The 288,358-nt window shown below is 36.1% G+C and overlaps 3 protein-coding genes and 1 long non-coding RNA gene across 11 annotated transcripts in view; 2 read left to right on the forward strand and 2 right to left on the reverse strand.

The window, feature by feature from the left end:
* Nucleotides 1-2,438: 2,438 nt before the first annotated feature.
* Nucleotides 2,439-130,043, reverse strand: SNX13 (sorting nexin 13). 7 transcript variants are annotated; one of them, XM_034668784.1, is made up of 27 exons: nt 129,238-130,041; nt 104,279-104,329; nt 84,482-84,594; nt 80,436-80,538; nt 79,022-79,111; nt 77,863-77,984; nt 64,020-64,141; nt 63,831-63,932; nt 62,063-62,151; nt 57,488-57,571; nt 53,602-53,740; nt 53,123-53,211; nt 48,711-48,810; nt 47,338-47,531; nt 40,285-40,389; nt 39,571-39,703; nt 35,306-35,343; nt 31,016-31,085; nt 26,538-26,710; nt 21,838-21,945; nt 19,256-19,366; nt 15,149-15,310; nt 13,625-13,696; nt 10,531-10,676; nt 10,248-10,316; nt 8,477-8,589; nt 2,439-5,991 (listed from the first exon to the last, which is right to left on the reverse strand). In XM_034668784.1, the coding sequence occupies exons 1-27, from the start codon at nt 129,865-129,867 to the stop codon at nt 5,744-5,746; spliced, it is 3,576 nt and encodes a 1,191-aa protein (XP_034524675.1). In that variant the 5' UTR covers nt 129,868-130,041; the 3' UTR covers nt 2,439-5,743. The 7 variants fall into 7 exon arrangements, 6 of the variants coding, with proteins under 6 accessions (XP_034524675.1, XP_034524682.1, XP_034524712.1 ...); XM_034668791.1 differs by having other exon boundaries at nt 26,538-26,677; nt 129,238-130,040; XM_034668821.1 differs by lacking the exon at nt 104,279-104,329 and adding an exon at nt 107,494-107,624 and having other exon boundaries at nt 129,238-129,367.
* LOC117803840 lies at nt 129,577-142,126 on the forward strand. The gene is made up of 4 exons (XR_004627973.1): nt 129,577-129,713; nt 134,635-134,695; nt 139,546-139,730; nt 141,868-142,126. It is a non-coding gene; the product is annotated as an uncharacterized LOC117803840 (long non-coding RNA).
* A 44,913-nt stretch (nt 142,127-187,039) lies between these two features.
* Nucleotides 187,040-214,580, reverse strand: PRPS1L1 (phosphoribosyl pyrophosphate synthetase 1 like 1). Its single transcript, XM_002915371.4, has 2 exons — nt 214,429-214,580; nt 187,040-188,306 (listed from the first exon to the last, which is right to left on the reverse strand). The coding sequence occupies exon 2, from the start codon at nt 188,035-188,037 to the stop codon at nt 187,081-187,083; it is 957 nt and encodes a 318-aa protein (XP_002915417.1). The 5' UTR covers nt 188,038-188,306; nt 214,429-214,580; the 3' UTR covers nt 187,040-187,080.
* Nucleotides 214,581-232,203: 17,623 nt separating this feature from the next.
* HDAC9 (histone deacetylase 9) overlaps nt 232,204-288,358 on the forward strand; it is a 974,909-nt gene continuing 918,754 nt past the window's right edge. The window contains exon 1 of one of the 2 annotated variants that reach the window (XM_034668867.1): nt 232,204-232,351. The gene's annotated coding sequence lies outside the window, so the exon portion shown is untranslated. Of the gene's footprint in view, nt 232,530-288,358 lie in introns of both variants that reach the window. The other variant, XM_034668869.1, reaches the window with a different exon arrangement.

The following is a 288,358-nucleotide window of genomic DNA, read 5'->3' on the forward strand; positions in this document are numbered from 1 at the left end:
TCTAAATTCTCTCTGCTGTTTCCACCTCTAGGTATGGAGGCTTCTACATGAAGATAAATCTTACTTTCAGTGCAAATCTTTATTACTATTGGCCTTTTCTTGGGATCAAGGTCTATAGTTGAGCAAAAAAGAGTAACATAGCAGATAGGCCTTCTGTCCTTTGAAAGGCCTCCTTACTGGGACGCCTGGGTGCCTCAGTCGGCCAAGGGTCTGCCTTTGGCTCAGGTCATGATCCCACGGTACTGGGATCAAGTCCCCAATCCGGCTCCTTGCTGCGAGTCTCCCTCTGCCTGCCACTCCCCCTGCTGGTGCTCACGAGCGCGCTCTATGACAAATAAAATCTTTAAAAAAAGAAAGAAAAGAAAGAAAAGAAGGAAGAGAAAAGAAAAAAAGAAAAGAAAAAAGGAAAGAAAAGAAAAAACGCCTTCCTTACAAGGTTAATCCTTGTTCTCAGGTATCTGAGAACATAATTTCGGAAGCATTCCTACCATTCCCCAAACTAATAAAGTGGCTCACTATGCCACAACTGTTTGTGCAAAATATATGGCTTATGCAGAACACGTGCTTTCCTTTGGAGAGTCCAGAAGTTTGGTACCTACCAGGCTAAGGGAGCCTACAGGATCCCCCCCCCCAATAAAAATCAGTCTTGAATCAGCTCCCCTGGTTGCCAGCAGTTCACGTGGGGCAGAATTAAGTGTCTCCTGCAAGACTCCACTGGAAGGATAACTTAGAAGCTCAAGGGGTTTCCCTCAGACTTTGCCCTGCAAATCCTTTTCCTTTGATCTTGTTCTTTATCTTTTTGCTGTAATAAATCTTAGCTGTGAGTAGGACTAAAGGCTGTGTGTCCTGTGAGCTCTCCTAGTGAATCACCAGTGGGTGGCCCTGGGACTTCCAGTACAAAAGTCCTATGTTTTTATTCCACCTGATGCTATGTAAAAGGTCATGTTTAACCACTTAAAATATCACATTTCATACATTTCTCATACACTGTATATAAACATGAGTTGATTAATTTTCATTCTATTAAATTTTTTTCTTGTTAAATACTAGGTTGTCAGCTGCTGCAATTTTTCCCAGGCCAAACGATATCTGCCAGTAAATATGGGTCAATGTTTGGCACACATTTTAAAAACTGAACTGTATCACATTTCTCTCTCCCCTCTGCACTTCCTAGTTAATATCCTCTTGACCACACTAGCAAGATCCTTGGCAAGTATCTTTCCCATTCCTCTTGGGACATACTGTATTATCCCTTACTGAGTTCATTATTCTGGTACCCAGGGCCAAGTTCAACTCTAATATCTGCTATATAACCATCTGTTAATTTTTCACGTTCTTTTTCTTTCGAAGACTCAACTTTCCATTGGAATGACAGGCTGAAAAATAAAACTTCATATCCTGAAACCATTAGTTTATAGTCTATCTAGAGTTTATTCCCTAATTAAAGATGCTTCACCTTTTTTTTCCACCCCATCTCAGATTTTTCAAATCATGTTCCTCGGGAACATTATCATCAAGCTATTAGACAAAAAATTCTGTGGTTTGGGAAGTTAGGTAAACTAAATTAAGATTTTTTTTTTTTTTTNGACAGAGATAGAGACAGCCAGCGAGAGAGGGAACACAAGCAGGGGGAGTGGGAGAGGAAGAAGCAGGCTCATAGCAGAAGAGCCTGATGTGGGGCTCGATCCCATAACGCCGGGATCACGCCCTGAGCTGAAGGCAGACGCTTAACCGCTGTGCCACCCAGGCGCCCCAGGTAAACTAAATTAAATAGACTTATTTATTCCAGAACTTTTTGGAAACTTTGATAGTATCATTTGGATTGTAAAGGAGCATCTCAGGGTTTGGAATAGTACATAGATTTGCATAAGTTACATAGAAGTATAAAATTCCTGCCCAGAAACGTCTTAAAGGGACCAATATTTTACAGGATGCACTCTGAACAAATACTATGCCTGTCAATAGTAGGGTAAGAGTACTCACAGCTGATGTCTGAGAAGCTGATACAGATGCAAGACTGAAAATACTATGACCAACCAGACAAAGCCACATTGTGAGTACTGAATCTATTGCCTTTAGAACTGAAACATCTAAAATATTAGGCAGACTATGAATTAAAAATGAGATCAAATAAAAACTGTTAATGGACTACTTACTACAGCTCTTTCTATGGAAAGATGACTTCATAATTTTGTATGATAGGTAAGTATGAAGTTTCTATAACATTGTGGTCATAAATTATTGCCCCATAAATGGAAAAATTAAATTCAGTAAGTTGTCAGTAATCATTCAACAGCTCTTCTATCAATACAGAACTTGAATTGCTTGATTTCTAAAATGAAAAGAAAGGAAAATACACAGAGATACTAAAATAAGACCATTGAGCAAGCACTTTTTAAAGCAATAAGAATACATCACAACTAAACAAATTCAACAAAAAGGTTTGTTAATACTTTATTAGTATTTTCTAATGGACAGAACATAACGCAAACCAAATAAAAATTTTAATCTTCTTTTTCGTTCAATAAAAATAACTGACATTCTGATCGTTGTTTCTTCTTTGTTAAAGAAGGAAAGTATTGATAGAATAGTTAGGCACACAGTTGACATTTACTGTACAATGATATGCACAAGTTATCTTTTAACAACTATAATCCTAAGATGTGCTCTTTATATTTTTCCCTTGTAATACAGGAGCCACGCTCCTATAAGCAAAATTTACTAATAACAAAAGAATTTTACAAGGAGTGACAAAAAAGACTTTTAAAACAAGTCCTTAAATAAAAGGATGCAGCAACAACGGAATGTAAGTTGTTGGGTTAAGAAGACAGTTTAAACTAGATCTCAAAACATTAAAAATTCATTTATTTTACAATTACTCAAATACACATGCATTAAATGAAAATATTGCACAAAATTAAAATTTTAGATTGTGAAATTTATATTGTTCTTAATTTTTTAAAAATTGATACACTTTCTGGTAGCACTTAACTGTTTGATTTTTTCCAAACACCAGCAGCACAAACTTAAAATGAGCAAACAGAAATATTCAAGAAAGTTTTTAATTTTTTTTTTTTAAAAAAAAATTAAGGCTAACCAAGTGCATCCATTGGTCAATGGCACAATTTTTTCAGCAACTATTCAGAACACCCTAATCAGAGGAAATGCCCAGCTAAGCGCTATATTTAAATCATACAATCAATTTTTAGGTGAATGAACTCTAAGTTAGTAGTGATGGTTTCTAAATAGTTTATATGTTACCTGAAAAAAATCAGAAAACCCAAAGAATGATTAATTTTGAAGGTTCTTGCCTAAAGGCACCAACTTTAAAAACACATTCAAAAAATCAAATCTCAGAAGACTTAAAGCCTCTTCAGGTATATATTTATATATGCAATAAATGCATTAAATGTAATAACTTTATTAAACATAGTACACTGTACTTGACTTATGAATTAAATATTTTACACACAGCTTGACCAAGTCATTCAAAAAGTATCTCTCATTTTAGCATGACCACAGCTCTCTCTGATGTAAAACACAGATGTGCATAGAGAAGACGCACAACCGTTTACATAAACTACCTACCATCTGACATTTCTGCTTTTGAAATATAAACTCTTTAAACAAAAATTTTTTAAAAAACCCATTTACTCATGTAGTTTTTGGTATGATTGCAGTTACCTTGCAGGGCTCTGTTATGAAAAGTTGCAGTTTTGCAGGACCTTTCTTTCTTTCCCTGGTTGATGGCCAGCATTCCTCACATTATCTGGAAATGCTTTTCATATGTACACACTAGGCTCTTACATGAATTCTTGTTTACTCTTAGACTTATTTTGTCAAAAAATATACTTGAAATGGGCAAGGGTATATCTGAAAATCATTGCACTTATGGCCATGCTGATGCTTCCCACAGACATGTTTCACAAATCCTCACCTTTAAAGCCTGGGGCATGGGGATGGACCACGGTAGGGAGACACACTGGGAAGAAAAAATATTATTTCTTCCGCCAGAGTCAATAAGGATCTTTTCTCATTTGCAAGTTGCAATGAAAGGGATTTCATTTATGCAATTCTTTAGACATGCAACACAGGCTGAATATATGCATACTCTAAGTATACACAACAGCATTATTAATAAATATGATTATTATTATAAAGCTTTAAGGGAAGGCTTTATTCTGTTATTAGGCTTCACTTTGTAAGTAGGATCTCTGTGAAAACAAGACAATGACATCTTGTTCCAATCTTAAAGCTCCCAAATAACTGGGATACCGATACTCTGTCCCTTTATCTTAAGCACCCAGACGTTCTTTTAATACCAGGATCTTGGCTCAGTGGTCTGATAAGTAGCTTCACTATTTTAAGGTTGTAGTGTTAAAAATTTTTAAAACAAAAAAACGCTGACATACCCAAACCCTTAGTCAGTTTAACTATTTAAAACTATGCAGAAATCCTGCATACAAGGGATATGAAGACTTCCAAGATGGACAAACAGAGAATGAGAAAACTAGAAGAAATGCAGAGGTTCCAGAACTGGAAAAGGTAATTTGTTGTTGTTGGTATAAAATTATTTCAGGGACTTAAATGTATACACCCAGGGGTTTTGCCAACTTGCTTTATTTAGTAGAATTTTACATTATGCAAAATATAAATAAAAGCATATTTTAAAAAATATTATAGTTCTGTTTTCATTATTTATTTTCATATATACATAGTAATAGAATTAGGAATTTGTCTGTTTACATATGACTAATAAGCTCATTTAATCCTTTGATTTGCTACTTTTGCAATCGCCTAAGGTATGTCTAGATCACGCATTTTAAAATTATATTGTAACTTTCAATAGTGCTGTTTTTTTTTTAAATTTCCATGTTTTTAAAATAACAGAATGCATTTGGCAGTTCTTTCGAGATTATACTCCCTATTGTATAATCAGTAATCTCTTAAAGATAAAGAAAACTGTAATAATTTTGAAACTTAAGTGAGACACTATATGCTTCTTTTTGCAAACAGAATACCAAAAGAAAACTTATGATTGAGTACCCTAAGAGCAAAATAGAGCCCCAAAGCACGTAAGAATCAATTAAAATTTGTTTTTTACCAATGAATAACAAATCCAATCAAATTCTGTTTTTGATTGGTTTTATTTTATGTCACAAAACTGTAATTAGGGAATAAGGTTACTTCATACTTTAAGGGCATCCTGACACTTTCCTCAGACCTGAAGCAGATGTTCCAAAGATCATTCACCTGGCTAATCCACATTATATCAAAATTCTGATAAAGATCTATAAAATTATTATGCCAAAAAAAAAAATCCCTCCAAATCATACATTGCTCAGTCTCCCATGGTTAAACAAATTAGCCAGTTTATCTGTGAACCATTGTTTTGTGCTTTCCTCAGCTCTCATGTACACATTCTGGCACTTTGTCATTGCTGGAGAATGCTGATTAGTTTGAAATGGAAGAGACCAACGTCATTCTTGCTTGAGAAGGGGGCAATATCCTCTCAATGTTGCAAAAATATGCACCAAATCATTTAAGACACAGAAATCTCTCTTGGTAGTGGCTGGATTACGGACGAGGATGAGAAGAACCACAGTCTTAAGGATGTATTAATAATCTATTTTGAGACACTAAAAGACTGGTGCGACATGACAGTATATGAGTTAAGCCCCAGAAGATCTGTCCATATTATTAGTCCTGGACAAAATGAACACCAGCTTCAGAGATTGGAGTGTCACCTTTTCTGTAAAGAAGGCGCTTGCGTAGTTTGAAGTTTCTGTTTATATTTCTGTATCTGCTTTGACCGTGAATGCAGTTTGTTGAAAAGTTCACGAAATTTATACTGTGGAAATAAGGTTTCCAAAAAGCCTTCCAAGAAGACATAAACCATTCTCCTATTTAACTGGTTGTGCTGAAACATTTCAAACACACGAAGAATACCTTTCCGTGTTGTCTCAGCCCCGATAATGTGCTTCAGTTCATCTAAATGAAGAGGGGACAAATAAGCATCATTCATTACTCGTATAAAGGAAACACAAGGCCTAAACTATGCTCTAAGTTTGAAGTATGTAAAGTACACAGCAGGGTAATAAATAGGAGCTACTCAGTTCATGTATTTCAGCTACGCATTCTAACTGAGATTAAAATCTACACGTCTGCATGCGTCTGTCCACTTATGTAATAACAGACACTGGGGAGGATATACCACAGGAAAAAGAAGCAGGATCTAGACTCCTGAAACCCCAAATTAGAGTTACAATCCTGTCCCTTAATACCCTTACAATATTTACCCATCCTGAGTTTGTTTCCTTACCTGTAAAATGGGGATTTATAATAACCAAATCCTTATAACTAAGAATTGAGAGAACTTTAATGAAATAATGTGAAAAGTGATCTGCAAAGGCTAAAACACTATACAAATAGTCCTACTGTGTCTAATGCACAGTAAGAAATACTGTAAGGAAATGATATATGAAAGGTGATTAACAATCTCAAAAAGCCTGCAATAGTAACAGTGCCCCAAGTACCCCAAGTATAAAGATGTTTACAGAGGGGAGAATTCCACATGGTATATAATCAAGAAAGGTTCCCTTCAAGGAAGTGATGAATGAAGGAGACTTTGCTACCTGGGCAGGAGTTTGACAGGCACAAAGAGGTGATGAATTAGCTGTGGGGGACAGAATAACAACGAGCAAATGGGCACTAAGTGGGAAAAACAAGGCAGGTTCAAAAAATGGGGGCACTACAGTTCAGCTAAATTTTGAAATTCTTTTAAAAGAATGTGGAGAGAAGAATGGAAACAAGTGCTATGGCTGTCAGAGTGAGCCAAGTGTGGAGCTTACTCCCAAGCGACATGAAGTTATTACAGATATCTGAGCAGGGGAACATGTAGGATTATCCTTAATTATTTATAATCAGGGCCCCAATATGCAGTAAATACTATTTAACTGCTTTCAAAAGAAACATGCAGCTTCCACAAGGTATGCTTCTACGTAGAAGTACTATGTAATTTAAAGCAAATGGCTTATGAATGTACTAAAAACAGGAAAGGGATTATGCGTGTATAAACATATATACCTTTACATTTAGCCTCACTTCTTTCAAGTCTTCACCCAAGTGTCCTCTTCTCACACAACTGCACCTCACCCGGCACTTCCCTCTTCCTGCACTATTGGTCTCGTCAGCACTTAACCACTAGCTAACATACGGGCCTTTACTTGTCTACCTTCCGTCTGTGTTTCCCAAATAGAATGTAAGCTCCAAGAAGGCAAAGATTAGTGCAAAGAAAGTGTCTGGCACATGAAACACTCTGAATAAGTATTTACTGAACAAATGCATTAGTTTCTTTCAGCTATATAAATCAGTCTACAGCACAATCTGGTTTGTGCTAACAGTACATTAAATAATATTTAATCCTAAATTGTCATTTATTTTTATTTTTCTAAAATGTTATTTCTACGATTTTTTTTCTTAAATGTTATTTCTAGGATTTGCTTTTTTTCTCCAAACGCAACAGTATATAGTCTGTAGGACAGAATTGATAGTCATGTGGCAAATTTCCAACTTGACTGACAGAAGAGTTTAAAATCTATAATGAAAATACAGTTCTAAGTTAAAGAAAAATGAAGTTATAGAAAAAGAAATAGATATTAAATGATGTTAATGAACTTCATAAATATTCTTTTTTCACTCTGTATTCATAATTAAAATGTAGAGAAGAGATATCTAAGTATTTTCAAAGATATTCATAACTAAAGAAGAGACCAAACAACCACCAGCCACACAAAATGGCTTTTCACATTCTAGAGGCCCTCTGATGGAGCGAAGGCAAAAGGGGGACAAAGTGAGTCTAAGTTAGTAAGACAGCAGTGTTCTAAAGAAGTAATTCAAATTAGACCAAAAGAACGCCACTAAGTATGTTTTCTTTGGAATCAGGTTTTAAATGAGATTAATAACAGACCAACCAGTTGTTTCTACATAAAGGGATTCTTTGAAAGAATACGTTCTCTGAGGTAGAACAAATACACTTCCTGAAAACCTCACACTTCATATTCTTTTATTCATCTGTCACATATTTTATCATCAAGTTTATTCTCAAAATGGTTCAAGGTAGCAAATGAAGTGGTTAAAAGCACCACTTTCTTTTTTTCCATGATTGAAAGCAATGGCTTTCAAGTCGCTCAGCGCAGAGCAGAAGCCCAACAGTCACTTCCTAGCTTGAAACCTGGGGTGGCTTACATAACCTCTTTGAGGTTCTATTTGCTCACATATAAAGCTGTGATGTCAACAGTGCCTAGCTTCTTAATAATGTTATGAGAGTTAGTGAAGAATATGTGAGAAGTGCACAGCAATAGTGCCTAACACACAGTAGTTACTAAAATCAATAGGCAGCTAAACCAGCATGCTCAATGCCAAAAATTCAGAAGAACTACAAATTAACAGATTTTTACCAAACCTGTTCACTCACCTGGCATAATTGAAAGTAATTTAGTTTTTCCTGCAACTCTTGTTCTCATTCGAATAGCTTTATCTCTGCACGGAACAGTCTCTGCTAAAATGCCATTTGGCCAAAAGGCATCTCTATTTAAGAAAATTAAATAAATGTTTAAAAAATTTTCATTTTCTAATGATATAAGTCAGTAAAATTATTCCAATTTTCTACAGAAAACACAAATGTAAATAGAAAGTGGAAACATTTCTGAAATTTCATAAAGGTATGACACTCAACAAATAGTAACTAAGAGCAGGGTTCAAAAGGATATACATAAGAAAAGTAACAGATGAATTGTGCTCTGGAATAATTTTTAAACACTAACAAATGAAAAAGAGAGCAAAATGAAATACATAGATGACTACATCACAGCCATCTAAACTCAGAGTAGGCCTCTGATCTCAATGAGATTGAACATCTGATCCAAATACAACCCCACAATATCTTGAATTTGGATACCTTATAGTTAATCTCCCTTAGTTGCCTTATAATTAAGCCAATACAAAACAAATCCTGCACCCACACCTTACAGTTAGACTGATTACAACATTCCTTTCACATATATACCCTATTCTCCTTCACTTGCACAGCGTGCTTTATTCCAGTTCTCCAATTCACAGGCCAAAGGCAAGAACGGAACACACTAAGGTTCCATCAGGGAATTTGGTCTGAGGGAGAGAGACTCCCAGAGCAGTTCTTAACTAACTATTAGAAACACCTGGGAGCTTTAAAAAATCTTTACGTTCAGGCCTTCTACTGATTAAGTCAGACTTTCGAGATGGGACCCAAGTAATCAGTACTTTTTAAAACTCTCCAAGTGATTCCAACATGCAGTCAAGGCTGAGAATCATGCTCCACAGTGAACCAAACATCATTCACCGGCCCTGAAACAGAATGCACATTCCAGGACAGGTGGTCTGACTTATGGCAATGGTCCGGTATGGTGGGGAGAAACTCAGTTTCAGATTAGAGAAAACTGTTGTTCCCCGCTTTCCAGCATGTGAGCTTTCAGACAAGCCACTAAACTTCTCTAATCCTCAGGTTCCATATAACAGAATGGAGACCAAAATCCCTCTCTCATAAAATAGAGTAAAATCAGAAAGTATGCATAAAGTAGTTGGCATAGTGCCAAGCAAATAATGTTCGATATTGGTAACTCCTTTCTTGCTTCTGTTACTTCAAAGTACATGATGTCATGAATATTTATGCCTTGCTTATCTTTCATTTTTAGAAAAGAGGTTTATTTCTTGCCGTGCTTTCCTTGAAGGGGCTGCATTTTATCTCAGTCCCTGGTGACTGGCAAAATACCAGGCACAGAGGAGGGGTTTAGAATATTTCTGGAGGATGAACACATGAATTGAAGTATCACTCCTCTTAATTTGTATTCTTTTCAGAGGTTTGAATAATTAATAATTAGTCCATAGCCAGAGACTTACATATTTTTTTAAATTTTCATTTAAAATCAAGGATTTCAATCACTTCAAAGCCACATTACTGTAATAAAATGTAACCAACATCTTAAAGATTATTCTCTTATACTTTTTTCTATTCTGGTTTTAAAGGAACAAAGATCAAAAGGTCCATGGAACAAATGTTTTATTATAATTCTTACAAGTCTTTTTGCTCATCAGTGATGATTAAAACCAAATTTAGGTCAGGAAAAAAAGAAAAGCAGTGAAAGTTAATTAGTGATAACAATGCTAAACTCTGTACTACCTGAAAGAAGTGACTGTGTCTTAAGATATACCTGAAACGTTTCACTAAGTCGGCTACTTGCTCAGGTGAGGTCATCCAATCAACATGGTCAACTATTTTTCTGAAAGTAAAGAAATTTAAAATTATTAGGGTCAAAATTTTAGAAGGTGTATAAAATAAACACTCCTTTCATGAAGTAACTTAATTTGTACTTCAATTATTTGTGAAAGCAAAAGACTGTTTTAAAGATCTTAAAAGGCCCAGAGAAGAAAATTGTCCTAGAAAGGTTGAACAATCTACTACCATTAGGATGGGATGAAAAAAAAAATTGGTACCTATTAATAGTATCACCATATGTGGCTCTAATAAGCTGCTGAAGTAGGTTTTTGATATTCCTTCGCAACCACTGATTTCTCTCTTTTAAGTCGAATACTTCATCCATAAGAAGCAGCATTACCCTAAGTGGAATATTGTCATCCACCTGAAAAAATATGGGAAGAAATGATAATACGTTTATTTGAATTACTTATTTACTATGAATGGCTACTTCTGCTGCTTTTACAAAATGACTGGTACCAATTTCAGAGATCAAGAGCAAGTTATACTACAGTTTTCATAACCTATCATTCTAATTTTAAAAGCATATGTTTTTAACAGTCATTTTGCAAGAATACAGAATTTCACAAACCTACAATTCCAAAGTGGTAGTGAAAAAAACTCAAAGTGGATCTATGACGTCTTAGGAAAAAAAATTGGCTCTTTTACTTTTAGTAGCGTCTGTACTACTTTGATAAGGCAAATGCTAGCCCCCTTTGCCGATTTTCTGGAGCATCTTTTTGAAAAGAACAAAATATTCTCAACATTTCTCCTTATTTAATAGAACAAAACACAATCTACAAAGAATAACATGTTATGCTTGGTTAGTATGTTACATGTACTCAGGTATTTTCAGGAAAAAGAAGCTAAAAGAAGATCCAGTATATAGCTAAGTTATTACAAAGGGCATATTTCACTATAGTCCTAAAATTTTCTTTTAATTTTTAACAAGTAAAAATTTGTACACTTTTATTATGGGAATATTCAATTAATGATGTAAAAAGTAAAGATAAAAGTAAAGATGACTAGAAGAAGAGCAAAAAACTAAAAGTTAAAAAAAGTAAAGACAACTAGAAAGCTATGATGTGAAGAAATATATATAAAACAGAATAGATTTAGAACTACAATAAAACTACATATATTGCCAGTAATTGTATAATGCTTTCATCACTAAGATACTCTTTCCAATCATTTCCTCATCCATATTATAATTTAAATCTTGAGAAAATAGCATGAGTTATATATTTCTCACTGTCATACTGTAAACATTTTCTTAGTGCACCTTCCCTTTCCATATGGAAAACTCACAGCTAACCGAACAAGGAATGACTGAGGTTGGTGAGGGGTGTGCCGGAGGGCAGAGACCAATTTCACTCCAGAGGCAAAATAAATACTGCTCTATTTTCTGATTGAGTATATTCATTAGTTTGGTGCGACAGGATAATTCTAATAAATACCTAAATTGTAAAAACTTTTTAAAATATTTTTTTATTTTCATTTTTTTTTAAAGATTTTATTTATTTATTCGACAGAGGTAGAGACAGCCAGTGAGAGAGGGAACACAGGCAGGGGGAGTGAGAGAGGAAGAAGCAGGCTCATAGCGGAGGAGCCTGATGTGGGGCTCCATCCCATAACGCCGGGATCACGCCGAGCCGAAGGCAGATGCTTAACCGCTGTGCCACCCAGGCGCCCCTCTTTTTTTTTTAATTAAAGATTTTATTTATTTATTTGACAGAGACAGCCAGCGAGAGAGGGAACACAAGCAGGGGGAGTGGGAGAGGAAGAAGCAGGCTCATAGCAGAGGAGCCCGATGTGGGGCTTGATCCCAGAACGCTGGGATCACACCCTGAGCCAAAGGCAGACGCTTAATGACTGAGCCACCCAGGCGCCCCCCCCCCCTTTTTTTTAAAGATTTTTAAATTGTAAAAACTCTTAACAGAAGGTAAAGTTATGCTGGATGTTACACCAGCATAACTCATAATAAAACATTCTAAAATATTCCTTAAAAAGCAAATAAAATATTACCTTTAAAATATAGTTTATTATAAGAAATTCAATGAAAACTGAAGGGAGATAATTATAACTTTAAAATAAATCTGCCTAATAGAACAGAATACAAAGCCCAGACCCAAATATATACTATGATCTAATCTGTGACAAGGGAGAAACTGTACACTTGGGAAAAGAGGCATTCTCAGTAAATGGTGCTTGGGTCAACTGCTCTTGCTCCATTCACAAAAATTAATCCTAGATGAATGGGAAATCTAAATCTGGCATGATAAAACAAAAAAGATTTTTAAAGAAAATCACAGGTGATCTTTGTGACCTTGTAGTAGGCACAGATTATATATATACTTTGCACAAAAGCACACCAACTAGAAGATATTCACAATACACAAATACTTCTTTCTGACAAAGAACCACTACTCAGATTATAGAAAGCACTCTTGTCAATCAAAAAAGACAAAGACAGCCAAGCCAACAGAAAAATAGAGGAAAGAGCTAGAGACACAAGACAAGACACCCAAATGGCCAACAAACATATGCAAAAAGGCTCAACATTTCCACGGTCATCAGAGAAATGGAAATCCACATGAGATACAACCAGAATGGCTAAAATTTAAAAGACATAACATATTGACTGTTGGCAGGCTATGGAGCATTGAAATTCTCATGCATTGCTGGCAGCAGTGTAAGCAGCACAAACACTTTGGAAAACTATTTGACAGTATCTCTTAAAACTGAACTTATGAATACCTTCCAACCAAGGAAATCCATTCCTGGGTACAGACCCAATGGAAAAGTATACTTAATTTTTTAATCAAAAGACATGTACCAGAATGTTCACAGGAGTACTATTCATATTCTAACAAATAAATTATACTTTATTTACAAAACGGAGTGCTGTTAAGTCCACAAGAATGAAGAAACTACAATCACACAAAACAACATGGAAGAATATCACAATGTTGAGCAAAAAAAAAAAAAAAAAAGAAAAAGCCAGACTTAAAGAGTACATACCTTACAGTTTCATTTATATAAAGTATAAAAGCAGGGCAGAAGTCAGGATAGTGATTATCCTTGGTGGGGGGAGAGGATAGTGACAGGAAGACAGCATTAGGGGCTTTCTGGGGTATTGGTAACATTCTGTTTCTTGCTTAGAGTGCTGATTACATGGACATGTTCAGTCTGTAAGAATTCATCAAACCTAACACATATAACATATACACATAGGTATAGAGTAATAGGTATACATATTATACTTCATTAAAAAGATCTATCAAATATGATTTCAATTACAGTTGAATACTGCAAAAAATAAAATTAACTCACAGTATCATCAAGTTGAGCTGAGACCCGACAATGTTCAGGATCTGAGTCAGTCTTCGGAATTAAAGGAGGCACCTAATATTTAAAAAACAAAAAAACAAAATAAACACACTAAAGCAGACAGTGAAAGAACACCATACAATAAACCAAAATGAGTATAAAGTGTAATAATAGCATTTAATTTGATTTTTGGAACAATATATAAACAAAGTTTATATGGTATTGAAAAGTATTAATAATCTACAATTAGAAATCCAATGTTAAAGTGTGATTACTTCATTACCAAAAAAAGTTTTTTTCCTTTAAAAAAAATGGACTTTTGAGTTGGAAGGGGAGATTACTTAGACAAACCCCTATACTTTCTAGAAGAACTTAAAGCTAAGAAAGATTAAATGATTTAAAAACCAAAAGTTAGTAGCACAGCCAGAGAACAGAATTCCAATCTTCTTTATTTTACCATAAGGGGCTTGACAGTAAGTTAATAAACTTAAGAAACGAATTAGTTTTAGACAATATAAGTTATGAGGAAAATGGAGAGATTGGTGTTAGCTAATAATCATCTGTCAGCACAGCAGGGACCATTAAGATCACCTATTATAACCCCTTCATGTTGCTGGTAAGGAAAAAAGAACCGGAAAAAGCTCAGTGACTTCTGTACAAAGTCATATGAGTAGTTACTGGCAGAAGTGGTACTGCAAAATCCTCATCTTCAGTGTTAGTATTATATCCCCAAGATTAGAAACAAAGATAAAGCATCAGAGAAAGTATGAGAATAAATAGGAAAGTATGGATTTACACATTATTTTAGGAGTTGTCTCGTAAAGAAATTCTATCTCTGTGTGTGTGTATATATATATATTTCCTCTTCACTCAAACATGATCTAACAAATAGAAAACTCTAACAGTAACTGGTTTTCTTTTATAGCCTTGATTATAACATGAAACAAGTAGGTCAAAATAATGAAAAGTATAAATAAGAAAGTAACAAACTACTTGGTCTGCTACCTGTATTTGCTAGTGTAATGAAAAATTTCCTATGAAACTCTTCTATACCACTCACTTGTATATCCAAGTAAAGGATGGCCCCAGAGGCTGACGATTGTGAGACTTTGCCTCCCTTTGATCTCCTAGCCACTTGGTCAGGTGACGCAGGAGAAATTAGGCTTTACGTTTCCTGGTGAATACTAGTATAGTTAATTTGTGCAACAGCACTTGCTTTTGTTTTAAAATTTAATAGCATTATAAAATAAAAACGGCATAACAGAATATAACAGTACAAAGGATGTTTCTTAACTTTACTGGCTTTTAAAATTCTACCCCAGCAAAGCCTGAGGAGTGACTGGATTTTACACTATCCATTTCTGATAAGAATTCATTCTCTTTAGTTTTTTTATTCTTTGTAAGACTATGTGTCTAGAGAGCTTTGGACTTCTGAAAAGAAGTAAGGTAAATCTAAGCAGAAGCTCAATAAATCTTAGTTGACTTAAAAATAGTTTGCTGTAGATATTACTGAAAACATCTTCTTACCTTGAAAAATGATTGCTTTATGTCTTGACCTAATCTTTCTGACATTTTGCCCATGTTGTCTGACATTTTAGTCATTCCCTCTGCCAAGCTATCAGGAAGGGATTTAACTGCATTTGAAACATTCCTCATAGAATTTCGAAGTGGATTTACAAAAGTGTCCATCTAAGGGGAAAAGATATTATACCATGACTTCATTGTATCAGACTTGTTATTTAACTGAGAAGTCTGGGAAAATACAGAGCGCGACACACATGAAAAATGCAATCATTTTCTAGTCTATAATATCTCATTGCATTTTAAAAGTATACAACAACCATCTTCAAAATATATTATCTTAAGAATGTATTTTCATACACAAATATATGATTAAAAAACTGGGGTGATAAGGCTATTGCTAGAAAATATAAGCCTTAGCTTATATAAAAAATAAAATATATTGCTAGTGATTATAAGTTTTGGCTGCCTTATTAAAGAAATTCTGAAAAATATAAAACATTTTCCAAAACAGAAATGGATGCAAACGGAATTAGCCACAACATTCTTTTGCTACAATTCAAGGCAATAATAACACAGATACTTTGAGGAGACACTGAAAAAATAAACAAGCAGATAAAATAAGCAGAAAGCTCAAGTAACTGACAAGTAACTAATGTTTATTTTTTAAAATAATTTTTTTATTACATTACATGCTCAGAATCTATAGAGGGACTAAAGAATCCTTTAGTAATACAGAAAAGCTTTTAAGAAAATATGATCAGAAATATAAAAAGGAATAATCTCCAGGGGGGTAGGAAGCATTCAGATTGACATTCTGACTGCACAAATGTCAGATAATTTCAATTAAGGGAGAAACATCTAGAAACCAAAATAGTCTGCATATGGAACTATGAGAATTTTAACAGACAGAAACAAAGAAAAAGAAAAAAGGGACACAAAATCAAAGTCATAAAAAAACTACAAGAATATTTTCCAGAAAGTGTGAGTCTCATAAGAACTAATACAGAAACAAATTATGTTCCCTGCCAAAAAGAAAGAAAAAAAAAAAAGTAAAAGAAACTGAACTCCACTACTTTAGGAACATAGCACAGTGTTAAGAGATGGTATCAAGAAGATAAAACTTCTTCACTCTAAAACGCTTTCATGGTTTCCATTAAGAAAAACTAGAAAAGGTTAAATAAGTACTATAATAAACAACAAGTGAATTTCAAGATAGCTGTAAAATAATTAGGAGTTTTAGTTAGTCTTTGGATTAAGCTGAGTCAATAGTGCTCTAGATATGCTTGATGGAATATGTAACATTTAGGAAGGACATTGTCACAATAGAACAATTCAGAGGAGAACTAAAGGACAAAAACAAGGATGAAGAACGGTCTGAAAAACACTACAATTGGTACACAAATATAGAGATAAAAAGGTTAAAAAGATGAAGCTAACTCCCTGTGTGCATGTGCACTTGTGTGTAAAGTTACATATGTGTGTATATACATGTAGCTGCACACTAAACATGGGGCTAAACTACCAGTGATACTCTTCTAAAATAATAGAATCTAAATCTGTTTCATGAGTTAGTTAATAATTATAAATAGTTGCCTGTGCACTATCCTAGACCTACAGAATTCATTTCTTTTTCCTTTCCTTTTTGTTTTTTATTTGTTTTTCAATTTCTGAGGGTAAAGCCCAAGCATCTGTATTGGGGACAGGGAATGAGTGAACTAGAGGGATGGAAAAACCTCCACAGGTGATTCTGATGCCTAATCCTGAAAAAAGCAGAATTTTAGAAGCATAAAAACAGATTCCATCACTATATGACAAGATTTCCACAAACAGGATTTGTCTTAAAACACTTGCTTAAAACAAAAAAACAAACTTGTAAATTACCAAGCAGAGGAACCAATTATGGATCACCAGAACAGTGTACACTTGGCCTGACTTACAAAGATGTCTTCCTTTCATTATCACTTTAATCATGTGTATCAGTAACAACGCAAAGTAATTTTAACTTAAACTTAGGTCCCTAACTATAGCTTAAAAAATGCCTTCACACCATGATATAAAACTGGATATTCATAACTATGAATAAAGGAAGACTGTTTGTTAGCTACTCTTCCTAGGAATTCCCCACATATTTTGAAAGGCTAGACATATTGTGTGACCAGGTTAATATGTTATAAAGTATTATTTCTCAAACTCTGATAGCCACTAATAAAATGTTTGCAGATGATTTCTCTAATACCTATTAAATTTCCAGTGAAATATAATTAAGAAAAAAATATTAAATTATAATTTAGCCAAAAAGGAAATGTAGCTGAAAAACCCTAATTTTTGATGTGCATAAAAATTATTTTGCCAATCTAAAAGAGGTCAAGATGACCTTGGTAATAACCAATAAGATTTCTAAAAAAATGTATGTTACTATGGACTTCCAGAAAGACTCAGAAGGATCTTTAGATTCCAGCGGTAATATTTTTAAAAAGCAATATACAACTCTTTGGATCTATAAAGCATATATATGCTTTACACACACACACACAACACACTACTATGGTCAACAAAAAAATCGTGTACATTTGAGGCAACGTTATCGATTTGTTAGTTTATCTTAAACCTGATATGATCTTGAGAGAAGATAAGGTAAATATCAAAAAGATGGAATACTAGAAGGCATCTCTATTGACAATAAAACCATTTAGAGTTGAAATTTAAACTCAATCACTTCAATCATGAAACACAAAGACAATACCAGCACATTGTCCCCCCACCATTATGAGGCACATTAAATATAGAACTTGTTATTAAAAGATTCCACTTAAAAATATTAACGTCCACTTGGATGTTAAAACCCAACAACCCAGAGTAATCATACAAAGTTCTTATGTTTAATTCTTACTCGTTCTGTACCAGTAAGTAATTCTTATTTTATACCATTCCTTAATCTTACTTATTTTCTACCAATTCCTTAATCTTTTTTTTTTTAAGAAATTAGTTTTTTCGGGGGGGGGGAGGGGATGGCGGGGGGGAGGAGAGGAGCGCCAGGGAAGTCACTTTTTGTTTTTAATTCTCATTTTGAAATAATTTTAGACTTTTGAAAAGTTAGAAAAATATACAGAGTGCCTACGCACTATCCACCCAGCACTCCCAACTGCTATTACTGCTGCTACTACTGCTAAGAAGCAACATTTTTCTGAAGTTAATGAAGTGCCAGGTATTGTCATACATGGGCCATCACATCTGATTTGTACAATGCTGTAAAATGAGGATTAGTGTCTTCATTTCTTGGAAAAACTAAAGGAACAAAAGGTGAAGTAACATGTCGCAGGTCACAGCCAGTAAATGCAGAGCAGGGATTTAAACCAAAGACTAATTCCAAAGTCTGTGTTCTCACTCACTAAACTATCTTGCCCAATTTGAGCACTTAGTCATTTATTGTCTTAACCTACCACCTAATTCCAAGGGTAGGACCCGTATCCCCAAAGAAATTTTAAACAATAAAGATTTCACCCAAGGGGCATAAATACTTTCAGGAACATACCTGTTTGACATTTTTCTTACCCTCACTCCAAGCAAAAGACCTTTCCTCCCAGTAAGAAATAGCTCCTTCTCAAGTTATTGAAAAGCTTGCGACCTACCTCAGGCAAATCTTCCTTACTGCATTATTTCAAAACTCCTTTTTTCTTTCTTTTAAGCTCCTGCTAGATTTTAATCTACACGTAAAAATAGGAGTTTATACTTATTAGATTAGATATGCCTATCAATAGTAGGCTTCATAAACCATAGAACATAAACATGCCAAGAAGCATTTAATAAAATTTTCTGGTTTTAAAATACATAAATATAAATTTATTTTCTTTTATTTAAAAAAATGTATTAAGGGGCACCTGGGTGGCTCAGTCAGTTAAGCACCTGCCTTAGGCTTAAATCATGATCTCAGGGTCCTGGGATGGAGTACTGTGTCGGGCTCCTTGCTCAATGGGGAGTCTGTTTCTCCCTCTCCCTCCGTGCTCTCCCTCTGTGCACGTGCTCTCTTTCTCTCCCTCAAGTAAATAAAATCTTTTTAAAAAATGTATGAAAACAGACCTATAAAGAAAACCAATGCAATGGTCTGCTTACCTTGCGAGCAAAATCCCCTTTCCCTTTACTGTAGGCTTTGTTCTCAAGGAAATCATACACATAGTGAGCCAAAGCTGGGGATGCTTTCATCATTTCAGGAGTTAACAGTAGCTAATGGGAAAAAAAAAAAAAAAAGATATCTTACATAGATATGGTATTGGAAATTAACTCCTATCTATAATTTTATCTGCTAGAAAATTAACAATGTACAAAATTTTAATTTTGTATTAAAAAAACAATTACACAGTTTATAAATAAAGTCATCAATAATTCTATGACCATTAACAGTTTGGTGTATATTCTTCCCAACCGCTTTTCAGTGGATCTAATGTGCATCTAATGTGACAGTTGTCCAAATGTATTTACTACAGTAGTCCCCTTTCTCCATGGGGGATATATTCCAATCCCCCTCCCCTCCAGTGGATTCCTGAAACCAAAGATAGTACTGAACCTTACATATACTGGTTTTTCCTATATATACATACCTATGATAAAGTTTAATTTATAAATTAGGCACAGTAAGGGATTAACAGCAATAATAATAAAATAGAACAATTATAATATGCTGTAATAAAAGTATATGCAATATATTCTGAATGAGGCCTCTCTCTCTCTCAATATATCTTACTGTTCTGTACTCACCCTTCTTCTTGTGATAAGAGATGATAAAATGCCTAAGTAATTAGATGAGGTGAGGTGAACGACATATGCATTGTGATGCAGCATTAGGCTACTCTGACCTTCTGACAATTCATCAGAAGGACAATCAACTGCTTCTGGACCATGGCCATGGCTGACTGTGGGTAAGTAAAACCACAGAAAGCAAAACTACATTTAAGGGGGAGACTACTGTAGTCCATTTTCAGGTTTTATAGCTTATACTATGAAGATTCACATTAATAAACTGTTTTGTTATTCACATCCTAATTCTAGAATTAACATTAATAGAAAGTACATAAAATAATCTGAACATACTGCTTTCACAACTGTTAATGATATGACCTAACATTCTAACCTTAATTCCTTCAATGGAACATATTTTGACATATACAGAGTTCATCAGCTACAATGTATATGATATGGTACAGCCAAATTTAAAAGATACATTTATGGCACCAGATTTGGGAAAAGGTCTTATAAATAACTGATACAGATTTTTATACAACTAAAGATAGTATATTTAAAAAATCCAAGTGTTTGGGGCACCTGGGTGACACAGTCGGTTAAGCATCTGTCTGACTAAATTTCAGCTCAGCTGATGACCTCAGGGTTGTGAGACCAAGCCCAGCGTTGGGCTCTGTACTCAGCATGGTCTCTGCTTGTAATACTCTCTCCCTCTGCCCCTCCCCCAAATTGTGCTTGCTTGCTCTCTCTCAAAATAAAATCTTTAAAAAATTTTTAAAAATTAAAAAATCAAAGTGTTTGACAAGAGTCATACAAATCAAATCAGTCATTCAGCTTTAAGTCAGAAGGCAAAGGTAAATAATAAGAGATTTCTATGATTTGCTATCTTTTCAGGAAATAATAATGCCATGGAATTACAATTATGGTTATAAACAAACCAAATCAAACTTACAAATGTTTTTACAAATGCTTAAGAGAGAGAGAAACCTTCCAAACAAAATACCCAGTACAGCATTAGCTAAGTTTCACTATATACTAACGAAGGGTCAGCAAACTTTTCTGTAAAGGTCCAGACAGTAATTACTTTTAGGTTTGTAGTTCACTGTGTCTTTGCTGAAACTACTCAACTCTGCTGTAGCAAAATGTAAAAGCTGTACTAGGCAATAATAAACTAAATGAATGGCTGTGCGCCAATAAAACTCAATAACACATATGGTGAACTAGATTTGGTCTGCAGTCTGGACTTTGCTGACCCCATTCTAGAGGGTGGAGTTGAGGGGGGTCTAAAAAATGGAACATTATATACTCTGGCTAAAGCCAGTTCTACTAGATGAAAAACCTTTACAAATCATTCATTAGCATAAAGAACTATAAAGTGATGTTATTATTGTATCTAGCATCTGCGTACCCAGTCTAAAAAAAGTTTTTTCTGGGATAATTAACTTGTGAGCCAAGTTTTGTTATTCCACCACAGAAATCTACATACTGAGGATACTACATGTTAAGAAATAGTACCTAGGATCTATTCCTCTTTTGAATTATTCTGTAATTTTAGAAGCCTTAGGCTCCCTGTGGACCATAGGAGGCATTTATCAGGAATGAAAATCTGCTAGCTTTGGATACACCGTGAAGAGCTACTACCTACTGAATTGGAAATATTTATCTGTTTAGTTTACATAAAACACCTAGACTTTACAGTGATGTGGAAGAGATATGTGTGCCTGTGTGTGTATATTCATCTAAACCTGAAGCGACAAAATCCCTAGCACTGTGTCCAGAAAACTTTTAAGTTAGTCAATAAGAAAATATTGGTAAATTACTGAACAGATGTGACATGCTACTGGTAAGTGGTTACTATCCCGCTATTATATTAAAACATTCTTTAATAAAGAAATCTACTATATCTGTATGGCTATATTAAAATGAAAATCTATGGGTAATAATAAACATGGACTTACCTGCAGATATGCATTTAAATCCTTTTTTCTTTTTTCTAAGAAATCTCTATCCATATTATTAAAAGTCTTTTTACCAGGAAGCTTCAATATGCTTGACAAATTTTCAAACTAGAAGATAAAATACATTCAATAATTTTAGATTTTTTACAAAAAAAGCATTTTCCAGGGAATAATTCCTCTATATATCAAAAGCATAAGATTATTTTGTGATATATTTTATTATATTAAGCAAAAATCAGAAAGTACGTCCAAACACAGTTCTAATGCTATTTATTTATAAAGGAGCATTTTCAATCAAGAATGACAAACATGGGTAACTGATAAAGAGGGATGATATCCACATGGGGTTTCATTTTATTACTCAAATTTTGTTCAAAATTATAATAAAAGGTTTTAAAATATTTTCCTTAACACTTGACCTGTGAATAAAGTACTGGCAAATACATTTTTAATGATCAAAGACCCACGAGTTCCTGGCTTAAGAAATCTAATAAAGAAATCTTTTTTAATATTGATGACTGCCAATCAGTTAATCATTGTAACAGCTAATTATTAAAAATAGAAAAGGCAAATTTCAAAATATAGACTACAGTTTTATTACAATTCTGCATATAAACGACAGTACAACACTGACTTCTTCCCCACCAAACACATGAAAAATAAACTCAGAGATTATTACGAAAAAAACATAAAAGCCATTAGTATGTAGCTTATCTTTGTAAGGCCACAAACACCAAGTAAGTGTACATGCTCTAAGCCTAGCATTTACAGGGTGCACCTTCAGTGGGCCACACATATAGTCACATGCTGTGCCTACTAAAGCACAGACTTTTAACTACACCAGCTACTAACACAGCAGGGGAGTAGTCATTTAGCTAGAGACTGTGGCTGGCCAAAGCCTAGTAACTGAAGCAGCAAGCAGCATTCCTGTTTTTCCCAGGTGATACATGTCTCAAACTGAAACAAACTTTCTATACAGCAACAATAATGGCTTTGTAAAGAAAACTCACTCCTGGTGCAGAGATTAAAGAGGAAATGAAAAGGTGTAGGATAATTTTCATCTCCAAACTGGAAGATTCTGAAAAACTATTAAATGGAATGGCAAATTCAATGGCTGCCTGGAACTATAATGTGAATAAATTCATGGCATGTTATACATGAAAGGTAAGGGCAGTGCTTTTACCTCAGCAAAGGCAAGAAAAAAACAAAAGAGGAAAGTTACAATTTAAAGGGAAAATGTTATGCTGTAGCAATATTTACAAATTTGGTTGCTCACAAAAGTATTAAAATGGGTCCTCATTGAATATCAAATGTCCAGTGGAGAGTTCCTGGTTTTACAAATTAATTAAAAAAAAATCATACCTTATGGAAATAAATTAATTTTTTTCAAGGTGTCCTAAACGATATTTAATTTGCTGGAATATTACTTTTCTACATTATTTTAAACTACTGACTTAACTTTACAGAATACATAGTTTATTCTGGTAATACAAAGGTGTTATGGGCTGAAAGGTATTGCCCCAATGTCTTATGTTGAATCCTTAACTTCAGAATGTGGCTGTCATTTGCAGATAGAGCCTTTAGAGAGGGGATTAATTAAAACAAAGCCCCCAGGGTGGGCCCTAATCTAATCTGACTGGTATCCTTGTAAATGGAGGAAATCTGAACACACAGACAATCAGGGATGTGGGCACAAAAGGAAAAGGCCAGGTGAAGCCATAGAGAGAAGGGTGACCAACTGAAAGCTAAGGGCAGATGCTTCAGGAAAAACCAACACCTTGATCTTGGACTTCTATAAATTCCCGAGCTGAAAGAAAATTATTTTTATTGTTTAAGCCACTCAGTCTGTGGTATTTTGTTATGGTAGCCCTAGCAAACTAATACATCAAAGGAATATAGCAGTTTGCAATAAAACCAACAATTTATTTCAGAAACTTTAAAATATTGAACCTTGTTAATTAAAAATAAAACAAATTAAATGCCACAAAAAGTTATTTTCTTAAAGCCTAGATTATCAAACTCTTTTTAAAATTATCTGGAACAGAAGCATTAATGACAGTTTTCTCAAATATTGTTATTATGAAAGAAAAAAGATGAAATTTATACTCTATATTAAACTCATTACAAGCTTGGTATTTTAAAGATTTTATAAGTACAAGTAAAAGGTGGCCCACTCCCTGTAAAGTAATATAATTCCCTCTGCCAAAAACTCAAGAAATTTTTTTAAAGCATGTAAAAAAAAATTAGAAATTTGCTTGAACTTAAGAACTCACATAAATTAAAACAAAGAGTATTCATGTTCACAAAGAACTCAAATATTATATATAAATCACAGACATTCCAAAATCAAAGATTTTATCTTTCTACACTAAATATGTCAGGTTTAGATTCCTAATGCACTACCGGAAAATTCAAAAAGCATCCCTGAAATTTTATGTTATAAGGATTCAAAATTGGTTTATATCCAGGCACGTAAATACTTTTACTCAGTTACCTTAATGCATACTTAATATTTTTTAAATCACTAGTATTTTATCAGTGCTAATATACAGTTCACCCAATATGGGTGACACATAGGCAGTGTCTACTAGAATGTAAGCTCCCAGAGGCAAGGACTTCGTCTGTCCTGTTCAGTTATATTCCCAGCACTGAGAACAGTACCAAGCACACAGAAAAAACTTAATACATATTTGTTGAATAAATAAATGCATATTTCAGGCAATTGCTAAAATAATGTCACATTTAATTTTTTAATTATTTTCAATCAACTTTACAAATCTTTATCTATAAAATAGCAAAAAAGGCCAAAAAATCTTTAAAGAAAATAAATGATTTCATATATTTAGACTGGAAAAAGTTTACATCACAAAGTTAAATAAACAAAACCTGTTCTAAAAAAAATGTTAACACTTCAAGAGCTCTACGGAGCTAAAATTCATTTGCGTCAACAGGCTCTACTGTTACCAACTAATGCATTACTACTGGGTCACTGCATTTTTCTTCTGCTATTTTATGAGATTTAAATTTAAAAATACAGGTAAAGCAGAGCTAACAGGCAAACAGCCTGAATTTTATTTACAAATGCTTAGCATTTTGCTTAAAGTTACATTTTCACTCACAAGCTTTGTTTTTAAATTCTTAAGCTCTGTGAGCAATCTAGATAAGTAATCACACACTAATAGAACTTGATAGGAAACAAAGTCAAAACCACTCTGCCTATACTGAGCCCTTTCAAAAATGAATTCACTTTATTAATTTCATTTAATTTTTGATGTTGTATTGAAAATGAAAATTTCTGTATAAACTGTCCCATTAATAAAAAATTTTAAAGTATGTTCTTCACTTGTATTTGTCAATATGTAAACATGATATTTACATTACTAGACTAGAAAATTTCACATTATACCAAATTCCCATTGATTTACAAGTAAATAAAGTACTTCTTCGCAATTCAAATTATCTTAACGTGAGAAAAGATACATAAACTGTGGGATTTTAGCATATAAAACAGGCAATATTTTAAAAATGCAGGCAATTATTTCTTCAACGTGGGACAGAAAATTCTTTTACCTCTGCAAAAAATTCAAGCTAAACATGAAGAAACAAATCAAGAAACATGCTGATCTATTCAACAACAAAAACAGAACAGGCATGTCTGAAGTTATTAATTTCCCTATGAATATAATTCAAAGTAGTCTTTTTCATATGGACTTCTGTAGTCAACACTAATCTGTTCTTAACCACTTTTAAGCCATTAATAGTTTATCTCACTCTACTCACAGAATATTTTAATGAGATTATCATGGTATCAACCATATTTTTTCCACTATCTTAACTGAAAAAGGTATTTTCTGATTACTCAAATAATACAATGTCATTTCAAAGCTGTCAATTCAACGTCACCATTAATTATTATTATTTTTATTGGTTTAATACAGTTGCATATTTAAAAACCGTGAATGAAATAAAAGATTCTCAAAAGTTAAAATAAATTCCATACATCACATATTCCAATTCATCTGGTGATAATCTACATTTTTAAAGTTAAAGAAAAAAGTATTTAATAAAAAAGTAAAACAGAGAAATAATTTGTTAACATGTGTTATCTTTAAGGGTCCATGTACTATTAAAACAAAAGGGTTGTATGTAGTAAGAATTAAAAACATTACTTGGTTAATGTTAAACTTAATTTAGGTTGTGGTTTATAAACAAACTTGATGAACCAAGGACTTAACTGTTACACTGTGGGGATAAGGATGCCATTTAAAATAATTAGAGCTCTGAATTATATTGCTGAAAACAAAACACAAAATGCCCTGTAGTGATCCACTCTATTTTAAACCAAACTCAAACACCTCTGCAAAGCAACATAACACACACACACACACACACACACACGCAATCAGAAATATACATTCATTTTAATTTTCCAAGGAAGACCACTGATTTTTTTCCCACTGGTCTACAATGCTTGGGACTGGTTAAAGATTGATTTATTGGTTAAATGCTCATAAATAAAAATCTTTAAAAAATAAATAAATAAATGCTCATAATCATTCCAGTATTATGCTGATTATACAAAAATTCTTACCTTATTTTCTTTTGCTTTGGTCAGTACCTTAGCATCTTCAGAACTATTTAGAATCAAACATCAAATCAGGAAACAGTGTAAAGCACACAAACTTTAAAAACCTCATTACCTGTTCAGTGATCCTCATATGGAAGTCATGGAAGTCACTATAACGACGATAAGTTTTCCACATCTCCTCACTGTTAAGACTGCGTCGGTGTACAGTGATAGCATATAATGCGTACGTCTTGCCATGATCATTACAAACGCCTGCCACAGCATATGGGTCATAGTCAGCATATACTAGTCATTTAAAACAAAATGAAGAGGAACAAAACACACAAAAAGGACGAAGATGAAGAACAAAAACAAACAAAAAGAACATGAAATGAAGAAGAATTTGAAATGACAGACTGAGACAAAAGGATGTCACCAAAGGATAAAATAGATTCCCGCCTTCTGTACTCACACTAAGATTTCATACATGATAACTCATAAGTTTATGATGACACTACCAACCACACAGTGATGTCTGCTTTAGACTCTCTTCCTCAGCAGCTTGTACCTATTCTTAGTTATGATACCACACTACCACCTATTATAGGATTACTCTTTAAATTAATAGAGGGAAAAAAATAGAAACAAAATAATCTCTCATAGTAGCCTTCACTATTCAGCTATACTTCAATTAAAATCTCCTCAACTAAACAGAAAGCAAAAGCCAAGGAATAAGATTTTATGCACTCTTTTGGCAAGTACCTTCATTGTTCATAATATTCAAAAATTTACAAGTGTAGTTCTATTTTTTTTTGAAAAGGCATTTTCCTAGTGACTTATCACAAACCATTTAAGTGAGGTAGACTCTACAATCTAACCCTGTTCCCACTGTGTACTAACTTGGAGTAAAGATATACACTATGAATCATTTTAATTTTCTTTCCTATTTTTCCATTTTTTTTTTACCTACTTCTAGCATTGTATTCTATTCTAGATCATTTCTTCAGGTCTCTAAAAATTACTGAGTCTCCACTCATCTACATCTGATCTATTTCTTAATCCAACCACTGACCTCAATTTCAATCATAACATTTTTTTATATGATTATATTTGGTTCTTTTTTCTTAGTGTTGCATTCTTGCCTTAGGTTTTATCTCTATGACTATTTTTAACATCCTCTCAGGCTAGGAGACCCTCTGGTACAAACCACGTAAAGATGGCTGACTCTAGACACATCCACGTTGGGAATCAAGATAGGCTTTCAACTACTTCTTTTTTTTTTTTAAGATTTTATTTATTTATTTATTTATTTGACAGAGAGTCAGCCAGCGAGAGAGTGAACACAAGCAGGGGGAGTGGGAGAGGAAGAAGCAGGCTCCCAGCGGAGGAGCCTGATGCGGGGCTCGATCCCAGAACACCGGGATCACACCCTGAGCCGAAGGCAGACGCTTAAAGACTGCGCTACCCAGGCGCCCCAGGCTTTCAACTTCTTGTGGATGACAGATACCTCTTCCAGACATGATCTTGACATTCTTTGTTTTTTCTCCAGACACTAGGCTGTTTTTCTCGTTCTTCTTTCATACCACCCTACATCTTTGTTAATCTGGGTTTCATGTGAAAGGTTGAGTTCCAGCTTCCTATTATCTTAGTCCATACTGCCTGTTCGAAACTTGAGGGACATGAAAACGCCATCAAAATCAAGATAGTAGTGTTTATGCTCCTGTGAGCTCCTTGGTCTCAACTCCATTTCACTTCCCTAAACTTATTTTTCCTCATGGTCTATGGCACCTGTAGCTTTCTCCCTTCAGCTATTTTTATTTTACTGTTTTCAGCCTTTCTGTGTGTGGAAGGCAAGATTTCCCAAAGCACTTTAGACTACCACTCTGACCACAAGTATAAATTGCTCTTTTAATAATAGATTACACTGATCCATAATTGTGGGGGGATAAAAAAGTGGCCAGTTTTGCAGCTAACTATTTTGTGTTTAGTATATATTAGGCAAAGGAGGGTTTGCATATAGCATCTTAGTAAATTATTTTAATAACATAAAAGCTAAAAATCTATACTGGCAAATGCAGTGCAGACAGAAGCCTCTTTTAAGCTTTCATCAAAATTATTTTAAGATTTGTACTTTCTACTAAAAATTGTCCTTAGTTCCCTTTCTAATATTAGTGTGCGTGATTTGACAAAATATAAGAAATGGGACAGACTTTGGTCACCTCGCTCTCTGAGACTGTAACTATAGGTAACACTATTTATTATTCACTGTTCACTTCTTCCAGGCATTCTTCTCTCAGAGACCTATGCAGAACAAACTGCACAAACCTTTTTCATCATGTTAGAGAACCACCACCACTCAACACAGTTAGCATGAAACAAGGGAACAGTTTTATCTGTTGTGTTCAAGACAGGTTTGGGGAAGGAAAACAGGAAACAGAAGCCAATTAGGCAGCAAATCATAACCAATTAGAAGTTAACAAGAGCAGGGACAATAGGAAGAATAGAAAAGAAATGAGGGGAAGAATGTAAGAAAGCATTCTAAAAAAGAATTACCAGATTTATCACAAATTGACAGGCAGAAGAGCTCATGACTAGGGTGCATGCACAATAGGAAGAATAAAGAGGTTGTGCAGAAGATAAAAAGGTAATTTGGTTTTAAAAAAAGATAATGAGGTTGCATATATTGAATATGAGATGATGGTGAGATATTATTACATAAATATTGTTTTCATTAGGACATGCTACTCACAGCAAGTGATATAAACTATTTGTCAGTAATCCATAATCAGATAAGGAACTAGGACCAGAATATAAATCAAACTCATCACTAAGTACATTGCTTAATTTAGCTACTATTTTTTAAAGCAAGATTTCACAGGAAGAGAAGCAGCATGCAGTAGTCCACGGACCACTCCTTGAGAAGCCCTTCACTAGACTCTAAGTTCTGCTTCCTGTAATAAAGATGTTAGGAACATAAAATCTAGACTCTCTGGAGTCCAAATGGTAAAATATTTATTGAACAAACACTAATATATAATGCCCACTCATATATAATAATGTAATTAATGAGTCTCATAACAACCCTATGAGGTAAATATTATTGTTATTATTGCATTTTATGGATAAGGAAATTGAAGTATAGAGAAGTTAAGGAACTTGCCAAATTCACCCAACTATTAAGTGGCAGAGCTGGGGTTTGAACCCACAGAAATGGACAGAAAGTAATGCTCTTAAAACTATATTATGCTGCCTCTTTAGTATTTATCCATAAGTTTGTCTGACAAAAATAACAGTTTATTAAAAATGCTTAGTGTAATACTTTCATACAGCTTAAGAAGCTAATAAATACTTGTTGAATAAATGGATAAAGCAGCTAGAAAAATCACAACTTTCAGAGAAAAGAAAGAGCTACGTAAGAAATATGGACATGAGTGCCCTCCTTGAGACAAAGTTTAAGGTCTTTAAGAAAGAAATAAAAGGACAAATACTAAACATTTGCAGTTTAACAAAGACTTTCATATTTGGAAGACAAACCAACAAAGAAAAGAGAGGTTTTTAAAAAGAATTTTAAAATTTCAGGAAGGAAAAATGAAACATCTACAACAAAAGCTAGAAAGAAAAGCAACAAAACCTCTGGTTTTATTGACAAAGCTGTTATCTAATGACCTTTATAAGCAGAGTAAGGTATGCACCAACTAACTGTAAAGGATAAAAGAACAACTTAGACAGCAATTACAAATAACTTATTTCAGAAATATGGCAGGGAACACAATGCAAAAAGAGACCCCAGCTCCAGTGGGAAGCAAAAGAAAACAGAGATCTTTAAAAAAAACTGCATATTATCTTTTAAACTGTACTTGCACTATAAAATCTCTTTTTAGTTACCTGAAATGTAAGCACGAAACTGAACTGAGATACCTCAGTATGGTAATATTTCAAATGTAATCTGACAGACACACTCCTATAATCTAGGAATAGTGAGAGGCCGGATAAGTAAACCATCACTATCTACTACTCATTGACATTATCTAATAACCCAATGGCAATGATGGAAATAGATTTTTTTCACAGTTCACTAACCATTTTGCATGTATGCTGACTGAGTCACAAAATTTTAGGTTTCTCACCTCATCCAAGCATTTCTTAAGCTTCTGTAAACTCCTATACCATTTCATTAACCCACTTATCTAGTCTGACTTTGCATGTATAAAAAAGATGGAACTAAAATCTGCCCCAAGCAATTTAATAAGAATTATGCAGACAATTATCAGCAAGACGCAAACAAGAAGAAAAGGTTGGGTTTCCAGAGTTTATTAGCAATGACAATATGCTTAGAATTTAAGCTTTTCCAAATGTTAACAGTAACAACCTTAGAAAAAGAAGGTACACAAGTACGTCATAACATACACACAAAGTATTGCTGAACATGATAAAGAGTATATATCAAACCATATATACAAATAAACATAACTGAATTTAATGAAAAACATGCTGCAGAAAAAAATGCCTACAGAACAGAAAAACGGTTTGTAAAAATAAAAGTGGAAAATAATCCAAGGGTAATAATAATTAATAATATCTGAGTAATAATTATACTACAAAGTCTCTTACCAGTGTCTGAAATGTAAGCATGAAGTTGTACTGAATCATCAGAAGATACATTTGAAAGGTCATCTAAAGACTTGGAAAAGAAAAATAATCAAAAAAAATTTTAATTTTATAGGGAAAAAAATGTTAAAGCATTCTATATCATATATGCCTTACTCGTCTTTGCCCCACGTAAACTGTATATTATTTGTATTCCTCTCCCAACAATAATCCTATTTATACTAACAGGAGAGAAAAAATCCACGATTAAAAAACTATAAAACAAAGTATTTCAAAAATCAACTTAGTACATCGATTATTTCTTCCTTCATTGCTTATCCAGATACCAACATTTGTTACTTCTCAATTATATTCAATACATGGCAAGGAAAAAAATAAGGATAAAAATAAGTAGACATGTTCTTAAGTTACCATTTCAATTTTTTTTAATGTTGAACTATACTAGAGCCAATTCTGTATTATTTAACATTTTTGTTAATTTAGAAATAATTTTAGATTCCGTATCTATAAAATGAGAATAACAGTATCTACACATCATAGGGTTATGTAAAGACTAAATAAACATTCAGTAAGACTGCCTAACACCAAAAATGTTACCTATTATGATTACTTATTACATGAAGTGAATCCAGATTCAAGACAGATTTTAAATAATTTTCAAAAATAATTCCACAAACAAAAATTATTGCTGAGTGACGCAAAATGAATCTTTTTTCAACTATGGCCTTTGGGTTTAAATTTAAAACATTTTTCCCTCATATACAAACACCCACACATACCTAGAAGGGCACATATCACACATAATGACAGACTGTACAGAAAGAGTTAACTTGAGTCAACTGTATTTCAAATAATAATAATAATAATACAATATTATATACATGGAAGTACCAAGAGGCTAAATCTTAAATGTTCTCAATACAAAAAGATATGGTAATTATGTGATGTGATGGAGGCATTAGCTAACCCCAAGGTGGTAACCATTTTGTAATATTCAACCAATATGTTGTACATCTTCAACCTATATAATGTTTTATGTCAATTATATCTCAATAAAGCTGGAAAAAATAAAATAAACAACAACAAAAAAGTTAATTTGAAATTGCTCTCCTTAGAAAGGAATGCTTGCAAGCCTGGCCCTTGGATGACATCTGGAAAATTAGAATTAGGGAAGGCTCCCACCATTCCTTAACCACTGAGAGTGGTTCACTGTACCTAATAACTGTTTATGCTGAATACCTGCTTTCCTTCTGGGAGTCTGAAATTCTCATATGTACTAACCAGAGGTTTGCCTATGTGACCTGCCTCCAATGAAAACCCTGGTCACTTAGTCTCAGATGAGCTTTCCTGGTAACATTTCACATGTGTTGTCACATTCATTGCTGGAGGAATTAAGTTTGTCTAACGTGACTTTCATGGGAGAGGATTCTTGGAAACTTGTACCTGGTTTCTTCTGGACTTCGTTGCATGTGCCTTTTCCCTTCACTGATTTTGCTTTATATCCTTTCTAATAAATCCTTTCCAGAAGAGTCAGACTATGTAAGGCCTACGAGTCCTCTTAGTAATCACTGAACTTCGAAATGGTCTTGGGGACCTCTAACACACAAACATTATATGATTCAGACATATATTACACTCTAAAAACCACAGGATCTGAATGAACTTTTGGTCCTAACATGATATTACCAATATTACTAGAAGAGTCATTTAAATGACTTAAATGTAGCCATATAGGACATAAAGCCATTTAAATTAAGGGAACTGCATTCTAAGAAGAAAGCCAAAAAGTTTACTACTTAGGACTGCTCATTAAGAGAAGCAAAATATGATAATAACATATAGATAATCCACAGTATTTTCCTGGTCAAGTCAAGTGGACGAATCATTAAATTAAAATGAGTCTAGTCCAGGCTTCACCAGTGACACCCTAAGAGACTTTAGCCAAATCAACCAGTCTTTCTTGTACCTCAGTTTTCCCAATGGTACAATGGTGTAATACTTGCTCTACAACTTTGCCAGTTTACAAAGCAAATTATAATGCTCTGAAAAGAAAGAGTGCACTTATTTTTAAGTGGTCACAGGTAATAAAACATCCTGATAGAAACACAACCTTTGTTTAATATTACTTCTATGTGAAAGATAGAAGCCTCAGAGAAAAAAGAATATTCTACAAAATTTAGATTGTTATCTACTATGATCATCTTCCAATTAACAAGCTATCACAGAGAATATAAAACAACAATTTTTCAAGAAGTATTTTTGTTATTACTATTATAATTGTTAACCCTCCCTTGTAGTAACATTTCAACAGCTAAACAGTACTTATTACTTTAAACATGTTAGCATCTTATACTATGCAACCCACAAATTGCTAGAAAACTTTGTACCTAAATGTCTTTTTGGCACGCTTAAAATAAACAATTAATATTATTTTCATTAAATATGATGGAAAAAACCAATGAAATATCTCTTAAACATTAGTCACAGGTATAATGCAAATGTAAATATCAATAGATGATAAAATTACAATTGGTGAAATAATATTAACTACATTCTGATTTAGAACTGTAAGTATTATTTAGTAAAAGAAAACTGTGATTTCAAAGCAAGTACACTAATTCTGTCCTGAAATAAAATACAGTTTGTAAAGTAATCCTTGGGTTAAGATTCTTGAACTACTTGGAAAAAAAGTATTTGTTTTTAAACATGATGCTAAGACAAAAAATGAAAGTTCCCATTTACTGTGACAATCCACACAACTATGATGGCACTGCTAGAAATACTTACAATTTACCTGCCAATCTCAGTTGAAAAATGAGTAAATCACCATATTAAATATTTTCTTTCTTTACTATATTGGAAAAAAAACTATTATGACCTATTTTACCATCTTAAAACTATTTTTAAAATGTAGCTATCCACTAAAATTTGTCTATATATTAAAAAAGAAAAAATCCAAAAGACTCCAGCTACTTAAAACCTTCAAGTTAATAGATTTATGTGAATAACAAAGTACTGCAAGTCACTGACCTCAAGTGTGACCTTTGTCGATTGAGAGACTGTCTGGTTTCTATCTCTATGTGACAAAGGAATCGCTCTTATTTGAAAAAGCATTTATTCCAGATATGGAATAAAGAAAAAATAGTATTTGTTACTAGTGTTCAAACACTTGTGCAAGCACTACAAATATGAATATTTGAAATTCCAAATGTGATGAAGTTTCATCACATTTGGAATCTTTTTCATTATAAATGAACATTATTGCTAATACTTTCTTCATGCTCTATGAGTTATTCCTTCTCGTTATAAGGCTATGAGGCTACAGAATATAACAAAAAATGGTAATGATGCCAAATGATTTAGGAAAATATTTCAAATGTTACATCATATCTGACATAACACTATGGCTGACTGCTTCAGTGTTTTGTTAAAGGTTGTACTTTGTAGAGTAATAAAACACTCAGTAAGGTTATTTTTTGAAATATAGTTATGTAGAAGACAACATAAGATAATGGACCTGTAGACCATTTATTTAGCTATTCCAAAAAGTCTGAAAGAAAAGTAATGTAAGTAGAATAAAAACAAACAATCTCCTTAACCCCCGACAAACTCTGGACTGAAACTTTCATAGAACATAATATTTCTTCCTAGCAGCATTTTACGAAATAAGTTATTCACAAGGATGGATATATAAAAGAACTGAAATGTTCCTTATTTCACACTTCACTTTGAACGTAAAAAATGCCAATGACAGCTTACGTGCTAAAAATATATCATTCTTAAATTTGTAATCATAAGATAAAGTTGCTTAATTTACTATAAGGCCTTAAGCTTAAAAAAATTTTTTTACAACAACCAGAACTGGTTATAGCGTGCACGTTAAGAAATACCTGGAAGTTTTCAGATATCCTAATTTGATATTTCTTTTCTACATACAAAAAGAAAAACCTAATTTCAATGTAAACATTTGTATGTCGCAAGTTTACTATCCAACATAGCACTAACCAAAGAGTCATTTCAAAATACTAAATATTGGGATTGAAAATAATGAAGTCACTTTTTTTTATCAAATGTAACTGAATTATGCAGATGTGACTAAGCCCATTTTTAAAAATGAAAATAAATTTCAGAGGCTCTTATACGTGAATTTAACATTTCTTTTAAAGCAAATAATTTCTTCTAATATTAAAGGATGACCTGAAAGCTTCTAATATATCATTTATTTATGGTAAGGCCCACCTTTTATAATATTTTCAAGTTACTTTAATAATAAGTATCCATAACAATACTTACCAAATTTATGCTTCCAGTAGGAGACCCGTTAAAAGACTCTGCGCGGAAGGGGAAATTCAACTTAGTATACAGTAAAAAACTTTTGAAGGAGTTGTTTTATCTAAGGTTCAAACACCAAGAATGGAAGTCACCCAAGCAAAGACATAAGGAAACAGCAAAGGAAATTGTGGTACACTACTCCCAAACACCTGCCCCCTTAAGCCTCATGGTTTTGCAAGCCACATATTTCAGAAAAAATATGTATGTACCTGAGTTATCCCCCACAAAACACACACCAAAAATAGGTGTTCCTCTACAGGAGAGCAATTATTAAATATTTTATCCTTATTGTATCATATGAAGTTGTCTGATAAAATGTAAACATGAGGAAAACACTGCAGAATGAAGTTCATTAGGAAATGTCACAAGTTTTTTGTTAGTTCTGTCTCAATGGATTAGGAAATAGTACAAATAAAATTTTTCTTTCATGTGAAGAATAAATAGATTGGTTTGTATACATAATACCTATTATGTCTACTTACTCTCAGTAGATTTGGCTCAAAAACATCACAACCCTAGATACTTAAATCAATATATAACTAATAGAACAAGATATGTAAAACTCCATATGCACTGCCATTTAATTAAAAAACAACTATAAATTATTTTTAAAAAATAATGTTAGAGAGCGAAGTCAATTATACATTATTAAAATTAATCTCTTTTCCTTAAGTGTTTTCTTCTATATCTGAGCACACAAAGTTACCAATTAAGATATCCCTCTGTTAAAAACACAAATGAATATATGACGAAGCAGTATTCATATATAGTTTAAAGTTAACGTATGGCTTCCAGCAGGTTAAGGGATTATTTATGAATCTGGATATCTAAATGGGTCTTCAAAACCAATTCCTATCACCTGTAGAAAGAAACAATTGATGTTGCTTTCCAGCTTCAACAACTCTAAATATCCAAGAACATTTCTTGGTTCCTCAGACCCATGGTTACAAAAAGTAAACAGGAAATTCCAACTAGGATTACCCCTTGGTTAATAGCATGGTGATAATTAAAATGAGCAAACAGTTCTCTATCCTCCTTACTCAATTATATACCTCCTACTTCCTTCTGTGGTCTGCCTACCTCTTAAACCTTTCTGCCAAAGACAAATTAAGTTAAAAGAGCAATCAGAAGAAAAACAAGATATAATTTACTTTAGTGATCAACAAGAAGAAGATCCAGAAATAGAGTCTAAAATCAATCTAGGCCCACATTTAGTCAAGAATTTGATAACTGCCTATAAACATTAGAAAACAAAAGAATGATTTGATATGGTGAGAAAAAAAATGTGATTAAAATTAGAACAAAGCATTATTTAAATATTTTTTAAAAGATTGTGTGACCATGTTTTAATGAAGGAGAAACACCAACTTTAAAAATATTTTAAGGCTTAACTAACTAAAAAAAGCAATCACAAATAAAGAGAAAGAGAAGAAAGGGGGAGGAGAGAGAACACAAGTAATTACAAAAGCCACTAGGAGCTACCTACCTACCTACTGAAGTTTGATTAAATAGCAATGAAATTTCTTTCCCAGAAGAAAAACTAACAAACAAAAAACCACTAAAGGATACTATCACACATGATAAGACTTGGGCCATTCATTTTAGGCTCAACTGTAGCCTGCATTTCTTTTTTTTTAATCACCTATACAATTAAAAACTGGATGAGACAATTATTTCAAAATGTCAAAAAAAAGTGTCAAGAACCTTAATTTTAAAAATCAAAAATGAATTTACAACAAAAAATATGGGGAAGGCCTATTTTTGATTAAACAATCTTATAAAATCATAAGCATTACTATTTGAAAAAGTCCTAGCAATTGCCTAAAACCTAAACAATGGCAAAAACAATAAACCTCATAGCTATTTTAAATAATGCTTCATATTAATACCCATCATTCTACTTTTTTCAAATGGTTTCAAGAAAATGGGTTAGACAATTTCTTAGTTGTAAGATGTATAAAAAGCTCACCAATGAGGACAAAGAATATAAAAAAGCAATGTCTTAGAAAGACAAAAGATATACTTATGTATATAATTCCGAACTTCAATTAATGATTCCAATGTGAAGGATGACTCAGTGGCTGATATATGAGAGAAGTACATTTACTTTAGATCAAAACAAGTTGCAGAAAAAAAGAATTTTAATGTACTTTATGCTTTAAGTAAGTATGAGGTTTTGGGAAGTTTCAGAGGGCCTATAAAAAAAAAATTTGGTTCAGGGGCAACTGGGTGGCACAGCGGTTAAGCGTCTGCTTTCGGCTCAGGGCGTGATCCTGGCGTTATGGGATCGAGCCCCTATGGGATCGAGCCCCACATCAGGCTCCTCCGCTATGAGCCTGCTTCTTCCCCTCCCACTCCCCCTGCTTATGTTCCCTCTCTCGCTGGCTGTCTGTCTCTCTGTCAAATAAATAAATAAAATCTTAAAAAAAAAAATTGGTTCATCAGTTGCATACAAGACAACTAACTAGACTGCCTAGAAAGATATGAATAAAAGTTAAAGTCAATTTACAAGACTTTAGAAGAGTTCTTACACTATAGGAACAAAAACTACTGCCACAGAATATAATGCTACTATCATCATTTTAAACTATAGATTACTTAGAAGCTCATAAGATTAGCCAATTATGATTCAACTTATCTTCTTTCATTCTGGGTCATATAGCAAATCCACAATACTAAGAAATCTCTAAAGTAGGGGAAATTAAAATAAATAAAAATATTTATATATTCCTTTCTGGAAATAGCACTGCTACTTGCAAATTTCATAGCAGCTCTGTAAAGATTTTTCAACAGAGACAGTAAATACAGATATGCTGTATAATAAACTTGAGGTACACTGAATTTTACTACTCAGCTCCCACAGAAGTACTCATAAAAAAGCAAACTTCCTTAATTATGCAATCAAATCCAGTTAAAGGAATATTATTACAGGTCTACAATAAAACAAACCGGAAAGAGTATTAATTTAAAAACTCAAGATATTAGATCAACAACCAATACAAAAGTTATTAAAACTCAAATGCAAATACCTGTAACTGGATCTCTTAGATTATTTAAAAAGTAAAATCTTACTAATATAGACCAGGGAAGAGGGAGGGGAGAGAGAGAAGAGGGAAGGGTAGAAATCTGCTATAACAGAGACATTTTTTAAAGCAGTGCTTACTACTTAATACATGTATCTCCAACCCCAAGTAGTCCTGCCCATAAAACCTATTCATAAAGTAAATGATTAAAATTACTCTCTTAAAATAGTCAAATCTTTCCCATTTCCTTTTTATTTACATTGCTTATTTGAACATCCTGGGAAGCTTATCACACCTTACATATTTAATTAGTTTTATAAGTACTTCTGAATTGGATCACCAGTAAAATGGTCATTGGGCTTCGCAATATGGAGACTTATGCTCTAAGGGCTGCCTCTCTCACTATTTTTAAATAACTGCTTATATACTACTAATAAAAACTGGTATTTGTTTTAGTTTATAAATCATTCTTATATACATAATTTCCTTTAAATCTGACAATGATGTGATAATGACAAGGTAAGATATTACTATGACAAAATTATTATTCCAGATTTACAACTGAGAAAAATGAGACTTAAATTATTTGGCCAACATCCCTATAGGTACTAAGTTGTAAAACAGGAGTAAAATCTAAATATTCTGATTCTCAAAGTCTGCTTTCTTCATTATATCATACTGATAATATCCTCATTTGAAAAAAACTGAAAGATTGGAATAAACGACTCACGTAGTTTCTTCCACCTTACACTGCAAGATTTGGAAAATTGTGTTATTAAAGAGAAAAAAAATTGTTCTTTTTAAAGCAATGCTTTATATAGTTTATGGTACACTCTCAGGATCATGACTTGTTATCTCATTTAATCTTCTCAATAATCCCACTGTTAGTCATGAATATCATTAGTTACTAGCAAAATGGAAACTACCATAAAAAATATTTGGGTGACAAAACTCAAGAAAACATTTTTCTTTAAGAATTCGAGGCTTTTAGAGTTATGTTCTAATCTGTTCCTAAATTTTCAACATTTTAATTTAGTGCAGTACCTAAACTTGTCATTTATAGAGTTATAAATATTTTACAATTTATATTGGGCTTCAAAGCATTTTTATCTTGCTTGAAACATCATCTTTTAGTGAACAGTGTATATATGGGAATACACTTATGTATACACACACACACAAAGTGCACACGTGCCACCTTACCTCCATCACCATCATCTGATCCTCTGAAACTAGGATCTTTTAACATATCCAGCTCAGCTAACATGCGCACATAAAGTGCATTCTGTCTGAAGGAAGGATAAAATCTTTCATCTCGTAGCATCAATTCATAAACCTTATTGAAATAAATCAGATATTCCACCATTAATACAGATAATGACTATTTTCACTAATAAGATTTCACTAATCTTATCAGTGAAAATAAGCAGTAAACCTACATCACAACTAATGATTTCTCAACTAATTTCACAACTAATGGTCCCTCCAGTACCTAAGTGCGTTGAAAATGGTCCCAGTACAACACAAGTCACATGACAGGTTATGTAAAATGTTTTAGGAAGTAGTGTTCTCTAAGTAACAAGTCCACATAAAGACTCCGGGAACACAGTAAAATAAATTTATATCAGGTCATTTATACAACATCATCAACTCATCAAATTCTAAGACTATACAACTAGTCATTTGGTCAGATTTAAATTACAACCCAGCATTTAAATAACAACCCAACATCCTCCCTTGTCATTTAACAAAAACTAGCCTACCTTTTTTGTAAATGAGAAGTGTTGGCTAACTCATCTTTTTAGTTACCACTATACTTTTATGTTTCAATAACCTTTTAAAAAATGAATTACATGCATACAGAAACATACATTTTTTTCATAAGAAACACATAATGATAAATGTTACATCTAATACCTTCCTTTGAATGTCATCGAAGATTTCAGGGGTTGGATCTTCATGATTCAAAGTATCTGCTAATTTTGCCACCAAATAATCATCAACAGTAACTCTTGGAGATGCCTAACAGAGAAAAATAATAGTAGTAATGACCCTTTTGAGTTTCTAACAAGTTAATTCTTCATAGTAGAAGATCCACGTAATGGAACCATATTATTGAAAGTAACTGGTAAAAAATCCTTGATTTGTAAACAACACCTTGACGTTTAAGAAGGCTGAAATAAGAACCAAACCTTCTAGTCATCATGTCCTATAAAGTACACTGGGAGACAAACCTGGACTTAAATCTTGACATATGCTGAGTTAGTTACCTCTCAATAGGCTTCATTTCCTCAGTCTGCAAAATGGAGACAATACCACCTATGGTTCTTATGTAACCATATTAATATTTCATCACATTAAGACAGATTTATCTGGGGCACCTGGGTGTCTCAGTAGGTTAAATGTCTGCCTTCAGCTCAGGTCATGATCCCATAATCCTGGGATTGAGACCTGCATCCAGCTCCTCACTCAGCAGGGAGTAGCTTGTCCCTCTCTCTCTGCCCCTCCCCCTGCTCACACTCGCTCTCCCTCTTTCTCCCTCAAATAAATAAGCAAAATCTTTTTTTTTTCTAAATATTTTATTTATTTATTTATTTGACGGAGAGGGAGACAGCCAGCGAGAAAGCGAACACAAGCAGGGGGAGTGGAAGAGGAAGAAGCAGGCTCTCAGCAGAGAAGCCTGATGTGGGGCTCGATCCCAGATCGCCGGGATCACGCCCTGAGCCAAAGGCAGAAGCTTAACGACTGAGCCACCCAGGCACCCCTAAATAAGTAAAATCTTAAAAAAATAAAAATAAAAAAAATAAAAAGAGATTTACCTAAGGCACACAAGCATAGTGTCTGGCACATAGGAAACATTGTCATGAGGAGGTAGTGCTGAACATCCAGTAGTTCTGGATGTGTATTTAATATGACTGCCAAAAGAAGAAGCCAATTGTTACCTATTTAACACTAGAAACAATTTTTTAAAATAGTCTTTAAGACACGACGCTTCTCCTAAATCTGGCTTTATAATGCTGCAGCAAAGTTCCAGTGCGATATGGGAGGGCAAAAAATATAAAAAGTTGATTTTTCCAACAACTTTCATTTGAAAGTGTATAATATCACAGATATGCCACAGAAATATAAAATCTGATGTTCAATGTGAAAAATGTCTTTATTTAAAGAAAAAATGCTGAAAAGCTAGAAATACGGGCATCTTTGGCATGCCAACTTTTCAATTTTTAGCTCTGAAGGCTCTGAAGAATGAGTGATAAGGATGGTAACTTCTAAAGAAACTTGCACAAGAATACATTGTCTAAATAATTTCTCTATTCTACCCAACAGAATATCCAAGGAAAAGATCGGATAAATACAGAAAAGGAGAAAAGGTTTAAAGAGTAAGTGAACAGCAGGATATAAATGTGTAGGAAAAGGTCTATACAATGTCTGATGCTCCCTGGTTCACTCTATATTCTACTTAGAAAACCCAAGTAGATTGTGTGGTGGTTGGGGTTTTTTGCAGGAGGAAGGGGAAAGTGCTTATTTGTTGTTTGTGTAGAGGACGATGTGGTGTGGTAGTGGTGGTGGTGGTGGTGGTGGTGTGTTTTCTCCTGAAACAAAAAAAGAACTAAACAACTTCAAGTACGTGACAAAAATTAGAGGGGGACTGATTTTAGCTAGTTTTGTCCTGTCAGTTGCCCTCTAAGCTCATGGAACTCAGTTTCTAGGAATAAGATGCAAATTTGAAAATCATAACATTTTACACATTTACTTAGTTTACTTTTTCCTATAATCTCAAATACACAGAACTGGATTAGGACTCATCCTTGGTATAACGTGATCAACACTTTTAAAGAGTTATCATGGGACACAACCAACCAGATCTCCCCATTTAAAGAAGTAATACGAAAAAAAAATTTATGTACATTTTTTACTACTTTAACAATAAAAACACAAAAATATGTTTATCCAAAATTATCTATTAGTCTGTATTCTGTAATTTTTCCACACAAATGTGGTTATTTAAACAAAATAAGAGGAGCAATTAGTAATTAATAAGACTAAACAAATGTTTGAGAAAAACATAACTATTTAGGTTTTGTCCTCCGATACACAATTTAACTTTTTAAGCTCTTTGTTAGATATTTAAATATTGTAGGCTATATTATTGTGTATTGTTAAAATTCATAAATATAAGACTTTTTAAAAAGCTATATACTTACAATAAGACTAAACAGGTATTATCTATATTTAATTAGAAAAACTACTTTCTTTTTATTCCATGATCCCACAGGATATTTATACTTTTTTGTGTTTCCTTTTTTAACAATACTTCTCTGATCTGCCGGCAGGCTTTAGGACATCACTTTTTTGTTGTTGTTTTAAACCAAGTGGTATAAATGAATACAATCAGATATAAAATTCACTTTGACTTTCAGCTCTGTTCTTAAGCCTACATTAGTAAAATCGTTAAGGCACAGAGTGATGACATTTTACTTAACTAAAAACTGCATCTATGAATTTACCATATAGACTATTTGTGTCTAAAATGCCCATTTTAAACACTTCAAAACATAACGTATGTCACTAAAAGTTATACCCCTCTTTCTCAAGGAAAATGGTTTTAAAAGACAGGTCATTTAAACTTATAGTTTTAGTAAAGAAACTAAGAAAATCCTGTTAAGCTAGCTGTCCCCTTCTTGTGAAATCTGAGTTCTCAACAGTCTCATTAAAAAAAAAAATCGGTCATTTTTTTTGACTAATTGAGGTTTTTTTATAGCCTACACATATACAACTCAGGTCAATCTATCCTTTTCAAGGTTCCCTTTAGCCTCTTCAAAGATCATTTAATAGTTCTGGAGAAAAGCAAATAAATTTCTGTTTACTGTAATTCTTTTCCATATTTATTTTTAATGTATTTTCAAATTAGGGGACACTATTCTCAACACATTCTTTGAAAATATGACTTAACTGCATGTCAATATTTTAGCATCTTTTCTATGGCTGGCAACAGTGATAGCCACGTTGAAGCAAATGTCTAAATAAGTTATTTTCTGACATTTTTATAATGTCAAAAATCTTAACTGTTTCTGAATGCTTTCAAGAAACTAAAAATTGACCAAAAAACTTCATTAAGAAAACCTCAATATCACAGGTAAGCAATTGATAATCCTGTTTTAGCAGTGTTGTATAGAAGGAATATATGATATTTAGCAGGTAAGATCTTTTTGTTTTCTTTGGTATGAAGTTTGTGGACTGAAAGGAATTTGTTAAAATTTACATTTGCACTGTCTGCTAAATATGCAAATATATGAGCAAAGTTTGTTTTATGTTTTCTGCAATTTATTAAAATCTTAGAAATCAAGGAGGTATCTAAAACTCCCATTTTTTTCAAATCAAAGTACCTAACAGCAATGGAAAATACACTCTTGTCACAGTCTGATGTAACATGATACATTACAGAAAGCATGATTGCCGGTAAGATCTGCCAGAGTAAGTTCTAAATTTCAAAGGGCCACAAATTTATTTCAGTCCATAAACTTCTTACCAAAGGTGCCCAAAAGTAATTCTACTTTTAAAAAGCAAGCAAGCGAGATGCCTGGGTGGCTCAGTCGGTTAAATGTCTGCCTCCAGCTCAGGTTATGATCCCAGGGTCCTGGGATGGAGTCCAGTGTTGGGCTCTTTGCTCAGCAGGGAACCTGCTTCTCCCTCTGCCTGCTGCTCCCCCTGCTTGTGCTCACGCACCCTCGCTCGCTCTGACAAATAAAAAAATAAAATCTTTAAAAAAAAAAAGGCACAGGCGAATGTGTGTTCATTTGTGTGGTATGCCCAGGCTAATTCACTTAATAGCCACTACTTTTAACTGACCATTGAGGTCTTTTTGGGAAATGAAAAAACTTTTTATTGCCTTAAAATTATTTGCCAAATTCAGTTTCCATATTTTCTTTTATACTCCCTTCTCCACCAAGACCAATCCCAAAATATTTTTTGCACATCATGCAGTCAGTGTGCTTTATTTTGGTTATTTACTCTCCCTAATCCAGGTGGTAAGGCTCCTTCTATTTGTCATTAAAATGACCTAGTCCTTTAGTCTCCTTTTCTGGGTCATTCTGATGTTGGTACTGTAATCATTCTCATTTTCATTATCTGAACTTTTAGAAAACATGGTAACAATATTCATAATGTTAACAATTAAAAAAATCCCATCACAATACAAAGCATAGGACAGGAAAAGTAAAAGATGGACTATTAACATTCATGGTGACAATGCACTTAAGCCATACATGGAGCGCTACATGATGGAGAATTCATTACTGTAAAGAGTAAATAATGTCTGCCAACATTAGAAGCTAAGGGAAAAAGACAGCAATGACTACCAAAAGTGGGAAATCCATGCCATAGTCATTTGACACTAAAATGTTGCTTTCAGCTCTGAATTCTGTAATCACATATGGGTTTTGCATTTTTTCTCAGTCTTCTCCATCCACTGCTAAAATGTGGGACTTAGACCATGTCCTGGAGAAGAATTTCCCAAGACTCGGGATGTCTTTCAAAGTTTTTAAAAAAGATTAACTTCAAAAGAATAACAATTAAACTCATAGTTGATTTCTCACTGAAAATAATGAGAGCCAGAAAACAATGAAATACTATCTTTAAAATGTTGAAACTGATTTAAAGAACTATAATTTCTTTTTTATTTTTCCAGTATTAGCTGTATTCCATACTACTGGACTACATACAATAAAGCTGACTCTAAGACCTTCTTTAAAAATTAACATAGAAAGACTTAGATACATACACTAAAGCTGTGCTTTTAAATAGCAGAAACTCTTGAATGTATGCAGGGAGAAATATGAACAGCAATATTCAGAGCAAAAGTGTAACCAAAAAGAATGGGAAATAAACCAAACTGCTTATAAATATTATCGAAGGTAAATAAACTCTTGGACTTCAGTGAAAATGAACTACACTTACATAAATCAACATGTATAAAATCCAATATAATAATAGGGGAATAAAAGGAAGGCATATATTATCATTCCATTTATATAAAGTTTAAAAACAAAGCTAAGCAAAATATTGCTTTAGAACATACATGTATAGTAAAATGGTATGGGAAAGCAAGTGAATAATTACAGGAAACTGGCTTCATCAGGAAGCAAGGCAACAGGCAAACAAGAGGTGAAGACAGGTGAAGAATATACTAAGGATCTTCAGAAGCACAGTACATGTTCTATTTCTTCAGCTAGATGGGCTATACAAAGTATATGTTATACTACTATTCTTTAAATTATGCACTCTTTCCAAAGTATGCTATTATTTCATTTGGCAAAAATATAAGCAAATGGACTAATGAGCAGTTTTCAAATAAAATTCATACTTAAAATTCAAATACAATTTTTGTGCTAGTACGTATAAATTAAAAGGTATTACAGCATAGCCATTACAAATACTGGAGTGTGAGGAATCTTGAAGATTTTTGTGTCCATATTCATGACAGATACTGGTCTGTAGTCTCCTGAATGATATATCTGTCTAGCTTTGGTATCAGAATGACAGTTTGGCAATCTGTGTCTTTCAAGGCATTTGCCCATATCATCTAAGTTGTCTAATTTGTTGCGATAAAGTTGTTCATAATATTTGCTTACAGTCTTTTTGATTTCCATAGGGTTGGTGATGATGCCTCCTCTTTCATTCATGATTTTGGTATCTATGACTTTTTTTTCTTGGCCAAGCTGACTAAAGGTTTGTCAGTTTTATTTTTCTTTTAAAGAATCAACTTTTGGTTTTATTGATTTTTATTACTGTTTTTCTGTTTTCCATTTCACGGATTCCTGTTCTGATCCTTACTGCTTCCTTCCTTCAGTTTACCTCAAATTTATTTTGCTATTCTTTTTTCTAGTTTAAGGTAAGGCTATAAATTGTCGTTTTGAAATCTTTCTTCTTTCTGAGTAGGCATTTAAAGTGACATATTTATCTCTAAGCACTGCCGTAACTTCATCCCATAAATTTTGATACACTGTATTCTCATTTTCATTCAATTCAAAATACCTTCTAATTTCCTTCTGATTTCTTTTTGACCCAGAGACTATTTAGAAATGTGTTATTTAATTTTTAAATATTTATAATTTCTCAAAATTCCTTGTTAATTACTAATTAATTATTAATTAATTCTACTATGATAAAAGGACATACTTTTGTATGATCTCAATACTTTTAAATTCAGAGTTGTTTTATGGCCTAACAAAGGGTCTATTTATCCTAGACAATGTTCCATGTAAGCTTAAAAATAATGTATATTCTGCTGTTGTTAGGGGAAGTATTCTATAGATGTGCAAGGTCTAATTGGTTTATAGTGTTCTTCAATTCTTGTGTATCTTTGGTCATTTTTTATCTAATTGTCCTATCAGTCATTGAGTGGGTACTGAAGTCTTCAATACCCACTTATTGTTGAATTGTCTATTTCTCTCTTCAAATCCGTCAGGTTTTGTCCTATGTATGTGGAGGTTTTGCTGTTGTGTTTGTAACTGTTTGAACAGTTATAAATCAAGTACCAACTGACCCTTTTATCATTATAAAATGCTCTTTTCTCTAGTAACAATTTTTGCTTTAAAATCTATTGTCTAATATTAGTATAGCTACTCCAGCTCTGTTTTGGTTACTGTATGCATGGTTTATCTTTTTTCATTCTTTTACTTTCAATCTTTTGTGTCCTTGAATCTAGAGTGTGTGTGACCTTGAATCTTGACTTTGTCACTAGTATTTGCATGACCTTGGCAAAGTTAATTCAATTTTCTAAACATGACTTTCCTTACCTATAAAATAAGGATAATAATATACAAAAAGACTGTTATCAAGATTAAATGAGACAATGTTTGCAAGTAGCTGTGCCTAGTATGAGTAATGAATATTCATGAGTATTAAAAAATTATTACTAATGATACTACCGAAGAAGATAAGAAAACAGTAATCAAAATAAAGTCTCACCTTTTCTGATAAATACTGTTCATATATCCCAACAGCAGCTGCTCTTAAAAGACCTTTGGTTTGGTTGGTTTGATGTTTTCCATCTTTCTGACGACTTAGTAAGACTTCCAGTTGCTGCTGGGCTGTAACTCGATAGCCTTCCACCGTCATCCAAAAGAAGAGATGTGCTTGACCTCCAGTTTGCTGCATGTAATCTACCAAACAAAATCCGTTAACAACATAGATATTAATGTCACACATTTTTGGGTGCACGAAGCCATCCGATAAATCAAAAGGATAAAACTCTGCATTTTCAAACAGTTAAGCAAACACTTGAGATAAAGAATACTTACATCACAAATTGGTTAGGTTAAAAAGACCATAGTTATGTAAAACACACAAATGGATGCGCGTCCATTTATCTTGATAAAATTTCTAGGAGATAAAATTGCTACAGAAGGCTTCATCAGAAATAAACTACTTCAGTAACATTCAGCTTCTGTTCTTATTAAGATCATTAATTGTAACATTAATATTCCTACAAATATTAAAAGAAAGGGTTGAAATCTTCAACAAGCTACGTATTTTATCTTTTTGGTCATGAAAATGAAGAATCAGGGAGGTTTACTGAAAATGTCCTATAGTTAACAAGCAATTTTGATGTTTAGTTGACTCCTGAATAATGCAGAGGTAAGGTTAGGACACTGACACACCTTGCAGGCAAAAATCCACGTATTAACTCCTGACTCCCCAAAACCATAACAACTAATAGTCTACTGTTGACTGGAAGCCTTAGCAATTATATAAACAGTTAATTAACACATATATCATCTTGTATGTACTATATTCTTAAAGTAAGCCAGAGAAGAAAATGTTATTAAGAGAATCATAAGGAAAATGTTTGTATTACTATACTGTATTTATTGAATTGAATCCATGTATAAATAAGTGAATCTCACAGCTCAAATTCATGTTGTTCAAGGGTCAACTATATTAACAAAATTAGTAAATATTTATATATATTAAAATGATATAAAAACAAAGTCATCCTATTCATGCACAAAATGATACAAATAATTTATAAACAGTGTGTGTTGCTGATAAAGTACTCTTTCTTGAATAATTTAAGTTCATAAATCTGCTAGAATTTAAATAAGCAATTTAACAAATGCAAATTTAAGTTATAATAAGCATTTCTTTCTTTCTAAACAAACTATATCTCTACCTCTATGATTTGAAAAAAAAAAGGGAATACTTCAGAGAATGGGGAGTGGAGGAAAGACATATTTGGCATGCTTAATATCAGATATTTAAAATTTAATAATATTTACAATTATTAAAAATTATTAAAAATTTCAAGGGCTACATTAATTTCATAAAATGGATTTACCCACCCATAAAAAATTGTAGTGCAACGTTATCTACAAGAATGCTGTCCAGGGGGACTGTGCAAAGTTTCCCAAAGTTTGCTGCCAGTTTCACAGTATTTATTTCCTACAGAGAAAAGTAAATGTAGGTTAATATTTCATCTATTCACTCATTAGGTTAAAGATTTTTCCATAGATATAAAAATATTAAACTAAAATGGAATAAAAATAATTTTTTTCCTTCTCATTTATGTGGGTTCCCAAAACAGCCCCAGCCTAGAGAATTTCCTAGTTATTTTAATAGCTGCTTAGTAAATATGCATTTAAAGTATGATAAGCATTCACTTCTTTCAATACAAAATAATTCTCAATTACTAGAATTTCAAGTATGCTCTATCTCTACATATTCCAAATGAAATGAACACTTTAGGAGCTAAAGGGGATGTTTGGAATGCTTACAATGTCCAGGAATAAATAAATCCCAACATTTTCAAGTACAGGCTGAAGTCTATCCACTGAGAAATCAGAAAATATCCTGAAAGAGTAATTTTTCTTCTAACAAAGTAAAAACTCTACCATCTTTTATAGAAAATGTGTTTCTTCTCTGACTACCTAAAGAGTTAATTATATTTAGTTTTCAAAATAATATAGCAAGGTAACTACCTACACATAAAAAAAATTAAAAATAAAAAAACAAAACATGGGTTCAAAATTTAGAGAGTCTAGGGATGCCTGGGTGGCTCAGTTGGTTAAGTGTCTGCCTTCAGCTCAAGCCATAATCGCAGGGTCCTGGGATGGAGTCCCTCATGGGGCTTCTTGATCAGCAGGGAGCCTGCTTCTCCCTCTGCCTGCTGCTCCCCGTTTGTGCTAATAAATAAATAAAATCTTCAAAAAAAAAATTTAGAGAATCTACATGTCAAACACTGTGCTATGTACATTATACACATTATTTATTCTCCACAAAAAATCCTACTGGATAAATATCACCCACCTCACTTAACAGATAAGAAAGCTGAAATCAGAAAGGCTGCTTATGATCACAGAGCTGCCAAGAATGACTCGGTGTTTTCAAAGCCTGCAGCCTCTTTCATAAAACCTGTATGTTTCTTGTCACCAGTTTCTCTGTATTCCTCAATGCGTATCTCACAACCCTCTATTTAAAAAAGAAAGATCAGCGGCACCTGGGTGGCTCAGTAGGTTAAGCGTCTGCCTTCAGCTCAGGTAATGATCCCAGGGTCCTGGGACTGAGTCCAGTGTTGGGCTCCTTGCTCAGCGGAGAGCCTGCTTCTCCCTCTCCCTCTGCTCCTCCCACCCTCGCTTGTGTTCTCTCTCCCTCTGCTCTCTCTCAAATAAATTAATAAAATCTTAAAAAAAAAAAAAGCAAAGAAAGATCAGAATGTTCTTCTGAAAGTTAGATAGGATGCCTTAATTAGGGGCAGATTCTAAATTAGATGTAGGTACAAAAAGGAGAAGGAAAATAACTTGAGAAAAGGGGAAAACTTCCTCTCTAATTAGTATAATAGATAACTGACTTAAAACGTCTGGCATAAAGTGCCAGCACATGTTTTCTCTAAGTCCTCTTTCTTCAAACTTACCTTTCTCTTTCCCAGAAGCAGCTCCACAGATATGAGATGCAGAAGAGTATTCACTATAACTTTATTTGTAATAAAAAAGAAAAAGGGCCTTCTAAGATTTCAAGATGTGTGGTACGGTTAAAAAAACTTCACCTCTGTGGAGATTTTAACTTTTCTTTCCAAGAAAAAACACTGTATGACTTGAGCTACTAAAAAGGTAAAGTTTGATACTCAAAAAAGAATTGACGGGCTTCAAAACAAGATATCTAAATTTTAAAGGCATATGCTATCAAAAGGTGTCTGAACATTGGGGTGCCTGGATGGCTCAGTCGGTTGAGCGTCCAACTCTTAATTTTGGCTCTAGTCATTTTCTCAGGGTCCTGGGAGCAAGCCTTGTATTGGGCTTGATGCTCAGTGAGGAGTCTGCTCAAGGATTCTTTCTCGCTCTCTACATCCCCCCCGTGCCCCGCTCCCACACATGCTCTCTCACTCTCTCTCAAAATAAATAATCTTTTTTTTTTAAAGGTGTCTGGACAAATACATTTTAAATAATGATGCTGAAGGATCACTAACTCTGAGGTCTAGACAAGGTAAACTAATGAAAGAAACACTAAGCATAAATAAAACCGTATCATTCTTCTATACTGAATGTGCATGGGTATATAATTATAAAATACAGTTAACTGAAACAAAGACATACATATATGTACGCTCAGATACATGACCAATGTGGGTCTCAAGTAACATGAGTTATAATTAATTCAGCAACTAAACTCAAAATTTATAAAAACAAGTCTTCTATTCCTTAAGAAATTTAAATACATTGTAAAATTACAAGCCCAAAGAGTCACAATAAATTTCCAAAATAGAAAACCAGGGAAAAAAAAAAAAAAGACTACACTAAAAACTAAGGTAGTAAAAAAAGCCTTTTTCTGTTTTCAAGGCCCAAATCTCTGCTCTTCTTTGGGGTAAAACACCTCCAAACAGCTACCTATAATGACTGTTTCTAATTCATCTCTTCCCATTTTCTCCTGGACCCGTTCCAATCAGGGTTTCTCTCCGCTACTCCAAAATGCTATTATCAGATCACCAATATTCCCCTGGTGGCAAATCTAATGGTGAATTCTAAGACTTCACCTTACTCAACTTATTAGCAGCCTCTGACATACCTGCTCCTCACTTTAAAAACTTTCTATAGTTGGCTTCTGTAATACCACACTCCCAGGTTTTCCTTCAATTTCACCAGCCAATTACTCTGTTTCTTTACGTAGATCTTCCACCTTGTCTTAAACTCTAGTAACTATACTGCCTCTGGACTAAGTCCTTGGTTATCTTCTTACTTACATTCACTCTCTTAGGTAACTTCATCCAGTCTCTTTACTTCAAATAAACATCTAATAATCTTGAGGACCTTCAAAGTTTAGATTCATCACCAACCTTCCCTTTGAACTACAGAGTTTACCAACTAGCGGGTCTGTCTGACTGTCAAACAGGGATCTCAAACTAAAACATCCAAAATTTGATTCTCTCTTCCAAACCTCCACCTTTCTGTATTATCCATTTTAGTAAATAGCAACACGATTCATGCAGGTGCTCAGGCCAAAAATTCTAGGAATCCTCCTTGAGTCCTTTTGTTTCTTTCTCACTCCATATTTAATCATTTAGCAAATCTGTTAGTACTATATCCAGTCTCTAATTACTTCTCACAACCTCTGCAGACATCTCTTACTGGACTAAAGCAACACTCTCCTAAATGATCTTTCAGGGGCGCCTGGGAGGCGCAGTCGTTAAGCATCTGCCTTCAGCTCAGGGCGTGATCCCAGCGTTCTGGGATCGAGCCCCACATCAGGCTTCTCCACTGGGAGCCTGCTTCTTCCTCTCCCACTCCCCCTGCTTGTGTTCCCTCTCTCACTGGCTGTCTCTCTCTCTGTCAAATAAATAAATAAAATCTTTAAAAAAAAAAAAAAAAGATCTTTCAGTCTCCATTCTTGTCCCCCGCAACTCCACCACAATCTAAACATCACAAAGAGCCCAAGTAATTATTTTAACTCATAAGTCAGATTATGTCCCTTCCCAGCACAAATCTCCAATGGATCCCCCGTCACATTAGAATTTTTTAAAAATCTTATCATGGTAGATAAAACCTTATTTGATCTAACCCTCAAGGTTCCTCTCCAATTTCATTCCTACTATCATCCCTTCTCATTCATTCCATACCAGCCATGCTGACATACTCTGCCTCACCAAACATCTTCCTATCTCAGGGCCTTTGCATATGCTTTCACCTCCCCTAAAAGATTCTTTAAAAAAAAAAAAAATTCTCAGGACTCTCTCAATATTTTATTAGATTTCTCTAAGCTCAAATGTCACCAAATCACTCACCATCTATCTAAAACATTCCTAGACATTCTCTATCCCTCTACTTTGCTTTACTTGTTATTTTTTATATTTACTTTTTTTTAACACTTTTTTAAACATTATATACTAATTTATTTATTGGTTTATTTTTTGACTCTGCAACTAAAATAGAAGTTCTATGAAGAGAGAGCTTTTGTCTATTAGGTCCATCTAAAATGGTGCCTACTGTATAAAACTATATAAATGTTGAATTTTGAATAAAAAATGAAATGATAAATAAATCAATAAATAAAATCTTTAATTACTGTAGGATTTTTCAGGAAGTGTTTTAATCTTTTTAGCTTTAACAAATACTTTTAATACTATAACAGATAAGAGAAGTTTTTTCTACAAGTCCTTTTGTGGAGGGTTGCACTGGTTAATATCCCACTTCTTGTCATTTGCCAGATATTTAAGTGAATATAAAGTATTTATAACTAAACATTAATTCGAAAGTACTTTACTTACTTTGCCTGACTGCAATCGCTGTATTCTTGAGTCACATACTTTCTTTACAAATAATAAGCTGTTTATTTGATTCTTGATAGTGTTGATATCTAAATACAAGCAAATTGATTATAAGTTACCAGTAATGTTATTTATGAAATACTTAAAACATGTATGTACTATAATTTAACATAATAACCAACAAACAGAGCAAACACTTAATAAAGGAAGTAATCTGAACTTTTATAGTGAAATTATTTAATTAAAATTAAACCATCTCTATTATTTTTACTTTAGAGATAACTACAATATTAATAGCCTCACATTCAGAAAATTACAATGCTTTTATTTCTAGCACATGTTAATACAATAAAAAAGATTTAGATAAGGGGAAAATAATTAATAGCATAAAATGACATTTAGGTAAATTAAAGTTTTGTTTAAAGATATAGTAATGATTAAAGAAATACAACATTTCCACACTTAAATAAATTACTTACCATCACCAACTGTATCTAGAGATCGAAGATACTGTAATTCTTCTGCCGCCTTATCTCTGACTGCTTCTAGCTCTCCAATATTGTCACTCAATTTAATAATGTTCATAAAGGCCTCATAGTTGCAATTAGAATCACGGATCTGCAAACAAAGTTTAAAAAACAGGTGGGAGAGGGACTCATTTGGTAAGGAAAAAAAGAATCTTCAGTGCCTACCACGTGCTAGGTAGGCACAATCTTATAGCAAGTGTTTATGCCAGTGTTTTTAAGAAAACAAAATGAAAATCTCTGTACTCATGGTCCCAAGGAAAGGGAGAGGAGTAGAAAACAAGATTAGTGGCAGTGGAAGGCCAATCTGGTAGGATACAGTACATGTGGTAGCTTTCACTCTGAGTGTAATGAAAAGTTACTGGAGGGTTTTAAACAGAAGAGTGGCATTCTCTGACCTAAATTGAACAGAATCAATGTGATGACATACATAACTCTGTTATTTTGATTTTTTTTCCCTAGCCATGTGCTGTTTAAGAACAGGAATGGGAGTTGAGCTGAATTCAACCAGAGTGTGGTTTCACTAAACAAATAACAAAGGGAGAGACAAAAAGTACTCGAGGATATTTTAAAGTGACTAACCACTGCGACTGCCAATAAAACAGCAAGGGAAGGTATGAAAAGGCAGCAGCCTTGGGATATTGTCCATTCTCTATAAGGAGTCGAAGAACTGGGGAATGTAGAAGTCCAAAACTAGGGAAAAACTAGCCAATAAGCACATGAAAAGTTGCTCAATATCATCAGTCACCAAGCATATTCAAGTTAACCACAACAAAACAGCAATGCCAAATGTTCATCAGAATGTGGAGAGATGAGAACTTGGGAAATGGTCCTAGGGAAGTGCAAAATCAGAACACAACTTTAGAAGACCACTCGACAATTTCTCTCGCTTTATGTAAATTTTACTTCGATGATTAAAAAAAAAAAGTTAGGTTATTAAAGACATGATTTTTCTAAGAATATATTAAGAAACAAATTAACAGGGGCGCCTGGGTGGCACAGCGGTTGAGCGTCTGCCTTCGGCTCAGGGCGTGATCCCGGCGTTGCGGGATCGAGCCCCACATCAGGCTCCTCTGCTATGAGCCTGCTTCTTCCTCTCCCACTCCCCCTGCTTGTGTTCCCTCTCTCGCTTGGCTGTCTCTATCTCTGTCAAATAAATAAAATAAAATCTTTAAAAAAAAAAAAAAAAAAGAAACAAATTAGCAGCTGTCCATTTATCTGCTCTAGTTGAAGACAACAATATGCGGTAATCTATTTCACAGTAAGAGATAAGACTTATCCTTAGTTTGTATTTAAAAAAAAAATACACACTTAGAGATGAGTAATGCAAATCCATCCATACCATTTTCAGAAATGACTTAAAATTTAAAACTACTGTTGGGTAACACTAACATTTTATAGAGAGAAGATACGTTACTACTAGACTACGCTCAACTTTTTCATTCAAATAGAAATGAACTATATGGTTAGATATCATTAATAAAACTGAACTAAGAATAAGAACTGAGCTCATTTTAATATATATAATACCTATGCATACAAAGTTTTCCACATGAATAATGTCAAAAGACTAAACCAGACAACAAAGTAGGCTAAAGATCCTTCATTGATAAACTTCGCTCTTTTAAATATATTTCCTGATATTGTACTGCAAAATGAAATAGGGATCAATTCCTGGTCATTAAATAGCAAAAAGACCCAAGCATCATACATAATAGTAGTATTAATCCAACCCTGGGGAGAACAAGTAAAGATCTGGTGGTTTGAATTCCTTTTAGTGCATGTGTTAAATTCCATCCCCCAAATGATTGCACCATATGATTAATTATATAGTTAATACAAGTTCAGCAAAAGAAAAACTGAAAGCTAAAGAAAAATATATAGGAAAAAAAGAATTCCTAATCCCAGGAGTGAGAGATAACCGTAACATTCTGGTGAACAGGCATCGTTTTCAATATCCCAAGTAAGATTATACAGTATTGTATCCTGATTAAGGTTAGTATAAAACATCCATTTTATTGTGTTATAAAAAAATTTCTTAATACCATTTACCCTTATTCCATTCCTGAAATGTTTTTAAATTTTACCTGTTTTCCCATTTCTTAAAAAGTTACTTTTTTATTATATAACCAATACTCCCTACAAAGTGAAATACATAAACAAAAGAGAAAAATTAAAACATTCATAATCCTACCTTTCTATTTAGATTTCAAACAGTACATATACTATTAGAATTATACAGTTATTAATAAAAGTTACTTATGTATTTATTTTTAAAAAGCATTATCTACACACACATCACCTTTAGTTATCCTTTTCACATAAAAAATGTAAACATCTTTTCATATTCAAGACACACTACCATCATTCTTTTTAATGGCTTCACGTATTTTGTGTATCAATATGCCATAATTTATTAAACTAATCCTCCATGTAGAACACTTAAATTGCTTTCAATTTTTCAGTTTTAAAAGCAATGTTGCCATTAATGTCCTTAAACATAGATCGTTCCAAACGTACTTATTAATGTCCTTAAACATAGATCGTTCCAAACGTACTTATTATCACTTCAGAATAAATTTCATGAGTAGAACTCCTAACCAAAGGATATACATTTTTAAAAATTTAAATTAGCCAGATATGTATGGTTTTAAAGCTTTGATAGAAACCAACAGGGCACTAAAAAAATTGACAGAGGAAAAGAAGAATCAAGTTGTGCGACCTCCTTTAAGGCTCTAGGAATACAAAGCTAACAAAACAATTTCTGCCTGCAGGTAACCTACGATCTAGTGAGAGAGACAAAAACTGCTGCAGCAACAACAATAAAACAATGTTAAGATTGATAATGGCTACTAGAAACAAAGAACAATAAAGTAATTCTTTCCTAAGAAAGCTAGACTGAGTTAACAGAAGACAACTGTGGAGAAGAAATTCCATTTCCAGAAAATGAATCAAAGATCTAGAATCTATGTATCAAAGAATTCCCCCCAATAGCCCATTTACAACTCTTCCTTGACTATGAGCTTACTGAGGAAAAGCATATAAAACCACACACAAAAATAATTAGACCTAGTAAACTTAGTAATCACTGACCCTTTGATATGTCAGACGGATGAGAAAACTATCACTTAGAGAAAACCAGCTACTTACACACACACACACTAAACAACTTACAGAAACAAATCTAGAACACACATCCTCCTCCCATTCTCAGTCCAGTGTTCCTTTCATCGTACTTTCCTCCACTACATGGTATAAAAATGTAAGGTACAGGCTATTTAAGTAGTTCAGATCACAAGCTGTGTTTAAAACCAAATAGCAACTTTTTAAAAATACATCTATACACTCAGGCAGTAGAATATTCTTTTTTCTTTTTAATTTAAATAAGTAGTAACAACACCAAAATTGTTAACAGCATTATCTTATCAACAAACGTCTTAAAAAAATTTGGCTAGCACATTCAACATACTGGCAAACAGAAATACTAGCAATATAATCTTTAAACATATTTTCACCTAATTTCTTTAATAAATATTGCTTGGCCATCCTGATCTCCAACGACCGTTTCTAAATTTTAAAAAACTTTTTAATTTTTTTTTTTTTTAAGATTTTATTTATTTTACAGAGACAGAGACAGCCAGCGAGAGAGGGAACACAAGCAGGGGGAGTGGGAGAGGAAGAAGCAGGCTCATAGCGGAAGAGCCTGATGTGGGGCTCGATCCCACAACGCCGGGATCACGCCCTGAGCCGAAGGCAGATGCTTAACCGCTGTGCCACCCAGGCGCCCCATAAATTTTAAAAAACTTTTAAAAACAGAGCTGTAATTTTAGAAAGTACGTACCATCCATATGATATATTGATTAATATAATCAGGATCACTGAGTTGATTTATTAATGGAAGAAGAATTCCTCGTGCAAGGATTTCCTGGACAAAAATTGTAAAAAACAAAAACAAATTTAACCTAATATACTTCTCAAATCACTAGCGTAATGTAAATAACACAATGCTGTTACTTAAGAAAGATATGATACATGTAAAACTTGATAACCAACACAATCTTACAAAAAGATGAATACATCTCAGTTAAAATACATGAGATGAAGCCACCTATTATCAACCTGGATATATCTCCACAATGGCATCTAGAGTTGAGTGGAAAAAAACAAAAGGGTATCTCTAGTATGTTAGCATTTATGTCAATTTTTAAAGGGCAAAACACAGCACCACATGTGTATATGAATTCCTACGTCTATATTAAAAGTATAAAAACAAAGAACAAAAGGAAAAGATACACACCAATCTTAGAATAGTAGTTACCGTCAAGGGAGGAACAGAGCAGCTATAGTAAAACATTAACATTGGTTAAATTTAGGTAGTTGGTACATAAATGTCTACTGTATTATTCTCTATACGTGTCTGTGTTTGAAATTTTTCCTAATAGAAAATAATAACGTTACTATAATTATTCATCTTTCTTTAGAATAGATCCTCCCATTCTTTATAGCTGTTTATGCTCCAACCTACTAAAATCCTGCTCTTCCTCCAAGGACTGACTACAGAATGAAATCTCCAATCAAATAAACCTTGAACATTTCAGCTGAATACTTTTTCACTTACATGTTTAAAATACACTCACGCCCTGAATTTATGGCATTTGTCACTTATCATTATCTATGTAATTGTGTATCTTTTACTTCTCTAGAACACTACCGTTATCTAGGAACATTCTGCATATGAGTGACATTTGCCAAGTGACCTACTGATTTATTGATCTTCAAAAATATTTACTCAAGGTCATATTCTTAAACATGGCAGGCATTTCATAAATATTAAAGGAATGGAAATAAGGAATTTAGTGCTGATTCTATTAATACCGTATTTTCACCCATTATTAATCTTCATTCTTTTATGCATGCTGATATCTAAATTTACGAAACACCATTTCTTAAGAAAACTGGAAAGACTAAATAACTATAAGTTTAACAGAATGCTTCACTTTTCTAATTAAAGGACCAGTTTATTTATTCCTTTTATCAAGATCTCTAATTTATCTGCTCCATTTTCTGGTGTAATAAGCTCATAAAAGGTAGCCTTCACTTTATTTTCCTTTAAAGAGATATTTTATATAAACTCTACTTTTGTAAGCTAAGTCTGAAAACTATTACCCAGTGAAGAGCTAACATTTCCAAAAGACACTCATGAAGGTTCCAGGAACTTTTTTTTGTATTGTAATTATTTTCTTTTCTTTACATCTTTTAAGTCATCTCTACACCCAGTGTAGGGCTCAACCTCATGACCTCAAGATCAAGAGCAGCCTGTTCTACCAACAGAGTCAGCCAGGCACCTCTTATTATTTTTTATTTTTACTAATTAATTTAAGTAATCTCTACGTCCAATGTGGGGCAGTTCCGATAACTTTTAGAAGTATCTCTTGAGACATCTTATAGTCTTCAAATTAGAAGGAATTATTTATTCTTTCAAGATTAGTTCTAGTATCTAAAAAATTTTAATATTTACATAATTCTTTCCTTCAAACTGTGTCTGGCCACATATGCTCACATTTTAAGATGTCCTTTGTAAGGAGAAAATTCATAAACAAAACTATGTTCCTTGAAAGTTTCTTTGCAAAGTAAGAAAAACAAAACGTGGGGAAGAACTGTGAATAAATTTAGTGCTTCTTATTAGTCAATGCAATTAGTCTGTCTTAGAAAACTACTTTCATCTTCTAATTTGCCTCATGAAAGGGTCTGGTTAGTCAAGATGTAATCATATGACTCAACAATTCCTGTACAGGTTCTAGTGAGAGCTCTAAATATTCCAATATAAGTAGCCATTTCCACATAATTTCTACTTTAAGACAAGCACCAGCTGTCAAATATGAAGGCTTAAAAGCTACAAAGTCATTGAGGCCATGAATCTTCAAATAAATAAAACATGGTAATGGACAGAAAGCAGAGATGATTAAATAGCAATTACTGCAGTTAAATACTACGATATGTACAATCCAGATAAAATATCCATATGAAGGAAAGAAGAACTCTTTAATCTGTTATTTAATCCGAACAAAAACATCTTTTGGGAAAACCTGAATTACCAACAAAAGAAAACTGATAAAGAATTATCAAGTTAAGAGAGAAAAACCTGATTTGATGAATGCAGGACTCTCTAATTATACACAATTGATTCAACCATAAAGATATGAAATATTGGTCTACAAGACCAATCTACAGCAAAACATAGTTGCTCTTTAAATAACCCTACTTGCTTTAAACTACAACCTCATGGAACAGGGCAGATCTCCATTCATGTCTCCTAAGAGTCAGCTTCATCTTCAGGAGCTGCAGTACCACGTGCACCTTCAGCAAGAAGGGCAATGAGGTTTCTTCTCATTAAAATTAACTCTATGACTGGGTATGTGCTATGTGCCAGGCACCGTGAGAACCGTTAAGTAGATAATGATGATACAGGCATGGTCTGTGTCCTAATGGGCCTTACAGTACTACGGGGGGGGAAGGCATCAAATAACTAAACACAACAACCAAATTATAATACTGAAATATGGTAAATGCTCTGAAGGAAAAGAACTGTGTACTTCCCCACAGCAATAGGGAATTATGAGGGGACTTTGGATTGGGTGGTCAGGGGGGGCATTTCTGAGGAAGTGGGATATGAGGGGTGAATACAATTTAGCCAAGAGAACAAGGGGAATCATTCTGACCAGAAAAAAAAGAGTATGAGATGGCCCTATGCTGGAGAGAAAATGACACTTCTAGAGAAGACAGCATAGCTGGAATACAGTGACAGCATGGCACAAAGGCCAGAGAGGTAAACAACGCCACAACATGCATGGCCTTGTAAACCTCTGGAAGAACTCGAGATGGGAAATACTTGCTGGATGGTTACAGCATTTACCAGGATGGAGAGGAGACTAAAAGGCAAGACAGGACATGGAAACAAGAGTAAGATTTCCATTTTGAACACTTAAAAGTTTATATAGGGCTGTGAGTCAATCGAATGGCAATTTCAGTGGGCAGCTGGTCAGAGGCACCTGGGGCTCAGAAGGAAAGTCTGTACTAAAGATACAAATTCGAAAGTCACTAGCACTTGGATGGTATTTAAAGCCACAGGAATGTGTGAGCAAGAAGAGGGCCCAGGACTAAAGAACTTGTATATTTAAAAGTTAAATGCAAAAGGACTTAAAACATGTAAAAATGACTAAAAAGGAGACCAAAGGAGAAGAAAAATCAGGAGAGCAATGACATGGAACCCAAGTAAAGACAAAACTTCAAGAAGGAAAAGCTTGCCAGCCATGTGAAAGTTGCTGAGACATTGCCCAGCAGTGGCTGTCCAGACAAAGATTCTGCTGCCAAACACTCAACACAAATGAGTACTGTAACTGATCAGCAGTGTCTTCCTTCAGTGGCAGATGTGAATTTAGTGATAGACATGTCAGGTATTTACCGCCCTTGATAACAACTAGCCCAAATAACTGGTCTTAACAATACATAATCTATCAGACATTTCCGATTAAAACCAAGCACTTACTATTCAATTCACAGTAGCACTACCCTACTTGAGAAGTGCACTGACCTCGAGTTAGGTAGATACTAAGAAATTGTGTGGTATTGCTAAATAATAACATACAAGCATAAAAGCACATCTCAGGAATTGGTATCTACTTTGGTGGATGGTAGACAAAAGATCCTAAGCTTTCATTTTCATATAAATTAGAAACTTTGATTTTACCCATTCAACCAGCATTAAGGGTTGTAGCTAGCTAGCTAGCATTTCTCCATCATAACCAGCAACCAAAACAAAAATGTTATTCCGTTACATGTGTACATAGAATTTTATTCCAACGTTTACATAGGGGGATTAAAAAGTCCAAGACTACTGTTCTCATCCCACTTACTCATTTTCTAATTATAAAAAGCAGAATCTTAGCTGCCTTGTTTTTTTTTTTAAAGTTTCTACCCAGAAGTGTTATTTTAATTAGCCTAATTCCAGTAAGTTTATATAGGTAAAGCTATATTAAAAAAATTTAGAACATAACTTTGTTATAACCCAAAATCCCCACACCTAACTCTTAAGTCAGGCAGTTCTCAAAGTATTGTCCAGGGATCTCTAGGGGATGGAAGGAGACAAGCGCACATGGCTATTTTCAAAAAGGAATATGATGGTGTAATGACAGAAATCAACTAATGGAATGTGTGCTTGTGTATTCTTGTGTTTCAAAATTTCTTAATTTTAACTTATAATACAGTAAATGTTGATAAATAAAGCCCATGTAAACAAAAGCTCTTTGAAGTCCTCAATAATTTTTAAGAATTTCACAGGGTCCTGAAACCAAATATTTTGAGAAGTACTACTCTAAGTTTCTTTATAGCCATTTATTTGATATGAGTTTAAGCTTACCCTGACAAAGTATCGCATGATCTTGTTCTGGAAATCTCCAGGAGGTAGCAATAAATATAATAAGACCTCACACAAATCCCTTAGGAATCCTAGAAATGAAAAAAGGTAGCTATAACAACATTAGAAAATATCAGATCTCCACCAATTTGTGATTAAAAACACATAAAGGCAGAAATAAGTAGTTTCCTAATTATAGCAGCTTATTATTTTAATAATTAATTAGTACAAATCAGTATTGGTTAAATTTTTTCATTATTCTCCAAACAGTAACGATTCATTAATCAAACTAATATTTTTTTATTTTCATCAGTTTTACCTTGTTTTTTAATCACTAAGAAACTTCAATTATCAAGCGTTTTCCCCCAAAATAGTTGTGGTTGTACCACGTATTCTACACTTCTACTATACATTATCTTTGCATACTCAAAAGCTATTTGCATATTTTAAAATATAACTGTAATCCTTCTTTCAAGAAAGAACCTCTACTATCTTGGTAGGTAATAACAAAAGAAAAAGCGGATGCTCTTCTATTTCACTACTTCATGAGGGCTCGATTTACATGAAAGTACTGCACATCACTATAACTATTTCTTATACTTAGCTATTATTTCATGCCACTGCTAATGAAATGGCAATTAAAAATTGAATTGCAGCATAAATATAAAAAGGAAAGAAGAAAAAAGGGGGAAAAGAAGAGCACAATTTAAAAACTGAAGAAAACAGGGGTGCCTGGGTGGCTCAGTCATTTAGTGTCTGCCTTCGGCTCAGGTCATGATCCCAGCGTCCTGGGATCCAGCCCTGCATTGGGCTCCTGGCTCAGCGGGAGGCCTGCTTCTCCCTCTCCCACTCCCCCTGCTTGTGTTCCCTCTCTCGCTGTGTCTCTCTCTGTCCAATAAATAAATAAAATCTTAAAAAAAAAAAACTGAAGAAAATTTCCACAACTAGAACTACTTCTCTGTAGTTCATATGCTGACACTTCCTGGGAATATAATTATATAGCTGATCCTGTTAACCAAAAATGTGCCAAGTAGCAAAGACTATTTCTGAGAGGCTGCAAAACTAGCACAAGACCACCTCCTCAGCTAAAGCTTATCCGGTCTAACCTCTCACAAAGGAAAGACCAGTCCATTCGACTCCATAAACAGTGTTTGAAATCATATTCTCATTCTCTTAGAAAATATTTTAGGGTAACAGGTATACTATTGAAGTAGAACTGATAAATTCAAGGAGAAGATAAAGTCCTATATATCATAAAAAGTAAATTTACAGTTATAAATTGTTTTTTGTTTTTTTAAAGATTTTATTTATTTATTCGACAGAGATAGAGGCAGCCAGCGAGAGAGGGAACACAAGCAGGGGGAGTGGGAGAGGAAGAAGCAGGCTCACAGCGGAGGAGCCTGATGTGGGGCTCGATCCCATAACGCCGGGATCACGCCCTGAGCCGAAGGCAGACGCGTAACCGCTGTGCCACCCAGGAGCCCCTACAGTTATAAATTGTTTATACCTGCTATATTTTAGAAGAAGAGAAGTAATCTTTAATCACCATCTTTAAATTTTAAAGATGACCTTTAAAAAAAGAGAAAAGAATCTGGAAACTACTTTTAAGAGTTAAAAAATAAGATGAATAGTGACACTGTCTATACTATGTTACCTATCCTGTAGGAATAATTTCACCCTTTACCCTTATTTTGTTCCCTAGCCCTGCTAACTTGTTTCTAACCAATCTGAACCGTTACTGTTCTCCAAAGAGTTAAACTGAGAAGAAAACCTTCTTCATCTTTGGGAGAAGTGCACACTAGATCGCGGCAAACGTCCTTCTCCATTTCAACTTCAACTTCAAAGAAGGTATCCACAAGATCTTCTGCTGTACCTGCACAAAGACAAGAACAAGACATACAAAATGATAAAGAAAGACAGACTTTAAAGTCCTAATTTTCAAAGGGAATAAAGATATTACCTTTTGCTTGATCATCTTTCTCTGTTATCTTCTGTTGAGCCTTTCTGAATACTCGTAGGTGTGTGCCAAAATCATCTACAATGCGTGTAGTAAAATAAGGTTGCCAGTCTATTTCTTTTGACCTTATAAAAAACACATTAGATAAAAGCATTACATAAATGCTTTTTAATCAAAAAGTATAAATTCACTTTAATGACTAATAAACAACATAATGATTATCACAGAGACTGAATTTATTTACACTGAGATTTTGTTTACTTAATTTCTCTTACATCTTAGTCCTCCCTTTCACAAGACCCAAGGTATATCAAATCTAGTTGACGAAGTCTTTGAACAATATTATTTGAAGTATTTTATGTGCCAAAGCTTAAATACTATCTAAGTGTTTAAAATACATAGAAAAAAAATTTTTTCCAGTTAAATCTAAAATGAGTCTGACACCAGGTATATCATGTACTTCTTATCCAAACAGAAGAATACACTAGGGATTCAGAATGTTTTTGCTTGCTTTTAGAAGAGCATTTGAGACGTTTCTTGGTTCCTTCTGAACCCTTTCTGAATTCTCTACATTCTTCTCCTTAGTTATACAGCCCAAGTTCTGAACCAAATACCTTTGGTATGGAGTTTAAGCAGTTTCTATTTGCAGATACTAGCACTTAAAAACTTGACCATTTGAAATAATTATAGTCACACAGAAATGGCTTAAAGAATGATACAAAATACCACACTACCCATGGAAAAGGTGATTACTAATTTTATTAAGTTACCTATTACTCTATCTTAAAAGTAACAAACCTCAAGAAACACTGCTAATTTAGCACATCAGTGGAACAGTAACAAATAAAACAGATAAGCCAAAAACAGTTTATACCTCTCCTTGGATTGATATTTTTAAATAAGAATTTTTTTCAATGTGGTTTTCCTTAAATTAGCACTCACATTAATTTGCCTTTTTAGGAACATACCAAATAGATAAAAGAATCTATTCATGAAGATGCTGGGCAACAGAGGTACAAAGAAAAAGTATACTGTAATTCACTATGTTATTTACCCAAACATATATAATAAAGAAGCCAGTGAAGAAATTAACTTGATTATCGTCACATTTTGAGAGAAAACTTATAGGTGTTGATGGCATTGAGGAATATAACAGATGCCTGTTTTCAAATAAAAACACAAGTTATATCACTCATAATATTTTTTTAAATGCACAACTATAATTTTGTTACATACGTGGGAAGAAAGAGTAAATTATTAAGTACATGAACACAAAAACAAATTAACATTAAAAAGGTAACCTGCACTCAGGGATCTGAGAAGGGGTTAATATTACTTAAAATACTACAAGAGCCATAGTATATAAGCATATACTAACTTTGGTGACAATACTCAGCCTCAACATAAAACCAAAATAAAAACAAACCTAGCAGTCTCTAGAGTCTCCTTTTTTCTTATTTAAAAAAAAAATCACAATCTGTAAAAACATCTTTCAAAAGTCTTTAAATGAATTGTTTGTAAAAAAATCATCCACATCTAAAAATTTTATAACAGAATTCAGTTGGTATAGGCCATGACTCATTTTATCCATGAAAGGTCATTCTAACAAATTCAGAAGAAAGCTGAATACATAATCTTTCAAATTACTTCTATTTTGTTTCATGGTATAATGCTATTTATAATTTATTGAAATTTTCAAGCAAAATCAAATTTACTAATTTTAGAAGGGGTTTTAAACCCATCTCAACTCATTACAGAGGACACAGTAACACTGACAGTAAGTGAAAATAAACAATGCAAATACATAAAATTTATCTTAAATTTAAAATAGGGATTTCTATTTTCAATGTACAAATATGTTGAGGGTGTGTTCTATATCCCAATGTACAAATATGTTGAGGACAGTGTTCTATATCCCTACCTAAGATCATTATTTTCCCTTTGCTTGACTCACTTCCACTGAATATGTGCAAATTAATAGAAGTCTCAACTCAAATGAACTTTTCTAGGTTAGGAAGATAAGAACAACAATAGTACATTGCTTCCCTTTGTGAAATAGGAAAACACCTACTAACAATTTCTAGTAGTATTTGTCTTCACAAAATTTGAAAATATTCTGATGACAGTGAAGTACTTCCTAAATTGAAGTGTACTGATAGATATGTAATAAATGGAACATGAATATAAAAATCAATTAAAAAGTCATTCAATTTATATAAGCCATACTTTCTTCTATTAATCCACATCTTCTATTAGAGCTCTTAGTATCAATTATTCTTAAATTATGCCTATAGTCAAGGCTTTTTTTTTTTTAAGATCTACTGATCCATTTGAGAGAGAGAAAGAGTGAGCACATGCTAGCATCAGAGTAGGGGGAGGGGCAGAGGAAGAGGGAGAGGGAGAATCTCAATCAGCCTCCACATCCAGCATGGAGCTAAATAAAGGCGAGGCTTGATCTCATGACCCTGAGATCATGACCTGAGCTGAAATCAAGAGCTGGATGCTCAACCAACTGAGCCGTATAAGATACCCTTATAGTCAAGGCTCTTTTTTCACTTTGTTTAAAAGTATTCCCCTACATGATTCCTATTCTAATAAAAACATCTGGATTATTATAATAAATCCTATTACCTACACTTTCATTTTATTACTATTATAAGCTTTCCTTTCCTGAACTTAAATATAGGAAAGCATTATTTTCTGTATGACCAAGAGAATAAGTAATAATATTCTAACCCTACCTTGAAAATCTGAAATTCATAGCAGGCCCCTGAAGCTTACGTATCTTGAGAGAATGGTTGCAAGAATTACGAAAGTTAACTAGGAATGCAAACAAGTAATGAAGTTTTATTAAAGTATAAGAGCAGAAACCAAACAAGTGTACTGCTCTGAACATATATCTGCATGATTTTATCTCCATCCCTAATGCCAGCATTCCATTCCTGGCCTTGTATTTTACATGGTCTCCCACATTTCACCTTTGTCTCCCCTCCATTCTGTTTTCCACAGAGCAGCCAGGGTGATCTTTTTAAAAATACAAATACGATAGTACAAAACAAGAGATTCAAAAACCATTTAGTAACTCCCCATCGATCTTCAGGCTAAGCATGAATACTTTCTCTAAGAGCTTGCATACCCAAGAGGACCATGTTTACTTCCTCATCACCATCTGTTCCACCCTCTTCCTTCCCTTCTATTCTGCTGACTCACAGGCTTTCTTTCCATTTCTCAAATATGCCCCTTCTTATCTCAGAGTCTCCGGACAGGCTAATCCTTCTGCCAAGTTTGCTCACCCCTGCCCACTCTCCACACATTTCCCTTCTCTCCCCCACATTGACTTGACAATTCCCACTTTCTTTAGAGTTTACCTAAAACGTCTATTCCACATGGCAGCCTTCAATGCCCCTTGCCCCTTTCTCTCTCTGCCATATTCCTTCAGACTAGGTATGGATTCTTCAGTTAAACATTCTCATAGCACCAAATTTTTCACATTTTATAGCACTTGAAACCTACAGTTAGATAATTCAACTGGTAGAGATAAATTCAACTGCTGAGATAAAAATCTCAGGAAGCCAGAGACTTTGTCTGTTTCATTCTGTGCTCATTTTATTTACAGTGGTATCTCCTGTGGCTAAATAATGTATTGAACATTGGAGACACTCGATACATTGTGATTTACTGATTCCTCTTTCAGGGTCAAAACACTGTTAATAGGTGCCCGGAGAAAGGCAACATGAGGTGCACATGACAGTCTCTTACTCCTTAAAGTTCTGAAACAGAACATAAAGTGAGGAGCTCCATTTGCCTTTCTAAATCCCTAAACTACTGAATGCTAATACAAAAAAAAAAAAAAATGCAATGAATATCCCAAATACATGGGCTGACAGTGAGATTATATAAATTGCTTCACTGGTTCCATCTTTGCTAAGCAGTGTACAACTCATCATCAATAATGCAAAAAACACACCAAAATCAATTGAGGATTTCTGTAAAAGAGCACTGGATTGGCATCTATGTCCTTAATTCAAGTAAAAGATTCACCATTTCATTCATTGTGAAATTCAGCAAATCACATCACTTTCCAGGGTTTGTTTTCTCTAAGGAGAACTTTAAGAGTCCATGATTACCTGAATACCCATCCAAGCATGTGCAACACACACACACACACGGACAGAGCACGTGGGAAAGTGATAACTGAGAAGTAAATCAAAACATATGATCAAAAGAGGGAGTCATGAATGTATTTCATTTTAACAAATCATATAAATCTTTCAACATAAGACTGAGACCTTTTATTTCACTAAGGTTTTGCCAAATTATATTAATACGGCTTTGTCTTTAATAAAACATTACAACACTGCAACAGTTACGGTATCCAGTTTCTTTTAAACGGCATGACAACTAAAGACATTTGTGAACAAATCTGAATGCAGAGTCCTTCAAGACTTCCCACCAATATTTCATTAGCTGTCTGCTGCATACCTGAATCAACTGCAATCATTTATCAACTACTTTGAGCAAAATTCCAAAGCAAATGCCTGTTTTTATAGAAACTACATTGCCATTCTCATACTTCTTCCAACTATGTACAAGTAAATTAAGTGACTATTATAATAAAAAGTATAACTGGGATACATGGATTCAGAAACAAATACAACTTTCTTTTTTAAACATACTTATTTTTCTCTTCTAAATCATACATGTTCAGCTCACACCAGGGACCAAGTGCATCCGATTTTCTGGGGACAGGACCCAGGCACAGAAGTGGACAGAAGTACTAGAAAGTGGTCTCTTCGCCTAGCTTTAATGCTAGGGGCATGAGTCAGTATGCCTTCAAAGCGGAATGGAGAATAATGGCTAACTTAAGTAAGTTAAGAGAACTGCCACTGGGACCAGAACTGGGACCATGTCAAAATAACTTAAAATTTTGTTGACGATAACCACACACAAAAGTAGAGTTAATTAAGTGATATATTATAATTTAAAAGGATTAAATAAGGCAGCTACACTTAAATCTTAATGAATGTCATTGACAAGAGAAAGAAAGGATATAGGAATGAGCAAAAGATGGGAATGAGCATGGCATATGCAAGGGTCACCATGTAATAGACTTGTCTGACTAGAGAAGTGGGTAGCTGTTTGGCAGTAAAGGTAATCTTCATATTCTTAGCAGAATACTTTACTGGAAAAGGTCTTTTATATCAAAATGATAAAAGTAAAAGCGGGTTCTCCCACAGAAACAATCCTATAATAAATGTTACGTCCCTGATGCCACGCTATTTTCCCTCCGAAATTACTACTAAGAGCTTATTTGAAAACAGGAAGAGGCACTGTATACTGCATAGTGTGTATGTGTATAAGTGTGTGTATATGCATATATACACAGGAACATTTTTAAAGCCTTTTTAAAGATATAGTTATCAATAAAGGAAATAAAATAACCAATCACATAAATTTATAATAGTATGTATTAATCTCCTATATGAGTTCTTTTATCTTCTACGTAAAAAAAATACGCATTTTGGGGGAAAAAAAAAACTTTTACTGTAGTACAATTCCTAGTTTTCCAGGATAGATTTTAACAAGCAAGCATCTTTGAGACGATTTTGAGAAAAGTTTTATTCCAGCAGAGAGCGTTTGATCAACTGATCCACAGACATTTTTTTTCTGAAAGCAGGTGGTATGCTAAAGAAGAATCCCTTCTTCCCCAAGCCACTGAATCACGTAGTAACTTCCCCCCTCATAATTCCCTACTAGAAAGGAAATACTCTTTATAATATATAAACCTTTACCTGTTTCCAACCTTCAGGAGCCCTTAAGGGAATACTTTGTTACAGTGTCAAAAGCTTCAGCCTAAAATTGAATTTTAGCAGATTTTTAAGGCACAAAATTGTAAACTTGCTTCTAAATCCTTAAAAGAATTACCCTTCTTCCAATCACAATTTACTCACAAATACATGTTACCATAATCACCTCTCTAGAGCACCTTTGTTTCCCTTTTTAAATTACTTTAAAAAACAAATTATAAGGGTAAGTATAAAAGAATGGAACCGTTTTTCACAACATTCCTGAACTTAATATGAAATTTACTGTTACTCTCTGCCATAATCCTCAAATATACATAGAAAATTCCTCTTTTGTAGGAGTTAAATTAGCAACCACACAAGGCAACAAGTCTCACTGCTTGATGGTTACAAACCTGTCTGCTCCCTTAACTGGCTGCACCTCTTCCCAGTTGCAGAGGGGAAAAAAAAAAAGAGGAAAAGAAAAAAAAAGCGGGAGAGCCAAATGTGCATATCTCTTTTGTAGTTCCACCTTTAGTGACTTCCTGACTATAGCTTAAAATCAACCATGGTGGGAATATTCATACTTCAGAAAACTTACAGTAGACTTCTAAAACTACAAATTTATTGTTTTCTGCATTCTATAAAGAATAGCAGTCATCTGGATATTCAAATAAAAAATTTTAAGTTTTCACTGATAGAAGAATTAACCATCACAAAAAGATTAGTCTACTAAATGTCTGAAATCAAGCATTCTTTCTGACCACATAGACATAAAAGAGGTATAAAAACTTTATTATCATCCTATTCTAAGACATCCTTCTAGTAAAATAACAGACTAGAAAAGTACTTTAATTCTAATTAAATCTAATTAGCAATATTAGATGCTATACAAAATAACTCCCCAAATAATATTCAAAATGTAAGGTATGACGGAGCATATGAAGTGCATGTTTTGAGGACAAGGTATGACTGAAAAATAAAAACAAACCAAGAGTCTTAATATTTTAGAACTTCAAGGGATCTGAAATAATTACAAGTCTGTATCACTGCAGCTCCAGACTTCAATTACTTATTCTAGATTATATAGCTAGTGATATCAAGGCCTTGTTTAAAAAAATAAATCAGGATTCTTAATTTTCAATTCAGTGTTTTCTTTACCTTAACAAGAACATAAAACTTCCTGACTCTTAAAGTTATAAACAAATTGGAAGAAATGGAGAAAAATTTTAGGTCTGCAGTTTTATATAACCATATTAAAGGAAATGGTACTTAGAGAACGAAAACACTACATAAGAAGTCCGGTTCTACATCCTGTGCCCCAATGCTTCAAAGAGGTGAAAGATCCAGATGTTCTAAAGGATGTGGATCTCAGAATACAATGAAGAACTTAGAGAAACACACATCAAGCACACTCACCTATTTTAGAGGTTGAGTGTAAAGAACACAGAGCTGGAAGCCTTAAGCTACAGGAAAGGAAAAAAATAAATAACCTGGAACTAAGTGTGCATCCTCTTAGGTATAATGTTAAGTACTAAAAAATTAAAGTAATGCTGTTAATTATTTTAATAAACAAGACTTCTAGTAAAATGTACCTGACAAATGGAACATTCCTAGATTCAACAGAGAAATATATTAAAATTATATGGAAAAAAAAAGTAACACGTAAGTCATAAATGGGAACTCAATCAAGAGGAGTTTATTGACTATTCACTATTTCATCATGTACAAAACACTATATTAAGCATTATTTTCCAGATCAATTTCCAAAGCCATAAAGGGATAGTGGCTACCTATACAAAACATATCATCTATAGTTGAAAAAAAATGATTCTTATATGTTCCTAAGAACATAAAAAAAAAGAGAAAGAGGAAAATTAATTTAGTTTAAAATAAGCCATCCTAGAGATCTTTATTGCTCATTACCAAATGTTTCTGTTTATCTCTGGCTATAAAAGTAATACATTCCCATTTTGTAAAGTATAATATCCTTCTTTTGATTTTTAGCATAAGTTATAATCAGCCATAAATCCACAATCCAAAGACCAGTTAATATTTTAGTGTATTTCCTATTAGTCTCCTTGCTATGCATGCATACTGACAGTTTTTTACACAGCTAAAATCATACACTATACTGCATGATTTTTATTCTAAAATATTTTTTATTTGTTTAACAATACTTCCTAAATATTTTAATGACTACAAAACTGTTTCAGGGGTCAGAAAACTTGTTCTCTAATGAGCCAAAGAGCGACTACTTTAGGCTTTGCAGACGACACTGTCTGGGGTCACAACTAGTCAACTCTACCACTGTGGCACTAAAGCAGCCATGGACGAAAATGCAAACAAATCAGTGTGACTGTCCAATAAAACTGTATTTACAAAAACTGACTGCAATACACTCCATTTAATAATAAAATTACAAATAACCTAATTTAAAAATGGGGAAAAGATCTGAATAGACATCCTCTGAAGAAGCTATACAAATGACTCATAAGCACATGAAAAGATGCTCAGTATCATTACCTATCAGAGAAATGCAAATCAAAACCATAATGAAATATCAGTTCAGACCCACGAGGATGGCTGTAATCCAAAAGACAGACAAAATCATAGGGCACCTGGCTGGCTCAGTATTAAGAACATGTGACTCTTGATCTCAAGCTCGTGAGTTCAAGCCCCACACGGGTTACAGAAATTACTTAAATAAACAGAATTGAAGAAAAAAAAAAGACATAAACAAGTATAAGCAAAGATGTGGAGAATATGGAAATCTCATAAAGTGTTGGTGAGAATATGCAGTCACTTTGAAAAACAATTTACAGTTCCTGAAAGATTAAAGAGTTACCACGTGATTCAGAAATTCTACTCCTAATATATCCAAGAGAAATGAAAACATAAGTCCACAGAAAAATATGTATATGAATGTTCATAGTAGCATTCTTCATAATATCCAAAAGGTGGAAACAATCCCTATGTCCACCAACTGATGCATAAACAAAATGTGGTTTATGCCCATAGGACGAAATATTATTCAGCTGTAAGAAAGAATAAGTAATAACGTTTGCTACAACATGGATAAACCTTGAAAACATTATACTAAGTGAAAGAAGCCAGTCACAAAAGAACACATAATGTATTATTTCCTTCATACAAAATGTCCAGAACTGGCAAAACCATAGAGATAGAAAATAGATAAGTGGTGGCCTAGAGCTAGAAACTTTGGGGGGAATATAGGGAGTGAATGAAAGTGGATATAAGGTTTCTTGTGGAATCATTAAAATGTTCTTAGGGGCGCCTGGGTAGCTCAGTCGTTAAGCATCTGCCTTCGGCCCAGGGCGTGATCCCAGGGTCCTGGGATCGAGCCCCACGTCGGGCTCCCAGCTCTGCTGGGAGCCTGCTTCTTCCTCTCCCACTCCCCCTGCTTGTGTTCCCTCTCTCACTGGCTGTCTCTCTGTCAAATAAATAAATAAAATCTTTAAGAAATAAAAATTTAAAAAAATAAAAAATAAAATGTTCTTAAATTGATGGTGATCAAGGGTGCACAACTCTATAAATATATTAAGAGCCACTGACTTTAAGTGCGTAAACTGTATGGTATGTGAATTATATAACTATACAATTAACAACCCCTGGTCTATTCCACACATGCAAAGGCATTAACTTATTGGGGCGCCTGGGTGGCACAGCAGTTAAGCGTCTGCCTTCGGCTCAGGGCATGATCCCGGCGTTATGGGATCGCCCCACATCAGGCTCCTCTGCTATGAGCCTGCTTTCTTCCTCTCCCACTCCCCCTGCCTGTGTTCCCTCCCTCGCTGGCTGTCTCTCTCTCTGTCAAATAAATAAATAAAATCTTTAAGAAAAAAAAAAAAAGCATTAACTTATTGCCCCTTCTTTTAAACACTTAATGGTTCCTACTTGTTTTTGCTACATTGTAGTAAATACGACAATAATCCTCTTTCCAATTAAAGCCAGTTTTAAGCTAAATTTTCAAATGGCAAAGAATGTAAAATGGCAAAAGAGTATACAACTTTACTGTTGCAAATGTAATGCTGCATTATTTGAGTTGTGCCTGCCTTTTGGACAGGTCTAGGAACACATGATCTAATTACTTCTACAGCAAAATGGTTAGTGAAAAAAATGGTTAAACTTTCAGAACATATCCCCCATCATTCCATTAGTATTACAACCACTGAATCTTGGAACCTACCTAGCCATACCTCCTCTTGCCATGGGAAAACCCTTTAGGAAGAACACAGTGGCATTAGAATGTATCTCCTCTCTGCTAAGATTAAGGGTAATGGATGAACCTAGTTGCCACATCTCATACCTCTGAAAGCCACAAAGTTCCTTGATCACTTGTATCTCCTTATTGCTTCTATAACACTAACCTTATTCCCCTTCTCCGAACTTTGCTCTTTCCTTACATGTCCTTCATCCTTCTGTCTATCCTACTATTTATTCTTGAAGACCAGTTTTAACCTCAATCCACATGGGGTCTTCATCAGTTACTCTGGTCCATTCTACCTCTAGATAAAAATTGCTCTCAGTACCACACAAATTACTACTTTATTTCTCTCCATTTTATGTGCTTTAATATTGTCTTCACCTGCTCCTTCCTCCCCAAAACAGAACAAACTAAGACAAGGTCAAAGAATCTGTGTGCATATATCCTAGGAAGGTAATAAATAACAAAAATTAACAGTAACAACCAAGTTAACACTCACTGAACATTTACTATGTAATAGATCCTGTGGTGTCTGACATGCACTCCTCCTCTAGATAAACATTACAACAACCCCATGGAATAATTACCCCATTTTAATGATGCAGAGACTGAGACAAAGAAAGTCAAGTAACTTGCTCAAAATACCACTTAATGGTGGACAAATACTTCAGGAAATGCTTCTTGGACATCATCTCATTTGCCCCTCACAACTCTAAGTTTGCTACAAATATCATTATTATTATTATTTTACACATATGTTAAGAAATTTTAAGTATACTGTAACTCAATGGTTCCGGTAGAATTATAATACAAATCTCCCAGGACTCTAAGTCTTGTACATAATTTATTATTTAAAGGAAAATAAAAATACATAGGTTATCTCAGATTCAACCACTAAAGCTCCAGCCTCGTTCACACCCAGGTTCTACCACAAAGAAGTCAACAGTGCTCCATGAAGGTTTCCATCCCCAAACTGCTACTACAGTAACAGGGTTACAGGTTATACAAGGTGTTATCATTACAAAGTACTCTCTCACATGTGATGTCATTTAACCCTAATGACCTGATAAGTAGATATGGGTTATCACCAGACTCCAAGAATTTATGTGTTTTGCCCATTCAAGACCATACAGCTTAATAAATAATAGCACTAAAGCTCAAAATCAGGACTTCAGACTCTATCTTTTCTTCCTCTTATATCTCAAAATTAGCATTTCATTTTATGCTGATACTCTGTAATTTTTTCCTCAGGGTAATGAATAAATATGAACACTAGAACTGAGTGGTTCTAAATCTTTTCTGGAGTCATAGGCTCTGTTTAAAATGAAATCTATAACCACCCAAAAGGGAAAAAAATAGTTCCGTATACATTTTCAGAACTTCATGGGCCCCTATACAAGACTGTGACTTGTAGGACAGAGGCAATAACTTAGCACTCCTGTTATATGCTCCAAAATATACAACAGATAGCACAGAACATGGACTGAAGTAGTTACTCAAATGATTGTAAACAGACCTAATTTTCTCGATACTAGCATTGACAACAGTCAGGGAGACTCCGTAAGACGTACCTTTCAGTAGTAATAGGAAAGAAACCAACATAGAACAAAAATAAAGTCACTCATAGAGACGGCACAACCAATTACTGAGCCATACTGAATGCCAGGGGCTTTTACTTCATATCATTTTTAGCCTGAAAACAGCCTCAAAAGTAACCTCATTCTTATCAACCTTTTATGAATGAGTAAACTTAAGGCTCAAAAGAAGCTGATTAATTTGTTCAAAATCTTAAGGCCAATGAGAAAGCAAAGATATAAATTCAGATCAGTCTAGGACGGAAGAAACCTGACTCTTCCTGCAATCACCTCAATATTCAGCTTGATAGCATACAATGTTACAAAAGGCAGGAAAATAAAAAACAGAACAATTTATTACATGAAATGTAAAGAAAAGTGGTTTTTCTAGATGAAAAATCTAGATCATAATATATCTGGAAGGGAATGGAGGAAAGAACACTAGATTGCTAAGAACAATCTGATTCTAATACTCTGCCCCAACTCACTGGATAATCTTGGACTAACCATTTAATCTTTCTAGACCTTAGCTTCCTCATCTGTTGTGAAATTATAAATGTCAGAGGGCATTAAAAACTTAAACTCTTAAATTTAAATTCCTTCACCATTTTCAGAACATTTTCACAACACTGAAAGAATGAATACCTAATACTCAATAATGTTATATATATATATATATATATATATAAAATAAAGGAGATAAAATCCTATTTCTGAACTTTGATTATACTTTATTTTCTGGGTTCCACAGTGACTCTACACTTGTAATTAAGGCTGGCTATTCTGCAAACGTCTGCTGTTAATACTAAGGGAGAAGGAGCTCAAATCTATCTCTACAAATAAGGTTGTTACTCAAACCATGAACATTACTACAGACCTCCCCAATGACCTGAGGTTGAGGAACTAACCTCCTTCTAAAGCTTAGGATTAACTGAGTTACAGATGAAAAGTCGTGATAGGGTAGCCTGAGCTGGAAACATCTATGTGCACAGAGATAAAAATGCAGTGAAAGTCCCAGGGCAAAGTTCTCTTCTCCAAGATTCTCAAAAGCACAAGATTGTATTTCAAGAACCTAAGTGGGGGGGGGGGGGGCGCCTGGGTGACACAGTGGTTAAGCGTCTGCCTTCGGCTCAGGGCGTGATCCCGGCGTTATGGGATCGAGCCCCACATCAGGCCTCTATCTCTGACAAATAAATAAATAAAATATTTAAAAAAAAAAAAAAAAAAAGAATCTGCCTTCGGCTCAGGGCGTGATCCCGGCGTTATGGGATCGAGCCCCACATCAGGCTCCTCCCCTGGGAGCCTGGTTCTTCCTCTCCCACTCCCCTTGCTTGTGTTCCCTCTCTCGCTGGCTGTCTCTATCTCTGACAAATAAATAAATAAAATCTTTAAAAAAAAAAAAAATGAAGAACCTAAGGGGGGGAAAAAAGGGGGTTGGCTGACAAATAACACCTTTCAGATTTAAAAGTATTCTCATGGCCGTTGCATGCAGGTTCCTACCTTGAAGCTATAGACTAGTAGGATAATCTGTGTGTAGTGGGTAGAAAAATCTTTTAATAAAAAAAAAAAAATTTTCAAACTCATCTAAACATAAAATCCTTTCTTTCAAAAATAACTCATTTCTGTATATGAAATAGCCACCCAAAAAAATCAAGTAGTTTAAATACTCTGATATAGACCAAAATATTTTGTCATAGAGGAGGCAGTATATAAGTGAGTTTTGTAAAGTAAGAGTTTTAGTGTATCTCACAAAAATTTCTTAAAGGAAACTCATCAAAATACACTCCCTTCTGAAAATAAGTAAGCTGAATATTCTCCACTAACTTATGCTCCTTTGGTTTCCTCTTCCACTGAGAGGACTTCTATAAGGTAATGTGTCAAAAGTAGAAGAGTAGTTTTATTGAAACTATTTCCATGGCACTCAAATAAAACAGAATATCTGGGTAAGAGGTGAAAAAAAGTATTCTCAGTAAGCAAGATGAAAGACACATGATTGGACCCTGAGGAAGAAACTGACATTCAGACTGAGAGAACAGGGTTTAAATAAGATAAACACTCTGTAAATGTAAAGGTTAAATTTAAAGAAGTATAGCTTTTTAGAGCTCTAGTTCTATAATCTGAGAGTTATCTCACAATCACCTACTGTTCTACTTACCTTTTAATAACTAATAATAATTAATAATTTCCCCCTCCCATTTAAAAGTCATTTTCCTTACTGGTATAAAGAATATATTTAAATTTTTCTGCATCAGTGAACTCACCTAGTAGCAAACTGAATGAGTGCATTTTGAAGAGTCTGCCTAATTTCAAGAAGAAAAGATTCATCATCACTTAATGTATAATACCAATACTGGACATAATCCCTCAAGGAAAACTGGATAACCTAAAACAAAAATATTGGGAAAAAACACAACTTTTTAGGATTTAAAAAGTATCAGCAGCAAACTAAAACCTGAAAGGATTATTTACCAATTTATATTTACTCTCTATATACTAAACTGTGATTTAAAAAAAAAACCTGCCTTTATTACAAAAGGATCGATATGCTAAAAAACCATTTCAAAAAAATTTTTAATTATTTTTGGTGTCCTAATTCACCCACTGCTTACATTTTTTAAAAATCAGAGTTATCTATGGTCAACCCCAACCCATATTGTGGTAAAGACAGAGACTGCAGAAAAAAATAAATTTTCAATGCTCTAATATAATGAAGAGTTTTGCTTGGATGGAATGAGGTGCAAAATAATGCCAACTGACACTAATTCTCAAAAAAGAAACCATTTTTCCAAGATTATATCATCAGATTTATTGCAGCCAAATTACAAAAAAGACACAGGAGTTAAATTAAATCTAACACCTCTGATATTGCCACTATTAAATCAGTCAATACAGCAAATAATACAACTTGATGTATATTATTTTTGAAAATCAGATAAACTAAATATGGCTTTAACTATAAAAGAAATGCTAGAATTTTAAAGAACACATTATAATAAACATAATCAAATGAACATCAATGAAAAATATCTGGAGAGAGAATAATTTTTTTAATTCTAATTCTTTAATATTTTTGAATCAAATCTGGTCTATCCATTTAAAAAACTATAGTAAAATTGTCTGAATTGCCAAAACACTAAGCTTATTCATCAGCTAAAGAGCATTTTAAAATAATTAGAGACATTATCAAATATGTCAGCAAAAACTTTTTAATAAATGCAAATTCAAACAAAAGGCTTTAATATTACATAAAACACTTCATTATAAATGATTTCATAAATAAGCAGCATCTTTAAGTACAGAATCCAAGAACAGCATTATAATGAATTTCCAGCATATTACATAAATAACAAAAATTATTTCAAAAGAAATACACCTTACAACACAATATAAGGAATTCAAATACCACATGCGAAAACTCACTTGCTGGAGAGGTTCATCAATTATATTGGCACCTGTCAATCTTCTATCAATCTTTATAGTCCTGGCTTCTCGTTTCATTTCTTCTAAGCACTAAAAAGGAAATCACAACATTTTACTGCAGTTTTGGGATTTAAAATCCGTAAAGTTTACTTCTAACTTGGAACCTCCCTGTCATCTTCAAGTCAGTCAATAACCTATTTCTCGAGGCTCTGATACAAACCAAGCACTATTTCTCAAGTTAACACAGCTAGACACCCAGAAAAAAAATCTAGTGTTATCCTCAAAAATTTAGTAAAATCGGCAAAGATTATTTAGAATGTGAGAAAATATAAGATACACTGTTGCTATATTTCAGTGAAACTTTAAAACCATAAGTTAGTGTTTCATGTGAATCAAATTAATAATTATCTTTATTAAACTCTCCTCCTCTTCTCCCTTTCGCCTTGTAGCCCAAAACAGTATATCAAGTGCCAAATAAATATATTTTAATTAATTTTACTTAGGGACGATTTTTAGCAGTAAAAGAAAATGAATTTCTCTATTTCTCTGTAGTGTTCAATAAGATCAGGGGCCTGGAAATAAAGTGAAAAGTATTGAGATACTCTTCAATTAAAAATACGAACAAACAAAAAACAAAAACAAAACAAAACAAAAAAACCAAAGCACAAACATAAATATAAAACATACGCTTCAAATTATAACATGCAACCTCAAGGATAGGGTGAAATTCTTTTATTTCAGTAATATAAAGTAATATTATATATTATTATCTCTGCATCTCCTACATCTTGGCATATAACAGACAAGTTAGTAACTGTAAAGTTAAGATACTGGCATCGACTGCAGATCATTTTGTCTCTTCATACAAGATGAAACAAACTATCGCAGTATACCACAAGAACTGAAGACAATGCAAATCTGAAGCCTACCTATAATACTAAATTCCAATTTTACTTATAGATTATGATACAAAAAAATGGAAAAAATACCAACATTCAAGATGATATAAATATAATTGGGCCTAAATTATTAAAATTATAGATACTGCATAGCCTAACTGCAAGCTATATTTTTTAAGTCAGTTAAAAAAGAATACCCATTTTCTATTCTCAGGTTTCTATGCAATTTATTTCATTCCCAAGTTTGAAATCCTATGTTAACACAGTAGAAAGAGGCCCCAAATTTCTATCTTTTCCTAAAATTTGCATTCCCACTCTTAACATCTAACACTACAAAAGTTTTCAAAGTAATCTTTTAAAATGCATTTTCTAAACATGATCAGAAAGTGTCCTGTAGGTTTACAGTGAGCATTAGTGAATTATAGGAACATCTGCCAAGCCATATACAGATGATCACATTACCATCACTTCATAGAATAAGACTTTGAGGTTTTACATTCCTTTACCCTATTTACCTTAGGAATCCCAGTTGATGTTGGAGGCAGAAATGAATGTTCACACTGTTCTAGGTACTTCTCTGAGTTTGTTTTTCCAAACAGGAGAGTAACCACAAAACCCCTGAGGAAGAAAAAAATTTAGTTATAGAAACAAAACCAAAATTCTTTTATAACTTAACACATCTATTAGCCAAAGACACTTTTCAGATTTAATAGACGGTTTATCACTCACTAAAAAATCAGTTTTTGACTTCGGCAAGGCAAGTAACCAACAATTTTGTTACGCTCCAAAGTTTAAAACAACTATAAATATTCTGTGAATTTATACAAGATGTCTTTCAAAGTTTTCATATAAATATATTTCATAAAGAATCTCAGGCAACAAGTTCAAACTTTAGGAAAATCAGCCCTCACTAAATAAGTAGGCTAGCTAACCAAGGATAAAGACAAATGAGATCTAAATAAGTAGGCTAGCTAACCAAGGATAAAGACAAATGAGATCTAAATCTATAGCTAAAATCACACATTGCTATAGTTCTATTAACTAATTAATGTGAGACAGTAACGCAACTTGCCCTTATGGAAACAGAATAAACAAAGGCCAAAGAAGAAAAAAAGATATAGTTTATAATCAGTCTGGAATTTAAAAATACATATAAATACATCCCAAAGGCTAATTATTTTTAAAACAATTATAGAGTTGAAGTAAGGTAAAAATTGGTTTAGAACTGTTTTACTCTACATATTGACTAAATGCTATCAATTTTTCCTATATTTAAAATTTACCAGTTCAATCTAAGCACTACTAGGTAGATAGGAAATCCATAATAGAAAAACATCAAATTCTAACATCATAATAATCTTATAGTAATCTTACAACAATTCAACTGCTGTTGTGACAAGAGGGGAACTATGAAAAATTAAATATGGGTCAGCCTCAACTATTAAAAGGAAGATTCTCAAAGTCCTCCGCTTTTTGTGGCTATCTGCTGCTCTTTATTTTTTTTTTTTAAAGATTTTATTTCTTTATTTGACAGAGAGAGAGACAGCCAGCGAGAGAAGGAACACAAGCAGGGGGAGTGGGAGAGGAAGAAGCAGGCTCATAGCAGAGGAGCCTGATGTAGGGCTCAATCCCATAACGCCAGGATCACGCCCTGAGCCGAAGGCAGACGCTTAACGACTGCGCCACCCAGACGCTCCTATCTGCTGCTCTTCTAGTACAAGCACCACAAAAGCTGAAAGATGAGTTGAGAAAACAAAGTCATATCAGCCCATGTCAACAATTCTGTTGTTTCTTTTTTTAAAAGCTGGCCTTGGAATTGTAAGTTTCACCTGTCTTGCATCTGATATTATTACTAAGAATCAAGTTGGTCCCATATTTCAGTTTTATCTAGTGATAAGTGGATTTACAGACAAAATTAAATGCTTATATTAACTATGTATTTCTAAAATTATTGTCATGAGACAGACTGATAAAACACTAACATTCGTCCAAAGAATGACAGTAGGAAAGTAAGCTAAGGAACAGTCTAATCTCACAAAGCACCTGTTTCAGCCTTGAGGTTTAAGTAAAAACAGGTGCTAAAAATGACTGCATCACCCAAACTAACAGAATCCTATTAAATAACCCATAATACAGTATCAATAGTATCCCCCCCAAAAAACACATAATACAAAAAATCCTAAGGGATTTTCCTTCCAAAAGTTATCTTTATATTAGAAAATATAGAATTAGCTTTGACTCAGCAAAACATATACATTACCAACACTGTAGTGGTTAACCGCAGAATTTTTTTTAAAAAGGTGGTTTCCATAGGAAAATGTATTAATTCCTCTCAAACTTGCATTTTATGTAAGAAAAAAAAGTATCTTTAAAAACTTAAGAGAATAAAAAACACACTAAAACCAAAAAATGATTATATGAAATGTAATTATTTTACTTGAGATTGGTATTTAAAAGCCTATATTTGCTCTTCAAAAAATTCATAAGGCATTAAACTATACTAAGTTACATTAAAGAAAAAACAATCATTCTAATTATAGCCAAAATAGGAAAGATTTGATTCAGGAACTATGGTACTCATTGACCATAAATGAGTAATTCAGAAATGTTTAATTAATCCTCTGGGACACTTTAGGGAGGCTTTCTATACTTAAGTTGAAGCCCCCCTACTATGGCAGTGAATTTCACTGAGATTAACAATCTGTTGGAACAGAACATCAGACGAGAACATTTACGACATAGCATAAACTTGGGATTTCAGACCCTACCATGTGACTCTTAATATTATCTAATGAGTTTTTAGTGACCCTGGCATACCATCCAATATCTTATCTAAAAATTTTACAGAACTTCAGAGGTATCTAAAAATGACTTTGATTACGCCCTGATAAAACTGCAGACTCAAAAAGGAAACAAAAAAGGTTACCATGACTTTGAAATGCATGGGCTCATCACCCTTCCCCTCTTCCAAAACTTTATATGGAGCACTTTAGTGTATGAGAAATGATTCTCCACCTCTCCAACTTCCAAGGGTTCCTACTGACAAAGCAAGCTACAATTTCCTCCCTTTCTGAAATATTGGGAAATAGTCTGAAATCATTCTCCTTCACTTTCGCCAAGGGTTTATTTAATTCATGAAAGAGAAGAAATCTCTCCTTTCCAGAGAAACATCTCCTCAAAACAGTTTCCTTTCCAATCAATAAAAGCAGCCATGACTCTGTGGGGAAGAGGTGCAACCATACAGCTATGCAACCATTCTGCTCTGGTCTTAATTTGTGCAAAGGAGTGTAATTTAGGAAGCCCAGGGGGCTGCAGATCTATAGTCTTCAATCATCTTTATAGTCAGTACAGATATTCAAAATTCCTTTTATCTGATGCCTATGGCTAATTTCTAATTGTTTCAGTATACAGTACCATATCTAAGCAATTATAATGAAACTATTAAATCTAAAATAAATGCAGTTTTAGGAATAGTACTTGAGGTAGCGACTTGATTTGATTCTCACTTGTTCCACAAACAGTGGGTGCACTCCCTCTAAAATGGACACACAGAACTTTCAAGCCCTACTGTGAAAGAGGTGGGAGGTGGTAAGTACATTCAGAAACCACTCCTTGAGTGTCTTATACAGTCTTTCGGCCACAATTTATATACACTATTCAATTCAGCTAAGTTTTCTAAACCTACAGGTTCAAAAACTCTCCAAATATTTGGGGCCTCAAAAGGGTTTTTAAAAAGAACTCAAATATATTCATTCCACAAACAGTTACTTAAATGTATCTCATATATACACATACATACACATACATACACACACACACGCATATATATAAATATATATACTAACAACAAAATATTCCGGTCAGTTAAGCTATCTTGGTTTGAGTAACTAAGTAACAAGCATCTACCTCTCTTTTCCATACTTTTTTCAGATATAATTCACAACTAATACCAAATGCTCCGCACAGGAAGCTATACTAAATCAGGACTGAAACCTCTCTTGCAAAGGTTTATCAACTCAATGTAAAGCATAATCAAATAAACAATGAAGGGAGAATGGCAACATCAGGTATTCGAATTTTCTATAACAAAATGACAGCATTCACTAAGGGAAATAATATTATTGTATGAAGTCTAATCGATGAAACTATCTTCTACTATACTATATAAAACTTGATGAATCATCTCAATTTAACTTATCTTGTTAATATTGTAAGATAAAAAATTTTCAACCTTAAAAGGTAATAACACCAAAAGGAATAAGAAGTCTTTAAAACTTTTAAAATTATACAAAAAAGTTTTATATCATCAAAAATTGAAAATTTTTGTATCCATATTTCTGGTACAAATAACGATTGCCACCACTTTTATTTTATTGGATATCTTAATTTTACTTTATCATAACTGGTAAAAAATAATTTGTAAAAATTGCATTCACAAATAAATCATACTACCATTTCTCATGATCATTTTTTTCTTCTGATTGAGGTCTCGTGGTCATTTGTTTCAATTTCTAATAAGAGTATGATATTTGAATTGTTAAGATTCATTGAGAATACTTACCCACCCACAAAGCAGAGGATATAAAAGGCCAAATAAAATATTACAAAGGGTCCAAAGGTTATCAAAGAAAGGACAATGCCAAGGCTTCCCCATCCCCATATGGATAGACTGGTCTGAAATAAAGCAAAGAAAAAAAAATTAATAAATAAATGTCCTTATGAATTAGAAAAGAACCAACAAAACTAAATAGTTTTACATTTCTCCTTTTAAACATATACAGGTACTGTTTCAGTAATTGTTAAGTATTTGCTTTTGAAAATGTTAACTACATTCTTAGAGATTTATCTCTAAGAAACAATATACAAAATCTATATGCAGAAAGGATTTAAGTACATCAGCAATGATTGTTTTAAAAACGTAGTGACAATGTAAATGCACAGCAAGCAATCATTACACAAACTGTTGAATGATCTGCTGGCATGAAAAATGGTAAAAAAAAAATTTTTTTAAAGGGTTTATGAAAACATTTATATATAAAGAGTTAGGTAGACTACAAAGTTGTACTTGTTTAGAATATTTCATTTGAAACTAAGTTCCAACATAACTGTAGCATAATGAGACATTTTTAAAAAATTAAAATTTCAAGGTAAGAAATCCACATCTCACTGAAAATTGCTTCTTTTAACTCAAATTTTTGTGTCCAGAAATTTGTAAAATTATAATTGCACAACTTTCAATTACCAAAACATGCCATGAGCTCAAAAAAATCTCCAAAAATTCAGTCCTTAAAAATAAACAAAAACCCTATTTCGTTTAGAATTATACTGTATTAAATTTAAAATACTCCTTTTGTTGAAGGCAAACTGGATTTTAGCAATTTAAGTAATTATGAATAAATAAACTTATTCAATTCAACAAAATCCTACATCCATTTGCCTTGTACTGTGAGGTCCACAAAGGCAGCATTTGTCCCATTCCTGCCATCAAGGAGCACAGAGAAGAATGTCTTACAGGAATGAAACAATTAGACACTGAACCAAAAGAAAATAATAGAAAGCATTATAAGATGCTAAAGTGAACAAAATTAATGACCAAAAAACTATGGAATAGACAATAAGTTCTATGGACTACAAGAGAAAGGCAGTTTTATTTATTCATTCATTCACCAGTCATTGACTGCTTTCTATGTGCTATAAGCTCAAGGTGCTGGGGAAACCACAAGGAATAAAACATATCCTCATAAGGCTACATTCTAGCAAGGAGAGAAAGACAAGCACACTCTGATAAATTTATAGACTTCTGTTAAATTTACATTCCAGAAGGGGAAAAAAACAAATAATAAATTTATAGTTATATCAGATGGGGATAATTGCTATGGAGAAAAATATATATGGTTGCTATGTGAGATAGATAGATAGATAGATAGATAGATAGATAGATAGATAGATAGATATAACCACATAAGAAGCTTTCAATTAGATGATGTATGAACAGAAATCTTACAAAGAATTTATTTAAGGAAAATTTGTAATAATGAGTCTTCCTACCCCAAGTATTATTTTTCCATTTATTCATATTCTCTTTTATGTCACTATGGGAAAGTTTTTAAAAATGTCTTCTTTATATAAGGCTGGTGCAATTCTTATTCATTTGAATTTTTATTATCTTTTTCCTCATCCTGGCACATTTTTTTAAAGATTTTATTTATTTATTTGACAGAGAGAGAGCACAAGGAGGGGGAGCAACCAAGGGAGAGGAAGAAGCAGGTTCCCCACCAAGCAGGGAGCCCTATGCAGGGCTCGATCCCAGGACCCTGGGATCATGACCCGAGCTGAAGACAGCCGCTCAACTGAGCCACCCAGGTGCCCCCATCCTAGTCACTTTTTAAAGCGAAGACAGAGTGCCCCACTGCTGAAGTTTCTGCTTTGCCCTCATGATCTCCTCCCTCAATCAGCTGGGGATACTATCTCACCTACATAAGTGGCCTCTGACTTCTAAGAGCTATAAGGAAGGCAGGGGGACTTGGAATAAGGTACAGAGCAGTCCAATCCCTCTGACAATACTTCTGCTGAACACCCCAGTATCTGGATCCACATTACAGTACTGCCAGATGCCCAACTATGGAAAGCAGATGCTATTTCTCAAGATTCACTCAAAACCTTATCCACTGACTTCCCTGCACGAGTTCTCAAAAACTCTCAGGAAAGCTGAAACCAGACTATGACCCAGATATTTTATTCAAACTACTTTCTTGAGTGAGGTCTGACCTAGTATTTGCAATATTATTTTTTCTTTACAAAGTTAGATTTATGCTCGCTAGCCAGTTTTTCAAAGCTAAACAACTTACTGTTTAGATATATTAAGAGGTTTTAAAAATGAAACCAAGCAGCTACCTCTGTAGATAAAGGGAGCATAATAAATGTAGTATTTCTTTTTCTGTTTGAATCATACCTCTCACAATTAAAAAATTTTTCAAAGAATCACTATTAGTTAATATGGGGAAGATTATTAAATGCAGCAGTTAGTTAACACGGGGAGATGCTCGGATGTCTAAAATGCAAGTTTTCACAATCTTATCTCCTCTCATTTGAAAATGGTAGCAAAATGATCAAAACACAAATTCTTATTCATTCATTCAATAAATACTTGTCAATACCTATTACAGTGTGCCAGGTACTAATGATTTAACGTGAACAAAACAGACATTACTGTCATATTTTTAAAAATCTACAAAAGAAGACCCTTTCTTTAATTTTGAGAGAGAGTTTTATATTCCATAGACTAATAAAATTACACATTTTCAATCAAGCAAGTCAGGTGTTCATTTGCTTTGTAATCTCTTACAATAGTTAACTTCAAATTTTAAACTGTTTTTTGAAACCAGAATAGTGAATTGTACAAAACTAGAAAGTTTTATATTATTCTTAGTGTTCCTATATATATATATATATATATATATATACACATAATTTGCTGATATTATTATGTTATTATTTGGTGAAATTAAGGAAAAAAATTGATCTTTTACCATGTAAAAACACAGTTCTATTTTTTAAGATGATACAAGATGATAAAATGTAGGATCGTTTTGTTTTGTTTTAAAGATAGGTGGTTTTGGTTTTTTTTTTTTTAAGATTGTTATTCATTTACTTGGCAGAGAGAGAGACAGCCAGCGAGAGAGGGAACACAAGCAGGGGGAGTGGGAGAGGAAGAAGCAGGCTCCCAGCAGAGGAGCCCGATGCGGGGCTCGATCCCAGGACTCCAGGAGCACGCCCCAAGCCGAAAGCAGACACTTAACGACTGAGCCACCCAGGCGCCCCTGTAGGATCGTTTTGGACCACATCAGAAACTATCTACAAATTCAAACAGGTATTAATTACCTCAAGAGGTGACCTAACATGGAAGCCAAAAAATAGAAATAAATCTCTATTACAGTGATTTACCTTAAAATAATACTTGATATATTATCATTTTCTTCTCTAAATACAATAATCAATGCTAAAATATCCTTGCTATCTGATTCCCTAGAACCACTGACCCACCAACTGGGCACTGGAAGAAACCTTCAAGATCATCTACTCCAGTACTTCTCAAACTTCAAGGATCTTAAATGCAGATGCTGATCCATTATGTCTGTGATTCTTTCATTCCAACAAGCTATCAAAACTGTTTAGAACTTAAGACAACTATATTTTTATAATTCCCCTTAAATTATATAATTCCCCTTAAATTAATCTAGGTCCACAAAACTTTAATCACAAACTCCAAAACCTAAAAACCTTTGAGAACCAAAACTGTACAAAACATTCTACATACTCTATCTCATTTATTTCTCAGAACATTACTAAGTAATAAAGAAGTTAGGACAGCATAGTGCCCAAACAATATGGACTCTGAGTTAGACTGAGTACAAATCTTACCTTTACTATTTATTAGTTGGATCACCACTACACGCCTTAATTTCTTCAGCTAAGTCACGTGACTGTTGTGGGGAGTAAATAAATTAGTCCAATGTCAAGTGTTCACTATTATTCTTAGTTTAGCAAGAGAAACTAAAGCACAGAGAAGCTTTAAAAAAACTGCCTAAGGTCATGCAAGCTAATAAGTGTAAGAGTGAGATTTGATCCTAGGCAAATCCCAACTCCTTATTAAACCTTAAAATGTGTCACTGACAACTGCCTGAAGTTAAATCACATTAAGAAAAAAATGCTAAAATCATTAACGAGTGCTTTCTTTTATCCAAATATTATTCGGTTTTTTAATATGCCTCCCAAGAAATCAGTCAGAAAATGACTTGTAATGAATGTAATAAATCCCTGGTCTGAATATGAAGTATATAATTTTTATTATTAGACAATAAATTTAACCATGTATACCCTACATAAATAATGGAAAGAATTTCAGTTTCAAAGGGTGTCAATTTATTAGCATGTCCTGACACCAATATGTATCAGTTTGGCCTTGAGCATAGGGACACGTGGAAATAAAAAATGACCCCCGCTGCCAAGATACTTAAGAACGAAGAAGACAATACAAAGGATCATATATGCCTCCTGACAAAAGAAAGCAAGTAGAAATAATTTACCTTGTAATATTTTATGCCTATCAAGTCCCACTGACATTTATCTTACTTGATCCTCACCACATACTTTTATGATAGGAAGGTAGCACAATACAGTACTAAAAATAAAAAGTTAGAAATTACAGGTTTTAGTTTGCCATTAACATATTGTGTAACTTCTGCAAAATCACCCATTGATCCAGAATTCCCATTAAGCAGGCTCTCATGCCAAGTCTAGCTGTAGCAGATTGGTCAAATAACTGTCCTCAGCTATTTCGATGCAAAGCCAGACCTAGAGTTTCCTGGCTGCAGGTGGAAAATGGAGCTAAGCGGAAACAGCTATTTCAGATCACATAAAAATCACATTGTCAGAGCTCCCACAAAATGAACACTCGACTCTGATGTGTCAAGAGAATGGGTCAACCACACTCAGAGTTATAACGACCTGGTGTATGTGAACACATTATGTGGCATAAGGCAGCCAGAGAGATAGGGCTGAGAATCCTAAAACTGATACTACTTCATTGCCAACTTGGGTCATAGAAATCATATGAGTTTAGCAACAAAAATAAGTATCCAAAAGAAGAGTGGCCTTACTGAAACTATAAACTGTTTCCCTCCCACCTTATTCCACTTACAATAAGTTGGAAGTTCTTCTCCAAGTAATTTCAATGGCATGAGTAATTTCAATGAGACATGGAACCTGTCTCATTCAACATTATATAATAATTTAACCAAAGCCTGGTACAAAGAAGCTGCTTACTAAAAATGGAAATACTTAATTTACTAACTAGAGAGATGAAATGGAGGGAATGGAAAGAGAAGGGAGGGGAGAAGAGGAGAGGGTAAAGGGGAAATGGCAAGACAAGGAAAAGGTCTAGGAAAAGTGAAAAAGGACCCTAAATTGAGGTATTCATCCACCCCCCACCTTATGGCTTTAGGCAGAGCTATACATTCCTTAAAGTACAACCCACACCAAATTCCCACCTGCAAAAAAAAAACAAAAACAAAAAACAAAAAACCGGACCTTGCTCTTCCATGAGACTGATGTACAAAAAAAGCGTTCTTTTGGCTGCCTCAACATATGCGGACAGCAACCCACATCACTGCTTCCTCTATGGGGAGGAAGCCACAGAACAGGAGCGACACAGGGATCGTCAGTACATTTGCTGGGGCAACTGGTCCCAAACCCCTCTTTTCATACTCCAAGGACAAGGGAATGAAGATCCTCTTCTACACACTCCTATTTGTGATACCTAGCATATTCTTGGGAGGATGATTAAAGACTACTGTGATAAGGTGTTTTCAATTCAGCTGTTGAGCCAGGAAAGATAGAGGGCCTGAGGAAAGGGTAGACAGCTCAATCAATGACCCTGGTCTCCAAGATGGCTTACTGCCCAGCTGGCAAAAATAACAGCCACTAGATACCTGAGAGTTTCTCCTACCTCTCCCAACTGGGGTGTGTATTTTTAGTTCTTTGATAATAGACCCCTCTCCCTGACAACAGAAGTGTATTGTTCAACTGTTACACATTTTGAAGAATGAACAATGTACACACATATACAGATGACGACCTGAACAAACCCTTCACTTTTTATTAGAGCAGTAGTTATAAAAGGTCATAGACTATCACACAATTACACACAATTATGACTCCTAGCATCTAACGACAAATAGAAGCTACAATAAATTAGTGTTTTTTAAACTAGATTCTACCAATTACAAAATACCTATACACAGTTTGAAAACAACAGCAGGAACATTCATAATATGTATTTATTTATTCAGGGTACAAACTAAGCTAGGCTGAAGACCTCCTTCTCAGTCCCACAGCCCATACAATGGGAATAACTGAACTGGGGTCTTAAAGTAACTACAGCATCGGAAAAAAAAAAAAAAAAAAGATAGTATTTATGCAACACTTTCTCTTTTACAGGAAAAATCATAAAAGTATCTAAAATGTGGATGGGACAATATAGCAAAGAACAGTCCTGACAGGCTTCCAATAAATACTCAAAGTCTCAAACTGAAAAACCGCTTTACCAAGGTTTCCTGAATTTCTAATAAAAGGTCTAGTAGATACACAAAGCTGAATTAAAATAACCAAAAGAGTTTTTCAGAGACAACATATTTCTAGCTATACATATTGTTTTGGAGCCTATATAATGTAATAAATAACTCAATAAATTAAAGATATCTAAATAATAAATAAGCCTCCAATCTCCATCAAAAAGAAAGAAACAGATTCTTTTCCTAATGTTCCCATTTGGCAAATGAAAGTCTATCTTTAATTTGTTTATGAATGAGACTGATATATATATGTGCATATACATATGATGTGTATAAATGTGTATGTATATATATATATATGACATACAAAAAGGAAAAGTACTCCCTTAAAAATAACTGACTAAAGCAAAAATTTTAAAGCTACCAAAGAATAAGACAGTTAAATTTCTAATTACATGCTACTAGAATCCATCAAGATATCAGAACAGAAAATACCAATCTTATGAATTTTGCAAATTGTATTTTTTTGGATCAGCATATATACCCTGATTATTTCTAAAATTCAACTTCATACTAGTAAAGTATGTACAGCTATCACTCAGCTAAGAAAGGGGCAGAATTATAAATACACACACATTTTTTTTTTAATGTAAGGATATAGAGAAACTTTTTTAACTGATCTATGAGGAACAAAGAAAATGGGGGTAAAGGAGACAGGGTTAAGAAACTAGACATCTGAGAACACCTTGTTATGTAGATCTGACCTTGTGATGGTATAAATATTTCACATATAGAAAGAATTCAAAAAGCAATCTCTAAAAATCAAAAGCAAGTAAAGTAAAACAAATCTAACTATATACTAATAATGTGAAATAACCACACAGAGTAATTTAACTGTGGCTCATTAGTGGTATGTACTCTAAGAACCACCACAACAAAAATCTAATATTGCTTCAGTAAAAAATAGTGTTAACAGTTCCACTAAAATGAACCAAGGCTATCAGCTATGGCTAATTCCAAGTTTGGGGCAGGAAATGAATTTAAAAATGGGCCATCAAAAAGGAGAATTACAGACCGATTTCCCTGATGAATATGGACGCCAAAATTCTCAACAAGATCCTGGCTAATCGGATCCAACAGTACATTAAAAGGATTATCCATCATGACCAAGTGGGATTCATCCCTGGGATGCAAGGGTGGTTCAACTCGCAAAACAATCAGTATGATAGATCATATTAACAAGAAAAGAGTCAAGAAAAGAGGCAAGAACTATATGATCCTCTCAATTGATATAGAAAAAGCATTGACAAAATACAGCACCCTTTCCTGATTAAAACCCTTCAGAGTGTAGGGATAGAGGGTACATTCCTCAATCTCATAAAAACCATCTATGAAAAGCCTACAGCGAATATCGTTCTCAACGGGGAAAAGCTGGAAGCCTTTCTCTTAAGATCAGGAACACGACAAGGATGCCCACTCTCACCGTTATTATTCAACATAGTACCAGAAGTCCTTGCAACAGCAATCAGACAACAAAAAGGGATAAAAAGTATCCAAATTGGCAAAGAAGAAGTCAAACTGTCTCTTCTCAGATGACATGATACTCTATATGGAAAACCCAAAAGACTCCACTCCCAAACTACTAGAACTTATAGAGCAATTCAGTAACGTGGTGGGATACAAAATCAATGCTCAGAAATCAGCTGCATTTCTATACACGAACAATGAGACTGAAGAAAGAGAAATTAGGGAATCCACTCCATTTACAACAGCACCAAAAACCATACGTTATCTTGGAATTAACTTAACCAGAGACGTAAAGGATCTATATTCTAGAAACTACAAATCACTCTTGAAAGACATTGAAGAAGACACAAAAAGATGGAAAAATATTCCATGCTCATGGATCGGAAGAATTAACATAGTTAAAATGTCTATGCTACCCAGAGCAACCTACACTTTCAATGCCATCCCGATCAAAATACCAATGACATTTTTCAAAGAACTGGAACAAAGAGCCCTTAAATTTGTGTGGAACCAGGAAAGGCCCCGAATTGCCAAGGAATTGTAGAAAAGGAAAAACAAAGCTGGGGGCATCATGCTGCCTGATTTCAAGCTATACTACAAAGCTGTGATCACAAAGACAGCATGGTAGTGGCACAAAAATAGACACATAGACCAATGGAACAGAATAGAGAACCCAGAAATGGACCCTCGGCTCTCTGGGCAACTAATCTTTGACAAAGCAGGAAAAAACATCCAGTGGTTTTAAAAAAGACAGTCTCTTCAATAAATGGTGCTGGGAAAACTGGACAGTTATATGCAAAAGCATGAAACTTGACCTCTCTCTCACACCATACACAAAGATAGACTCCAAATGGATGAAAGACCTAGATGTGAGACAGGAATCCATCAAAATCATAGAGGAGAACATAGGCTGCAACCTCTTTGACATTGGCCACGGCAACTTTTTTCATGACACATCTCCAAAGGCTAGAGAAACAAAAGAAAAAATGAACTTGTGGGGCTTCATCAAGATAAAAAGCTTCTGCACAGCCAAGGAAATAGTCAAAAAAACTACGAGGCAGCCCACGGAATGGGGGAAGATATTTGCAAATGACACTACAGATAAAAGACTGGTATCCAAGATCTACAAAGAACGTCTCAAACTCAATACACGAGAAACAAATAATCAAATCAAAAAATGGGCAGAAGATATGAACACTTTTCCAATGAAGACATACAAATGGCTAACAGACACATGAAAAAATGTTCAAATCCATTAGCCATCAGGGAGTTCAAATCAAAACCACCTTGAGATACCACCTTACACCAGTCAGAACGGCAAAAATTGACAAAGCAGGAAACAATAAATGTTGGAGAGGATGTGGAGAAAGGGAATCCCTCTTACACTGTTGGTGGGAATGCAAGTTGGTACAGCCACTTTGGAAAACAGTGTGGAGGTCCCTTAAAAAGTTAAAAATCGAGCTACCCTATGATCCAGCAATTGCACTACCGGGTATTTACCCCAAAGGTACAGACGTAGTGAAGAAAAGGGCCATATGCACCCCAATGTTCCTAGCAGCATTGTCCACAATAGCTAAATTGTGGAAGGAGCCGAGATGCCCTTCAACAGATGACTGGATTAAGAAGATGTGGTTCATATATACAATGGAATATTACTCAGCCATCAGAAAGAACAATTACACAACATTTGCAGCAACATGGACAGGACTGGAGATTATGGCTAAGTGAAATAAGTCAAGCAGAGAAAGACAATTATCATAGGGTTTCACTCATTTATGGAACATAAGAAATAGGAAGATCGGTAGAAGGAAGGGAAGAATGAAGGGGGGTAAACAGAAGGGGGAATGAACGATGAGACACTGTGGACTCTGGGAAACAAACTGAGGGCTTCAGAGGGGAGGGGAATGGGGGGTTGCGAAGGCCAGTGATGGGTATTAAGGAGGGCACATATTGCGTGGTGCACTGGGTGTTATACGCAAATAATGAATCATAGAACATTGCATCAAAAAATGGGGATGCACTGTATGGTGACTAATATAACAAAATAAAAATTATTTTTAAAAAAATGGGCCTACAGCACCTTGACATACCAGAAAGCTAATGAAGACTACTGAGGATGTGTCAAAAGGACTCAGGAGACAACCTGAAAAGGCTTCAAGTGGCTAAAGATGGAATCACTAAAAACAATAACTGTAGTGGACTGGAGCATTTCAAATATCTGAATTCATGAAATCATGAAGACTTTTTTTTTTTTTATCACCTTTAAAGGGTGCAACTGCGTTTGAAGAGTGGTAGAGAATTAAACATTTATCAGGGTAATCATAAAGTTCATGAAATTTAGTTTCTCTCTAAGGAAATATTCCACATAATAAAGAAGAAATGATAGAATTAGCATAGCACTATATTACAATCCTTAATATATCAGAAATCTAGCAAAGGAGAGAGGGAGGGAGAGAGAACAAACCAGACATCATATGCCTCTTGAAAGAAAAATACACACTACCATCTATGAAAGAGTCTTGGTTTGGGGGGCGGGGGAGGAGTCCAAACCTGAATCTGATTTTAGGAAATGCAGAAGACTGAGAAACTGTTACAATACACCACGAAGATGAACTAAGCAGAATACATACTGTGAGAAACACTAAAGGGCAAAAAGCACCCAGTTTCTTCAACAAATGAAAAGCCAGGGAAAAACAGATTAAGAGAAGGGGGGACAAGGGAGAGAGGAGAAGGGTTTGGGAGAAACTGTGGGTTACACCTGTAATATGCAGAGCTTATTCTACTTGATTTTCACAGAAATACAGTGGGAAAGGAGAAGAGAAAGAAGAAGGACAAGGAGGGAAAGAAGGAAAAGAAGAGAAATTGGTAATTCTTAATATTTTCTGGATATTTAATGATATTAAGTTACTGCTCATTTTCTGCTGGTAAAATGATACTATGGTTATTTGTTTTTTTAAAGACTATTTATTTATTTGACAGAGACAACATAAGCAGAGGAAGCAGCAGGGAGAGGGAGAGGGAGAAGCAGGCTCACTGCCGAGCAGGGAGCCCGATGTGGGACTCGATCCCAGGACACCAGGATCATGACCTAAGCTGAAAGTAGACACTCAACTGACTGAGCCACCCAGGTGCCCCATGGGTGTCTTAACAAAGAGAATCTTTATGTTTTACAGACACACGATGAATTATTTACAGATTAAATCATGTATCTAGAATATACTTCAAAAATAGTTCTGTAGAGAGTGGGGGGAAAAGGAAAAAAGGATGTAGATGAAATACAACTGGCCATGAGTTGATAGTCTAAGCTGTGCATGAGGAAAGGAAATTCATTATATTAATCTTCCTACTCTTAACACTTGAAATGCCTTATTTAAAGTATTGTTTAGGGGCGCCTGGGTGGCTCAGTCAGTTAAGCATCTGTCTTCGGCTCAGGTCATGATCTCAGGGTCCTGGGATTGAGCCCCATGTCGGGCTCCCTGCTCAGCAGGGAGTCTGTTTCTCCCTCTCCTGTCTGTCTCAAATAAATAAACAAAATCTTTCTTAAAAAAATCTTAAATAAATAAATGTTTGAACATATACAATAATTGGGACATCTGGGTGGCTCAGTCGGTTAAGCATCTGCCTTTGGCTCAGGTCATGATCCCAGAGTCCTGAGATCGAGTTTCACATCAGGCTCCTTGCTCAGCGAGGAGCCTGCTTCTCTCTCTGCCTGTGTGCACTCTCTCTCTGACAAATAAATAATAAAATCTTAAAAAAAAAAAAAAGCAAGGAACAGACAGGCTAAGTAAGTAATGAGTTTTGATATCCTACTTTGTGTGTGGTTATGTGCACATTTTATATAAGACCTACTGTTCTTCAAAATAATTATTTTGGGGGGTTTCATATGATTCTGTAACAATTAAATAGCTATGTATTGGGTCTTAATTATACAAAGATGAATCAGTTTCTGCCCTCAATATGCTCACAAACTAAGTAAAATGCACATGTAATGATAAAAATGTGATGAGTGTCACAATAAAAAGATTTACAAAATGTTTAGGAAAACAGAAAAGATAAAGCCTCCAGAGCTTATAAAGTATTCAAACTCCTTTGAAATTGTCTTCCATTGGCAATTTTGCAGTTAAGAAAATCAATCTCTTTTCTTTACAGCTACCCACTTTTTTCCATCAAAATGGTACCACCCCAAACCAATTATAAACTTTATGTACTAAATTTCTGGTAATTTCCAAAAATAAAAATTCCAAGTGAACAAAGATTCACAAATGCTAAGACTATTCAAGAGTATGCCACAAAGAAAGTACTCTTTGATTGAAAAGTAGGACAGAAAATATCATTTGTTTACTGAACTTAACCAGTGCTCAAGGCTATTTATATTTTTACGTCTAAATATATTTAAAGATTCCATTTATAAATGGCAACAAAGTAAGCTGTGAGGGATAAATGCACTATTTAAGAATTTCCAAAAAACTACATGTAATCAAAGACATTCTTTTCAACAAATGATGCTGGAAAAAACGAACATCCACATGCAAAAAAAGTGAATCTAAGACAACAGATCTTAACAACTGTCATAAAAACAAACTCAGAATAGATCACAGACCTGAAAGTAAAAGACAAAACTATAATACTCCATAAGATAACACAGGAGAAAAACTACATGACCCTCAGTAGAGTGATGCCTTTTTAGCTACAACCCCACTACAGAGTAAGAGAAGGGGTGCAAGGGAGGGAGGAGGTCGGTAAAGCTCTTCTAATTTAAAAGAAAAAAGTTACTGGGGTGCGTGGGTGGCTCAGTTGGTTAGGCATCCAACTCTTGATTTCAGCCCAGGTCATGATCTCAGGGTTTTAAGATGAAGCCCTGCATCAGGCCATCCATTCAAGAAATTGATAAGCTGCACTTCATTAAAATTAAAAACTTTACCTCAAAGAAAGGCATTATCATGGTAAGTAGAAGATCAGCCACAGACTAGGAGAAAATACTAGCACAAGACACATCTGATAAAGGACTTATCCAAAATATACAAAAAACTCTTAAAACTCAAAAATAAGAAAACAAAAAACCCCAATTAAAAAACAGGCCAAAGAGTTTAACAGACACCACACCAAAGTAGATACACTGACAGCAAATAAGCGTACAAGAAGACATTCCACATATGCCATCAGGGAGATGTAAATTAAAATCACAATTAGATACCACCACACATCTATAAGAATGGCCAAAATCCAGAACACTGACAAGGACGTGGAACAACAGGAATTCTCATACGCTGCTGGTAGAAATAAATAAAACGGCATTCTGGAAGACAATTTCTCAATTTCTTACAAAACTAAATATACTCTTACCATATGATCCAGCAATCACACTCCTTAGTATTTACCCAAAGGTACTGAAAACATGTCCACACAAAAACCTGCACACAGATGTTTACAGGAGCTTTATTCATAACTGCCAAAACTTAGAAGCAACCAAGATGTCCTAAAGCAGGTGAGTGGATAAATAATCTATGGTACATCCAGACAGCAAAGTATTATTAAGCACTAAAAAGAAATGAGCTATCTAGCCATGAAAAGACATGGAGATTCTTAAATGCATATTACAAAGTAAAGAAGCTAATGTAAAAAGGTTACACATGGTATAATTCCAACTCTATAACATTCTGGAAAACGCAAAACTAAAGATCAGTGGTTGGTGGGGAGTGGAAAGGGACAAAATGGGGAGATGAATAGGTTAGAGAATTTTTAAGAGACTGAAAATACCCTGCGTGGTCTTATGATGGATATAGGTTATTATACTTCTGCTCAAACCCACCAAATATACAACACCACAAGAGTGAACCCCAAGGTAAACTGTGGACTTTGGGTGATTATCATGTGTCAATATAAGTTCAGCCTCGACAAAAAAAAATCTACCATTCTTGTGAGTGATATAGAAGGGAGACTATGCACATATGGGAGGAGAGGGTAAACAGGAAATCTTTGTACCTTCCTCTAAATTTTGTTGTAAATTGAAAATTGTTACCCAAAAAGTCTTTAAAAAAACTACATATAAATAATCACAAGTACAAAAAGATTTTAGAAAGGGAGCAAATGATATAAGTTGGCACCAGTCATGAATTATAATAAACTGACAGTCAACCTTATCAATGTCCAAAAGAACAAATGCTAAAAGTCAAACAGCTCAAAATTCATTCACCTTTTAATAAAATGTAAAAAATATATATATATTAAAGTTAAAATTAACGGTTTAGATTCATTTCATAGATTCCATAATCTTTCACCTTAGTACAGGAAACTAGGGACAAACCACTCTGATACAGAAAACTCAAAGAGAAAACTACAAACATATATAAAATATGTATCACATAATTATGGGAAATTATTACATAATTAAAATTTTAGTTGATATAATACATTAGCACATACGTCAACTAATTGCACTTAGACTCCCCTCTCCACCCAAAGAAAATCACACTTCCTTTATTCAGGGCCATCTAGTGTATAAATACCTCTCATAATCTAATCTGATATGGTCAAAAGCCAATGAGATCAAGAATTAATCATCAAATTCTAACATTTTGTAGCATTTTTTAAATATAATTTTTAATTGTAAGATCTAATTTTTATACAAATGCATTTTTTTTACAAGGGAAAGCTGTTGCTAACACATGCACAATCAAAACTAAGAAATTTCCACTTGTAAGAATCCTTACTCCTCCCTCCCAAGAAGAACAAACAGAAAAGCCAAAGGTCAGTTCCAATAAATCTCCCTGATTTTCCCATTGAACAAGTAGGAGACTTCCCATAAAAGTTCTTTACTTTGACTCAACAAAAATAAATAAAGATAATACAGTAAGCCCTAACAAATTATGCTGAGTTAATTTAGTAAATCAGGTGTTCTGAACTTGAAACTGACAGAAACATTATTTATGTGGGCTGCATTATTTGGGCAAAACAACAAAGCAGAGTAGGGGAGAGTGAGAGAGAAAGAGACAGAGACAGAAACAAAGAGTGAGAGAGAGGAGAGGGAGAGTGTTTTAATTTTGTACTTAAATATGCTGGATAAAATAATAAGAAAAATATCTTCCCTAACTGATCATGGTGCTCAGGATCAAGAACTCAGCAAATACGGAGCAGAAGGTAACAAAAATTCACTGTCAGGATACTTAACTGCAAAATGGATAAGTCTCAGCCCATTTGACTTCATGAGCCAATTATTACTCAGTCTTCCAAACCAAGGGATTGAGCCTGTCTTTTTTGCCAGTTAGTCTTCTGTGGCTTCCAGTCAAGTTTCCTTCCTTACCCTTGTATGAAATAGAACAAAACACATCTCAAATATCTCAGTAGGTGACGCTAGTTGATCTTCTTTATGAAGAATTTAAGTTTTGAGACAGGGATCAAAAACTGGTGTGTTTTATCTGGCCAACATAGTATTTTTTTTTTTTAATTCCGAATAAACATTTAAAACACCACCTACAAATCAGGATTTCTGGCTTTTCTTAAAAAAATTAAAAATTTGGGGGCACAAGGGTGGCTCAGTTGGTTAAGCATCTGCCTTCAGCTCAGGTCATGATCTCAGGGTCCTGGGATGGAGCCCCACAGCAGGCTCCCTGCTCAGCAGGGAGACTGCTTCTCCCTCTCCCTCTCTTGCTCCCCCAACTTGTGCTCTCTCATTGTCAAATAAATAAATAAATATTTTTTAAAAAATGAAAAATGTGGAATTATATCCCTACAAGGAAACAATGAGATAAAAGTGAGTGGCAACAACCCACATGAAAATAAGCCAGGAACAGGAGTTCAGTACTGCCACAGTACCAACACTTGCTGAAAGGTTTATCTGATTTTAAGTCCAAGATATAATGTATCATCATAACTTCACAGCTGTTTTAAAGATGCAAAATACTGGTCTACAACTATGTCATTATTAAAAGTTGGGAAACAAAAGATAAACCAAGAGTAGTATGTCTTAAAAATGGCAGATAGCCTATTACTTAGTTGAAGCAAAGGTATAAATACATATGCCTACTTCATGAAGGGATCTAAATTCACACACCTGAGTTAGGCCTTTCCTTCTCCCTAATTTAGTCTGACAACAAACACTTTAAAGGGGGCGCCTGGGTGGCGCAGTCCTTAAGCGTCTGCCTTCGGCTCAGGGCACGATCCCAGCGTTCTGGGATCGAGCCCCACGTCAGGCTCTTCCACTAGGAGCCTGCTTCTTCATCTCCCACTCCCCCTGCTTGTGTTCCCTCTCTCGCTGGCTGGCTCTCTCTGTCAAATAAATAAATAAAATCTTTAAAAAAAAAAAAAAAAAACTTTAAAGAAGAATAAACTAGTAGCCTCAAGAAGAATCCAATGGATGAAAAAGGGAAGGAAGAAAATTAGGAAATCACAAATAGGAACTGCAATAAGGAAATTTCTGAAGTCTGTTAAAGTGATTAAGAATAAAAGGAAATAAAAGAGATCAGAGAAAATTAATACTGCATTTTAAGTATGCCCTTGATCATCTTTAAGGGGAAAATAAAAAGCCTACAATTCCCACGATACTGTTTTCATTCTCACAGTCTTCTACATATGTAATCCCTGAGTAATCTTGTTTTCTAATCCACCACTTTTCACTACCTCATATGTAGTGTGACTTTCAAAACTGTACCTCTAGCCCAAATATGCCTCTTGAGTTTCTGAAACTTACAATTAACTGTATACTTAACACTTCTGCCTAAATTTCTCATGAGTACCTCAAATTCATCATGTCCAAAAATAAACTCATTACATATCCTAAATATATCCTATATTCCCTTACTTAAAAGGAGCATCAGTGCCTATCCAATTACTGAAAAGATAAATCTCAAAGTTATCTTGGACTGTCCCCTCTTGGAACTGTCACATCCAACTAATTATATTTTATATCCTAAATATCTCTTGGGGCCCTCCCCTCTTCACCACTAAAGCCTTAGACAAGACCTTTATTATAGCCTGCAAGACTACAATTCCTGCCTCCCCTCTATTCTATCCTCCTTACTGCCAAAATGACCTTTGAAGATTCTGAAATACCTAGTTATTCCATGAGCACAACTTGTTCTCTTGTGTCTATCCTCTAGTATGAATACCTTTCCTCTTTAGCAAGAATCTCTATCGAGTTCCCTTCAAGAACCAGCTCAAACTTATGTATTCCATCAAATAAGTCCTCCCTCACAAGCACATTTCTCTCAGCAAATAGAATGTCAGTCCTTTCATTCTCTGCCTCCACGGTAGTATTTAAAATTCCACAGTTATTCATATATATCAAACTTTTTTTTTAAAAAGATTTTATTTATTTGACAGAGATAGAGACAGCCAGTGAGAGAGGGAACACAAGCAGGGGGAGTGGGAGAGGAAGAAGCAGGCTCACAGCAGAGGAGCCTGATGTGGGGCTCGATCCCTTAACGCCAGGATCACGCCCTGAGCCGAAGGCAGACGCCCAACCGCTGTGCCACCCAGGCGCCCCATATCTGCCTTTTCTAAACTGGAAGCTTCCTTCATTCATTGATCAAACATTTACTGAGGGGGCGCCTGGGTAGCTCAGTCGGTTAAGCGTCTGCCTTGGGCTCAGGTCATGATCCCAGGGTCCCGGGATCCAGCCCTGCATCAGGCTCCCTGCTCAGTGGGAGAGTCTGTTTCTCCCCCTCCCTCTGCCCCTTACCCCACCCATGCTCTCTCCCTCTCTCTTGCTCACTCTCTCTCAAATAAATAAATAAAATCTTTAAAAAAAACCCAAAATAAACAAAAAAAAAACATTAAATGAAGTCTATCATATGCCCACCATAGCCAGATTCTGTGATTTAAAAGATAAGCATTGTTCATGGCCTCAAGAAGTTCACAGTCTTGTGGAACAGAAATAGATAGATAGATAGATAGATAGATCGATCGATCTCACAATACCATAAGTAAAATGATAAGACATGCATCAGCTATTATAAGGCACTACGAAGGCGCATGTGATGTGACCCATCATGAAGGAAATAAAGGACAGCAAATCAGAGGAAGTATCCCAGAAAAGGTGATACCTAAGACCAGTCTCAGAGGGTAACAGGACATAGACAGATGAAGAACAGGGAAACTGATAAAGAGAAGACAACAGGAGTAGGCACTCAAGCAAGAAACACTTTCATGGGAAGGCCAGTGAAGGTTGTTTTTAAAAAGTAGACTGTGAGAAGCATATCAGATATACAAGTTTAAACCACTGTAGCAACTACGTGCATGAGTTGAAACAGGCAAACCTGGAGGCAGAAAAACCTAAGGGCAATTACGTCATATTACCTAAAAGCCAGAAATAGGGCAAAGGTAGTGGGCATGGACAAAAGTCTATAAACTGGAGAAGTATCTAGATGACTCAACCAATAGATGCTCTAATTAACTTCATGGAGCATGAGAAAAAGCCATCATCATAGCTTTTTAGGCTTGAGTAATAACTGACTGAACAGCTAGTCACCCCCAAACAACATACAGAAGAATAGGGTTGGGGGCAGTATGTTTACTGTTTAGTTTTGTGGATGAAGGAGTCAAGTTTACTAAGGGACATGTTAAGGGTAATATACAAGATCTCAAGTGAAGGTAGCCAGCAAGTAACTGGATATAGTAATATAAGTTATTTTCAAGGGAATACTCTTGCTAGAGATATAGAATTTGAAGATACAAACAGCAATCTTACGAATTAGAATGAAGCAGATCATGAAGACATCAGCAAGTCAAGAATGAAATACTGAAATATTTTAAGGGGCAGAAAAAGAAAAAGCCCATGTAGATGACTGAGAAGGCATGCTTAGAAAGGCATAAAAAGAATCAGGAATGGGTGGAGTCCCAGAAGCTATGAGAACAGTATCTCCCTAAGAAAGAAGCAATCAACAGTATCCAAAAGCTAGAGAATATTCAGTAACATAAAAACTAGTAAATGTCCAGGGGACTTGACAACTAGAAAGTAACTGGTAATTTTACTGAGAGGAGCATCAACAGAGTAGTAACACAGAACCCCACTGCAGTAGGTTTAGGAATGAACGGGAAGAGATTTGTAGGTATGTCAGGCTCTAGAGAAAGATGTAGTAAAAACAGTACGGGTGAGATAGATATGACTCAATGAGCAGGAGATGACAGGCTCAAAGGTACAAAGAGAGCTGAACCTCTAATTAATTGCAAGACGGACAGGTGTTTCCAAAATTTAAACTTTCTTTCAGGGCAGGGAAGGTACCATGTTCAACCTCATCTCCACACAGCTAGCAAAATTCCTGGAATGTAATACAACTCAAAGACTCTGGTATACATGAATACATGAATGAATTCAGGAGGAGACCCCTTTGGTAATACAATAAACAATCTGACAAAAAGGGGAACAGAGAGCTAAAAAGAAATATCCCCTAGAAGCATGTATCCAGAATAGATAACCTGAGTTATGACTTCAGAGATTCATTTACAATTAATGAACTTAGCAATGCACAAATGTATAGGATATGATGCCCCATGCTAAGATGTGTTCAGTCTTTGTCATCCAAATATAAGATCTATTCAGGAGTTTATAAAAAAAATCAGTTTTTATTTGAAATATAAAACCAGCAATTGTTACATCTGTAAAAGGCAGGTTTCATCTGCCTATCCCATCCTATCATCCACAGCCCCAAGAATTGTACTATCCTATCTACTTTTCCCTGCCCAAACTCACCCTGGTCTAGACCAGGTATGTGTACACCTAACACAAAGGCAGCCAAACTTACTATTTAACAGACAGTGTATACCTTGTGAGACCTGGCTCCATAGGCTCTCTCTCTAGGCTCTCTCTCAGTAACCTGAAAAGGTACAAATGGTAATCAGCCAATGATGGGCAATGAACCTGAAAAAGAATATGTACATTCTGGGGCTGGGGTGGCCCTTTTAAGGGACATATAGGCCAATAAGTAAGCAAGGAAGCCAACTGAGAGAAAAACTGAAAATGAAGCAAATACATTCTGAAAAGCTGAAATGAGAGACTTTATGGTTACCTGTAAAAGAGAAAGGGGGAGAGGGAGAGAGAAAAGGGGATGGAGAGAAGGAGAAAGGGAGGGAGAGGAAGAGAGGGAGAGAAACAGAGAGAGTTGAGACCTTAGTCAGCTTCTTAGTTCCCGTAGGACCAGCTGTATTCCATTTCACTTCCCTGAATTCTCCTTTTTATATGAGATAATGGAGGTGTATTTCTGCTCCTCACAATCAAGATTCCCAACTGGAAACTCCTAAATAAGATTAGATAAATGCCAGGAACACAGAAGCCATTTTTGTTTTTCTAAGTCACTAAATAGGCACTACACACTTGAACGCAGAAGTAGTAAGGAATTCTGTCTTCTAATCATAGCTCTGCTCTAAGACATCATGCAAATCTGGGCAATCAAAATGTCTCTCAACTTTTGTTTACTCACTTTGAAAAGACAGAATTGGATTACAGACCTCCTATTCTTAAATGGCTTAAAAATTAACTTGTGATATGATTGTGTGAGGGGTGTGTACATGTGTACACATACAACAAATTCAAAGATATATATACTCTTAAAGCAACCTGCTGGAAGTCTCTTGTAAATTTTTCTCTACATGAAAGATGTAAACTTCGGAGTATAAAATGGCTTTCTCCTAAGACCCCAGAAATCCGTAAAGCAGCACCTAAAGCAAATGTAGTAACTACGTCAAACTATGAAACTTCCTTTCAAGACAAGCAAGATACTCACCTGATACACTGCCTTCCTTCTTGGACTTTGCTCAAAAATGCCTGCCTACCATACCTTAAATGATCTTCTGAGGGATTCCTTAAGAATAGAGCACCATGCTCTGAATCACATAAATGACTCTCGCCACGGCAGACCACAGACAGCTATAATGGTGGATTTCTATAGCTGGTTTAATGTTCCGTGACACAACCTGGCAGAAAAGCTCTATCAAATAACACAGATAGCCTAGAGAAAATGGTGACTCTCATCTGACCAATAAGATCTTCTCTTGAGACTGCCAGTTGGTGCTAAGAGGGATAAAAATCGCAGTAAAACAGTAACAGAAAGTCCACTGTAATAGCAAAGCAATAGCATAGGGATTAACAAACATCTAATGTTAAAGAGGGTCACAAGGTAACTAGGTAGCTAACCAGGCAAGGTAGCCTGTCTGTTCTATTGTGAAGCAAGGCTGTCTAATAAATCTCTTATTTTATTGATTTCAACATGCATCTTTATAATAAAATTCTTGTCACCTAAGGTAATTCCAGAATCCCTCTGTGCTTTGGATGTTAAAAAAAAAAAAGCCTAAATACCTAATACTTTTCATAAAGCTAAATAAATGCATTCTGTGTACCTGTTAGATTTCTAGCTTCTAAAACTAAAGCTAATAATGATAATGATAATAATAATAATAATAATAACAACGACCTTCAGATTCTTTCCTCAAGGACTAAAAATATGCGTTTATAGTCTTATTTGGAGTAAGAAGTTTTCTCTGTTAACAGGAAAACTCAATCAGGTCTTTTCCTAGAGCTTACATTAGCTTAACTTTTTCCTTCTTGGAAAAGAGATAATTTAGTGAGGGCCATTTTATTATGATTAAAACCAAATAAAAAAATGAAATACTGAAAAAAATTGCCGACTTAAATAATGACAAACGGTCATTTAGTCCAACTAAATCAAAATCAGCCTTACCCCAAAAACTTAATTAAGAGATTTGATGACTATTTAACCTATCTTAAGCATTTACTTAAAATTTTCTAAAAAATTCATCTACCAAGTGTAAAACAAGGCACTGTTTTAATAAAGACATTTAAGTGATGGGATGGTCTCAAAATTTTTGAGATAAAAAACTGCCAAGCCCTGCCAATTGATTCCCGCAAAGACAAAGAAATTTGACCTGCACTTCAGTCCGTTAAAACCTATAAATAACTTCTTGAAAGTACCCAAGACTATTTATGTTGCTATTTGTTCGATTATTTTCATGTCATTCTGACAAATAAAGGATAATAAATAGACATTTACTTAGACTTCTAAATTCATTCTCATAAGTTCTAAGAACATAAATATTATAAGGGAAAAGAAATGAAGTAGTACAATTTCAACTCAGTTTGAATGAAAAGAACCAAAATCAAATTCAATAAATCAATAAACCACTGGAAAAAAAAGATAAACATGGTTGAAAATCTACTGCATAAGACATATCAAGTGAGAGCTCATACCTTTAAAAAAACAAAACAAAACTCATCCTTGGCTCATTTTCTTTTTCAAACCACCATAATCTTACCATAGCAGAGTAGAAGGGAAGCAAACAACAAATAAACAAAACCAGGGGATATGTAAAATGGTAAGGCCCAACATGAAACAGTTACCATATGATCCAGAAATTTCACTTCTAGGTATATACCCCAAAGGACTGAAAAATGCGCATATGTGTTCATAGCACCACTATTTATAATAGCCAAAAGATGGAAGTGGCCCAAATGTCCATCAACAAATGAATGGATAAATAAATCATGGTATCTACATACAACAGAGTATTATTTGGCCATAAAAAAGGAATGAGGCACTGACACATGCTACAACATGGATACACTGTGCTAAATAAATGAAAGAAGCCAGACACACAAGGTCAAATATTGTATGATTACATTTATATGAAATACCAAGAATAGAAAAATCCATAGAGACAGAATGCAGAATGACAGATGCCAACATCTGGGAGGTGAGGGAATAGGGAGAAAATGGGGAGCAACTATAATGAATACAATCTTTTTTGGGGGGTGATGGAAATGTTTTGGAACTAGACAGAGGTGGTGTTTGCACAAAATTGTGACTGTACTAAATGCCAATGAATTGTTCACTTTAAAATGGTTAACTCTGTTGTCAATTTCAATTTCACCTCAATTTTTAAAAAAACTTCAAAAAAAAAAATTGGGTCAGTTGTTAGAAGACACAATTTCTAGACCCGGGTTCTAGGCCAGCTACTTATAGCTGACCTCTCTGAGCCTCAATTTCTTCATCTGTAAACAGGTTGGAAACAGATGATATCCAAGGTTCCTCTCATTTAACTGGTGCTCTATATCTGCAGCTCTGAACTTTTAAAGAATTGTATCATATAGGAATTTACCTGAAAAACAAAGCATGAAGTACTGGTTAATGTTCTCAACAACAGTTGTGCAGGAAAGTCATTAGAAAGTTTAACAAAATTGTTTCTCATAATGACTTTAAATAGAAGTGGACATAAACATGAAGAGTCAATTCAAAGAAGGCAATTCTGCCAAGAGTAAAACTAATGTGTTCTAAGATTATAGTTTTCTATTAGTCAAACTATATCCAAGGGCAGAAATTAGAAAATCTAATCACAATTATAAACAAATAAAAAAGAGATTACCTCCAAATTTAACTCTAAATTAAAGAGCATCAATTCTTTTGGGCTTTGGGAGATACTGAGTACCATACAGCCTGAGATAGCTTTGTGCTGGTTGTTTATATTTCTGATTTAGAGTTAATTCACATACACCTATAAATCAAATAAGCCATAAAAATTAAAAAGACTAGTGTTCTCAACCCTACTTTTATAAGGTGGCAGAAAACAGCAAAGACAAATAATCAAAGCCAAAGGTTTCCTCAGGAAGCATCTTTGGATATACTCCAACATAACAAATATTGACCTGAGTTAACCAGAATTTCCCACCACACAGTAGCGTAGAAATAATTTTGGCCTCGAAATTTTAAACCAAAAGATGTCAGCTGTCACAGCCAAAGAAAAATCTTAACATTTCTATGAATCATCTGAATCTGTACTGTTAAAACTAAACTGTGAGATATAACCACAGATGACTGAGACACTGACTTGCTGTGTAGTTTTTAAACAAATATCAACTGACTTTTTAAAAAATGTGTACATGGGTACTATTCATAGACACCTTAACATCAGGAAAGTCAATGAATGCAATCCAAAAAGAGAAAAGGAAAAGGAGCACTATTTACATGACTGTGCCTCAACTTTCACCTTGCTAGTAAGTACATCTGAAAACTAGGAATACAAAAAATGCGTGTCATAACCCAGCTGTTACAAGCACCCTTTTGATGTACCCAAAATCCCCATCACCTATCATAGGCTTCATCTACTTGGTGTCATAGCCTCAAAAAATTACTTGTAGTTTCATAATTTAAACACATATGAAATAAGGTTGCTGTATGCAAAATCATCTAATTAAACAAAGCATAAAAGCTCTAATCATGATATATATTTTGCTTAGTAAAAGCACATGGGTTTTAATTACTAGTTAACATGATACACCATAATTATGCAAAAAGTCTTGTTTTCCACTTAGCATACAATTTTCTTATCTCTACATCAAGCTGTTATTAAGCTTACTACATAACTACTTACCTTATTTTGACCAAAAATATACTGAAAATTTTTTAGAATGTTTTGAACGAATTCTTCATTCAAAACTAATTTCATAGTACGTATGCATAACCAGGGTAGCTCTTTCCGATTGCAAGTATAATACTTTGAAAAGCTTTAATTTTAAAAGAAGAATAAATTTGCTGCACTCTGTTGACAGGGAGGTCTGATGATCGCATTTTTCAAGGTTAACAGTGCAAGAAAATCAAGTTATATGTCAAATTAATAAAATGAGCTGCAATTAACCCATTTATTCTTGCAACAAATTCTTATCAGTTTAACAATTATAAATTTCTAGGTCCATTATACCTTAGTTAATCTAAGCTGAGTGGTTTCTTCGTGAAACTCATTCCAATTTGACTCTCTATACTTAAAATTCTAATGTATAAATAAGGGAAGTTTGCCTATGTAATATATAAAGTCCTTTTTCACTATTTCTAAATCTATTCTAATTCTCGCACACTGGGAAAAAAAATAAAACCCATCAGGAGTTGCTCACAAATCCGAAACTGGACAATTACAATTGTTCCTGAAAAGCATCAAGACTAAAAGAAATAGTGAAGGCTTTGCCAGTGTTAGATACAGCAGAATGCCAAACGCACATGAGCAGCAGAGTGAGCAGAACCATGCTATGCAGAACGGGCCAAGCCCTGACACTCCAAAGCTGCCACCTGCCAGCGTCAGAACGAACAGACCAAGCCTCTAACCACTCCCCAGGGAACCTGTGGAACAGCAGCCCATCCACAGACCTTGCTCAATCAATCCAAACCCCATAACAAAGGGAGGGGTACAAGGCTAGGGTTTCCTATGATGTTCAACCCATCAAGGTCAAAACTGACTCCTGAGTACCATTTACCCAATTACCAACTGTCACCCACTATGGAACTAATGAATGTATTTTCCAAATCAATTCTGAACCCACCATGCCCTGTTGTTTTTGGTCACTACCAAGATAAATGTATTCAGTTATCAGTACTCTCCTATATACTAACCACTGTACTGTTCTTGCTTTTTCCTCCATCATCCAACTTCCCACTACTTCCCTCCTACCCAAAGGTCTCCTCTAGGTTTACTCTGCTCCATAAATAAAAAAAAAAAAAAAAAAAAAAAAAAACGAACACACCTACATCCTCAAAAACTTCACTGTTGGCTTTAAGTAAAAGCTGCTTCTCCAGTGACCCTCTCAAAGGCTGCTTATTTTTTCATTTATCACTTACTCCAATTTTTTGATGCAGGGTCATGGTTCCAATCATAACTCCCAGTCAGTTTCCTGTAAGAACCTCTGTCCCTTATGCAATTCCTGCACCTTGGAATTATGTGGGGGGATTTTAAAGTCCCACTGCCCAGGTTACACCACATACAAATTAAATCAGAATAACTGAGGATGAGAGCTAGCTATTAGGATTTCTGGGGTGCAGCAAAATTAAGGTAAAAGCATTAGTAGTTTGTTAAGTTCCCCAAGTGATTTCAACATGGACACAGGTAGGACCTCCTAATCTCCAAGGCACTCCTAACTGTTCATTCAAAACTTCTGATACATGGCACACAACATTCTTCTCTACCCCAAGTACTACATAACCTTGAATGATTTAACATACATATGGATAATCCATCTATCACTCTACTTTTAACAACATTACTATTTCACCTTTGCCAACTTTCAGTTCAACTCCACTTCAGCCACTCTAAGACCACACTCTAGACTTCATCACCACCTTGTCTTCTCTGAATGGGAAATGTGAAAATTAATTATCTTATTCTCTAGCTACAACCTTCCAGTTCTAAATTAATTATACCAACTGTATCTATTTTTGTCATTTGGAGTTGCAGACACTTGATTCTTCTACTTTCTCCTTATTTAGCCCACTTCTGTATCCACTTCCCTATCTAGATTGGTCTCCACGGTTCACGATTTCAACCACTCTCTTGCCAATATCCTCATTTATCACATTATGCTGAAACTGCTTATTTATTTTCTGATATATGCCATATGCTATAAATCTTGCGAGGACGTAAACTGTGTATGTTTTGTTCATTGATGTATTCTTGGTGCCAAGTATAACATTTGGCACATGCGGTATGCTCTCAGTGGTATATACTGAACACAGTATCCTGATCAATCATCAAATCAATGTTACATAAATCAAGATTTTTTTTTTTCCCAGTAATAATCTTCAACAGTTTATCTTCCTTTCTGATCGTCAACTGGCATCTTAACACTTAGGTTCCACTTATCCTTGGTTTCAGTATCAAATCAATTCATCGAGCAACTGCTATCTATAGGGTAGAGGGAAGGTAACAGTATAAAGTACACCAACAAACAAAAATCATTGGAAAAATAATTCAGAAACTTAGCAAAGCAGGAAAAGATAATTCACATCACTATCTTAAAAGTTATTTTTACAAATTTACTGAAAACTCTCTCTTGTGTTTAAATATAGAGAAAGGTATAGAAGTAAATATGGTTTTTAAAATGGAAAAAGCCAACAATACTTTCACTAACTAAATGTGCTTCTGCCCTGGTTTACTTTTTAAAAATCATGTCATAGTGCAAATAATACTTCATTATTTTTAGATTGCACATACCACTTTTCCAAGACACACCATATTCTTCACTGATTAGCATTCAATTAATAATTCACTTAAAATATTAAAATGAATACACTATTACTAATATTTACTTCTAGCTAGCTATGATCATAAAGGCTGTCATAACATTTGTACTCCTTTAAGCAAAAAATATGAAACACTCGAGACGCAAAGCATAATAGTTGGTCAAATTATGGTAACAATGAAGAAATAGCTTAACACACATGTCCTTTGAAACAGATTTGCATGTGGAAAATCTTTTAAAAAACAGACAGTATTTGTATATTACCAAGGTCAAATTATTTAAGTAGTTAAGAAGAATTTTAAAACGTCGTAGGAAGTATGAATTAGGAAGGTGCAGGTGATGAAGGCAGACACTGCTACAAGTAACTGTGAAGAGGCAGCTGGACCATAAACAGATGATCCTCAAGAGTAACACAAAGTTCAGATTCCTGGACTTAGAGTGACACTGAAACAACAAGCCAGCCTAGTAAAGGATCTCCAAAGTTAAGACCTAGAGACTTAAAATGTGCTAGGAAAAAAAAAAAATAATGGATAAGCACCATAATTATCACAAGACAATGCAGCCAGGAATTTAGTAGGGAGTGGAGGCAGATTACAGGGGCAAAGAGGGCAAGGTTGGAAATACAGGGCGTCTCTGTTTTGGGAAGATTCCTCCTCCTCCAGGGGTGTGACTAACCATGAAGAACACTCACCGCAGGGCAACTGAAGACAGAACACCGCAGAATTTCAGGTCACTGTAGTCAGCTTCCCCACTAAAGAGCACTATTCCAACACTGCACAATGTAAACCCAACTCTTCATCACCCTCAAACCTCAGTAAAGTCTTCTATAAACACACACGCACCATCTACAAATGACACTAAATTCACAAAAAATTTTTAAAAATTCAAGTTGGAGGAAACTACAATGACTTAATTTCAGCTCTACTATTATCTATTTGGTTTTGCTTATGCAATACTAGTAATACCATCTTCTGAAGATAACTACAAAAAATGTATTGCAAAATTTAAATACCTTTTGACACCTAAAGCACAATCAACCAAAGAAAAGTAGATGAACTGGTCTATATCAAAATCAGAAAATTTTGCGCTCAAATGATAGCATCAAGAAAATGAAAAGGCAAAGCACAGAACGGGAGAAAATATTTGTAAATTAAATATCTGAAAACAAACCTCTACCTATAATATACAAAGAACTGTTAAAACTGAGTACAAAATAGACAACCCTATTTTTAAATGAGTACGAGATTCAAACACACAATTTCTCCAATGAAGATAAATGGGTCATGAAATGCACACGAAAAGATGCTCAACATCATTAAGCATTAAGGAAATGCAAATCAAAACCACTATGAGATACCACTTTTCACCCACCAGACAGCTATAATCAAAAACAGAGATAACAAATAATATCAAGGATGTGGAAACTAGAAACTTCCTATATTGCTGGTGTGAATGTCAAATGGTATAGGCGCTTTGGAAAACAGTCGACAGTTCTCAAAAGGTGAAACAGAATTACCGTATGATTCAGCAATTCCATTCCTACTATATATCCCAAGAGAAATGAAACACACGTCCATACAAAAACTTGTACGCAAGTGTTCATACCAGCAGTATTCAGAATAGCACAAAAATGGAAATAACCCCAACAGGGGAAAGGATACACAAAACGTGGTGTACCTATACAATAGAATATTATTAGGCAATACAAAAAATTTGAAATATTGATATATGCTGCAACATGTATGAACCCTGAAAACATGCTAAATGAAAGAAGCCACAAAGGCTACATATTCTAATTCCATTCATATAAAATGTCCAGAACAGGCAAATCGATGGCAAGGTATTTGTGACAGCCTGGGGCTCAAAGGAGGGAAGATCTGGGAATGATGGCTAAAGGGTGAGGGTTTTTCTATTTGGGAGTAATGAGTTCTACAACTTATTGCAGCAATGGAGGTGTAATTCTCTGTATTAAAAGTCACTGAATTATACCCTTTGAGTGAACTGTATAGTATGTGAATAATATCTCAATAAAACTATTTTAAAAATTACCACTTGCTAGCTAAACAACAAAAAAGAGGAAATAAATAAGCAAAGCAGGCTAGACACACAGAAAAATGGAACAGAATCAATTCAAGATAAAAACAATTCTAAAGAATAAGTATCTAAAAAATTACAGTGAAGAAAGGGTACTAATTCTAATGCAGTGGCTCTCAGCCAGGGACAACTTTGCTCCCCAGGAAACATTTAACAACATATGGAGCCATCTTTGGTTATCAAAAGGTTATGTGGTAGGGGCAGCAGAGGAGCAGCTACTATCACAGAGGTGAAGGACATTGTCATGTGCATCCTACACAGCATCCTAATGCACAGGACAACTACTCACAACAATGAGGGAAAAGAGGATGAGAAAGAGGAAAAATAGGAGAAGGAGAAAGAAAGATGAAGAGATGACCTATTCTGGATTAAAGATTTTAATAATGATATTGCTGGAATCTATTCCAGGTTCAAACTGGGAAATTTTAATATAGTGAATATTCAATGGTAATGGGAAATTACTGGTAATTTTATTAGGTGTGACAATAATGCTGTGGTTATACTTTTTTAAATTCTCATTTAATGCGATCCCTAACAAAATACAACATTTTTCACAGAACTAGAACAATCCTAAAATTTCTAGGGAAACACAAAAGACTCCGAATAGCTCAAACAATCTTCAAAAAGAAAAGCAAAGCTGGAGGCATCACAATTCTGGACTTCAAGTTGTATTACAAACCTGCAGTAATCAAAACAGTATGGCGCTGGCACAAAAACAATCATATAGATCAACATAACAGAACAGAAAACCCAGATATAAACCTACAACTATATGGTCAATTCATCTTCAACAAAGCAAGAAAGAATATCCAATGGGAAAAAGATGGTCTCTTCAACAAATGGTGTTGGGAAAACTGCACAACAACATGTTAAAGAAAAAAATTGGACCACTCTTATACCATACACAAAAATAAACTCAAAATGGATGAAAAACCTGAATGTGAGACAGGAAACCATCAAAATCATAAAAGAAAACAAAGGCAGTAACCTCTTAGACATGACCCGTGGCAGTTTTTTTATAGTATGTCTCCTGAGGCACGGGAAACAAAAGCAAAAATAAAGTGCTGGGACTACATCAAAATAAAAAGCTTCTGCACAGAGAAGGAAACAATCAACAAAACTAAAATGCAACCTATGGGATGGGAGAAGATACTTGCAAATGACATATCTAATAAAAGGTTAGTATGCAAAATACATAAAGAATTTACACAATTCGGGACACCTGTGTGGCTCAATCAATCAATCTGCCTTTGCCTCAGGTCATAATCTTGGAGTTCCCGGATGAAGCCCAGAGGCAGGCTCCCTGCTCAATGGGGAGTCTGCTTCTCCCTCTCCCTCTGTTCCTCCCCCTCTCATGCTTTCTCTCACTCACTCTATCAAATAAATAAAATCTTAAAAAAAAAAAAAAGATTTACACAACTCAACACCCAAAAAACAAATAATCAAATTTAAAAATGGGCAGAAAACATGTACAGACACTTCACCAAAGAAGACATCTAGATGCCCAACAGACACATGTAAAGATGTTTATCATCACTTACAATCAGGGAAATGCAAATCAGAACTACAACGAGCTGTCACCTCGCGCTTGTCAGAATGGCTAAAATCAAAAACACAAGAAAAAACATGTGTTGGAGAGGATGTGCAGAAAAAGGAATCCTTGTGCACGCTTGGTGGGAATGCAAACTGGTGCAGCCACTCTGAAAAACAGTATGGAGGTTCCTCAAAAAGTTAAAAATAGAGCTACCCTACAGCCCAGCAATCACACTACTGGGTATTTACCCAAAGAATACAAGAACACTAATTTAAAGGGATACATGCACCCCTACATTTATCGTAGCATTATTTACAATAGCCAAGATATGAAAGCACCTCCAAGCGTCTGTCAATTGATTAATGGATAAAGATGTGATGTTTGTGCATATATAATATATGGAATATTATCCAGCCATGAAATCTTGCCATTTGCAATGATATGGATGGAGCTAGAGAGTATTATGCTAAGCAAAATAAGTCAGAGAAAGACAAATACCGTATGACTTCACTCATGTGTTAAGAAAAAAACAAACAAGCAAAGGGGAAGGGGGGGTTGAAATCAAGAAACAGAGACTCTCAATTATAGAGAATTGATGGTTACAAAAAGAAGGTGGGTGGGGAGATGGGTTAAATAGGTGAGGGGGCTTAAGGAGTGCACTTGTAGTGATGAACACAAGGTAATGTATGGAATTGCTGAATCACCATATTGTACATCTAAAACTGATATAACACTGTATACTAACTATATTGGAATTAAAATAAAAACTTAAAAAGCCAAAAAAAAAAATCTGTACTCTTGGGAGATTATGAGAGTATTCTGAGAAGTAACATAATATGTGCAATTTACTTTAAAATGATTCAGCTACAACAACAAAAATAACACAGAGTCAGAAATAAAGCAAATATGACAAAATGTTAACAATACAGGTACTTGGTACATGGGTGCTAAAGGCAATGTTTTTCAAGGTTTCTGTATGTTTGAAAAATTGCACTTTAAAAATTGATTTAAATTATATATTTTATAATTTTTTTATATTTCTATGGTTTATTTTAAAAATGTTTTTCTGAATAATGGAGAGTGTTTTAATACATTACATTTCTTGAAACAATGATGGAAATGTTTTAATGGGGAAGAGGGCATTATTCCACGATATTCTTTAATTAATTAAAGAAAACATCAAAAAAAATTAAGATCTTGAATGCTCAGGTTTCTCAGAAATTTTCTTCCTATTCCATAAATACCTTGTTCTCTTTAGATCCTGTCACTATAACACTAAACTAAACTAAAATGTATTGTTCTAATATAATACAGTATTGCACTTGGCGTTTCTAACCCAACAACTGGTCTACTGTCTACCTACCCTATTTGGGCCACATTATACTACATAAAGATCCTCAAGGTCCGTAGAGCCTCCAACTTTTGATTTCGGCTCAGGTCATGATCTCACAGTCAAGAGATGGAGCCCTATCCTGCTCAGCCTGGATCCTACTCTCTCTCCCTCTGCCAAGCCCCGGCTCTCGCACAATCAATCAATAAAAATAAAAATAAAATAAAATCTTTAAAAAAAATCAAGATCATTCTCTCATTACCTCATACTGAAAAATAAGCTTAGTTACATGGCAATTCATATTAAGTGCCTTTAACAAAAGTGAATTATAAAGAATGAATCTAATTAATACACCTGAAAAGATTTCCATTTACAAAAGTGTTCCTAAAGTTCAAAAAACTTTTACCACAGCAGTTTAGGGGTGCAAAAGCAAGACAAAACAGGCCATATTCATAAATGGCCCCTCTCTCCCTCATTCATACATGACTATAACAATACAAGAATGAAAGTTTCCATATTCAAACTCAACTTTTGCTTTTCCCCATCATATATCATCCAAGGGTAAATCAAAACAACACAAGCCTATCACAGTAGAGAGACTTAGATCTTCCATGCAAAGCCTAGCAATGAACTATCACCAATCTCCTACCTTTTTTCCTTATGAAAAGGAGAATCCTCTAAAACAACCGTAGGAGTCACCATTTACTAAGTGCTTAGAATTGGCTAGGACCTTTGCCAACCAGTTTATATATATTTCATTCTCACAACTACTCTGACAAAAGTTATATTACTAACTTATTCTACAGATGAGGAAACAGTTAAATCATATAATTGGGCCACGAACTGAGCTTGGTTTAAAATTCAAGCATGTTTTGAACCATTATTTTATACTGACTCTCAAGTAGACTTTTTAAAAAGGAACTAGGGAGAGGATGGGCAACATTCTATACACAATATCTGAATAATCAAATAAAAGTGGCTTACTGAGATTCAAAAATTCAATTTATCAGAAAAACCTGAAGTAACTAAGACACTAACATCTTAAATCCCTTGGTACTCTTTAAAAATCTGATGTAGATTTTGTAAGTAATAGTATTCAGGTAACTTTTAGGGTATGTTCTAGACGTGGCACAGATACACGTAAATTTCCTTCACATTCCTGATGACTGTACAGTAACAACTCAATATCAGAACAATGACCCTGAAAGTACTACAAGATCCTTTCAATTCACAATAAAAAAACAAAGCTCAATAGTGTTCATTAACTCAGAGATCATAAGTCTTTTTTTTTTAAGATTTTATTTATTCATTTTACAGAGAGAGAGACAGCCAGCGAGTGAGGGAACACAAGCAGGGGGGAGTGGGAGAGAAAGAAGCAGGCTCCCAGCAAAAGGGCCCGATGCGGGGCTTGATTCCAGAATGTGGGGATCACGCCCTGGGCCAAAGGCAGACGCCCAACCAGGCACCCTCGTAAGTCTTTTTAATCAAGATAAATTCAGACAAGAGGCATACCATCATAAAAAATATATATACTGCACTGTATTGTTTTAAAATAAATAAATAAATATATATATATATACACACACACTGTTTTATTTGTTTACCTCTTAAATTAACAATGGAAAAATATTTTCATACCCGTTCATGGTGTGTAAGTTAAAAATGAAAGTTAAATACTCTATCGTGGCCTCTTTAATTTATCTGCAAGAGGGAGGAAAGGGTAAAGGTTGGGGGGAAAGCCCTGAGAGAGCAAGCTGCAAGCTTCCAGAGAGGAGAATAATAAAAGAGGCAAGGGAAAATAACCAACACATCCACAAAGCATCACAGACAAGAAGGAAAAAATAAGTATAGAAAGGAAAATAAAGACAGATATAGATTCACCCATAAAGGACTCTGATGGCATAATCTCCAGCTAAGTAAAATGTTTTTAAAACAGGAACATCCCTCCTTGTGTATAAGTTTATTTTATCGCTGCATGAATGCAGATAGGTAGCTATTGTATGAAGGGATTGAAATAATTTATATGCTTAACATCCATATTAAGACTTGTAAGTACAAATTTTACTCCTAATAACATACCCCTCAGTCCTTTTCTTAAGTCGCTGCACAATATTAATACCAATCATGGCACTATATATATTTTTTAAACAAAGGATTTTTACATTCCTTGCCTATTCCCTATAAAAGGAACAATCCAACAGAAGAGCTAATATAAATTCAAAGCAACTTTACATTAAATTTTATCAAACTGACAAGAATCACAGTACTTCCCACTATAGAAAACGATACAACACTGCCATTTTTAAAACACAATATGAAATCGTACTACAACTTTTTCCTTTCACTCATCTACAGTAAAAGCTTGAATACAGAAGAGATATATTGGTTAGTCAAAAGTTCTAGTTATGACTAATTCATATTATACAGGTATCACCTCTCGATTTCCTCCCAAAATTCAGTCTAAATCTAGCTCTCAATGTAACACATAAATCAGAAAGTTAGTAAAAACTGAGACAGAAAGGGAAGAATTAGATCATCTGGGTCAAAGAGGACTTCTTTGTTTAATTTAACATTTTAAAACCTCCACTATGAGACAAAGAACAGAGAAAACAACTTCAAACACTAAATTCTAAGTTATGAAAATAAACTACTTGCTACCTACATCTGAAGAAATAATAATAAAACTTAGTATTTACTGAGTGTTACAGTGGGAAACATTATTCACAGTATTTAATGTGTCATTTCACTTGCTTTGTAACAACACTATGGCGTTAAGTACCATTAATTTACAGTCCTGCAGATGAGAAAACTAAGGTTCAAAAAGGTTAATAACTTTCCAAAATCAAATGCTCTAAAGTGACAAAACTTTGATTCAAATCCAAATAATCTGACACCAGCCATCGCTCTTAATCATCAGTAAACACTCTTCAGAAATTAGAATGTTCAATTTGTGATTAGAAAACACATATATGCACGTACATAAAGATTTATAGATAGAAAAAAAGATGATTAACATTCTTTGCCCCAGTACAAAGATAATCACACTAAATTTTGCATTAGTGCATATTACTTGATTGAATATTCTGAGTTATCAGACATTAATTTGCTGAGCTTTAGTTCATAAAACACATTTTTAATAAATTATAAAATACTCTCAAGCCTAGTTGATTTTTCTAAAATTTTTAGTAATCAACACACCCACTCTGTAAAATTCGTTATTTCAGGGTTTTTTTCCTCTTTGTTGTTACAACTTTCAAGCTACCTCCAACCCCCCCCACCCCATTTTCTTGTATTCTGCTAACTTTTACCAGGGTTAGACTATTCCAAAGGTTTTAAGTGTTGAGCACTTAGGTGTTACTCAAGAAAATGTGTCAGATGTTAGTAATTAACATCAGGTATAAAAATAGCTGATTATATTAATAACTGCAGTCTGATTAAATACCCTGAGAAAAATATGCCATCTCAAATAAACTCGAGAAGAGACATCAAGAACAAATCTAAAGTACAATATTATGACTTAAAGAAACACTGGATAACACATATCTTAAAATCAGACCAATCACTTCCCAAAATTTATGTAATAAATAAAATGAAATTTTATTTCATATTTAACTCTTCCATTAACACTGCACAACTTCAATCAGTTTTATCATTTCCAAGCCTCAAATGATGGTGAATCCAAAAGCCATTCTCCACAAATGCGTGCTGTCACAAAACTCTAGCCTTAAAAGTCACAATACAAAGAATCATACACTCTCTACAGGGCGAAACTATAGCCAGGCTAAAAATAGCTCCAGGGTTTCAGGAGCAAAACCAATTCAGGTTTAAGCACAGTAACATCCAAGGACTCTCCAATCATGCAGAGCTCCGGTGAAAAGCAAAAGCAGGACTCGCCCTGGGGATTTCACAGATGCATCAGAATATAAGGGTTCCTCAGGAAATTGGGAAAAATAGTGCAATACACCAACAGCAGTAAATTATTCCAGTTGATGTATATGAAGTGTCTGGTACTAACTTAAAGATCATAAACCAGTTTAATTTTCACAGCTGAACATAGAACTGTTTCACTGAACTTTTCTGATACATATCACTTCTGAATTTATAATGGAATTGCAGATGGCTGAAATGATCTAACAATGTTCTGTCTCTAACAGTGACACTGAGAGGCTTTTCAGTCAAGAGATTATGGTAGCAGCTGCCCTCCCTGAAAATGTACCCCACAAATAACTTTTTGAAATCCATGACCAAATTTTTACTCATACTTGCAAACTTTCAAGATATTAAAGGTTATACAAACTGTGAAACACTCAACAAAACACCACAAAAATCAGCATTATTGTACTGTTTGAAACAAAGCTTTATCTAGTTCAGGAATACACATTTTAAGTAGTACACATAAAATCGTAATAAAAATCAAGTATTAAGAGATACAAGATAAAATCTAAGTTGTTCTTGCATTTGTAATCGGTCATGTGAAAATAAGATCACTCTAACCAATTTTTACCTGTAAGAAAAATTAAGACAGAAATACATTCTAAAGAAAAGCTTGGTGTTCAACTTTTTTTTTTGTCAAACTTCTTTGCTTTTTGTGATCCCGAACACAATATTCAACCACAGTGTCCTATTAAAAAATATCTAATGAACACTGATAGTAACCAATCTTTGAAAGGTAATTAATGTGATAGCATAAATTTATGGCAGACAATTTTTGTCTTAATCATTTTTCACATTTACCTTAATCTTACTGAAAAGAATATTTAACATTCATTCCCTCAACAGATATTTAGTGAAGACACTAGATGTTAAGTTCTATTCCAGGTACTGGCAACACAACCATGAGCCCCATCTTCAGGAGTTTACATTCAGTAGGGAAGAAACACAAAATGAATATATAATAGATGAGGGTGGAGATTAAGCATTACTTTCATCAGGGTAATGGAATTCAGCTGGATCCTTCAGTAGACAAAGGTAATCCCTTAAGGAGATTTAAGGAATCTTTTCAGGAAAAAAACAACAACAAAGAACATGACAATTTCAGATTTTTTTTTTTTTTTTTACCTCTTGGTTCTTTTATTTTTCATTTATTATGAATTAGCCTGGAGCAAATACAGATGGGAGAGATGGGCTGACTCTTCAATAGCAAGGAGAAACTCATTGTAGAGCTGCCATCTCATCCAAACTGGTAGTTTTACCTGCAGTTATAAAGCTAATGCAAGTAATTACCTTCTAATTACATATTCCAACCTTTTCTTCTGCTTAATTTTTTATCCTTTAATTATGTTATCTGTTTTATTTTGACAAAAGACCTCAAGGCTTCAGCGGAATGATTGCCAAACCGCACAAACTGAGCTCTGAGAGTGAATTTTCTGAGGGCAGGTTTCAGATCTGACTCACCATTCGAGCACCAGAGCTTCTCATGTGCCTACCACACAGTAGGTGTATTTCTGTTTGGTGAACAAAATAAACCACAGAAATTAATCTCTAGTACAAGTTACAACCAAAGCTTTACGAAAATTACCCTAAACAACAGCTTTTCAAGAATTGATCAGGGTTGATTAAAAGATTTCTTTTCCCACAAATATTTAAGAATATGTAGAAATGACTGCTAACCCTCAAATAAGTAACTTGAAATTTTCAAAATATTTTTTGGAACTTCTCTTTCAAAAATCCTTTGGATTCAGTTTACCAACTACACAGGAAACTAACCTCATTACTAGTTTGCAAGACATGCTCTGTCTACTCTTTATTTTTTTTCTTTCACTTTTTTAATCTCTTCTCTGCCTCCCCTATAACTGCACCAATAGCCAGGGGGCACTCTCTTTCTCCAGAGATCCATTCATCCACCCGCTAAGAAGTCAATGAGCCATAAAGCTAGATGGAGCCTAGGACTTGGGTTCATACCCGTGCAAGACATACAGAAAAAAACCCTGATGTATTAACCACTAATATTTGTATAATGACTGACAATTTACAGAGTTGTACTTTCTATCATTTTATCTGATCTTCACAACAATATGAGAGCAGCTAGAAAGTGCTATTATTATCCAATTTTATAAAGAAGGAAACTAAGACTCAGAAATTTCAAACAACTTCCCTAATGTCACATCATAAATAAGTGAAGTTGGGACTCATCCCTATACTACTTAACATATAGGCTATTTGTCTTGCTTCACTATTGTTGTAGATGTAATTTATTGACAGACGTGAGGATGAATCACCACCATGAGTCCAGGCTATTTATTCACTCAATTTTAACCCCTTTTTTTAATGGTAAAATAGTTTAAAAGCTGTCCACTTGCTTTAATTCAAAGTTCCCTCTCCTCCCAAATATTTAAAGTGTTGTAGTATCAAAATTAAACCTGAAAAATAGAAAGTCAATTTTAGATTACCATCAACAGAGAGGGCACTTAATGGTCTGTAAAACCACAAATTTTCAAAACATATTTAAAAAGCCATACCCTGGGAACCTCACTCAGGGAATGCCATCAAGTCACTTAGCTTCACCACCAAATGGCTACCTATTGAGTGACCAGCACTGAAAACTTCCCCATGATAGAACTTATTTTCTTCCTCTTCCAAAAGCTCATGCTCCCTCCTTTTCCATTATTACTCAACTAACACGGCTTGGTTGATTCTACCTGAAGCAAACATCTTCTTACACCCTTTTTCTTCTCCCTTTAAGAGATTTCTCTTCATTCCACAGTTACACTAGAAATGAGACTAAATGTAAGTAAGCATGAGCACATCTAACAAGACTAGATTAATACATAAAACACTCTATATAATCTGCGAAAAGCTATATATAATGGCAATTACTACATAAAGAGATGAAAAGCAAATGCATTTTCCGGTGGCCTTATGACATAAAACCAATACCTTTAATCTTTTTTTTTTTCAGATTTTATTTAAGCAACGGGAGAGTGATGGCAGAGAGAAGCAGGCTCCCCACTGAGCAGGGAGCCTGACGTGGGACTCGACCCCAGGACCCTGGGATCATGACCTGAGTTGAAGCAGATACTTAACGGACTGAGCCACCCAGGCATCCCTACCTTTAATCTTTAAAACTACAAACATTTCTACTTATTTCTTAGTTCTTCTCCCAAATTTAATTCCACATTTCCCCAAATAAAATAATTTCATAAACTTGTAGCAAATAATATAACACTTTTATTTTTTTTAAGATTTTATTTATTTATTTAACTGACAGAGAGAGTGAGAGCAAGGGAGCATGAGCCAAGGGAGGGGCAGAGAAGCAGACTCCCCACTGAGCAGGGAGCGTGGGGACTCTACTGTAGACTCTGGGATCCTGACCTGAGCTGAAGGCAGATGCTTACCCGACTGAGCCACGTAGGTGCCCAATATAACACTTTTAATCCTAAACATACAGTAGATTAGTTAAGAAAATATTTTATCAATGTCTATGGAAAACTGGGCAACAAACTTCGGAACAATCCATCCAAACACCAGAGTCATATACACCAATATCTCCCTATCTAGGACTCCCAAGCATAGTTATGAAAAACTAAAACCTCTATTTTAATATTTCAAAATACTGAATGGAAGACATGTTTAATATAAAGTTGTAGGGCGTAACTAAACTGACACATATATTTGCTTCTGCTTGAAATTCTATCGACTAGCTAGCAACCTGCTGATCAGGATTGATGAACAAGGGGTATATGTGTGCTAGATTAATAAAACATAATGAAAATATTTATGAATATAATTTATTTATAAACTCGGAAAATCCGGAATCAAAAGGGGAAAAATAAATCAAAGGCCTTTTAAAATTCTTTTTTTTTTTTTTTAGGATATTATTTTTAAGTGATCTCTACACCCAACATCGGGCTTAAACTCAACAATCCTGAGATCCAAAGTCACACATTTTACCAACGTAGCCAGCCAGGTGCCCCACCCCTTTAAAATTGTTGAGAAATGGTTGGCAATATTCAACTCGGCTTATCAAAAGATTCTAAACAATGTTGTGTGTACAGCTACCAGCCAGCCTCATTCTAGACAGTGATGTCCTTCCATTCTCCTTATAAAATCTCTTTCCTACTTTTTAACAACCTTTAAATGCCAATGGAGCTATGATTCTTGTTCTGGTTAAAAGCCTTTACAGTACCATTAATCATTTAAAAAAGAGCTCATTAGTTTAAAGACTAATGCATCCCAAGAATATTTCTCTTAACAAACATACTAACAAAAAGCAAGTCATAATTTTATATTAAACATTATGGGCAAGAGTGTGTTTTAAAAAAGCCCCCCAAAATCCTTCCTTGCTTCACAACTCATCACATCTCAGGATTTTCCAGACAGACACAAAAGAAACTCTGTTTCTGTATTAGAGTTCTCCAGAGAAACAGAACCAATAAGAAACATAGTTTTTTTAAGGAGGTTTATTATGAAGGGCTGGTTCACATGATTATGGGGGCTGAGAAGTCCCACAATCTGCCATCTGAAAGCCAGAGACCCAGGAAAACTAGTGGTAATTCAGTCCAAAGGCCTGAGAACCAGGGGACCAATGATATAAATCCCAGTCCAAGGGAGGAGATAAAATGAGGTGTCATGTTCCAGCTCTAGCAGTAAAGGGGGGGGNGAGGGGGGGGGGGGGGGGCGCACAAATTCCTCCTTCCACCACCAGCAGTTTTATTCAGGCCCTCCAGGGATTAGAGAGTGCCCACCCATAACAGGTAGAGCAATCTACCAAAGAAGAGTCCACTGATTCACATGCTAATCTCATCCTCCTCCATATACACCCTAAGAGACACACCCAGAAATACTGTTTAATCTGGGCACCCCACGGCCAGTTAAACTGACAAAATTACCCATCACATGGTTAAACAACTTTACGATATAATGCAAACTCTATCACCTTTGAGAGCAAATCACCTATCAAAAGTTATGAAAAATCTCAAAAGAACAAACCTATTAACTTCCTTTGTGCAAATACCTTCAAAATGTATTTGAAACACAAAATTTTATTCTCTTAACAACTATTAACCTGTGACTTCCAAAAGTGCTACAAAGTGCGCCTTTTCCCATCTGTGTCTTATTTGTTAACCACAAAATCAACAATTAGTGTTAAGATATAAAAAACATTAAATCTGGGTGGCAGTAACTTAACAAAATATAAACCATTTTTATTTAACATTTACTAACACCTCATATTTGCCCACAACCCAAACTATTAAGCTTAAACAGCTACAATGTTTTACTCCATTGTTTTTAAAAGCACAAGACAAATGTCAACAGGCTGGTAACTGGTTGTTATGCAAAAAATAACCTCCAGAGTATACCACAGCTCTGGTTTAAATTCAACATATTTTCCTACATCTCCTATACTTTTAGTCGTCTATAATAGTAAATGCTCAGAATCATCACCCTAATAGTTTTTGGAAAATGTTTACAAATGTGTTTAATAAAAATTCATTGATAAATACTTCTTTATATCCTAATGTATTTCATTATATTCTAATGTGAAAATTCAGATTAATTGAAACAAATCCTCAAGTAAACACCCCATACCCAAATTCTTATATATGCAAATTTATACTTTCTTTTTAAAACAGAGGAATGGAGGGTGAAGAGGTATTAAACAAATAATTTTCAAGTATACTAAGACAAATAGGAGTAACATTAAGAGTAAGAAGTCCTAACAGGGGCAAAGACAGAAGGGGAAAAAGATAAACTAGACATTTAAAACAAACAAATCTGTCATTCCTATGTGGAAAATGCTAAAGACACACAGATATGGCTAGCAAGTCTTCTAAATATTTCATTTGTATTGAAAATGAAAATAATACAAATTGAAGCCAAAAAGTTTAAATTGAAAACTATGTTAACTGCCCTTTAGGGGGAAAAAAAAAAAGCAAGAGGACCTACTGGGGCTGTACTTTCAATTCAACACTAATCATCACAGGTTTCAAAGTTCAACATACATACTAATTTGCTAAACTAGGTAATTTTTCCTTTAACTTAAGATGGCCCTTAATTGATCACTTGCATAGTTTCTCATTTCTGAAACGGCTTCAAAGATCTATTTTGACAAAATGCAAAACTGAAGTTTCATATGTTTATCACTACTGTTACTATTATGTATCTATACACTCGGCATCCTCATCCTGGTTCAAAAAAAAAAAAACAACTTATACCTAAAAATAGTCTACTGATGATTTTCAGCTACAAAAGAAAATTAATGATACATTCCATACTGAGCCACAAAAACCGCACACCATGTGGAATAAAGGACCTAGGTGTGACTCCTGGTTCCACCACCTGTTATATAACTTTAAGCAAACTATTTTAACTCTCAAGTCTTCTCATCTGGCTATTGAGGACAGTATCTCCTACCTCAACGCTGAGATGTCAAAGAACGAAGCAGACAGTACAACTCACCACTTTCTGAGCACAGGGTCTCCTTGCTGAACAAGACATTCTTTTGTAACATAGCACATCATTATGTATGTTAAGACCTAACATGAATTAAATCACTTCCCCTAATATCTCCTGATCTGTGCTAGAACGAAGAGAAGCAGTAAAACAGAGTCCCATACTACTAATTTTTTAGTAACGAATATTGAGTAAAATTTTATATCTAATATATTTCAAAATAGGACTATTTCTGAGCCTTAAAAACAGAAGGCTAAGGTAAAGCAAAAAGTTTTTCTCAAGTAATAATTCTCAGTTTACCTACTGAAATTGTGGACAAGAAACTAGTATATTATAAAATCTATTGAGAGAGCTGAAAATTACTCACTGAAAGCTATATAGTCAGAATTCTGTACTAAGTCAGGAGATGGGATTCGAGTTTCACATTTGCCACTAATAAATGTTGACCTTGGACCAGTCTCTGGGCTTCAGTTTTCTAATCTGTAAAATGACTACTAAAAACCAAGATAAAATCCAAGTACCACTTAATCTGGGCCTTCCTTTGGGAAGGCAATCCAATGTAGTAGTTAACAGAATGGACTTGGCAGGGACTGCCAAGGTGGGAAACCTGGCTCAGCCACTTACAAGCTGTGCGTCAATAAACACACACAAAGTACTAGAGTACATCTTACTAGCATCAATGACTTACTGTTTAAAGTATTTCACTGAAACAAGAAATAATTTTACAATACAGAAGCTTAGAAGGTACAGTCCTTCCAAATCAAGACACTAGCAATTTACTAGCAGACACCGAGCTCATGTGATATAGCATTACGACTCTTTAAAACATGCTAACCTAAGCCAAGTTTCATCAGAAGATCATGTCATAAAATATCATACATTAAAGACACCACTGAAGCTTATTATAAGGCTAATTATTCTCACCAAAATATCACACTGAAGGTAAAAATAGAACTTCTGCTACCTAGATCTTTTGTTTTACTCTAATACTGCTAATGACAACAGAAACTTATGATGTATCATAATCTCCAAGAAGTAAATAAACTCCAAGAATGAAAACAAAAATGTGGAATTTAGAAATACTAAGTGAACTACAAACTACTAGAAATAAGAAGCTCATGAATTAAAATCAACCAGTAAGTATTTACTAGATACATCATATTCCAGGCTCCGCGCGCAGATCAAGGGCAAATACCAAAGTGTGCCTTCCTGAGAGTTTATCAAAGTGGAAAGGCAAGTAAATCCTTTTTCATCACATTTTAACACAACAAAAGCCACTCATCTACAAACGTTTTTATTTCCTTTTGGCCCAGGTAGGAATACTTCCCGTTGCCCATTAAAATTGTTTCCTATCCTTAACTCAGCCCACAAAGATGCCCAAACTAGTCCCTGACAGCTGACATCGGAACCTTCAAAGGACTTCAAGCCAGTAGCTCCTAAAACATTTCCTCAAATCCACAAGCTGCAGAATTTATCTTCAATGACGCCTACACCAGCATATACCACTACACATAACTGTGTTAACCCACATAACTTGTGGGTCAAGTATCTAATGAGACCAATTTAGTTCTTCCCCTTAAAGTATTGCTAGTAAAGGCAAACTCTACTTCTTCAAAAAGTCTGCTTTTTGCAATGGACATGAGGCACTAGAAAAGGGAAACTGATTGGCTAGTCATAGCTGCCCTACTTCCATTTCAGGTCCAAGTTTAAAAAAAAAAAAAAAATTGTTCCACAAAGGGTACCAAGGGAGCCTTAAGCAAATCAAGAGTGTAGATGCTAAACTGAACTTCTGATTCCTACGATTTAAAAAGGTGACGGGGGGGAGGGGGGGTGACATAACTGGGCTATTCAAGTGTCGCTTGAGAAAGAATGTCCACTTCACGAAGTAGGCAAAGTAGGGGGTGGGTAAAAACCGGTCTGGCCAAGTGACAATCCCAGGATGCTGACCGAGCTTGGAGGTGGAGGGCCCTGGAGGCCAGGGAGATATCGGGCAAACCGGAGGAGAAAAGGAACCAGGAGCAACGCAGAGAGACCAACGCTGCCATAGAGCAGCGTGTAAGGGGACACCACGAAGGAAGCGATGAGTTAGGAGGTAGCGACAGCAGGAGGGTGACCAGTGCCACGGGCGACGGGCAAGTGGCAACTGCGAAAGAAGAGGCAGAGCAGCCGGAGGTGGTGGTACTCTGTTGAGTCAGCACAGCTCCTATTCAGGGGGCACTTGTAGGATCCCCGCTGCTCCTCCGGCCCCGGGGCCCGCTACGGAAGGTCAGGCCCTCGGGCGGGAGAAATGATGTTCTCGGAAGAGCTGGCGCCGGCCCCTTCCCCATTTCACAGGTAAACACTGGCCGCCGTCGCCGCTTACCTCTGTTAACATTATTACACCCCGGGGAAGTGAGCTCCTCCCTAGCCTCGCCGCATGGCAACAGCCGTAGCAGCAGCGAAAACTGCCCGAGCCGCCGCCAACGGCCGAAACAGCTCCTTCAGTCCTCTCCCGGGCGGCGGCTTTACTCGGCTTCGCTGGCTTCCCCCCGGCCCGGCTGCTCGCGACGGACGCGCCGCCATCTTGGAAGAGCGACGTCCGCGTCTCTCTGCGACGTGCGCTCCCATTGGTGGGTGCAGGAGCCGCCGGCGACTCGTGACCGTCTCCATGGCGCCGGCGCGTGGGGAAGTGGAGGCTGACTCCTCGCGGCCCACTCGGCCACGGCGGTGAGGCCTCCAAAGCTGGGTTCCCAGGCGCACTTGGGACTGACGGGAGTGGAGACGCGGCCCAGCGCAGGGTCAGCCCGGGAGCCGGCACGCGCGCCCGCGGAGTTCGCTCGTCCTCCGCCGCACGCCGGGGTAGGCTGACCCTGGGGTGGAGCGAGACCGGCCGAGACCGAGCCTTCGACTGATGGCGCTGCGGACCTCGCGCGTCTCGGGGAAAAGGCGGCAGATGTCCTGTAGAGAAACTTCCCTCTCGCATTTCCTTTGCCCAGAGGCGACCGAAGAGCATGAGGAGGGTCGACTTCTTTAGCGAATGGGGTTAAATATGATCTGAAACTGCTCCCCGCGCAGTTGCTTTCTTCTGAACTTTGACAGAAACTTTCCTTTGTCCTCACCAGCCGTTAGCGAACCCTCTTCTGGGGTGTGCGACAGGTTGTAGAATCGATACAGGCATATCAGCTTTACCCACGATTCAGCAGTTAGGACGGTGGCAGATTAGGTGATTGGCCAGCACCTGCATAACAATGAGGGCTTAGTTTCGCTGCTTCTAAGAAACCTCCCCCCTCCCCCAAAAAAAGTAAAGCCACTTTTGCTTTTTAACTGCTATCTCTACAGCTCTCCTGGCTTCTTAATACAATCTGTGTGTGTATCAGGGTGAGCAAATTTCAGCAGGTGTCATTGTAAATAGTGCCAGCTTAAAATGGGACTGAACTCTGGCACTCTGCATAGAAGCCCCTGGCACTGACACCATTCTGAATCTACCAAAATGGGTTACAATGTGTGGAATTGGAGGCAGTCACTTCTACCTGAATTTGAATGAATGTAGTTTACCTGAACCTGCTGTCAAAGTGTGTTATTCTGTTGGGTGTTAGAAGCTAGTTTACAAGGTAATTTTGAAGATTTTCAGGTTTGAAATGCAGAAAACCCTTCCATCTCTTTTTTTAAGGGGGTACGAAGGCATTTGGGAAAACTAACGCCAATAGTTCATTCCCCTCTCCAGAATCTCCTTCCGCACACCTCAGCTCCTTTCCTTAACAATGGTACTATTCTATAAAATGAAATTTACTTAACACATTATTCTTATATTCTTAAAATATCAAGTGAAGGCATTACAAACCTGTGTTAACACCAAGGAAACAAAATTGTTCATTTAGATAGTTTGGTAGAAATTCAAGAAAAACCCTCATTTTACTGAATTTAACTGACTGAGGCAAAGTAGTTTTTGTTGTTTTGATCTGCGTCTGATACATAGTTTCCATATTACTGGCCCAGCAGAATTCTGACCTCTGCAACACATAAAATGTGTTAACTAGTATTGACAGATTAAGCCATGAATAACGATTGGAAAATACTGTCTGGACTAAGATATTAAGGGAAACTAAGAGATACTAGAGACAACAAGGAAGCTGGAAAAAGATACTGTTCCATCCTGTAAGTAAGAAAACAGAGAAGGAGACTTATTAATATTTAAGATATCAGCTGGTGAATTAAAACTGTAATTTAGGTGTCTAGCCCTGAGTATTTAACTTTTTGCACATATTTTCCCATTCCAGGAGCAATACATTTTCATCTATTTGAAAGGTGGTAAAGTTACATAACATGAGGTTTGTAGCAACCTGTAAAGTGACCTGAACATGCTTTTAACATTTAAGAGTTTATCAGTAGACCTAGGAGCAAACCAAAATCATCCTACCTGTTTTCTCAGCCAGTCCTTTCTGTGACCTAAAAAACTCTATGCTAGCTAGCCTCCCAAGCCCCTCCTCACATCCACCTCTCTGACCTCATTTCTACTAAGCACTATGTTCCAGCTTTCCTGCTCCTATAACAGCAAGGCATGTTCTTTCCTTGGGGCCTTTGCACTGACCGGTATTTCATCTAGAAGGATCTTTCCACCAAATACCTGCATGGCTAGATCCCTCATTACTGTCTGATCTTTGCTCAAATGTCACCTTTTTCAAAGAAGCCTACTCTGACCATCCCATTTAAAATGTTGCCTGTCCCTATCCTCCTCCCCTGCTTCAGTTTTCTTCATAACTCCTACACCTTCTAACATAATTACTATTTTTCTTCCTATTGTCTGTCTTCCCTCCATGAGAACATAAGCTCCACAAGGTCAGGGATTTTTTTGTTCTGTTCGGTGATGTTTCCTCAGCACCTAGAATACTAAGACTATTGCATGGAACATAGTAGACAATAATTAAGTGAATGGGTAAATCATTTCCAAAAAGACCTCGAAAGGAAAAAGCCTAATTAAAATTGATTTAAAACAAAATCTTTGGTGTTGAAAGTTTAATTTTTTTTAAAAATTGGCCATTGCGTGTTCTTACCTTGCAATTATGGGGGTAGTTACTTTTATTGTCACTAGAATGCTGGAGAGAAGTTTATGACAAAGGTGAGCTACACCTTTATTTTTGATGGTGGTAATGGGATGAGGAATAGAAAAGATAAAATATGTTAAAAACAAACATTTATCTTGGGCATAAGTTAAAATTAACTTGCAAGGGGAGCAACAAACTGAATATGGTATGCCATTTCAGTGAGTTATGGTAATTGAGGAATTATATATTTGGGAAAGAGTGTTTACAGAATCAGCTAGCTTAAAATAAGCACCTAATTTGGTAGAGATTACAGTTGCATTCCATGTGGTCTTGAAAACATCCTATCAGTTGTTAAAAAGGAAACCGGGAACCAGCTGATCTGAAATGCTGGCTGCTTTGGCTATCAATCAGAAATTCACAACAAAACAATCCGTCTTAAGAAACACATGATAAGGGTATTTACACGGCTGTTCCTGCAAAAGGTTTGATTCCCCCAACAGCAGTGTCCAATCTGTCCAATTAACACAGGAAGGGATGACAAAGAGGTCAGAGGCAAAAATCAAGTGTGTGACGCTTTTAAACAGGCCACTGCCAGTGATCTCTAAACCTCCAAGCAGCAATTTGGAATATCTAGTTTGCCTACTTTTTCATTTTAAAAAACAGAGAAAAAAATTCTCCTACATATTCAGGTTGTTACAAATTGGCTACAATTCCTTTTGAAAAATTGGAAAAATACAGCATCAACCTTCTAAGCAAATCACAACTATCACACAGTTGTTATATTTTAATCTTCTGGTTTTTAAGCCATTTCGTTAACTCGTTTCTTCATAATATATCATCAGTGTCAAATACCATCACTCTGAACATTAAATAGTACTATGCATTCATTAACAAGGCCCAATATCAAAGCCAGTGAATCAGTAGTGAAGTAATGCTTTGCCAACAGAGGAGACACGTTCTAAGAACAGACAACAGCAGGATATCCTGATCCTTTGTTATAGCTTTAGTAGGGCAACAGGAAACAGAAATCTCTGGGCATTTAAGAGTGATCTGAAGTCTAGTTTCAAATAGCCCAGCTTGTGCTTTTTTCTTGCATAGTATTTTTTGAGGAAATACTGAGGCAGCTCAAGCCTAAGAAACTGAAACAGAGATAATATGAAGCTTTGGTACGATAGGTGCAGCCATAGCAAAATAATAATGTTCACATTTCAGAAGTATGAAGAGATCACTGGCAACCCCAGTCAATAGTTTTTAAAACAAATATTTTTACATCACAAAAATTAGACCTGGAGCACTTTTCAAACACTTAATTCTCAATTATGAATACTATTTTTCTGTACTTATTATGGGCCAGGTGCTGTAGGAGGTATTTTGCAGATGTAACAATTGAAGAAGGCTGTCACAATAGATATTATTACCCTTTGAGGCCATGACAAATTTAGTGAGTTCCCCAAGTCACCTATCGAGGGTATATACTGCCAACATCATTTATCACTGTTGATGTTGACCTCAACCAACCTGGCTGAGGTAGTGTTTGTCAGATTTCTCTGCTACAAAGTTACTGTTTTTTCCCCCTCTTTCCATACTACTACACTCCTTGGAAGGAAGTCACTATCAGCAGCCCACACACAAGGAGCCCAGAATCATGCTCCTTCTCCTTGAGAGCGGAATATCTACTTAAATTATTTGGAATTATTTAGCATGGGAAATTTGTCTCTTCTCCATTTTTTATCAATTCGATCATTTATATAAGTATGGACTCATAGATATTTATTTTATACTCTGGGTTAAATCCAACACTTTTTTATTTTGTTGTCAAATTGTTTTGGCCATTGGGAATTCTTAGTTGCCCTATGTCCTCTTAATATAGTCATATCAATGTGGGTAGTTTTTGTTTTGTTTTTTGAGCACTTCCTTACTTTCTACAAGATACTCTAGATACTACAAAATGCTCCAGGGTCATTATACCCCAATCCTAGAATCAGCCATTTCTTTAAGGAATTTTCATTCCTTTATTGGAGATTGGTATTAGAAAACAAGACCTAGGCACTAGGTGTGTTGTTCTTTGCTACTTGGGGTGTCCTTTCTTTTCATCCCTTGCAACTGACAAAGCAAGGAAATATGTGTGTGTACACTAATCCATATCTATACATATTTCTGTATGTAACCATCTGTATTTACATTAAGCTAAACATGAGTTCATACTGATGTCTCCCAACTCTAACCCATTAACAGTGAATCATTCCAGCCTTCTCCCTTTGCTTATCTGCAAATTCCCCCTCCAACAGTGGGAAACCTGGTTCCTACCATTTGCCCTCCATTTGTTTAATTGTTTAATCTCAGTATACATGCATAGCAATATCAGAATTGTTAACCCTTGGGCAACAACCTGATCAACTAGAGTACAGTGTCTAGACCCAATTCCTTTTTGTCTTTAATCTTAGTAATTTCAGTTATTTCCAAAGATGCTTCGTTCAGCTACCTTTCCCCCACTTCCTTCAGTAAGGTTGTTTCATACGTTTGTAATATACTTAGATTCTCTTGTAGCACTCTACTCTCTTTTTTGAGATTCCCCCAACCTCCTAAATGATTTGATTTTTTCTCATTTGCACATAGTAAGTTTCACTCTTTGTGCTTTTTGACAACTATTTAACGTCTTATCATACAGGATAGCTTCACAGCTCTAAAACATAAAAGGAAAATACATAATGAAATTACTTTTACATTTTTATTTATAGACCCAAACAACTGATGATTTTACAGAAGAAACTTCACTTGGATATAGAGAGATCAATAAAGGTACACACGTATATATTATATTTGATATATTAAATATGTAATTCTCTATGACACCTAATACTAAGTTCTTGCCATATGCCAGCCTCTGTTCTAAGTGCTTCACAACAACATGATGTTACAAATGATGAAACTGAGGCCCAGAGGATTACATTTTTTAGCTCAAGTTTACACAACTAGTAGTGAAGTTGATATTTAATGAAAAAATTAAATACATACACGTGTGTGTGTATATATTTCCCGTTTAGTTATATAATTTAGTATTATATGTATGTATATACTGTATCTTGAAGTATATTAACTTTAAAAATTAAAAATTTTCAATAATCATGTCCCTTGTTTCTTCTGTGAATCATAAGAACTGTGACTGGACTTTGACCTCCTGTTTTTGCCTTCAGCCAAAGGAGGAAATGAGAAAAGGAATCAGTGCTCATAGACAGAACCTAATATGTCCCCATATTTAAGGCTTACCTCAGCTAGTTCCATTTTTACAGAGTAAGGGTGAAATCAAAGACTGCTATTATATTGTAGCCTGCTTTACAGCTTAATAAGTAAGGTAAAAAACAAGATTATTCTAAAAATTACTATTGTTTTTAAATGGCAATATATTATGTTAATTGGCACAAAGTTAATTTGACCTGCCTTTACCCTTGCATATATGGTGATCTTTCTGTTTTAAATAAAAATTTCAAATTTATGGGATGCCTGGGTGGCCCAGTTGGTTAAGCATCTGCCTTTGGCTCAGGTCATGATCCCAGGGTCCTGGGATGGAGCCCAGTGTCAGGCTCCCTGCTCAGCACGGGAGTCTGCTTCTCCCTCTCTTTCTACCCCTTCCCCAACTCGTGCATGCGCGCGCTCTCTCTCTCAAATAAATAAAATCTTTTTAAAAAGTTTCAGGGCGCCTGGGCAGCTCAGTCGGTTAAGCATCTGCCTTTCCGTCAGCTCATGGTCCCGAAGTCCTGGTATTGAGTCCCACATCAGGCTCCCTGCTTGGCAGAGAGTCTGCTTCTATCTCTGCCCCTCACCCTGCTCATGTTCTCTCTCTCTCAATAAATAAATAAAATTTTTAAAAATATATTAAAAAATTTTAAAAACTTTCAAATTTAAACCTGTTAATAAATGTACACATAATTACATTGAAAAGATATTAGACATATGCGGAAGAAAATTAGTAAGAGCCCGAAAAGATTTACACTGTGGTCTTGTCTTTACTATTAAATAGGATTAAACCTTGGAAATGAAAATCCATCATTTGTTGAGCTTAGTGTCTTCTTCTGTAAAGTTAGGAGGTTAAACATATAATTAGATTAACACTAATATACTAATACACTGTGTACACAGTGTTATTTGAAACGTTTGGCAATGTCCTGTGGCTCAAGATCAAATGCTTTTTAAGGTTTTTTCAAGTTTAAAACTGTGGTATTATGATAGCAAATAAGTTGCAGCTCATTTTCCTATCACCTTCCTTTAACAAACATATTCATCATCACCTTTTTCAAAAACCTTGCTACAGAGCAGAGGCACACTCTGCACTCTGCTGTGAACTGTTATGCACATGGTAATGAACTCCTTGAATTACCACCTTTCCACTTAAAATGAGACACCTCCTACCTTAGAACAGCCATGTGTGTAAATATCCACAAACAGAGAAATCAGCAAACATGTCAGGAAAAGTTCTGGCCTATAAAAAACAAAGCAAATAGGCAAATAAAAGGAATGTGAAATCAGGCTATTTATTCTTGAAATCTATAGGACATTCACCTAATATGGATGGATAAAATTTAACTTGTTCACTAAATCAGCAAAATGCAGAGGGCTTCACATTTGATTTTTAAAAATAGATGTTCTTTTTGGGTTTTCCTGTTGCTGGGGAAGTGTTCTTTCTGTTGCTAACAGAGCTAAATGTTCTGCTTTGAATGGGAAATGTTTGTTTTTATTGGGAGGAGTAGCAGAAGGATGAATGAAGGAATCCATTTTTTTTTTTTTTAACTGTGTTTCTGTAAGTGAGATGTCTGCCTCCTGGGTAAAGACACATGATTGGTAATTTACCAGAGAATCTTTTAATAGAATCATGAAATTTGTCTATTTACACATTATTTTATTCATTAAAGCTTAAACGGGCTATTTAAATTGTTAAGATTACAGGGTTATAGAATTCATATCGAAACATTTATTACCACTGAACTTTCAGTGGTTAGAAGGTACAAAGAAGACATTTATCATTTTTACATCTTTGCCTAGTATAATTGAGCTTCAAAAAAGGGGTTTAGGGAAGAAATAGATGAGATCTAACTTTCCCTTCAAATCTTAGGATGACATATTAAAATACAAACCGTCTTGCTCTTCATCTTTATATATTATTGTTTATACTGTTTAGGGCAGGAAACTGATGGGGGAAATATCACAGGCAAGTAAATATGTACAAAATATTACTTTAGTATATACTGTGCTTAAAACTGCATGGAAAAAAATGGCCATTCTCGCTATCCTCAGCTTAATTACAGAATTATTTTTAATGTAATTTTGTTAACCCAAAATTAAGTTTTATACTATCACTATCTTAATTGTGTTGTAGTACTCTGTGAAAGATTGTTGATTTCCTAAACAAGAGCTTTTACTTTGTTTCAAGCTGTGTCTGATTAATTCATCAAATGTATTCTTCATGGTTCTGCCAGAAATTTTGGTTACACTGAAACTCTGTGATGTGAAAATGTAATTGAGTCTCTGTCTTCCAAATTTTATTTTTGTCTTTAGAAGCAAGTTGTTAATCTATGAACCATTAGCTTTTGGGAAAGAGGGAATATTTCATAATATCCCTCTAAATCATTCTATGGCAGATGATAATGTCTTGACCTAGTCACTTCATTTTCCTCTGGGCATTGAGAAAGATTACAAATTCTGCCTCTCTAGGTGGGGTCATGTAACTAGCTCAGGTCAATGGAATGTAGCAATCCTCCTCTCTCTCCACCTTCCAAGGTGACCTTGGATGCTACTGAGATAACAGACACTTGAGACAGGAGAACCCATTTACTAGATCAGAAAAGAAAAACCTTTAGACTTTGCATGAGTGACAAGTTCCTTTATTGTTGTTGGTTGTTGTTACCACACCTAGCAATATATGCCCCCAAATAAAACACTTTTTAACTCTACTTACTGAGAGTAGAAAGTGTTTAACCCGAGAAATCCTCACCCTCTGTTCTGCCCCCCAGCTTCCAGGGCAGGGGACTGTTTTAAAGGATAGTACTTAAGTCGATCCTCAATAGTTACACTGGGTTTTAAGGAGAACTACTTTATCAAATCATGACCTGGGTGTTACAGATTAAACAGCTGCACTCTACACACACACACACAGATTTCTGGGAAAGGTGGACAGTCTGAAGACAGATCCTGCTCCATCCGGTCTACTCAGGAAGACAAAAAACAAAAAACCAGGGAAGTTAATGGAAGAGGGAAAAGAGTGATTAAGAGACAGACATGAACCAGAATGAAGGACAGGTTGCTCCTGGAGTACTGAGAGCCTTCCCAGAGAGTTCAAATAGCTATCATCTAAGGGTGAGGAAAATTGGGAACTAAAGAGGTAATACAGTCAGCTGTTTGGCTCGGGCATTGCATCAAAGAATGACTTTGGTCAATTGGACTCTGGGGCAAGTTTTGCCTGGGGATCTCTTCAGGCACTCCTCACCCTGACAGCAGGAGTCTCCCACACTGCAAGTTCACGGGCAAACAGAGGAACGGAGGTTACTACACACCTCCTCTGTGCCAGGTGCCTTATGTACCTTGTAACCTTCAAGCTTCATGGTTAGAATCGTTAGCCCCATTTTTAAAATGAGGAAATTAAGGCTCAGAGTTTATTGAATTTGCCTCAGAGTTCTCTGTTAATAATGTATCAATTTGAATCTAGATTTTTCTGATTTGAAATTTACTCTTTTTTCTACTATACTACCCACAAACTCGGCCTCAGATCTAGGAGTTAATACATACTTTGAATGTCCAAAAAAAAAAAAAAAAACACCACCTGTCTCTTCCTCAAGCATCATCTGTTTTGGGGTTCTTTTGTTTTGTTTTTGTTTTTTGTTTTTTGCAGTCTAGATTTCACGAGGCTCTATTAAAATAAACTGTAATTAATCTAACAATAACTTGTTTTTCCAGTTTACCCACTCCCCGTCCTTTTAAGAAGAGATAAGGGTATGAACCCTATAGAGTTTTATCTGATTTCTTCCATTAACTTGTCAAAATCTAACCATAGTTTTAGTCTAATGTAAACACACTTTACCTGTCCTCATAGTAGAAGCTAGTTTCACATATTTATTGAATTTTTCTTATTGATTGACACCCATTATATATTCAGCTAACCTCTCCGATCCCACCGAGGCCTCTTTATCATTGACAACCTACGATTGCTATGTCTGCCTATTGGCCTCTGCCTCACACCATGCTTGTGCTGTAATCTAAGGGTATCCAGTCTATTTCTTTCACTTTGTCCCCCTTTCCAAGTGCGATGCCAGACTTAATCTGTGTCTTTTTTTTAAAGAAAGGATTTTTATTTATTTATTTGACACAGGAGTCAGGGGGAGAGCATAAGCAGCGTGAGCAGGAGAAGGAGAAGCAGGCTTCCCCCTGAGCAGGAAGCCCAATGTGGGACTCAATCCCAGGACCCTGGGATCATGACCTGAGCTGAAAGCAGACGCTTAACCGACTGAGCCACCCAGGTGCTCTGAGCTATGTCAGTTCTATTCTCCTTCATTCTTCCCCCTCAGAGACCTATGCTTTTCTGTTTTTCTGCATCCCCTCTCCTCATCTGTGTCTGACGTTGGTAAGTCTATCATTAATCAACTCTTCCTCTGTCTCCTTAGGCTAATACCTAGTCCCTAAAGTATCCTTGTGACCATGGTCACAGACTGCCTCTGAGCCTCATTGGAACTGAAAGGGATGACCTGTGATCTGTAAGCACCAGTAAGAACAAAACACAAGGGACAAACTGTGCACTAACTTCAGCAGCAGGCCTACTTCACCGCAGCACATGGACATTTATGAGAATGTAAGTCCAGAGTTGATTTGCAAAGTCCCATTTTTGACAGTGCAGATGGCAAATGTAAATTCATTTTCAGTCATTTCTGATCTTTCTCCTAAACTCTAGATTTTCTTTGCCTTATTTATTAGTCTCATTCATTAGCCCTTTTCTTTTGAACCCAGTCCTTAGAAATATGTTTGGAACACTGTATCTCATATAATCATATGCTTTTCTTTTCTTTGCTTATTTTAAGAACTACACTAAAATTTAAAATGTATATTAACTAAAACTAGTAGGTTTTTACAATAACACAAGGTTTAACAGGAACATGTCTGTACTCAACATCAAAGACAAAATAATTACTAAATGACACAATTAGTATCTAGTTTTCAACGTAACTTATTCAGCAATTACTCTCATTTATCCATTTCATTTATTGCTTTAAAGCACATGAGAGTTTTGAGTTGCCAGAAAGCTAATAAGCAGCCCCTTTTGTATTTAATGTTAAATAGGTAAAAGTAAAGCAAAATATCAAAAGTGTTTCTCACTGTTGTTTTCCTTCATTCGTCAATTTTGGCCAAATTATATTCTCTGAAAGATGGCAGTATATCTGAGATAAACAGCATATTCCTGGTGTTCATTGTCCCACTTCGTCAAGTATAGTTTTTTAGCAGATTGTTAGAGTATGAAAGAGATTCTGATAGAGTTTGTGATATGATGAAATGGAAGTGAGGTTTTAATCACACACATCAATGAAGGAACAGAAAAGGCTTGCAGGATTCTGCTTTGGCTTCCTTTTCTAACTCAAACGTAAAGCTTACGGAAATTACACTTCTTGTAAGTATGATAAAATAAGCACTCAATCACTGGCCCTAATTAAAGAGAAGATGAATTTTAAAAATCTGAAATGGTGAAGAATCTAAAACTCGTCAAACTATAGAGTAAAGCCATTCTAACTTGAGCATGTCTAATAGTGGATATCCATCCAGCTATAGTTATTGAGTATATTGTTTTAGAGAAATCATAATGATGCCAAAGCAGACCCTAATTTTACATATTGGCTTTCCATTTTACAGTAACTTCAAGTTATTATTTTTTACCTACCCTTTCCTTCATAGAAATCTTGCAAACCATCAGTAGTGGAGCTGACTCAGACTGAATCATGAGTGAGGGGCAGTTGTTAAAATTCTCAGAATTTTACTAGCCAATTTTTAGATATGATCATTATTAAAAATTAAAGTGTATACACTTACAATTAGACAAATTATATATACCACAAAGGTCATAAATACTCAAAAATCTTTGCTTCCTAATTATTTTACTACTTTTTACTATTATCTATGTTTTCGAGGTCATTTATGATTATTTTGTGGCAAAATACTGTAGAATAGTGCGTTACTTCACATCTCTCAATTCTTTGTCCAGTGATATCCCTTTGTTCAGCTGTGGAGGGAATATTTATACCAAAGAAATTGGCAAATACTACAAAATCAAGACCTGGGTTATTGTTTTGCTGATTTTCTAGAGTTAAGAAAGTGGTCAAGAACATGTTAATAATTCACATTTAACCTAAAAGGTGTGATCACCAACAGTTACAGTGTGAATAACACACACACACACACATTGAGAAACTATTCTTCTACCATTCAAAAACTATTATTGAATTCAGCAAAAAAGTTGCTTACACTATTGACAAATGAATGAAATTCTGACATCTCACTTGTTAAAGATAAAGAAAATATCAGCCAGGGTTCGTTCACCAAACATGTGTCTGTCGATTGCAATCACAGTTTAGCTAGGATACAAGAATTTAGCAAAAATCAACAAAAGCATTACAAGAGAATTAACTGGCTATATGCAAATAATAACAATATTGAATTTTGTCTCATTTTTAATAAATTGTGTGCCACTCATTTTTGTATCAGTAAAATACATGATAAATTTGTATGCATCTGTAGATGTGTGAGTACCTTTTTTCCCCCAAAGAGCCAGTTTACCAGCTTGCCCCTGTCCAGCAGTGACACTCTCTGATCCCCTTCACACAGTCTCAGTTTACCCATTGGTAGCCAGGGTATTCCTCTTCTTCTCTGGATTCTTGATGCAGGGATCCGAGGGTGTTGGTTACAGTGCTTAAGGTGATCCATCCTCTTTCTTTTACTTACAGACTCTGCCTTCATGGCTGTGGAACTTGCACTTGGTTAATTTGAGCAGCAGTGATTAGTGAATTGACAAGTGACATAAGCAGAGATAGAGTCCCTTTCTGGCTTTGATACTGTGGATGCTCAGGGTTGGTGTTTCTCCTGTGGTCGCTAAGCAGGATCTGCTGGCAGGTATGTTCTCTACCACATAAAGAAGGCATCTCTGCAGAGCAGCAGGAAATGACATTAAGGGGCCTGGGGGGCTCCATCGGTTAAACATCCGCCTTCAGCTCAGGTCATGATCGAGCCCTGTGTTGGGCTCCCCGCTCAGTGAGAGGCCTACTTCTTTCTCCCTCTCCCTCTGCCTGCTGCTCTCTCTTTCTCTCTCTGTCAAATAAATAAACAAAATCTTAAAAAAAAAAAAAAGAAAGAAAGAAAGAAAAAAAATGACACGAATATGTCAAGAGAAGTAGACAAGCAGAAATGAGCAGCCGAAAGAATATGTTCTGGTGATGTTGAGTTTCCAGATCCAGTTCTTCCTATACACCTTACTTCCTGTAGCCATTTCTTCATTTCTGTGAATTATTCAGTATCTTCCTAGAGACACGAACCAATACATTTATCTTTGCCTGAAGATAATGTAAACTGGTTTTCTCTTTACTTGTATTGTTAGAGCCCTGATTAATACGAATTCCTGTGCAGTAAATGGGCAGGCGTTGGCAAGTCTGGAAACTGCCTGAAATTCTATGCAAGATTTTGTGTTTGTATTTAAGTGTGTTTTGCCTTCCGCCTCAGAATAGGGTTTATAGCTGGCCTCAGATTTAAAAAAAAGACCTGTAAGCCCATAAAAACTGACTTAAGTTAATGTGAATCAAAATAAACTAACTCCATGGCTTGCTTGTCAGAATTTGCTCAGAAGACACTACACCAAGGTGGCCATGTGCACCTGAGTAGGGATTGGAGTCTGTTTTTGCTTGATGTTTTTAACTAGATTTTAAAGCTTTCTAAGAGCTCTAACCAAAGACGCTTATTTTTCATTGAATTCCTCCCTTGTTACTTTCTTCACATACTAGCCTGTTTGAATATGTGTGATATTTCTCAAGGGAGGAAAATGAGAGGCACTTGTTATTCACTTGACTTGTGAAACATCAAGGATGATGAACATCTATAAGAAGCCAGTATCTATCTTCTATACAAACCTCTAAACATGACTTTTATCTACCTTTAGAAATAACTTTCAGGGAAATAATATTGTACGCGAAATTCAAATTTGTTAAATATATCTCAGATGTTTTAAGATTACTTGCAAAAAGAATTCTGGGTTAAGAAGCCAGGGAAATTAAGTGATAGGGCAGAAAGAATCTTTATTGGGACAAATTAAAACTGGGCTCAATCTAAGTGAGAAAACAGTAAAATGTAAGAAATCTATCTTGTTCTCTTGTGCTGCTAGCTCTCAAGTGGAAAATAATTGCATTTGATAAAGAGCAAAATAAAGTGTTCCCAATACTATGCATTCAATAGCTTTACTTCAGAAAAAGCTAAAGCAATTTCATAGGATGATTTTTGTCTAAAAAAGTAATTTATTGCTTGGCTAAGCATGACACAGAAAGCTGTGCAGACCCCACTTACCTAACTGGAGCAATATTCTGTTAGCCTTTGTAGGAGTTTTGGTTGATTGTACCTTTTGCACTCAAAGAACGTATTTAAATCTCATTTAAAATATAGTGGACACCATAAAGTAATAGAGTCAAGATTCCTTTGAAAATAAATTCGGTTTGAAAATTAGAATGTGGTAGACTGAAGTTTCTAAAAACTGAAAACACTTTGTCGTCAGAGCCAGTAAACAACAATATAAATATCCTGTCAAGGCTGAAGTGAATAATGGTTAAGGCTTATACTAAAAACAACTACACTAAGATATCAGGTTCATTGGTAAGTCTAGTAATGAGAGCTTGGGAGCTAACGCTATCAAATTAACTGGCCCACTTTAAGAAAAAAATTTACTACATTTAAACCTTACTTTTAGATGAAATTTAGTGTTGCTTCTTTAAATCATATTAACCATTAAGTTACCAGTTGAGAATGATTAATCGATGCCCAGAAAGAAATTCTATCCTTAGTTCTAAGGCTACAGTAGGTTATATCTATTTAATGGGTAGTTGAGCTAGTCTTTAAGGCTAGCTCACATTCTTGGAGTCTATAATTGTCTTCACAAATACTTTTTATGCTATTGGCTATAATATTAGCCCAAACGTGTACAAATAGATTGATAGATAAACATGACACAGAAAGCTTTGAAGGCCCTGATCACCAAACAGAAACAATATTTTGCCACTCTGTAATATACAGCTAAGAGAAAGGTTTGGGTACGTAAGATTAATGGATTGGCCCTGGGGTGCTCTTGACCACGGAACTCAGATTTTCATCACAGCTTGTTACAGAGAAGTGCAAATTCACATGGCTGTGGGCGTTCAGCTCTGAGAATAAAGTTAGACATAAAAAAAATCTCTTTGGGGACAAGAAATATGTGACCCATTATTCTTTATCATCTACTTATTGATAGTATTTATTTCTTCCATATGATGCCTAACCCTGACATTGGAAGTAGTAACTTATCCCAAACTAAACAATAATCATGAGCAATTCCCAAAGCAACAGTCCCTCCAACCAAAGAGACCAACAGAGAGCTTGCAAGCGGGGAGAAAGACATCCAAATGTACCAGTTCAAGCTGAAGGAACCAGGATGGCAAAGATTTATCCCATTAGGTCTAATTTTAAAATTCCACAGGCCACTTCAGGTTTAAAATTCCATCTTTTTCCAAAAGTTTCACTTCCATCCTTCACTCCAAGCATTAGGACCATCTTTTATACCTCCCTCCAGATTTGAAAGCAGCTGAGAAATTAAAAAGAATAAATCCAATAGGTGCTGAGAGGAAAAATATGGGTCTCAGAGTTGGTTTGGGATAAGTATAGAATATTTAAAATCTTAGTGTAAACCCCTTAGCAAAAGTAAGTGTATTTCTTTTCTCTTAAAAACATTTATTTGCATAATTTTATTTAATAGACAGCTGATTGGTCTCTGATGATAAAATAATTATGAAAACACCAGGAACTGACAAGTGAATTAAATTGCTTGCCATAATCAATATTGCTACAGTTTGAAAATAGGATGTGGGGTGACGGAGAAGCAGGGTGGGAAATTTAGAATTTCTGTAGGACATTATGGTTTTTTTTCAGTCAGTCACTATTGATAAAAGTCAATTTTGAATTAGTTTAAAAATTAAAGATTAATAGGTAGCATTATAGGATATGCAATTTTATAAAATTTAACAGTATATATTTTATGAACTTTCTAGATAAAGATAACTGTTAGGAAAGATGTCAGTGTTGGAACACTTTTTTCAATGTAATAATTATATTGCATACAATCATTGGTTTATAGGTCTTTCTCCTCCACTAAATTGAGCTCCTTGAAGGAAAGAAGCCTGTCTTTGTATGCACAGGTCCTACACAAAATGAGATTCAAATATTTATGCAGTTGATTGATTTACTTACTCATACCTTATATTTTTATGGGGCATATACTCAAATGAGAGTTTATATTAGAATCATTTTTGAAGCTTTTTATAAAGCAGATGCTCAGGAACCATACACAGGCTTACATATGTTTAAAAAGCTCTGCAAATTGAAACACCTTTCTGTGATATGATGTGTACATAGAGAACCACGAAAGTCAGAAACAAGGCAAGGATGTCTATTAGCTCCACTACTGTCAATCTTGGAGCAGAGATGTTAATGAATTTAATCATATAAGAGAGAATAAGCAGAAGTATTAGAACTGAAAAAGAGTAAAACTATATATAACCAATGACATAAGATATGTTAGTATACCTAGAACACAGAAGAGAATCAATTCTAACACAAATAAGAAAAAACATCTAATAAGGTAGCAGATATCAAAGTACATTACCATATAAAAACCAATAGCTTTCGCGGATAGAAAAAGAGCCATTTAAAATCTATAATTGAGGGCGCCTGGTTGGCTCAGTCAATTTAGCAGCTGACTCTTGGTTTCAGCTCAGGTCATGAGCTCGGGGACATGGGATCGAGTCCCACGTCCCTCTCCACCTCCAGTGTGGAGTCGCTTCAGGTTCTCTCCCTCTCCTTCTGCCTTCCCCTTTGCCCCTCATGCACTCTTTCTCTCTCTTGGAAAAAATAAATGAATAAAATCTTTGAAAAAATTTATAATTGAAGAAAAAATATTTATAATAACAACAAAAAGATAAATACTTAACAATGATCGTAACAGAAAGTATGCTAAACCTATGTAAGAAAAACCTTAAAATAGTCCTAAAATCAAAAAATATACCTGAAGAAATGGAAAGCCATCCCTTATTTTTGGATGAAACAACTCAATACCGTAAAGATGTAAATTCTCCCCAAGTTAATATATAAATGTAATGTGATCCTTATTAATATTATTACTAAAAATACCCTGAAGTTGGTTTCTTTTTGTTTCTGTTTTTGTTTTGATGAAAATATGTTGATTTTAAAGTTCCTATCGTAAGATAAACATTGAAGAAGAGCTAGGAAAACTCTAAAGAAAGAAAATGTAGTGAGGACTTGCGATTCCCTGTATATACTGTTTATGCTGTGATGTCACATGGACTCCTTGTGTGGCTGTCATCTTTATTATTACTGCACAATGGACTCTCCTCAAATAATGACTCCTGTTAGAACCAAGCCCAGTGCTTCTTTCAACATTGTATTTTGGTCTGGCTCCCTGAGTTTCTTACCTGGCAAAGAAGTCACTTTTCCTAGTGAACCCATTCCGGTGCAATCCTGTCTTCCGTCTTCTTGGTCCTTGTTGACGGTTCGATAGCTAAACCCATGTCATTTAGCCCTCAATCACCAAATTTCTTTTCATTGTGCTGAAGCAGAAATAACAGTGCTTACCTCTATCAGTTCTCTTTCTGGAAACTGGAAAGAGCATGCATTTACTTCTTTGCCCACCTTGTAGCTGGGTGGTACTATTTTAGGTCGAGTTCCTAGGATGCAGTCTCTAAGACAAAAATGTGTAGGCAAGTAATGTATTAAGGAAATATTCTCGAGGGAGACTGGTAAAGAAACAAAGGAAGTGAAACAAGGAATGAAATCAAGCCAAGTAAGAGTGTAAGTTCAGGCAAAAGTCTCACAGAGGGTAGGCTTGAGCATGATCCCACAGGAGAATTCTGGAGGACAGGTGATGCCTCTAAGTTGTCCTGAGCTGAGGAAAGGGACCTGAGCTTATATTCTTGCACAGGACAGTCATTAACCAACAGCCACTTCAGGCTTCATCCGTGTGAATGCCAAACACTTCTAACTGTGCAAAGGAGTTTCAGCAGCTCAAGGACAGGTGGCTGAAGGGGAGCCCCAGGTGCTGGCCACTGAATGCCCGTAGCCTGGAGATTTCAGGAGCTAAGCCAGGGATGGGCGTTGTCTCCCTTGGGTGCTGAGTAGTTCTGGCCAGTGATTTTTGGAAGGAAATTACTATCACAGGTGAATTTAATTTCCAGTGTGTGATCGACCAGCATTTTCTTCTCCTGTCTTGACAACGTAAAACCTGCTTGGAAACTTTGGCAACCTGCTTTGGAAAATCCAGCACCGCAGGATGGGAAAGCCTTGTCACCTTGGATTCTGTAGTTATTAGTGCAGAACCGCCTTCAGATCCGTGTTGGACATTTATGTTAAAATAAGAAATAAATGTAGGCTGTATATGTTATTACGGTAGATCCTCTCCTGTCCTGACTAATACACATAGCATTTATGCTTTCTTTCTTCAAAATTATTTGTTGAGCAAATACCATGTGCTAGACATGTGCTAGAGTATAAAGACAAAGAGGAGTTATTTCCCCCCCAGAGGGCCTATTTTCCAGTAGAGTATAGTTTATGCCACAATAGAGAAGCCATGGGTTCCAAAGTGTTATATTAAAAATGAATAGAAAACTTTTGGACAGCAAGTCAGGGAAGGCTTCTTAGAGGAGGTTACATATAAGTTAAAAAATGAGAAGGAACTAGCTAGAAAATAAACGGGCTAGGGAAGAGAGGTCATCTCATGCAGCAAGAGCATGAGATGCAAAGCTCAGACTCATAAGAAACAGGATACAGCAATGACTCACTAAATATAACAATTTACAAATTAGTATTTTAATGATCTGTTTGTTGTAGCTTGGCCTATCAGATTGAAGCACAGACTAGTTACTTCATAGGAAGTCAATTCAAATGATGAGCTAGTTCATGACCTAAGGCAAATTATTATTTTACCTCACCGTGTCCTGTTTATCTACTGTGAAAGGTGCAGTTACTGACTTGCTTCGTGGGGATGTTGTTTAATTAATATTTGAAGCTTCTTTGAAAATATCAGGCCCTCCTCAAACTTGAAGAACTAGTACAACTTCCTTGGGATCTGTGTTAATGAAAGGCAACATGATTTTATTTAATAATTTATTTTTTTTGAGAGAGAGAGAAAGAGGGCAAGAGAGCACATGAGCAGGGTGAGGGGAAGAGGGAGAAGCAGACTACCCACTGAGCAGGGAGCCAGACACGGAGCTTGATCTCAGGCATGACCTGAGCCAAAGGCAGATGCTTAACCGACTGAGCCGCCAAGGCACCCCCATGATTTTTTTAAAAAAATGTATTGATTTACTTGAGGAGGGGAGGGACAGAAGGAGAAGGAGAGAGAGTTTTAAGCAGACTCCACATTGAGTGTGGAACCCAATGCAGGGCTCAATCTCATGACCCTGAGATCATGACCTGAGCCAAACCAAGAGTTGGAAGCTCAACCGACTGCCACCCAGGTGCCCCAACAAGATGATTTTTCAATCTTCAGATTACAATAAATGTAAAGAAAGTAACTTGTTGTTTTGTTTTTTTTTTTTTCACTAGTACTAAAGGACTTTCTGCTCTTGGTCTTTAATGGTCTCAGGCTAAAGAAAATGGTAGAAGTATTCCATGACAAAATTACAACAATTCCTAGCAGATGAGAAATTTTTTGAAGTGACCATCACTGGAAGGGCTTCCAGGGAATAAGTACTCGCATGGCCCATTTTCAGGATTCAGATAGAATCAGAAACTGCCATAGTCCCATTTTATGGACCAGACCAGGTTTCTTTTTTTGCCCATGCTGGGATGTGACAGTAAGCAATAATACACACCAAAATAATCCCCTAGAAAAATATGTTTTGTTTTCTCTCTTTCTCTTTTAAAGATTTATTTATTTATTTTGGTGGGGGAGGAGTAGAGGGAGATGGAGAAAAAGAATCTTAAACAGACCCACCCCACTGAGTGTGGAGCCTGATGCAGGGCTCGATCCCATGACCCCATGGGATCATGACCTGAGCAGAAATCACAAGTCGGACACTTAACCTACTGAGCCACCCAGGGGCCCCAATATGTTTTGTTTTCTGAATACCTGAAACATGCACACTTGTGTAGTATTTTCAGTGTTCTCAAATATATTAGTGAATAGAAATGATCTGATATACATATTGATTAAGCAATGTTGATATTGCTTAAAGTTTCCCCTTATATTCTGAGAACACCATTCAGACTACAATGTTAAATTAAAAAGCAGGGTGCCTGGATGGCTCTGTTGGTTAAGTGTCTGAATTTAGCTTGGGTTGTGATCTCAGGGACCTGGGGCTGGGCCTTAGGTTGGGCTCCCCACTCAGTGGGGAATCTGCTTGTCCCTCTCCTTCTGCCTCTACCCCTCCCCCCTGCTCATGCTCTCTCTTTTATCAAATAAATAAATAAAACCTTCAAAAAAATTAAAAAGCTAATATAGATCAAAATTCAAGTACATTACAATTGGTGGTGTGTGAGAAGTGTAATTACTAGATCAAATTGAAAAGATACAAATATGAAAGCAGAGTTGTATGTCCACTTCTCAAGTGGGCATGTCCTATTATTTTTATTTGCATAGAATACTAGTCAGGCTTTTAATAGCCAAGTGATAGACTCACTTATAGGACAGTAATGAAAACAATAGTTAATATTTATTGAACACTTACTATGTACCTAGCACTATGTTAATCATTCGACTTACATTGTCCCATCTAATATTCCCTCAAAAATCTTGTCTCATATATATACTGTGTATACAAAGTCAAATAGTAACTGATAGATGGTGGAATGTATGTGTATATTTGCCTAACTTCCCAGGAGAGCTATGAAAATTCTAGTAGTCACCCTGCATTGACAAGCAGTTTTCCCATTTCTCATTACTTCCTATAGAAAATACCTTTTGTTCTCTAGGAGTTTACTTATTACTTCTAATGAGTTCTATAGAAAAAAATTATAGCCTTCCATTTAGCAGATGCTGACAAGAATCAAAAATTACAAGAGTGAACAATTAAGAGAGTGTAGAGGGGGAAGGATAGGGTCCGGGGCTCCAGATCTTTCTCAGCTCAGGTATCAGTTACCTTTCTCAGGTCTGAGCAGCCAGCCAGAAGACAGTATTAAATTGGAAGAGACTTGACTGGCAGCAGAAAGAGGGAAAAAAGAAAGAGACTTAACTTTGGATTAGAATACTAACATGGATTAGAATACTAACATAAAGAAGATACCTATTTTCATTTCGTACAAGGGGAATCTGAAAGGTCAAAAAATAACACGAAGTCTTCCACACAGGCGATAGAGCCTGAAATCAAATCCTAGTCTGTCTGATTCCCAATCCTTTCTACCATTTTGCTGTTTACAGCAGTATTTCCTGAATCCACAGTGCTTTTCTATTGAAGTGAGCTGACTTTCCCAGCCCCTTCTCCAAGCAACCTAAATCTAGGTTTTCTGGTATCTTTTGAGATTCATAGTTGGACTGGAAATAGAAAGGAGAGTTAAGAGAAGCAGCAGAGGCTAGTAACTTTGTCTATGGATTCTGGGGCCCAATCTTTTGGGATTCAAATTCCAGGTTTACTGCTTACTGCCTGTGTTCCCTTGGGCAATTTGCTTAGGCTTTTTTTTGTGCATCTGCAAAGGGGACAGTAATAATACCTACCTCAGGGAGGTGTTTTTTTTTTTTTCCTTAAACATGAAACAATAAAGACTGCAAAGCACAGAACAATGCCTTTCACACAGCAGGTGTGAAATTCATGTTGTAAGACATTTCGATATAAAAGGCGAGACACTAATGTTATGGTTGGCCATAGGGTAGAAACCAAGAGGGCAATGAAGATCAAAATCTTCTCAAGTAGACAAAAATGGCTCAGTAAAAGGATGCGGGGAGAGAAAGAGAAGAGAGAAGGTGCATAGGGACTTGTAGGCAAGTTGGACAGAAGGAATAGGGTGCAAATGTCAAATAATGACATGTTAACGAATGTAGTTTAACAACAGACATTGCTAGGGAGTGAGAAGGAAACCTATCTTGCTTCCTTTCTGGCTGATTATAGAAGCAGGAAGGCAAGAGCTTCCTAGGGGGAGCTGTAAGGGAGGCAAGGACTCTGGGGAGAGCCTAAAGGAGCAGGAGCGAAGCTGTGACAGATAAAACAGGGTTAAACACACATTTGCCTGCAGGCGACGGGGGCATAGAGGTTGCAAAGAGGATGATGGAAATAAGGGGAAACAGATTATTGAAACGGAATTTGGTGAACAAAAGGAGGACAATAAATTTGTGCTGTGAAAGTGGGTGGGGAGAACAAGAATGAGGAAGTATAGAGTAGGAGAAAGAAGTAGGACATTCTGTGAGGCGGAAAAGAGTCAACAACTTATTTTCCATGCACCAAGAAACTGAAAGATAACCAGGTACATGCTGGGAGGTGAAGAATGAGTATAGTCAGCTGATAAACATACAGTCATTGAATTGTGCAGGTGAAGAATTAGAGGTAGCTTATTCCTAAATGCTTATCTCATCAACGCTCTCCAGCTCTCTTTGACCCAGAAAATCCATACTCACAGTGTGAGGATCCACACAGAATCAAGGCTTCATCCATGCTACACATGAATGGTTAGGCCGGAAAAATCCGTTTCACACTTGTAGGTAAGGTGTAAATTTGGGGTGAGAATGGGCTGTTCACAATTTATTGAGCTAGGTGTGTTCTCTTATGGCTAATCTCTTAGCTTCAGGGGTTCTGACAAGAGTATGATTTTAGACCAGCCTAGTTTAAGGGAATGAAAACATTAGCTTTCCAGACCTTAGAATAATTCACTGTCATATTTAAATTTGAATAGTTGACCCAGATTTTTCTTTTCTTTTCTTTTTTTTAAGTTTTATTTATTTAAGTATTGTCTACACCCAACCTGGAGCTTGAACTCAGGACCCTGAGATCAAGAGTCACATGCTCTTCCAGCTGAGCCAGCCAGGCACCCCAGTTGACCCAGACATTGACAGTGGTCCTAATATGCATGCTGTAGAAGCCTTTGGCCCCCAGTGTGGCTGTTAAGTGAACTAGGAAATCGAATAGGTTATGAACTGAAGAGTTGGGATGAATAGACTGTTATTCCAGAAAGTTATAAGACATTCTATTATTTTTTTAAAAAATTCCATGCCCAACATGGGGCTTGAACTCACGACCCCGAGATCAAGAGTCACATGCACCACTGACTGAGCTGCCAGGTACCCTAATATAAGACATTCTAAATTGTTTCGGGAGTACTTACATGTGTTAATATATTAAGTATATTTTCCCAAAGACTCATTTAAAAAAATATATAACAATAAATATCAACATACTTAACTTCTAGTAGTCTTGTATGTTCCTTAAAAAATATTACCCTTTTCTTCTTTGGCAAAATTTCCAAATCTATATAGACATTAACTTTCAGAAGTAAAGGGCTTCCATGTATATCTAAATATTGAGACATTTAAAAAAAACTCAGACTGATAAAAATCATTTTTATATTATATTTTGAACTGAATTAAAATCTCAACTCTAGGTGGCAGCTTACTCCATCACTTACTTATGTTCATTTAACAAGCAGTAGATTCATTCACAGTTTTTCCATGAATGTATAATTTTGTGTAAAAATTAGTCCCTGGCTCACAGTAGCTGTTAAAAATAGATTTGATTTTAGGAATAAAATCATGGCTTGAGATGCAGGTTTTCCTTATAGCTTGTCATTCTTGGTTCATTAAATTGATGGGATGAAGCTAAAAGGAATGAAGATGAATGTTTCAACCAATTTTTTTCTTTGAGGAATATAATCCTCAAATCATGGCAACAGCTCCATGTCAAGGTTGTGTTTTTCTCATGCAGAATAGAATTTATTATGAACAATTTTTTCCTGAATACACTGATTTTCAGAAATATCAAGGATGTCCAAGACTCCAGATTTTCTGAGATTGTTTAATGATATTGATTTAGTTGAAGGAAAAATATCCTATAAAAAAGGAAAATGACTCATAACTGTGTTTCTTTGCATCTCATTGATGGAAATAGCCAAAGCTAGAGTTTAATTAAGTTGTCAAGGACCAAAATACTCAGGCGGACTGATTAAAAACAATGCTTTCCCCCAACCCACTCACTCACAAAACACATCTGTATGAGGTGTTTTGCACTTTTTTTGTATTTGTAAGGGCCTTAACAATGGGATGTGCAGAATAACTCCAGGCACTTATCACCCATAACTTGCTACACTTCACAGTTCTTTCATTTTTTAGTCCTAGCAGGAGAAAAATGAATAAGGATTTAAACTGTATCCTAAAAATAGGTTTTCTTTAAAATGGGGATGATACCTGCTTTTCTGTGTTGTTGTGAACATGAAATAAGATTATGTTTATACACAGTGAATGGCAACTTCACATTCCATATGTATATATTAGTTATTCTCATTCTTACTATTCTTATTTTTTTCTAAGATTTATTTATTCATTTGTCAGAGAGAGAGCATGAGCAGGGGGAGAAGCAGGCGGAGGAAGAAGCAGGCTCCCCACTGAGCAAGGAGCCCCGTGAGGGACTCAATCCTAGGACATCATGACCTGAGCTGAAGGAAGATGCTTAACCAACTGAGCCGCCCAGGTGCCCCATCTTATTTTTTTTTTTTTAAGTTTATTTATTTTTAGTAATCTCTCCACCCAACGTGGGACTTGAATTCACGACCCTGAGATCAAGCCCACGCTCTTCCCACTGAGCCAGCCAGGCACCCCTTTTACGATGCTTTTTTTTTTTTTTCATTGTGAAATGTTTTCAACTAGAATGTCAAAGAGACAAACTCATATAAAAAAATTTTATCTAGGTCTTTGGCTGTCCCAGGCCTAGCCCTATCTCCATACTCTTCTATATGTAAAAGGAACATATAAAAAAAGCCATATGGCATGGGTGTTGGGGGTGAGGATATTAGTCACTGAAGTGAGAAAATGAACAATTTCCAAAATGTGTCTAATTGTTTATAAAAATGAATATAAAATTATATTTGGCAAGAGTTGGAATGGTTTCTGCATTTCTTCTTGATATGTATATATATATGCGAGTATGTATATGTATAGATATATATACACACACACTTATATATACACACATATATATGTATATATATGCATATATATTTATAATATGTGTGGATGGAGAGAGAGGTATGCATTGTAATGTCATCACCATCTGCACTCTCATTTTATTGAATGATATTCTTCCTAAAACTTGTGTTTATCACTTCCAATTTTATCCCATTGAATAGAACTTATTATTAAAATCTATGCTGAACTACCTGGATAGCTGAGAAAGGTAGTTCTTACTCAGAGCGACCATGTACTCAGTTCAAAAACAGGAGGTCCATTAAAAATCCACAAGTAAAAGTGATATTGTTTTACTAAAAAATTACCAGAAATGTTATGGATTACTATACCATATTTGGCCAATTTGGGCCCATGTTATTCTATTAAGTTAGACTTCTATGCATTACAAAAACCAAAAAAAGAATAAACTCCTTCTGAAGTAGGAACCGCAGAAACTCTGCTGGAAATTCAGCACATGACTGATTCCATAGCTGCCACATTTTCCTAAGGCGTTTGTGGGGTTTCCTGAAGCTAGTCTACCAGATCCTCTTCAGCTCTCGCTGTTGCTTCTCTAGGCCTCACCTTTCGTTCCTCATAAGCTCTGAGAATCATAAACTCAAGAAAGAAATCAGTTTACATTTGAGAAGAAAACTTTGTTAGCCAAAGACTCATCATTTGGGAGCAATAAAGTGTTTCTTTTTGAAAAAAGGCAATTGACTCTATACCCAGTTGAATCAGATGGGTCGGTTGCTACAGAGCCGTGACAAGTAGATAAATTAGGACTTCAGGTTTTCAATGAACTGCATTACATGCAGAGACATTTCTAGAACTCAGACAGCAGCCTGGTGTTCAGAGTTCTGGACGGTGGACCTTGGTTTACAAAGCTGGAAAGAATAAAGGCCCCAAGATATAAGTGAGTATCTAAGCACCCACAAAACTGTTGACTAAACACACTGTAATCTTGTAATCTTCAAATTTCCTTTCATCGTTAAAATTTTCATCAATTTTTTTTCACAAAGATTATATAAGGGGTTTGGTTTGGTTTGTGTGAGTGAGCCAACATTATGTGTAGAGCAGAATATCAATTCAAAATTATTCAGGCTGGTCTCAATTTTTTCTTCACAGGGCTCTCTTTGCTTGGCTGGAGTTTCTTTTTACCATCCTACTGAGATTCTGTTTTTGTACCCCAAAGCAGAAAGCCTCACCTTAAAGAAGAATCTTGCATTTGCTACAAGTTGCACAGATAGAACTGGATTTAAATGATCACTGTCTTGTGAAGAAGTGATAGGAGAAACAGAAACCTCTTTCTCAAAGAGCAAGAAATGGAATTTATTTAAAAAAAATTGTTGACTGTCAAAAAGTTACCAAATCAAGTTGGGACTCCTGGGCCCATGTTAATGTTTTTGATTCTCTAAATTGTATCACAGCAGACTGGCATACGAAGAGGAAATGAACACTTTCCCTCTTGTCCAAAGCATCCAATTCAAGGATGTTAGCCATCAAAGAGACAAAAACTTCGAGCTCTAAAGCAACCCCTCCGGAGTGTGTTTTATGCTTACTTTTGTCCAGATTTATGCCATGTGCTACCATTTAGAAAATCTAGGTACTGTATATAGCTAAGTTTTGTGAGGAATTTTCCACTTAATAGTCACTGTTTTACATGGGCAACTCTTAATTTTTAAAAGCCTATTTAACTTTCAGTATCACTAAACTTTAATACTGTAGTATTAGTCAGACTTATGGGAATTGCAAAAAAGGAAATCTAGTTTTCTTTCTCTTGTTTCCTTGGAAACAGGCAAAATTTTGAAATAAAAAGCTTCCCAATTCCCTTTAGTATCTTCCCCCCCCCCCCACTATCTCCTCCTGGTCCACTCAGATTCATGGTATCTTCTTCCTGTCCTAAGTGCCCTTATAGGACTCCTCTGAGACACATTCTATTTTCCAGGGTGCTCACTGTTCCCAATTACCTTGCTCCCCTCCCCAAGTCCAAAATCAAATTTCTTCTCCCACAGCCTTCCATTAGGTGTTATGAGAAAAGAGTTTGTCTCTCCACAGCCTTCCCTTAGGTATTATAAGGAAAGAATTCGTTTGAATCTTGTGTCAGTGAGTAAGTTTCTCTAGTCTCAAGTTATTTACATTATTAATGGAAAATGTTTGTTACCTAATTAGAATAGGTAATTGGAAAAATTTCATTTTGGAACAAAGTGAAATGAAATACATAGTTCCTACTATAAAATGAAGGAGTTAAACTGGATAACTTCTGATGTTCCCCTTATCCCTGACATACTTTAATTTTATGAGTAAATAAGGGTTGTATAAAGAAAAGACCTTTTTGGCCACTGGCCCTTTTCCTCCCACAGCTAGTCTATCCTTGGCTTAGCTCAGTTGTGTTCCTTAGGACCAATTTGGACTTTAGGCTGGAAACATGTAAGAAGTGCTAGACTGTCATTTGTCCAATGGAAATATAACATGAGTCACACATGTAATTTTAAATGCTCTAGTAGCTACAGTATAAAAAGTAAAACAAAAAGCAGAATTAAATTTATTAATATATTATTTAACCCACATACCCAAAGTATTAGCATTCTGACATGTAATCAATATAAAAATTATTAATGAATACTTTACATTATTATTTTTGTAGTAAGTCTTTGAAATTCAATGTGTATTTTATACTTAGAGCCCATCCCAACTCAGACTAGTGACATTTCAAGTGCTTTATAGTCACATGTGGCTAGTGGCTACCATATTGGAGAGTGTAGCTCTAGACCCCAAATCTCCACTTTGGCTGCACATTAGAATCATCTAGAGACATTTTTAAAAGCTCCGATGTCTAAGCCAAACCCCAGATTCATTAAAGTAGAATCTATTGGGTTAGAGCACGGCCTCAGGACTTTTTTGTTACCCAGGTGATTACAATGGGCAGCTAAGGTTAAGAACACTCTAGACAAATGTTTCTCAACTTTGGCTTAGGACACTTGGCATAGTATTTGTTTTAAATAGCAATGCGCAGTCTCCATCCTCACGATTCTGATTTTAATTGGTTTAGGTTGGGTTCTAGGCAAAGATATTTGTTTCAATTTCCCCCAAATGATTATAATGTGCTAGCCAGCTGGAGAAGCATTAACTAACACTTTGGAATTCAGTTCTCTATCATCTGCCTTCTTCATGTTCTTTCCGATCAGCTGGTAACAGGCTTCTATCTTATTTCTAAGACCCAATTCCCAAACTGTACCAGAGCCTTATACTTGGATCCCTGTTTTTGTTTCTCTGTCTATGTCCCAACTTAACACCATATAGTGTCCCATATTTCACAGGTCTGTAGTACTTTGCCTTGTTAGTTTCCCTCTGAGGCACTAGAATTCTCTCATAAGACCAGACCCAGTAAATGGGTCACCCCTGCACTAGTTGTCTGCTCACTGGGAGTCCCAGATATTACCTTCTCCTGAATTATATACCATTACGCTTGGTTGCCCATTGGACAACCAAGTCACAATAGATTTTTCCCATTACCAGAGGTTTGACTCTACTACCACATACTGCCTATCTCTGGCCAATTCCAGGTGACACAGACATTCTCAGCCTTCCACTGGGTTTGTCACCTCAGCATATGCCCTGCCCCAGTATTATATTCAGATTACGTATTCTTCCCCTCGGCCCCATTCTGATGCAGCCAGAAGATCTCTTTAATCCCCATAAGAAAAAATATTTTTATGATTCACACACATTTTATTTTCAGTTCTCCCTCCCTGGAATCCCACACTAGAATAAATTCCCTTAATATTGCTGATGACCTTTATAGTTTCTTCCCCTAGTTGTCGTTTTATGCCAAACTACCCGTGAGATCCTGTGCTTCTCAAGTCTACGCTTTCTCTTAGAAACCACATTTCAGGTACCACTAACACCATCCACACATTTAACCTCAGCCATGAGCATTGGGAACGCCCTTGCTGCCCTCATTCCCTACCTCCAATTGATTGCCATGTCCTTTTGCTTGCTACCAACTTTCTTCACTTTGTAACATTTCTCCAGTGCATTTATCTTTCTAAAACACATTGAAACATCACATGTTTGCTTAAAACTTTCTGGCTCCCATCTGCTTTACCAAAGACAGTACAAATTCCTAAGCATGGCACATAACAATAAAATTAATAGTATTTGCTACTGCCAGGACTGTGTTAAGAACCTCCTCCCATTCTTCAGTCTGTCCTCAGTCTTTGTTTTCAGCCTTATCTCATTACACTTCTGCCTTGTACCTTCTGCCTGATAATCCTGAACATGCACTGTGTGTTCCTGTACTTTCCCCACTTTTGCTATTCCGTCTGCCTGGAGGACACTTCCTCCCATTTTTGGCCTGGGAAACACCGAATGATCTGGAGAGTTAAATGAAGTAACCATCCTAACATTCTTCCTTATGGATCTTTAGCACTTTACATGGAACTATGTTACCAGCAATTACTATATTATTAATAACTTTTATCTGTCTACCCAGTTAGGATGTGAGCAGAAATTTCTTATTCATCTCTGTGTTCCCATCCCTAGCACATTAGATATTCAATAAATGTTAGATATAGTTATTGCAAAAATGATCATAGCTTCATTTGTATGGAACCATGTGAATCCTTTTACTTCCACCCATTCCATAGGAAAATTTATGAAGACTTTAGTCCGAGGTTTCTTTTTTCCTCCTTTTTTCCTTGTCATATGCACCTTTACCCAATCACCCAGTGTTGTCCATTACCTCAAGAGGAAGATATGATAGAATCTGGAATAAAAAGCTAATACTGATTTCTGAAAATTTATGTCAAAAGCCAATAATAGGTCAAAGCACTTTTGATTTGCAAGAGCCTAACAATTTCTAGGAGAAAAATATTTTAGGTCCCGAAAAGTCAGAGCTTGGAGAACTGAGCAAAGTTTACTCCAGAGTCTTTAAAACGTTTTTAGATAGTAACTCACAGAAATAAAAATTTTTACATCTTGATCCAGTATATAACACACACACAAACACAAATAAAACAGAAGCTTTATAAAACAATACTTGCACTTACGACATGATAGAGTAGCATTTTCTATTCTGTTTGATTCTTTTTAAGGTCAACAAAAATAGATTGTATGACCTATTAATGAATTGCAATTTATAGCTTGAAAATCTATGGTTTCTACTACGAATCATAAAACAAGAAGAATTTACTCTTTAAGGTCAGGGCATCTTTCTCACCGCTATGAAAGAGGTAACATTTTAGCTAGCTGTCAAGAAGAAGGTGAGAGGAAGATGACTAAGATTTAGATCCTGCCTTAGCTAGAAAACCCAAACAGGTTGAGGAGGAATTCAAGAAAAACAGCAAAGAACAACACAGGCCCCTTAGAGAAATTCTGCAAGAACCCGTGGATGTCCACACTGGAGGAGGAGTCTGGGCAACAGAGACTGACGGTGCACTTGCAGAGGCCCACAGCATTCCAGCATGGGAGGGGAAAACAGCTGAGTGTCCTTGAGCTCCCTAGAGTTTGTCTAGAAGAGCTGAGAAGTAGTTGGGGGGGGGGATTGGCAGGCAGGTGACAAAGGCCTGAAATTAGGATAAGAAACCTCCAAATGCATGGGATCTTGGGACCAGGCACCACAGCATGCAGCAGGGATACTGGCAGCAGATGGCAGCCCATAATACCCAAAGACCAAGTAAGGGCAGCTAAACCATAGCAAATGCCAAGTTAGCACGCCTGAAGATGCAGAGCGGGGGAGAGGAGAGGAACAGGGCGGAGACAGAATGCAGCTGACAAAGAACAGTTTTTGGACCAGGTATTCCCTATTCTCAGGTAACTTCGTTCACTTAGGGGAGAGAAGAGAAGACTGAAGAGGAGAAGGAATAGAAGGAAAACAATTTTATTTTATTTTTTTTACTACCTGCCTGAAAGACATTAAATTTTAAAGGAGAGTTAAAGATACTGAAATGGCAGAAGTATGAGATTCCCATCACTGTTTCTGCACGTTTGGGTAATGACTTCACATTCTAAACCTACTAAACACAACAGCCAAATTGATAACTTTTCTAACGGCTAGTGTCCATCATCCATTCTGTCATCAGCAGGCGTTTTCTGATTGATACACATAAGGATGAAAATGCTGGCTTTCTTCCTGTCTACGTCTGCTGAGGCCAGTCAGAGGGAGGAGACGTCGCACCAGCCACTGAAGGTGAACTTCTGAGGCAGCCGGGGTCACTTCAGCAGCCTGACTGAGGCAGGGAAGAGCAGGAAGTCTCATCTGTGGGGGTGCTATTCATCAAGAACAAGCCCGGGCTATAGAGGAAGATCTGAAGCGAGAGGTTTGACCACCTCCTGGGGACAGAGCAACGGCTAGAGCAGTACCCCAAGAGGAAACACTTACAGCAGCCCTGATGGGATGGGGACTGTACAATGGGGAGAGATGAGGGCCTTATATGAGGTGGCCAATGAGAAGGACCCGGAATCATCTGAGGAAGCCAGCTGAATTCCAGTGGAACAGGAGACAGGCAGTATACATGAGCTAACCCGATCAGGAGCAGCTGGGAACTTGACCTCATGATTTGAGTTTTGCTGACCACATTCTGAACTCTCAATCAGCCTTACCTGCTTGCAAAGGCACGCTGTCAATGGATAGGACTCTCATGGAACTCTTAAGTCACTACTCCCTATTCTCAACACTTTCTTTCTTCAACTTTTAGATGGCTCCTTCTAGCTTCACTCTACCTTCCTTTGACTCAAGGTTACCTGCCTTATTGTAATATCTTCACTTTTTTTTTTTGAGATTTATTTATTTATTTGAGTGGGGGGAGAGAGAGGGTGCCCAAGCGGGGGGAGGGGCAGAGGGAAAGAATCTTCAAGAAGACTCCTCACTGAGCACAGAGCCCAATGTAGGCCTTGATCTCATGACCCATGAGATCATGACCTGAGCCAAAACTGAGAGTTGGGGCGCTTAACTGACTGAGCCACCCAGGAGCCCCTAGCATTCTCACTTTCATTCAGCTTCTGCCCACTTTACTTGCTTCTCTACAGACAACGTACCTCACAGTGGATGACAAATCTTCTCTCACTAACACCTTTAAAGCTTCTTTGGTCAACCCTGCCTGAAAATTTGCAACAAGATTGTACAATTTATCCTTTTTTAAAAAAATGTTATATCCAGGCTGTAAAGGACAGCTGTAAAATATTTCCTAACTGGAGAGAATGGGGCCGTTCCAAATATAGACTACTCAATCTCAGTTGGTCCTTTAATACCATGTGAAAATCCTTTTAAAAATGTTATGTGTGGGGTGCCTGGGTGGCTCAGTCGGTTAAGCATCTGCCTACGGCTCAGACCATGATCCCGGGGTCCTGGAATTGAGCCTCACATTGGGCTCCCTACTCAGCAGAGAGCCTGCTTCTTCTTCTAGACACCCCCTTCATGTTCTCTCTCTCTTGCTCTCTGTCTCTCTCAAATAAATAAAATCTTTACCAAAAATCTCATGTGTTAATATACACTCTCTCCAAAGCTCTAGTAATTTGTCAGCCCTTTTACTTGTGTTAATATAAATGATAGCTAATATTTATTGAACACCCCTTATGATAGGTGTTTTATAAGCATTATCTCATTTGATTCTCGCGATCACCCCATGACAGGTATTACGTTACTATTGACCCATTTTACAGGTGAAGAAATTTAGTATTGGAGACATGAAGCCATTTGCTCCTGGTCACAGTATATGGAGGAGACAGATTTCAAATCAGTTCCTCTCTGGTGTCAGAACAACTCATTTTAACCACTAGATCACTCCATATATTTCTCAACAGGCTATTCTAAACTTCCTCCTAAAACCCCCTAGGACTCCTGCCTTCCGGTTCCTTTTAACAGTTGTCCTTACTTTCTACCTCACTGCATAGACCCTGGCAAACTGGAGCAACTAAAACTCCTTCCCTGGTCATCTGTACCTCCCACATCTTTCCCCAACAATATGTCCAGATCCTCCTTTCTTCTTCTAGGTCTACTTTATCATTTATTCCCCCTCTGTAAAATCACCTCTCCCTAGTAGCTTTTTCCTCCCAGATATGAACATGGCCCAATCTTTCTCATATTTAAAATTTTTTTTCTTTAAATTCAATTAACATATAACGTATTATTAACTTCAGTGGTAGAATTTAGTGATTCATCAGTTGCTTACAACACTCAGTGCTCATTACTTCAAGTGCCCTCCTTAATGCCCTTCACCCAGTTACTCCATCCCCCCATCCTCCTCCCCTCCAGCAACCCTCAGTTTGTTTCCCAGAGTTAAGAGTCTCTTATGGCTTGCCTCCCTCTTTGTTTTCATCTTATTTTATTTTCCTTCCCTTCCCCTATGTTCATCAGTTTTGTTTCTTAACTTTCATATATGAGTGAAGTCATATGATATTTGTCTTTCTCTGACTGACTTATTTCGCTTAGCATAATACCCTCTAGTTTCATCCACGTCATTGCAAATGGCAAGATGGTTAAAGAAGATGTGGTATATATACACAATGGAATATTACTCAGCCATCAAAAAGATGAAATCTTGCCAATCTTTCTCATCTTAAGAAAAATCATTAACTTGGCCATTCCCTCTAGGTACTTCCATTTTTCCTTTCCTTGGCTATAAGTCGAGCTTCACAAAAGAGTAATCTCCACCTCTAGTGTTAACCCTTGAGATTGTGAGACCCATGAGGACAGAGACCACATTATCTATTTTACTGCTCTATCCACTCACCCTCCATGCTTAGCACAGGGCAGGCACTAATGGTCATTTGTTAATGTTTTATTCAATTAAGGAGTGGACTCATGGATGTGTGGAAGAAATAAATAAGATTTCCATTTCCAACGAGTTTTTAAAACCTCTGGTAGTCCTGCTTTGTCTGAAATCAAGCTCATTATTTTTTCTCTTCATGCCTGTTTTTCCTTTTCTATACTTTCCTTTCCCTTATTTTGTATATGCAGCATGTTACCAGGTAAAACTGTTACATCAAACCAGTGTAGCTTATGTAGTATAGTAATAAAAATATCCTTTGAAGTGTTTTCTCTGGGTCTAGTTTTCACTTTATCTCTGGATGAAATCTAGGGCAAGATCCATAACGTTCTGGTCCCTTTCTGTGGCCAGCTATGCCACAGCCCTAAAGACCCAGTCTCCCAGTGGCTGATCAAACACAAGTGGCTCTCTTCTTAAGGGAGACTTTCAGACCAATTGCTAATGTATGTAAATATAAGTATATATCTGATAAACTGTGATATTTAAATTAAATATTGATTACATGTAAATCATATACAAATGTGTGTGTGTGTGTGTGTGTCTGTGTTTCATGTTGTTATATGCCTTTTTTCTCACTTTTGGCCCAGGCCTTTTGGAGTCATGCCTTTTATTGTGAATGCTTCACATTCGTCTCTCTTTGCTCTACGTATCCGAGTCTGTTAAGCAGTTCCAACCTATTTCTACTCTTAATCTTGAAAGTAGTGGGCCCAGATCACCTTTGAAAGGAAGGTATAGTTTCTATTCACTCCGGAACACTTTAAGGGAAGTCATCATATCCTTTTGTCCCCCCAAATGTAACTGTCCCCTGGTATCCTGATGTTATTCCCATTTTTACACATGCTCTTTAGAACCCAGCAGAATATAGAACTCTAAATGTTCAAGTCACATGTTTTGAGTTTGAAGCATTGAATATGTGAAACATTAGGTTGCATTCAGATATTCCAACTCAAGTTCTATACCCAATTATCTCTAAAATGGAAATGCCACAAATTTGGTACCAAAATTTGCAATAATCAAATTCTGAGTCTCAATATTAGAATTCTATGCAGTTCTTCCCACCCCTTCCTATAATACACTCTGATGGGCTTTCTTCTTACTCCTTGCCCATCCCACCCCTATCTATTTGACCCTCCCATCACTCACTTTTTGGCATGAGTAACTTGGCCTCTACTTGTGCCTAGGTTCATTATGTGGCAGCTGTTTTCATTACCATCTCATTATTTCACTGAGGGGGAGACGTTTCCATGGAGATGCTGCACTGCATAAGTAGAGATTTTACTACACTGAGCTTTTATCTACTCAGTGTACCAGTTAGATGGGAATTGAGCTAGAACCTTTTCAGTAGGAAAAGGGATTGTGTATTTCGCTTCTCTTTCCTGCTATTTGTCTGTACTTTTTAATCAGTGAAAGAATTTTGTAATTATGAGTTCTTAACAACAGATAGGAATTGATGAAGAAAACCAGTAGTCATTTCTGTTTATATTAACTTGCCCTTTTAACATATCCATAGAAATTTCCAGAGTAGCATTACATAAAATAATTGACTAGCACTATTAATTTTTTTTAATAGCCCCACCAGGAAAAAAAGGGTTTGGAGTTCTAGGAAAAATTCTATACGGCAACCGGACCCAATTACTAATGTGATTATTTGCCTAAGCTTTGATTGCTTCCAAAGTTGTCATTGCCTGGGGAAACAAAGGTCACAACAGCATTGAAATTACTATTTAATACTTTCTCCACATGCAAATGAGTGGCACTCGCTTTTCCTTAATTGCTTTGTGGTTAATCCTACATTTGCAGGATGATTTTTATTAATACATTTCCCCCTGCAGTAAGCCTTCAATAATTTGATCTTCATTAAAAGTAAATCTACCATGACAGCAAATTTTTTTTTCATCATTTGCTTTTGGTCTTTTAGCCAAATCAAACCACATTTGTTTAACACTTAAGTTCTTAAATTACATTCTTATTTTAATGTAACAACACTGTGCTAACCTAAGTCCAGAGACAAACAGCTTAAACAGTGTTGACATTGACAGAATGATTAAGGACATCCATTAAACAAATGCACCAATAAGGTAAGTGTATCAGAGCATGTGATGGTTAATACAGACCATGATCAAACCAATTATGACATGGAATTCAGCTTAACATAGATTTATCTCTAACCTGATCCACCCAACTTTGATGATCAGAAGAATACTGTTTTCACATAGTTTTTGATATCTTAGAGTTATTGCTATAGAGACTTTCCCATGGTTAATTGTCAATAAATGTAACCTGGTAGATGGCATAGTAGGAGAAAGTGTAACAGAACACTTGTTGGACAACTATTATGTGTTAGGAAAAATGGTAGATTTTTTTCCTTGTTTATTTTTGCAGCGACGTGAGGTGGATGTTAGTTTCCACTTAAATGATGATGAAACACACATTTCGGATGTTCAAGTAACTTGTCAGGTGTCAATTGCACAGTCGGTATTAGAATTGGTGTTCAGATTCTGGTGTTCAAGTCTACTGTTCCTAACATTTCATCAGAAGTGATTATGGAATTATGGTAGTCACCATTAGTCTCTAAATAAACTAGAAAGAATTTGGAGGGGTTGTTGTGTGGACCGTTACAGGGTGAAAGCATAGAATGAATAGCAAAATCTAGCACAAAAATCTGCTTTTATGAGGAATTTTATATATTAACAAACAATGTACAGCAGTATCTCAGAAAATAAATCACATGTTAAAATGAAAAGTAGATTTTAGTAGGTGAGGAATGGTTTGATGGGCAATTTAAAGTTTAGTACAGTCTCTCGTCTCCCTGAGCCCTCATCTCAAACAAAAGTGCATTAGAATTGTTCATCACTGTTTATCTTAAGCTGCTTCTATTTCCAAGTCTCACTATCTCCACATGAAACTTAATATATTCTCTTCCCTGAGTACTTAGATGTATCCCATAGAGTGCCATAACCTGTACCTTTGAAATAAGTGTAGATTCAAGATTTGGTCTCACCTCACTATCTCATTTGGCATCTAAAGTTCTATTTTATTAATCCCCACTAAGCTAGATTAAGCACAATTTCATCTTTAGTTATTAGTATGTTCTTATTTATGACTTCTGTAAAACTTTGTTTTCTATATTTTAGATTAAGGGGAAATTTTGCAGACAAAGGATAAGATGAAGAAAGAGATGTGTGTTTACATAGGATTAAGAGGAGATTCCTCTGATTAATATTTCCAAAATACACAAGATGAAATGGACACAATCAAAGTGTTCAGTACAGTGTTTGTGGAATTCAGTCCTGTGAAAATTGTTGTTGTAGACAGAACAGAGCTCCAGCTGATTGCTAGCCAAGTATCACCTGGTACTGTTTTTGGATAGTCTATTACTCTCAAGACATGTCTTCACCGAGAGTGCAAGTATAATGACCTTTCAGTCCTCTAAATGTGGATAAGAGCTCAATGTCAAAATACATTGCTACGCCTCACCACATAGCTAGAAAGAAAATTAATCAAAATTTTATGTGTGCAGATGGAAATGCTTAAGCCAGTTTTACAAACCAATAACTGTTTGGTTCCAAAAACCTGTAACTTGTTCGAGATTTAATACACACTGAACGGCCTCAGAACTCCTTGAAGAATAATAATTCAAACTTAATGTGGAATGTAAGTTGTCTACTATTTCTGTGTTCTTTCATTTCTATATTTTTCAGTTAAGGTAAGTTATAATTCAGGACCACGCAGGAGGTGCCTTTATAGAATACGTTTTCTGCTGATCGGCTTTTTTTTACAAAGACTTATGCAGCATATTTTTAGCAGTGTAGTACCGTTGCTATTATGGGGCCTGATTCTGCCCACCTTGTTTAGAATAAATGTCCTGAGAATCCTGGATAAAAACAGCAGAGTTTAGAATCAAAGGGGAAGATTTTATTTTAGCATTTGTCCTGGCTAAATCTTCAGAATTACAATAAAAAGCCTCATTCTGTGGGGATTTTTGTTGTTGTTACTGTTTTCACTTAGAAAGCTACGGATGTTCAGATCAAAATATACATTTTACTGTTTTAATTTTTTTTTTACAATGTAAGTAAGATGTGCTTAGGGTATAAAAATTAGGAAAAAAAGATAAACTAAAATGAAAATAAAAATTACTTCTAATTTTACCACCCAGGCCATTGTTAATATTTTAGTTTTTAATATTAATATTATAGCCTAATGAATATTTTTCAAATGAAAGCAATACTATGTCAACTAATGAAGCATCAAACTTTACATCAGAATCAGGGGATGTACTGTATGGTGATTAACATAATATAATAAAATAAAATTAATTATAAAAAAAAATACTATGGCAATTTTAAAATTTTAGTGTCTTCTAGATTTTTAAAATTGCAATATATCATATTATGATTGCCATTTAGTAAGCAATATGTTTTGAATGCTTTTCCATGTCCTTAATAAGATCATTTGTAATGGTGAGAAAACATTAAATACTAAATATAAAGCTTCTCATTTATGAATCTTGAATTTTTTGATTATTTTAAAAAATGTTTTGAAAAATTTAGATACTTAATTACTTGTTTTAAGTGAATAAATTTTTATCACGGGATTAATAGTTACTAAACGTGCCATTTGCACAATATTAAAATGTTAACATTTTATTTTATTTTTATTTTTTTAAGATTTTATTTATTTATTTGAGAGAGAGAGAGAGAGAGGGAGCGAGCACAAGCAGGGGGAGCAACAGAAGGAGGAAAAGCAGGCTCCCCACTGAGCAGGGGGCCCGATGCTTGGCTTGATCCCAGGACCTGGAGATCATGACCTGAGACGAAGGCAGTCGCTTAACCAACTGAGCCAATCAGGGGCCCCCAGTTGTGAATTTTGAAGGAAGCAGGCAGTGAGACTGAAGCTAAAGGAGTGTACAAAGGAAGGACCTTGAGGCAGAGGAGGCTCTTGAGGTAGAGAAGGGGTCAAAAGAAAATTACAGTAATTAAGAAGCAGAGAGCATTAGTAAACAAAAGCAATGAAGTGGTCAGAGAGACTAACAGGGGAGCAAGCAGGTGGTGGGAGGGACAGTTTAAAAAGACACGCAACAGGGGCACCTGGGTGGCACAGCGGTTAAGCGTCTGCCTTCGGCTCAGGGCGTGATCCCGGTATTATGGGATCGAGCCCCACAACAGGCTCTTCCACTATGAGCCTGCTTCTTCCTCTCCCACTCCCCCTGCTTGTGTTCCCTCTCTCGCTGGCTGTCTCTATCTCTGTCAAATAAATAAATAAAATCTTAAAAAAAAAAAAAGACACGCAACATGAGGAAAGACCAAGAAAGTACCCAAAAAGGCATTTGTGAAGCTCCACAAACACTTGTTTAGGCTTTTCTGAGCTTCCTTGAATTCAAAAGACCCACTTGGGCCCAGCTCTTCATGAGGCCCAGTAGAATCCTCAAGAGAATTACCAAGATAAGTGTTGTGCATGGTGAGGAAAGTCTGGCCAGTTTCTAGGAGAACAGAAGTGAAAGACTCCAAAGACCAAGAAGGTCAGCACCAAAGCAGAAACCAAGGAAACAGACGTTGGCAAAAACGGTGAAAAACACATAGATGTGGTGATGACACTAGATTCAGGTTTGGTGAGATCCAGATTAACTTCCTGGCAAGAGGCTTGTTTTCAGAAAAGCCCCTTTACCAAGCTCTCTGTACCTGGCGCCTGGCAAATTTTGAATTCTTGTTTGAGACTATATTAAGGCTGGACTTTAAAGAACAAAAGGGGGAGGCGGGGGCTGGGTGGCTCAGCCGGTTAAGTATCTGCCTTCAGCTCAGGTCATGACCTCAGGGTCCTGGGATGGAGCCCCAAGTTGGGCTCCCTGCTCAGCAGGAAGCCTGCTTCTCCCTCTCCCTCTGTATCCCCCTCATGTGCTCTCTCTCTCTCTCAAATAAATAAATAAAATCTTAAAAAAAAGAGAGAGAGAGAGAACAAATGGAAGAGAATTTCTTTTCTAAGCACTGCGGTCCATAAAAGAAAGCATTTGGTTTCTAATCCTAGTTACTCTGCTACCACTAACTATGTAGGCGACATGGGAAGAATCATTTTCTTCTCTGCATCTCAGCCTTCCATCACGAACTAGGGAGAGGATTCAGCTAGTCTCTATCAACTCCCAGCTGTTATCATCTGATTATTATATAACGAAACCTAGGACTGTTGGAATTTCCTCTCTCTGAGTATCTTAAAAACAAGGATGTTTTAATATTAATCAATTAATCCGTGTATTTAAGCCAAATGTTTTACTTTTGGAGACCTAGTACACCAACAATGTTCAACACACGGTTCGGTATTTTGGGAATATTTGGAAGGAACTCCGTATGGAACATATGCAGTGACAGTTTTTAAAAAATCAATTTTTGGATCTTCATCTTTTGAATGACTTTTTTCTTAAACCTAAGGCTATACCTATGGTCAAAGTCTCATGTTTTTTTCCTCTTCCACTTCACTTTCCCTAATGCCCTTGTCCACTTTACCAAAGAAAGGCATAAGCTCACCCACCCTGAATTTACAAGGTTGCATTTCCCTGGGTTGTATAAAGACTATGGGATTGCCAAACAAAGGGTAATTCCGAATGGGAGGGTCTGTGAAGCCTCCTCCTTAATCAAGACACTGTTTGGGTCTCTCTTTTTTTTTTAATGCTTTCAAGGAGGAGGTAGTGAAATATTCTGTTTTTATTTCCTATGAATGTCTCAAGTCTGAGTGAAAAGAACAATGGTAGAGGTAAATCAGTGGGTTTTGGTTTTGTTCCTTTTTTTTTTTTTTAACATATGCTCAGGCATACAGCAGATATATTTCCATTAACATTTGCTAAAATATTATTGATGCTATAAATTCACATTTGTCTTTTCTTTGGGTAGGTCTCCTGCTCACCATCATATGCCAACTACTTCTCTGTTTATTTTCATTCCTATCACATACTTATTCGATTTGGACCAACATAAAGAGGATGTATTGCGGGTTCTTCTGTAGATAATGCACTTAGAAACACTCATGAGAAACTTCACATAAGCCCTACACTTATCAGTGACCTTTTAGTGACCTTTCACTAAAACTTGTCTCTCTTTGGAAATAAGGCATACTTACCCACGGATATACCTTTACTGAAAAAAGAAAAAACTGCATTCATCATATTAAGAATTGCATTTCTGATAAAATCTTACTTAACATTTAATAATAAAAAGCATAATATAATGAGGTTTCTTTGACCAATCACTTAATATTAAATATAACCATAACTCAACCCAAAAGAAAAAACATTTTAAATACTTAAAGCTTTATGGCAAGAGACAATAAGTGAGTTTTCAAATGTCATTTTATATGTATATTTTGTTTCAGAGAGGTGTAAAGATACAATCAATAAATCCTTTCGAAACATAAATATTTCAGGGGCGCCTGGGTGGCTCAGTCGGTTAAGCATCTGACTCTTGATTTCGGCTCGGGTCATGGTCTCAGGGTCATGAGATCGAGCCCTGCGTCAGGTTTTACACTGGGCATGGAGCCTCCTGAAGATTCTCTCTCCCCCCTGTGCCCGTGCGCTCTCACTCTCTCTCCTACTTTCCTCTTTCTCTCTCTCACTCAAATAAATAAATAAAATATTTAAAAACAAAACAAAACAAAATCCACAATTGTAATTTCCTTATCTCAAGATTCTGACTGACCCGGCTTATTTCTGCTTGGTCAGAGATTTTGATGCCAAACTACCCTGAGCTTCTTGTAGCTCGTAGACTGCCTGCCTCTCGGTCAGGAGCTTACTTTTGGTCCAATCAGATTTGGTAAAGGTGAGGCACGTCACCAGGGGCTTGAGAATCCTTCATGAGATGATCCACCAGATAGACCAAAAGTTAATGTTTTACAGACCACTGCTATCTCTTCAGTAATATTGTTTTGCATCTTGATTTTTTTTCAACAAAGCAATATATTGTGAACACATTTTCATGATAATAAATATTTTTTGATGTCACCTTAATGCAATAGTTTAATGATATTGCCCCTTGCAGCTGAGCAGCTTAAAAGAATAATGAGGCCTGTGCCTCATTCCCAGAAATTATGGTCTGATTGGTGACCCAGGAAGGTGACCTGGACTTTGGAAGTTTTTAAAGATCTCCAGATGATTCTAAAGCACAAGGAAGTTTGGGAACCAAGGCTTTAATGGTTGCAGAGTATCCTTGAATGGATGCACTGTAATTTATTTAATGAATATTTTGTCATTGGTATATTTTAAGGTTGTCGTTTTCACCATTGTAAACAATAATAACAAGAGCATCCTGTTAGCAAAATTTTTGAGCACAGCTGTGATTACTTTCTTAGGACAAATTCCTACCGCTGGAATCATGGGATCCAAAAGTACAAACATCTGCAAGATGCCCGCAAAAAAGATTCACTAATTTATACTTTTACAAATGATGTGTGACATTAATATCTTTTCCTAGTTCCAGCTAATATTAAGTATTTAATTAAGTATGGATTTTTTTTATTTGGAAGTAAAAAATAGTATGTTTAATTTTAATTTTTGTTTCTTGCATTACCAGGAATGCTGAATTCTACTCTCTCCTTAGTTTGCTATTTTATTTCTTCCACAAATTATTCTCACCTGTTTTTTTGTTCACCTGTTTTGTTTTTTTGTTCCTCTGAGGTGTTCATCTTTTCTCTGATTTGTTTATTTCTCCTTATCTGCTAAAGCTATAGATCCTTTGTCATATATGTTGGGTCCATACTCAAGATGATTTTTCTGCCTTTCTTTATTACTTTGCCATACAGAGTTTCTCTTTCCAATAAGGTCAAATAATTTAATCTTTTTTTATCACTTCTGTTTTTTACACCAGTCTTCTTAAACATTTTTAATTGAGATACAATTGATATATAACATTTTATTAGTTTAAGGTATACAAAATGATTTGATATTTGTACACATTGCCAAATGATCCCCACAATAAGTCTAGTTACCATCCGTCATCATATGGTTACAGAATTGTTTTTTCTTTTCATGTGACAAGAACTTTTAAGATTTACTCCCTTAGCAACTTTCAAATATGCAATACAGTATTATTAACAATAGTCACCTTGCTATACATTGCATTTCCATGACTTATTTAATTTACAACTGGAAGTTTGTACCTTTTGACCACCTCTACCCATTTTGCCCACACCTTACCCCAACTCCTCTGACAACCACCAATCTGTTCTCTGTATCCATGAGCTTGGGTTTGTTTGTTTGGTTTTGGTTTTTAGATTCCATATAAGTGAGATCATACAGTGTTTGTCTTTCTCTGCCTGACTTATTCCACTTAGCAGAATGCCTTCAAGGTCCATCCATGTTGTAGCAAATGGCAAATTCCATTCTTTTTAGTGGCTGAATAGTATTCAGTGCACGCGCGTGTGTGTGTGTTTGTGTGTATCACATTTATCACATCTTCTTTATCCATTCATCCATCAAGGGACACCTAAGTTGTTTCCACATCTTGGTTATTTAAATCATGGTGCAATGAATATGGGGGTGTATATATTTTTTTGAATTAGTGCTTTCATTTTCTTCGGATGAATACCCAGACGTGGAATTGCTGAATCATACGGCAGCTCTATTTTTAATCTTTTGAAGAACCTCCATACTGTTTTCCACAGTGGCAGCACCAATTACATTCCCGTTAACAGTGCACTAGAGTTTCCTTTTCTCTACATCCTCACCAACACTTGTTATTTCTTGTCTTTTTCATATTTGCCATTCTAACAGGTTTAAGGTGATAGCTCACTGTGGTTTGGATCTGCACTTCCTTAATAAATAGCAATGCTGAGCATCTTTTCATGTGCCTGTTGGTCATCTGTATGTCTTCTTTAGAAAATGTCTATCCAAATCTTTTGCTCATTTTTAGATCCGATTGTTTGTTTGGTTTTGGTATTGAGTCCTATGAGTTCTTTATATAGTTTGGATGGTAAGCCCTTACCAGATAAATGGTTTGCAAATATTTCTCCCATTCAGTAGGCTGCCTTTCGTTTTTGCCTTTGCTATGCAGAAGCTTTTTAGCTTGATGTAGTCCCACTTTTTATTTTTGGTTTCGTTGCCTGTGCTTTTGAAGTCAAATTAAAAAAATCATCACCAAGACCAATGTCAAGGAGCTTACCACCTATGTTTTCTTCTATAAGTTTTATAGTTTCAGGTCTTACAGTCAAATCGTTAATCCACTTTGAGTTAACTTTTGTGTATGGGATTAGACAGTAGTCTAGTTTCATCTTTTTTCATGAGACTCTCCAGTTTTCCCAAAACCATTTATGAAGACACTGTCCTTTCCCCATTGTATATTCTTGCCTCTTTTGTATTAAATTAATTGATCATTTATACATGGGTTTATTTCTGGGCTCTCTCATCCATTCCAATGACCTATATGTACCAGTTTCTTGACTTAAAAAAAAAAACCCACTACAACCTTTCATTATCAATTTGTTTAACCCTCAAAAAACTCTTTATTAACACTAAAAGTGTTAATTTTTTTTTAAAGATTTTATTTATTTATTTATTTGGCAGAGAGAAAGACAGCCAGTGAGAGAGGGAACACAAGTGGGGGAGTGGGAGAGGAAGAAGCAGGCTCCCAGTGGAGCAGGGAGCCCAATGCAGGGCTTGATCCCAGAATGCTGGGATCATGCCCTGAGCCGAAGGCAGACGCTTAACAACTGAGCCACCCAGGAGTCCCAAAAGTGTTAATTTTTGATAAATAAAAGAGACCCAGAACAATATAATGGGTTTGTATTATTTAAACCATTATTTGCATCCATTTCTTGCGAGAAGCATAAGCTAAAAACATGAAAGAGATGCAAAATTTTAACTCCCCCAAAAGTGTATCCTTTTTACAACACCTCTGTGATTTAAACACTGGAATTGTCCTGGGTATACTGAAGCAACAGGGAAATGATGATGACGGCATAATAAAGCCAGAGGATGTTCAACGGAAGACCCTCTTGCTCATTTTATTTCATAATCAAAATCCCAAGCATAAAGTTTAAAAGGGATTTGGTTCCCCATAGTGCTACCCTGTCACTTGTGTTTGTCTGTAATGTAATCTGTAGATATAGATCTTAAGTCCTGTGGAAAGTTAGCATTAAATTCCTGGTTAATGTTACTCCGGAAGAAGCGTGTTCATTACAGCATGTCTTTGAACCAACTTAAATATCCTTATAGTTGTCCTTCAGTTTATGATGCTGAACGTATGGTGCTCTAGCCCTATAAGAAAATAGCAAAGATGAGATTGCCTTGTAGTCTCATTTAGACAGTTAATTTTATCTTTGTTTTCTTAAGTCACATTTCATTGTGCTTCTCGATGGTGCAAAACTAATTGGCTCTTATCACAGTTACATTACCTTCAAAGGCAGATAAAATTAATGCAAAGTAAAAGATCACTACAATCAGAGATACCTGGTTAAAAGGGAGACAGGCTTGCATAAAGTGGCTGCACAATCCACAGAAGGCTCTGGCAGAATAATAAATCATTACTTTCTCCAGGTTATCATCTTGTGCTCTAGTTCATTATTTTGTATCATTTGTTTTAACCTTGGATTGTCCCTACTACATCTGCTCTGCTGTGATTAATTCTGCTGATGGAAATAAACTGTCGAAGGGCAATGCTGTACTGCATGACTAATTAGCCTACCGAATTATGTCCATAAATTAACATTTTGTTTTTATTCATTTAAATAAATCAAACTTGTCCAAACTTATTTTGTATAGATCACTCTAATATCAATTTATTTTTTTGTAACCTTTTAGCTTAGACCAGTTTACTTTTTGGTCAACTAATTCTTAAACATTTTCTTACCTCACTTCTCTAAAATTGCTATAGCACATTGTTGTCCTTCTTGGCCCAAGAGGAAGAAAGATATTTTCAGTGAAGCTGAGCAAGAGCTCTCCACCAAGCTCTCTGCTTTAGCTTGCCCTTTCTCAGCTCCCTCCTGTCCCCAGTGCTGGCCTGCTGCAACCCCTCATCCTATTCCTATGTCTTCTGTAAAAATGGTTATGCCAAGAGTGAATGTTTGGGTCTTCCCCCAGATTCATGTGTTGCTTGAAGCACTAATCCCCGGTGTGATGGTATGAGGAGGTGGGGTCTTTGGAAGCTAATTAGGCTTAGATTGGGTCATGAGGGTGGGACCCTCATGATGGGATTAATGTCCTTATAAAAAGAGGAGGAGACACAAAATCTCTCTATGCACTGAGGATACAGCAAGGCTGCCAACTGGGAAGGCTGCTCTCACCAGACACCAAATCTGCCAACACCTTGATCTTGGATTTTCCAGCCTCCAGAACTCTGAGAAATAAATGTTTGTTGTGTAAGCCTCCCAAACTATGGTATCTTGTTATTGCAGCCCGAAATGACTAAGACAGGGTACTATTGTGAAAAACCAAATTCTTCTCGTAAGAATTGCAGATTATACAAGAATATTATTTGCTATAAAACTGGTTATTTCAAGAACAGAAAAAGTGATGGGAAATGTTTCTATATATTCTGCAATATTGGGTAGATTGCCTCCAAAGACTGTTTGAAGAATAGGACTTAGTCTTTCCAAAACACTGTCATCAGTCTTACTTTGATAAAAGCAATTAGGCCCTTCCCAATTAGGGGTTCCCTGCCTGAAACTTCAGGAAACTGAATAACATGAGAGAATTTAAAAGCTCTCACCTTATTTTCAGAAAGTTCTCATAGTGACTGCCCTAAACTTTTATGCAAGGGTGTTCTAGAGCCTCTCCTACCAGCTCACGTGACACAATTGTGCCCATTCTTTCCAATTCCTTGTTCAGTAAGGGCACATTGGTAGCATGAATTTGGCAATTGGGAGTATTTATCCCAAGGAAATATGCAGACAGTACAAATCTGACTTTTGTTTTCCAGAGAGCTGGTTGTTAAACATATACCAGCATCCCACTGTTTATATGCAAGGTAAGTGTCTCTAGGCATGGCTCCCCTATAGAGCTTTTTCTGATTAAACTCTTAGCTGGTTCATAGAGAAGAATCTTTATATTTATATTCCTTCTTTTCCCCCTACTCTCCACCCCCCACCTTCTTCTTTCTTTCTCTGTCTCTTATCTTGGGAGCATAGTTCCTCAGTGCTCTGCCCTGTTGGAAATAAATATTCCAGAAACTGTCTCTGAGTAAAACAAACAGGAAACAGTTACTTCCAGGCTTTTTAACTCAGCTGAGTCAGGTACCATCCCAGTTACAGGTTTCCACAATTGTTTAACACCTGTGTCTGTTTTACCCAGGTGGAGTCACCTTATGTCTTCTCTGATACCTAGATAGCTTTGACAGAGGAAAGCACCACGTAATTGAATCACTGTATCAAACATAACTAAACCCCTACTCAGCCTAGTGAGCAGTGTGTTTTCAATGGAAATAAATGATTTGCCTATTGGGCATTTTTTATTTTTTTAAAAACTTTATTTTTAAGTAATCTCTACACCAAATGTGGGGCTCAAACTCAGAGTCCCGAGATCAAGAGTCACATGCTTTACTGACAGAGCCAGCCAGGCACCTCTAATGGGCGCTTTTTAAAACCAAATGAACTTTTTTTTTATCTACTTCCTGCCTTCTATTACTGTCCTAAGCACTGGGAGGGATACAAGAGCAGAGAAAATGGTCATCTCTTACAGAATCCTTCCAGACTTCTTCGGAAAGTCAGAACTGATGAAACGTACGAAGCAACTGGAAAGAATTAAGAACTAAATTGTTAAATACTAGTCAATGTACCAAAGAGCTGGAGGGGTCAGGAAAGACTTAGTGTTGGGATTTCTCCTTGAGTTTGTCTTTGAGTGATGACTAGCACTGGGGCATGAAGGAAGGAGGCACTTTATGTGGGGGCAACAACAGGAGTGAAGGACTTGGCCTGTGAGCAAGTAATATCTGACTCGTGGGAATGATGGGGGGAATTTGGATGGACTGTGAGAGATTTCTAACAGCCAAAAGAAAAACTTGGTAAACACAATAGGCAATAGGAAGCTATTATAGAGCTGTTGAGCATCAGAATGATGACATTAAAGGGATACCTGTGAAGATTAATCTGTCAGCGTTATGAAAGATTGTATAGGTTAAGATTAGTGACAGGGGAACCAGTAGCAGTGACTTAGGTTGGCCTTGTTAAAAGCACTTAGGGACCGCAAAACAGGGAGCAGGTCACGGCCAAAACCAGGTAGAAAGCTACTTTCCAGCTGTAGCAGAGGTAAGGGTATAGGAAGTGGAAGAGCACCCCAGTGAGGTCAGAAGCTAGCTCCAAAGCACAGCATCCGAAAGGCATGCTTGGGCACGATAGCGGCAACTGCCGGAGTGAGAAGAGTTGATTTGATGGGCAAGAACACAGTGAGAGGATATCGAAGTGATGGTGCAGGAGGGGGGCTGACCAGATGTGACAATGCAGCAGGTATGGGAGAGATTATTCCAGGCTTCTCCTCAGGAATGGATGCACACACTAGAGCCAGCAAGCTTCTTGAGTCTTGACGTCACTTCTGGCTCAAGGTAGGGCCTCAGTTCAAACAGGAACCAGAGCTCAAAGCTGACAGAATATGGAGAAGAGAGATAATCAAAGGAAAATCCCAGTCTAATAGCTAACACATGAGGGGTGTCAGAGTAGGCCAACCCGAGGAATGCCTATGGACCTGAGGCTTGGTCCTCACATAGCAGAGCTTGGGCTGAGCTATGTTGATGGTAAAGAAGAAACAGAGGACATGTGGGAGCCCAACCACTATGGGTAGCAGTTGCCCTGCAGTGATGAATTCTAAACCTACACCAGGTTGCAGATTCAAAGCTTTTGATCTGTGAACTTGTTAGAATTGGCTCAGAAACTACCAAATCCCTGTGAGAGTAGCTGAGGAAGGATAGGAGATATAAAATGAAGGTTGACCCTTGGAACTGATGCAATCAGCCTATAGTCTAATTTTTTGATATTTTGGCCTATTGATGTATGTTTTGAAAAAGTCTACATGCCTAAGGGACAGAGGAAACAAAAATTTGGGAGGATTTGTGAGGCCTTTACATATAATTTCAGTAAAATGTGGAATAACTATCATGTACAAAGATTGTATTGTTCTGATTCATTTATATTTCTGATTATTTAAGCTATGTAGAAAACTTATTTGGGTATAAATTCTTCCTATATTTACTTTTCTTAGGCTAGCTTAACTTTCCAGACTTACCATGGTAGTATAAGGCACATAACTTAGTTTGAAGATTGCACATAATTCACAGACATTATTCTTTACTGAGGAAGCACAAAGGGAAGTTTTGGACAATTTCTTGTTAGCTCTAGGACATACATTTTTATAAATGAGGCCTCAATTTGAGCTTATTTTCTCATCATTTGCCTGTAGGAATTCAGTGTGTTGTACTAATGACGTGGAGGATCCCATTTAATTCTAAGGAACTATGGTTCCACGGTTTCTTTATGAGGCTAGACATACACCCATAACACAGAAAAAAGGTTAATCGAGGATTTTGTTTGTTTGAATGCATATTAGTTATCAAACTTTGAATAAATAATGTTTTAGAGTTTTTCTTCAGATTTCCACACTACACTATCCAAATTCCGTTACCAAATAGAGGAACACAGGAAAAAGTCTATGAGCAAGTCTATTAATAGAGAAAGATTTCTGTTTCAAGCAAAGGAAAAGAGGAAATCTAGGCTTTATTTCATGTACATACCATGTGACCAAAACTGTTCTAGCTGTTTCACACATGTTCATATTGAATCACAGCAATCGTGTGAGATATTTTGTCTCCATTATGGTGATGAGGAATCAGGGATTCAAAGACACGTTCTAACTGGGTAGTAGTATAGCTGGCAAGCAGCACATCCCAGAATTAAAATTAAGGTCTATCTAATTCTAAAGCTCATTCTTGTTTTCACTGCCCAATATTTCAAGAATATGTTTGTATACATAAACTTCTATAAAAGAAATTTGTATATCTATTTTTAGATGCTGCAGCTGAGGTCTATATCAATATATTTTCCGAGTTAATAAAACAAAGTTAACCCTGCAGATCAATCCCCAAATATAAATATATTTTTCTTTTTTTTTTTTAAAGGTTTTATTTATTTATTTGACAGAGATAGAGACAGCCAGCGAGAGAAGAAGCACAAGCAGGGGAAATGGGAGAGGAAGAAGCAGGCTCATAGTGGAGGAGCCTGATGTGGGGCTCGATCCCATAACGCCGGGATCACACCCTGAGCCGAAGGCAGACGCTTAACCGCTGTGCCACCCAGGCGCCCCTAAATATATTTTTCTATGTAATAATATAATATTGCTCAAAATAAAAATCAGCTGAGAAGACCTCCTGGTCTAGGGATAACCCTAAAACAGGGATGGCATACAAGTTCCATCTACTGTCAGATCTTAGTAATTGATAGTGGCTTCCTGGATCTCTGAACAGAGAAGAAATCTGAGGTCATATCTAAGTCAATAAGAAGGAGAGGTGGGATCCATAAAAGATGAAGGCCATGGTCCTGGGTGAGGAAAATGGCAGCTAGGTGCCATGTATTGGCCAGAGCTGCCACAAATATTAATAAAATAATACGTAATCTGGTATGCTACTGCTCAAAACTGCTTTCCACACTCCAAATTCTCTCACTGTAATTCTCTCAAAATTATTTTCTCTTTTGCGGCTTAATGTTTCCTAAGCTGTCCTGATCGTAGGAATCATCTAGATTAATTGTTTAAAAATACTGTTTCCCAGGCCTCTTATCTGGAAGATATAGGAGGTGAAGAGTAGGAGGCCTGGGATTTTATGGTTTGGCAAGTTTGGGATTATTCGAGTTGCCTTCGCATACTGAATGCTCCTGTGAAGGACAAACGTGAAGTTATTGAGCAGTGATAATTTAAGACATAATCTTCCTGGTAGTGATTTGAGCACTTACCAGCCAGGGGCAAACAACAGATCAATTTGATGGTGACTGGTGATCAGAGAAACTCAGCACACATGATGATTCAGCGCAAAGGCCCACTGGATCTGGCTCTGCCCAATTTACTGACTTATTCTCATTCTGCTTTTCTTCTTGCTCACTCCACTCTGGGCAACACTGATCTTTCTGTTGCTCTAACATGTGCTCGTTCCCACCTCAAAGCCTTTGTCCTTTCTGTTCCCCTGCATGGTATGTCATTCCCGTAGACTTTCACAGGGCTAGGGTCCCTAATCCTCTCTAAAGTGGTAGGTAGGGCTATTAAGTGAAAAATCTAAATGGTAAGCAAGGTGTAAGATTTTAAGTCTGTGAGGACGACTCATTGCTTATATGATGATCGAACTCTTTAATATTCTAAAAGGGAGGCCATAGCTCTAAGCAATGTGTTATGCCAGTCATTCCATAGCATCCACAAAGATGTGAAGAAATTATGTTTTTTTCTAGAAAATAAAGAGTGACGAATATAAAAGCAGAAATCACTAGCTGAATAACAATTAAATCTGGGTAAAACGTATTCTTTAAAACCATTCAATCACAGCCTTATCTTTTTTGATTCTTGCAGGATGCTCATAAGTAGAATCATCTGACGGTATCTCTGAATGAGCATTAGGATTTGGGAAGCATCTTAATAAACACTAACTGAAGCCACTCTGAAGAAAACATCATTAATCATGTCATCTGATAAGAGATACTGTCAGCGTTGCATTTAGAAATTTATACTCAGACTGAATTCCAGTAAACATTCCTTGTGTACATTAGGGATTAGGAAAATGAGGACTTCTTTGCTTACTATAAATTTTTAAAAAATATTATTTAGGCCTAATTTCTCAAAATGAAAATCACCCAGACCCATTGGATCTCCTAGTCCAGTTCACTTTGTACAATGCTGCTGTATTGTCTTTCAGAAAGTATTATTTTTTTAAAAAAGGTACTATTTTCATTCTAAATCCATCTACTGAAAATATACTGAAAAGGCTAAAATGGCTCTCTGTTACTTTTTAAATAAATACAAAATCTTTAGGTTGGTATTTAAGACACCTACTTAGCTATTACTAGGTTTACCCATCATTAGGTAAGATTTATATCAATTTAAAAATATCAACCAAACCATAATAACTGACTGCTTGGTATATGGTAAATATTAAATAAGGTGTCTTGAAGACACAAAGAACATACGAAATATTCCCAATCCTTAATGACTACCCAAGTTAATCTCATAAGAATAGGCAACATTGTAAAGAATGATGCAGAGAAAAGGAGTTTGCAGGAGAGAGACACAAAGAGATCAGATATTGTGATGTTTGTAAAAGAAGTGGGCCTTAAAGAAAAGTAAGATTCAGTCAAGTGGAAGGTAACAGAAAGTCTATTGGAAGTTAGGAGAATGTGTGTAAAGGAATGATGGCAGAGATTTGCAAGTATTTTTTGGAACAATAAATAGACCAATAAGAACAGAGCAGGAAGTTGGGAGTAGTGGACAAGATTCTGATGGTCATGCATGAAAACAAAGGATGGGATTTTCTGTAAACAATGAAAAGGAATTATTGAAATTTTATTATGACATTAAGGTAATAAAAATAATATTTTAGGAAACTAAGTCTGGCAGAAGTGCACAGAGAATCTGTAGGAGGATATTAGGGTAAGTGCTTACCTTAGACATTAGTTATATAAAGAGGCTTTGGCCCTTAAGATTTGCCCACAGTGGCTGAGAATGAGCTGTATCAGTGGTGTAGCAGGGAAGAAGTTTGAGAAGGACCAAGAGTTGGGAGAAAAGCCCCTGTAACATAGTGTCATAAAAAGTCAGGTAAAAAGGGCACTTCAATAACAAAATAGTTATCAATCTTGTAATGGTTTTCAGAAATGCCAAGGAGAATGAGGAAGGTCAACAGAAATAAAATAATAAAATGAAATAAAATAAAATAAGATAAAATAAAAGCATAGCCTGAAGGGAAACCGTCAAAAGATCAGAAAAGTAAGTAATTCCCATGTGACTTAAAATATACGGAAACCAATTGGCAATAAATCCTAACAGAATGAAAAAACTGGAAGTTCATAGAGATAAAAGATAGGATTCCCAAATAAGAAAGTCTTGGATGTACTGTATGGTGACTAACATAATATAATAAAAAATCATAAAAAAAAAAGTCTTGTAGCAAGTTTCTAAAAAAACCTTCAGAGAGGTATTGGGTTTTGAGAATGGGAATGTTCTATGATCAATCTGTTGAACTAAATGAATTTAATGAATATATTAAAAAGCAGCGGAATTGTTGCGATTGTCTCTACATTTAGACCAAGAGACTCCAGAATTTTACCACAAGAGATCATTCACGAGTCTAGTTCTTGAAAGTGAGAGGGCAAAATTTCAAGGTGTGATTTAGGCTTGAAAGTTTATGCAGTATGCTGTCTTCTCCATACAAGAGTATAAGTTACTCCACATTTTCTTCATGCTTTACAGTTTTGTTTTTTTATGACCATTTCTCCTGGAATTTATTTTTACACATTATTTAAGGATGAGGAAAAACTGGTTTCCCAATTAATAGCTATCCAGCATCACAGATTGATCTGTACATTATTTATCTAATAACATGATATGCCAATTTTGTCATGTATATGCATATTTGATTGAATGCCACTTTGGCAGAATTAAGTATAATATGTGTGTGTGTATATATATATGCTTACCCCGCCCCCAAAACACACACAGCTGACCCTTGAACGACACAGATTTAAGCTGTTTGGGTCCACTTACATGCGGATTTTTTTGGATAAAAATAGTAGAGTACTATAAATGTGCTTTCTCTTCTTTATGATTTTCTTAATACCATTTCTTTTCTCTAGTCTGCTTTATTATCAGATACAGTATATAGTATGTATAATATGCAACATATGTGTTAATTTGGTGTTTATGTTATCGGTAAGGCATCCAGCCAACAGTAGGCTATTAGTGGTTAAGTTTTGGGAGGTTCAAAAGTTGTAAAAGGGTTTTCGACTGTGTGGGGTGTCAGCACCCCTAACTCTTACCTTGTTCAAGGACCAACTGAATATATATATATATATATATATATATCTTCTCCCCTTCAGGTTCTCAGTACTGTTGTGAGGTCTCATCTAATAGAAGCCTGTATGTAGTGGGTTGGGCTGTATAAAATAGTTCTTGACCAATAAGCATAAGTACACTATAGCTTCAGTTAGACAATCTGCTACTTTGCTAACCATGGGATGAATATATTCTGCTGTGTAAGTTATTTACTATGCTATGGCCTCTCTTTCGTTTATTTTGTATTCTGAGAACGGTTTGTCCAAAATGACTGGTTAAATGTGTGGAAATAACATTGGATATACTTCATATATACAAGGTAATAGTGTTATAATGGTACTTAAAGTAGAAGTTTTGAAGAGGCTGGAGGTGCTTTCCAGGATAGAATCAAGTCAGCAGAGGCTGTCTCTCTCTGTCAAATAAATAAATAAATAAATAAATAAATAAATAAAATCTTAAAAAAAAAAAAGAATCAAGTCAGCAGAAAGTTAAGGTCATCAAGAAGATAGATATTGGTCAGTGTCAACTTACATTAAGGAGCCCATTATAAGCATCACTATCATTTGGATTGACCAACAATTACTGAAGATACCTGAGGAAAAAAGTGATGGCAGGAGTCTCAACCCCATTTCAGAGACTCTGAGTAGATTGCAGGGAGGGTTGCCAAGGCAGGATATCAGGAAAACATCTCCATAGAGACTGTGATTGTGATTCTCCTAGAGAATTGATTCAGTTATGCTTCTTTTTCCAGTAACACAATCCCTCCATTAAATAGGGTTTGGGTATACTAAATTCCTGTAAGTATACATAGGTCTGTTTCAGGAATCTAAATTCTGTAATATCGATTTATGTATTCATTCCTGCATCATTACAACTGTTTTAATTACTATAACTTTACAATGTTTTAATATATTATAATACAAAAACATTTTGAAAAGTATTGAGCATTTTTTATTACTTATTTTTCTAGACGAACTTCAAGAAGAGCTTGTCAAGTTTGTTTGTTTTTAATCCTCTTAGGATTTTGTTTGGGGTTATACTGACTAGATGATTTGAGGAAACTCCCATATTGTTCTTTCTTTCCAGGTTCGTATATTCTATATCCTTTAGCAAAATGTTTTCATTCCAGTCCGATAGTGTTGGAGTTTCTTACTGGTTATTTTGCAGATTTTATTGCTCTAGGTTGTGGAAATCTTTTTTCAATTATATTTTAAAATTATGTTTTGTTGGTATTTAGGAGAGGCAGTTACTTTATCTTATGTGTAGTCACTCTCCTGACCTCCTGTAGGAACAGACAGATTTTCTTTTGATTGTTGGATTTCTTGTGGACAATCATGACATCTGTAAATAAGGACAGTTTTGACTCTTTTTTTCCAATATTGCTCTCTTCTTTTTCTTGACTTATTCCACTGGCTTAGAAATTTGACTGTAGTGGGAATCATTAATTATACCTTTGTAAGTCTCCAGTGGATTTTATCAGGTCTAGCAAGCTTCATTCTCTTTCTATTTTACAAATAGTTCTATTTTTTCACAAGATCGTCCGGACAATTATAGTAAATCCTTTTTACTGTTATCAGGTCTATTTAAATTTCTTTTAAAAAATATATGAAGACTTTTTGTGACCTATTAATATTTTTAATATTATGTTTTCATTGATGCTGGAAAAATGTGAATTATCTGTTCAATTTCCATATGTGGTTATTAAAATAATATCTTGATTATTTATGAGTTTTGTTAAAATTTCCTTCTGTTAATGTAGTTTATACATTTCTCCTCATACTCTCACTTGTTTTTCTTTGAGCTGTTAGGTGCATAAAGATTCTTGATGGTTGTGACTTATTGGAGGGGTTTAATCAGCAAAACATATTCCATGTTTACTTTGACTGAAAATCCCTCCTAGTTTCTCTTTGTGAGCATTTACTTGATATATTTTTCATCATCCCTTTATATCAAAATTTTTGTTCAGGTGTATCTCCTGTAAACAGCTTATCATTAGATAATTTTGCTACCTAATCTAATAATTTCTTTTAGAGAGTTAATTTAACATATTGACTTTAGTTTAACATATATTTAGTATTTTTTGTTTGCTATATTTTCTTCTTTATTTGCTTCCCATCTTCAGCTGGGTTTTTTTACTTTGTTCATTGTGCCATTATGCCATTATAATGACCATGATGCATTTTTTTTTCTGTCTAGGAATTTTCAAGTAATTCATTCCATTTTTATCTTGCTTGTCCTTGAATTTTAGAAAACATAAACATTTTTCTATAATATCAATTATTGCATCAGTAACCTCCTTACCAAACTAGATAAGATTATTAATATACTTAGACCAACACTAACATCTCCTAACTTCCCACACTTTGTGGATATCATCTGGAATTTTATTTACAGGTTTTAAAATAACTGGCTCAATTTTTATGTGAATCTAAATGTGATAATCTTCACAATAACTTCATGAAACATTTTTTATCAGTTTCACCATTATCTCTTTTAATTCATGTGTTCCTCTTAGTTGTATATATTTTTTATTTTCAGTATCCTTAAGTGATATTTTCAGAAAGTGTTCACGGTGGCAAAGTTCCTGAGTCCTTTAATATATTAAAATACCTTACCTTTGCCTTCAAAATTAAATGATAGTTTGGTTGGGCAAGAAATATAGGTTGAAAATAACATCCATTAGAATGCAAAATTTTTTTCCATTTCGCTTATTGCCTGGGAGATCAAATGAGAAATCTAACAGCAATCTGAATACTGTTCCTTTAAAACCACCTTGTTTATGCATTATCTTTTAGAAGCTTTTAGGGCCTGTCTGCATTTTCTTGGAGATCAGAAATTTCATGGTATGTCTAGATGTGTATTTTTTTTCGCATACAAGCAGACATTTTATTAGTCTCCCCAACAGAAGGATAATAATACCAATTTTTAAATATAAATCTGGGGTCATCTGAGATGCCAACCAAATACAAGGAAGGAGGATAAAGGTAAATGCTTAATCAAAAGGCACTACAACATCACCTAAAATCTACAGTCATGGTGGTAGTAGGCTAAGATTAAGCTACAGCAAAAAGATCTAATGCAAATGTTAAGAGATTGCATAGCAGGAAGTGGATCTGCTTTCTAGAAGACTGGCACACTGATCATTTGGACACAATAGGATATTTGTCCTAGAAAAGATCAAGGTGGTTGGAGGTAAAACTAAAATTTATGGGTATTGGGAGCCTGGGTGGCTCAGTTGGTTAAGTGTTGGACTCTTCGTTTCAGCTCAGGTCATGGTCTCGGGGTCCTGAGATCAAGCCCCACAGGGGACTGTGCACTCAACAGGGAGTCTGCTTGAGATTCTCTCTCCTCCCTCTCTGGCTGCCGCCGCCCCCAGCCCTGCAAAGAATCCAAGATACATAGTCTCCAAAGAGATGGTGACAGATTCATCTTCTTCCTCTTCAGAAGTATTTGCTGCACTTTGCAGCTTCCTCTCATGATCCTACCCAGTGGCTGTTCAAACTGAAAGCTGCTACTGTTGTCTTGCAAGGAGTTTACCACAGATCTTGGAGAACTTGTGACAAATGAGAGGGGGAGCAACCCAGAGGAGGGGGAAGAAAAGGAGTAGAGAATGGTAGGAAAGGGTAGTGGTGAGGATGGTGGATCAGGTTGGCTGCAGTTGCTAGTCATCCTGAAGCATTCACATGTAGTCTAAACTTCCCTAATCACTTTCAAACACCTCCACACAACACCCTCAAAGTCTGAAATCAGTAGCTGAACTGTAGTTAAAGCTACAAGGTTCACAAAATAATCAAAGATGCCAGAATGAGACAACCCAGAGAGGAAATCCCAGCAATTATCCTCAATCTGTCTTTCCTCAATTTAAGATAAACTCTAATAAACTCTAATATACCTGATGTGGGATGTAAAAAGTCACAGCCCAGCAAGCTGGGTCTTCTACTGACCTTTCCATCAAATTCCAAGAAAAAAACAAGGGGCAGGGTATGTTTGTATTTTTATTTTATCTTATTTTAAAATAGAATGACCCAAAGTTATTCTATAAAGGGACATGGCTGAATAGGTAGGAAACAGATTCGCCATTGTGAGTTCTCCTGATGGCTTCTGCAAGGATCATGGAGATGTCGATCACCTGTATTTTGGAGCAATGCTTCATCTTATCCTCCTGAGGTATGGTATTGGTGACTACTACTGCTTCAAAGCATGCATTGTTGATGCGAGCAATAGCCGGGCCAGAAAAGATTCCGTGAGTCAAGATCGCATAAACTCTGGTGGCTCCAGCTGAGAGCAGTTTGTCAGCTGCATGGCAGATTGTGCCACAGGTATCAGCCATGTCATCCACAAGGATAGCCACACGATCCCTCACGTCTCCCACTAGCACCATGCGATCCACTTCATTGGCCTTCTTCCGTTCTTTGTGAATCAAGGCGAAGTCCACGTTCAACCTGTCTGTAATGGAGGTCACTCTCTTAGCTCCACCAGCGTCTGGTGAGACAACAATGCAGTTCCTCCACTCGGAGACATTCTCCCTTATCCACTTCAGGACAGCTGGCTCCGCATACAAATTGTCTACTGGGATATCAAAAAAGCCCTGAATTTGGGAAGCATGTAAATCCATGGTGATGATATGATCTGCACCTGCTATAGACAGCATATTAGCAACAAGCTTGGCGGATATTGGGGCCCGGCTCTTATCCTTCTTATCCTGCCGGGCATAAGGGAAGCATGGGATGACTGCGGTAACCCGGCTGGCTGAAGCGATCTTGCAGGCGTTAATCATAATCAAAAGCTCCATTAGGCTGTCGTTGATTTCACCACAACCACTCTGCACTATGTAGACATCTTCTCCTCGCACACTTTCCCCAATTTCCACACAGGTCTCCTGGTTGCTGAATTTCTTGGTCACCACCTTGCCCAGCTCCAGGCCCAGGCGGTTGGCGATTTTCTGAGATAAGTCCTGGTGGGAACTGCCACCAAAGATTTTGATATTTGGCATTTTGGTCAATCTCTCCAGGCACTCTTCCTCGAGTGATCACCACGACTGCCAGGATCCCAACCGACGTCAGACCACAGACTAAAGACGGACTTCCGGTTTTTACTGGGCGGTTATAGTCCCACTTCCGGCTGCGAGCCGCTCTTCGTTGACCTCGGGTCTTCAGGAAAAGTTGCTGTTTGGCACCCACCTCACGCTTTTAAACTAAAAAATCAAGTCTTTCTTCAGTTCATGGATTTTTTTATCTTCTATCAGTACCTTCTATCCTAGGGCTGCGAAGTGAAGTCAAACACATAAAAATGTAAAACTTCTGCAGCGTAAAAGATGTACACGTTTAAAAGAAAAGTTACAGACTGGAGAAAATGTCGAAACTATATTTTAGGCAGTGTTCTTTCCAATCGAGTATGGAAAAAGATGACCAAAACAGTTTGGAAGTAGTATAAATAGACAATTAAGGGGTGGGGGTCGGCGGAGAGGAAGTAATAAACATATGAAAAAATACTAGTAATCAGGAAAATGCCAAATATTTTTACACATCAGGTGGGCCAAAACTATAAGATAGATAACTTCTCTATTGTAATAGAATGTGTAAGTGTGTAAATTTTGTAAGGGGAATTTTGTTTTGTATAACCTTTGACTGGATGTATCTACTTCTAGGAATCTACTCAATAGAAATATTCACAGGCACCCCCAAAATGTATTGATGTTATTTGTTGCTGTATTAATTCATTCTGTCAATATTTCCTGAGGTATTCTGTGTGTCAAGCGTTGTACCATTCACAGAATATAAGACTGACAAATAGTAATCTCTCTAGAATTACTTACATATAATAGCAAATATAAGAGCAAAATCTGGAAACTAATAAATGTCTATCAATAGGCAAATTATCATATATATCATATATATAATTAAATGTCACATATATAATATATATCATATATATAATCATATAATGTATTATCATGTAATGTAAATTGTCACATAAGCAGTCATTAAAGAAACTGATTTATGTGTAGTCATATGGAAATACCCCAAGATATTTCTAAGTGTAAAAAACCCAGTCAAAACAATATGCAAAATATGAAATTTACGTATTTAAAAGTAATAGTTTAAACATCAAATTATTGTGGAGGTTCTTTTTATTATGATTATCTTTGGAGAGGGGAGTAGATAGGTGGGAGTTTGGGATGAATGAGGACTGTCACATATTATTGCCATCTATCAACGTAGTATTTGAACTTCCATTACTTTTATAATTAAAAAAACACTAATAAAATATATAAGATGATTAAGTGTTAGCAAATTTTACGTACATAGCTTCTAAAGTGCATTGGAGGTTAGAGTAATGGGGAAAGAAGTGGAAGGGACCACAGATACCAGGAATTTCAATAACGAACTGTGTCCTAAAAATAATGGAGGCATCAGATATACAGCATACATTTTTATCCTGCTAATTGTGTGTCTGACATTTGGTTCTGAAACATTTTGCTTTAGCCTGAAGTCAAATAACCATTTTTTTCGTATTTTGAAATTACTAAATAATTTGTTGAATATATTTTCGCAGCCTACTTTTGAGCTCCCCCACTGAGTTGGTTTCATGGATGGGATAAGCTCGGGAATTGGATGGAGTAGGCAACAGAAATGGGTAAGATTTGGCAATGTCTGTGAAACACATCACTTTACTAGAAAAAAAAAGTATATTTATATTAAATGAGCTATTATTATAAAGCATGTAAACAGCTACGTCAAAAAGACTAAATCAAAATGTCCTGCTGCTGATCCAACCACATCTCTCCCCAGCATCAACATCTCCCCAATTCTCAATTCAAACTCTTCGTGGTTGACAGTGCATGCCAGCTCATTCCTATCCACAACCCTCCATTCATGTTTCTTCCTATCATAAAATCAGCAGACCCATCTATACTATATAATTCTCATCCTCAGCCTGACTACATACAGTGATTTCTAAAGAAAATTCTGTGGCTTAATTTAGCTGCACTAAAAAGTACTTGCAGCTTCAATTAAAATGATTTTTCTCTTAGTGTTCTCAATGTGTCACACATTTTTCACTTTTTAAAGAAAAACAAAACAGATTTTTAAATAGACTTATTATTACCTAAATAGGACTGAATGCTAATGTAAACATTAAAAACACATAGTTGGTTGCATTTTCCTTGAGGTGTTAAGTAGGAGAAATTTTTGTCTTGCTGCTATTTTTGCTCCAAGTTCTGGCTGTTGCAACACCTCATAGTTCCAGGGATTTGTCTAAAATCGTAAAATGTTAAAGATGGAAATGGCCTTCAAGACCTTCCAGTCCAACATCCTGATTCACAGACAGAGAGCTGAGGCCCAGAAAAATGAAGCAACTTGTCTGGGATCAAACAGCTAATTAGAGGCAGAGTATGCACTAAAATATGGGATTCCTGAATTTCCAAATAGGGCTTTTCTCACTATATCGTTTTTCTTTGAGGTTTATGAGAATGAAGGGAAAATTTAAAAGTCATGCAGAAACTTTTGCCTAAAACTGTTATTTTTTAATTATCAAACAACTACAACAAAGAACAAAGACCCAAACCTGAGACTGGAAAATTCTTAAAAAAAATATTTCCTGAAAGAAATCAATGATTGGCAGTGTCATGGAAATATCTTTATTACTCTGACATTTCTGTTAATGTGAATCTATTGTAAGGGTATTTAACTCCTGTTTACTCTGGTCTCTGTAGGTTGAGAAAAACATCTATCTTATCATTGGCTGTTTCAAACAGAAGTTACAGGTAGGAATAATGCCTACTGAAGAACACATTCTCTGTATTTAAGACATCATATCTTAATAAATTACTCTGGATAAATAATTTGTGGTATAGAGAAAATGCTTATCTTTCTCCTACCCAAGGCAAGCATATTTAAGTGTCATCTCTACAGATCCGTGAGAATTGCTATATTTTGAAGGTCTTTTGAGTCAATATCCAGAACATGTATATATTACCTTGGAAATAATTTCTTGCTTTACTGATTATTCTTTTACCCTTCCCAATTCCAACATAAATAATTCAGAGAGAGCCCTGATGCAGCTTGATCAGCTAAGGAGAAAAGAAATACAGTCAATTCTTCTAGAAAGTAGAGAAAAACAGTTGTTGTATTTTGAGTAAAATAAATGCTTTCACTAAACATACTTGCAGTTGACAAAATGCTAGGTGTTTAGGTGGCAATTATAGTTCTTTGATAAACTGTCAAATCTTGTCACAACACATGTTACAAACAAGGACAGATTTAGTTGTCCTTTATGACAGCTCTGTGTAGGTTGAGAATGTTTGGCAGTTAATTTCAAACAAGGAACATATTTTTCTTTCCAGCAGTTATCTGCTTGTTTATTAGGAAGAATTTCTTTGTGCCTTTAATCTTACTCATTTGACTCACAGTTCCAGATCGTTATTGTAACATTACCTTACCTCATTTATTTTGCTCATAATAATCATCCACAATACTTTGAGAAAATTTCCCACAGAGCTTCACATTGGTAGAAATGCTTTAAAGTTTGTTTTGTAATTTTTTACAATTAAAGTTGACTACTGTGTGCGTTTACTGAGCTTTTAGTTGGAAATCTGTCATTTTATACAATAGATGTGAAGATAGTGATTAGGTGGACAAAGCTGTGTGAAACAAATAGGAGAAAAGGAGAAAATTTTGTGATTCAGAAATGTCACTTTAATTCTGAGTGTATTATTGTAGACTCATGAGGGTATTTTTGAAACACTTTCAAATTAAAAAAAATTCTGGAGAACTTGAAAATCCTAGTATGAAATAATAATCTTGGAATAAAAATGATGTTACTTGTGCTAAATTATATATATTTGCAATGATAGATGAAGCAGTATATGGAGAGGTTCCATAATTAGGAAATTGCAAATGAGAAATATCTCCCTAATAGTTACATGAGATATTTTTAAGACTTTTAAAGCAGGTTTTGATGATAGATCTTTCTCTACTTGTGTAGAATATTAGTTTCATGAAATTAGTGAAAAGATACATTAATTATATTTTGACAAAACACAAGGTCCATTTATGCTATTCAAACCTGTTTTAAAGAAATTTTATTTTTTTCTTTTCAGTTGTGACCATTTATTTAATCCTCATAATAAACATTAAGACCAATTGTCCATTCACATAAGTAAAAAATTAGCAAGGTATGGTTTGGAATGGTTCATTGGTTCTCAAACTTGAAGGACATCAGGGTCTCCAGGAGGGATTGTTAGAATATACATTCCTGAGCCCTGTCGCCACAGTTCGGGATCAGTAGGTCTTGAGTGGAGCCATAGGCTTTGTGTTTCTACTAAGATACTAGGTAATGCTAACGCTGCCGTTCTGGTGACTACACTTTTGAGAGCCACTGGTTTATTTCATTGACATTTATTTTGCCATTTGGGAAATCAAAAGTATAGTTGATTTATTTCTCTTTGACTCTTGTCTCTAGCCCTTGTCATGTGGCATTTTTATTTTGCTTTCAGATTTTCTCTCTTCATATCCTTTTCTGTGTATGAATTTTGCTTTCAAATATCACGTAATTCTTTAAGAACTATAAACATATACACTTCAACTTAAAATACCTGTATTATGTTTCAGAAATATTTTGACAAGTACATGTAGGATATGAACTCTTATTATTCTGGGGATTTAAAAAATCCATTAGGCATTTGAACATCTAAAAACCAGTTTCTACCTATTAGCCTAGTAAAAACTGGGTGAAAACTAAGAGGCTCTCCTATTTATTATCCAATTTGCCTTCCTTGAGTTTCTTACAGTATTTGCCATCGAGAAAGATCTTTCCGTCATACTCTGAAGACCACTTGGCTGACGTAAGGATACTAAACATTGTTTAGGTAAATATTGGCCAATTTGATTTGATGTTGCCTCTTGGGAAGAAATCACTGTGTATCAGTTTATTAAAAAAATTAAGCAAAAACAAAAGAACTTCTCCATCAAATATGTGTTAGAATGAGCAAAACCTTAAGGCCTCCACATTATTCTTCCTCAAGGGTATCTTGGCTATTCTTATCCCTTCATACTTGCACTCAAATTTTAGAATCAGCTTTCAAGTTCTACTAAAATTTTTGTTAGATTTTTATTGGAATTTAAATCTATGAATCAATTTAGGGGAAAAATTGACTTTATAATATTGAGATTTCCAATCCGTGGACATACTATTTCTTTCCATTACTCTTTAAAATGAAAATAAATTTGCATAATTTTTCTGTGGAAGTCTTTCTTTATAAATATTTTTGTTTTTTTAGATATTTCCAGATACTTAATTTTTATATGATTTGAATGGTATCTATTGAAAATTGTTTTTTTCTAACCGTTACATAGGAATATACTTGATATTCTAAATATTGTGTCCATTATTAAAATTTGTTTGTGGGTTTTAGCAGTTTCTCTATAAGCCATTATATCACCTGGAAATAAATGGCAATTGTGATTCTTCTTTCTGTTCCTTGTACTTTTCCACCGTCTGGCCTTTTGGCAGTGGCTCAAGTCTTTGAAGTCAGATTGACTAGTAATGGTGACAGTGGTCATTCTTGCATTGTTCCAGATCTCAAAAGGAAAGACTTTTAATATTTTACCATTATGAATGATGTTTGTGTGTTGCAGTTTACCAGAAAATACTCTACTAGTTAAGAAAGTCTTTTCTATTATTAGTTTGCTGAAAGTTTTTTTTTTCTTTAATCAAGAAAGGGACTTGAACTATGACAAATGCTTTTCCTGAATCTTTTGAGATTATAATATGATTTTCCTGTGTTTAACGTCTTAATATGGTAAATTATAGTGATTTCTTTTCTAATGTTAAATCAACCTTACATTCATGGGATAAACCCAATTTAATCATGATATATTATCTTTTTAATATATTGCTTGATTTAGTTAGCTAATAGTTTAATTAGAATTTTTCATGTATCTTTATGAGAGAATTTGGCCTATAATTTTCTTGTCTTTACTTATTAAGTTGGAAAACAAGATTATGCTAGCTATGTATGAGTTGGAAGGCATTTCGTCTTTTTCTTCATATGGAAGATTTGTTTAAGTTAAGACATGTGGAACTGGGCCAAAATATTTTTACTGCTTACTCAATTTCTCTAATGGTTATCTGTTATATTCAGGTTACAGGTTATTGGTTATATTCCGATGTCTACTTTTTTGTCAGTTTTATTAAGTTTTTTTAAAATAGAATTTCCTATTTCTTCTTAATTTTCAAATTTACTGACTCGGTGCTTTTCATAATATCCTCTTATTTTATTTTTAGTATCTGCAGCAGCTTTAACGTGATTCTCTTTGTCATTTCTAGTATAAAGTTTTTGTAACTATTCTTGTTCTTTTCGATCAATTTCATCAGAAGTCTATTAATTTTATCAGTCTTCCCAAAAAACTAATGTCTGAAATTGTTGATGCGCTCCCCACTGGATGCTTGTTTTAAAGTTTGTTGACTTTAAGATTATTTTTATTATTTCGTTTCATCTCTTCTTTGTGTTTATTTTGGTGTTCTTTTTTTAAACTTCGTAAGATGGATCCTTAGCTTATTATTAATATTTAAAGCTACATATATATTTTTCTAAGTAGTGTTTTGACTGAAGATTTGTGTGCAATTTTTTTAAAAGACTTTATTTATTTATTTATACGAGAGAGAGAGAGAGAGAGAGACAGCAAGTGAGAGCAAGTGGTGGGGGAGGGAGAGGGACAAGCAGACTGCACTGAGGGTGGAGCCCAACGGGGGTTGGGTGGGCTGGATCTCAGGACACTGAGGTCATGATGCCAGGTGCCTCTGTGTGTAATTTTTCATAGTATTTCTGTGGATGTTCAGGGGAAATTATTTTTCAATTTTAATGGCAGTTTCTTCTTTGTTCAGGGGTTATTTAATTTTTTGATTAACGAATGTATAGGAAATTTTGATATCTTGTTGTTTATGGCTTCTAGCTTAATTCCACTATAGGCAGAAAACATGTATGTTCTAGGTGTGATTTAAGTGTTTTGAAATTTGCTGAACATAAAGGCAAAAGGCAATACTAGAAAAAACAGTTTTACTTTAAAATGGTAAATTTTATTTTGTCCCGTGGTAATATTACTAATTATATTAGCTGTCTTTTGAATAGTATTTTGTATATTTTCCTATCTTTTAGTTTTAGCCTTACTGTATGTTTATGTATTAGTTGTGTTGCTAATAAATGCCATTTAACTTCATGTCCTTTCACTTAGCTTATCCATTCCTGACACAGAGTGGCCAGGTATTATAATTTTCCTTTTTTTTTTTACTTCCACAATCACATTATTATTGTTGTTTATATAATCAATGTTCATTTAGGTATATCTACCTATGTATTACTCTCTTTGCCCCTCTTTTATTCTTGCATCTTAAATTTCCATTTGGAATCACTTGCCTTCTGCCTTAAGTACATCTTTGTAAATTTTCAGGCTACTGCTGGTGAAAAATTTTTTAAAAAATATGATTTTTGGTATATATGTGTCTCTCTTTATAAATCTTTTATTTTTCTGTATTTTGAGGCTTATTGGTTTTCTTATAAATTTTTTGTAACTTTTTGATGAATTGAGATACCATTTTTTTCTATTATCATATGTATATTTTATTTTATTTTTTTACACATATAATGTATTATTTATTTCAGAGGTACAGGTCTGTGATTTGTCAGTCTTACACAATACACAGTGCTCACCACAACACATTCTCTTTTCTTTTCTTTTCCTTTCCTTTCTCTTCTCTCCTTTTCTTTCTTTCTTTCTTTCTTTCTTTCTTTCTTTCTTTCTTTCTTTCTTTCTTTCTTTCTTTCTTTCCTATGGTAGATTCACTGTTATGAGTCCAGGTATGCAATTTTTTAAAGTAATTGCATGTTTGAGATTCATTTGGTTTCTTGAATCTGTGGATTGGTGTTTTTCCTGGGTGGTAGAAGAAAATTCTTCTTACTTTTCTTTAAATATTAACCCTGTCCAATTCTCTCGCTTACTATTGAAACTCTAATGACACTTAAAATATACCTCTCATTCAATTTTCCATGAATCTCTCTTTCATAGATTTTTTTTCTAATGTTTTGTTTTGTTTTGTTATGCTGGATTCTGATTCCCTTCTTCTGACCTATCTTCCAGTTTACTTACTCTTTTTTTTTAAAATCTGGGTCTATTATGCTGTAAAAATAGTACATTGAAGTCATTTTTCAAAATGTTGTTTTAGAGCAGTTTTAAGTTTAAAAAAATGAGAAGAAGGTAGAGATTGTGAGGATGTGTGGGCCTAGCCTCCCTGATTATCAACACTACTCACCAGAATGACACTTTTTTTTAAATGAAGGTTGAACCTACATTGACACATCATCATCACCCAAACTCCGTAGTTTACCTTAGGGTTCACTCTTGATGTTGTACATTCCATAGGTCTGGACAAATGTATAATGACACATATCCATCATGATAACATCGTAAAGAATATTTTCACTACCCCCAAATCCTCAGTATTTTGCCTGTTTGTCTCTTCTCCTCCCTCACAACCGACAACCACTGATCTTTTTAGTGTCTCCACAGTTTTGCCTTTTCCAGAATGTCATATTGTTGGAATCACACAGTACATAGCCTTTTTAGATTGACTTTTTTCACTTATTAATATGCATTTAAATTTTCTTCATATCTTTCCATGGCTTGATAGCTCATTTCTTTTTGGTGTTAAACAATATTCCATTGTTGGGATAGACCACAGTGTATTTATCCATTTATCCACTGATGGACGTTTTGATTCTTTCCATGCTTTGGCAATTATGAATAAATCTGCTATAAACATCCATGTGGAGGTTTTTGTGTAGGCATAAAGTTTCAACTCCTTTGGGTAAATACCAGGGAGTGTGATTTCTGGGTCATATGGTACGAGTGGGTTGAGTTTTATAAGAAACTGCCAAACTGTCTTCCAAAGTGGCTATACCATTTTGCATTTTCACCATCAATGCATAAAAGTTCCCATTGCTCCACATCCTCACCAGCATTTGGTATTGCCAGTGTTCTAGATTTTGGCTACTCTAACAAGTGTATATATCTATTGAGATTTAATTTTAGTTATTGTATTTCTCATTTGAAAACATTCGTTTAGTTTTGTTTTCAATTCTAGAGGGGGCAGTTTTCAGAGTTTTGTTTTCTGAAACTATCTTCACACTAGCTCTTATATCAAACTAATTTTTTAAGCCTAGTAAAATAGACATGTCATAAGATGTATCTGGTAACTCCAGTGTATGAAGTTCTTGGAATCAATATCTGCTGTCTATTTTTCCTGCCCATTTTGGCTTTTTTCTTTTTTGCTTGCTTATGTTTAATTATATACCTTCATGATACATGAAATTTTGTATGAGGAAATTCCCTGAAGTCTAGAATGAAAGTTTCTTCTTCCAGGAAGAATTTGTTTCTGACTCCTACATGGAGCTGCTATTTGTCTGGGACCACCTGAAACCACATGCAGCACTCAGGTTTCCCTGGACTATCCAGAGGATGTAACAACTTCTCAGGGATCCCCTCCTCCCAACCCTTTCACCCATCTTTCTAACGCTATTCTCTACTGTCCGCTCTGCTCACAAGTCATCCCTCCCTACTATGGACTGTGGTGGCAGGTTTACTTCTGATTCACCATTATCCCGAAGATAGAAACCTTTTGGGTCCCAATTTAATGAGTAGACGGTCTCTTATGAGACTACTCCCCTTGGGCAGGCCTTGGGCCTTAACTTCCATCACTCTTGACCCATGAAGTCTATATAACTGAAACCTATGATAATGACAGCCAGTCTTAGCTCTTGGATCAGGAATTTAGGATGAGCCTGTGCTCAGATTCTCTCCCTGAGGGCAGAATGGTAGAGGCAACAAGCAGCAACTGCCACTGGCAAAGAACACCTGTCCTTGGGGAGAAGCCATCTCAGGAAGATTAGTGGTAGCAGAGGCTGTACCACGGTAGCTGATGAAGAGTCTGGAGTGGACAAATCTGAAGGATCTTGTATAAGTAACAGAAACCTGTAGTCTGAGGAATTATCAGAAATGGCTATCGGATGCTTTCAGACAAAGTTAATTTTTAGAATTAGCTAGTGTAAGCTTGTGACATTGTAGTTATATTTACAGTTCTGACGTGGCTTTCTCATGTCTGCTAGGACCTTTAAACTCAAGGTTATAATTACATTTCTGATAAACTTAAGGTTGGTGATAAGAGAGACTAAAGGCATATAATGAATGTATATTCTATATACTAACTTCTAGTAATTTGTCTTTTTAAACGTTACTTGCAATTGTTGAGTTTAGCAGTTTACTTCACCAGCAGTCACTTTTTGTGTAAATACATTCTGCTTCATATCCTTATATGTTAATTTACTTCTTATCAATTCAATTCATGAGCTCTCATTTCAAATAAACTACAATGAAAAACAAGAAACAGCTTATTAGTGTCAATCTGTTTTCTTCCTTTCATAGACATAAGAAAAGAGATTTTGCCAGTGGATAAATGCATTTATAACAATAGGCTATTATTTTATTTCTTGAAAATTACATATTTTTTTAAAGCAATATTTTATTTTCATTAACTTTGGAGGGTCCTGCTCTGTGTTTGGAGCCTAGAAAAATAGTGATTAATGATGTTTCCCAGTATGAGGAGTAGAATGGAAATGGTTGATTTCTCATTTCCTGTATATTTAATCCAACTGTAGGGAGGCAGTTTGAGGTTACGAATTTGCACAGAGGTTCTGGTGCTAGACTTCCTGGGTATGAATCCTACCTCAATAGCTTCATATCTGGGTGACTTTGGACAAATATTTAACATATCTTTGCCAAAGTTTCCTCTTCTATAAAATGGATAACAACAATAGTACCAACTTCTTAAGACTGTGAGGATTAAATAAGTAGAAAAAATATAAACCATTAATAATACTGCCTTATGTACTATATGTACATCACATGTACTTTATAAATGTTAGCTGTTTGTGTATACAGGATATAGATAGATGTTGAAAATTTTGAAAAGGTATAGCAGAACTGGTCTACACGGAGACCTGTTCCAGATTCTTCTTCAATTGCTATTTATCCTCTCCTTGGAGGGGCAAGAACAGTGTAGCAGAACTTGCAAATTATTGCTGTCCCTCTCTCTCCCATGCGGTTACAGTGACCTGTGATGAGATGGCCACATGCTGAAGGTATGCCTCTTCAAATAGTGCATGGTTCCACCTGACTTCTTGAACTAGAGTGAGTCTTTATCCATGACTTCCTACGTCAGGTGAAAGCCAGGAAGTCACCGTCATCTTAGTGCATCTTTATGGTAGCAGGCTCCCTCCATATGTAACGATAGATACGATCCCTGAAAAAAAAGTTTAGCCATATGGCCATGTGGAAAATTATTGGTTAACTAAAAGAGAATGGTTTCTCATTTTCCTTGGTTAATCTAATAGGGATTAACCATATTTTAACTATAGATCATAAAATCTTTTTGACTATTTCAACATTTAATTCTTATAACTATATATTCAGTCTCCATTTTTAGTATATTTTATAGCAGTAAATGGTGATTGGGAAACATGATCTTTCTGTCTTGAGAGTCTATGATAGTAGACTATTTCTCTCAGCAAGACATCGCTGAGACATCTTGAACAAGGAAAAATATGCTTTATTTATAAATATCTCCAGCGAAGGAAATTCCACAGACCCTTCTGATGATTTGCTCTTTCTAAAAATATAACTCATTTGGGAAATTCTGTTATATCTCACTTAAGTCTACTCTCCTAAAGTTTAATCTCGTTCTTGCTTATTCATTCCTCAATAATGATGAAGAGCAGCTGATATCCTCTTCATATACTTGAGAACTATTATTAAAAGATTCCTTTGCTGGATAATCTCATTTTGTCAAGGCCTTCATTAGAGTTTCTATTTTTATAGGCTTTGATCATTTTTACTGCTGTCTACATCTCTCAAATTTCTAAATCTAAATAATTGGTGCTCATGTGGGTCTGACCAGTGTATTACACTGGCTATGTCACCTCACATTCCTAATACTTAACTACTATTCATACATCCCAGCATCACACTTTTTTAAGAACAGTAAAAGCATTTCAATGGAGGTGATACATTATCTCTGACCATACATTTGTATCACAGGTAAACTAAGGCCATTTGAAAACAAGCACCCTCCCTTCACGGGCACAAAAAAAAGAGTATATCTTGATTGTAAATTTTTTCTAATTAAACAAGTTCTTTAACAGTTGTTAAAAAACAGCATTGTGTTCCAGAGCTACTTGGAGTTAATTATGGTTTATTACACTTTGAAAGAAAAAAAAAATCACAGGTTGCAAAAAAAAAAAAAAAAGAATAGAAGTGATTTTTAGCAATTAATTGAATTATATATTTTTTAAAACCTCAGTATGTTTGAAATAAATAAACAGATCTTGGGCTGAGTTGTTAGATTTCACCAGTGATATATTTCTAATTTTTCTACTTTAAATGTGGATTGTAGCATAGTGTTTGTATTTGAAGGCTGCATCTGTCATTAGTATAGTTAAATAAAATTGAGATAATTATGTTATGAAACTGGAACCAAAATTGGCAAGGTAACTCAATGTAATTCAATATTTTCTTGATTATTGTATTAGCTCTCAGATTATTTCTTGAACTTATGATTAATTCAAAGAGTACATGGCACAGATTGTTTTCTTATTTTAACTCTGTTTGCATGGTAGGTTTATGATGTTTTGTGGAGTGCCAGAATTTTACTTGCTTCTTTCACTCGTGTCTTTGTGTGTTTGAAGAGCTTTTACCATTTTTACTATTTTTTAAAGATTTTATATATTTATTTGAGAGAACATGAGAGAGAGAGAGGACAAGCAGGGGGAGGGGCGGAGGGAGAAGCAGACTCCCCACTGAGCAGGGATCCTGATGAGGGACTTGATCCCAGGACTCTGGGATCATGACCTAAGCCAAAGGCAGATGCCCAACCAACTGAGCCACCCAGGCGCCGGAGCTTTTACCACTTTCAAAAAACACTGCAATCAGAGAAGATTTTCATTAAATCCTTCTTTCCATAGTTACTCTCTTGTCTTGCTGATGAAATTTTTGTTTACTTTTCTTTGGGAAGTTTAGATTATGGCCAACCATTTACAGCGTATTCATAATTTATTTATGACTCAAATAAGACCAAAATAAGACCAAATTTATGACCAAAGTAAGACAAGAAATTAGTGAAACTTAACACTTGAAAGGTTCCATATGTTTGGATATGCTCAGATTATTATTTTTTCCCCTATAACTAAGTTACAAATCACTGAGATGTAACTTATGTGCAAGCACTGTATGGGATTTCATGAATATTTAGTGCTTTGTTTCTATTTTCTAAGTCTGTGAAGTTTCATAAATCAGCACTGTTTTTGCTTGGTTGCTACATAGCTGTGATTTTTGTGCTGTCTCTTCTGTATTATAAAGGCTGTGTTTCATATGATTTGCATATGAAAATAATTTCTGGTAGGTAAGAAATTATGTTGGTTCAATATCAAGGGTTATGATTTCAATATAATAGAAGCAGGAAATACATATTTAAATTTCACCTTAAATCTCCAATTCCTTTATGTTGCTTATAGGTTCGTAAATAATGAGATCTTAAATATCTATTTCCAATTTCATGAGCTGAAATCCAAACTATTACCAAATATTTTCTGTCTGAAAGCTCCACTGGCAATATTTCCTCAGACTTTATAAGTGTAAATATAGGCCCTTCACTATTTATTGGAGTGTCATGTGTTCTAAATCAGTGATTTCCAATATGACTAATCATCAGTGTCGTCTGGGTTGTTTTCTGAAAATGCAGATTTCCAGACTCAACCTCAGAAATATATATATATTTAACTCAGTAACATTAAAAGCAGTGATTCTCAACCTTGGCTGCACATTAGAATCCCCTGGGAGCTTAAAAAACAAAGCAAAACCAAAAAACCCTGATACCTCAGGGGTCCATCCTCAGAGATCCTGCTGTAATTGGCTTTGGGTCATCCTAAGTCCAACTTGAACCCTGAGAGCTTTTCAGGCTGATGTCACTTTTGAGAACCACTGTTCTAAACAATACATTTCTTAATTAGAAGTATGGTATTCAGAGTTTCTTATGATGAATATGAATTTATTATTTCATTACCATCTTCAAATATTTCTCTTTTTTTATTTATAAAGTTATCCTGATAACCCCTGGGAGAATCAGAAGCTGATACTTCCAACCAAATTCTAGCATGGAGAATATCTGAGCCTATTTACCTCAGCAGGAGAAATAGAATAACTTCTTTGAAAAGTACTATAAAGCTGGATTGCCTTCTTCCCACTAGGTGGAAAGCCTATAGACAGGAAGATTAGGGATGGTAGAGTTAGTAAATTGATTTTGCTGTGCCCACCAGAAGCCCTACTTTAACTTGAGTTGGCTCCTTGAAACTTGGTAGTAATAGCTAACATTACTGAGTACTTACTATATGCTGAATACTTAGAATCTTCACCATAGCCCCCTGCCATTTTACAGAACAGACAAGAGTAGGTACACGGAAGTTGAACAACTTTCCCAGAGTCACAGTTATTATGCAGTGAAAGCTGGATTTGAGCCCTGACAGTCTGACTCCAGGGGACTCTTGGGTGCCTATTATGCCACCTTGACTAACTAGCTAGACCACAATATGGTATGATAGATATGAATGAAGGGTATATAAGCAGATTGAAGTCCAATCTCATATAAGCAATGTAACATGTACAACTTACCTGACTTCTCTCATCTTTAACTATCCCATGTGTAAAATGGGTAATAATAACATCATCTTCACAGGGTTATTATGAATCTTTTAAATAAAGAGCTAGCTTGGTACCTGGATTATAGAAGTATTCAGGGAATACCTTCTGTTTTTATAAATCAGCACAGTTTTTATGAGTCCAAAAATACAGAAATGTCAGATTTGGATCCATTACCATTCTTCTTGTGGGTAGGCTAGATGGTAGTTCCACTGAGTATACATGGATTAGTTGAGGTTTATTCTAACCCTGAAATTCTCTGATTTTCATTAATTGTATCATTCACTCAAATGCATCATCTTCATTTGGCAAAATTCCTCTGGTCCTATCATTATGGTTAATCATTTAATTTGTTAAATAAAACTTATGTTTTCATTGATGTGTGGAAGAAAAGCAAAGCTTCATTCTTATGAAATATACTACCTTGACTACTGAGTAGAAGACTCTTCCTGAGGAATTAGCACAGTAACTCACAGTAGTCCCATAACATGGTGCCACATAATATTACTGAAATGGGAATCAGAATAGTTGGAATTCTAATCTTCCTGGTCTTCCTTTTCTAAGTACTGAGCAATTTCAGGCACGCTCGCTTAACCTCCTAAGTGTTTGGTCTTCTTATTTGTACAATTTAGAAGTGGTATTATTTCATAGTGATGGTTTCTTCCCACTCTAGTATTATCTGATTCTGGATATTACAAAATAGTGACAAAGATGTATTTATATATGTGAACTGTGTATATAACGGGAACTGCAGTTCTCACCCACCAGTTCATCTTTTTAGTTCCAACAATTTCTTCCTTTTTCTGAGCTTGTCTGTCAAAACGAAGAAGTAGGATTCTGTGAATTCCAACTTTTTATGATTCTATTAATTTTTCCTCCATTGTCAGCCATTTGCCAAAAATGCAACAGCCCCACTAGACATCCCTTCCTTGGTTAGAGTTCTAACAACTCCTGGAAAATTACTTCATCTTCTATCATTTAGTATTTTTATTACCTGATTATAGTATTTCTCAAATATTAATTCTTGGATATATATTTGATTACACAGAGAATGAAAATCTTTTCCTAGTTCATACACATACACACACATATAGAAAAGTTGAATTAGCGGAAATACTTTTAAACCTCTGACACCTGGTACCATTTATTTGTATTAAAACAAAATATGACAGTGTCCTACATAACACAGAATTATTTATGCTATAGCTTAGTGCTTCTCAAACTAACTGTAGAGAAGGAATAGTGTTCTTTTGGTTTGTTTTAAATATTCAGTCCATTGTAGACCAATTCTTTTGTAAAATACAATAAATGAATTGCTAGAAAAATGGTATTTTTAGAAAGACCAATAAAACCCAATTTTTAAAATTATTTGTTAGAATAGACATAAACTTATTCTGCCAAACTGCCCTAAAATTATTTCTCTCACATTTTCATTTTCAATGGTTGTATGGCCCACTGACCAAGAGCAAAGAGTTCATAGAAGGTATTGATTGATCTGTGGATAAGACATTGAGTTGCACTGGTCTGGAAAAGCTAATTTGGTTTTTTATCATTTTTGTAAGTCTGAAATTCTTTAGGAAAAATATAAATTACAACATCTACGATGCTGTGATATTATAGTGAAAATATTCACTTCTTCATTTACAGGAAATATTTTTCCTTATAATATTTGAAAAACGCTGAACTATAAACTGTAACTTTTGAACCTTAATCCCTTTGCTTCTCTCTTCCTTATTCTCCTTTCTCAACTTGTAATATTTCTTTAAAAGACTAGGTCAGCTAGATCAGACAATCTCAACATTCAGTGTCTGGATCCTTCAGGTTTGTTCCATGGTTAAAATGTAAGTAGATATTAAGCCTCACCTGTATTTAACTTTAGTGGAAACAAGTTATTCAGATCCATTCCTGACAATGGCTTTTAATGACCAGGAGGAGAAAGACTAGTGGGGATTCGAGTAACTCAGGTATGGGGAGGGGATACTACCAAAAGGGGTCATATGCCTGGGCCACATGCCTAATAAATCACCACCAGAGATTCTAATGACAGAATCATTGTCTGAGTGGAAAACAATCCAGGATACTGATGATGAAGGTACTACATGTAAGATGATGCATTCTATTTATTTTAAGAAAGAATATTTCTCAAAATAGTAATTCTACTGGAAACCTCAATTAGCAAATTAGAAATATATATACAGTAGGTATCTCTGAACGATAGTTGCTAGGTGAGTAGATTTTCCAGTCCCCAGTGAAGGATTCATTTCGCAATCAGCTTAAGCCTGTATTTTTGAAACTTGAAACCTTACTCATCTGGTGGAGAAAAGGATTATAACTACTGAGAAGAAATACGAAGATCCAGACTTTACTTCTAAATCTTATTCTTCAAAGACTTTTCCCTATATTAAAAAAAAAATCTTATTTATCTGCCATGGAATTTTCTGCATTACTGCACAAGCAAGTTAACTATTATAATGCAAAAATCTCCCTTTAGAAGGACCCTTGAGAGGCATTTCTCTCTGACAACGTATTAAGATTACTGTGCTTCCCCTGAGCACATTTGTTTTTATCTTTTTCTTAGCTGTCACTTATTAAATCTGAGACTTCAATAATTTAATTAAACTTTATGGGCTTCACTTTCTCTCATTTCAAAGGCGGGGATGAAAATTTTACCCACCTTATAGAGTTGTGTTGTAGATTAAATGAATTAATATGAATTAAATAAAATCATGTATCATAAGTGTTTACAGCAGTGCTTGGAACATAACTACTTAATAAGTGCAAGCTATTGTTATCATGCAATTGGGTTGGTGATTCTTAGAACTATACATGTTTTCTTTTTTGCTTTTTCTCCTAGGAACGTTAGGATCAAATTTGCTCCTTCTAGTAGCTGTTCGCTATTCTTTTATTCCCCTTATTCTCAATTCTTCATCAGTTTATTCTTTATCCTGCTACTTTGCATGCATATCTACAGGCTGCCTCAAATCTTTCTTTGGAATAAAGTGGCATATCAATCAATCTGCCCATCAGTCTCCTAAAAACTGGATTATGCATCCACTTATGGACAAGAATTATCTCAAGGACATTTAGAGACTCTGATTGGCTTAAATCTGGTTTCCTGGACCAATCACTTGAAAGGGAGATGGAATTATTATATCTGACTTGGAAAATCATTACAACCTTGTCACTGAGGTCAGTCCTATTATAAGTGCATTTTTTAAGCTCTTATTTATTTATTTGACAGACAGAGAGAGAACACAAGCATGGGGAGCACCAGGCAGAGGGAAAAGGAGAAGTGGGCTCCCTACTGAGCAGAGAGCTTGATATGGGACTTGATCCACAGACCCTGGGGATCATGACCCGGGCCGAAGGCAGACGCTTAACTTACTGAACCACCCAGGTGCCCTGAGGTCAGTCCTAGAATAGCAAGAGGGAGGGCTGGGATGGAGAATGGAGATTCAACCTCAATACCAAGTACAGTAGCGTATCCGAAGTTGGAGAGTATCTTCCTTACCTCTGTATCCTCAGTGCCTCACACAGTTTCTGGCATATTATAATATTCAATATATGAACAAATCATTTTTGCCTGGGTATCGCGTTTTCCATTTAGCAACTTGAGCAAAGGAACCTCAGTTATAACCACACAGTTTCCTTAAATGAAACTTATATTTTCTGGAAACAAGATCTTTCCATCAAGCAAAACTCTAGGATGCTTTTTTATGATTTATTCCCTGGCTAATTCACTTAGTATCATTCTTCCATGTGTACTCTGTGCTCTAACATTATCAGTTCACTGAAGGTCTCTGAAACCAACATGGTTTTCCATTCAGACGTGTTTTTGAAATTGACATGTTGATTTCTCTATCTAGTAAAGGACTTATTGTTTAAATCTGGACCTAAATCTCCATCTCTCTGTGGGGAGATTTTTTTTGCTGACTCCATTAGGCATAACCAGACATGCCAACATTTATGACCCTTGAGGATGGGTATATGTCCTCATTGTAATCCTCTCTATGTTGTATTTTCTTTTTTTTTTTTATAAATATTTTATTTATTTATTTGACAGAGAGACAGCCAGCGAGAGAGGGGACACAAGCAGGGGGAGTGGGAGAGGAACAAGCAGGCTCACAGCAGAAGAGCCTGATGTGGGGCTCGATCCCATAACACCGGGATCACGCCCTGAGCTGAAGGCAGATGCTTAACCGCTGTGCCACCCAGGCGCCCCTATGTTATATTTTCTTAACTTGCTGCCCAGACAATGTATGACGGAGAAGGAACACAGGTTTGCAATCAGGCAAAATTGGGTTGGGTTCTTGTTAGTTGTGTAACTAAGTCCTGTTACTTTGCTAAGAGTCAGGCTACTTTTTTGAAATGAAGATAGTAAAGTCTGTCTCCTGAGGTTGTTGTGAAGATTAAATTAGGTAATATATGTAAAGGTCAAGCACATAATTGATGCTCAGTAGATAAATAATAGAGTAGGAAGTTAATAACTAAAATGTATTTAGCATTATTGGAGGATTTTTGAAAAAGTGAAGACCATATAACAGATTAATGATGATAAGCTGAAAATCAATATGAACTTTGATTTGTGGCATTAGAGTTTTTGGAATTAAATTTCTTTTAGGGTTGTAAATATGAAAAGGGTGAACCATGATTTTAACTTCGTCCTAAATAGCGCCTAGCATAGATCATGTGTTAATAGACACTCACTAGTGATTTTGATGAATGACCAACAAGCAATTTGCCTCCAATCTTCACATTTCCTTGAGGTTCTATCACAGAGTCAAATTTAAGAATGATTAGTGTGGTATTAGAGCAGTGGTGTTCCAAAACCTCACCATGAGAATTGGTTTCCAGATGAGGCTATTCTTGAAAGACTTAATTTAAGCTTTTCCACTTAGCATTTAATGTGACTTATTTTGTACAATGACAAAGCTGCAGGTGTTAACAAAATCTAAGAGTTTAAAAATGTGCCTGTGGTATATTTAAAGTGACCAAAATAACTTTTTTTAAGATTCAAAAATAAACTGTTGACATAAATCACAGAAATACCACTGCTTAAGAAATAAGATTTGTCTCATTTTGTCTTTTTCACTCAGAATTAAAGGTTTTCCATAATCTAGCCCCAGTTTACCTTCCAGACACCTCTAGCACCCACCCTCTTCCCAGACCCTCTATGATCCAGTCTTTAGATGAAATGTTTCCATGTCTGCCTTTAATTCTTCCTTAGCCTCTAATGTATTTTAGTGTAGAGACATGCCTTTTTCATTTTTTTTATTCCAATTAGAACTGAAGATCAGGACCTTAGGACAGATGATGGACACTTAGGACATAGTTGATTAGTGGTGGGTGACTCAAAGAGAGATTTTGGCTGGGATATGGAGAAATCAAGACATATCTAGTCTTTCCTGAAATGGACAGAGGGCCTCGTGGGAAGGCCAACTCCTGGAGTTGTTAGAGTTGATCGCTGTTCTCCTGGGCCAATAAAAGCTATGCTCAAACCCTTTGGTAGTATGCTTGATGCACAATGAATGTATTCTGAGTGGCAGGGGAGCCTAAGTTCACAGACTTGGCCCAGACACAGTGGATGAAGGTCAAAAGCAAAAGGCAATTTTGAATGAATCACAAGGCATAACACATCCTTCAGCCCAGATCTTCTTTCCTCAACTCCTTCCTTCCTTGGGATTTGTGGCAGAGCCCAGGGAGAGTTCTCTTTAGTGAAAAGAAACAAAACTGAGAGCCACCAAGTGACTGGTGAGCAATTAGTCCCTCTAGTCAGCAAGGCAGAAGGGCAGCACAGTTGGAAAGCTGAATGGGAAGAAGAGGATGCTTAAAAAAGGTATTGGCATCCTTGTCTCCCTGATTCCCCACACTTCCAAACTACTAAGCCTAAAGAAATTTCTAGAATCTTGGCTCTTCCTTAGAGAAACACGGGAAGAGCATTTAAAGTACCTTATAACTCCTTAGAAGAGATTATTTCTCTGTAGGGTCCCTCAGATGGAAGAAACCAAATGTGACATTTCACAATATGGGAAGGGGGAGGCGCCTCGCTAATTGAGAAAACATTTCTATTCACAGGCTTTAGACTGAGATTTAGACTATGCTATTCCCAAATTAACATCTGTTCTTGGTAAAGATAGCATGGCTAAATTCCATTATTTAAAGGATATGGCATGCCTCCATTTTACCATGGTCGGTCTATGGAGAGAGAAATACAATTAAGAACTTTCACAACCTTGTGATTACACCAACTATTCTTTTTACATAAAATAACTTATTCCTCCATTGCCTCCAGAGGAAAGCTGAAAAACTGAGTGTTAGTCTTAAAATATTTAGTCATCAATAAGAGTTTAAGAGACTGAGAAACCAACATTTAGTAAGTTCACATCCCTCATCTATAGTACTAACTCTCTCTACCAATATCCTGCAGAATTAGGCTCAAGATAAACATTATGACCCTTGTAAATCACAAGAAAACTTTTTCTTTGCATATCTAAGTGGTAAGGTGTTAATTTTCAACTCAGTTATGCATACATGATGACTATATGAAATGCTTTCCCTGATTTTAGTCAAATATTGTCTATCTTTTAAAACCTAATATAAGTCCCACATGTTTGCCCTCTCTACACTCCCTCCCTCCAATTTATTAAGTTTTCTTAAGTCCCAATAGTGTCGTCTTTTTCAACCTCTGATTTGAAAACATTGTTATCTCTACTTTGCATTTATCCATTGACAAAAGCTGAAGAACAAATTATCTGACTGCTCTGTCTTTTGTTAAACACTTAGTCACCTTAGCCACTGATTTGTTCATACTTGATTGAATTAGCCATACTTAGGCCCAGAAGCTAGAAATTTGGGAGCTCTAGTCTATGAAGTTTCAAGATCATTTTTTTAAAGGAATAAATGAACATTTGGCAGGAAGTGCCTGTCATAAACACCATACTGAGTATATTCCAGTGGAAAATTTTCAATGGTGAACATTAGTTACTAGTTTTTTTGCATGGAACTCTATACTTTCTATGAATCTTTATGTTTGTCTATTTCTTACTTTTTAATTAATAAATATTCATTGTTGAAATTTTGAAAAAAAAATTAAAAAAAATTGAAAGTGTAAATGAGCGGGAAAAAATTGTCACTCAAAATCTTACTACTCATTTTGGCATATTTTTTGGATTTTTGTAACATATTTGAGACTTTATATACAGTTGCATAGCCTGCTTTTGCACTTACTGTTATATGTGGATTTTCCTTAGTTATTTAAAACACCTAGCAAGGGGTACCTGCGTGGCTCAGTCGGTTAAGCGTCTGCCTTCAGCTAGGGTCATGATCCCAGAGGCCTGGGACGAAGCCCTGCATTTGGCTCCCTGCTCAGCAGAGTCTGCTTCTCCCTTTCTGTCTTCCTCTGCCTCTCCCCCTGCTCATGCTTGTGCTCTCTCTTGCTCTCAAATAAATAAATTCTTTAAAAATTAAAAAATAAAACACCTAGCAAGCATAATTTTTAAAGCAAAAATGGATATTTCTCTTTCCTATTCTCATTATATGAGTAATTCATGTTAGAGAAATTTCAAATAATATGTAAGTGTATATAACAAAAGTAATTCCACCACACAAATAAATGCAGTAAAATTTAGTGTACATCCTTCCAAATTTTTGCCTATGTGTTTAAACAAAAACCCATATGCATATATCTTATAAATATGCAACACTGGGTTCACATTTTGTATTTGGTTTGGCAACCTATATTTACCACTTAATAAATTTTGGATATCTTACTATCTATCATCTATATATCTATTATTTATGCTGTTAAGCAGCTGCATGGCATTATATTATAAAAAGAATTGTAATGACTACATAAAGTCCCATTGAATAGATGTGCTGTAATCTTTCCTCACTACCCAATCCCCCTCTCCTATTGATAGAGACTTTGTTTCTTAGCTTTTAAAACTAAAAACCAAGAACAATTCTAAACTAAACATAATGCTGTGATGAACATCTTGACCTATAAGTGGTATCCATACATCAAATTATTTCCTTATAACAGAATCTCACTTTTGGAAGTACTGATTAAAGTACATGAAAAAGCTTAATATGCTTGATAATTATAAATTCTACGGTTTTAATTTAAAAATTCCTTTGCTATTTCTTATTGCATGTAAAATTCTTGCATCTACCTACCCTTTACTTTTTTTTTTTCTTAAAGATTTTATTTATTTATTTGACAGAGATAGAGACAGCCAGTGAGAGAGGGAACACAAGCAGGGGGAGTGGGAGAGAAAGAAGCAGGCTCATAGCGGAGGAGCCTGATGCGGGGCTTGATCCCATAATGCCAGGATCACGCCCTGAGCCCAAGGCAGACGCTTAACCGCTGTGCCACCCAGGCGCCCCTACCCTTTACTTTTTAATACCACTATATGCTAGAAGTCTTTTACATTTAAATTTGCATTACTGTCATTATCATTGAAGATATTGGACACGCTTTTAAAAAATTCAGTTTGAATTCAAGAACGACAACTGGATAGATGGCTGTTATGAAATTTGCTTGTAGATTGATTTGATGGTGGTTCCTGGCTCTATCTCTTGTCCTTTGTCAGCTCCTTGGGGAAGTTTATGACACTAAACACAATTTAGTGTACCCAGAAATATGAAATTGGAGCTGCATTAACTGCTTTCATTTCATTCCGTAATAACACCTACTGAGATATGAAGTTTTATTTAGGAAAGTGTTCAAGTCTGAAGTCTCTTGCAATCTCCCATGAAATGTGTGCATTCAGAGTTAAAATTTCATGAGAACTTTGCTCAAGGAATTACTTTTCACCTCAATTCAATGTTAATTTACTTTACTTGTAAGCAAACAGAATGTAGCAGTACTATTTCTATCCTTAGAACATATGCATGTTGTTCCATTAGTAGTAATATTTTCATCAGAACATTGTTGAACAGTAGCAAGTGATAACATTTGTAGGCAGTAATCAGAGACTTGACAGCTTTCCTCACCACTAACATTCTTCCTTCTAGGAGGCGAGAGATGGAAATTGAATAGAACACTTCAGAAAATGATTATTAGCTGATGTTAACTCAGATACCAAGCTGAAGGTGGATTACTTGCTTAAAAAGCCAAAGTGATCTTCCAGACTTGTACCCTAATGGCTTCGCTTTATCGCTGGCAGTCATAGCAAAGTGGGGAGTGAAGCAGAATTATGCAAAATCTTGGGGCGCCTGGGTGGCACAGCGGTTAAGCATCTGCCTTCGGCTCAGGGCGTGATCCCGGCGTTATGGGATCGAGCCCCACATCAGGCCCCTCTGCTATGAGCCTGCTTCTTCCTCTCCCACTCCCCCTGCTTGTGTTCCCTCTCTCGCTGGCTGTCTCTATCTCTATCAAATAAATAAATAAAATCTTAAAAAAAAAAAAAAGAATTATGCAAAATCTCTTTCACACAGAGAAAATAAGAGTTATCATGTATGAATTTCTTCAACATCTTGCTACACACTGAAATTTACCAGCATCTATCCCATTCCCTTTCTTCATCAGTTGTGAAAGAATGGGTGCCTCTCCTGTCTCAAACCAAACTCTCCCATCTCCTTTAGGAAACTTGTGTGTCCATCAGAGCTTCCTCTTTCTCTTCTGCTCTTCATGCCTAGACTTTTGAAACTCTTTGAAAGATACTGTTTCCACTCCTTCTCCTTTTATTTTACTTTTTAAAAAGCTTACTTTTACTTTTACGTCCAGCTCCAAATGCCTCTCTCAGCCAGGGTTACAGGAGAGAACGAGGCTGTACAGAATAGGATTTGACAGACTGCTTTTTTTTTTTTTTAAATCTCCTATATATAGTAGAGCGATAGTACCCTCCATTGATGCATAAGAGAGGTTAATTAGTAACACACAGTGGTTGCTTTAGGGCGCTAAGGTTTAAATATTCACTCTAGTGGAGCCCTGGTTGAGGATGTTTTCTCCGAATTTATTTACCCCTCCTTAGAGTAAACCATTTTACCCTTTTTAGCTAATTCTTTGGGTATTTTACCTTCATCTCACTGAAAAACAGGATGATGTTGTTACTGCTTGATTTTTCATTTTTAGGTATTACATATATTGTTTTCTCACAGTGGAAAATGAAGACAGTGGCATATAGAAAGATGGTCCCTCCAACGTATCACACTATAATCCTCGAAAGTTATAAATGTTACTTTGTTTGGAAAAGGGGTTTTTGCACTAGTGTTTAACTTAAGAATTTTGAGATATGGAAATTATCTTGGATTTTTTGGGTGGCCTTGTAAAAGGGAGGCAGAGGGAGATTACACACACAGAAGTCAAGGTCCTGTGACCGTGGAGACACAGATTTCAGTGATGTGACCACGAACTAAGAACTGCTGGCAGCCACCAAGAGGCAAGTAACAAATTCTCCTCTAGAATATCCAGAGGGAACATGGCCCTACTCTTACCTTGATTTCAGCCCAGTGAAGGTGATTTCACACTTTTGCCTTCTAGAACTGTTGGCCTCCCCACACTCACATTCTACCTTCTCCATTCTCTTTGATGCCCTATGAGGCTGCTCTGTATGGACTACGTCTATGGGTTCCCTTAACCCCTTGCTTCCAGTTGGTTTCAGCCAATGGGAGTCTCATCAGGAGTCAGAAGAAAGTGAATGTAGTGTTTTTATTTTCCTGGCTCCCACCCTGGGTATCATTCTGGTGATGTTCCGCAATCAAAGGATACAGCTCTTTCAACATGGCCCTCTCCACAGGACTGTCCTAGATTCCAGTGACTGCATTGTTACCTTGATTTCTTAGGCTTCAAGCTAGTAATAGGCCCACTGTTACTAGTACTGGGAAATTGCACTATTCTACCCTTATATACCATGCCTTTACTAAACCTTACTTAAATTATCCTAATTTGAGAGTACCACCTGTTTGCTGTTGGGACCATAACTAGGCCATAGCCAGAGATAAATACTTTGAGTATGCCATTGTTCCTTGCTAGAACCAACTGATACAATGGACAGCAAATATTGAATGAATGAATGAATGAATGAATGAATGAAATTTCCATTATCATTGTATTGTAATGAGTTTGTTGTTCTTCTATTATCTCCTCAAGACTGAAAACCATTAAAGGGAAAAGAGTAATTTTGGCCCTTGAGCTTAACATAGTATTTAGTACATAACGTACCCTTGACAAAAGGTTACTGAATACTGAACAAATTTTATTTAGAATCTGAATCTGGTTCCCCTATTTAGTAGCCATTTGACTTGGCTTAATCCCTTAGGTTCTCTAAGACATACTTTTAAAAAATATTAATATCTACTTTACATTAAATATATTTATCCCTTACTTGGTTGTTATAAAGATCAAATGAAATAACATATGTAAACATATTGTAAATTGTACAGATGCTTTTTAAATCAAGAATTCACTTCAAAGGATATGATACACACACACACTACTGATGTTCTAAAGGAAATAGCTGTTGATCAATGCATACCTTAAATTTCTTCTTTCATATGTGGCTTTATAGCATATTTTTTAATCAGAAGATAAAGTGATCTGGACCATTTTCCTTGTGTATCAGAAAGGCAAGAACTTGGGATACCTGGATGGCTCAGCTGGTTGAGTGTCCAAGTCTTGGTTTTGGCTCGGGTTGTGGTCGTGAGGTCATGGGATGAGGCCCTGTGTTGGGCTCCACGATTGATGTGAAGTCTGCTTGAGATTCTCTCCTTCCTCTGCTCCTCCTCCAGCTCATGCCATCTCTCTCTCTCTCAAATAAATGAATAAATAAAATCTAAAAAAAAAATAAAGGCAAGAACGTAATTCTAATCTGAGAGTGGAAGGCTACTAAAGTAACTATGGATTTATTTTTATTTTAGGGAATAAATGTTTAAAGCTGTGACTCTATTGATTAAGATATAATTTATTTCCTTTACCCCAACACTCTGAGAGTGCAGGATAAATGCGTGCATCTATAGGCAGGAAACTATGTAAAAACCTATATGATGCTAGATCATTGAATATCAGTCTTATTTGGGGGAATCATCTATCATTGACTTGTCCTATCCAACCAGTGAATACAGGCTCAAATATCTTTGATAGAATTTAGTTATATGATTCTGATTTTTTTTTCTTGATTTATTTATCTCAATGTTGATTATTCATCCTGCATTTAACAGACTGGGCCCAGCCTGCCTCCATGAGCCTTGGCTACATTGCTGGCTAGGCTTGAAAGGCTGGTGTGTGACAGTGCATTTATCTTCACTAAGTACGTGAAGAAACTAAATGTAAAGATAATGAATGAGTCTCAGTTATAAAAATAATAGCAGTAATAATCAGTGCTAGCACTTATAGAGTGCTGTGTGCCAAGTACTATACTAAGCACTTAAGAGGCAATAACTCATTTAATCTTTGCAACACCCTATAGAGTATATACAACTATTATGCCTTCAGTTTACAGATGAGGAAACTGAGGCACAGAGAAGTTGTGATCTGCTTATTGAGCTAGTAAAGGGTAAAGCCAGAATTTGAATGCAAGTTATCTGGTTCTAGAGCTCTCAAGCTCCTATGCTATGCTGCCACTCAAAAATGACAAATGCAAGGATCAGGACTAAAACTTTCAACCCCTAGTCCACTGCTTTTCTTGGATAGTAGACCTTAACTACATGCCTTGTCCAATTCATCTATTAACTGGAGATACAAAACATCTAAATTTTATGGTCCTCATCTTTGGGAAATTTCCCAGACCAGTAATTAATACACAAAATAGGGGTGCCTGGGTGGCTCAGTTAGTTAAGCATCTACATTCGACTCAGGTCATAATTCTGAGGTTCTGGGATTGAGCCCTGCAGGCTCCCTACTCATCTGGGAGCCTGCTTCTCCCTCTCCTCCTTGCTCATGTTCTTTCTCTCTCTGTCTCTCTGAAGTAAATAAAAATTTTGAAAAAAGTACACAAAATATCTTTATTTGGAGGATGAATTGAAAAAGAACCATTTCATGGAAAGCTTTGGTTGTCCATCTGAGTAATCTGTTGTAACATAGTTGGTTTTAATTACCTCAAATATAATGTTAATGTTTTTATTTCTTTATTTCTTTAGTCCTTGCTTCTGTCCATTCATCTTTCTGTCCCTTCCTTCCTTCCTTCCTTCCTTCCTTCCTTCCTTCCATTCTTCCCCTGCCCCCACCTATATAGTATTTGTGTGTATTTCTGTATAACTTCAGTTATATGTTTTAAAGATGTTTTAAAATTTGCTTAAATACAGGAAAACCACTCTAATTTATATTTAATGTGAAAAATCCTCAGCTAAAAACATATTCACAAATAATTACAGTTTTTTTTCCCCTTTTAAGGAAGGTACCATAACTAGGTCTGAGACAGATGTTGGCTTAGATGTCCTTTGCTGACTTGCTTTTAATAAATAGATCAAAATCATTTCTGAATACCATAACAACAAGATATGTGTAAATGAGTGTTTTTGAATGCTCAAGTTATTTGAAAATAGTGGCTTGAAATAGTTTAAGTAGTTTTCATGAAATTTTGTGGAAAATTCATTTACTTAAAGACTTTCTTTAAAGATAGTGCAAACATTAGTCTGGCTTCCTTCTGAATAATTGCAAATTCAACTTTAGTGGCATGTGAATTAAAGAGGTATTATTTCTTTCCCAATGCTGTTCATTCCAATTGGAAAAATTAAGAAGAATGAGGATAGTGTTGTCTGATTCTTTTAAACACATCACACTATCTGGTATCAAAAGTGGGCACTCACTAAGTGCTTCTGATTTATGGGAATGAAAGGACAGATGTGTTCCAGGAGGGCATTTACCAATGTTACCCTTTTGGGGGATGAAATCACAGGAAATGGAAGCTACTTTTACAAAAGAAGAGAAAGAGAAACAAAAATTTGGTTCGTAAGTCATTTTTTTTCTGGTTGTTTTAGAATTTCCATTTTTAGATGAATTTCTCACTTGTGTGAATTTATGAAAGGCAAATTACGACTTCCAGTGTTTTTCTCTCAAGCTACCCACTCGGTTTTCCATTCTACCTTCCCCAAATGATTCCATTCTGTTAGAAATGTTATATGTAATTCTGTTTACACAAGGAGTGAACTGCAAGAAATGGATTGGGATTTGGGGTTTGGATGACAACTATCTTTTATGTTTCCTCCTGCATATACTCATAGTAAGATAATGTTTAGCAGGTAACCTGCCTTAACTTGAGCAAATCCAAGCAACTTGGAGTAAAAACATACTAGAAGGTGAAATAGCCCAATGAAACTCCGCTATTTGCATAGGATCAAGTAGGAGGTATATTGTATTGAGACTTGATAAAATCATCAAAATAAAGGTCACGATGAAGACACTAACATTCTCAAATACTCACAGAATACTCATAGTGTAAAATTAACTTATTACATTCATTCAATCAGTTTTTATTACATGCCTGCTATGTACCAAGTACTGTTCCAGGACGTTAAGGATACAACACTGAATAAGATAAAAATCTCCAACCTTATGGAGTTTGTCTTAAGTGGAAGTGGGGGAAGATATATAGTACTCAAATAAATAAGTAAAAAATATAGTGCATCAAATGGAGATAGGTACCATAGAAATAAGGAGGAAAGGGAAATAAGGAATGACAGAATGTGGGGGGTGTCAGTTTTAAGGAGGTGATTTGTGAGCAAATACTGAAGTATTAAGGGCGGGGGTTGTGCATATATCTGGGAGAGGAGCATTGCTGCAGAGGAAAAAGCAAGCAAAGAGTCTGGAAAGAGGTGTGCCTGGCATGTTCAAGGGACAGAGAGGAGAAAAATAGAAAATGAGAGGCAGAGGGTGCCTGGGTGGCTCAGTTGGTTAAGCGTTTGCCTTTGGCTAGGGTCATGATCCCTGGGTCCTGGGATCGAGTCCTGTGTTGTCAACAGGCTCCCTGCTCAGCGGGGAGTCTGCTTCTCCCTCTCCCTCTGCTTCTCCCCCCTGCTCTCTCTCAAAAAAATAAAATCTTAAAAAAAATAAAATGAGAGGCAGAACTACAGGACATACGTAGGTCATTGCTAAGATTTTGGCTTTTATTGTGTTGGTTTCTGTCCTGATAATAAGCTGTAGAAGGACAAGGGTGGAAGCAGAAAGATGAGTTAAGAGGCTACTGAACTGCTCCAGGTGAGATGGAATGATGGTTTGGGAGGAGTGGTGGAGGTGGAGAGATATAGTCAGATTCTGGATGTATTTTGAAGGTAAAGCTGCCAGGATTTGCTAATGGTTTGGATGTGGTTTATGAGAGAAAGAGAGCAATTAAACATGAATCCAGATTTTGGGCCTGAGTTGTTGGAAGTTTGGAATTGTTATTAACTGAGGTTGGAAAAACTGTCAGTGGTGCTGGATTGTAGAGGGAAGATCAGATGCCTGGTGAGGGACATCTAAGTGAATGTGTTGCATTACAGCCACAAAGCCTGGAATGGAGAGAACTGGCTAGGGTACACATTTGGAAGCCATCCATACATGGGTGGTATTTAAAGAGATGAGCCTCAATTTGCTCATGAGATCAAATTTTGAATTCCAGTGTTGTCTTTTTTAGATAGTGATGGTGCAAACAGGTTTTCGGTATTTTGACATGCTTGAAACTTGTCTGATGATAATACTGAACACAGGTCTTTTCTCTATTTTTGCTTTCAACTTCACCATCATGTTCAATGGGAATGCATCTGTTGCCAGATGGTGCTGGCCACTGGTGAGCAGTCTAGGCCTTCCAAGCTCAAGGCCACTCAGAGACAGTACTCACATTTTGTTGTAGTTCAGAACAAAACAAAATAAAACACAGCAGAAAACATCCAGCTCCACAATGTATTGGTGAATAATGAAAAACTTACTGCAGATTTTGTGGTTTGATAGAGAAGATAGTTGACATGGCACACCACATGGGTAAAATGGAACAGAAACTTCTCCCTTTTTTCTTTCCCTTCAAAGTTTTTCTGATGCGATCAGCCATCACACCTTCATTCTCTTCCTTCACCACCTCCACTACCTCTCAGAACCCTGCTTACTACCCAAATAATTTACTGCTGGTTTTTGGCTTGCTTACCCTCCACCCTCTGCGAAACAAAACCTCTCCCTACAGGTAACCAAATCTACTCTTCTTACAAAGCAGTTCAGCAACCTTCTACTATAACTCATGTTCTATTTTTAACATTTTTCTGTCTTCTCTACTATCATGGATACTGTACTGTGCTGTCCAAATCCCCCATTCAGAACTGAGGGTCTTATTCCCTCAGCTGATGGGAAGAGGTATCCTCTGTGAAAGAGAGCTTCCTTGTCCAAATTCATGCCTTTGAACTAAGGATAAAAATGGCTCAGCCTCCTCCAGCTGGAAAGGGCCATTCCAGCTTTAAAGCTCATTGTGGGTTCAGTTCATTGTTAGTTCAGAGCTCATTATGTGTGGTCACACTACGGCACCCCCCCCCCCAATCCTGCTGCTTTCCCTTCCCACAAGGGGTTGGTCTCGAGAGTTCTGTTTAATAAGCTCTCTGCACACCATCGTCTTTCTCAGAGTCTGCTTTCTGGGGAAACCAGCTGCAACACTCCCTCAAATGTCATCTCCTTCCAGAATATTTGAGATTGAGAAAGTTTTTCTCACATTTGTTCTGAGCTGCCTGCCCTCAGCTGCTTCTCCTCAACACATGCTCCTTTTGGTCACTGCTCCCTTTGTGGCCGACTCTTTTCCTGGAACCACCATGTTGCTCTGACCCAGCAGGTGCCCTTCTAGAGGACTTTATATGTGGCAGGCACCATTTCCTTCACTGGCATATGTCTTTATTCCCTATAAATCACCCATGCCAGGCTACAAGGATATGCCAGAATTATTAAAGCATTGTAGGCAACTGAAAGCTATCACAACGAAATATGACTGCCATAATGCAAACAGAGTAGAACAAAATGTTAAACCCATTATTGGTAGTTCCTCATGGACATACCTCAGGTTTTTCTTATGCTATTTATTTTAAAATCCTTGTCTCACTTCCCATCTCCCTACACCCCCAACTCCTCCACCCGTCCCCCCACGCCTCCCACCCTGCACAATGCAACAAGCACATCCTTTTTCAAACATCCACAGTATACTCTTCCTTCTGTTTGAGAAATCCTACCCCCAACCTATAAAAGGATCATCTTCCTCAGTCCATTCCAGGGAGTATTAATCCAATTCCTAAAGTCTGGGCATCAACTGGACAGTGGACACTAGCATTTCAAGTGTCTTCTGTAAGGTCTAGTTATCAATGCAATGTGACAGATATGTCTCCTCAGTTTCCCTAGGCATCTGGTGGTTCACAATTAAATTATCTCCTAAGGGCAAACTCTTTCTGAACATTTTTCAGAGCCAGTATTATCCAGCTTTGTATCTCCAATACTGTACCTACTAGCCGATTTCCTGTTTAGGGGGATGTGTTGTTATTTTCGATTCTTGAGTTACGAGTTGACTCATTTTTCATTTAAGCTTCCTCTTAGCTTCTAAATCAGTTAAAATTCATCCATCTTGTTCTGCAACCTCTCACATTGTGAAGTTGTTGTCTTCTTTCTCATTCTTTCTGCTTTCATTTGTTTTTTTAAAATTTGTTATTTTAAAAAATCATTATTGTCAGCTTAATGGGATTTTAGGAGAACCCAAGACAAATACATGTTCACTCCACTATGTTTAATTCAAGTTCCAAGCAGAGTGCTCTCAAGAAGTTAACCTTTTCTTCATAGACCCTAAGTTTAAATAAAATTGTAGAAAAGTCATTATTATGAAATATAGGAATTAGTCATCAAAAGAATTTGTTGTAGCATAAATATTTTGGCTACCATTGAGGTTAAATCATATTGAAATAGGAGGAAAGAGGATTTCCTAATAATTCCAAATGAAATATATTAAAATAGCATTTCAATATAAGGATTTATGAATATATCCTATTAGTTCTTCTGAAATTCCCCAGTCCTTTCTGGGGAAGTCCTCATCCTTTTAAAACTTCTAAGTGAGAAAAGCAAGAGGGAAGGAATATTTTCCCCAGTAAGCTTTTTCTTAACATTAATTTATGTCTTTTGTGTCCTATTTTTTACCCCAGTCTTTGTCAGTCTATAAAGTAACATATTTTAAAAATCATGGATGTATTTCATATTTAAAGATGACAAAATATGCCTTTCTTACTAGTAAGCCAAAGATTTAGGAGAAATAGCACTTTGTTCTTGAGTGTTAAATGGGCAAGTTTGAGTAATGCACAAGGCAATGGGGAGAAATGAAGCATATTTGAGAAATATTGTAGTCCCCCTTATCTGCAGAGGATACATTCGAAGACTCTCAGAGGATGCCTGAATCCATGGATAGTACTGAACCCTATAGAACTAATTTTTCCTGTACATACATACCTATGATAAAGTTTAATTTAGAAGTTAGGCAGAATGAGAAATGAACAATAATAACTGGTAATAAAATCCAACATTCTAACAATATCCTGTAATCAAAGCTAGGGGATGTGATCTGTCTCTCATATCTTCCTGTACATATTCACCCTCCTTCTTGTGAGGATGTGAGATAAAATGCCTACGTGATGAGATGCAGTGAGGTGACTGATGTAGGCCTGACAGTGGTGATATGTCAGAAGGAGGGTCATCTACTTCTGAACCCAAGGCTGACCGTGGGTTACTGAAACCATGGAAAGCTGAACCACAGATAAGGAGAGGACTACTGTACATTACAAATTTAAAATGCTTTTTTAAAGCACTGAAATATGCAACTGCTATGAGATGAGTAATACCATGTAAAATATAGTTGCTGAGTTCTATTTTTCAAGGGTTTTCAACTGATACTAGAAAATTTTGTTCAAGAAAAGATCAAAGTCTCATTTTGAAGAGTAAAAAGATGTTATTGATGGTACAGGGGATTTACAATAGTCTGGATTCATTAGAGAAAGTCCATTTCTTTAAGGTATAAAGATAAAAGCATCCAGAAGAGGTATAATGCTGACATTATCTTTAAAAAATTCAAATAAATACCAAACCTGGAGGGGTAAAAAGGGAACATTCTGTTCCAAACAAACAGAAATAGTTTAACCTTTTCTTTACTGCATTAGGGGGACTAACCCACATTCATTGAGTCATCTGCATTTTGCTGATTATTTTGCAATCTTTTAAAGATGATTTCTATTCATTTCTTTGACTTTTTTCCCAACAAACTTCCTTGTTTCCATTGTTTGGTAGTTTTAATACATACCGTCATGCTAATTAAATTACCAAATGGGAGATGAACCACAGTTTTCCCTTCTCTTTATATCCAGTGATAAGCCACAAATCTGAAGCTTCTTGTTCTTCCAGTTCTCCTAACACCTCATTAAGGTGTTAGACTATCTATTCTAAATTCACGGGCTGGGAATGTTGAACACCTTCTGTTGAAGATTGACAGGAATATTACTTTCTTTAATTGTGGCCCTTAAAAACACACCAGAATGCTCTTCTGAGACCACTACTTCAAAACAGCTTCCTTTGGGTCCATAATTCACATATTTTATATGATCCACTTCAATGCAACTTGCTACATGTCATGTCAATACTACTATTATTGTGTTAGATATATCCATTGAAGACACACATGTGCATGTTAAGTTGAAATACACACACACACACACACACACACACACACACACAGAGAAATAGTGATGCTTCCCTGGCTGGTGAAGCTAAAGCTTAGAGGAGTATACATGTGTTCTACATACCTTGAATGACATTGGATAGGAAAATCCCAGATTCTTTTTTAAAGATTTATTTATTTATTTGAGAGAGAGAGAGAGGTGGGGGAGTGGCGGGGGGGTGGAGAGAGAAAATCTCAAGCAAACTCTTTGCTGAGCATGGAGCCCAACATGGGGGTTGATCTCATGACCCTGAGATCATGACCTGAGCCAAAATCAAGAGTTGGATGCTTAACTGACTGAGCCACCCAGATTCCAGAAAATCCCGGATTCCTGGAAAACACTGGAATTCTAGACTTCGTGAGCTCCCTGATGTGCCTTAAATCAGTTATTCAGTCTTAGTCTTGCGATGGATGGAGCTATATGGTAGCTGCAGTCAGAGCATTTTGTGGTTGACTGATTTAAAACCTTCTTGTTAGGACAGGCGGTTTTTAGGCAATATTACAGTCTAAGCAGAACAAAACATGGCACAAGCAAAGGGTTAAAGAGGGTTGGAGTCACTCCATATAGTGGCATGGACAGCTTAGAGGAGTCAACAGGTAACAGAGAAGTACCTAGAGAAGTACCTACAACGCAGCAATAGTAGCAAGTTCTTAATATCCCTCAGCCTGAGGTGTTGAGGGGTGAGAGCATTTGAGCAGAGCACTGTGAGAGCTGCATTTGTGAGAGCTCTAGGCTGAGGAAGAACGTAGTCATTGCCAAACTATGGCCCAGCAGGCAGAGCTGGAGTGATGGAACTAAATATCCAGTGTTAACTTCGTTCTCCAAGCCTCCCACTGGCAAAACCCAACCAGAAGCCCAAAGGCAAGGAAGACCAGGTGGTACAGTCTGCAGAGGCCAATCTTCTGGGTAGAAAGCCAGATGGAGAAGAGAGTAGTTCCGGAGGGAATGAATGAAACATTCCCTGTAAAAATGAAAATGTAATCCGATTACTTTGGATCTGAAATTACATTGAAATTACACTGAAAATGTGACTCTGTAAAACTCAGCTACTGATTACCGGTTACACAAAGGCACACATGATAAGGAGCAGAGCATAAATGAGCAGTTAAAATTGGAACCCCAAAAGAATCGACACATTTAATAATAGATAAATAGATAAATACAATATTTATCTATTTATCTATTGTATTTATCTATTTATCCATTCAGTCATCTATTTGTCTCTTCAGGGTAAGTGGTTTACCATAAAATGTGGCTTATATTTGAAGCCTAACTTAATTTTTAATTAAAAAAAAGCTTTCCCCCTTTTTAGTCTATCAGAGAGCCAGAATTAGAAGCCTAGAACAATAGGTATGAAAGAAATATATAACATTTTATATAAGTTTTAGTGATAATTAAGTTCTAAGTGCATATGCAAACACACGTGGATAATTTTATGTTCAAGAGCTAGAGAAGGAGAAACTGGGTCTGTTGGAGCAAGAGAGGGAGGACTGGGTCGAGTTAGGTTAGTTGGTAGGGGAAGAGTGCTACTCAACACACTGGAAAGGCAGCTAACGAACAGCATTACTTACTCATTCGTTCACACTTAGTCCCTAGAAAGAATTCTGTAGCAACAGCAATGAGATCTTCCCCACAGTGAGCAAATTAATGGAAACTTATTTCCACTAGAATATAATCGATATCAGATTCTTTCTTATTTTGATGGATGTGGGACGTACTGAAAGAACTGATAGGGTGAAAAAAAAGGGTGGAAGTTAAGTTGTGGATTTGGAAAATAAACTTATTTATTGATCCTATATACCTTTCCTGTGATTGTGTAGATTTGGGCTTTAGTTCTATATACTCCTGCCTATTCCTCTTAACTCATTCCAGAGTGATACACATAGGACACAGAAAGGGACTGCCTAACCACTACTAGTCTGAAGGACCAGGGATCTGCCTCTCAGTTAATTTCTGAGGTTCCCTTTGTCTTGATCTTTGGTCTTTTTCGATAAACATAATCTGTCTCACATTATCCTTCTTGGTCTTCTCAGCCTTAACCTCTAGGAATATCTCTTTCCGTGCTATTATGGATATTGCAAAGCATATATGGATTGCTTTTGCAGGTAATCAAATTTATTGAATATGTGTATCACCAGGGCTTGCTGACTTAGCGCTAAAGTCTTATGAGCTTCCTTTGTTTATCTTCTATTTCTCAATATTGCATCTTTTGTCTTCTCTATTGCATGTTCCATAAATTGTGCAATCGGACTTTGTGTGCTACTTCAGCAAGCTAGATAGGACCTGAGCTCTGGAATCAGACTGCCTGTGTCTGAGTTTAGGCTCCCATGTTTACTTGTTAGCTATGGGACTTTAGCATTGGTTAACTTTACTCTGTCTCAGTGTCCTCTTCTTCAAAGGTGATAATTATTAGTACATAAATTGCAGGGTTGCTGTAAGAATGAAAAGGGATAATCGATATACTGGCACCTAGCCCAGTGCCTGGCATATAGGTGATCCTAAATAAATATTATTATTATCATTATTATTATCATCAATATTACTTGAGGCTCCTCCCTGTGGGAGGATTATACTTCCCACAGCATTAAAGTTAGATTTGGCTAAATGACGTGCTTTTGCTAATGAAATATAAGGGAAATTGATGAGTGCAACTTTCAAGAGGAAGTTTTTAGAGCAGTGCAAGCATCCACCATTTGCTCTTTCTGCCCTGAGAATGTAATTTCAAGATAGCTATGCTCTATGTGCTGAGACCCTAGAATAGACACATCATGGAGGAGATTGATAGCTGAATGGCCAAGGATCAGTTTCATGAGCATGAAATAAACTTTTGAGATTTTGGGGGTTATGTGTAATTGTGTATAGCTTTAAAAAAGCATATGTATTCCTCAGGTCATCAGAATTCATTAATTGTCATGCTGTTATTTGTTTGCTGTCTTTATATCTGAGGTCTTTATGTTTCCTTTTATAGAGTAAAATACATGACCTATGGCCTCATAGTAAAGTTGATCATTTGGCCAGGAAAAGACTTGACCTCTGAGCACTACCACCCTTAAGACAAATCTATGTTATCCTCTGCTCTGTTCCACCATTGTCGTGTATCTCCATACTTTTCTGAGTAACATGAGAATTTATGAAAACTTAGTTATAAAATCTTGGTGTTTTCTATTCTAAGAATTTTCTGCCAATGACAGATAACTTAAAAGCTGTTTATTACTATTCTTTTGCTTAGAAAAAAGAATGCTTATATATTTCAAACATATACTCACATTACCACAAATCATTAAAAGAAAAAAGACAATGACAATAATGGGAATTAATTTACTTAAGGCTTTCTATGTGTTTCTGAATTGCACGAAAATAAAAATTATGAATTTTGAAGTCACTTGAAGACCTCATGCAGAGATTAAGATTTTCAAATACTTCACAAATTTTAAGAAAAATTCCCCCACATGTTCCAATTATATTCAATAGTACATGATTATAGCTTTCAATGACCAAAACTATTGGAAAACAAGTAATTTTTTTGTTAATAATCACTCCCCAAATTAATCTTTTTCTAAATTTGAATTTTCTTAAGGCTATTTTATGGATGTATCCTGTCTTCTAAGGCAGCCATAAAGAATATAGAAAAGAAGGTATTCTTTTACAGGCAATTGCAATTATCTTTAAAGAAGGAAGGTGCATTTTAATGTTTTTAATGTTTAGAAATAACAACTGCAAAGTTAACTGCAAGAGTAACCAGAAAAGGAAAGCTATAATGACAAACTGACTTTCAGTACTAATCCAAGTAATATCAAAATGTATTGGAAAACCTTTACTCTGTGTGTTACCACATTTTGGCTCAGAGAAATAGAATAAGTTAGAGGAGAATGACAGGCTTGCTTTCCTTTTCTATTTTTTTTTTTTTAAGTACTTAAACAGAAAAGGCAAATTAGGCAGGGGTTAGTTACACTGGGAAGAGGATACTGATAGAGAAGGTATGTATTAGAGAGAGCTCCTAGTTCTGGACTAATTAAGACCTACTGTGGTCTTGGGCCAGTTACTTAAAACTTCTGGATCTCAGTTTCCTCATTTGTAAGATTGAGTTGGATTAGATTTGATCATTAAAATCAGGATAGTGAAGATCTGACACTTCATGAAATTCTGTAACTAAGCACATTCTTTAAATTTTATTTTTTTATTTTTAAAAAAGTAAGCTGTACACCTAATGTGGGGCTTGAATTCATGATCCTGAGATCAAGAGCTGCATTAAGCACATTCTTTTAAAAAATATTGAATAATGGGGACACCTGGGTGGCTCAGTCAGTTGAGTGTCTGACTCTTGGTTTTGGCTCAGGTCATGATCTCAAGGATTGTGAGATTGAGCTCTGGGCCAGGCTCTACGCTCAGCAGGGAGTCGGCTTGAGGATTCTCTCTCTCTGAAAATTTTCTGGTAAAGTCAACACCAGTATTTTTGAAACCTAACTTTGTGGGTATGGCAGATATTACAGGTTGGTTCCTTCACCCATTCAAACATTTTCCCTTGTCTTTCCCTAGTATAGGGGTGGAAAAATAAATAAATACGAAATAAAATTTGCAACCCAGTTTCTTTTGCAGACAGGGTTGATGATATGGCAAAGTTCAATGAGAACTAAACAGAAGACTGTTTAGGTCTGCAGGGAAAGGCTCTGTTTTCCTTGATACGTGTTACCCTTTTTATATTCCCCCTTTTGTTATTCTCTAGAAAGCAGATTCGATTGCTAGAACTGCAACAGCCATTTTGTGATAATAAGGAAAAGGCCCTGACAAACCACAAACCCTGCCTTTCTATCCTTCAGCTACCAAAACAATACCAGCAGCTTCCTATCTTCAGACTTCTTAGGTGTTAACAAATAAATAAATAAAACTTTTAGTTGGCTCAAGCCACTGTTTATTCAGATTTTCCACAGCTCAAAGTAAAGCTTAATTCTGGGAGGGACTGAAAATAGATTCTCTTAAAAAAGGCATCCTAAAATTTGTATATGTTTACTCATATGGTGAACAACATTATACAGCTGGGTGAATACTCTGGCTTTCAAAAGGCAACATGAACTTTATGCTTTCACATCATAACGTAACATTATATTAGAGCTGAAATATAACTTAATGAATACTTCAAGCATACTGAAAAATAACCCACAAATAGCATTAATTTGTTCATGTTCTTCCTTTAACTTAAACGGTGTGAAACTTTTTTATGTTAAGAACTATTTTCTAATAAGGACTTTACCTATCAATATTATGCATAAATATAGGCATATGTCTATATCTTTTCTTTCAATGTAAGCTGATTAGCTATAGATTTGAGGTTCCTTAATATGAAATACTTATAAAAATGGATATGAAAGCTATTCTTTTAAATGAAACTCACTGTGAAAGTATAAAAAGCAAAGGTTTTTCTTTGATTGTTTCATAATGCAAAAACTTGGTTTGACAGCCTGCTAATGTGCACATGATAACAGTGCTTCACATTTGCATGTGACTAATTGCAGTTCAGAGTATTTCATAAATGAGCAATAGGTTGTGATTAAAACTTACTATGACCTAACATTTTTGCATAAGAAAGGAATTATTAAAAATAGAGGCAGCATATTCATCCAGTTTCCATTCAAAATTTAGCAAGGGAAAGAAATCCTTAATGGGTCACGTTACAACCTCTGTTACTGCACAGACCTCTCCCTTCAATGGGGAATTCCTGAACAGATGATGAGCAATACAATATCCATTGTTGCAGACTTAGAAATGGACAAAATTAATTGAGAATGAAATAGTCACTTAAATCTCCTGAGGAAGTATTAACAGCAACCATGAGAAAGATTATTTTCAAAATGAAATGACTTCTAGGAAAAAAAATGATCTCAATAAAAACTAGAACTTTTATGGAGAGGACTAATAATGTACTCAAAGATTTTTCTGGGTGACAAACAAGATGAAAGTCACAAGATGGGAAAGTGCTACAGTGGGTATATAGACACTGGCCTTGCAGATTGGGTAGTATCTAGGCTCAGGAGGCTGTACCTGATGCAGTACCTCCCCCTATAAAGAAACTTCAAAAATTCCAGGTGCTTGGGTGGCTTAGTCGGTTGGGCATCTGCCTTTGGCTCAGGTCATGGGCTCAGGGTCCTGGGATGGAGCCCCACATCAAGCTCCCTGCTCAGGGGGGAGTCTGCTTGTCCCTCTGCCTCACCCCCCAGGCTTATGTTCTTTCTGTCCCCTACTCTCTCTTAAATAAATAAATAAAATCTTAAAAAAAAATAGAAACTACGAACATCTACTATCACCACCACTACAAACACCTGATTTATCTTCCCTTCCATGACTAACATTAAAAAAATTTTTGAAGTTTAGCATGAGGCATTTTTTTTCCTGCTAATATGCAGAAGTAGCATCAGTTTTTGTAGAAGAAAAAGTTCTGTTCAAACCTAGTTTGGCAAGCAGGAAGAGCCTGCTATGGTGAGGGCACTATGCTGATCCTTGGAGAATAAAGTGTAAATTAATGCACAATAATTCCAGTGAATAATGTAAATTAAATACATAGGTACATACATACATATGTAGTTTACATACAATATTAAAAGTTAATTAAATTACTTTTGAAGTGTGGACTGCCCATACCGACTTCTTTCCAAAGAATACAATATGGGAAGGAGAGAAAAAGAGTAAATTTATGGTGGAGAAATCTGGTAAACACTAGTTTAGCCAGGTCAACATCAGCAGTGATAAATCATGTTGTGAGTATGTACCCTTGATATGATGTGCTAAAAATGGCATTTTACCTCTATGATTTTCCTCCCAATACCATAATTCAAGTCTTAACCTGAGAAAAACATCAGACAAATTCCAATAAAGGGGTATCCTGCAATATAGCTGATCATCACTCCTCAAAACTGTCATGGTTATCCAAGATAAGGAAAGTTTGAGAAACTATCACAGCCAAGAGTAGTGTAAGGAACCACGACCACCAAATACAATGTGGGACCCCTAGGTGGGATCCTGAAATAGAAAAAGGACATCGGGGGGCATCTGGGCGGCTTAGTCGGTTGGGTGTCCAACTATGGATTTCAGCTCAGGTCATGATCTTGGGGTTGTGGAATCGAGCCCTGAGTCAGGCTCAGTGATCAGTGCAAGTCGGCTTGTCCCTCTCCTTCCCAAGAGAGCTTGCACCGTGCTCTCTTTCTCTCAAATAAATGAAATCTTAAAAGAAAAATGAAATTAGGTAAAAACTAAGAAAATGTGAAAAAGTAAGGACTCTACAGTTAATAATAATGTCGCAATATTAATTCACCATTTGTAACAAATACACCATAGTAATGTAAGATGTCAATAATGGGAAATTACATGTGTATGTGGGGGGATATATGGAAACTAGCTTTGAAATTTCTCTGTAAATCTAAAACTGTTCTAAAAAATAGTCTATTAAAAAAACTACAAGAACATGATTACATAATCTGTCTTCAGAGTTGATGAGAGCGTAAAACCAGAAAAAAAATTAGTACTACTGTGTCATAAATGCTATAATATAGTTTTGAACAGAAAACTGTCCCCATCGGGACTTTTAAGAGATACTCTAACCTTTCCTACTAAACCTTATCTTAAAATATTTGAATCTCCAGTAGCACCTAGCAAGTGCCCTGCTTAAAGTTAGCATTCAAATATTTAAGAGAATGATGAGGAATTTAGCTCCCTGTTGTCAAATGAACCAGATGTGGTAGAAATAATAAGAGATAGATGAATGTTAGCTAAGCCCAGTACCACCTCCCTAAAAAATGAAAACAAATTTCAGTTCAAATTCTGCCATACATACTTTCATTACACAAACATCTAGTGAAATCCCAGCACTCTGTCTTTTTTTGGGCTTCCAAAAAGTATTTTTTTGGTATTTCAACAAACACTTCATGTGAAAGGTTTTCTTAAGAGACAAGAGAGGGAAAATTGTTTCCCTTTCGGTCAGTACTGGGCAAGCACAAGGAGGGGAAAAAGGCTAGACACCTGATGGTTTCAGAAAGGACTCTATTTTGGAAGGTAAAAGGTTAAAAGTCACTAGATGTTTATACCTGCTTATGCCTAGTTCATATGTGAATGAGAAGTCTGTCTAAAATATTTTAGTCAACATTCAACACAACCAATATCACTACTGAGATCCCATTAACAAGATTCATCTTCCTGACGAACATAATCCCTAGTGTAGACGGAAAGTTAAGCATGTTCTAGCACCAACAGCTTTAGGATTGTGATTTTTTTATTTAAAGCTAGCTGACCACCCCTGTACTGTGAATTCCTGATTAGAGCGAAGTGAGGGTTAAATCTAACCACAACACCCCTTCATTTTACTATAAATGCTGAACTATTTTAGATTAGACACCATCCCGCTTTCCCTGAGTTATCTTGGTCTTTTGCCATTGTTCGATTTTAATGTTTAAACGGAACCGGGCCACTAACTCTAAGACCTTGGCCAAATCACATCACTCCTCTGGATCCCTGTTCTCTTCTCTGAAAATGAGGGCACTAGGTTAAATGTCTCTTGTTCTTTAGTAACATGCGTATAATCTATGAGCCAGTTGTGTTTTAGCTGACGTAGTGGAAAACAAATGTACATGTAGAGACCTCGTTTTAATTCGTTTAAGAGTCACATTATATATACACCGTAATATTAGCCTCTTCAAATGACCAAATGTTAGCATTAGACAAGTTTGTTTAGATTACAATTTTTAAATACATCTTTCAGGGTTCTAATCTGTATAAAGGATTCTATAGGTTTAAGTGATGATACTAGTATAGACGAAGTTATAGCAGTTAAAAAAAAAAAAAAAGGTCTGCAAGGTAAAAATACTGACCACTGAAAGGAGCACCTCATCGATTCTCAGACCTACTAACTCTACTTTCCTTCCAACAGGGTTGGTCTCAGAGCAGATGGTGCTCTCTGTTCAGCCTTAAAACGCGACAAACTAAACCATGTTTCCAATAGCAATCACCATGTTTCCTCCCAATTCCCATTTGGTTTTAAAAATGCCTAAATGTAGCTTTTTCTTTTAAAATTCCCTTGAATGATTCTTGAAGCTGCAAGCGTCTGTGGGGACGCTCCAGGTACCGCCCCACAACGCTCCCTTCTCCTAAAACGAAGTGGCGGAGCTGTGGACCCGCGGGCTCTGCGTGGCGCGCACCTGAGCGGCCAGGGCTCCCCCAGCTAGGGCGGGCGCGACGGCGTCCCGGCTCCTTCCCGCACCGTCCTGGGTCACGGCCGCGGGTAGCGGAGGAGCCCCGCAGGAGGAGCGCGGGTCGCCCGACCGTCACCTTGCGCCTCACGTGGGCGTGTTTCGCTTCAGAAACCCAAGTCCTCTTAGGCACCCGGTCCTTCCCCTGGGAGGAATCGCCGGTCCAGCCCCGAGCTCTCCTCCGCTCCACCCTAGGCGGCTCTCTGGGTCCTGCTGCCTCCCGCGCGTCCTTCCCCGCGCCTCGGCCGCGCGCCCAGGTGTCCCCGCAAGCCTCGTTCCCTCCGGCCCGTGGCTCGCGGGCCTGTGGGTCTCCAGCGCCTGGGCCCGCGCTCCCGTCGCCCGCCCTGCCTCCCTTCCCACGCGGCCCCGCCCAGCCTCCGCCGCGCAGGGGCTCCCGGCCTGGCCTCACAGTCTCCCTCCCACCTCCGCCCCCTCCTCCCCAAGAGTTGCTATTTTTAGTAAATCCTCCGCGCGCCGCCACCAGCTCAGCTCGCAGCTCGCAGCCGCGCGCGCCGCCCTCCCGAGCTCCCCCCCGCGCGGTGGGCCGCGGCGGCGGCGGCGCGTCCCGCACATCGCGCAGCGCTCACCAAGCCGGCCCCGCCGCGCCCGCCGCCCTCACCGCGGTCTCCTCCTCAGGCGTCTGACGCGGCCGGTAAGTCCCTGCTGACGGAGCAGCGGCGGTCCCCGAGGCAACTTTCAATCCCTCCTTTGCTTCTGTCTCGCCATTCTCTTCTCCGCGAAAGATGGCTGTTTGGAGAAGGGGGAGAAGTTAGGGGGTCGCCCGCGCGGGGCGAAGGAGGGCGCGACAGCCTCAGCAGGCGCGGGCGGAGGTGAGTGGCACCACAGCCCCGTCCCCGGCTAGTGCCAGGGGAGAGCCCTGGGAATTGGGGGCCAAGCGTCCCCCGGATGTACCGCTGTATTCCCTGCTCGGATTCCCCAGGTTAACAGCATCCCAGTCCGGACCCCGACACAGCTTGCCTTGCATCTCCCAACCCAGAGGCTGGTGGGTTTAAGGGAACCTTTGTCATAAGTTCAGTGCCAGGTGATCTTTTTCGCTAAGCAGAAAGACGTTGGCTACGACAAGCCCAGGCGAGGGGTCGGTGACATGACACCCTCCCCCCACCAACATACACACACCCAGTTTTTGCTGAAGCCGAGTTATGAATGAAAAGTTTGTACTGCCAACGTGTTGCTTGAGGGGAGCAATACTTAGTGGGGGTACCTTTGATGTTTCGTGGGGGGACTTCAGTTCCGAGTCTATACACCGAATTCTGGATTTTAAGAAAAGTTCCGGAGCCTGGGGGATGGGAAATAATGCAGTTTCTTAGCTAGTGGAAGGTTGATAAATCGTAAACTTATTAGGGTAAACTGGTTAATTAAATGCCTCGAGGGTGTCACAGTGGGGACTAGAGGGAGCAGAGACGGGGGGCGTTCCCTGAGTGCCTAACGGGCAGCGTTTGGCACTGAAGCCATCGCCCACTTGTCCGCAGTGAGAGGTGTCAGAGGCCTGTGCATTCGTGGTGTGATCGAACGGGACTGAGCTGCTCTCCGGATCTGAGGCGAGCTGTCAGGAGAGGTGGTCTGCAGCGGGGAGCTGAGGACGCGGTTCAGGTGATATGGAATTGGAAATTCTCTAGTGAGTTTCCTACGCTCTAATTTGAGAAAGATGTGTCGCGTTTGTTTTCCTTGCCGGGAGGTGTGTATAATCTCCTAAAAAAGGAACTTTCAGGTTAAGTAACTATAACATTTTGAAATCTGTGAGAAATGGGCTATCTACATGTATCTCCTTCTATGTATATTGTGCGTGTGTGTATGTATGTGTATGCAAAGTGTGGGAGTGGAGTAAGAAGGGCTTAAAAAGTTGAACTTAACTAGAAAAGTGAAGAGTTAATATTCTTCTCCCCAAAGGGTGTAACAATGCTTATAGAACTAAATACTCTTGGTGTGCTGAGATTTCTCATAAAGGGTAGGATTTAGGAATTACAGGTATTTAGAGTACAATCAGTGTTTTTAAATCTTGCAAGCATTATTGAAAGCTAGAAAAAGGGAGTAAGTACATGGAGAATTGATATTTAAAAAAATTTAAATTATTTGGAAAGAAAACAATTTGACATTTGGAAAGGTCTGGATGTTATTTTCTGATGCGCTGCAAATCTTTTAAATCCTGTAATTAATAACAACACAGAATAAGTTGCAGTTAGTAAATGACAGTTAAAATATCATTTTTGGAAAGGTATCTTTTGAACTACTGTTTGGTACTTTGGATGTTTATTATGGAAATTATTGTGACTGAAAACTTGTTGTTTAATGTATTTGCTTTTTACCACAAATAATTGGTCCTCGTTTTCCTTTTAAACCACTATTCCAGTTTGGACCAATTTAATTACCCAAAGACCAAATCACTTAATGTGCTTTCTGGAAAGCATTTGCATTTAAACTACTTAATAAGAATATTGTATTTCCAAAAGGACGAATAATTTAGTCAGTTGTAAAACTTTCTTGTAGTTGATTTTCATCCATTTTATTTCAATGAGGCAAATCTTAAGAAGAGAGCATTTTCTTGGAAATGTCATTTCTGTGTGGGGGAAAAAGTGAATGTTTTCATATATGTTTCAGTCACAAACAGGTACAGGTAGAGTGGGAATCCTGAGTCTGGCCTTTGGTATTAGACTGCCAGCTAGAGGGAGAGATGCTTCAGCTCTCCTGAATGGATCATCTTCACTCAGAAGGGACAGGGTTAGATGCACAGATGATTGTGCAAAAGGAATTAAGAGTTTTAAATGAAGTACCAGTTTATGGTTAGGAAGGAAGTGTTTTTTTCTTTTCTTTTTTTTTTTTAAACCTCAGTCTTCCTGTTTCTTTCTCTCTGCAATTCAGCCTGTTGGGCTGGCCTTCATTGGAAAGTCAGACCAAACACTCTGGCTACAGAGTGTTTGGCATATTAAACTGCCATCCTCTAAAAATAATGATGGCCCTTCTGAAATTAAAAAGGTAATTTTATACACTGTAACAGACCTTTATGATTGAGTTTTATGACCATGATTAAGTCCATTATTATGGTAGACAGAGTTGCTTTATGAAGTTGCTGCCACTACATATAAATAATTACTTATTATATATATTTGGGGTATGTTTGGAATATATTTGGGTTTTTAGGAATTTTAAATCATAAAGCCAACTGACCAGATAAGTTGTCTAGCTAACTAGTTTCAGTGATACACATAATTTAGATTTGTATTAATATCAACATCTAAGGATGTCTTACAGTTAAATGGCTTTCATTTCTTTTCATTAGAATTATTTCTATTTTGAATTTGTTTAAATATTACAACGTATTATACTGCAATTTACACCTGCTCAGTGGGGAAGGTGTAGGTTATTCTTAAATAGAGATATGGAGATAGCTAACAAGGAGAGTCATTTGAGAAACATATGGACATCATAAAATCCTTCTGTATGTAGCATCTGTACCTTCTCATTAGTGAAATATTGTAGTTATGGACATTTTTTATTACATTTAAATGTGGCTTTTTATTTTTGCTTCGATGGGTTTTTTGTTTTAAAATGTAATTATATCAGTGTTTAAATTGGTGGGGGCTTTTATTGTTTGAAGCCCTTTCCTTTCAATAAAGATGTCATACTTAATTTTTATTGTACACATCCGCAGATATATACAATTGTTTCCTAGCTTGTTATTATAACTCTTACCTTTCTCAGGTATTCTTCAAACCAATTGAGAGGCACGTAGGAAGACATATTGTTCTCATTTTCAGAAGAAGGCAGCAGGTACACTGATAGATCCAAGGCCACACACTAGTGAATCAGTGTGAAGCTGAGGGTAACATCTATATTTCTTGTATTCTGCTCACAATAGCAAGCTGCTCCTGTGGCTATATTGAACAATATTTTCATAAATTTATACATCCTTGGATTTTTTAACTGCTTAGCTTTGTAGATATGCCGATCGGATTTTGTATCCGTCAATAAAGTCTTAAGGGAATGGGCCCTTACTCTGGCCTGCTGATGGGGAACAACTGTGACCCCAGTAGCTAGTGCTAAAATAAACATACACCCCTCTGAGGGGTATTCATTCTTGCCATCAGTCCGTATGCCACACATCTCTCTGTCCCCACTGGCCCTACTTTATCCACCACATACCATCCTTTTAATGGTCAAAGCTGCTTTGAATTTTATCAGCACAGTCATCAAGCTTGAAGATCATCAGGCTCACTGGTGAGAGAACTCAGAATGTGATTTTTGAGAAGATAGAATATTAACTGAGGACAGTAATGGACTGTCCACTCCAGAGCCAGCCGGTATTAATTAGGGATCATGTTTTTCTGGGTGTCAGGGCACCCATTTTCTCTTACTAGCTCTGCTTCTTTGGCTGAACTTAAAAAAATCAAAGTGAACAGAGGGTTTATGCAGTTATTTGGTTGTTTCTGTTCATGTAGACATCATATCTAGATAAATCGAACTTAAAAATAAAGCAAAAAAGAAAGGATGGCAACTTGCTCTTCTGTGAAGAAGGTACTCATGACTTTTTCTTCATTTTTTCAAATTCCCTGTTTTTCAGATCTCACTGGGATTTTTCAGGGTAATTGCCCACATGATTTGTAACAGCGAAGACTTATGATATTGTATTGTTAGATTCAGAAGTGGAATACATTATCCATGATGCAGAAGAAAGCATTGTATTTTCATAGAAAAGAGTAATATGTAATGTTATACAAGCTGTGATGAAAATACTTTCAGCATTTTCTAATAAGGAGATGGTACCAGGTGTTCTCTACTTTATTAAGTTTATTTACTGTCCTTTCTCTAAATGAATGGTTTATAGGAGTTCATCCAAACATTTTAAGTGCAAAATACTGAAAAAAGTTACTTTTCAAGTGTGGTTTGCCATTTACTGTAACTAGTTCTGTTTAGAGCCTCAAAGAGAGGAAAACACCCATTTTTAATATTCTTTGTTATACCAGGGAGAGTATAACATGCTGCTGGTGAGACTGAAAAGAGTTGAAATTGCTGGAAATGGTACTTTCTTCCCATTTCTACAGAATCTATAATAAGAAGGAGATTAGTGTGGACTAGTCTACTTTGAATGGAATAGTGACGAGTGGAATTTGAAATGGCCAGCGAAGGAAGGATAAGATTTTGTTCACTCAGATATCACTCAAGATATTTGGCAGCAAGTCATTGAAACTAACTTTAAGCATTAAATATATGTATGAGAGGATATTGCCTCTATTTGTTTTCTGTTGCTTTGTAATACATTACCACAAATTTAGCAGCTTGAAACAATGCACATTTATTATCTCAGTTTCATTGCTCAGGAGTCCACATATGGTCCAGTTGCATTCTGTGTTCAGGGGTCTCACCAGGTGTTGGTTAAGCCCAGAGTCCTGTCTGAGGTTCACTTAGGGTAAGATCTGCTTCCAGGCTTCCTTAGATTGTTGGAAGAATTCATCTCTTTGTGGTTGTAGGACCGAAGTCTCTATTTTCTTGCTGGTTGTCAGTAAGGGGTCACTGACAGCTTTTAGAGTCTGCCTCCTGTTCTTGGCCATGTGACCCTCTTATAGGCACTCTTACAACATGGCAGCCTACTTTTCAAAGCCTGCAACTAAGAGTTGTTGCTACAGTGTAAGACAACATTTTTATAATCTTTTATAATGAATGTGAGTGACATATCCCTTTTGTCATGTAACATAATCTAATCAAGGCTGTGACATCCATCACATTTGCCATATTCTATTGATTAGAAGCAAGTCATGTTCTCTCACATGAAAGAGTATTGCTATCACTGTTGGTACACCAGCTTCTATAGTAGGTGAGCTCTGTGTTATAAGAGAAAGCGTTGTTCATATATAACCATGCGGTTCAGTTGCTCATGGCCCCTATAGGATGACAGTGTCTACTGCCAAAGGAAAGAGGACCAAAATGTGAGCAAATGATTGCTTAATTAAATGTTTTAAGTTTTTGACCAGGGTAGGGATGATGACCATCTGGAAATGGACTTGGACTGGAGAGTAGTTGGAGTCATGCAACTCCTTAGAAAGAAAACTAGCAGGATTTAGGAGAATGGGGGTAATAAGGCTTCATTTAGGAATGGTGGTGAGTAAGGGACAGGAGAGGCTGGGTAGGGAGAGACAGGTAGGGGCTAGGGATTAGGCTCACCCAGGGGGCTAGTAACCAGGCTCACAGAAATTCCAGATGTGGAGAAATCGGTAGATATTAACCAGAGAGAAGGGAACACCTTATTTGTTCTCATGATCTTTGTAAGAACACTTTGTTCCTTCTAAATATAGACAGGATATTCTCATGATATTTACAAACCCACCATGTTATTGACATGAAATTTACCAAGTTCCCTTGTCAGTTTTCTATGTAAGACCCACCATAAAAGCCCTCAGCCCATAAAAAACCCTTGCTGGTAACCCACTGGTGACCCGTCTTACTCTAGAGAGCTTTTCTCTTTACTTTCTGTTCTCACCTTCACTTAATAAAATTTCACTTCACCCTTTTGTCTAGGAGATTCATTCTTCCACTCCCTTAGACAAGAACCCTGCAACAGTGGAGGTAATAAAGTAGAAGCCTTTAAAAGGTGAATCATTAGCAGACATGTTAGTCTAGGCATTGACTTAATTAGTCCTTACTATATTCCACATATGAAAGATCTTTAAAGGACTCCTGCCACCAATCCTTGTATGAACCAGTACTGTGATTTGGAGGTCCCTAAATTGGCCTCCCCTTATTTTTCAGGAGGGAACAGAGCCAGAGGCCATCTCAGATCCATTGTACAGTTGTGGCTCAGTGAGTACCAGGTATTGTGTAGGGGCATGAGGGGTATCTATTGAGCACAGCTCTAGCTGCAAGCAGAGTGATTTTATCTAATCTGCATCCCATGTCTGGCAACTGAGTTTCAGTTTCCCTAGTTCTGCCACCCCTGCTTCCCTCCCAAGGAAATGGGAGACTTTGAAAGGTTAAATATCTTGCTAAGGATACGGGTGGCACTAGGAGTTGAATCCAGTTCTGATTTCAAAGCCCATAGCCTTATAGTACATATCCCCTACTCACAAGCAGTAACTGAGGCTTCTAGGGGAAAAGCTTGTTTTTCCCACTGAAGTGAATGTCGGCACTACAATTGCTCTTGGGTTCCTTCGTTTGTCTTGTGAGAACTGAATACTGGAGTATGAGGGTTAAAGAGAGGAGTGAGAGAGTGTGCTGAATCGTGCCTCCTTTTTTCCCAGCAGGAAGTACAGATTATAGGTCTGTCTTCTATCTAAAAGTAAGAATGTGGAGTGGAGGCTGTATATTTTTATTTCTACTTATCATTTTGGCAGAAATATAAGGCTCTGTGTCTCCTTTCTCTCCTATATGTAGATTTCTATTAAATTCAATTAGGAAACATTATGAATTCTCATTGCCTTTTTGGCCATAGGGTTCTTTCTACAGTTTTTTCAGTATATGCCACTGTTTTGATCTACTTGAAAAGTCTATTGAGACATTCCTCCTTTGTTCTTCTATTACTCAGTCCCCCTTTCTACTCTGTGGTGCCTCTGAATTCTATTCATAGATATTCTACTTTTTTTTCCTTCTGTTTTATGTACTTAAATCTCTTCTTTAAATGGATCTAGTTCCATTGATCGCAATCATTTGCTCAGATCCCCTTGCTGCTCTACTGCAAAATACAAGCTCAGTGTGGGACTCATCTGTATTCTGTTAATTTTAGAGTTGTACCCCACATCTGAGCTTGGTATGAGGAAGGCTTTAAGATTCCCCTTGGCATTTAAGTAAACATGTAAACATTTGAAACTGAATACCCTAAAGCAGCACTGTGATTGGATTGTGTGAGGTCAGGTGCATACCTATGGACCACGCAACTGTGGCTTATTAGGGTCGACTACACTAACCTAATCCCCAACAAGTTACAGCTCAGGCAATGTTGAACTAAACTTATTTTTTCATATAGGGCTTAGATATTCTAACTTAGCTTAGGCCAGATTTGACCCTAAAAGCCCAAACTATTTAGCCTGGCACACAGGTTCTCTCATAGTCTGAACCTAGCCTCTATTTATTAACTTTTCATTTTTAATTCTTGTCACTCCTTGCTGCTCTAAGAACATAAGCCCTAAGCTTGAACTAGCAAGTGACTTAGGTTTTAGATACTGAGCAACAAGCCTGACATGTAAAGAAAAGTCAAGATGTGAATGAGTGTGTGGGGGAGGAGAAGATGGGGAAGAAACAAAAGCAGTGTTTCAGTTTTTCAGTTTCAGCATCCAGCCATTCTTGAGGCCATTCTACCACGGGGTTTTGTGATTTTACATTATATGAGCAAGGAGTTGTCCATAAATTGAGTTTCTGTCTTTTGCAATCGAAAGAATACCAAATAGCACAAGTTTCTTTCAGTCTAGGATTTTCAAAGCATTTTTTGAACCTGCTGCCTCCGGAGCGATCAGTAGTCATCTCTTAGCCCAAATCAGAGTGTTACTCCTCCGGAGTATTGGAGAGTGTGCCCATTAGAAGGTGTAGCTTCTCTGTGCTCCTTTTCCCTTCTGCCCAGCTTCTGTCCCACAGCTTTTGTGATGTTTCATCTGATTACTGTAGCTCACAATGATCTCATTCATCTCTGAATTCCTATAGTAATTTGGGACTATGGCTGTGGTTTACACAGACTTAAAGTTGAATTTTATTATTACTGATTGAAAAAAATCCATAATAATAAAAGGCTACTATATGAGTAAAGCTGTTAAAGGAATTTGCATTTTTTTGTGCCTAGAACAGCATCTTTAATTTATACTTTTGAAATATAGTGGCATATTTAATATATGAAATAATTTACATATCTTTTTTGTGGTCTGTTTGCAATTCCTATGTGGCCCACTAGAGATCTATAGCCTTTCATGCCTAGATGGAAAGAAGGGAAGAGGAGGGTTGGTGTCCTCATGAGTACCCTTCCAAATAAAACACCGCAGGAAGAATGGTCTGATTTTAGCTAAGACTATTGGTCTATCCAGTATGAACCTAAGTTCTTCTTATTAAACATTTTTCTAAGTGTGTAGGAATATAGAATAAAGTGCAAACACTTTTATTTCCAGATTTCACAAATCATAAAACCAAAACCAGTGAGCCAACATTAAATATAAACAGAATTGATGAAATTAAAAGGAACAGCATTAAATTTTGTGACAAGTGATGTATTGCTGAGCTTTTGCCAGTGTTGGGTTTAAGAATATAAAGATGTAGCCTCAAATCTTATTCTTATTTAATCTGTTTCTGCGTTTTATATTAATATACATGTAGAAAATGTCCTTTTAAAAAATAGATTTAAAAAACCCCCACAGTATTAACATCAAGGCTTTGTTTGCTGGTTCAGGGTAATCAGACTTTATATATGAACAAAATGCTATTAGTAAATAATCTTCAAATGTCAGTTTTAAGATATCACCTGAACATGCTATAATGTCTTTTTGTTCTCTTAAAGATGTGATCAGCATTGTGAAATTATTAAATTCTAAATCAAACGTGTAGCCAGGGATGCCTGGGTGGCTCAGTCAGTTAAGCATCTGACTTTGGCTCAGGTCTTGATTCCAGGGACCTGGGATCAAGGCCCATATCTGGCTCCCTGCTCAGCGGGGAGTCTGCTTCTCCCCCCCCCCCCCCCCGCTAGTGTTCTCTCTCCCTGTCTCTGTCTCTCAATTAAATAAATAAATAAAATCTTTAAAAAAATGTGTAAACCATATCCAAAGATTGCAGGAATGGAGAACAGATTGCATAGAAACTACGCACAGATAGCGTGTATGCATCACCTTCAAGCACGATGATGATTTTAACCACTATAGTGCAAGAACTTTTGGATGACTTACTACCATGTGTTCTGTAGTGACTCAGTTCATCCTCATCTTTTTTTCTCATCGGACTTTATTTGTTTAGCAAGCTGTATGCTATTTTGCCTTCACCTAGTACCTGTATGATTGAGAACACCAATCGCAAATAGTGGAATGAAAATTCCACAGTGGTTATTTTGTTTTAAAGATGATTACTCAGAAATTAATTAGAATATATTTGTATTTATTTTACACTTGTAGATTGTCATCCCTGGAAAACCCAAAATGGAAAAACAAAATTGCACACCAAACTTTTCAATTTGAAATACGTAGTCCCAAAATTATTTTATGTCTTACTCTGTGTTGTGTCATTAACTAGTTTGTAAGCCCTGTGAAGGCAGCGAGAATGTGCTTATTGTTTTTTGTTTGTTTGTTTTATTCTACAGGACTAAGTGTGTTTCTGTTAGTTGGTGCCTAGGAAGTTTGCTGATCGACCAACTGTTTATATGTTGTTATTTCCTATGGTACTGTGAGCTCCTTAAGGGCAGGGTCTCTTTTGTTTTAATCTGTGGATTCCAAATGCCTAGCACAGCAACTCTTACATGAGAAATGCTCAATAAATGCTCTGAAAGAAAGAGCGGATGAGTTATTGGCTTTTGTTTGTGTGTGTATGTGTGCATATGCATTTCTTCTTTTAGATCTCATGCTTCATATACAAGACACTTTCAACACTTGTATAGCCCAGTGCTAATAGAATTTTCATTGATGATGGAAATATTCTGCATCTGCGTTCTGCAATTATCATAGTCACTAGGCACATGGGACCTTTGAGCCCTTGAAATGTAGTCAGGCTGAGAGCCTGAATTTACTTTTACTTAACTTTAAAATAGTGTCATGTTATTGGTAGGCAGCTGAGGTCCAGATATAATGCCTCCATTCTCAAACTCATTTGCCCACATCACCAACACTGCTACATTTTTGGATTGTAATTAGATGTTGGAAGTTGTTAATGGATGAATAAAATGAGTTTTTTACTTTAAACACAGGGCAGTATATTTCCTCAAATTGGTTTCATTATTTTCCCAAAGGACCAACATTTCATGTCATCCTTCAATCATCCCATCATCTGATTTGGGTTTTTATCATTTTCTTATTAGTGTAGATGCCTGACACTGACCACTTTATCAGATAAGTTTTACATACCCCTTTTTTTTTTCTAATTGCCCAGGTTTCCTTGTGTTGCTAGTCTTATTGTTTTTTAAACCTTTTCTCTCCTAATAAGCCATTTAAAGTCAGATTCTCTATTTGATCATCATTATTATCATCATTGTTTATAATGATGTTTATATGTTGTTATATATTTATAATGATGTTTATAATAGTCTGTATTATAATAGTCTGTATTTGATTTGATGTATTACTGTCTGCTGATATTCTGATTTCAAATTTATGTATTTTTTTAAGAAAGATTTATTTATTTATTATTTTAAGAGAGACAGTGTATGCCTATGTGTCCGCACATGCTTGCAGTGGGGAGGGGCGGAGGGAGAGGGAGAGAGAGTATCTTGAGCAGACTCCCCACTGAGCACAGAGCCTGACTCAGGGCTTGATGCCGGGACCCTGAGATCATGACCTGAGCTGAAATCAAGAGTCTGACACTTAACCCACAGGGCCACCCAGGCGCTCCATCAAATTTACATATTCTTAAAAATGTCTGAATATTCCTTTTCTTCTATTGACTTTTTTGCTTTTCATATCATTTTATCCTTTCTGGTAGAGAAGAAGAGTGAAGTGGCATCATACACACTTAAACATATGATGACTCAATCCTTATGTAAGATATAATCCCAACATAACAAGTTTCACAGCTGGTATCAACTGCATGAAATCAATACACCAAGATTTTCCCTTTAGAAATACAGGAATTGCTTCCTCTAAGTGGCCAAGGTCTTTTATGCAACTTGTGACACTTTAAGAGCAAGACTTTGATTAAAATCCATCATATATTTATTGAACCTCAGTATTGGGTATATTCATATATATTGTCTCACTTAATTCTTTTGAGAATGCTGAATCTAGTAACATGTAATGGTAGAAACTAAATAGATAGAGACTAGATATCAAATAAATTGATGTAAATTCTGCTGACAAGCAGAAACACTTGAGAATTTTCCACTCATTCTCTACTGCTGGAGATTTAATAGTTGTTTTAAATGGTAGAATTTGAACACAGACTTTGGTGTGGTGACTTGCCTTTTTGTTTGTTCTTTTACTCTAGTGTGTTAGTTTCCAAATTTCAATATGCATCAGAATTTCTCTTCAGGATTATACACTCAGAAGCCTATAAACTATATTTTATGGCTGAGTTAACTCCCTTTCCAAGGCAGTTTTGTCAATACAAAATTTTTATTTTGGAACTACTTTTCCCTTACTACCCAAAAGATGGATCTTGTTTGTATTTCTTTATTTCCACTTTCATTCCAGCACAGGGCTACTCATTGGGAGAACTTGTAGATATGCTTTTGAATAGATGTCACAGAATAAGAGAAAAACTCAGTAGCAATATATAGAATTTTATGCTCATGACTTGCGAATTGTGCTTTGGTCACATGATTGCTTCATCTGCCTCTTAATGGTGAGAAGCTAGCACTGCTTTGTTATATTCTGCTCCAAGTTGCTGACAAGCCTTCTCCTAAAAATACCTAATGATGTGTATTATGCATTATGTTCATCTTAGGCAGGTTGGGGGAATGAGGAAGAGAATTTGTTTTGTGACTTGCGCTATAAATATATTTTTATTTATTTTTCATTTATTTGACAGAGAAAGAGCAAGAGAGCTCAAGTAGGGGGAGCAGCTGGCAGAGCGAGAAGCAGGCTCTCCGCTGAGCTGGGAGCCCCATGGGGGACTCGATCCCAGGATCCTGGGATCATGACGTGAGCCGAAGGCAGATGCTTAACCAACTGAGCCACCCAGGTGCCCCTATAAAATATATACATATATTTTTAAAGATTTTATTTATTTATTCAACAGAGATAGAGACAGCCAGCGAGAGAGGGAACGCAAGCAGGGGAAGTGGGAGAGGAAGAAGCAGGCTCATAGCAGAGGAGCCTGATGTGGGGCTTGATCCCATAACGCCGGGATCACGCCCTGAGCCGAAGGCAGACGCTCAACCGCTGTGCCACCCAGGCGCCCCTATAAAATATATTTTTAATCTACTTACCTGTTTGACCCAAATTTTGAAAGTTACCTGCATTAAAATAAATATTTGATGAGTTTAGCATTGTAATGAAATGTTTCATAGTTATTTGCTTTTATTTATAAATTTCAACAAAAGCCATTGTGAAACTGTTTGAGCTAGCTTGTTTACTAAGAATACCTTCCTGGAGTGACTGCTTTTCCCTTATGAAAACAAATGTAATAAATGCAACTTAAATTATCTATTCAAAAGTATAATGCTAAGAATACTCAAGCCAAATGAGAAAATATAGACCAAGTGGAATGGGATTTTAGAAGAATGGTGACAGTTTTAATTTCTCTAGAGTAGCAGATCTGAAATATTCTTGGGGAAATTAATAATTTTTGAGTAACTATTGGAAACACATTAAATTTTATTTCATATCCTATTTTATTTTTTACATATCTTATAAACTCCACACCACCTTATTTTTGCTTAAATACCAAATAATCTTTTAAAGAGATTCCATAATAAAACCACATCTTTTGTTTTCCTCATGTAGTTGCCATTTTAAGTGCTTTTCATTCCTTTTATTCCTTCATTTCCTTTTATGCTTTCATACCGTTTTCATCTGGTATCATCTTCCTTCTGCCTGAAGGGCTTCCTTTAACATTTCATGTGGCAAAGGCCTCCTAGTGATGAATTCTTTCAGCTTTTGTACATTGGAAAACATCTTTATTCCACCTTCATTTTATAAGATTTCTGTTGGATATAGAATTCTAAATTGACAGTTTTTTCCTTTTAGACTTTAAAGATGTTGCTCCACTGTTTTCCTACTTGCATTATTTTTTGGGAGAAATCTGCTGTCATCCTTCTTTTTGTTTCTCTTTGTATACAACATGTCCTTAAATATTTCCCTTTTTCACTGGTTTTGAAAAATTTGATTATTGTGTGTTTGATTATGGTATTGCTTTCTTCATGTTTCTTGTAATTTGGGATCTTTGAGCTTCTTGGACCTATGGATTTATGATTTATATCAAATTTGAAAAGAATGTAGTTATTTTTCCCCCAAATTTGTTTGGTTTACCTTGTCTCCCTACTCTTTTTCAGGAGCTCCAATTACATATATATCAGGATCACTGATGTTCTGTTTTTTATTCTTTTTTTTTCTCTGTGTGTTTCATTTTGGATAGTTTCTATTGTGTCTTCAAGTTCATTGCTGGTAATCACATTTAGTGTGTTTTTTTTAGTCATATACATTGAAGTTTAATTTAGATGCTTTAAAAATCTTCCATGTCTCTTTTTGAGCATATGGAATAGATTCATAATAACCATTTTAAGGACCTTGTCTACAAATTCTAACATCTTTTTAGTTCTTGACCAGTTTTGTTGGGTTGATTTTTCTCCTTGTTATAGGTTATATTTTCCTTTTTCTTTGAATGCCTGGTAATTTTTGATGGATACCAGACATTGTGAATTTTACCTTGTAGAGTGTGGGATATTTTTATATCCCTATAAATCTTCTTAAGCTTTTTTTAAATGGGATGCAGTTAGTTACTTGGAAAAAGTTTGATCCTTTCAGGTCTTGTGCAGCTTTAGTCCAAACCCCATGAATTATAGTGTTTTCCAGTCTTCCTAGTGGGAACAGGCACAATTCACAGCCTTGAGTGAGTGCTCAGTATTGTTCCCTTTAATCCTCTCTGGTGGTTCTTTCCCTGGCCATGTGTTGTTTCCCTTATATATTGTACTGATCATTATTTTGCTGAATACCTGAGGATTATCTGCAGATCTTTGGAGATCACTCCCTGTTCAGCTCTCTTTCCTCTGGTACTTCGTTTGCAGCTTTCTAGCTGCTCTGATCTCCTTAGTTTCTCAGATGTATCTCTTCAGCTCAGGGATTGTGCTGAGCTCTGCCTTGTTTTTTTGTCCCTGAGGCATTGTCTAGAAGCTGGAACAGTCATAGAGCTCATGTCATCATTTTCCCATTTCTTAGGGTTTGCCTTATGTTTCCTGTTCCTCAAGAATTATTGCCTGATATCCAGTGTGCTGAAAACTGTTTGTTCTGTATATTTTGTATGGCTCTTTCATTTTCTGCAAGAAGAGTGCATTTCCCATCCCTATTATTTTATCTTGATTAGAAGTGTGTATCCTCCTTTCATTTTTTTCTTCTATGTAAAATCTTATTGGTCAAGATAATTTTGGAGATGATTTAAGTATTTAATACTTACTTTAATGCAGTGTATTGTGACATTCTTTTTTAATTTTCAGTAGGTTCCAAACTTTCTATAATGAACACTTTGCACTACATATTTTCAAAAATTAAGTTTAAATAGTCATTTATGTCCCATAGTATGCTTGATGATTTTAATTATTACCCTAGCTATTCAAAATTATTCTTAAAGCAAGCCAATCATAAATTAAGAAGTGAAATTTGTTAAAGATAATAATTTACATTCTTTTACCTGGATAAAACATGCTTCTATAGGAAAGTATTATGTCCTAATAGCTTGTTTTTTAAGAAAGATTGAAGTCAGGTAGCTTTGTAATAATATACTCTGGAATTTGTAGGTTGTGAATGATCATAAAACAACTAATAAATCATTATCTTTTAAATTGTATTGCTTTTTATGGAGTTCCTTTTTATATGTATTTAGGAGATTCTATAGGGGTAGGTTTTTAGAATGTTCATATATCAAGTAGTAGTGAACTCTGCTGGTGAACTATTTTATTTTTAGTTTTCTCTAGTATTTGAATGATAAAATATAGCACTGTGAACTAATATGAGAATAGAGTGTCAAAATTCAGGAGCACATCTTGCTTTAGTGCATGCATGTTGTTACTTCAAGCATTTTCTGGCAGTAAGGGCACAATTGACTGTGTTAATTTAAAAGAATCTTTGAGGTGGTATAGTTCCATATGCTGTAGGAATATGTCAATGATTTTTGTATTTTATAATTTGAGTTTTTAATGTAGTCTTTTGAAAGCTAGTTGTTAAGCATGGCAAGAAGACTAGAGTTTCTTTAGAATTCTTAGGAAAATAATTTTGTAAGAACAAATTAAAATTAACTTTAACGTTCTTCAGCACTGTCATAAATACCAGCACGATGAAGCCAAAATTGTGGCAATGTTACATTGCTCTGTTTCCAATATTTAAGCATAAAGGTTAGGCCAGATTTATATTCTCTTGTAAAATTGAACCAAAATATAAATTATTTATAGAATTTTAAGAACAGAATCTTAAAAAATTGAATACCATTCTGTGGTGGAGGCAGCTGGTTATCTCCCAGTATCTACTTTCTCCATCTTCCTCAAACCCAGAGCCCCTGAATTTTTGCTGAGATCAGACCCCTACAGAATAAAGATGGCATTTCTCAGCCTCTCTTGCAGCTAGGAATTGTGCCATGTGGCAAAATTCTGGCTGTAGGAAGTAAGCAGAAGTGATTTGTGTGACTTCCAGATAGACCATTAAAGCACAGGGTGTGCTGTCTCTTCCCTTCTCATTTGCCGGAATGTGGATATGGTGGTGTACTGTCTTAGACCGTGATAAGAAGCCAGCATTCTAAGGATAGCAGAACAACCAGATTTTTTTAAAAACCCTGGGACAATGATGAAGACTTCTTGAGGCAGAACTGCCATACAAGCTTGGAGCTTTATGTGAGTGAGGAAGAAACTTCTCTCTTGGGGTGCCTGGGTGGCTCAGTTGTTAAGCATCTGCGTTTGGCTCAGAGCGTGATCCCAGAGTCCTGGGATCGAGCCCCACATCAGGCTCCTCTGCTGGGAGCCTGCTTCTTCCTCTCCCACTCCCCTGCTTATGTTCCCTCTCTCGCTGGCTGTTTCTCTCTCTCTGTCAAATAAATAAGTAAAATCTTAAAAAAAAAAAAAAAGAAAAAAGAAAAAGAAACTTCCTTTTGTCTAAGCCACTGTTATTTTGGGTCTCTACCACACACAGGCAAAGCTATATACACTGTTCTCAGAATTTTTTTTGTTTATAAGACATGTTAGTAGTTAATTTTTATAACTGTAAATTTGAGAGGAACAAGGGATCATGCGTCATAGAGATCAAAACTTCTTCATCGGACATCATTAAAAAAAATTGGACTAGTCCAATATCTGTCAGCTGAAGAGTACAACTCAGTTTATGATGGCTCTTCTCTGAGAAATGTAAGTAAAAATTTGAGGCACATAATTCTTCTGCTGACTTTTGAAGAAAACATAATTCTTCTGCTGACTTTTGAAGAGAGAGAAATCTAAATTATTCAGCTTTCTCCTTGCTCACAGTCACCAAATATTTTTTTAAATTTTCCCATATTTTGTATTTCATAGTTGTCAAATCCTGAAGTCCCCTTCTCAGTCCCATTGTGAAATGGCTCCCTGTGATATTTTTCACTGTTTACTACTTACTCCCCTTTTTGGAATCTATCATCCCTGAGCTTCTGGGATGTCAAACCCTTAGAGTTTCCTCCTCTGCTTCTGCTCTCTCCTCAGTCTCCTTCCTAAGATCTTCAATCCTCCCTTTCCCTGTGTATGTACTCTGCTTCTTGACTCACCATTCCTTTCACTTCGTGTTGGGGAGACCAGAAATTGCAACTCATAGGCATGTTTTGTTGATAATACAGAATTTAAAGAAACATTGCATCAATTTGCTATACTTAAAAATCAGGATATTTAACGTGAAATCCAGATTTTGGCTTTTCTTGACCAAGGAGGAGATCCTGCAATACCACATCTACATTCCCTATAGCATTGAGGTGGTTGGAACTGAGTGATAGCTGCTTTTTTTTTTAAGATTAGATGTGTTCTTTCCTCTTTTTTGGAGTCTCCACTCCCTATTGCTTACATCTTGTGTTTTATTTATTTCCATTACTTATCTAATTTTTAGGCATTGAAGTTAATGATACTCATCTTCCTGTGTAATTTAAGTTTTAAGTTAATTGTTTTTAAAAGCAATTTCCTGGGGTGCCCGGGTGGCTCAGTTGGTTAAGCGGCTGTCTTTGGCTCAGGTCATGATCTCGGGGTCTGGGATGGAGCCCTGGTTCAGGCTCCCTGCTCTGCAGGGGAGTTTGCTTCTCCCTCCCTCTGCCCCCCCTCCCTGCTTGTGCTCTCCTCTCACTGACTCAAATAAATAAATAAAATCTTAAAAAAAAAAGTGATTTCCCTTTACTTCCTCTTCCTTTTCAATTCCAATTCCTCCTCCCCCCCAATATTATTATCCTTTTTTTTTTTTTAAAGATTTTATTTATTTATTCAACAGAGATAGAGACAGCCAGTGAGAGAGGGAACACAAGCAGGGGGTGGGAGAGGAAGAAGCAGGCTCATAGCAGAGGAGCCTGATGTGGGGCTCGATCCCATAATGCCGGGATCACACCCTGAGCTGAAGGCAGACGCTTAACCGCTGTGCCACTCAGGCGCCCCTAATATTATTATCCTAATTAGACTATCTTGTTGTCTCACCTGGCTTATTTACAGTAGATACCTAACTGGCTTTTATGCCTCATATTATCCAAATTATTTAATCATTCTCCACACTACTTCTAGACTTACCTTTCTAAAATTTGAACTTCAGTGTAACTCTATCCAACCTCAAGACTTTGAGTGGCTCACCTGACTTCTGGTATGAATGTAAAATGGTTCAGCCACTTCGGAAAACAGTCTAGCCATTCCTCAAAAAGTTAAACATACAGTTACCATATTATGTAGCACTTCCACTCCTAGTTATATGTCTGAGGGAATTAAAGACATATTTCTAGACAAAAGGTGTACATGAATGTTCATAGCCATTTATAGTAGCCAAAAAGTGGAAACAACCCAAATGTCTACCAGCTGATGAATAAACAAAATGTGGCATATGCATGGACTAGATACAATGAAATAATCCTGGGCCATAAAAAATGAATGAAGTACTGATAGATGAACCTTGAAAATATTAGGCTAAGTGAAAAAAGCCTGACTTATAAGGCCTTTTGCAAGGTCACATATTGTATAATTCCATTTGTATGAAATATTAGAGCTAAGAATAGAGTATTGGTTGTCAGGGGGATGGGGGGGAATGGAATGCAACTATTAATACACTAGGTTTCTTTTTTGGGGTGATGAAAATGTTCTGGAATTACATAGGGCTGATGGTTGTACAGCTCTGTGCATAAACTAAAAAAAATCATTGAAGTGTACAGGTTAAAAGGGTGAATTTTATGGCATGTGAATTATACCTCAAAAAATAAATCAGGAACCGTTAACACACCTGACTCCTGCTGATTTTTCCAGTCTCATTTTCTGGTACTTTTGTCTTCCCTCAACCCCCACCTGCCCCTCTCTCCCTTGTGCCCGTGTACTAATCTACTAACTTCTAAGAGTGCCATGCTATCTCTCAGTGTTCTCCATTTACACATTTCTGCCAGAAGACTCCTACCCCTCTTCCCTCTCTAGGCCCATCTAGAGAATTCCTGATTTTCCTTCAAGTTTTAGTTCAGATCTCATCTCCTCTGGAGTCTCTTCTACACCGCTGCTGCTGGATTACTTAAGAGGAGGGTTAGGTCGATCCTCCAGAGCCCACCAGGAGCACCTACAAAATGAAAAGAGATTAACTTTGATGAATTTATCCAAATTTTGGATATTCTAGAAATTCTAGAGAGAAGCTCTTTTAATTTCACTGTGCACGTAACTGTTTATGTTTTGTAGTTTTTAATTTTAATTTTAAATAAAAATATGGTAGGCTAGGTGTGGGGAACTGTATTTTAAAATAAACATCTTCTAAGAGTCTTAATCCAGTTTTCTGCCTCCACACCTCATTCCTCCTGCCCTGTGTAGATTAGGAGCATTTCCTTTGTGACCCCCACACACCCTCAGCATCCCCTGTCATCCTGAAAGGTAATTGTTCATTTTTCTGTCTCACCATCTAGACTGGGGACTCCTTGGAGATAGCTGTGTGCCTTTCATTTTTCTATCTTCACAAGCAAATCCTCATAATTCTCCATAGAAAATGTTTGGCAAATTTTGAACAAATGAAGGGACATACTCAGTGGTTCAAATGTAGGCATATAGGAGAGAGCTTATACTTGCTTTACTGAAAATCAGAGATCTATGGATTGTTTATGAAACACTGTGTAATTAGATGGCTTCATTAAAACAACCTCATGTCTCTTCTCCCTGCTCCTCAGCTTTTAAAAAGTTATTTCAAGAAGAGAGAATTAATAGAACGTGAGAATTTTTACTTTTCTTAGCCTATACACCTGAGGGAAGGTGTTAGATAGAAGGCCTAAAGTGGGTATTAAAATGGCACTTTGCCCAACAGGTTTTTAAAGTGTCTTCTGTACTTTTCAAAGTAATCTTTCTTTCCTTTTCATGTCAGAAAATTCATAAGTTAAAATTCATGTACTAACATTAACTCCCAGTTTGGATTTTTTTTTCCTTACTGTGCAATGACAAATAGTGGCTGGTTAATGTTTTCTCTTTGAAAAATGTGATTATACTAAATTATTTATAAATGATCCCTGACTTTTTTACCTTTGGTTTTTAAAACTAGAAACACTTTCTCATCCTACAGTGTTTCATTTCCCAGAATCAGACTCTAAGACAAAAGGTTGAAGAGCAGATTGTTTTATTTAGGAGGCAAAGAACACATGAGTGGGAATAGGGAATGCAGTCAGTAAAGAGTGTATATTAAGCCAGTTACCATTTTGGGCAACTGAACACGAATTCTTTTGGGCAAACTGCAAGAAGGCATCCCTTAGAATTGTCTACCTAAGAAACAAGGGAGCTTCTTGGGTATTATACCTTAGGACCAGTTACTCCTTAGTTGAAGGCTACTTTCAGCCTGCTGTAGAGGTCCAGAGAAAACCCTCAGGTGACAAAATACAAGTGTTGGCAGTTGAAAGTCTGTGGGCATACATTTGAGTAGTAATGGCCAGGGGTTGTGGGCAGGCATCAACATTATCTGGTATATATGGAGATGGTGCGTCACAGTGAGAGGAGTGCTAAAGTGTGAAAAATGTCAAAATTTAAGTTAGCCTCACTCAGGCCTTTACCCAGCCCTCCGTTAAGTACCTACTATGTGCAAAATACTGCTGGGGTATACTGATTTGCTTACTGAGCCACTTAGCTTTTTAAAACTCGGGTTCTTCATTTATAAGATAACTTACTTTCTTCCTTTCAAAGTTGAGATATAGATGGGATGATATTCCTGAAAATACTTTGAAATGTTTAAAACAGTATTTCAAATTTATTATTATGGTATTTACCCAAATGTACCCCGATAAAGCAATAAAAATGAAGTTAGACCATTAACTTGTCTCCTATCAGGGATATGTTAGCCCATCAAAAGCTTTTTTTTTTTTCCCTTCTTTAGGCTGTGTGAATCTGGCCTCTATGTGCAGTTTGTATAAGATAGTAAATTTATAAGTTCCATGAAAGGAATAAGGTACCATGGGGATGGCTATTTTTAGTCAGTTGGTGGTGAAGGCATCCTGGGGAAAATAGATAAAATGAACCTTAAACTAATAGGTAGGAATTAGCTATGTGGAAATAGGAATTTATAAAGGGATAGTGTATTCCAGAGGAACCTGAGTTAAATCCAAGAGGCAGTGCAGGTGAGAACACACCTAGTGCCCAGGTTAAGCTTTTGGGCCCATGGTCTCGCGGTGACAGGGTGACATTCTGTCTCTATTTCTAACTAGCTGTGTGGCATCTGACTGGTTACTTAATTTCTTAGCATTTCTTTCCTTAACTGTCAGTTGGGGATCCTAGTACTATCCACACTATAAGACTGTTGTAAGGATATGTTGTAAAGATCCACAAGATACCTTATGTAAGGCAGCTAGAATAAATTCTCAGTAACCTCATCTGAAGCTTTGGGTATCAGTAGAGTTTCAGATTACAAGTCATACTGCCTAAAGATGCACATAGTCCCATGCAACAGATTTCTCAAAGTATATGGAACATTAACCCTACAACATCTGCAAGAAAATAAGATCATGAAGTTAAAAGAATTTGATAAGCCCTGTGTACCATTGATGGATGTCATGGAGAGTCATACCAAAGTATTAACATGTCTGAAAAGTCTGGGTGTAAATAAATCTTTTTGACTTCGTTTAATACTGTGCATTAAATTTCTTTAGTCACCAGTTTCTATTAGATACCTTTCCACATTGGATATTCTTTGGGAAATGTTAATTTGAAGAGTTTCATAGTGGATCAAGCAAGTTACCAATAATTATACGTCTACATTAATATTGTCTATCAAAGAAATCCTCTTAAGGACTTGTAAATGTCTTTAAGTAATATGACCTTTGCTCAAAGTATTTTTTGAGATTCTCTGTAGATATGCATCTGAGCCAATTTATTAGTCCCCCCACATCAATCATTATGTGATCTTTTACGTATTTCATTCCTCATTCTCTGCAGAGAATTGTATCACGTGTGCTGTGATTCCTCCTAGGCCTCAGATCTGTTCAGAATGATGTTTTTTTGGCCTCACTTGAGATAATTTAAAGAACATTCCCCAGACAATTCTGAAAGTCGACTTCCAAAAATACTTGGAGTAGTGCCACCATCATTAAACTAAGTGGATAACTTTCAAGGTGAATAGTTTTAAAAGGGACAGCAGCTACTTAGATGTGTATTTTCTCTGCAGAATAAATGACTTGTTATTTTATAGTCCTACAAGGAGTGCTAAGTTCCTACTATGTGCTTGTCTCTGTGGTCATTATAGTCAATTTGGAACAAGTGTTCATAGTCTAGTTGGGGAGAAATAAATATTCAAAAGTAATCATTATAGAAGGGCATAAATATAATCATAGAAACATCAGTGTTATGAAAGTAGAGAGAGAGGGGTCTTCCTTGGGTGTCAAAAAAAGCTTCCCAATAACAAAGAGGCAATAAGCTTCCCAATAACAATGAGCCTTGACCACCATGTGAACAGTTGAGAGAGGATATTCCAGGCTGAGAGAATAAAAGCACAGAGGCCCAGAAATGTGAAAGAGGGTGGGGAACCACAGCCATGTGAGTGTAGGTGGAATGTAGATGACTCCTGGAAAAGTGGAAGGTGATGAGCCTGGGAAACCAGATGAGGTCCTGACCATAAAGGGCTTTGTAAGTGCTAGGGGAAGGAGTTTGGAGTTTATCCTCCAGCTGGTAGAGCACCACTGATAGATTACTAAACAGAGATGACCATGTCATCATTCTAAAGAGATTGTTTTGATAACACTGTGCAGTTGAGTTGGAATAGGGAAGACAGGCAGCAAGAGCTCGGGAGGCTGTTGAAGTGGTCCAGGCAAGAGTGAGTCTAAGCTAAGGTAGGAAGTGTAATGATGAGGAAGAGGAAGCAGCTTTGAAGTGTATTTAGGAGATCGGAAAGCAGATTGTCATGAAGGAATGGATAAGAAGAACTAAGGGGAAGGGCAAGTCTGGGATGCTTTCAGATGGGGCAGGGTTGGATATTGGCAGCATTTGGTATGATTGGGACTCGGGAGAGAAACACATTTTGTGGGACATTTACCAAGTTGTGTTTTGTACTTGTTGAGTTTGAAATACTTACTTCAATTTATACCTTTATTGATTACCAGAGTAACTACTCTATGCTAGATAATGTGTTAGACTCTGAGGATACAGCAAGAAAAGAGTCACAATGTTTCATGTGCCTGTGAAGCTTACAGCCTACTGGAAGAGACAGACATAAATAATTACCCAACTAATTACTTAATTAGTAAGTAAATAAGAAGGGGACCTAACTCATAAGGCATTGTGCAATCCATTCTGGTACTTAGCAGAACAGCCTGAACAGCCTGGTCTGCTGAGTGATAGAGATTTGAGGTCATTGGTAAATTGCTTAACTAAAGCCATTAGTGAGATTGCCTAGACTGGATTTTCAAAATGATCAGGAAAAGGGACTGTGGTTAGAATAACATGAACATTTAAGGAGAATGGTGAATGAAATAAATTCCAAGATGAATTTGGAAAAGCATGGCAGAGTAGTTGAAAGGTGTGTGGAAAGGGTTGGGAATGTGGCAGAGAGGTCAAATGACATAAGTCTACAAAAGTTCTCATGGACTAGTAACTGTAAGTCCATGTTGGCTCTAGCAAGAGCAGACACAGTAGAGTGGTAGGTGTATACGCCATGCGGTGGTGACCTGGAGCTGGCTTACACGGGTTTGTGAGTCAGACTGTTAAATTTTCAGGAGTTGTGCAAGCTGTTTGTTAAACATAGCCATTACTGTAAACTGAATTATGAATACTTAAATAAATCATTTTAAAAAGAAGTAGAATGTTCAAAATCCACCCTTCCTACTCGTTTTACTACATTTTCTTATTGTCTGTGCTCTTAAGGTTATTTATGTCTATTTTATCTGGATAATGGGTGCACCATATAATGTTCTCCTACTGTGTATCTCTTCTGGAGTCTGTGTTCATTGACTTTACTTTGGTATCTTGAAATTTGCCATAGTGAGAGTATTTACACCATGGAAATTGGCAAATGCTGCAAATGTGAGATTTTGTTTTTCCGTTGTCTAGATTTAAAGGGATAGAGATATTGTTAATAATAGAGACTAAACTCAAACGTATGTTGGATATGTAGCAATTGAATTATAAGTGGCACAAAAAATTGAAGAAATATTCTTCCAAATATTCTCCAAATACGTAAAATATTATAAAGTTCAACAGAGAAGTTCCTCCCGTTTTTGATGAGCAAGAGAAATTCTGACATACATATACATTGTTCAACTTTCATCTTATTTAAGAATGTGAAAGAAAATATCAACCAACATTCATGTCAGAATATACCACATTTGGTAAATATCAATGAAAGCATTTTATAAGAAACCAGTTGGAAAAAAAAAAACCATTTGGCTCTATGGAATTGAAGGTAAAGAATATTGTGTATTTTATTATTATGTGTAAATTACATGCTATATCTTTATACTAGTAAAATTCGTAATAAACACATATATAAAATTTATAATAAACACACACACATAAATGTACACACACACACATTTATTTTTAGGAAAGCCAATTGTTAAACATTTATCAGCACATAATGGCTGTTTATATGGGATATTTGGAAACAAGTGGGATCTAGTCTTTTGAAAAGCATGGCAGAGAAGGGATGTTCTTTAGATACTAGGTTATAGGTAGCCAGAAGACATTTGTAGGTTTGGGGCTTATTTGGTTTTTGTTTGTGTTTTTATTTGAATGGATTTATAGCCTTAATGAAAGGAGCCAGTAGAGAGGGAGAGATTGATGGTGTAGAAGAAGGTAGAAGTAAATGTTGAAAGATGGTGACAAATAGTAGGAAGTGAAATACAGACCATTGTGGGAAAATTAACCTTGAACACAGGGAGGATCCCTACTCTTATAAGAATGAGGAATGACAACATAAGATGTGATAAATTCAAGTACAGGCATATTAAAATCATTTACTACAGTGAATTGTAATTTAAGAAGTGGGAAGGATGAGCTCAAGAAAACTCAGAAAGGAATCAGTTAATTTATGAATAAATTGGAGAATTAGAGGTGAGTACTGTGAATGACCAGGGAAAATTTTCATGTTGATTTAAACTGACATATTGGGTTGTATTTTTAGCCTGTTTTTAGGTAGTGATATTTAAATTAAAAAAGTCAATTTAAAGGTACCTCATGCATTTAAATGGCAAGTATTATTTGTTTAACTTAGCTGTGCAATGTGATGGTACATTTCCATGGACACGGGTTCAGTTTCTACAAGATGATCAGAAATGGGGTATAATTTGAGGTTGACTAAGCTGCATTCATTGCATGCATGGATAGTTTGAACACAAGGTAAAATGTTATCCAGACTGCTGAAGAAAACAAGTCTTATTTTGGAACATGACTTTCTTCAGCATTATAATTTATGACTTTTTCACTTGGATTCTTGCTTTTAACACACTCGTATTTATATATATGCTTCAATCAAAGAAAGGCATAACATTTTGCTTATCCTGTCTCAGTTCTATTAGTTTTTCATTATTAAAATTTATAGTCCTATTTTTCTTTCAATTGAAATATGGTAAAATAAAGAACTGTTTTACACTTGCACAGTAGTTTAACATTTCAGGTCTCTTCAGATCTATTTTCTCAAATATAAATTAGTCTAAGTATTCAGAGATACGGGTACTGTTGAGGCTAAATATGGGTATTGGTATTGAAAATACATGCAGCTGGCCCCTAGTTGCCATTACAGCTGCCATATTTGAGTCTGACACTGTGTTACCTCCTCTGCAATGTAATAGCACCTCAACCATCTGGCTGAGAATCTCGAGGTCTTAGCCTCGATGTTTGGAAGAATAATGCTTCATTCTGTATTTCTGTTGTTAGAGTTCGAACGCTGTTCTGGTCCTGCTCAGACAGCTGGTCCTTGTGTTTGTTGATTGTGGGTACACGATGCTAGTGCTGGTGTGAACTTCATGTTCATGTTCCAGGTAGAAAAAAGGGGAGGAGCAGGGAAGGGACAGCATCAGGCATGTGGTGTCTTGTTTAATCACAAAAGCAAAAGCTTTAGAGAACCTTAGCACTTTCTTAGCAGTGTTCTGCTTATACCTCATTGGCCACTCCGAGCTACAGAAGAGTTTGAAAAGTGATTATTTAGCTTCCCAACATCTGTAGTGGGAGACTGCAGAGGAGAAGAGAATGGCTCATGAGAGAGAATGGCTTTGGTTAGCCAATTAATAGTGTCTGCTAAAGGGGAAGATCTCAAACCCTGTGTAATTCCGAACTTTGCACTTCTGTTTTTTTAACAATTTAAAGCTGTCTTATCTGGAAGGCCACCTTTTTAGTCCGTTACCTAAGGGTAAATTAGGAGAAATTTTTCTTTGTCCCCATCTAGGCTTTACTTTTAATCGGTAAGTAAAGCCGTCAGGCAGTCCTTTGTGGAGGAGAGGATCCACTCTTCAATGTCAGTCTAGATAGAGCAGTCCAGGAACTGAGACACAATCCTGGACTTGAAGGGGGACCAGTGTTAACAGGCTCTCTGTCCAAGGCGTGGCTACTGGGAAGGCTCCTGTGAAAAGGATCAGAAAGGAGGACAGGAATCTGAGAATCTGCCTGATAATACTTTTTGTATCTGAATGCTTTAAGTAAGTATAACTACACATATTACATGGTTGTTTTCTGGTTTTTGTGAGACCGTACATCAAGACTTCTTAGAAATATGTTAGTTTCTTTCTTTGCAGCTAAAAAATATTAGAAAAGAGTGAAATTTAAGTAAACTGTTCATGGATGACTTGGGAGCCCTGAGAATGGATCTGAAGGGAATAGATTTCTAAAATCTCTGCCTAGATCAATCTTGCACTATTCATACCTGCAAAAATATTTCTGGCCCTCTAGGCATAGAATCATTCTTTGTTTTGGATTTATGAGAATAATTATTAAATGACAAAAAATTTGCAGTGCATGTAAATGAAAAGCCAATTATTAAATTATTTGCATAATTAAATTCCACCATGAAGATATAACGAGGTATATATTTTTTTCTGAGATCTTATTGTATTCCAGTATTGGGCTAAGCAATTCACATATATTTTATATTCTTGACATAGTTACTCTTATTTTCCCCTTTTGAAGAATCTGATGCTCACAGAGGTGAAGTTACTTGCCCAAGATTTCCTTGCCAGTAATTCATAGCAGCTGTGATTTGAAACCAGGCACTTTGCCATACCTGCCAGGTGTGGATCTGTGCTCTTAATAATAATAACATTAGGCACCATGCCAAAAATTTTATAGTCGTTTCATCTATTATTCATTAAAATCCTAGACGTTGGTACTATTATCATCATCCCTCTTTTATAGCTGAGAACACTGAGGATTAAATTGAGTAGCTTGCAGTTTCCAAGGCATTGTTTCCAACTTAGGTGGTCTGACCTGACTCCACACGGACCCTAGCCGCTTCTCTGCGCTGATCGTATGTAGTTAGTTACATGTTTGACTTGTATCTTTACAGGGTTTTTGAAAATATGTAAAATATAATATTTATTTCTAATCATCCACATTATACATTAAAAGCCTTCTCATGGTTCTCAGTGATTTCACACCAAGAGATTTCTCTCCCAGATCAAATTTGGTAGCTATTTTTCCGGTGTACACCAGGAATGAAAATTTAACATGGATTGCTTTGTGTCTTGCACCTATGACCAGAACTTAGATTAGATCATTAGTTCATTTTTTTAAGGCCAATTTTGCGAATTTTTCTTTATCAAAATTAACCAAATTTATATTAGAAAAAATTCAGGCTGAGAAAATCTGACACAAAAATTCAGCAATGATGAAAGCTTATGCTTGACTGGAAAAGTTATATTTTATGTTACTTGCTGATGTTTTATGATAAGGGAAAAGTGATCATTTTTATCCTTTAAATACCACTTTGCTTAGAGGGTATTGATAGTAATAGGTACTCCCTTTTACTTCTAATTGTAATTGAAAGAAAGTGTGATCGTTAATCAGTCTCAAAAAATAAGCTACTTCATTACAGAAACATGTAGATGAAGTTATAGTTCATTCTAGACCAGTGGTGCTTTGGTTTTTGGTTCAAATGTGTATATAATAAAATATAATACAAATGTGTTACATGGGAAAAAAGCAACTCTGTGTTATTCCAGGCATATTTCATCACCTAACTTCCTTTCACCCAAATTCAGTGCTATATTTTATAGTGATTGACTCACAGGGGAAAGATGTATGACTTCTATCTTGCTGTATGACCTTGGGAAAAATTGGCTTAAATGTATGAAAGAATATTTCAGACATTGACTCAGACTGAATAAATGTGCTAAATTTGATAAAGTGAGTGGGAAATTTTTCTCACTACATGGAACCACTAATGATCTTGGAAAGTAAACATGGTTAAGTAGACATAGTTGCCTTTTTATTATAATAATTCTAAGTTGGCCCATTAGCATGAATATCATTTCAGTGAATTTCACATTTATAGCTTCAGTCCTGGCCCAAAAACAAAATGAAATGTCTCCAGATGAGAGGGGTGTTGTGGGTTGAATTGTGTTCCCCAAAAACAATATATTCAAGTCCTAACCCCTGGAACCTGTGATTGTGACCTTATTTGGAAAAAAGGGACTTTGAAGTTGTAATCAGGATAAGATGAGGTCATACTGGAGTAGGGTGAGCCATTAATCCAGAATGACCACTGTCCTCATAATAAGAGGAGAGCAGAGAGTCAGAGACACAGGGAGAAGGTGCTATGACAGCATAGGCAGAGATTGGAGTGATACAGCCACAAGCCAAGGAATGCTAAGGATTGCCATCCACCACCAGAAGCTAAGAAGAGAACAGGAAGGATTCTACCGAGTCTCAGAGGGAGTATGGCCTTGCTGACATCTTGATTTCAGACGTCTAGCCTCTGCAGCTGTGCTTTGAGCCACCTAGTCTAGGTAGTTACAGCAGCTCTAGGAAACTAATAGTGGAGGAGAGAATGAAATCGTGTTGGAGAGTCTGTGATAGTGCTCTGTGGACTTGCTCTTTCTCCTCTTGTTCCACATTTTCCTTCTCCTCCTCAGAAACATGGGAAAACTGGGTTCTTTTTCCACCTCCATTGCATTCCTTTGCAACATCACTTAATCTGTCTGGGTTGCATTTGCTGTGTGGGTGCAGTGAGGATCTTGCACTGTTCTGAGTAACAATAATGCCCAGCGTTTTTGGGATACCGCTATGCCAGGCCCTCACGTAATGTGTATTATTTCATTTACTCCTCACAGGAATCCTGTGAGAAACATATTCTTATTATCCCTCCTTTACAAATGACCCAAATAATGTCATTTCTCTGTGACTTCTCACTTTTTCTTGATTTGTCCCTTCAGAGACTTGTACATGGGAATCAGAGCTGAAATAGTGTTGGTATTTATGTTTCCTAGATGGGAAAGGTAACAACAGATACCTGATACCTAAGGGAGTGAAAGCCATTGCGAAGGGATGTTACATCAACATGGTGCTCTCACTTTGGCCATGTCACAATTTCCTCTTGTGCAGAACAGAGGGTCCCTATTTTCTTCTTTGAAATTCTTTCTTTGTTATACTTTATCCCCTTTTCTTATTGTGAAAATTATTTTAATATAATTTCTTTATCTTTTAGCTTGAAAATGTCATTACAGGAGCTACTTCAACGTAGGACATAATAGGGGCAGTTTATAATATAGCTGCCATTATTAATGTTCACTGTGTGCTAGGTACTGTATTAGGTACAGCAACCTATGAAACAGATGTTATTAGTCCACAGCTTAAAGATGAAGGCTCAGAAAAGTAAGCGGGTCTAAATTACTAGTCCCAAATCCTTGTTTATTTTGCCCCCAGACTGTTTTTCCATGTTCTTGTTAGAGAGGGCCCTTAACACAGTGACGTGGATTGGTTTATCAGATTAATGATTGATTTGGAAGCTACATATCTGGGCTTTAAGAGGATACTGACCAACATAGGTAATTATGGGAAATCTGGAAGCATCTGAAAAATGGTGTACTGAATAGAGTAGCTTAGGCTTGGGGATGGGGCATACCCACAGGACCACAGGTGCGTCAGCATGGGGATACCAAAGATGTACTTGTTTTCTTTCAGCATATTTTATCTAAAGCTACCCTAGAATTAGACTAATTTATCCTTAATTACCATAATTAGGGCCAGCAAAAACTGATGTTTCTTGCTTTAATTTTTCGTTGCTTATATTCTCCTATTCAAGAACACAGTAACAAACTTTACAATCTATCCCTAACACGGATCTTTTAGTAAATGCTAGGTTACAGCTGTGTAATAGAAAAGAAGTTCTATTTGAAATCAGAGCACATAATAAGTCCATTCCATGCCATTTCCTTGGAAGGCATAGACACTGTGTTGCATGCTTCTAATATTAAAAATTCTTAGAAAATACAGCAAGCAGTAGTGTTTGAGTAGGTCTCAGAGGCAAAACTGACCTGACCAAGCAATGTACATTGGTTAGGTAAAATATGAAAGACTGTCTGTTCTGTCCCAGCTAAGGATGTTTGCCATAGAAAATGTTTGTTATGGCACACTAGAGGTACTGAAGCTACCAGTTTCTTGCCATCCAAACTTGCCTTGGTTAAATTTGTCTTCTGTCTTCTAGACCCTAGAGAACTGTCAGTCTCCTGAAGAACTGGGTGCAATATGGTGAAGGAGACAGGAAGAGAGTTTGAAGAGCTTAGCTAGTTTACCAAAAGGAATTAGTGGGAAAATGCACTTGGACAGTGAATAGACACTGGAAAGTCTGACTGTCGAATTTGGATTTTCCCTAAATGCCTGTCATGGTGAAATGAAATATCTGTTGAACTAGGAGTAAATGTGTCAGTATTTTGGTCACAGCTTTGCTACAAATTAACATTAGGACTGCGAAGTCGTGCTTTGTGGCAGTGATTATTATTATTTTTTTATGTCAAAGCTGTGGGTTTTTTGCATTCCCTTTAACTTCCCCAAATTCCTTTCCTTCCTACAAAAGACCATACGTGTCATATTGCGAGTATGTTTCATCAGGTGTCGATCAAACTCCTGGTTGTTTATTATGGTCTTGCCATGCTTCCCATCTTAGCCACCAAAGAGCATTTTCACTGGTACTGTTTACGAAGTGTGAAATGTGGATGATACTACCATTTTTATCTGGAAACCAGTATCTAATGGATAATGCTGATGATGACTATTACTAATGAGATATAAACATTTATTATCAGCCGGATAACTCAGCGATATTCCACAGGGGAAGGTTTTGTCCCTCAGGTACATTTGGCAATGTCAACAGAAGGGAGGAGTGCTACTGGCATCTAGTGGGTAGAAGCTAAGTATCCTACAATGCACAGCGCAGCCCCCACACAGAGTTCTCTGGTTTAAGATGCTGGTTGTGCCGAGGCTGAGAAACTGTGCTTTATAGCCAGTGACTTAATTAATTTGTATACATGGTGATCATAGAAGATGTTAAGCCCATCTTACCCCTGAGTTCAAAAAGGTCAGTTTTCGGTGTTAAACAGTTCATTAGAGGCAGAGCCAGAATCCCCATCTCAGCCTCTAAAGCCCATTCCTATTAAACTAAGAGATGGTACCTAAACCCAAACCTTTTTTTTCCCCTACATGAGGAAGCATCCTTCTCCTCAGTTTTTCATCTTTAGTATGAGATTTTCTCTCCGTCACCCAGAAGTTTGTAGTAATATATTTGGGCTGGGGGTAGGCAGTGGAGAGTGGAAAGATAGGGGGTTTGGAGATTTTCAAAAAGTTGAGGTATTATACTTAAATGTAATATTTTTGGCAAAAATCTGTAGTCATAAGCAGTGTGGGTGAAATACAAATGTATATTTAGAGTTTAGTGTTGCTCATACATATGCATTGTTTTTAGATTAAGAATGAGAGCTTTTAGTTTTTCTTCTCTTTGTATCTTTCAAAAGCAATTTGATTTGCTCTTCTCTTGGGCGTGATGGTGATTTGTAGAGCTTGCTGCTTGTTGAGGAATTGAAAACTCTTTGCGGGTACTTGAGGATGAGAGTTTACTTCCATGCTGGCAGTAAGGTAGATTTGGGGCATTTTGGACTTAAAACATATCAGAAGATGCAGAGATGTGAGAAAGACCAAATTGCACTTTGGGGAGGGAAGTGTAGAGAGCTTCATGAGGAAACTATGTTTTATTTACTTTATAGTCACTGATAAATCTCAATTTTGGGATAAAGCCTGACAGATAAATAAGGCTATTAGAGTATAAGAGGTTGGAAAAGTTAACTTGAATTACTTTTTTTGAAAACTCACATTTTGTGAGTGGGAAGTATGGCTTAGGAAAATTGACAAGACTCATTCCCACTCTAATATATATATATATTTTTTCCCCCAAATATTAAATTGCTTTTGAAATAGAGTATTTGGGATTGTTACATTGGAAAATATAGATAGCCACCCTGTGTAGAGCTATGCGTGCCCCTAGAGTTTTACGCCCCCCCCCCGCCCCCCGGAGTCAGCTTTATTCTGGAGACTTGTGGCAGCAGCTTTGGTTGCTCTGCAGGATAATCCCACAGAACAAAGGCACCTCTTTGATTTACCTGATGTTCACTCTGTCAGTTGGTAGATTTAATAAACAGAGAAAGGACAGGTCCTGGAAGCAAGGTAAAATGAGCACCATAGCAATATACAAAGAACACTTCAAAATTAATGATAGAGGAGTTGAACACAGCGTCTAATCAGCATCCAAAAATTGAACATTTTAAGGGAGCAGTACACAGAGATATGCTCAGTGTGGCAGTCAAGTTAACCGAAAGAATGAATTCCTGCTTTTCAACATTAATTTCAAAGCATTAAGAACACTGAGGTCTAATCTTTATTGCCTTCTGTTAACTACAGACATCATTGTTTTCACCGGCTTTCACTAATCATTACAGTTTATTTTTAAGTAAAAAAAAAAAAAAGTTGCTTTATTATAAAGAATAGTTTTGGAAACTCTGAAACTCAGTAGTTCACAAGGAAAAGATGAGGAGATCTTGAGGCAAAGATGAGATTCTCCGTTATCATACCAAACCTCAATTTGAATTGTAGTTGTTAATTTCTTTTTCACCCTTTTATGCAACAAAGCTACTTCTGTGTTTCTTCGACATGGCCAACTGCAGAAGCTAACATCTGGATCTACAGTTTCAGCCAAATTTAAATACAAGTTACAGTAATGACAGTATTGAAAAATCCCCTTAGCATTCAATCATAATATTTTCTACAAGGAGAGAAATGTTAATTCATTTTCACATAGAGTTGAAAGATTATGCTAGACTTGGTTTTCTTTAGAGACCATATGCATATTTCCCAGAAGAATAAACTCTGGTTGTCAGTTCTGTGTGTAGGTTGGTGAGAATTTGGATATGTTAGATGAGGGCAGGACTCTTTTAAGAGAGAAGAGGAGAGAAAGTCATGAAACTGACACTTACTGAGTCCTTACTAGACTTCAAGTACAGCACTGGGGGACGCTACGTCGGGTAAATGTCACAACAGGTCTGGGATCTAGATGGTATTATTTTCATTTTATAGTTGAGGAAACAGAGACAAAAAAGCTAAAACTAGGAAGTACTTTTTCTGCTACACCCCAATCCATCCTTAGTGTCTGGACCAAGAAATGGAGATTTTTTTGGGGGGGGGGTGGGGGAACCAAGTTATAGTTGTTGGTTGACTTGAACACAAAACTCTAAGGATTTGGATTCATTCTTAAATATAAAAATTTTTTCTATTTTCGTTTTTAAATTTATTTTGGTGGAAGGTTTTCATACACTCATTCAAATTACTGCTTGAAATATTTCCCAATGGCCCTAAATACGTTGGTTACAGTGACAGATTTGGCACAATGGGCACTATTTAATTTGTAAGGTAACCTCCTCCTCCAAAAGAAAATTACTTTAAAATGGAATCTGATAGGTTATCTGAGGTCTGATTTTGCATTTTTATTTAGTATTACAAGATGTCAAACCCCTTTTTATTCAGAGTTCTTTTATCCAAAAAGAGAAAGGGACACTGATGAATTTAAAGCCAGATGTCCAAATGTGATTTTTGCACCTGATAACTCATTTTCATCCCTGTGTATTTTAATTATAAATAAATATGCAACCCCCAAATTTAAAACAGGTTGCATTCAAAAGTTCATTTGGAAAAGTGTTGTTTGGAGTTTAAACATTTTTCCATAGAAACAATGTTATGTTTCCAGGCCAACCTACGAAAACCTATTTAAACCATATAGTACAGTTTCTGCTCTAAAATCATCTTGGGGCCCACACAACATACATTTCTATTGGGAAAATGCACTTGGAGTTTCGCTTGGAATAGACTAGTGCTTCACTGGGGTAAAGCTGGGCACATGTAGCCCTCCGGCCATCTTGGCAATGAGAATTAGCATTTTTTTCTTATGATGATACCTATGGTTCCTATGACTTTAGGTGAAGACTAGCAGGATAAAGGCTAAGGCAGGGAATGGGCCATCTTCCAAGAATGGATACATGATTCAACATGCTTTTGGCTGCAAGCAAGAGACTACTTGACTACTACAGTTTATCCTCTCACAAAGTCTGGAACAGGCAGTTTCAGCTTTGTTAATTCAACAGCTCAATGATATCTCTGTTCTAGGTTAGGTTAGGTCTTCGAAATCTTTATAGCCTTACAGTCATCAGATGTTCCCTGAAGCCACAAGAATCTTATCCTTGCATAACAAACTCTGAAAGATAGAAGAATAAGTGGCCTGGGAGGTGACGCAGTTGCCCACCTCCTCTGAGCACAATGCCAAGCTCATTTGGAGAAAAGAAGGTGGAATATGTGTTGGGTGAATATCATCCATGTTTTCCACACTGCCTGCCACTAGGGAGCAATGGCCTTGGGCAAGGGGAAGGTTGTAAATTCTGAGTTTTTGTTTTAGCTCTCTCTGACCAGCTGTGTGATCTTGAAAAAGTCATGTGATTTCCCTCCTGAGCCTCCAGTTTCTATACAGTCTGAGAGTAAGATAGATTCATTTATTTGAGCATCTGCTTTGTACGTGTAGTATTTTCAGCACAGAGGACGTAACAACAGTGAATTTTGAACGGTCCTTCCCAGCTCTCTTACTTTTCTATGTGATTCCAAGTGGTAAGCTGCCATCAGTGTGAAGTTTTGGGGGTAGAGATGGTAAAGACACATAAGGCTGTCTGATGGCATAAACTTTTGGGGGGAGTTTCTTGGCTCTGGCCATTGCATAGCATTTCTTTTGTTTTCTTTTTCTTTTGCGAATCTAAGAGATTGATCACATCTATTCCATTTTGCCCTGCCTGCGGCTGATGTTCCCTGACAGGATTTCTGTCTTTCCATTACCCACTCTAACACAAGAGACAGTGTCAAGGCATTTTTCTTATACTTCTGCCCCCAAAGCAACAGATAACTTGATTGATGTTTTCTAAGTTTTGTTTTGTTTTTAACTGTTAGCTACAGAGGAAATAGATGGCGGTGGTGTGGAGGGAGCTTTTTCACCCTCTCTACTCTTTTTTCGTAGGCCTGTAAAGAAAGCTGAAAGTGCACAAAAACAGTACTAGGTCTTCCTTGAATTCAGAATATCGAGTTAAAATCTACTTATATTTCTGAGAAATACCCAGATTTGATGAGAAGGAAGGAGAAGAGTATGTTGAAGGAGACTGACCCGTGACAGCACAGCTGTGGGAGTGGGCGTCGCCCTCCTTCTTCTGCCCTTTGCCACAGCAGTGGCCATTCTGCCCCAGGGATGCTGCCCCGGCCTGGCTGCGGTGTGGGCAACGATCGAGAATCAGAGACTGGGGAAGGGAAGGGGTGAGCTGGCAACAGTTGGAGGTAGTGGACCGTGAGGGCAAGGGAGGGAGAAGGGAAGATGCTCTGCTGAGAGAAGAGAAGTCTGGCTACAACCTGAGTTTCTGGGCCTCTCATGAAAGTCCATTTTCTAAAGGAAAGCATACCTGTCATCAAGTGTAGCAACAAGAGGAGAACTGGCATGATAAATATGTGTTATTTTCTAAAATACATTCCAAAGAACATTGGTGCTTTGAATGACTGTACTTTGGAAGGCTAGTGAAACCTGCTGTGATGTGTAGGTGATAGAGGATTACAGTGTGTATTGTCTGTCTACTTCTCTGTCTGCCTCAGGAGTTGGCATACATTTTCTGTAAAGGACAGGGAAGCAGATACGTCAGTCTTTGCGGCCCATATGGCCTGTGCGCCGGTACTGCACTCCCCGCTGTAGCACAGAGGCCCCATAGACAACAGCTGAGCAAATGGGCGTGGCTGCGTTCCAGGGACGCTTTAGTTATGGACAACTTCCTCATGTTTCCTTCACTTCCCCGTAATTTTCATGTGTCGTGAAAATTTTTTCTTCTTTTGATTTTTTTCAACCATTAAAAAATATAAAACCCACCCTTACCTTGTGGGCCATACTCAGACAGGCCAAAGGCCAGATTTGGCCCTTGGGGTGTAGTTTGTTGACCGCTGATCTATCTTCTGTTTCTCTGTCTACCCATCTATCCTCTTTCCATCTTCATCTGTGAACATGAATATCATTCCATTAAATTCTGCATTAGGAATTCTTACTTATACATGTTGTCAGCTGCACTAAACATTTATAAAGGAGATAGAGAATAGCCAATCTGTTGGATCTCTAGTAAGATTCACTTCTGTTTCCATGGCTGAACTTGTACAAGCTTTAAATATTTTATCATCATGATTATAAAATACTACATTTAACATTCTTATAACCAATTTGGAGTAATCCTTTGTAAAATATCATTAAGGAAGCACATTATGTCAAATAATAAACGGTCTTGGATCTTGTTAAGACTGGAAAACTGCAGGTGAATGATAGTGTCATGTCAATTTTTACACCCTGAATAGGGCACTTGTTTTTCTGAGTCAGACAGGCAAGACTTGGATAGCTGTATATTAGTGTTTATGAGCCTTATCCTTTACTGCAAATCAAGTGTTTATTCCACTCCTGAACTTAATTAGCAGCTAAGAGCTTTGTGCTTTGTATTTTAAGGAAGCATGTGATTTGTTCATTAGTTCAAAAGCAGATTAATTATTATATCTTTAGTCACCATCTGTAAACACATCTAATATTGGTGAGCTCTCCCCTGCTGAGTTACCTTGAAATGCCCTGTGGTGTTTTATTAGCTTTCAATTCTGTGTTTATTACAGTTGGTGGGAGATTTTTCAGTTTAGTTTATTGGCCACAGAGAGTCCAATCCTTCTGTGGAAAAGCCACCAATTTCTGAGGGTGAGGGATTTATTAATGCTGGCTATCAATTTGCTATAACATTTTCCCCAAGTCATACTGTTTGGGTTTGGATTAAAATATTAGTTCTGTTATAAGCCAAGGTTTTAAGCACCTTATGTACTGTCTCGGTTCAAGGAGGAGCAATTGGGAGTAAAATTAGTAACCTGCATAAAAAAATGTTTCCCAAGTCCAAGCCATCCTCAGACAGAATTATTAAGTACACGAGGGCAAGCAGATAAATGGTTATATTGATGCATTGGTATTTTGCTATTATTTAATTTTGGCACTGCAACAACCCTTTCAGGTTTCAGGTGATTCTCAGAGAGTGTAAAGAGCTTGCATAAGGTCAGTGGTGGAGCTGGGATAGGAACCAAAGTCATATGACTCGTAAGTTTATACTCCTTTTCATTAGTGTCAAGGTTGCCAGATAAAATACAGGATGCCCAATTAAACTGGAATTTTATCTTACCAACAAAAGTCTTTTAGTATTAGGATTTTCCACATATTGCATGGACCATATTTACACTGCAAGTATTTGTTGTTTATCTGAAATGTAAATTCAGTTGGGCATCTGTATTATCATTATATTGTCGTTTATTAAATCTGGCAACCCTAATAGTCTCCCTTTTTTGTCTCTCCTTCTCTAGGCATTCAAGCTGTCCAGGGACCCCCCAGTGTGCTGCTGGCTTTGCTTTATTAACCCTATCTTAGTCCCTTCAGGCTGCTGTAATGAAATACCATAGACTGGGTGGCTTATAAACATCAAGTTCATTTCTCAAGAGTTCTGGAGGCTGTGAAGTACAAGATCAAGGAGCTGGCCGATTCAGTGTCTAATGAGAGCCTGATGTAACCTCACGTGGTGGAAAGGGCTAGGGATCTCTCTGGGGCCATTATAAGGGTACTAATCCCATTCATAAGAGCTCCATCCTCATGATTTAATCACCTCCACAAGGCCCTACCTCCTCATACTGTCATGTTGGAGGTTAGGATTTCAGCTTACGAGTTTTAGAGGAACACAGACATTCATGCTATATAGCAAACCCTATTTTTTGCTTTTTAAGTTTGAAGTTTACCAGCTCAGGACCATTAAGTGAGGACCTTATTCTTGCTGGTTTTCATAGTGTCCAGTGACTAATCTGATAAAAGAATTTGGGGTTAACCTGTTTATCAGTGCTAATGGCTTCCTTTGTTGTTTTTTCCGAGTTACATATTTATTTGACAGGACCTACTGTAGCTAGTGGTTTAACACATAGTAACTTAAGAAGCCAGAACTTCAGGCCCCATGCAGAGAAAATGAAGAGTTTGGAATCATTCTTTTAGTTATTGTGGTATTGTGTTTTTTCCTCACAGAACCTCAGTTTATGATTTTAACTCTTTTAAAAATTTCATCTAAAATTTGGTCATCATAGTTCATTTTTTTGCTTATGATTTTCATGTTTATTTTGGTGCATTTTCAAAACTGTTATAAAATACTTCTTAAAAATTTAGTGGATGGTTGAGATCCTTAACAATTCTGACACTATAGTTTCACTTTTAGTAAAAGGCAGTGTTTTACAGTAATTTTTTTCTTTCTTGAGCAATCAGAATGCAGTGGGAGAAGCCAGAGTTCTCAGTGTCTAACCACATAAGCCATGTACCAAGGTGGGACTAGACCAGGAACTCCTTGGGCACCTAATCTAAGCCAGTGCCTTCCTACTTCGCCAAAACTCAAGGAAACTTAAATTTTTACCAAAAAAAATCTCAGAGATAGGCCAGAAGGCCACTGGGTATATTAGGGGAATGGTTTTATTATCTAGTTACTATGAAGAAATTCATAAGGGCCCCAAACTCTTTTTGGACTTCTAAGGAGAAATGGTGTGCTGTCAGCTCTAATACGAATCAACTCATTTTTTCTCTCTGGACATTGGCTTTTTCATCTGTGAAATAAAGCGGGGGTGGGGCTGGATAATCTTTGAAGCCTTTATTATGTTGGTACTGACCCCAACAGATTTGGATATCCTGAGTAGTTGTTCTGGAAGAGCTCTATATGGCACAGGGTTTCCCAACTCTGTGGAATCCTGTAAGCATTGGTTGTGGTGGCCACTCATCCATTCTTATCCATTCATTTATTCAAATACTTGTTTTCTCCATCAACTGTCCACTGAGCCATGCTTGGCACAAAGCAGCCATAGTCCCTGCCATCATGAAGCTTATGGTCAATGAAAGATAAGGCAGTAGAAAGTAAACATAAGTGAATGTGCAATTGCAAACTGAGATAAGTGTTAATTAAGGAGAGTATCAGGGTTCAAATGAGAGAGAACAGTGACATGTTCTCTAGATTGGATGTATTTAAACTCTTTGGAACTAACATTTAAGCTAAGAGAGATCTACTTTTGGCATGAACAGTTACTTTTTGGCTAGACAAAAGCAAAACAAAATAACTGATGAAGAGTAGATTAGACATCATATTTCATGGTACATGTAAAGGCCCTGAGGTAGAAAAGAGTCCTGTGGGTCCCAAGCATAGAAACTTTAGCATGGGGATTTAGTGGCATGAGACGTGGTGATGCTGTTCCTAGTGCCCAGTTTCCTAAATGTTTTATTTTGTTACTAAATTACTCCCCTGCAGTTTCTTCTCTCGGTTTTCTATTTTCCAGCACCTTCGTAGGCCTGTCTCTCTCTCTCTCTCTCTCTCTCTCTTTTTTTTTTTTTTTGGTAACAGCATTATTGAGACATAATTTACATACTATACAGTTCACTCATTTAAAGCATACAATTAAAAAAAAAATAAAGCATAGAAATCAATGGTAGAGTATACATTCACAGAACTTTGCAACATCACTATAATCAATTTTAAAACATTTTCATCACCCCCAAAAGAAAACCATGCCCTTTAGAACTCCTCATTCTCACAGCCCTAGGTAACCAGTAATTCACTTTTTGCCTTAATGGACATTTTTTTCTCTGGACATTCCATATACATTAAATCATAATATATGATTATCTGTGTCATGCCTCTTTTTGAAGTTTTCTCTTGCGTGTTTATTGCTTCCCTCTCTCTGCCTCCAAGTCACTACAGTTACAAGCTTTTTCTTGCCTTCAGTGTGCCAACTTGTTCTAGTGGTTTTTTTTTTTTTCCAGCAACTTCCAAATTCAGAACAATTTCCAGATTGCTAAGTCCAACAGCCTAGTTTGTATTGGTGAAGAGATGTCTTTCTTGTCACTCATTATTGTTCAATGTTTAGAAATCCTTACAGATGATGAGTTGGTCTTCGTTAGTCTGTTACCCAAATCTGATCTCTTTCACTTAAAAGTGTTAGGAATCTTGAATGAAACTTTGTAATATAATAGACACATTATAAAGCTTCTGTGCTTTTCTAAATAAGAAAAAAACTTGAAGATGTGTAAATTTTGTGGTTTTGGTGGCTCATGTAAGGAAAAATACTTCAAATCTATTCCAGTTATTTTTGTAAAAGTGGATTCTCTGCGTTAAAAATAGAATAGTGATAATTCAGTGCCCAGTACTTGTTAGTATGAACTTGATTGATTGATAGATAGCTAATAGCACTATTTGGTTACTGGTTAGCTATCCATAGTCTGCTGAAAATCAGAATGTTTTAGTTGAAAAACTAATTTAGTAGCATAAATCAGAATTCCTTGGTTTTGGGGAAAGTAGGAGGTTTTTTTCCTACACGAAAAGAAATTAAGAAGTGGTTTTTTTTAGAAGATTTTATTTATTTATTTGAGAGAGAGAGAGAGAGAGAGAGAGAGCGCGCACACACATGGGGGGAGGGGCAGTGGGAGAAGGAGAGGAAGAAGTAGACTCTCTGAAGAGCAGAGCCCCATGCAGGGCTTGATCCCAGGACCCCAAGATCATGACCTGAGCCAAAGTCAGATGCTTAACTGAGCCACCCAGGAGCCCCAGAAATTAAGAAGTATTAATCTTCATTTATTTTTTGACCAGACCACTTGTAGGGTGGAGTGGGAGGTAAGTGTACACTATTGAACCACTCCCTGAACTCAGTTATAGAAAGTTATCTTTTGAAGGCAGAAAATGAAGTGTCAGTGTATTTCCTGGGCCATCGCTTTGGCCATTGTCATCTCCATGACATACAGAAGGAAAGAAACTTGTTCTGAGCAAGGGAGGAGGGTGAAAGTGACCTCTGCCATCTGAGACAATGGATGCCTTCAATCCTAACAAAAGACTTCAGAAAGAAAGAAAGACCTCCTTAAAGAGAGTAGGTCTGGGCAGGCTGTCATGCTCACTCATCTTTGGTCTTTGTAATCCGAGCAGCACAAAATGTACAAATTATGATGTAATGATAGACAATTGGAGTCAAAATTTAAGACAAATACTTCCCCAGTTTGTTGTAGATTAAGAGAGGCTGACGTCAAGTATTTAGGAGCTATTTCAGCTAATGGCAACGGATAGATTATGGAGAATCACTGCTTGTTCTTTAGGCCAGGTGGTAATTACAGACTTAGAGAAATAGGAGTTGAATGTGTTCCATTCTCTAACACCTTCACACGCCTCTTTTTAAAAATTCTCTATTGCGTGTTCATTTGCTTCCCTCTTTTTGCTCCCAAGTCACAGCAATTAAGGACTTTTTCTTGCCTTCAGTGTGCCAATGTGTCCCAGTGACGTTATTTCTCTTTTCTTGAGACAATTAGTAGCTTCCAAAATTCACAACGGTCTTCAAATTGCTAACTACAGAAGTAAAATATAACTACGTTCAAGGTGTTTAGAAGCTCTTATAAGAGTGTAGTAATATGAGGAATAATAGGCAAAATATTTTACCATATATGAATATATTCAAATGTTGTGATTGAAGTTTTTAGCTTATTCTATGTGGAGTCAAATAAGTTAGTATCATCTGAATTAAGTGGAAGAAATTAATAATTCCGAAAAAGACAGTATGTTCTTTCAAATAAGATTACTCAGAAAATGGTATAGAATCATTGACTGACTTTGGCTGAGTTCTTTGGATCTGGGAGGCATTAGTTTTATTATCCATAAAATGAAGAGTTTAGCCTAAATCTGTCTTTAGTGAGGTAGGTCGTGCAAGGCTGAGAATGAACAGCTTTTCCAAATGATACTGTTTCTTTATATCAGAATCCCAGTGTGTCTTGCTCTCCCTCTCCTGAATAAGGTGGCTTTATTTTTTATTTGATTTTATTTTTGTAAAGCATCCTAAGGTTAACAGTCTTTTAAAATAACTCTCAGAATTAAATCAACTGGCTATGAACTTTGGGTGCTGGCCTAACTGGGTCCATTGGCCTCAAACATAAATGAAACTGCTCACCATGGAAACAGTTGGTACCAAAGGTCTGTCAAGGAAAGCAAATCTTGATTCAAACTTCTGCTCCCCACCCCCAAATCCTCACCCTTAGCTTCTGTCATAAATTGCATTGGAAATTAATAACAAAAAAACAGGATATTGAACTCCCATTCGAAGCAGAACTAATTCCCTCCAACATACCTGTGGCATGTCAGTAAAAAACAGGATTAATCACAGAAAATAATTGTAGTCTTCGGACATGTCAGAGCCTTATAATATATTTAGAGCTGTTCATTCCTCATATCAACCTCTTAAGAAAAAAAAATCCACCAGGCTTTTTGTTAAGCAGTGGTGATATTCTAGATGACATATAAGAAGACTTGTCAAATATCCATGCCTTGAAACTAGACACAGCATGACTTCTTGTCATTTTAGGGACACTTAGGAGCTGAGTCTGGTAGCTTTGGCATCAGCTTATTTTTAGCTTCGTGTGATGTCTGTTTTTCCTGGTTATTATCCCTGGGCTTAATTTTGCAATTGTAGGATATACACATTATTCAGCAGATATGACCATTTTCACTTAGTTTATTCTGTAAGCGTGAACACCTTTTTAATGAGTTAATGGGCTCATTTTTTTTGGTTGTTTTGCATTTAAAATGGCACTCGAGTAAGATAACCAAAAGCATCAAGTGGAAAAAATGATTATTGTAGGAAAAAGGGAAAGCAGCATGTTTCTGTAACTGCTTTCATGTCGTTTACTCAGAGAAAACCATTTAACTATTGGAAGTTGCTAGGGGAAGCATGCAACATTTCTGTGGCATTACATTTCTCTTTGCTTGTTTGAAGTTATTTTTCAAAAATCTATATATCTATGTGTATATATATCTGTGTACACACACACACGTGCACACACTCACAATTTGTTCTTTTAAATGCCCGAGTGCCTCTTCTCAGGCAGGGCCAACAGAATAAAATTTAGCCTTGATTATAATGTTCACACTCCTGGAATTGGGCCATTACAGCCATTGTGTGAATAACCTTGTAGAAGTTTCCTGTAGCTGTGCTGGCTCCTTGGCACCGTAGTGTTCTCTGTGTTCATGCTGTGGGACTGCTTTAAAGTTCAAGTCCCCTGCCCAAGCAGCTTGTTATTTCAGAGACTAAATCTTTTGTGGCTAAGCAATACAAAGTTGACCTGCTTTATTCCTATTTTTGCTGGATAGCATATTATTTTTCACTAATGTCACAGTATATATTAATTAAGAAGTGTTATTAAAGGACTTCTAAGGAAAAGAAATGAGCCTTTGGGTGACCATATAAACTCTTTTATAACTGATGGATCAAGACCAGTGAAGCTAGTGGTTAATTTCCACCATTAGCTATACTTACACCTGTCATTATCAAAATTCATGGATTGAATGTAGCTTAGAAAGTCTTATGCATGGCCCTATTTGAGGCAGTAGAAATTGGATAGGACTCTTTAAAGGCAGAAATTAGTTACAGGAACTGCATAAAAGGGAAAAAGAAGAGGATCAATTTTAAGTTGTCAGCATTCACTGAGCAGCATTACTGGTCATTCTTAAATGGTGAGAGCGAGTCTGAATCAGATTTGTGCTTCTGGTTTTCAGCCTCATATCCATGCCCGTCTCTACCCTCAACCCAAATAACGTTTGACTGAAACCAGAAATATTCTCTCTTTATTTGCTACATTAGGGATTTCAGAGGGAATTCTTTTCACCCAGGAAAGAGAAAATCAGGCCAGTTCTGAGAAACTAAAAATACAACTATGCAAAATTGTTTTCAGAATGGAATTCATTGGCATTTGTTTTTATGCATGACAACCCTTTCAAATATACTGTTGAATCAAATTATGATTCTGACTTCAATAATTTTTGTAGTCTGTTTATGAATATTGGCTATAGGTTTTCTTCCGTGATTTATACCTAAACAGATCTAATTTAAATCCCTGTAGCATAATAGTGATGTTAATAATAATAATAATGGTAGCAGTAATACTTATTAAGCTCATACTATGTGCCTGACAGTGTATTAAATTATTTTCTCCTTTAATTCTTATCATTACCTTTGCAAATATGTAGTGTTGGCTCCAATTATAATATAGCAAGGTCTTATCAATTTGATGAAAATAAAACTTACCGTTAGTAAGAGAAATGTGTTAGTCTGCAGTCTTGATGAGGGTTCTGGGGAGACCATGAACCTCTGACATATCTGATGCCTTCCTTGCCTTCTCTCCTGTCAAGGCCTCTCTTCTTGTTGCTGGTGCCAAGACTTCAGAGTGAGAACTGGGTGGCAGAATAGTGTGACAAGGGATTGGAGTTCTTGGGTTTATCTGAGGTGGAGGGAGTGTGGAATAGAGATGAGGGGGTAGAAAAAAAGGGAACCAAAGAACAAGATGGTGGGAAGCTTTCCATAGAGATGGTGCTGCTGCTGCTGCTGCTAATGTTGATGGTGACTACTATTATTGTTATTTATGTGCAAACTTGGGCTCTTGGCTTAAGTAGACAGTGCTGGCGGGGAGCTCAAGAAACAGAAAGGGTGACAGGCTGCAACGTCCCTAGGAACTGGTAACGAGAGAGGGTTACTTGGGACTTGTACCAGCTGAGGAACTAGGTTTCAACTTCAGTTTCATTATGATTCTTGACGGGCAGGGAAACACTCAGGGACACCTCTCACATCACAGGTCGGCAAACTGAGCGTTAGTGTGTGCCTCAAGTCACTCACATTGTCAGGGGCAAAAGCAGGGATGAAAACCCAGAACTCCATTCCTAGTACTTTTTTCTCTTCATTACACCTTCCTGGCACTGTAGGTAATGATTTCTAGCATGAGGCTTCGTGGGGTCCCAAAGAATGAGTATTACGATTATACCTGTGTTTACCAACAGTTCTAGTAATCTTCCATTTCTAAACCTGGTAGTCAAATGTATTTTTTTAAAGATTTGTTTTATTTATTCATTTGAGAGAGAGAGAGCACGTGCAAGTGAGGGGAGGGGCAGAGGGAGAGGGTCGCAAGCAGACTTTCATCAGTGCAGAGACTGTTGGGGGACTTGTTTCCCTGACCCTGAGATCATGACCCCAGCCAAAATCAGGAATCAGGTGCTTAACTGACTTCTGAACCACCCATGTGCCCCTTTAATCAAATGTATCTAAAAATATTTTTTAGGGGTGCCTGGGTGTCTCAGTCGTTAAGCGTCTGCCTTTCGCTCAGGGCGTGATCCTGGCATTCTGGGATCGAGCCCCACATCGGGCTCTTCTGCTGGGAGCCTGTTTCTTCCTCTCCCACTCCCCCTGCTTGTGTTCCCTCTCTCTGGCTGTCTCTCTCTCTCTGTCAAATAAATAAATAAAATCTTTAAAAAAATTTTTTTTAAATTATGTATTTTAGAGAGTGAAAAGTATGCTTAGAAATATTAAGTATTTAATTTATTGGATATGATCATCATATCATTATAATCTGGACTTTTTTCTGATATTTTATTTTATCCTCTGGCACCAAGAAATTATGAAACATATCATGCTTCTAATCTTCATATACTTTGTTTTGCTGTTATTTTGTTTTCTGAGAGTCATAGAGAAGTAAATTGCCAGGTTTTATAAACTATTTTGTAATATATTAGATTGTGTGAGATACCTGTAGTAGGCTGAATAATGGCATCCTGTAAAACATACATGTCCTAATCCTTGGATCCTGTGAATGTTACTTTTTTTTTGAGAGAGAGAGTGCGCATGCGTGTGTGTTGGGGGTGGGGGCAGAGCGAGAGAGAGAATCTTAAGCAGGCTCCACACCCAGCACGGAGTCCAACGCTGGGCTTGATCTCATGATCCTGAGATCATGACCTGAGCCAAAATCAAGAATCGGACTCTTAACCAGATGAGCCATGCAAGTGCCCTTGAGTGTTACCTTATAAAATAGCCAAAAAGGGACCTGGCAGATGTGATTAAATTAAGATATTTGTTATTATTCTAATTATCCTTGGATTATCCAGATGGGTCCTAAATACAATCACGTATGTCCTGATAAGAGGGAGGCAGAGGGACATGTGACACATAGAGAAGAGGAGAGAGCAATGTAACCATGGAGGCAAAGATTGGAGAGATACCACCACAAGCCAAGTAATACCCACAGCTACCAGAAGATGGGAACAACAAGAAACAGATCTCCCCTAGAGCCTCTGTTGGGAGTGTGACCCTACTGACACCTTGATTTTGTTTTTTGAAATTGATGTTGGACTTCTGGCCTCCAGAACTTCTGTGAGAAAATAAATTCTGTTGATGCAGGCCCCAAGTTTGTGGTAATTTGTTAGGGCATCCCTAGGAAGTGAATATGACACCGTGGACAAGTCCAAAGCCTCATCCAATCTCAGTCTTTGAAAAAGGGAAGGGCAGGATGCAGGGTTTTTTTTTTTTTTCTGCCCAAGCCAGGGGCAGGTAAAACTCATTGCCCAGGTAAAATTCACATACTGCTGAAGTGAAATCTCTAGACATGTAGGGAGCCCTTCCCCCTGTAGAAAGGAGACTGCGATGACAAGCCAGTGGGGGCAGGATGGTCCCCTGCTTAGAGATTCTTGGCAGCAAGGAAATGGCCTATCTCCACAAAGACAGAATTAGTTTAGAGAACTATGGCTTTTGTTGTATTTTTTTAAACTGGAATACCAGCATACAAGTTATTTTACAGGTTTTTCTCTTTGAGCACACTAAAATAAGAAAAATAATAAAATACATCATCTTCCCCAGAACTTAGCAAAAGTTATGTTACTTTTTGACTGTATCTAGATTTCATCCCATCTCTTACTGTTATTTTAATTCAAATACAATTAGAAAACTGCATCAATGCTTTATATTATGTAGGAAATTGTTAGTAATTATGTTTAGACAATGGATTAGTCAAGGTTTTCGTTTTATTAGCTGTGTGAGTAAATGCATCCATCTATGATAACTTAGGCAATACTTAGAAAAAATAAAAGTAATTTTTCTTTCCATTAACAAAGATTTTAATCCATATGCTTATGCCACTGAATGTATATATCTCTAGTTCTTTCTATAAATATCTCTAGTAATAAACGTCAAATTAAAAACAAAGCTGTTTTTTTGACATAGCACTTAATTTGAAGGTCACTTATATTTTGAATGGAAATTTTTTAATCAAGTGGCTACAATAGAATTAGACTTCCTGTTCCTTCATAAAACTAAAATTCTCAATGAGCAGCACTTTTCTTTAAAATAAACCAGCCACTGTGAAAACAAGCTTTTTCAGCTGGTGAAAAGTTGTGTGCCCTGATTAGCACGCAAGCCACCCTAGGCTTCAAGCATTTTAAAGTTGAATCAGGGCCCTCCCTGTAGCACTGCTTCTATTGTTTGGTAATGAGTATTTTGCAGAGTCCTTTCAAAAGTAAACTGTATTGTTCCCTTGCTAGTTGCAGTACATTTGACGGAGGTGATTATGGTTTGTTAAAAAGCACTTTCAGGACTGCAGAAAAATCATCTGTTTGAAAAAAGATTCTCCTCCCCCTACATTTAGTGATAAACTTAAAAGCCTTGAACATTTTCTGAGCACCCTAGCAATGCTAGGGCTTTAAAATTATCTGAAAATCCTGCCTTTGATCCCAGGTACATGGAGTCTAAAAACCCATCAGAGCCCACAGGCAGTGCTCTGCTTCCTGAGCTGCTGGTTTGGTTGGGCACGAGATTTTTGCATAGTAAATGTTTAAAACTTTGGTATTCAGAAAGGAATATTAAGTTCTAATATGAAGTTCTAATATTCAGGACTAACATCCCTGAATAAATAGAGCAAGTTTTCAACACTCCAGTGTACTTGTGGTATAGATATTGAGAGAGCCTCGTTCATCATAGAAAATGTTAAACTGCTGGGGCATTTGGAGTTTATTTGTATTTTCTGATGGAATATCTGTAGGGCTCTCAGAGTAGCGGTAGGGCATGGAGTGGGCTTGGAGCTCACCTTTTACCTCTTTGCATTTTCATATATCCTTTCTTCTTAGTTACTTGTGTCATTTCATTATTACTAAGTTGAAATGACCACAGTCTTGTTTTTGTTCTAAGATACTATTTTTTTTTTTTTTACATATTTGCCTTATAGGCTGTAAATATCATGTAAGCAGAGTTTTGAATACAGAAAGCAAATATTGGATAGGGCCTACAACACTCCCTCAGTTCATTGAATCATGATTTCCCTACACAAATCCTTTGTTTCTTTTCTTTTCTTTTTTTAAAAGATTTTATTTATGTATTTGAGGGAAAGAGAGAGAGTGCACATGAGCAAGGGGAAGGGCGAGGGAGAAGCAGACTCCCCACTGAGCAGAGAGGCTGATGCAGGTCTGGATCCCAGGACCCCAGGACCCTGAGATCACAACCTGAGCCAAAGGCAGACGCCCAACTGACTGAGCCACCAGGGTGCCCCCAAATCCTTGATTTCTTAATTTTCAAATTGGTCCAGTCCTTTGTTGTCTAAGACCTTTTTCTCTAAATCGTAATTGAGTAAAAAGTCCTATTTGAAGAATTCTCCCCCCCCCCCAACTTGCTGTCTGTGTAAGAGTTACCCTTCTGTCTCTGAGAGAAAATGGGACTAAGTTACAAAGAACCCATAGGTCTAGGGATCTCCATTTCCCTACCCGCTATATGGGAACTAAGGAAGGAATTAGAAGTACTTCATTTGGCCTAAAAAAGTAACTTAATTTGACCCAGTGAAACTCTACCTTAAAATATAAGGTGCTTCCAAAATAATCAGAGGAGTAACCCTCAGGGGGACAACTCACCTTGCCTTTTCTTCCTTCTTACCCCCTCTGGCAGTTCTCATTCTTATCTTTGAGGTTCTTCTACCTTTTGAAAAAAATGCGTGTTTGAAGATCAAGCGCTTTAGAGTCTCCAGCACTGCCCCAAACTACTAGGGAATCAGGGATGAGATCAGCATCACCACGTAGAATTTTGTTGTCCTTTCTTCATCTTGCAGGGGAATTAGTGTTCTGTTAATTCTCCAGCTTTTTCTCTTCTTGAGCAGAAGGGACAACTGGCCATATAGTTTTGTCCTTTTTGGGACCAGCTCATCCCAGGTGAATCTGAAAGCCTCCCTGCTTACCCTGTCCTCTGCCGCTCATCTCTGGTGTCCCTTAGGGCTGCTGACTTTTACTTCCCTTGAAGTGGAACCCAGTCATTCCCCCCCAACCCCCTCCAAAGGGTTTGACAGGTCAAGAGTATTCTGTTTTATGCTCACATCTTGTGGGATTCCAGCTCTTCCTGCCCTCAAGTCCTGTAGCAGCAAACACTGCACCAGGCTGAGGGGGCCTCTTCCATTAAAATCTTCCATTATATTGGCAGCATGTACAGAAGCTTTGGATATAGTTGTTGGGTATTCAGTCCCACCAGGGTCCTCAGTTTCACTCTTTGGTCCTTTAGGTTTTGAACCACTTTATATTTACAGTAACCTTGTGGAAATATTTCGAAAACTCTACCCTCTGCTGCTTTCTCACCCAAAGTAAATTACATGAAGGCAAGGAGTTTTTCCACCTCATCTCTTGTAACCCTGTGTATTCCATGTACCTAGACTTATTACTAAATGAGTAAATCTCTGTAGTGGCATATTTGCATTTTGTGGCAAATACTAATAATGATTTTTTCCCAAAACCTGGAGAAAAAATTCCTCAAAGAAATCAGGAGATGGAGTTAGACTGCTTGTTAACCCTTACAATACAACTATCTACATTAAGACACTTTTGAAAAAATTCCATTTATGTGGTGCTTGTGGTCAATCTGCTTCCGAAGATGGCGTGTTATATAAGAGTTCTGTTTATTGGTGGGGATGACAGAATCTGTTTAAATTACCATGTAAGTAAGATGAATTGCTGCTGGAACTAAATAAAAACTGAAAGCAATTTAAATTAGTTTAGAGGAAGTGAGTGTCCCTTTTATTTTACCTATTGATTTTGTGCACAATTTGGCTGTGCATGATATGACCTAGTCGTAGGCATTACACAAACATTTTCTCGCATGTGATAGATAACCACATTAGAAGAAGAGAAAAGCCCAGGTTGATAGGACTCACCTGGTACCACAGTCTTATGTTCCTGGTTATATTTATGCCAAAAAATAAAATCTCCAAACCCCTAAATCTATCTACATGGATCATCTAGTTTTGATTTTAATGACTTTCATACTCTTCAGTGGGAAGTAAACAAAATATAACAGAACCAGTTTTATTGAAAAAAATTAGAAATAAAAACATCTTCTGGTGATGAATAATACATTTTTTAAAGAAAATCTGGAAATTAAAGAAAAAGGCTAAAGGAGAGAAGATCATTTTTGGCAGATTGATAAGATCAGTATCAGTTCTCAGAGGGCACCATTAACATTTTGATGTATTTCCTTCCTTACGTTCAGGAAAGTGAAGGCTTCTGAGCTTCTTGTCTACTGTTCTTGATTCCTGATTTCTATGACTGGGCCTCCTTCTAGTTCACCAAGTCAGAAAGCTTGGGGGTCATCTTTCACTTCCCCTTTCTCTCACACCTTCATCATTTGGTCCAATCGGCTCTACTGCCTTGAATATTCCTGTGCTCCCTTCTCTGTGGTCCACTCCCAATCCTCATCTCCCAATGTCTTGTCATCTCTTTGAAATTCGACAGCAGGTTCTTACCCATCTTCCTGGCCCTAGTCATACTCTCCTCTGCTGAATGTACTGTTCTAACACTAGCATTTTCTGTTTTTCTAAATGTTAACTTGATGAGGTCATATTCTTATTTAAATCCTTTCAGAGGCTCCCACTGCCCTTCTTTTCATAATCTGCCCTGATAAGTCCCCAGTCCACTCCTTCCGTTTTGCCTCCCCACCTTCTCTTCAGCCATCACCTCAGTCAGCTAGCAGTTCTAGAATGTCCTTTTTCTTACTTCTGCATTGTTCACCAGTGCTGCTCTCTGTACCTATAAGACATTTCTTCCGACTTTCTTTAAGACTCAAACCTCCTGAAGTCTAAAAAAATGAAACAGAATGGCATGGCAGTGCTGCGTGTTTGCTACAAATACATGTTTTGAACGATATCTTTCTGTTCCTCCTCCAGAACTTAACCTTGTCATCACAAACTCTGGGAACTCTCCCTATCCACAAAGACTAAGTTTCATTCCTCTTGCATTTCCACAGTTTATGGCCAGCACTGAGGCATTGTATGATTTAGGTCAATAGGAGATCCTGAATATATGTGAATATGTCAGGTGAAAATTGTGGAGAAGCAGTATTTTAGGTAGATTTTATTCAGAGTCAACAATATATATGGACTGTCTAGCATATATCAGGTACTGTTTTCTGGTTCTTGTGAATTAGATGGATGGCATCTTTACTTTCATGGACTTTGTAGTCTAGCATTGGGAGACATACACCCAATAAGAATCAACAAATAAAGAAGATAATGTTACTGGAGATTAATTTGAAGTAATAAACCCAGGGTGTGATGATGGGACTGAATGCAGTGGTATGCTTTTGGACTGACCAGACTGGTAAGGACTGTGCTGTTTAATATGTACCATTATACTCTCTTCAGGCATCTGCCAGTCATATCCTAGCTTAACATCCATTAATACTGGGAGCTGTGCATATTATGGGGCTGAAGGTATTGAGCTTAAAGGCTTATTTGGATAAACAGAGGGTATTTAATTAAGATTTGAAGGAAACATGATAACATTCAAATAATCAAATGAATATACAGGTAACAGAGAGATTTTGGATCACCCAGAGAAGAATGCATGAAGTAAAGCAATAAATAGAACTTACAGAGAGGCATATCACAACTTCCTGTAGAGAGCATCTTTTAAATGCCTATAATCTGCTCATCAGTGGAAGGATTTGGTGAGTCTTTGTTAGAGGATATGTTCAGGTAGAGGTGATCTGTCTGTCAGAGGTGAAGGGGGAATTTCCTCTAAAGGAGAAAAAAAGCAACCAAGATGGTTTCAGAGATCCCTATTCCATTAAGTTTAGGACGCTTGACCTAGGAACTCAACCTAGGTGCTCGAAGAGGAAATGATCCTAGCCAGAGAAGGAAGACCCCCTCAGAAGAAGTGGATAGAACAAGAGATGACATTTCTCTGGAGAAGGGACATGTAGAAAATATAGAAGAATGTTGATTTACCAACACAAGTTTCTTCATGCCGATTGGTTGGAGAAGAGGGAACCGGAAGGGAAAAAGATCAAGAAAGGGAAAGAGTTTTATTGAAGGAGATTCTATCAAGTGATTCTGGAAATCTGTAGGTAGCAATGCTCTGCATAAATGTGAGGCATCAGTTAAAGGGATAAGCTTTGATTATATGCTGTTATCTGGCTAGAATAGTTCTTAAGTCATTGTTTCTTAGATGATAGTTCTTGGTTCATTAATACCACAAATAGTATTATATAAATTAAAGTAAACTGGAATTGTATGTTTATCTTTTATTTTAGGCATAATAATAAAGCATGTCTTCATGTTTGATATTCAGAATTGTTGATCAAAGCGTATTATCCTGACTCAGACCTGGCTAGGTCGGGGAAAGAACAAAGGAACATGGTTTTCTTTAGAGCTGCTATTATTGCTTTTTATGTTGTGGTTGGCATTTTGGCAGGCACAGGTATTAAATTCGTGCCGCCCAGAACTAAATATAATTAATTTACCTTTCTCAGGCTTAAAAGAAAGGGATCTTGGCTTTTTAGAGGTTAAATAAGCTTTATGTTATTAACAATTGATTGTAGTACAATGCTTCTACTTCCACCAATCATATATTTATTATATATTATTTTTAGATTATTTTTGTTATTTTCTTTGTAGCAAAAACTCAATTTAGTGCCAGTATTTTAAGTTATGCATACTTCCTAGAGAAAGAGTTAAAGTTTTCCAGTCCAGGAGGAAAAGCAGTCAAAGTGGAAAACCCCCTCATTTCTTATATTTTCCTAAGAAGCAGAATAGTCATTTCCTAATCTTAATGCCCTCAGGGCTTTAGCAGACATTGCCACTAAAAAAAGATAAAAATAAGAATTGAAATATGTTTGATAAAGAGAAAATATTAAACAAAAAGGAGATTTATATTTTTTCCTTAATATTTGTGTCTCTAGCAAACAGGCTTATTAATCCTTATTGATGGAGGATTCTGATGATGATAATTAGAATATCATTTCATCTGACAACTTATTTAAATACTGTATTTCTAAATGAATCATCTCATTTTTTGGCCTGAAAGGTGACAGCATGTTTATTATGGTCCATTTCATAAATACCTACTTACAAATAGACGTCTTCACACCTGGGTGTGACTATTTGGAGACACTCAGAAGAAATCCTCCCAATGTGAATTACTTCTTGACTTTCAGAAGTAGGATGAAATTGCTTAAAATAAAAAGAAAAATAAAAATCTGCTTACTTCAGTGTACGTTTGGAAGGTTACAAAAATTGGGTCAAATATTGATATTTGTTTTTTGGTATTTTTGTCTTTTAATTGGCAAGTTAATAGGGATACTTCCTTGGGTGAGATCATTTTCTGTGAACTTGGGGAGAACTGGATTGCTTGTTTGCTAGTGGACGTGTGGGAAGTACATCATTGAAGCAAATGTTATTTGTTTATTGTGAAATATTTCAGTAATACAGAAAAATATGAACAATAAATTTAATAGTCATCTACACATATGTACCTGTCAGATTCTTACATTTTGTCCTATTTACCTCAGGACTTTTTGTTTTATGAAGTGAAGCATTTAAGATGTATTTGAAGCACACTCTTCATTTCACTCACTCAGAGATAGCCACTATTGGGGGTATGGGCTTTCTCATTCTTATTCATTTATTTATTCTTTAGCTATAATATTTTAATCCACAAATATTACCGTATAATTTTGTATGTTCTTGAACCTTCTACAAATGGTATGCTATACAAAAAATGTGTTAGCTTGTTATTTCACTGTTACAATAAGTTTTGAAATGTATCCATGTTGATATATATAGCTATTGGTCCTTTATATTAATTACTATAGAGTATTCTTTTTTGTATATTAGCACAGTATTCATATATTCATTCTCCTGTTGATGAACATTTAGATCGTTTTCAAAATTTCTGTTCTAAATAATCTTGCTATGGACATTCTTGTGATTTTGCCCAAGCAGTCACATGGGAGAATTTCCCTAGGAGAATAATTGCTGGGTCATTTATTAGTTTCTTATTGCTGCTGAAACAAATTACCCGAAACCTGCTGGCTTCAAACAACACAAATTTATTATCTTACAGTTATGGAGATTAGAAGTCTGACACAGGGCCCGGTGGGCTAAAATGCAGGTGTTGACAGAACTGTATTTCTTATGGAACCCCTAGGGGAGAATCCGTTTCTTGCTTTCATAGTTTGTAGAAAGTGTTCAATTTCTTTGGATTGTGGCCTCATTCCTCTGTCTTCAAAGCCGGCATTGCTGCATCTCTCAGACTGTTACTCCGTAGTCACATCTCCATCTGACTTTCTTCTGCCTCTGTTTTCCACTTTTAAGAACCTTGTGAACACCACGGGCCCACCTGAATAATCGGGATAATTCCCCTATCTTAAGGTTATTTTATTAGCAAACTGAATTCCGTCTGAAACCTTCATTCCCCCTTTGCTACATAAGGTAACATATTCACAGGTTCTGGGAATTAGGTCATTAACATCTTTGGGGGCATCATTATTCTGCCCCCCACAGGTCATAGGGTGTTATAAGTTTTCCGCTTGACTACATAGTTTTAAGTTTCTATTCTAAGTGGTGCATGCTTAGAATATACTCTCTGAAAGTGTATGAAATCTCAGTTGTTTCATATCCTTGCCAACACTAGGATTATACAATTTAAAAATGATATCCAATTTGACGACTATGATTGGTATCTCATTGAGCATCTTTTCATATAATCATTGGCTTCAGTTCATTGCCCATTCCTTTCCTTTTCCTAAATTGTTCTTTTTTTGTTTTGTTTTGGTTTCTTACTGATTCATGGGTGTTCTTAAAATATTCCTGTTCCTAATTCTTTGTTGGTTATTTGCATTGCAATATGTTTTCCTCAATGTGATTTATCTTTATACTTTCTGAGAGTTTTTTTGATTGCACAAGGGTTTTAATTTCAAAGTTGACAATATTCTGTCTTGAAGAAATAATATCCTACTTGAAGTCATGAAGGTATTCCTTTTTATTTTTTAAGTGTTCGTGCAACAGAGTAAATTGTTCATTTAAATATTTTTTTTTGTTTCTAGATGTATATGTTTCTATATTTGCGACATGTAGCAACACAAGTTTGATTTATTAGGTTGGCTTAGTTTTTTATAGGCTGCAGCTGTTAAGAACTATATAATTTAAAGGTTTTTAGTTTGTGAAATTTTATTGCAAGGGAGAACTTCAGGGGTGCTCTAGTGTAAAACTGAGGCCTGGAGAGACAGGGAGCAACAATTCTAGAACTACTTGTATTGATCGAGTGAATTGCATAGATACTGCATTATATTATCTTCATGGCTGAGGAGTCTACCTAAACTCGAGGAGTTGTATACTATTAAGTTAAGATAACTTAACTCTTGGACTGAGTGAAGTAATGGATGCTGATTATATCCAAGAAAATAAAACAACATTTACATAGTAGAAATTTTCATGAGATGGTAGTAAATTATTTTATTTTTAACTATTTTTTTGTCAGAAGCAAGGAATTGTTG

The sequence above is a fragment of the Ailuropoda melanoleuca genome, chromosome 1 (genome assembly GCF_002007445.2).
Source record: "Ailuropoda melanoleuca isolate Jingjing chromosome 1, ASM200744v2, whole genome shotgun sequence".
Classification (NCBI taxonomy): Eukaryota; Metazoa; Chordata; class Mammalia; order Carnivora; family Ursidae; genus Ailuropoda; species Ailuropoda melanoleuca.

Bases quoted from the DNA above. Each gene is read 5' to 3' on its own strand.
- PRPS1L1 (XM_002915371.4), bottom strand. From the start codon at position 188,037: ATGCCAAATATCAAAATCTTTGGTGGCAGTTCCCACCAGGACTTATCT.
- SNX13 (XM_034668784.1), bottom strand. From the start codon at position 129,867: ATGCTCTTCGGTCGCCTCTGGGCAAAGGAAATGCGAGAGGGAAGTTTC. The intron at 104,330-129,237 runs GTAAGCGGCGAC...GTACCTTTTCAG, and splicing joins GTGTAATAATGTTAACAGAG to GTTACTGAGAGAGAGCCTAG. The intron at 31,086-35,305 runs GTAAGTATTGTT...TTCTTTTCCAAG, and splicing joins CTACTGGAAGCATAAATTTG to TCTTTAGATGACCTTTCAAA.